This window comes from Diprion similis, chromosome 8 (genome assembly GCF_021155765.1).
Source record: "Diprion similis isolate iyDipSimi1 chromosome 8, iyDipSimi1.1, whole genome shotgun sequence".
Lineage (NCBI taxonomy): Eukaryota > Metazoa > Arthropoda > Insecta > Hymenoptera > Diprionidae > Diprion > Diprion similis.
This window is the reverse complement of record NC_060112.1, coordinates 22,649,882-22,919,597: the sequence shown is the minus strand read 5'-3', so window position 1 is coordinate 22,919,597 and position 269,716 is coordinate 22,649,882. Positions and strand designations below refer to the sequence as shown.

Below are 269,716 nucleotides of genomic sequence, written 5' to 3'. Positions count from 1 at the left end.
AAAAGTTTATGATCGATAGCGTTGTTATCGCGAATCGTGAGCACGGTCTTCAATTAGCCGGAACCGTTTTTTGCATCTAAGAAATTCGCTGCTGCTGCTGCTGCTGTTGCAGTTATTGTCGAAAAATATGAGGACGAAAACAAGACAACTGAGCTGAAAATTCGGAGGTTCGAACCACGCAAAGCGGGCGATCAACGCAACCATTGACCCCCGTGAAAAGGGGATAATGACAATATTATTTGGCCGGATCGCTTCCTTTGATCATCGTGCAGAGATATAAGGTGGGCATATAGAATACGGCGCGAATATCATACCCGGGACGTCGAGAAATTATTTTGGCCGAGCTGGTTCGGTAATTTATTAGTCCCCGTATTGGCGATCTAATATTCCATTGGATTTCTGCCAAATCCCACATACATATACGTATATACTTATCCGCATGTGGCTATATAACTCCGGACGCATATATTGCGTATTAATATACCTGCAGGGCGACTCGGCATCGGCCGAAATTGATACTCGAATTTCGATCTTCCTAATCTTCGTATCGGTCGATATTATCTTGAAAATGAGTAAAAAAATTTCATTTTTCAATTTGGAGCAATCTGTTGATCCAGGGGAAATCCTCCGTCGAATCGTCATCATTTTGCAGCGTACGTGGTTCATACGGAGTGCAACACTGCACTGATCCGGACCTGCAAGCATCCGTGTAAGTGAGCACCGTACGTCTCTGAATTGCATGCAACGATTAAACTTGCACTGTACGCACAGTACGCACAATTAAATCCACGTTAATATCGCCAAACGGTCCGTGGACCGAACACGTGGTGCGTACGAGACACGATCGTCTCAAGCTCTCGAAATATAGCGTGAAACACGTTTAACTTGTTGCCTCTGCGGCGACATAAATACTCCTGATTTTCGTCTGTATTATAAATATACATATATATACCTACAGGGAAGTTTCAACATTATATATACAAATTACCTACTTTTGCCGATATTAATATTATTATTATTTATTATTATACATTGAAATTGTGAAACTCCTCGGCAAATATAATACAAACGACGTAAATTTTAATATCAACATATATATATATTTAACAGTCGTATTCTCTCAATGAAAACAGATTTCGAATTTTTTGACTAACATATACGTCCATGCAGGTAAGGGTGTTTTCGTAAACAATAATTTACAATTTTCCATCATGGCACCTCCGAAAAAAGTTTTTTTAGGCTCAAACAAAGAATCTGTGAAAAGATCAACGTTATACGTTACATGGATATAGCGGTTATTTGATAATTCATATGTTAAAATTTTTTTTTGGAATTTGTTGAGAAACACGTTGTAGCACTTCAATTATTATTTCTTTCCCGAGATTTATATTCAACCCAAAGATCACGATCCATAATACAACGATGTATCATCCGGGAATCTTATTCTCCTAAATTAAAACTTCATATTGAATTATAACTATTTTATGAGATTGAATTATTAATGATAAGGTCGTCAGATACGCTTCTCAAACTTCAACTGGTGACTTAACATTACAGTGTGGGCTTGCTTGGTGTCGTAAATTGATATTATGATTGATGTAAGCAATAAAGGAGAAAAAAAAATTTACAAACGATACTTCATAGATTTAAAAAAAAAAATGCATAAAAGTGAAAAATTAATTGATCGTGATCTTCCTCATAACATGGAACGCTCATCTTTTCACAGAATCTTTCTATCAACCTGAAAAAACTTGTCGGGGGGCCGCCATGGGGCAAAATTGCAAATGATTTTTTTTTAAACATCCTAAAATTTTTCTGAGAAATTCGCGGATTGCGCGAATCGAAGACATCGAAGGCCGGCAGTAAAGCGAAATCGAGGAACGGCGCGCGAAAGGTGCTAGGTATTCCCCATACTTTCCAAAGTGCGCCCCCTGGGGAGGGCGGCGAAACGCTAGGGTGGGGCGCAATTAACCGGACCATAAATTTGCGGCCCCTGCTTGGGGAATATGTCGGTTGTAAAATGGCCACGGGGTATTTCCGAAAGTAAGTACAATATGAATACCTATTATAAACAAGCGTATGTATATATATTTACGTGCAACTTATTTATATATAATACGTTTTTCCCAGCTGGTAAATTAACCACGCGTTTAACAATATAACACCATAAAAACCGCGAATTAATTTAGCCTAAGCCTTTTTATTGCGTTATGTATCTGGTGGATATAAGTACCTGTGTGTACAATATACATACACAGTACATAATGACGGATTATTTATAAAGCCGCGAGTGAAAAATACGGAAAAATAAAATCAGAGATTACTCGACGAAACAAACACGCCTCGAACTGTCACCAGGAGTTATTGCACTTCCTGTTCGCCACCGATCGTCCAACGACCCATTACTCAAACTAGACGAGCCGATACACACACAAACGCACAGACGTAATAGTGCGACGGAGATTTCACCCGCCCGGATACTCGTAATCGGGAAACACTCCATCACCGTCGCTCTTCTGCCTGGTGCTGTAGTCTTACCGCTCGAATCCTTCGATATTAACGCTCTTCCGGCGCTCTCGAACATCAATCAATCTATTATCGACTGCAGAATTGGGCGTGCTCGTCAATGATTGTACAACGTTTTTTCCAAAGGATATTTCACGACAAGCTAAATAATTGTCTGACAATGAAATCGGGGAACACGGAGACTCGAGCGGAAGCTGTGGTACCTTGTGCGAAGACAGAGGCTCGAGTTCCGGAGACTCAGTGGGTGATTCTTTCCAAATTTCACCCTGCAAACCGGCTGCCCAGCCACGGACAATTAGCCACCAGCAAGGTAATTAATATGAAAATATTAATAATTAATATAAAACTTGATATTACAAAAATAGAAAGAACAGAAATTATAAACAGAAGCTTGGATGTCTGTGCTTCATTTCAAATCAATTGTACTTTCCACAAATTCAATGAAACACTTTTTCTCGTCACGTCGAAATCGTTGAATTTTCAACTTCACAACGTGGCACTGATATTCCACACAATAATCGATTCGAATTGGGAAAATTAAATTGACTACTGAAAAAAAGAAAATCTCTTTCAATGCAGACACTGTAGAAAATAGTCTACTGAATAAAACGAGCCGTTGCGTTGTATAGAGTGAATAGTGAAATCCAACGGAACTGCTAGTTTTCGTTTTTCTTTTCTTTTTAAACAATTTTGAAGCATTTTGTAACGAAGGATCGATATCCGAACTCTTTTTATTACAATCTATCTTCGAGTGGTATATTTTTGTATTTTTAAAGAGATCTTAATCGCAGCCTGTACGAATGTAACAATTTAATAGTTACTCAATAAGCGACTATCTCGCAATAAGATCGTTAAAAAAGCATAGATATTTTCAACCTCCTCAATTAATTACATCGGAGAGGATCAGGCTGCAGGTTGGCTACTGACGAGTGGAAGTTGTGAACCTTATCTCAATATACACATATTCTCAAAAGTAGTAATATAGCATTTATAGTATTTAGTATTTATTGACCAAAAAGATTTACATAATGATTACAGAACAATCAAGTAAGTAATCGATGTTACCTGTTCGTGGCTGTATATTTATATTTTATAATAAACTGGCTCGCTAAGACCATCCGACTCTCTTTGCTCCACCGGACGCGCGGACTTCGGCCCCTAAGACACTCGGACGCCTTCGCTAAATTTCTACTGAGGGTGCAGTGTTTATGGCAGGCCTCCGTGCAAATATCGCCGTACAACCATGCTCCCTGCAGCATGCTGGCCACATGTCCAACATACCGTCCACATGTTGCCAATACCCGACAAGGTGGTGTCCAAGGTGCCGCGTGCTTTTCTACCTGTAGCGTTTCTTCGCTACCAAAGTGCAACACGTGTGCGCCATGCCCGAAACACCGGACAAATTTGCATAATTTGACAAGTGTCACCGATTTTTCGAAGCACGTGTGCACCGCCGGGTCCTCGTGTGCAGTACCTGAGCTGCTCCTAAATCGAATGATTCGGTTTAGAACGCTGTAACGGATTGATGGATCCCTCAATTTGTCATTACTGCTGTTCTAATGTAGTTACCTAGAATATTCGAAAAAGAAGTGGTGATAAATATTTTGATGTATTCAAAAATTGTAATTATTCCCAGTCGTTCGTCGAGAGCTATCAAAAGTCACGCCATAAGAATCCACAAATTCTTCTCGGTACATACATCTGCATCAAATTTGATAATCACTTGAGGCTGTAAGCCACCAATATGTACGTATTTCGTCTACATTGTTAAAATTGTAGTTGCGTTATTTGCACTTGCAGTTTGTTACTACCTTGCCTGTTTTATTAGAAATGTTATTTTATAAATTCTATGTCTATAGGTGCAATTTTGAATGTATAACCTAGATGCAAAATCCTGTACTTTATCTATGTTTTCGCCAAGAACTTTATATCTAGCTATATATTTCGTTGAAAAATATTATCGAATTATTGTTAAAGTTTTAAAAATCTTGTTAATTCGATGCATGTCATTCTTTTGATTATTACATAATATTCATTTGGTGGATACTTTATTCGTGTGGAATTTTAGCGTTGAAGATGCTCAAAGACTCCATGCCGATTTTCGAGTGGGTGTCAACGGATGCCAGCGGCTGAATGGAAATCACGTTATTGCGTTACAATGGCTCGTTTGAATACCGACAAGTGCCCAAGGCATTCCGCATAATGGTCAATAGCAGGCTGAAAGGACCGCTTAGCCATTGAATCGCATTGGACAGACCCGGGAAGAATAATTGTATATTCCAAAGGAACTTAGACTCAAGTTTTCATCTCAACCGCAACAATTCTGCGGTGAATAAGAGGTCAATTTTTGGCGCCACTCCACTCGACTGTTATCTTCCATTTTGTTAAACAACCTATGTTTATTAATTGTGTAAATTAATTCTCCACCTTAGATTAGATGTAATTGCAATTCTTCGAGACAGATTGAACATTTATACATATATACGTGTATAAATTATAGATAGGTAGAGAAAATAATTTGTTTATGCTAGTTTAACCCTCCACCGACTATGTGGTTTTTTACTAACGTTTCCTGCCAACATGGGCGATTTTGTCCTGGGCTATTCCTCTACTTGGTGATTTTCAACAGTTTCCAAAAAATTCAGGTAATTACTTTCAGGCGCCTACTTGATATTCCAATAGTTTGCATTACGAAATTTTCAATTAGTTAATTAATAGAAATGGTTACACAGTGAAAGATTCCCGAGACACTGCGGTAAGTGAGAAAATCAGGGTCGACGATATCGTCCATGTTGTCCGGCAGAGGGTAAGGGCTACAGTCTCAAGGGAGAAACTTCTGGAAAGAGGAGGACTTGACTCGTGCTACCGCGTTTAAATTATGATCCGATTACCGTGAAAAGTCAAAGATTAAAATGTACTCGGATTAAATATTTGGCCAGAATTTGTGTTTCAAACAAAAACAATCATCCTCATCACTTAAGTCCACGGTGAGTCCAAAATGCTACAGCTGCACAGATTGTCTGCACAGGTCGCAAGGCTTGTACGGTTACAGTTTCTGGCTAAAGCCGTACCTTAAATACAAATTTTCCTCACCCTCTGCATACTTAGGATTGCGAACAAACAACAAGATTTCGTAGGAACAAGGTACAAATTCCGTTAAGAGATTAGAACGCTATATTCACAGAACACTATAATAGCGTTGATTGGAGATTGCGTTAAAAAGAACGGTGCGAAATGACAAAAAGCATTTTCAAACGAAAAACCCTACAACCGCCTTTCGTTGTATTCCACGCGGTCAGTAAATCAAAAGAAATTGGCCAGAGCGCTGTTTATTAATAAGTAGCCTGTCATCCCGATGCGTTAGAAAATATACGTGATATATGGTATATTCTTGATTTATTTTTCTTCCCGTTGAGTGTAACGGAACGAGAAGAAAAAAAAAAGAAAATCAGTCTAATGAATCGAACTAACGCCAAAGAACAAATTCTGCCGATGAAATAGGGGCGCTAAATTACCGACATTTACAGCCTCGCCTAACAGTATAATCGATTCCAATTGCAAACGTCACTGCCAGTTGCATAACGCGGCTAGCGTCAATTCGTCGCTAACAAAACTGACCGCATGGCGTCGCACACATCACGTTTGATAGTAGTTTAGTAAAAACTGATAGAACCGAGTCGATAATTGAGCCGCTGATGCGTCCGAGCGGCGATCCAGCCGAGTAGGAAATGAAAAAACCGCTTTCTGGTAGCGGGCGATATTTTTCGGGCTGGTAAGACTCACCCTCACCTAGGCAAGCCCGTTTCAATTGCGCGCGGCTTTTCTCGCAAGCGCCGATTATCAGCCACGATCAGTACATATACCGATCCTCTTTGGTTGTGCTGAGGACGCGATAGCGAGATGCTATGCGGCCGGGGGCGGTCCGGTGCTATTCGGCGCGTTGCGTGCGTCACCGTGTGTAACACGCGTGTTAGCCGTGCTGGCTTGTGAAGTCCTCGGCATCTCTCGAATTACAGAGCGCATTGTCGCCCTGATCTCGTGCCGTGACGGCGACTTTGACCGCCTTTTGCCACGTATTTGAAGAAACTTTTTTTCCTGCGGCCGTTCATTTCGCAAACTTAAGAGTTTCCCGTATCCTAGTAGTAGTAGTAGTAGTAGTAATTGTATTATTGTTATTGAATATGGTTAAAAAAAAAATTTTTATTATTACAGTCGACCAAATGTACGCGTCCATCTTTATCAGTTAGTAAGAATATGATAACAATTGATACTTTAATCACATAAATTAACGTTGTATTACGTCGTTCATCTGAGTAAAAACCGAGAACCAATTGTTAAGGACAAATAATCGAATTCGATAAATAATCGATTACACTCGATGAATCGGGAAAAAATAATCGATTATCTTTTGTCATTCTCATTTGAAACGCACTGCATAGAGGCCCCGGTTATTTAAAGTGAGATCTATTGTTGGTTTCGCGTCGTTCGACTCTTCCAGGCTTACCTGCGCCTCACGGTCTATTATACCAATATTATTATCTTTACAGTTTAGCCAAGGAAGCAAAGCGGTTTGTTTCATCCTGGATGGTCAACACATGTGTCGACACTGCAGTCCTTCAGTCGTTCATTTATGTTCAAGGTATATAAATCCCGGGTGGCCTAGCAGGCAGCAGATCCGTGCGAAACACGTCAGGCGCAACGTGTTTCGTACGTACGAAAATCGTCGAGAGGGAGGGGGAGGATTTTCACCCCGCCACGTGTTATAGTATACAACTTTAATGAGATTCCGGTCACGTTGCCAATCGCGAACCATGTGCTGCAGCCCTTAAACTATGGGTACTCGCTACTTGCTGACACATGGTCAACCGTTCCGTCACGTGTTGTCACCATTTTACTTTTGCTTTATTACAGTCTCCGCAATTTCCATAATCGAAGATTCTCCCAACAGAAATTTTCCTGGAAATATAAAGGGAATAAAAAACTCGTTTGGCATATCACGTCTTATTAAATATCCTTATAAATGAAGAAAAAAATTTCTTCAACTTATGCAATGTCACGGCAGGACTTATTTTACAATTTTTAATCAATACGTATAGGTACTTGCATGGTCTTGTCGATCGTCTGAGAACTCGTCGGCCTTATAATACTTTTGAAGAAAGTAACGGATGGCATGTATAATAAAATTTTGAGGAATTACAGCGTAGTCCTAATATTCTGGGAGGGGTGCAGTTTATTGGCAGAGGAAAAAGGCTATAATGAGTAAACAGTTGGAATGGCCTCGGGGAATTCCCGGATAAGGATAACCTAGGAGGAGACGTTGTAATGCTGACCAAGGATAAAGTCGTCGTCGTCGTCCTCACCGTGTCACAGTCCATTGTTTGAAGCACGTTTTGCATTTATAATCGGTGCTGATTAAAATGGGACACGATTCGACCAGCGCGTGTATAAATTTTCAGTGTTTGCATCAGGTTATGGATTTATCCCGGCAGTCCTTAACTTCACCCCGAATTATATTCAACATTTTTACAACACGCGACACAATTAGCAGCCACCGAGATCAAGAGACTTGAGGTCTCGAGTCCGATCGCGTTAAGCAGTTAAACGGGAGAAGTAGATTAGAAAGAAAAAATAAAAAAATTGAAATGATAAAAAATAAGGAAACGGAGAGGAGAAAAGGAAAAATAGAGGAATGGAAGAGACGGAAGAATCGTGTAGCTACGGCATCACCGGAGACGAGAACCAAGTATTTTTATCGTAACAAGATGTAAGCCGTCCATCTCGTCTTCTTCGATTCACGATTTATCTCCCGATATAATTGTTCGTACAAAGAACAATATTGATCTTTATCATTTATCTTCAGCCATGCAGTGGGTATGTCAAATACACCCACGTAGTTACTTACCTAACGATATCACGAATAATTTAAACTTGTCTACAAGCCTTTGAGCCACGTATATGTTTGCCTGCAGCGATGTTTACGCGATGTAATGGAAGTAAGACTGTAGATTACTGCCAGTTTACTTTACCGGGCTTTATTGCGACGGTTATAATCTCTTTGCAAGACGCAATTCCGACTCTATAATTCAGCCTCCATCTGCCATTTGTTTAATTCTAGCGCACTGCGGCAAAATTTTTTTCCACAAATCACGGAACTTCGCATCTTATTATATTATGTGTATGTAAAATTATAGCAAAAAATTATCAATTCCCGTTTACAGATGTATAGGTACAATCGATCGTATTACACACGCGATGATCCATGCACTTGGCGCGGGAAAGGTGCTGATTGTATCCATAAGCGCATAAGTATGATTGACGATCCAAAGCGGAGCGATAATTCAGTCCAGTTTTAACGCGATCGATGAGGAAACGAAGGTAATCTTAACGGAACTACCACCGGCTTACAACAGATTATCGAACCTCAGCTGGGTGTTTCCCGTAATGCGCTTATTGGCGCCGATTCTGGGCACTCCGTCCGCCCCGTCGACCCGGCTTTTCTCCTGGATAAGGTACTTAATTGCACCCCAATACCCTGGCATTGTTACTTTGCTGGTGGCACAGGGGCTGGTACCAGCCGAAAAATCGACGGGTGGTCCTCGACGCGTTTCGGAAATGCCCAGCGTAATACTTTTACTCGTTAATGAGTCCTGCGTACGTATGCGTCCTGCGACAACCCTCAAGAAGTCACCATACCATGGTCAAGAAGACGAGTGTACAAGGTGTTGAACCATAATCGGATATACATATAACTGCACTGAAAACTGTTGATTACAAATATTATACTTTTAGCTTTTTTCACGAGTAAGTGCGAATTGATTTCCGAATAAGGGGGAGGAGGGATTCGGCGCAATTCGTAATCCATATATATGTAACGGGTGGAAGCACGGAAAGGATGGATTCGGCTGTGCGAACAGTCAGTGGTAATTTTTCACCGATGCAATAAAGTGTCCCACTCCTCCTGCGGGCGCAGATCGTCTATTTTTGCCGGTAAATTACGAAACTCTCCTTCGCCACGATCAGGGTGGTCCAGCCCGAGTTGCAGCAGCAGCAGCACCGGTTGCTCCAATACGTCGTGAGATACAAGGCGTCGCGACGCTCGAAATCAAACAAACATCACCCGTGGACGAGTTACTGAAGATGAGCTGCACTGCAGGTTCACTCCAGACGCCGCATCCAGACCGCGTGACAGACGGGACTTTCGCTACTTCCTCCGTCACTTATGTATATTGTTTTATCTCTCTACCTCCCGACCTTTCATCTTCCACCTTCCGGTCTGCTGCACCTTTTTTATACAATACGTAAGCTCAGCTCGATCGGCGACGTCGCGGTTTGCACTCGGGTCTAAAAAAATCCGTGGGATTATGTGTTTTTACCTGTTCAAGCACAGGTATTCCGGAAATTGTGTGAGTTGGAATCAGTGTTCAGTATATTATTCAATATGGAAATAACACTGTCTAATCAGTATGTAATCAGGTGAAACTTATAATCACTCGACTAATCCTCGAATAGTCAAAGCGCGTGACTTCAAACTATTTGTTCACCAATAAACAGCAAACTGCGCTCTAACAAATCCACAGTTGGCTGTTCTCGTCTTTTATCTGACGGATTAATCGTCTTGTAGAAATTTCGATAACAGTTTTTGTTACCGAAAGAGGAGTCTCGTATCACCTTAATGTCCCTATTTCATTTTCAGTACTGATTTTTATGAACAATGATCAATTGGACTACGATACGAAAAAAATAAATGAATGTATATATAAGTCCGTATAAGATGTATGTACACATAAAAATTGTATAAAAAATATTACGATAATTGGTAGTGACCTCTAAATATTTTCCTACTTCCTCCAGTATTTTTAGTAAATTATTCGGGTGGCATCTTAAAAAAAACAAACAATAAAAAAGGTAAAAATGAACCACCCTACTCTACAAATAGTAAATGAAAATTCTTGAGAAGTCTCGAGGAGTCCGATTCTACTATACATATATAAAGAATATTGTAGAGAAATTTTGGAATTGAGAAAAACGTCTGAAAACTGAAATAGCTGTATAAACTTCTGTTATACGTATATTATAAATCAGAGTCGTTGCGCGTGCAGCGAAATTGCAACAAGTGGAACGTAGAGCCGTGCTTTGAACGGCGGACTTCAGCAGCGAAGTAAATTTGGCGTGCAGCGATATTGAGACATGCAGAGCTTTCCGTACAGTTCATGTCGCAGAATGGTTCGACGGCATATAGCTATTTACAAACCATCTGACATGTGTTCACCAGACGTTTGTCCGCGACAGCGAAGCGGCCGACCGACAAACCGACCGACCGTCGTCAAGGTACTCGGCAAGGAATTCCGTGTTTTATTGGACCCTGCAGGCTGCCGCGAACAATGCTTACTCTCGCAAAAACCTTCGACAGCAGGGTGAAGGGGAGACTTGTCAGAGAGAGAGAGAGAGAGAGAGGCTGAGGGGAGAGAAACGGGGCCAAAACTCCACCCCGAAAAGGGTCGTCTGAACCTTTGTTACCGCCCTCAAACTGCAGGATTCCAATCGCTGCAGCTAGCTTTGGTGTCGACTGATATAACACATATATTCTAGAATTGGCGGGAACAATAAACGTTGAAAAGTGTACTGCAAAAATGCAAAATTGGACTTCTATAGCTTCCAGTTATTGGTATCAATCTAGCATGGGGCTATCTAATGTTTAATTAGGGAATCGACTACAAATATCATCAATAGAATTGATCTACATTTGTCAAATTTGAACGCCACCATTTTTTACAGTGCGTATATCGAAGGAGTATTTCCGGCCCGCCTTCCGCAGGTAGAAACTCCAGCATGCAGTCTTACATTTGGCGCTATATATAAGGTGAGAATCCGGATGCCAAACACCACGGGGTACTCCATGACATGTATACTGTGCATGCACGCGTCATAATGTCCAGATGTCAGGCAGACTTCTTCCTGGTAACTCCAGGCGACGGGTATAAGCCTCGAAGAATTTCACCAGTGAATCTTGTCGGAAGTCTGTCGACACTTGTCGCTACTGCGACTACATTCCTTGTCGGGGAAAGAAACCGAAGCTTGAGTTCATCAAAGAACAGAAATGTATTTTGTGCTTCCTATTCAGGTGGAATGAAACTCGTACCTGAGTTAACGAGAACTCGTGCTGGTTCGTCACATGCTATGTATAGAAATGACATTCCGAATGTGGAATTGGCTGGATTAACTACCTGCGGTAGCTTGTATGAATCGAAAGGTGGACATTCTGGTATTGCGTGATTACGGTGAAACCAGTTTTTTTATTTTTTATTATTTTTTTTTTCATTATCAGGCACAGCATATAAGGTGGCATCCATTCCTTCCTCCTCCCCCCGCCCGGCTCGTTATCGCGTAAATTTTTTTTACTAAGAAGACAAATTCGTGAGTCGGTTCGCGACGCCATGGAAAACAATATACTCTGTCCATAATTTACCAACCGAAAATAGTAGGCCTTATTGAAACTAAAACTAAAATTTAACTCAAATCCACTCGGCAGTTTTTGGAAAGAAATGTACAAAAAAATACACATTATATTACTCGAAACCCCTTCCCCCCTTCCTTGGTCAAACGTAATTGATCGCGATCTTTTCAAGTAATCCCCCCCGCAATGTCTAGAGTTTCACGTGATTAATGGATTGCCCCCTAGGCAGTCAACGACAGTCACTGCAAGCCACTGCAGCCGCATTTCACTTTGCACTTGTAAAACTGACCACAAGGAGTCGCATGTAGTGAAACGATAGCTTCGGTATTGAATTTCAGGATTATTCTTTTGAAACAGCGATGAAGGATTGATGATCCGGTAAATTTCGAGCGGAAAAACAAACTCCCGTATTTCTGCACAGGTGGTCTTCACCTTTTTTCAAATATGGAAACTCTAGAAGGCGGGAATGTGTTCGATAAACATGCGCCTGCTTTCTCGCAAGTGCAATACCCTCTTGTCGTTCAGTATATATAATGCGCTGCGCACAACTCGGTAGAGACGGTCCGATACTCTTCGGCACCAACGGATTGATGTGACAGTCACCCGTCTTGAATGACCGGACGTGTCTCGTTGTTCGTAAAGAAAAATTCGTCCCCGACAACTGTACAGTAGTGTCCAGGGAAGAAGCACCCGAGCCCGCATCTCTCTTGTCTCGTTGCGGTGATATCGCGACACCGAAATGGTTCGGAGAGAGATAGAGTTGGCTCTGTGAGTGGAGGTCCCAGTGACAAACTTGTAGAGTTTGGCCAGCAAGCCGGGTGCTGGCACACCTCATTCTCGTTATACATATATGTAGCTGTAAAAGTGACACTTGACCGTCTTTTTGACTCCATGAGGTTCAATTTTTTACTTTTGGACTCAGGGGCGGTCGGAGTGCAGGCTGATATACCTGTAACAATCTTTCCAAAAATCCAAAAAGGATAATGCAAAATGGCGGACAAGAATTCCTGTCCTGGAGGTTTCCGCTACATAATTTGCGTATTTAACATCGATAGGGACATACGTACTTACGAGAAAGGGGGCAAAAAAAAGAAAGATGGAGTCATGGAAAAAGTTTACCACCATCACCATCACCGTCGACTGTAATATTCTTATGTATTATTTTTCGAACGTTATACATACAATAAAAGTATATTCACACAACTGGTATAGTGCTATAGAGTTCTTTTATGTGTCCGGGAACTGCGGACCAACGATGAGTCGATGAGGAGGACGAAGCCGAGGATGGGAGAGAGCGAGTAAGTATATAGTGAAAAAAGGTATAACAGGACGAGTTTGAAAGGGTAAAAATAAGCGGACCGGTCGGAGTTTATGCGTATATGTATAAACGTATGCGTACATACAGCGAAAAGAAAAACCGAGAAGCAAAAGGAGCGGAATCGCAAATAAATGAAGGTTGATGCAGAGTCGAGCTGCAGTGCTAACTGGGACGACCGGAGACACAAATCAGTTCCCTGTCACGAGGAAAGCCGAAACTATATTCATTTGAAGAAGCTATCTTTAGCCTTGAAATATTAAAATGCATGCACAACGCGTAATAATCGTCATCCTGCAGCACTGGTCCAAAGCGCGTATATATACATACACATATAAATGACAGGGGTCGTGATCTCTGGATCTTATGGTGTCGAGACGACTTTCAAACCCGTGGGATCGAATATAACGATCGGGCTACTCTGGTCCATCACTTTTTCTTCCACCTCGTCAAACCCGCGCGATAGGATAAGATTGAAGGCGAGTGTGTTCGTGCATGTCTGTGTCCGCATTGCACATATTATTTTAATGCAGCGTGAAGACACTCTGGCGAGAGAACAATAAAAACAATTTCCCCCCGATTGTTCGTGACGATCCTTATTCCTTATATACTGCGGCGAGCCAGCTTCGAGAACGCCGGATGATTTATTTATCTTATCGTGAAAATTAAGTCGACCGGTGAGTTTTAGAAGTTTTGAAAAAACAAACAACCTGCCAGTTATATCGCCGCGGTTATAAGCCCGAGCACTGTTTTTTCTCACATGCTTCTTCGACAACTGTCGTATACCTAATTCGACTTGGAAAAAACGGTTCGAACTTCGTTGAAATTGCAAGAAAATATGGCAAACGGAAAGAAAAATGTGGTGGACAGCACTTTTTTCAATCCAAATCTACGTATCAATTGTAGAAGATCTATTTAAGCATATATGCTAGTTTAACTCTTATTATCGGATATTTGTAAATCTTGCCATAATTACTCTAGATTTAACCCAACAAAAATTTCTGTCCAGAATACATTCACCACAGGAGATATAAAATCTACAATATTTTTCTTCATTTTTAATCATAGTCTCCGATACCACATTCTCAGAACTAGATGTTCTCCCGCTGTGGTGAAGAAAATGAGAATGCATAGTTGAAAGACTGCACACGAGTTGCAGGGTATACCGAGTGCGATATGGTGCCGACTTTCTGACCTGACCTGCAGACTGCGTCTGCATTTCTGACCCAAAGATACTCTTTCCAGATCCGCAAATGGAGGCTGCAGTTAAGGACCGTCGGGAAAAGAAGGGCGAAATTTTTCGCTGAGAAAACAATGGCTGCAAGGGTCGCTCGCCCATATGCTACTTGTCCCTAATTCTGGGAAGGAACAACGATCCTCAGACGTTACGGCACCGAAAAACGACAATGGAAAGAACAACAATTTTCTCCCCCCTGCCGAGCTCTCGTCTCGCATGAGGTTTCAGTTTTTATCGAACTCGACGAGACGCTGCTGCTGATGCACTAAACTGCAGTTGTCGCACCGCGTCAAGCATGGCGACGACTTGAGACGACGATTTTTCTTTTTCGAAAGCAAAATGTCCCCGCCGGCTCGTTCGACGATTAGAAACCTTTTCAAACTGCTGCTCGATGGCCTTTTTTAATCGTATATACCTGATCAAACTCGTGTAACATTTGCTACATATTTTTAGAATCTAATCCGTATTATGTACGTTATTCCTATATACCTACATTATCGAGAAATAAATTTGCCGAAGTATAATGCAAATTCAACACAGTCGCCAAGACGAACAGCGAAGGTATTCACAGAAGTCGTTTATAAATTCTTCAACTTTACCAACAGACTCTGACCCATTTTTCCAAAAACTATTGCGATTCCTCCGTCTATTTCGATAGCTCAACGTCATCCGGTCTCTATAAGGTGCCGAATAAATGTGTCTGAAAAATTCGGTCGATTTCTAAAGTTATTCAAAAAAGTCGACGCGATATTTACAGAAACACTTTCCACCCGACTTCCCATAAGACGCGTCGCTTGGAGACTCGCACGGTGAAAATTTTCTCTTTTTTTGGCCAAGATAAATTTTACGGACACGACAAAATTGTACTTATATAATAAGAAATCTCAATTTTTATTTGGTAAACTTACACTGAAATAATTCTTGTTTCGTCATAGGTTGTAGAATAACGATACGGCCTTGAGTTATAGCTTCAAATACATGTTGATTCGTTGTACAGTTTACTCAATTTATTTAGTGGGTGTGAAGTGCAGGCAAATTTAGGAAAATGTTGTCATGGAATAGGAATTAAAAAAAGCTTCAGCCACTAATCAACTGTAATAAAATGAATGTAAATAAATTTATAGTCATTAGATTCGTTGAATAAAGATGGAGAGGATTAATGATCGTAACTTATTTCTGGTGTTTTTCAAAATCGGTCGATATTTGGGTAAAAATGAAAAGAGTTAGCCCCAGTTTTTTAGCGATTTCGCTAGTCAAAAATTCCTTAGTAAAATCTGCTACATTTATTACAGTAAAAAAATTAAGTTTTCAAGGGTATTTTCTACCAAAAACCCTGACAAGTCCCTCTTTTCCTACAGTATTGAGTAAAATCCGCTATTTTTCTTCGTTCTCTCCCGCATGCAGCAGGATAACGTTACACACGTAGGTGTTCCGTACATTATACCTACATATGTACAAGCACCGTTTACCAGGAACTTGAGAGACCAGGACAGGACACGCGACACCGCGCGCAAAGAAGGTGAAGCCATCGCCTGGACGGGATAAGGAAGCGTGCCAGCAGGACACCCACGCCGCACGCAGGAACGATGACAGAATGACGGTTATTTTTCTTTCTTAGCTCTGTCTGAACAGATCTAATACGCATATATCCTACGTCGAGAAAAGCGACCGCCATCGGAAGTCGGCCATCTTTTTTACCCGGTAAAGGTGGTGAACACCTTCCGGCCGGCCTCTCGCGCCCGTTGGAGGATAGCCGGACAGGTAAATCGGCGCCAGGTAAACCTCGAGAGGCGAGCACCCGCCCATCCTCGTCGTCGTCGTGGTCGTCGTCGTCGTCGTCGACGAGCTGGCAGCAGGCATGGGGGCACCTGTTACATTCGACGTTCAGGCTACGGCGCATCTGTTTAAGCTGCTGCACACCACTCGAGTTTCCTTCCAGCTTGATTCCTCGGCACGCATATGCGTCGTGTCGCGTGTTCCTCTCGTAGACGTCTTCGGTGTCTTACAGCTCAGCTCCGACTCGTCTTGACCGACCAGCTGCGCCTTTGGCGTCAAACGACCAGCTGTTACGTGTTATCTCCATCCTTTCCTACCGTTAAGAGCTTTCGGGGTCTTCATCATTCACGCGTTTTCGAGCTTCGTCCGCAGCTACGCGAGTCGCGTCACACTCCGATTTCTGCATATCTTCTCACTGCTCGACTGCACCTGCGACGACGAATGATGATTATCTGAAAAAAAGGTAAGTGTACCAGTTATTGACCATTTTTCGTTTCATCTGTTTCATCCTTGGTTATAGAATTACCAAAAAGTATACATGTAGTGTCTAAAACTCTGGCAATTGGTTTTCATCATCCAGAAATGCACAATATCTGCCATAAATTTATAATTTTGAAAAATAAACGAGTCCAAACGTGTCAATAACCTACACTTGCTTCAATTCAATTCACTGCGTTCAATATAATAGCACGAGACGATATTTTACGAAATTGGTCGTCGAACGGCGGTCGTAAATTTTAAAAAATGGCGGCTCATTCCAATTCGCAAAATATGCGCTGGTTGTTTTTCTTATCCTCGATGATTCCCAGAACAAAATTACACGCGCAGAGCGAGAAGTGGGCATCGTTCGGGTGTAGAAGCTGTGATTTATCGCGATCTCCGCCTACATCGAAGATGGGGGGGGGGGGGGGAGGGGAGGAGGAGGAGGAAGGAAGAGAGAGAGAGAGATGACGAGAAAGAGACACAGGAGACACGCTTGATTATTTTAGTTTTTGTCGCGATGGCGCCAGCGGGGCGGATTCTGTGAAACCGAAGCTCTTGAATCATCTTACTGGCCGCTAATCTAAGAGTCCTTGAGAAACTTGCGGGGCGTGGAACTGGGACTGAAAGGTGATATCGATGGAAGGGGCGGCGACGAAACGCGGTTGCCACCACCATCCACCAAAAGACATTTCAGCTGTCCATTTTGCGTTGGAACTGTATTGCAGGTAATCTATAATTCAATTGCATATACCATATAATCCTTTAGACACTGACATATGCTGGATTGACTTTAACCGAAATGTTACAATTATGTACAACATAATTTCTACCTTGCCCTCTATGGCTGACTTTGATATCTCGGGATAAAAAAGTGAAGAGAAGACATATTACGCGTCGGTGCCGTCGCTTATCTCTAGAGACGAATATACGTATATACATATATACACCATACTATGGGTACAGGAGTATGAAAGACTATCAGAGAATTCAATGCGCGCGGTTCGTTTCTATAAAAAAAGTTCCGTTGCTGTTCTACTTGAACCCCTTTTAAAAATCTAATCATAAATCGTCGGTAAACAACCCTTTTCACTTTACCTCCGCAACGAGGGTGGCGGCATTATTTTTTTTTTTCTTTTTTTTGTTCTTCTCTTTTCTGGGTTTCTTCTACTCCAAACCCCTTTCGGCAGCCGGCCCATAATACAAGGGTGGGTTCGCGCACCGATAGATACAACTACAGACGCCAACGCCGACGACGACGACGACGACGACGACTAGAAGACGCCGACAGACGCAGACTGGCGTCTTACACGAACTCGAGCTCGACGCGACGCTCAACTACCACCGACAGATTCACACCGTACTTCCGGCTTCTATATATCCTCACCAACCATTCAGCGAACTGCGGGAAAATTTTAAGAATATCTTGCAGGCGACACATATGCTATAAATTAGTCTCCTACTCGATTATCTCTGCATGTATTCATCCGTGTGCACGCAGGTATCTTACATATATGTATGCATACCTAGACTTTCTCTATATCGATCCGGGATCTCTTCTCTGATCTTACATTTTCACCCACTGCAGTTAAATCGAAGGAAACATTACGGCTCGTGCCTATATCAACTTTCCTCTAAAAATGCATTATATTTAGGTTTAGACACAGGGTGTATTATGAATCTGCAGTCTGTATATAAATACAACTAACGCGATACACTTTACTTTGTATTATACTTACGTGATATGATAAACTGGTCACAAATTTCTTGAAGACAATAAATTTGGTTAAAAATCGCTAAGTGGCTTCCACTAATGGTTTCCACAAGTTGCGACTAGATTTTCACTGCCACACTGATGGAGAGAATTCCCTTCATATATACGCGTACATAACGATCTCCTCTGTTGTTTACCCTCAACGTCGTCCTCTGCAGAATCCTAGCTTCGACCCTCGGCGAAAGTGGTTGTGAGTTAGGAATCAACCTCTGAGAACGTCTCGAACCGTCAGCTCGAATACTCCGACACATTCCTCGACGATATTCCCCAAGAGGGAATATAAGCGGAACACTCACTTCTCAAACAATCTTTCCAATTTCCGGCTCCAATGTGCGCCGAGGGTAAAAAAATCTGTTAGTCTTCCTGGGAATTACTGAAATTTTTCGCTAGGCTAGATTTTCTTCGGTAATTAATCAAGAATTTACTCACATATTTAATGGTGTGATTTCGAACAACTATACCGAAAAATCAGTAGAAGCACAATTACCAGTTTATGTCAAAGCTATTTTCTAAAAATATACTAAATGGTTGAAAAAGTGACGATCATTTACTCAGAGCGGTACATTGTGAGGAAATTATAACGAAATACTTTAAAGGAATCATCCGATTAGTTGGTTCGTCCAGTTCCAGCCTCTATACCTATTAGTTTTTCAAAGCTGCAAGCACGTATCGACGATTCCCCTTGTTTCATCCGGATTTCGCAGTTAATTTCGTGTACTCTTCGCCTCCCTAATTTTCCCCAGGTTGCCTCCGACGACAGCGTGAAACGCTTCAACTTTCTGACCTTCGACGAAGATTTCTTTGACGCCGCCCCGTCCTCGTCATTAATCAGGGCAGCTGTCGCGGCGGGGTCCAGGGCACCCGGGGCCCGGTGTGGCTAGCATACGAGGGAGAACAGAAGAGGATGAGGCTGAGGTCGAGGAAACGGGGAGCACACTCCGTATTTCCATTAACACTTCTCCTCCGAGGCAATTTTCGTTCATTGAAAACCTATGACTGCAGGCATGATAAATTTATTCGCGGGTCCCCGTATAACGTCTCGATTCTGACTTCCATGTTCCGCGTCACCGTCCGCGTCCGTCTTTCCTTATCTTCATCCTCTGCACGATGTTTTCTTAATTCTCTTATTTTTATCGTTATTTTTACCTTCTTCATAGCTGCGAAGTCTTCGGTTATATCATTTTGTCCCCCGTCTTAACGATTCATTCACGATTTTATCTTTCAATCTTGGTGCGTGTACAAAATGCACTTGGACTGATTTGCGCTGAGATCAATTCTTTTCTATTATATTCCTCTTCTTTCGGACGGAATAAATTACTTGAATATACAAACTAGGGAAAAGATTTCGTTCGAAAATTAATTATTTATAGCTTATATCCCATTGGCTTAAAAGCTAAACTCAGCACACGATCATACGGTTAATTTTTATTTGAAGATATTATTCTGAGCCAAGCGATTGGTCAATGATATAAAGAAAGAGTTTCGAAAGATATTATTTCCTCGTTGTTGTAGCTTTTTTATTTATTTTCTTTTCTTATTTTATTTCGTATTCCACCCTCTCAAGATTCCTCTTCTTTTACGATCCTAAAATAAAGCCGCGAGTGTGCATCTTAAGCAAATTTCTCAATATCTTACATCGCAGTTGCTCAACCGGTTATTATTAAGTTATAAGTTATTTCGCAGGTTTTCTGAGAAGAAAGAAAAAATATCATAAACAAAATGAAGTGAAAATCAATTATGATGAATGACTATTAATTCGAAATAAAAAACCGCATCATGCTGATGTAATTTATAGTCATAACGCGAAGTAAAATCGGTGCGGCAAACGCGTCTACTTGATTTGCGATGCACGTCATCTAGTCGGTTATTATACCGTTTGAATTTCAGCATTCGGAGATTTAAAACTTACGATCAAACCGAGCTTGCAGCCCGGACGTTACTTTTTTCGTCTTTTTACGCGTCAAGTTAATACGCGTTCGTGACACCAACCCGCACGAAGAGCAAAGGAAAGCGTCGCGAGAGAAGAGAAAAGAAGAGAAGACAATTTCTACTCGACACGAAGACAGCTGCAATCGTAGAATCCGGTTCACATGACTGTCGTCGCTGTATAGATCGACTCCCTCGGTACAGTTAACAACGAACTTTTTGCCTACCAATTGCGTCAAATTCAAATGCAGAGGCAAATTCACCGAGAAAGGAACCCAAGTTATTTTTATTAACCGGAAAACCATCTTCACCTCACTCGCCAACACAATCGAGGATCGATGTGATCTTCGGTAGTATTTTCACGAAAGTAGAAAAAAAATTACTGATTTGTTACTGCGACGCGTGTCTACTGCTTAATGTGTATTTTAAAATTTTTGCCAAACAGACTAAGTGATCCCGCATCTGAAATGGAAAGTTGCCCACGTTGAAATGCATCAACAAGTATGCGATAGACTCAACATTGTGCTTCAATTATAACTCACGTGCACTGACGATTCAGACATGCATTGACTTCTAACATTCCATCCGACCTATTTAACAGCGAATTATGCTTATTGTTAGTACACAAGTGTTCAATTGCCAATTATCAGCTTCGTTTCAACCTCCAAACCTTATGTAACAACCAAAGAAATAAAGAAATTAACCAAAAAGAGAAACGATTATTATAAACAATCCTTTTGAATTCGTTCTGTTCTTTCTCACCGGTGGTTCTAGAACGATGTATCAAGAATCATGGGTGAAAAAAATTGGTGGACGGATAACAGAGAAATCGCAGTCGATTTTCCTGCGCATTTTGTCCGAGTTAACATTGTCGAATTCGTTGCTTCGAAGTGAATTTAATCAGAGCATGATAAGTCAGCATTCCAAAGTCTTGAATTTTTTTCTCGTGGTAAAAAAAGGAGTCTCAAAGGTGTTTTGCCAGAGAAAATTCTGCGTTCGTGAAACTGCGTGTATATAGAGGCGTCGCGATGGTCGGCTGAAAATCACCGAAGCGAACGCCTCCGATGATGACTCGTGGAAAGCATCGTCGGCTAATTTACGTGGAAACGCGAACCTGCTGACCCCCCGTACGCGGCATATTTGACGCCCACTCGTGGGTACCATTAACTCTTATATGCTCGCTGGAGATACGTAGATTTAGATGTAGATGAAGCCGAATTTTGGACCTTGGCCAACTCTTTGTTCGCCTCCGGATCCTTTTTCCATTTTTGAAGAATTCTAACTACTGCCAACACGCAGGGTCGGTCGGTTCATCCGTTTTGCACAGATCTCGTTTACCCAAATCCTGGTTCAAACGCACCGCCGACAGAATGACAAATAATGGATCTTTGACCGATAGTGATCTGAAAATCTTAAAAAACAAACCTCGATTCGACTAATTGTTGTGATTGTTGCAAGCAGGCGATAAATAGCAAGGTAAGACAAAGCGGGGCATGCGTGGTATAGCCTGTATGGAAACCCATAACATGGAGCGGTCAGGGCGGCAAATGCGGCCAATAAAGAGATCTGGTGAAGACAGTGTCTTCATTCATTAATTCCCATCGTGACCCATATACGCGGAATTGGCCCGACGGGTCAGGCTTTGTTTTTGCTCATTTTTTCCCCTCTTTGATTTTCGGCATTTCTGCTGCAGAGAGAGAGAGAGAGAGAGAGAGAGAGAGAAAGAGTCAAACTACACGGATACATGTAGGGCATGTGTTTAACGAATGTATAGCGGCTGCTTTTTACGACTTTTATATCATTTTCCGCTAAGCATATAATAATAAAGAGGCGTCTATAATTAGTGACGCATATCATCAACAAGAACAAAAAGTATTATTCCCAGTAATCGTGTTCTGGTTATCCTGGATAATTTGATTTCCTTTATTTCTATTCGATGTACAATTTTAACGACACATCGGTTCGGTGGCTATATAGAGTGAATTATACAGTTCATGATAAAAGTAGAAGAAATTAATAAATAACTTAAAAAAAAAAAAAAGAAACAAGGAAGCTCAGTAGCAAAAAAGTTGTCGCCCGAATGGATCGAGCAATAAATAAGAAACGACATAATTAAGCGGCCATGATTCTTTGGCCCGAAACAATTTGTGCCTAGGGTCCACGCAACGCGCTGCGCTGCAGCATCTCCCTGGCGCATCCCAATCCCTAAACGTAGTCTTCCCACGGGTTAGCGTTTTTTGTTTTTCGCTTTTTTCGTCACCGGGAAGAAGAGATATTCCTGGACCCCCTCCCCCCTCCCCTCCCACAGCTACGAGGTGACAAATGGCATTTCATCGGCACGCATTATATACACACCCCTAAAATTTTATGCGCTGTAACCTGATTATACCCAGCTCCTAATTTTCGACGTCAATAAACGTGATGCATTAACGTGGTACATTTTACTGTACTAATCAATTAGTTGGCGGTTCTGATTGGGTCAGATATACGAGTATACTCTGCAACTGTGATTTACACTCATTGTCAGCTAAAAATCTCTTGAGCACGGATTTTGAATTTGTCTAATGGCGGCTGTACGCAATCAATGAAACAAGACTTGGGCTCAAGACAAAGTTCCGAGATGTCACGAAAAGATATCTCGGCTGTCAGTGCGGTCAGGGGACGATACGTAAGACGACTGACGTCGTGACGCCGCAGTGGTTTGTCGTCTCGTCACTTCGTCACGCCATTTCTTCCATTTCCTTCGTCGTCACCGTTCGCCCCTCGTACGCTGTACATACTTGCATACCTTGTACTCCACCGCATCTCGCGTTCTATTTTCGAAACTACTCAAATCCGTGATAATTCTAAGGCTCGTCAACGTGAACGGCACAACTTCGTAGGCTCTATAATACACACGCTCCTCCGTCTTAGCATACTAGCGGATAATAACGCACTAGACAATAAAAAAAAGTCTATTGTTTATTTTTCACACCCTTCACATTGTGTTTGTATCGTCCATCATCATGTACAGGGCACAGCCAGGTCGGAATGTATCTACTTTTGAAATTGCAATTTAATGCGAATCGTCGGGGGACTATACTAAATCTCGAATTTCGATCAAATTCTGCGCTAATACAACTGTGGTCGCCATCTTGAAATTACGGTTTAAGTCGGCAAATATCTACCGCGAATAAAAAATGATAATGACTAAAGTTATGGAAAATTGAACTATTCCTACAAGTCTAGTTATTACCATTTTTGGTCGAAAGATGAAAATTAGTGGATTATTTAACTAAACAAATTCTCCCATAATTTCAAAGATGACGGCCGAAGCTGCTGCAGAATCTGGTCGAAATTTGATCGAATCTCGTTTTAAACCACTAAACACCCCACCGATGATTTAAGGGAGAAAATAGTGGTATCGAAAAACTGTAATTTCAGGTGTTCTTGGTGTTCTTTCTTGTACGTGACAAATTTGACGCGAGTTCAAACAGTGCGTTGATCAGTGTGAAAATATCGTGAAAAATATAGAATTGCGTATGAAAGAAAGTAGAAAAAAAAAAAAAAGAAAAAATGAATGTGGTAAAACAAGCATGGAGTGAATTATTTACGTCACGTCGAAAATAGGCGGACAACAAAATTGTCCGAAAGCCGCGTGTTATTATATATTCGCGGTACAGAACGCGGAGGTATTAATCATCGAAATTGGTACACCAGCGTTATTGCAGCAAGAAGAAACTTTTACCACTGTCCGCAGTAAGGCGAGAATGTTGATGACACGGTCGGACTACTGATATTCAGAGAAGTATACCGTTTCGAAGTGTCGACGTATAAAAAATCCTCGCGATGCCGCGATACAAGCAACGGATTTCGGGCCTCCAGATGCCCGAGTATCCGCCGCCGTATTCTCGTCACGAAACCGAGAGAGTCCTTAAGCCGGAGGAGCCAGCTCTGTCAGTTTCGCGTAATGGTCCATTTTCACGTATTATTCAGTTTCCATGACTCGACAAAGATATGGGGCGCGATAAATCCTCAGGAGGCTCATACCGCAGTCTCGCGACTCGCGTGCGTTAATTAATCTGCAGCCCAGTTCTTGTCCTCCAAGACTTGCAACGTCTCTCATGGCTGTAACTGTCCTGCTTATCTTTCGATTTTTTACACGAAATGACCGTAATTTCGCCATCGGCCGAGACGCAGAAAACGAAAAGGAGCACGGCAGTCCGTGTTTTTGGTATAATTCAAGGGCTTTCATTCAGCAGACGTTATACCGGAAGTTCGAGCGACGAGTCGGATCTCTTCAGGGTGCCGTTTCAGCTTCTGCTGCATCGGTGCCATCTTCGTCATCCTTACGTCCATCTTCTTCATCAGCGCTCTCTTCCCCTACCCGATGCACGCATCCTGCACTGTCACTTGGTACGTTTACTAGGCGATAGACGAGCCTCGCACCGGCGAGAAATGTCCTTTCTCCCTCATGCAGAATACGTACCAATCAGCAAGCAAGCAATTGTGTGGTCTCGCCGATCGAATGATGAAGGTACCCGTAAATCGTTATACGCCTGCATAGAGTTGCCTAAAATTTTCATAATCGCATCTCCAGCCTCGAATTTTTGAAAGAAAGTGACATTTCACCGTAATCCTGGGACTGATTGATACCAAATTTTACGGTTTACCCGACAAAATTTGGGACGCTCCTCACGGCCGGCAAAGAGATTTGCTCCTGGACCACCCTACCAAGGTTTTGATGGATACATGGAGCGAACGGGGCTCCGTAGAAACTCGATATTGCAGGAGCCGCACGTTTGTTTGTCATGGGGTTGGCTTATGTTTGCTCTCTTGGCCTGGCTCTGGTTACAAAAATATACATTTACGCACAACTAGACACTGCAGCGGTGCTTTTCAACTTGGCCCATGAGAACACATATTACACTATATTCCTGGGATAAGAATCTTGAAGAATTACCGCAAACCATCTTTATATCGTTGCTTATACTTTACACCCTCCGCAACTGATCCCGTTGGGAACTCGAATGTGTGTATCTTTCAGGAAATTCGGTGAACCATGCGTATACGTGATGCAGAGACTCCGGTGCCAGATCCTCAAGTGGTCTACATGCCACGGCTGCGGTCCTCGAGGTACCAGGTGTTTGTACTCGGTGAGTTCTTCGGGTTTTTCTATTTCCTTAATATTGCTTCGTCTCTTTTCATCCCGGGATCTTGTTCCAACGAGGAAGTCGATCGTTCTCTGATAGACCTGACTTAAGGACTGCAAAATTTCGAGTGACTTCATGAATTCGAAGCACTTGAATAACCACCCCTACGCTTAACTTCAAGCGTAATTGACCTCTCATCTTAGACTCAGTTGCGTCGTCGAGCTCTTGATAAATATAGTGTATGATACACGAGTTTGAAGTAATTTTTGAGCCCCTCTTGATCTAAAGATATGTTTATTTTCTTCTGTAACGAACGCGTTAATGTGTATACGTACCGTACATACAACGTTGTTAAAATGACTCGGGTGACGCGCCCAGGAAGGCTTTTTAAGCTATACATATTTTAAGAATAAACTATGAATTACATGCATTATTCACAGCTTCACGAACCTCATGATAATAATACGATAAAAGCTACGCACCTTACGCCGAACATCCGGTTGGTCGATGGCATTAAGATGATTTTTCAAAAAACGGTTAACAATAGCTGCATGGCAGTTGTAAGTAGTTATTATAGTTTTATAAAACATATATATGTATATAACAAGGTTACATTTTTTTGCACTACATCTGTTTTTATCGTTTTCGCTCTAATCAACGAAGAATCTTTTTTACAGGCAACTTCACAGTCCAACGATTGGTTCGTTATATTTGACTATGGAACGAACTATTGTAATCTCCACAACCTCGTAGTTGGTGCAGGTCTTGATACGGATCACGATTTTTTCGAATCAACTAACAACGCTATTTGTACGCAGTTGAACATGGCATCCTGCAACTAATAGCTTTGATAGAGTCGAAAAACACATCTGTTTTATTTATACACGTTTAATACAAAGCGTTTATTACTATGTATATACACTGCTCGACGTGTTGTATGGACAACAATTGCCTCGAGTATTAATCCTTGGAGATAATAAAGATCGTCGAGTATTCTTTCTCTATTGAAATTATTTTTCGTCCGCTTGATGAAGATTTGTTTTTCAATCTACACAGCTCAGAGTTATTACACTAGTGGATTAATCTTTCGTGAATTAAAGTCAGGATTACTTACTAATGTTCAAGTTTTAAATAAGCTCAATTTCAGTTTGGCCGGGTTTTACATTTTTTGTTCATTTATTTAAGATGATCAACATACGTTACGTATAATTTAATTACAAATTTGAAGTCTGAATTGGTAAAAATTAGGGGTCTAATCATTCTAGTTAACCAACGAATATTTTTTTTTTTTCTTAAAGTAACATTGGTTATTGATATTACTCTCCGTTAAGTTCATGAAACGTGAAATTTACGCTTTTCATCACACAATATTTATAATTCTTAAACTATTGCTGCTGGTAAAAATGTACTTAATCGGTTTAAACCTCAACCTACACTCATCACGTGTCTATTAAGTATTACTGATTATTCACGCCTTTTTTCGATCGCTTGATTTCGTAAGATGAAGAAATCAACAAACCGCTCAGTATGTTGTTGTTTTTTTGTTTTATTAACAATAGCTTACTCGTTTATGGGATATTCATAATAAGTAATTACAAAAAAACGAAATGATAAAAATCTCACCTAAATATAACCAGATTTTGTTTATACCATTAGACCATCTAGGTATGCAAAAAAATCGAAAAAACTTTTTTTTAATTTAATTTTTCACAGGCAATTATTTATATCTTGGAAGGCTGTATTACCTCATCGCGATAATAAATGTCAGTACTACCTTATTACTTATTTGAAGCCATAAATCAAAAAACAACAAATAAAAACCGGAAAAACTATTGCAGTTGACATAAAGATATTTTGTAAATTTAGATAGTCTAATGATTTTACTGAGCAAGATAAAAACTAATTGTTTATAAAGATAAAACGATCACGCAAAAATTGGTATTCATACACCGCTCTCAGTATCTTGGTTCATTTTACTGCAGCTTCTGAATCTTTATCACATAGTAGGACAACACCGATTATTTTGAGGGAATTATTCCTGTCTACTACCTATTCTTTTAGACTCGTCATAACGTCCCTTAGAGTTTAATCACCCATAAAGGAAGACCCATTGCTATGGCGGTGACAAAAATTCCCTCCAAGACTTGAAGATAAACGGCATCGTTTTCCAGTTCTGGTTAATGCGCCACATTGATTTTTGTTGGTACCGGTCATAAACGGTGTGTTGCTAAAAAGTAAAACTCAAAACAATCAATGTGTAATATACACAACCTATTAAACAATACATACGAACATTCAAAATGAATTACAACTAATCTTTCGCTACAAATCAACTTTTAACTTACCTCCTCGAAGGTGACGGTGGATAAGCAAAGTTGCTTGTAGGTACCGACCCGTTTCTTGTAGTACGACGGCGTAGTTCTGTCGCATCAACAAGATCATCGCTTTCGTTGTAGTTGTCATAATTTTCATCTAACAAATGATGTGATCCGTTAATTGACGGTGACGTCATATCGTCTGACATATTTGAATAGTGTCCCGTGCGATCAGTAATTAATACTTCTCGAGATTTCTTTGAAGGTAAATACGAACATGACATTTCTTCGTGAAGCAGCTGTGAGTTACCTCTACCCCAAGACGGCATTCTTGGTACGCAGGACCAAAGTTTGTCTGAAATAGATGATAGTAGGTTTAGATGACGTGCAGTACCTTAATAGACACATAGGATATACATATAACCAAATTAGTTTCTGCGCTTGACATGATATTTTTATAAAAAAAATCGATAGTTTCTTTCAGGCACCAGATGTTGATAATATTCTTTCTAAGAGTTTATACGCATGTTGGGCAAAGGATGCTGAGTTTCTACTTGGCAAAACTTACTTTTACATGTGTTCGCTTGGTAAATAAGTGCCGATGGGATGCCGAGAATTTTATGCATCATAACGAACAATACAGATTCTTTTGTATCATTCACTGCAGCTTCTCTTCTCACATTATGCCCATTAATGTAATTGATCGGTGTACTATTGGCACCTAGTATATTTATTGATGGCACGGCACCATTATTAGCTGGTTTTATGGCGACGTCTTTGGGTCTGAGTATATAATGAATTCCAACAATTAGGTAATGCACTGGAAGTAAAAATTAGTATTACTGAATGATTATGTGTGCAAATTACTTTCCGTATATTTGGTTTACTTTTACAAATATTGAAATACTTTGCACAAGTAGAAGAGTTCTACATTCGTAATTATTTTCTTCAAAATTACATATACAATATCATGGCAAATACTTACTTCCAGTTATTAGAAATATGAGCGCAGTTATCGAGCCAAAATCGAGAGAAGCTTCGGCACCTTCTTTCAAGTATGACAAAAGATTCAGTGGTAAAATACCCATTATAGTAAATCTAGTTAGAAAAGGTGCTTGCAAGAAAGACGCAACAATCATGGCTATGAGTAAGTATATAGCATGCAATCCAGTGCGATAGACTTTTTCAAATTGATCCCCTGAAACAAAATAAATGTTCATCAGCAATTATTCGGCAAAATTTTAATTGAACACAATGCATTTTCGAAAAAATAAAGTTGTATCAAAACACACCAGTGTCGCCAATGTAATTTGTAATCCAACCAAGTTTTTGGTCAACTTCAGCTTTCAATGTATTGGTCAAGTCTAACAGAAAGTGAACAGTTTGGTTTATTTGATCAAGTTGTTTCAAAGTTTGCTCATATTGTTCAGCGGCCTCCATATTCTGCTCCAATATTTGGTTGGTACTGGATTCAATTCTATCCCAAATCTGATGAGCTTGTTCTTGCATATTCTTCAAATCAGCTAAAACCTCCTGATGATTCTCATTCCGTTCCGTAGAATGATCTGCAAGTTCCTGGCTTGCTTTCTCTGTAAAAACACAATATCTTTCAATAGTTAGCAAGTTGAAAAAAGCATAAATTTTTTTTCTGAATCTACTTGGGATTTCATAACAAAAGTTTGATGGAAATATGCTGAAAAAATATCGTAAATTAATTACTCACCTAATTTCTTCCTGATGTCATCCGTCATTGCAAGTAGCTGTGCATGGCCAGACCTGATGAGAGCCTTTTCGTTGTTTAATATCTGAAGATTCCTGGTCACCAGACTATGAGCAGAGGATTGGGCTTCCTTCAACGATTCCTGTTGTTCAAGTAAAACCTTGTTGCCAGTTGCAACGGAATTCAAGGCATCTACAGTTTGCTCTTCAAGACGTTCTTGACTTTCCTGATTTACAAAGATAGAAAATATCTGTGTAATGATCTGAGGGTTATTTATTCCCGAGCGGTAAGGAATAGACTGATTCAGCTGTGCTTTTACGTTTTAGGACTACCAGGGCTAAGTTTGAGAGTTGAATAACTTTTATGTTTATTGTGAGGAAGTGGATGAAACAGTAGATTCGAAGTGTGTAGTTCAGAAGGTAGGTAAATAGTATCTTGGGATGAGAGGAATGAGGGTTTGTCGAGCGCAGAGAGTAGAGTGCAGGATCAGGGTTCTGGGTATGGAAGACGATTGTCAGGTAAAATGGAGGGTCTATTAGATAGGAGAGATGAAGAATGATCCGTGAGTGCAAAGAGAAGTCAATCGATTGACTGAATTGTGTGAAAAGGTAGAAAAAAAACCTCGTCTTCAATACTCTTACATAAAAAATATGTTTTATTACCTTTAGAGAGCCCATCGCTTTGATTTGCGAATGTGCAGTATTCATCAGTTTATTTACTGTAATTTCAGTTAAAGCTCGAAACTGAATATTTCTAGCTGCATAACATACAGCTCTTGCTCTGTTGCTCATTAGATGATACGCATTCCACATATCTGGATCCATTTCCGTCGTGCATTGTCTTAGTGTCTAGAAATAGATATAAAAAATAAAATACTTACTTAGTCTAAGATGCTTGGCTCAAGCTCATTGAGAGTTCACAGTACACGAAGCTACGAGTACAGCTGCTAAATGGCGTGTAAACACTGTTAATGTTTTTTACTGATTGTTTTTCACTTCTAAATTACAAATGGGAAAAAATATTACTAACAAAACTCCTCGTTATATAAAAATTTGTATATGATACGAATAAATGCAAGACCATACAGGCTCGAGCAAGCAAATAGATCCAAAGTTAAATGAGAACTAAACCTTCCAGGAGGTCTGCACAAGTTTAAATTTACGCCTGTGAGTATGGAGAGGGGAATGAGACTGGGGAGGTATGTGCAAGTCTGAACACGCTTGCAATCAGCCCCTAGTACAAAACATCATTGCCCTGTACTGTGGGAATACTAATATACCCCCAAATATATTCCTGACTGCTTGGGTGTGGAATATAGCCACAATAAAAATGCCTGATTTAATTGAGTAACACAAATCAATCCGCCAACCAATTATTTACAATGAATGGGGTGCCCTTGTCAATTTTAAAATTGCCGTACATATCTTCAGATATCAAAGTCCATGTATTTTAAACGCAAAAAAGGGCTAAACAGCCCCATTTTATACACAATTTTGAACAAAAAGACTCCAATTCATTTTTATTTGATGCAGAAATAAAGAAATGGCATGAAAACTACAAAATTTACTATTGTGATTTCGTAGTTTTCGTGCCATTTCTTTCTTGTTGCATCAAATGAAAATTTTGTTACAGTCTTTTTGTTCAGAATTGTGTATAGAATGGGGCTAAGCCCTTTTTGTGTTTATAACACGTGGACTTAGATATCTAGAAATATCGAAACGTGAACGTCAAAATCGACCAGGGCACCCCCTTAACCATTTTTCACTGGGAAAAAATCAATAATCAGTACACAAGAAGGAAGGGGGGCATCAAAAACTCATATTGTTACGTGCTCAGCCCCTCTTCACACTCATCACGCATTCTTCGTCCCACTTATCAATGATACTCTTCATTTCATCCGACTACACTATCTCCCATACATCCTGTCCACACCTGACTATCTCCTCTCGTTCCCAGAACCCTGACTATTCACCCTGCTTTTCTGCACTAACTCTCGCTTCGCTCTCGACTCGCTACTTCACTTCTGATCCACCTCTTAAACTGTACCCATGGAATAAAAAGCTATAAACAGAATCGTCAAATACTCACTACATTCCCGGTTACTACAATAGTGTAAAAGCGGAGTAGAACCAAATGGTAATATTTAATCTACATGTACAATTTGGTTGAGAAAATTACAATTATTTTCTAGTATTCTTTCATTTAGCAAGATCATTTCTGAACCTATTTGTTCCTTGTTTCTTTTTTTAACTGTCTCAAAGCAGAACCGAATTGCTAAATATAAGTTTCTTGCTTGAATTTCAGAAAAAAACGCCATAAAAATTTGCATGATTGAAATCAATTAATTTTATAATTAGTAAGGAGCTCATAATATATTGAAATTTCTACAGCACAAAAACGAATTAAATCACATTACCATTTCCTCGTTGCAGGGAAACAATTTTCTCCCTTCGGCAGCAGACTGACAATTCAATAAGCTGACACTCATCTTGGCAAGTTCTTCCTCAGTCATGTCACTGCATGACGTTTTTATTTTCATGACGACTTTGTGCTGACAAGTATCCAGCGCTGAGGAAACTTGAATTTCTGAAAACTTTGCAGCCTCCTGGAGAAACTTCTCATCGTCCGTCATGGATTCATAAGGGATGGAGACCAAGGGAATGCCGTCGGATGGCACGACGTCATTTGATTCCTCAGAATTTTTACTCCAGACCCAATCAAGTATCGAAGCATTTCCATCTTGGCACGCCAAGACGGTAAAAAGTAGAATAAAGAAACACGACTGTCTCATTTTTAAATAAACATATACAAATCTGGTATCAACAGTTAAAAAAAAACGTTGTTACGCCGTTTCTTCAGAATTTGTTTACGGTTGGCTAGAAGTTGCCGCAGCGTGAAGTGAACTTTTACAAAACTTCGACAGCTTATAACCTAGGCACTGATACTATTAAAAGCGTCAAATTCCCGAATAGATAAGACTGCGGATAAGTCAACTGTCACTTAAAATAAATATGTAAATAAATAAATAAATAAATAGATATACATCTGTATACTTTTCACAGTAATAAGATAAAGTGTGCTAAACGAACGTTACGTTTCGGAGTCTTGTCACATTCGTACGACGGTTAACTAACAAGGTATAATTAAGTTCCGAATAATGAAAAAATGAGGTATTTTTATTTAGTGCCAAGAACTTACAGAATTGAGTAACATTTCTCACTCGGTGACCGAAATAGAAGCACGTATTTGTCGAGAGAAAATATTGAGCACACACGCCGATTGCTACTTATTGTTTAAAGTAAAATACCAGTAGAGTATTGTCGTGTAATCCGTTGATTATTAGCATATCAATCTGAATAATTAATAAGTTTACTCAACGAAAACCAATGACCAACGTTCACGCGAACGTAACGATGTTTGTCTTGTTGCTTTTTCTACCTCGGCCTTTTAAACTTAATTCAAACTGAAACTTCAACGGACACCTGGCCGACCAGAACGCCATCGGTTAGTAAAATTAAAAACTGCTTGTGGCGGAAAATTTTTGACACTGTTTTACCGACAGATTTCGACTTTGCTTTGCTCAGCGCTTGGCAATGCGCTTGTGATAGATAATTGAAGTGCGTGCATATTACATACATACATTCTTCGTATCGAAGAAACGTGATTAATAAATTAATAATTAACACCGTGATTTCGGGATTGATTGATTAATCAAGAATCATGGATCTGCTTGGTTCAATTTTAAATTCAATGGACAAGCCACCGAGTGTGAGCGACAAGCAGAAAGCATTGATGAAAAGTCAGTTTCGTACATAACCCTCCTTTCTGCCAATTTTTTGTCATTGTTCAAACGAGTGACGATAACGATTAAAAAATTATCACGTATAATAAGTTTATTTAATGAGACCAATTTTACACGTTTTATAGAGCAGCGAGAAGAAATTGAGAAACGTCAAATAGCGGAAGCGGAAAAATTGAAAGTTTTTAGAGAGAAGGTATGATGAATAATTAAATGATAAAATAAATTATGATATTTGAAAAAACTTGACTATAATTGTAGATTTTTACTCTGTTTGTAGGTTGAAGAAAAGATAAATAAATTTCTGCAAAATGGTACGGCTAGAGAATGTAAATTTCAACCGATGGAACAAGTCTACAGAAGTATTATGTAAATAATTTATAAATTTATTTTGCACCCAATCATTATATGTATTACACTTTGAGTAACAGAGAACACTACCGTTCTCTAAATTCCACCTTTTTTCAAATCTGATAGTGGTTTTTACCAAAAAATATGGAAAAAGCTAAAAATGAATTCAATACAAAGAAATCGTTGATTTTCAGACACGATGTTGCAGAAGTGGCCAATGTATTAGCATATTCGTTTGGGATAGAGGGAATCGATAGATATATAATAATATTTAAAAGAGAATTCGCTCCATCAGAAGACCACTTGAATGCATTGCGTAGAGGAGAAGAATGGAACGAGGAAATAGCCAAGAGATTAAATGAGGAAAGAGAGAGGCAAGCTAAGGAAGATGAGGAAGCAAACAAATCTAGAAAGAGAAAACAAGAATTTGTACCGACAACCAATTATAAAGACAAGTATAAACATCTGATTGGAGAAGAAGCAGCTTTACAAGCAGCCAGAAAAACCGAAACAAATCGTAGTTATGGATTCGGTAAAAATTTATTCACATATTCGAGTTACTTTGCCCAGCATAATACTCATGGTTGACAAAATAAAGTTTCACTTGTACCACCTTTCTTTTTTTTTCAGTCCCAAGTGAAAATAAAAAAGATCAGAGAAGTATTGAGGAAACTCTAGCGGATATTCGTGCGAAAAAGAAGAAGACTGAAGAACCAGCAAATCAAGCATTGCAACCAGATGAAAAAAATATTTCAGAATGATGTGAGCTTAGTTGATCAATTATGTTGGAAAGTGAAATTAATTGCACAGCTAAACTGTAAATAATAAGTATTTTTCTGTTGTTTTAATACAATTAGCTATTGTACATTAGATGAATCATAATCATTCGTTGGCATTGAAATACCACGGATATACCATAGAGCTTTATTTCGTTTCTTTCAAGATACCGCATCTGAGTTACGAAGTCCCGATTGTGAAGTAACCTGTGCACCTATTATGTATAGTGATAGCATTATCCTCTGACAATGATATTATTAATCTACGTTGAATTTGTTATTTAAACGTAACACATATTAAGTTATTACCTGAATCCTAAATATAGGTATTTATATAGACTGCACTCCATATTTATTTTCAATTCAACACGTGTTCATCAGACAAACTTCAGTAGCATACTTTAATCAGTACGAAACAATATTTATTCAGAGATGGCAATTGTAAAGACGAGTTAGGTAATAATGTGTTAGATTTACATTTGTAGAATTAGTATGCGATTTGAAAAATGCTCTAGGTATATAGAATAAATGAGATAATAGCAATGTCAGTGACAGACTGATTAGTGAATAAGAATAATTTTGTTAATTATTCGTGTCCGAGAGTATGATCTTTATTGCATAACTTCCTTCACACGTACATGTATCGTTTCTCCATAAATCCGAATATTACTAAAGTTTGCAAAAAATATGGCGTCAAAACTTTTTATACCAATTATTCTCGTCATCCATTTGTATCCCTGTAACCGCTGATAATACGACATAGTAATAGTTCAATTTCTTATTCTTTTCTGATCAATATAATTAAAAGAAAAACACCTTGTAAAAATCGTCAATGCATTTTTACCGTTGTGACACTATTCATTACATTCAGAAGCATATAATGCTTACCAAAACAAATAAGTACCGTCATTCAACATTATTAGGCATTTTCAATTTTTATTATACACATACATATGAAATTTGACATACCTTACGAGTGAGAAATGAGTCATATATATTCTGTAGTAGAGTACTTTGCAACTGCTGTTCTTGGCACTGGTCTAGGTTTCGTTGCAGCAACAGATTCGAAGACAATTTGATCTTTCAACGTGACTAGCTTTGTAAATTGTCTTGCTGTCGCACTTTGGTAAAGTTCAAGTCCTCTACCAATTACAATGTCTCTGATATAAACTGCGTTATCTTCCACCACTTTTCTCTGCAACAGTGAATCATATTGATTAGACATTCGTGATCAATCCTAAAGTAGTGACAATCACGAATTATTACCTCTTGTTTAAACTTTGGATTACTTAGAGATGCCATAAGGTGCTGTACTTGAGCTCGCATCACAGATACGAGAACACTGTCTATGGTTATCATCAATTCTGGTGTATTGACGCTAAGACAATCCTCAAGTAGCCCAACATACAATCTTGAAAATGCCAGTGTATTACTTGTCAATGATAACCATGTTTCGCTTGTCATGTACGACGATGGAACACCAATTCCGAGATCTTCTAGCTCAGTCATGAGCTTCTGGAGGTTTTGGCTAGACTGATTGGATGGGCGCCAAGTATCCTCAGCTGCACGAACTTTTATCGCATCAACATATTTTTCACCAGCATCTTGCAGAGCTCTAGCCAATGGAGTTCTGAGATGGCCATCCAATTGGTAGCGAAGGTCTATACCCAGTTGCGTCAGCTACAGATTATTGATAAAAACGAACGACTTCTGTATTCAGTTTCAGTAGTATATTAATGTAATTAAACGCTCAACAATTTTTGTGATGATACTTACTTGATCGCAGTGGCTTCTTACAGCCACGATGCATTCTGCAAGCGTGTTCGTAGAAACTTGCGGTATGAAAACTTGTTTAATCAAATGTGACGTCAAATGGTTGACCTCTTGACCACACCAGACAACCAGAGCTGTAAAAGATGTGATTATTTTTTAGTTTCATTGAATTCTTTGTGAATGTAAATGATGTACTGGACAGGTTTAAATGTAATCCATGTATTTTACCTTACCAGAAGTGCAATTCGCTGAATTCGGGAAAATACGTAAAAACTCTCTAGCCATTTCAGCCACGTTGCTAAAAGCGATGGCACTCAGCTGTTTGACATAAGGTATTGTGGGTCCTTCTCTTTTAACTCTTTTCAATTGAGCTTTGAGCGCAGCGTTACATAATCTTAAAAACAGTTGACAAGCTTGAACACTTTGATCCAACTGAATTAATAATCTTACAGCTCTTCTGGCACTCCTTAGGCCTCCCCCTTGAAGTGACTTCGCTTCGGAACTCAATTCCAATTCTTTGGTAAGAACATCGACCAGAGACTGTGCTCTATCGTCAACTTTAGCCTTGATACCAACTAATACAGGCGTTGTTTGAGTTTCGCTCAGATAAGATCTTGCTTTTTCTAACAAATTGTAAGCTTCTTCGAAGTGACGTTGTGCTATGCAAGAATCTAGGTCCTCAGCAACTTCTAACAACCATTCAGGCAAAGATTCGGTTCCCTCTACTTCTGGACTATCTTCCATGCCTGTTTACAATTACGATCATTGATTTTTAAGCGATATCATTATGCACAGAAAATTAATCTTGATCACTGCCCAAGATGCAAAACTCCATTCACTGGAACTCACCTAAAGTGTTTGAATCTAAAGACATTGAGCGAGACGGTGCTACGTGTTCATCTTTTACATTTCTATCCTCATCGACTGATTTAGTTTGATCTTCTTGCACTAGTCTTGCTTTTTTAGCTTGTTCGCACTTATCCAACCATTCTTTCTGTAAAAACGTACAGAGAATTGAAAATATATTCCGAAATCTTGGAGACTTTAATATGTTCGTAAATTTAATCACTAAGCATATATCGGAATGCGTAACAGAATAAAACAGATCTCGTAATGACCTTGCTTGTTGCTGTTGCACACTGAAAGACTCTTGTGTCAGGGAATGCCAAGAGTTTGAAAGCCAATTTGACAGTTCCCAGATCTCTAACATTGACAACGGCTAAACTCTGCAAATCATAAACGGCTTGCATTTTATATCTGGGTGGGCCACGCCTTCCACCAGTGGCTAACCATGAGGCGATCATTAGAACGTCGTTGAATAAATAAGCGTGAATCCTTTTGAGGGGTGTGCCTTCCAGTGGGTCAAGTTCAAGCAAAGATCCTTCGTGTAAACAAGCCCGACCTGGCGTTTCTACCAAACTCTACAATAAAAGAGATTTCAAATATTATTAGAGAAATATTTCAGCTTAGATTTGAGTCTCTGGATTGTGGATGTTTTCTAATAACAAGAAACTCTAACTTTAACTTTTCTCTAATAACAAACTTCCATTCAAAACAGATATTTCAAAGAATCAGCTATCAGAAAATGCATTTTATACAAGGATGTAAGATAAGTTGTGGATGTAAGAAAATGGTTTATAATCTATCCTACATAGAAGTTGCGATACAACTTTACCGAATTGGCTGAAATATAACTGGCAAAATAATTTGATGTGCACCTAATATAATAATGAATAATAAATCAATAATTTTTTTAATTTAATTTGAAACTGACCATGGCTCCTTCAACATTCTCGAGTAGTTGAATCAGTTTGGATTTTTGTTCCTCTTCTTTGGTACCAGCACTATGAGATTCCCCATTTTGAGTTTCTACGTTCTCGTCAAAAACAACCCCAGTTGCGCCGATAGCACCAAGAGTTCCCAAAAGTGAGCGTTGTTCTCCCAGTAATTGTGACAGCTGATACATTTCACTTTCCAAGTGAGATATTTCCTTGGCTGTTTCGATAAACTGCATATAATTTTGGTAAACATTTTTTTTCAATTGTGCCGACGTGCCATCAGCGAGGACTTGAATCTTTGCCCTTTGTTGTCTCAGCTCGTCCACGCCGACACACTGGCTGCTCAACTCTTTGACAACTGTAGTAGATGAAACAGAAAAAGGGAATAATAAAATTGATAACCGTGTATCATGTAACTATTAATTCTATTAATTGTTAGCACGGCAAATAAGGACCTTATTTTCAGATTTAAGTCATTTGTTACAATACAGAGGAAAGTTTAATGAAAAAGGAACGAATTGTATTGGTTGAATAGAGCGTGTTTCACGTCATTTTATTTCATTATTCTATCTCATATGCGAACATAACCTGTATAAACATATAAGAATATCGCTTAAAATCGGCTCACAAGCAAAACAACTTACATTTTTCCGGATTAAAGTCATCGGAACCGAGATTTTTCATCAGGTCAGTCATGTTTGCGTGGATTCAGTACTGCCTTTGATTAAATGCTATATTCCCTTCAATCCGACAGACATACAGCTGTCACGCCTCCCATGACGACATGTCAGTTGCGATTTTATGTGCCTGTCACTTTTGAAGGGTGCGAATTTTATTCAGCCGGATTATCAAGAAACGCTTTGACAACTACGCCGCGTGTATAATAAATGTGGAATTTTATCGAAACTGATAAAACAATCAATTAACTTGTAATCGTTTTGTCACGAATTCAGCCTAGACATCAGAAGGTACCAGGTACAAACCGACAGTGTCGCGCTCTGCGCAGAAATTTACCAAACAAACCTACTGAAATATAATCTTCATATTGACTTGTCAAATATTTTATAAAAGTTCCTCATTAATAATGTTTGCATAACTTTTACCCGAGTCACGTCATTTCACGGCAAAAGTTCGGATCTAAGGAATGACTGTTGCCTCATGAAATCGCAAATGACGTGTTTGTTTTAAAAATATTGTAACAAGTAGTTCACTCATTTAGGTACAATGTATTCGTGTTTCTCTTAATTCGTACATCGAACAAACATAGCTTTAACCAGCTTGATGCAATGAACCCGATACCCCAATCGCATAACGATGAACAGCACTCCTTTAGTTCATTTAATCCGCGTGATGTGATAGATCATATACACCTTGCATGGCTAGATGCACACAATTGCATGGAAGATAGTAGTGGTTGCAATCAGTGACATATTCACACATGTGAAATCACCATAATATTACGAGATGAAAGTAGTATGTGTACACTGCGTACAGCATAAAGCCCGTGACAGTCTCTGCCTCCCACTGAAATCAAGGATGCGTGTACAACTTAACAACTGTTAAAAATTACGAAGTGGCCAGTGGTGTGGCTAATTTGCGTTTTTTTACAAGTACAAGTCTGTCAGATCTTTAGTTACCCCAATCTCACAACACATTGTATTTTACTCATGCAACAAGTGGTTTGCAGCCTTGTAGAGACAGCTACTGAGACTTATTAGTAATTCGACATTACGCTGGCTTGAACAGCTCCAAACAACAACATGAGTTCTTCGGTGACAGTTGGGAGCACGGCTGGTATGGAGACGGTTGTTGCAGTTGCCCTTGGTGCTCTTGCTGCTGTTTTTCTTGGCGCGCTTCTCGTTTTGTTAGTCATTTGCAGAAGACAACGATGCTATCATGTAAGTTTGCCATTTATGCAATTATATATACTTAGGTAAATAGCTCGGTGGTCGTAGCCTGTATTATTTTGTATCCTTATTGATAAGACAGTGAAATTATTCACTTATTTCCAAGCTATTTGTAACGTTGTACCAATCGTCCTTCTAGTAGAAAAATTAAACCATTACAGGAGAATTTCAGGTCATTGTACTCATATTTTTTGTTCACGTTTTGTAGAGTTTCAATATACTTAGATACCACATATTGCACTACATTTATCGCGCTACTGGTTGTATGGCTGTTATTTTGAAGTTACTATAATCGGTACTTAATTTAAATTCCACCTCTGTCTGGAAAAGTACAATGACTATTAAGGATTAAGCAAGATACCACTTGTTTAGATTTCTTGGATTAGTTTCATCATCAAAGTCTTTAGCTTTGTGGGTGATCATAAAGTATATTTGTTGATAACGAAACAGATGTAATTTTTTCAGAAACAAAAGGATTCCCACGACTTGAATTCTGATTTATTGGAAAGCGAAAGTGGTGGAGCTTTGAGTTTGGATGCTTGGGAGGGCGAAGAATGGCTGGTTGATGCTGAGAGGTAAAACTCAGCTTTTGATAATTGGATAGATTACTTTAGTCGTGAAGTAAAATTATATTTGATCATTTAAAGGTGGGTTGACGATGCGACTGGTTTGGCACCACCATGTATAGCAGTGCTAAGATCATGCCATTCCTTAGCAGCAAGTTTGACCAAAATTGCTGGAACAGTAAACAGTAACACAGTACCTCTTGAAATTGTAGACGTAAGTTGAAACCTAAAATAATTAAAAAATTTCACACATTTGATGACTTCAATTCAAACTACACACATACATATAGTAATTCAAAGTAAAATTCATGCTTAACATTACTCCAATTTAGGTTGCCAGACGCATACCACCAAGAGTAGATGATGTTGTACGTAGCCTCTACCCACCCCTAGATGCTCGTTTACTGGAAGCGAGAGTAGCAGCTCTGGTTTTAGCAGTCACTAACTTGGCACTTGTTACAAAACATGGGATACCGAAAAGTCAGGCAAGGAAGTTGGCATTTATTGATCAGGCCCTCAGTGACATGGATTTACATCTCTTAGTTTTACGGGAAGCCGCACTGGCACAGGAAGCAGCATGTGCCATCCCAGCATCTACCGCAGTGTAAGTTTCTATCAATATTGATCAGGAAGAGCAAGAAGTTTCGTGTTGACATGGCGAATTTTTCTACCTTTATAATGCGAGTATGAAGAGTCGATTTCTCTTGTTTATTTCAGATTAAAATGATAACTGAAACTATAAATTACGTCTCTTGATACTTACACTTGATACATCAACTTCGAATTAAGCTGTGATTCACCATTCAATTGTTGAAGTGACACAGTTTTGTCGTACGATTCGCTGCCCCCTTACAACTGAGACAATATGTTTTACTTGTATATAATGTATTCCAAGTAATATAACTAACTTCCAGAACCTCAAAGTATTTTCAATTTTTGAAACTCACGTTTATTGTTAATGTTCCATGAAGATATTTTGTGTTTTGTAAATTATAAAATAGACTATATTTATGTATTTCATATATTTATATAAATGCGCAATCAAATTTTTATACGATTTTACTACAATATATTATATGGTGCGTTTATACCTACAGTTTATGAAACAATCTTGACAGGTCTACAAAAAGACTTTTGTTTCTACTTGACCTTTGTAAATATGTTAATTTTTACCTACACAAATGATTCTGTCAATCTACATGACATTTCGCGAATGAACTTCACCAGAGAAGTTTAAAGTATTGGAATCTCTAGTTAACTGAATCAACCTAATTCATTAAAAATAATCTCATATTATTTCGAGCCCAGTAAATTATCCCACAAACATGTGGTAGATAATTCCAACTCAGCCATCAGAGCCTCAGGAGATTATAACAATATTTGCAATCTATCACATGTCAATGAAAGACTGGCTCACTGTGGCTCACTAATGCATTGTTATTATTCATATATGTATATTATTACATTGTATATCATTTTGAAGATTGAGATATTTCTATTTAAATATGGACGTAACACTGGAAAAAACCAGCACATGTTACGGCGCAATGATTCTATTTTTGTTAATACATGCATATCAAGAAATAAACCATACATGTACACACAGATATATTTTGTATTTACTAATCCCGATCAAATGACGAGTAAACGACGTATTTAAAAAAAAAAATTTAATCTCGTGTATCAAATTTGTTATTGTAATGTTGAGCGAATGAAAAAGGATATTGTGAGTTTTTACTAATTGCCACATTCCTTCAAGTATTTTATTAATATTCAATAGTTAGATTCAAATTACAATCTCTGAGACCATAGAGGTGTAATCCCACAGGGCAACGATTTCTGTTAATTAATCAATTAGGTAATTGTAATTAGTTATTACTCATTTATCGTTTTAAATAAATTAGCTAAGATAGCTCAAGCCATCGTCGTGCTACACAGCAGCACCGATTTAGGATGGCAGGCAAGTTTATTTTTCGGTAAAATTTCTATATAATTGAGGGTGCAATATAAAAGGAATAAAATGGGTTTCAGAACAATATATCAATTATTTGCCTCTATTGGCAAATTCTTTTTGATTTTTCTGGTTATCCTTTAGCACCTTGGTCTTCAAGTGTTCTTTGTAATTTAAGATGCCACCTTGCCATTTTGTTACTGTTCCATTTTCACACACCCAAATTTCTTCCGCTACCTGTTGATGAAAAAAAAATAAAGAATTGAGATACAATCGGAGAACCTGATTACCTACTCAATTAGGAACATTAATAATATATAACCTATTTAATTATCACTAAGTCCACACGCACCTGATTAATTAGTCTAAAGTCATGGGACACTAAGACCATTCCCCCGTCAAAGTCGTTAATCGCATCTGCTAGAGCATCAATCGTTTCCATATCAAGATGATTGGTTGGTTCGTCAAGTAGTAGGAGGTGCGGTACTTGCCAGGCGAGCCAAGCAAACACGACTCTGCAACGTTGTCCATCGGACAACTGACGAATGGGACACACCTGTTTCAAATAATAGAAGTTATAAGCAAAAGCCAATTAGAAAAATAGTTTCGTGCCAAAGAATGCACAAATAACGGTGAGTTCCAGGTGGTCAATTAAACAGTTAGAATACCTGCTGTCGCCCAGTCAATCCGTATCTACCAATTATCTTCCGCATTTCTTCGCGTTCTTTGACGTCAGGGAAAGCCTGCATCATGTAATCTAGTGGAGACAAATCCAGATCCAATAACTCATGTAAGTGCTGGTGGTACCTGGCAATCCGGAGATGGCTGTTTTTACGAATCATGCCGCTACTGGGTACCAACTGTAAAGTTTTAATTGAATAACATGACATTTGATTTCTCGTAACAGGTACTAGCGATAAAAAGTTCATTTTTTTGTTGCTAAGTATTAATACGTTGCCCTAAATTGCGTTAAAACAGTTTTAGAGCGGCTGATTTTACATGTAATTTAAGCAGTATATCTTATCTAATACAGAGTACAGAATGAAACTTACTTCTCCATACAAAAGTTTAAGTAATGTACTTTTGCCGGCACCGTTAGGCCCGACCAGAGCAAGTCTTGTATCAAGATCTATTCCAAACTCTAAATTCTTGTAAATCCATGGTGAGTCGTCATTATAACGAAAACTAACATTCTGCACCATGATTACTGGAGGTGGAATACCTCCACACGAGGGAAAGTAAAAGTTGAGAACCTTATCGCTGGTCACTTTTTCAGTTAAACCTTGGGCAACCATTTTAGCTAAAGTTTTTTCTTTGGACTGTGCTTGCCTGGCCAACTTTGCTGATCCGTGACCAAATCTAGCAATGTAGTTCTTCATGTGCGCTATTTGATCTTGCTCCCAGTTGTACTGCTTAGCTTGATTCTCCAGCAATTCCATTCTACGTTACGAAAAATAACGTTACGTTAGAGAAAAAAATTCATAAGTGATTGGAACAAATCATAACTTTTTTTCCAGCATCATACTGTATTCTTTGTTATATGTATTCATATTGTATAAGGAGTATGGCATTTACCTGGTCTTCACGAAAGCTTCATAGTTACCACCATAATACTTGAGCTGTTTTTTATTGACGTGAATGATGTTAGTGCAAATGCCATTAAGAAAATCTTGAGAGTGAGAAATGATAACAAGGATTCTCTTGTACGTTTTCAGTTCTTCTTCAAGCCACACGCAAGCATCGAGGTCGAGATGATTGGTAGGTTCATCCAATAGCAGCAGATGTGGTTTCACGTAAAGCGCTCTAATAATAGAAATATAATTTATTAATAACAAAGCGCTAAAAATGTAATCAGTAATAATATTCATGAACTTTATGATTGGTATCTTCAGACTGAAACCTTGCATAATTGTGGTAATATAAAATGCTACTTTTCAAACCCCTTTTTAAAATTTTAATCACATCAAGTCTTTGAATGTTTTTAAGTCTAGTACAATTTTACCTAGCCAGAGCTATTCGCATTCGCCAACCTCCAGAAAAGTCCTTGGTTGGAGTTTGCTGCATCTTTGAACTGAATCCCAGACCATGCAGAATGTGAGCAGCACGAGCCTCAGCTGTATCTGCATTCATGTCGTCTAACCTTTCATAAACGTCCATCAGTTGTTCCTACCAATTGTAGTAGTTAAGGTATTAGTGAAATCTGTGCTTTGGATACATCATAATTTGAGTTGCATAATCTATCTGTATCCATCCGTACTCCAATTAGCGTCATCTTGACGGGATTTCTGAGATTCATGTATTACCTGTGCATCTTCCTCATCACATTCAATCAACTCCTCTGCCAATCTTTCAAGCCTAACGCGTTCCTCATCAACTTCCATAACGCACTGTAAAGCAGTCTTGTTACTAGCGGGCATTTCTCTGGTCAAATGAAAGATGTCGATCTGATCAGGAATTGGAACTTCTCGATTACCAACAACCGAGAGCAAGGTCGATTTACCAGAGCCATTTAGACCCAGCAAACCGTAACGGCGACCACAATTCAACTCCAACATTGTATCCTGTAGGAGCTCGCAACCATGAAAGGTTATGGAAAAATTAGATATCTTGATGTCACGACTACGAGGATGTGAAGCCAGTGATCCGGTGCATGAACGAGCTTCAGCATTGAGACGTGCATCAGATTCCAACTTCATGCACAGAGCCTCTGCGGACATGAAAGAAAAGGAGTGATTTGTGAACTAGATAATGCTATTTGAGGGTTGAATCTCATATAAATGCTGTTAAATGCTGAATTTAGCATAACGTCTAAAGTCAACAGATAACCACTTTTTTCCGCACAATTTGGATTAGTAGATAATGGATAGCTCAACTCAGAGATGACCATTATGAAAACAACAATAATAAATTAGAGGTATATTAATAGTTATAGAGTATAGAAGTTACCTTCAGCACTGATGGTTGTTCCATTGGATCCGTTCTGCAACTCACCGCTTACAGGGCTCTGTTCTTTGCTATCATCTCCAGGCTTTCCCTGTTGAGGAGTAGTCTTTTTGCCAGTCTGTCTCGCCTTAGCGGCATCCTTCTTTTTTTGTTGCTGTTTCTTTTTCGCGTCGGACGGCATTTTAACTGAAATTTTTTTTATACAAACCCAATCAGAGTCCGGAATTTTCACGGTTATGAAACTAACGTTTATTTCTTATTTCCTACAAACTTTCTAAGTTATGTAATATGTAGGTTAACAATCTGTCACTTCAATATTTCAGATGATTTAATGGTATCAAAAGTTGGGAGAGTAAAATCATTACTCGAATCTCTGATCGAAATTCAAGAAACGTGCGTGGCTTCCAGCTGAGACAAAAGATTACAGGTATTTCACACGACCCGAATGACATCCGTTAACTTGCATTACATAGATTGAAGTCTAGTTATTTTATCGAATATGATAGAATGACTAATTTTTCTATTGAGAAATATATATTTGCTGATAAATACCTAATTATATGTGGAAAATGCGGCGTTAACAAACCGATGGCTCACGTGTGCGTACAAATGGCAAAGCCGTCAAATTAAGAAAGACCGATTGGCATGGATCGGGCATCGGCCGCTCTCCATCGTAGATGGCGGTTATTTCAGTTGCTAGCAATTTGAGTGGAAAATTACCAGCGTTTTGCCCGGGAATTTTTTAAAACCTGTTCCATGAAGTGCTTTAGTTTAGCAGCATTGTTCGACTTAATTTATAATTCTGAATTGTCATATCAAATTGTACGTTATTACACGTTATTTCATTGGTTAAATCCTAAAAACATAGAAATGTCATTGAAGAATCAATGAATGTAGTTCACTCCGGCCGCGTGCGTCAAAATACCGGCTGTCGTTCGACGTAAGATAAATGGGATTTAATCCCTCGTTAGGGTTATATAGGGTGTAAGGACAGGTAAAGAATATTTTTCGAACTAAGCTAACACGAACTGAAATTATAAAAGAGAGGACTTGAAATTATTACGCGTAATTATGCGTTTTTTCCTAATAACGGAATCCTCTTCAAAGAATGAAACTGCCTCAATAGCATTATTACGCACTTTTTTATCCAACAAATAAAATTGGTTACTCCGACGACAAGCCTTTATAAACGCTTGATAATAAACGTATCAGTCATAAAAACCGAAATTTATAAAAATCGTATGCACAGCACGTAATTAGACGTATGGTCATCAATCGCGCGCGGAGCTCGAATAAAATATCATTCCGAACACTTCCACCAATCGCAGCTTAGATATTTGCTAGTGACGTTACACGACGATATTTGTGACGTATTAGCGATTATTTACATGTATACAGTGTTATTGAACTCAGTTGGTATTTTGCATCAAACGAACGGTCATGTACAACTTGAGACTGTTCTTGCCCTGTACATCAGAACTTGAAGTAATAAACCAAGAATTGTGACCAATCCAATTGACAGGTCAAGATATAATCGATAATCCACCTTACCCTGTGTTATCTAATCACATGTTTATCATTTCATAACTGTTTATATCATATCGACAACTGTAACCAATTTACTACACCAATTCTTATTAAAATGCACTGGTTTGGAGTTTTGATGTTTTTCGGATTGGTTTTGGCAGAGAAAAGCTCCTGTGAAGATGTATCAAAGCCAAAAATTGGTAACGATAACAATGATTTTTCAATTATAAAACAACTGAAATACCCAAAGTTCACACGAATGCCGATTACTATATCATCCGTTATTTTCTTTACTAGCAATTGTTGGCGCAGGGATTGGAGGTGCCTCAGCCTCACATTACCTCACAGAATTACTTGACGGAAATTTAGAAATTGATATTTTTGAAGTAGATCAAATCGGTGGTCGTTTGGCCACTGTTAGAGTTAATGATGAGGAATATGAAGCTGGTGGGTCCATAATACACTCACGAAATAAATACATGAAAGCTTTCCTTGAATTGCTCGGTAAATATAATATACTGCTACATAAACAAACGATATGTATTTAAACAGCTCTCTGTTGATTTTCTTATTCTACCAGCTGGTTCTTTGCTTCGCAACATAAATCAATTTCACTCAAAATTTATATTTGTTAGAATTAATATCAATCGTTCTTCATTTAATGGCATATTGAGGAATGGAAGAAAGACCGACTTCTAAGGGGATGAGAGCAGGTGTGTGGAACGGAGGTGAGTTTGTCATCACGGAGAGTAATTGGAAAATAGTGACTTTGATGAAGCTATTTTACAGATATGGCATACAGCCCTATAAGCTCCATAGGTATAAATAAAAATTCTCTTGTAAGCAGTAGAAAAAATTAATTACATAACTCACATTTTTCATGCTTCTTGTAACATAAAGAAATTTTTTTTTTCTAGATTCAGATGCTCTAGTGTTTAAGTTTACCCACTTCTAAATAATTGACATGATAACATGTGTCTATCTCTATTTCCAACAGGCTCGTTAATACTATTATGGATAGTTTCGAAAATATATACCGATATCAAGATGAAGGAGTTGCGTATGACAACGTTCACGATTTAATATCAGCTATGAGTCCGGAGTTTCCAAAACTTCTACAAATATCTACAGCAGAATATCTCCATTCCCTAGGATTTTCAAAAGAGATCATCAATGAGCTAGTCGAAGCTACTTTAGTCGTAAATTATGGACAGAACACAAATGTTCACAGCTTTGTGGGTTGCGTATCTGTTGCTGGTGCAGGAGCTGATCTTTGGTCTGTTAAGGGAGGAAATAAAGAAGTAAGAAGGAATTATTATACGAGCTGGAAAGTATTATGATATATGAGAGAGATATTTATGACCAAGTATGGTAATCAATTAATGATCATGACATCACTATTTCAGATACCTACACATCTTATATACAGAAATAGTAAAGTAAACTTAGTGCCTTCACAAGTTAGGGAAATTCGGTACTTCTTAAATAATGATTCCCTACCTCAGTATGAAATTTCATACAATAACGCAGGTACAATTCAAATACTGTACAAAGTTTATTTTGTCAAAACAATTCTGGTTGTGGTTAATGTTGACATAATTTTTTCATTTTATCATCAGGTAGCAATAATGTGATGAAAAATATTTACGATATAGTCGTTATAGCAACACCGCTGACTGAGGATCAAAAATACCAAATTAAATTTACGGGTTTTCAAAAAATTGAAAGCCTCCAATTCCCAGGAAATTATCAAACAACGGTGGCCACATTTATTCAGGGAGATTTAATACCAAGCCACTTCGGTTTAGATGATCCAATAGATGCAATATTAAGTTGCGATCCAAACAAAACTGAATTGAATTCTATTGGTAAATTATTCCCAGTGAATGGATCAGTTGGAAAGGACTCTAGAGTTTGGAAAGTTTTCAGTAAACACCGTCTGACCTCGCGTCAGATTAGTTCCATGTTTTCAAACGTAAGACTTTTTACCTCTCTTCAAGACGTGACAGTAAAATTTGACAATTTTGAGTTTCAGTGTTATTTAACGTTACACTTTCGTTAACCAACTTGTCACATGAAACTTCATTGACCTTGTGACGTTCAGTTTCAACTAATAAAAGATCCTTTTACTCATTCAAAGTACTTGCTAATGATTTGATATTTTACATTTAGGTCGGTCAACTGCGAGAAATACCGTGGAAAGCATATCCGAAATATTCAACATCTCCACGATTGGATAATTTTCAACTTCATGATTCGCTCTACCACGTTAACGCCATAGAGTGGGCTGCCAGTGCAATGGAGATGAGTGCCATAGGTGGCAGAAATGTGGCATTGTTAATCCATAAAAAATTAACGTTCTGCTGCCGAGAATCATCTGAAATCGACAAGCAAAAGTGTAAATACTCGTGTGAAGAGAAGACAGTCCGGCGAAATACACAAAAATCAGACTTGTAATAAGCATTGCCTAATCAGATTTTTGTTTGGAGATATAAAGATGTAATGATTATTGTTATTAGTATTTTTAATAGTCATTAAAGACTTTTATTTTATATTATTAAACCGTCAAAGAAGTTTATTTCATCTTACCTGCTCATTCCTGATGATAATAAGACAGAATTGATTTAAAACTTTTTCAATATGATGCGTTTAAACACGTTTTATTTCTCACTGAATATTCCTCGATGTGAGTACAAATAAATTATACTATAGCGCATATAGCTAATTGCTATACATGTAGCACGCCGTATTTGGCACTATATGTTGCAATTGATTGTTAATAACCGTAACCGATGTTCATCACTATGAAAAGCCGAGTTTTTAAGCGCGACTAAGGATGGCCATATTGTGTCAAGAGTAAGGCACATTTCAAGTCTAGTTACGCTAAACTAAATGACATTTTTTTTACAGATATTCAGAAGTACGATATTATGAGAAAGTCTTGAGTGCAGGTGTTGTCTCTTTTCAAGTACAACTAAAACTTAACAATATAAACTACTACATGATTTTTAATCTACAGCTTACACACAAATTACATCTACTCTCAAGTTTAAGCATCAGATGTTCGCCCATTATTCATGAACCCTTAATTAGTTCATTCAAATTTATTCATTAAAATTTGAAATATTTACAAATAATTTTATAATTTATATGTGTACGATAGGTGAAAACAAATTAAATTCAATACTCTCGATCTTATATTTAAAAATGTTAAGATGCGTGTGAAAATTTAGAATATCAATAATACAGCTATTTCAAGCCGTTGAAATATATATGTATAGTTGTTTTCAATTAAGTACAAAACAGTTTTTAGTACTTTTTATCTTTCTAAGTCCTACGATACGAAGCACGGTAGATACATTTCGGTTATTCTTATTTTGTACCAGAAAAAACGATCAGTGACTTCACGTAATTCTGTGTGAAATCACCCAACCAAACCCCTGCCACATTAAATGATAAGTAAATAAAATTAATATTGGCATTGTTGCATCTAGCAGCAACATAGGAATCAGGCTCTCGAAAACAAACCGTGTAATATGTAAATAATGTACATATATAACCATTGATTTACCTGATTTATCGAAGATTGAACGTATTAAGACTTCATTTGAACAAGTCTTCTCCTTTTCATGCTTGAAGCACAGAGCCAGAATGCCTGATGTTAGAAATTAAATTGCTAATATGTACAAGGAAAATATAACACGAACAATATTTTATGATTATGTGTAACTGGCACTACAATGACTACATTGATTAATTTTCAATGTAACTCAGTTCCCACTATTCATTCAAGTCTTTCAAAACTTTGGCTTTCTGGGTGACATTCAAGAGTTATAAAAATAAAGTGTTTCTTCATTTCAACTAGAACTTGGCATTTAACTGATTCCTTCTAACACCTTGTTTGTCAAACATATTACCCATTTACGTTACGCATAATCGCTAAGATATTGTTCCTACAGAATCGAAAACATACTGACTGCAGAAACTAAAAACGCAACATTTAATGCAGCATTTGAGTCTGTTCTATTCGTTATCACTTAAAAGCATCAACTGCAAACTTGATCCTGAGGGTTCAAAATATTTTCACGCACACTTAATCCGTAATGGAAATCTGTGCAAAGCCTATCAATGCTTTATCGTCTGGTACTTCGTTTGCCGCATACCCCGAATTCTAAAATGAAACATTTATTTGGTCAATCCAGAGAACTAATTTGTATAGAGTAATTCAAGCTTCGGTCATTGTTAAAAAAAAAGTCGAAATGCAACGCAGTTAATTCAAATTCATTGCAATTAAATCATGTTCAATCTAATACTATCACTTGATTTTAATAATAATTACCAATGAAAATGTGACAGTCCGCAGTTGACCTGCACTGTCAATGAGCTTTTGTAGATTTGCTGCTATGACAACAATATCTTTGCCGTCAACCAACCCTGCGCCAACAAGTTCAGCAGCAATACCTTCGGCAGAGTCGATCCCAACAGCAAATTCGAATCGAATATCATTCAGTTCTCGTTTCTGATTTCTACGGAAAAATTAACGAATGCTATCTTAATCTGAACATATGAGTATGACAGGATAAATTTTAATTCTAATCCAAAATAATGTGAGAAATAAGTGAAAGCTCATCAGAATTATTCATAAGTTATAATGCCATAAGCAAACAAGATAAATTTTAATCAGAGGATTGAAAATGCGGATCAAAGGACGATTGTCAGGTATGTACTTTAGATATGGTATGGAATAGAATGTGCTAGAAGGGAAGTTTAGGAAAGGCACATACTTGGAGTTTTCTTCGCAACTGAACTGAGCATCTGGACGACTGCAATTATAAAGTACCCACGAAGATTAGACTATTTCGTTGTAGAAAATGTGTTCCACAATAATTTTCGGTTATGGGGTGGGAAATAAGGAACTGCAAGACATTCAGAAACTCACCGTAATCTAAGGACCAAATTTATTGGTACATTCTGTTCTGCAGCTTGGATGACAACGTGGCTCTGTGCAGGTTTCACAATACCATAATCTTCTTCAGATTCCACAACTTCGTCTTCACTACTACCATTGTCGATTGTGTTTACTGGCAGAGCCTCTTCTCTTTCTCCATCGCTCGAACCACCGCTGTCTTCTTCTTCCGATGACCACACCCATTCTCCGGTCACTGTTCTGTGCAATCGACCCGAAGTTCCTGGCTGTCTTTTGGAAGCCTGTCAGTGTGGACATGTTGAAATTTGATATATAACTACGTAATCAATTAATGAGGTAAGATAATGAATGAATAAGATTTACAAATCTATTTTTACCTGCTCAGCTGGTAATTTTCTTGTAACATATTTACGATACATTCTGTTGTTGTATGATAGATTTATACGTACTAAACAAGGAATATTCGACACCTCGCGAGTTCTTTAACTTTCTACAACAATCAAATATGAACGTACTTTCTGCACTCGAGTTTCCAAACTAGGACCAATGGCTACCAACGTCTGCTGCAAGTACTTTTTATCCTTAGCTTTTTTGAAGAACGGATGTTTCAACAACTCCGTTGCCGTTGGTCTGAAAGGAGAAGAAGAACCACAGTAGCATATCTTCATAGGCGTGAATTTGCAATGCAAACATATGACGCGTTAACTTGTTTTGGTAATGTAACTGTTTAAAACATGACGAATGAGCCGAGAGTGAGTAGGTGTTTATTAACTGGTTAGATGCTGGATAAAATTTGAGATATTGAAGCCTGCTAGGAAGTACAGCGAAAGGTTGATAAATACAGCACAGCAAAAAACTAATGTTATACATTAACATTTAGATACAGGTCCCTCACGAAATTTCAATTATTATATAATTTGCATCACCTTTTTGTGGGATCCTTTTGCAGGCAATCTACAATCATTTTTCGAAATGTTTTCCCGTATGCTTTGTATTGATCTTTGTCATCCGCAGCTGTATCAAGGGTAGGAGGATCGTTTTGTAAAGTCAACATGAGAACTTTCATTGGTGGGTATTTATGGTAAGGCGCTGTACCACTAGCCATTTCAATAGCCGTAATTCCCAGTGACCAAATATCCGCTTTGAAGTCATACCCGTGATCCTGTACCCAGAAATTTCGTCACGTTATGATAACTTAATACATGAATAAGTACGCTTAAATCTGATAGTCAATTTTTATCAGCTGCCAAATTCATGCGTCAATGCCGAACGAGATTATATTCATATTCTGATTCCTGTTTGCAACAAAATGCTCAATGTGTATCTGCAAAAGTACTTGTTGTGAACGGTATGAAAGGGATACGCGCAAAAATATTAGGTTAAAATCTTGGTTTCGTATAATTTTTTTCAAAATATCATTATCGATGCCAATATATGTCGTTTTTTTTTTCAGTTATACATATATGTATAAAAGGTATAAAATATATGGGAATATTCGATGTAGTACATAACCCGATAAGAGATAATGTATTTAGTCTTGTATGATGAACTAGCTCAGATCGATTCCCAGAGAAATTGAAGATAATTTAACATGTACAGCATTATATCTAATAATTATTCAAAGCCTGTTATTGTTACGTGCAAAGGATTATTAAGTAGCGTACATTGTTATGAACGTTTCAATAAATCGATAACATGTCTATGTTAATATTGGATGCTTTAATGTGAAGCAAAGCTGTTGTGAAAGTCTGTAGACATACTAGAGGTAGAAGCAATGAAATTATACCTCAGTTTATAATTGGAGCACGAATTATGTTGTTAATGATCAAACTTTAAAATTTCAAAAAGTACGGTTTGGATATGCCGTTGCAATATGTCATGGTATTGCTGACATTAACACATCAATTGCAGGCTAAGAAATTGTAGAGCAACTTTCCTCTCTCACCTGCTCCATGACCTCAGGTGCCATCCAGCATGGTGTTCCAACAAAGGTGTGCCTAACTTTTTGCCTGCTCAAATCTCGCCCAGTCGCAAGCCAGGCACTTACGCCAAAGTCGGCAATTTGAACAGTCCCATCTTCTCCCAGCAGTATATTACCTGCTTTTATATCCCTGAACAGAATTAAAAATTAAATTCAGGAAGGTGTTTGGGTATGAAGGTAATTTTATAGCAGAAATCGAAATAACATGGATATTGTTCAAGAAAGTAACAAACTACTAAAATCATTGTTCTGTTTTTTTTTTTTTTCAATTATTCAGATGCTGTATCATACCAATTACCTGTGAATTTGACCATTACTATGAAAGTACTCTAGACCTTTCAACACTTCTCGAAGTACCGTTGCTATTGTTGGCTCGTCAAACACTCCATGTTTGCAATTTGTAGTCCGTGTTTTGTGCTTAATTATATCAAGTAAGGAACCTCCTTCCAATAATCTTAGAACAAGCCACAGCTCTTCTTTCACCACAAACGAAGTGTAATAAGTTACTACGTTCTCGTGATTGCATGAAGACATAGCTTGGATTTCTTTCTATAATACAAAATAGAAAAATTTTGTTATTATGCTACAGCATTCTAAAATATAAAATCTGTAAGTTCTATCCCAGTAGGACTGATAGAGGACTTTCTATTCAGAAAATTCAGAAACTGCAAGTACTCAATACTCTTTGTATTTTATTATACAATTCAGTTCAAATAAATATTAAGGACCAACCATTTCCGGCCTGTACTTTCATTTTAGTTGAAAAAAATGTGCAAGAAAATTATTGGACCCGATTACTGACTAGCCTGATAGAGTTTTTGTCATTAATTCTCTTTAATATAATGACTGAATAATTAGAAACTTAAACGAATTACAGTGAATAATGGGTCAGTTGTACAAAAAATTTTCATAGGATACGCATTGCCTGTGTGGAGATTCTTATAATCAAAGAATTTCAAAAAAAGGAATCTAGAAGTTGCATACCAACAACTCGTCCATACTCGTGTTCCATTTTTCTAAGTTTATTCGCTTGATTGCACATTTTTCTTGGCGAGGGATGCAAAATGCTGCATGTACTACAGCCGTGGCACCGACACCTAGAATAAAACAATCCAATTTAGTAAAGGAGGCAGTCAGAGATATTGTGGGACATATTCTTGAATTGAAATGATGACCTCACATCTCTGGTGGCAACAATTTAGAGAAGAAGGAAAGTTGACTCCTCTCTCATTTCATCATCAGAACAATTAAATCCTCTTAACAAATTGTTTACTGACAAAATGAGCTCTCAAGTATCAGACTATAATAGAGTCTACAAAAGAGAAGATAATGGTAAAATGGTACTGGGAGCAAGGTGCATAAATGACGAAATGTGATCGTGGCAAAGTAGTGTAAAAGAAGAAGGTAGAATTCATTATTGCGTGATCGGTCAAATCTCTTCACGATCTTAATTCACCTGCTATCACGGGTTTGCACGCTGGCATTGCATATTCATAGTTTGTACCGCACGCGTATATCGACCCTCTAAAGACGGCGAAGTAAAAAATCAACCCCCCCCCCCCCCCTGCGCCCCTGCGACGGTCAATGGAAATTCACATTACCCGCCAATATTAGCCATTTCGCGATCATAGGGGTATCTAATCTATCGCGTAGTAATTTCCTATTCAATGGAATTTGCCGAACGATTGACGAAGCGCGGAATAACGAATAAAGTGTAAACCGAAGGCCCCTTCTTGACCGACTGAACCAACCCTCCTCCCGTATTGCTACGGTTCTAGGCATAACTCGTGAGCGGAGACGTAAAATCGATTTTCATTTTCGCACTGCAGGATCTTTTATATTGCTAACTCTGGTTTTGGCAAAAATTCTGTTGCGGAATGTCAAAAGTATATAATGTACTTATATAGAGTGAAATAGAGTTACGCGCAGATCTCCACGATTGATTTGTAATTGAATATATCGTCGAATAAGAAAATACAAATAATTGTAGGTTCTAATTTTTGTACGAGATTTTAAACGATAATAAAGATCTTCTTGGGAGACAAGAGAGTGTGATTGAAATTTTATTAATTAAGCGAGTAAGTGAAGATTAAGTGATAAGTATCTTTATTTTACCGATAAATTGAACTGTAGTGTCTGTACGACGAGTGTAGAATGCTTGTATACTGTATAAACGAAATTGTAATTTTGCCGGTGACATTCCATTGATAAACAGAAAATGTTCAAACATTTCAATATACATATTTGCATAGCACGTTGTTCTAATAAAAATGAATTATTAGGAGAGTCGCGTAGGTAGTTAGAGGCGGGGAAAAGGCAAGGAAAAGAGAGGGGCGAGGGGAGAAATGGGCGAGAAGAATGCGACACCAACACAAATGCATCGTCGCAGCGAGTGTACCACTACCGAAAATATTTATTAACCTTGTTAAAAGCATTGACCCCGGTCAGATGGGTTTGCATCGGTTAGTCAGGTTTCGGAACTAGGTTAGGTCACTTGACGGCCGGTTTGACGCGCAAGAAGAGACGGTGGTGGATTACCCTTGCCAAGAAATAATAGGCGTATTTATAGTTGGGCGAGAAAATTTGAAGGGAACTTGATGACTGAACCGAAGCCCTAAATCAGCTATCTTTTACCGTAATATAACATACGTGCGAGGTGATATAGGTGGATTTAAATAACCGAAACTCGGTATATGTTGCAAGACTCTATTAGCATCGAACAATTTTTAGTTAAATAAGCTGAGGGGGATTAATAAGCGATTAGGGTGTTGATAATTACCGATAACTTCCTTGAGGTCGTAGTCGTCTTTGGTATTGGGCCAGCCCTGTACGACCGCAGTGGAACTCGCCGACGCCATTTTGTGGGCTAATGCAGTGCCGAGTCGCGAGTGTTTGGAACCCCGTGCCGAGTAGTTACGATAGGTATGCGCAAGACTTGGTAAAGTCGCGCATTGGTTTGTCGTCAGGCGAAACGGCTTCTGTCGAAATATGCCCGGCGAACACGCTGGTAATACGTCCGGGGATATCTTCCTGCAGATATCAAATCGTTTTATACTATCCAGCCTGCCTCTCTCTCCTCACATGTCTAATGATTCAAATGTGGGACCAACATGCTTATGTTTCTCTCTATCACACATACACACATACACAATCTCTCTCTCTCCGTCTCTCTATCTATCTATTTATCTAGGCATGGTTATACCCGCCGTTCCGCATCTGTCAACATGCATATAACTATACATAACTATTTTTAACAGAAAATAAATATACGCGTTTAGCCATACATATAAATACGACGTAGGTATCTATTGTATGTGCTTTTGGTCACACTGTGGCGGTACATATATTGGCGAAGAACGCGTCAACGCTCTGTCGATCCAGTATTTGTCCATATTTTGAATATTACTCATGCAAAATGTACGCATCGATGTATTGTGTCTGACAATACAATGATGGGTGAAATAATAGGTCTGTATTATGTATATACGGTGATTCATTCTTCTCCGAATATCGTTGGGGTGAAGAAGGATAATATTATTCCTACATACATATACAGTGACGACGTGTCGAGATTTCATATGGATTCGTATAGTCCGGCGAAATTGAATTAAGGCGATGTTATATACATATACCTTATACATATCTCTTCCAGGAATGCCGTATCTCATCGTTGTAACTGCACTGCAGGCTGCAGGCTACAGTTTTTCATTTATGAAAATGGATATCGAACAATCTCGAATATGGACATCGAACATCGTTGTTATTTTCTAATCTATTCGAATGAAATTAACAGTACTCCGAAATAGACGAATTGTAAATCAACGCTCTCAATCTTCCTTCGATCGCAAGAAGTGCAATATTTTACAAATTTTTATTCAATAAAAACAGCACAACTTATTATGCACAAACAGTTGATTTTATACATTTCTGCTTTTAAACCAAAAACGATACCCGATAAAGGTTAAATGGTAATTGGAAAAGTTGTAGCCAAAGCAAGATATCTATAGCACTATACCTAGAATCGTAGGAATGATTCGTAGTTATAGTCATGTGAAGCACTTTTTCAAATTTTTTGAGTATGTGAATAGTGGTGTGGCAAATCAATAATTGAGACCAAACCGTCTGAACATTAATTATAAAAAACGGTTCAGTTTTATACGATTGAGAAAATATTGACGTGGGATGAAAGATTAGTCATAGGTAGTTTACATATTGGTACATGTTATTGTCACTGTGATTAAGAGTTTAATCGATAAGAATGTGTGTACATATTATCTTCCCGGAGCTTTGAAAATTCTCAAAATCCAGCAGGTTGGGAAATTGAGTACTTAGAAAGCTCGTGTGACCAGTATCTGTCTGTTTGTTTTGTATCGCTGGTGCAATATGTTATATCGTTTGGAATGATACACAGATGTGCGCAATCGATAGCATTAATATTTGTTATACAATTGCACAGTACCTGTAGACTCGAAGAAAATAATGCAAAACAAAAATATCGGCTGCACATGAGAATGATGGATTCAAATACGTATAGATTCTATTCACTCGAATTTTGCATGTTTCTTTCAAATGTATAAAGCACAGAACCGGACCAATCGAATGCCGAGATTCAATCAATGTAGTTGAACGGAAATGTGGCTCACGGTAGTTTAGTAGACTCAATGTACACGTATCATTGAATTCACTTTGCTGACGATAAGTATATACAAATCATCGATGCGTTAAATAAGAGAGCATTTCCAAACATTTTCGCTTATACATGTTTATTCGAATAATTAATAAACGACGAGGATTTGTCAGTGCGTTAAAAATTGAAGGATGGATAGAGGCGTGTCTGAAATCTACTGGAGTGCTTATCGACAATAGCTGTATCACTGCAGGGTAGCATTGAAATAGTTGCAAATGAAATGCGTGGATACGGTAGAACCAGTAGCGGTTGGATTACAGAAATAAATTTACTCTTGATTACAGCGTATACATACAGGTATGCATTGTATGAGAGAGCAAACACCTCAGGGCTAATCTGACTCATCCGGGTGTTATTCTCTAATCAAATATAACGTGAAACCACACGTTGTTATACATAACTGCCCGTCTGTAAATTTGATAATGGCTAGACATAAGAATATTGTGAATGCCCAGGTAGATACTCTTTTACCCCATTGCAAAACAATGATTTAAATATGAGAAACGACTGTACATAAGAAGGATCGAATCATTGATTGCTGTTCCGCACACTCAACTTTGACCATAAAATTTTTCCGTACAAATAAAGATCAGTCGTGCTTTACACAGAGATAAAACTATTCAGTGTCGAGCAAATTCGGTCTACAAAAATTGATTAAAGCGCCCTTGACGCGTCGGTTGATTTATGGTTCAAATTAGTGTTGGTACGTGTGATTCGTCGACGGAATTTACACCATCGTGACTATTGTACTATAGGGATGGATTGTCGTTCACAGGGTCGGCTGACTTCGTATATCGACATTCGTGTACTTCCCCGATGTTTCAATTAGTACGATTAGGAAATTCAATTAAATCCAGAGGAAATGCGATATGCCTGGCTACTCGTACATCGGGTTATCGCTCGAGTATTTGCACAAAGATTTTGAAGGCTTTTTCGTTTTTACGCACACAGGAAGCGATTTACCGATGTAACGGAAGCCTGTAGCTATAAAATACCGTGGAAAATCGCGCCTGTTCTCAGTGCTCTGCTAAACGCTTTAGGCGCCACACGAAAATAATAAAACACAATAGCATAACAGAGAATTAAAATTGAATTCAAAAATAAAAAAATTAAAAAAAACAACGCAAACAAACGAAATATCGAAAAATGTACCTTCTCGTAAGACAGACGGTTAGTCAATTAATTATTAGACACTGCTACGCATATGTCGTGTTTCATGTAATAACTGTACGCAGGAATATTGAATACCACAAAGCTTTAAATGTGCCTAATATCCATGTATATACTATACTTATAACTCGAAATGTGTACATGTCCAAGATTTGTTAAGTTAATTATCAGCGAGAGAGAAACTTCTGTATATACATCGAAGAAAGATACGTATTGTTGATTACCCGACGGAAGTTTTTCTCTACCAGAAATTATCGTCAAGAGCCACAATATACACACCGCATACAATAACTACATACGGACAAACGATTTATGTAGTTTCCAAATACAAATTACTCATTAGTTTCACATAATATAGATACCACACAAAAGAAAGAAAGAGAGAGAGCGAGAGAGCGAGGGAGAAACGATAAACTTCAATTGTACGTACAATAAATCATAATACATGGAATATTCCATGAATATTTAAATGTTACGCACTATAAGAGTTAGTGTTTAACGAAGATGGGTGCAAATGTACAGATAAAAATAAGACTTGATTACAAGTACTGAGAAATTACAACGAATTTCGAATTTGCTTTCGAAAACAGTGAGTAGACAGAATGGACATGAGTTTCTGCTATACCATGTGTACATCATGCATTCAATTTCACTCGGTATATAAGGTATAATAATCTGCGTCGCACTTAAAACACGGCACTGTTACTAGAGAAGCGTTTTTCCGGTGGGTGAGAGAAAATCTTTTGGGCTTACCTGCTTCTACCCAGTACTAGAGTTGTCAAGAATCTAGTGTCTTGGAACTTTAATTGCCCATCGGTGGTAGAAACTGGCGCCGTGGCGCTCAAAGCCCCCGTCTTAGGCTGTCGCATGTTGCCTCTGGATATGAAACCAAACAAACTTGAATGTTAAATGGGTTGCCAGTATGCAGGCGCTATTTGTAGAAAACAATTGAAACTATTGGATAGGATTTCACAGAACTTAACGCGCACGTATTAAAATGACGGGTTGCCAGTCTGCAGGCGCTATTCATACAGAAAATTTGAAACTCTCCGATAAAATAATATGTCACCGAACTTGAGGCATCCGTTCAAAATAATTAATGTTGTCACCCATCGATGCTATCGTGCATGTATCATTAATCATAGTACGACAAGAATTACAGTATATTGTGCATAAATGACCATACAACGGTTTTCGCATCGTGTGTCCGTGCCTTTGCAGCTTGACGAAGCTATCTGTACACCCTTTAAAAGGCATGGAATATTTCTAAATTGACAACCGCTTGTCACCTAAATAGAATAATTGCAACCGGATTGGCCTCACAACTTATATTTAGCTTTGAAGGGGGGTGAATTTTATCCTGTTAGCTAAAAATAGCAATAGTGATAACGAACAACTGTTTGTCTGGCTTTACCTCCGTCTGTCAGCGTGTTTTTGATTTTTAATATTATTTCTTCAACTCTTTAAAATCGCCATCTTTGTTTTCTTCCATACACTTGTATTATACCCATATGCTGCATGTGCAAATAATGTATGATATATGTTTGAGAAAATTTCGGTGAATTTTTATCGCATGTTTGTTCGCGGGTCGATTAAAGGCAGCTTATTGTTCATACCTCAAACATCCGAAAATTCCTTTTATCTCAAGTTTAACGCCGCTGCAGTCCATTGAGGGAACCGCTACTAATCTACGGATTCAGCAGTATTCAGATTAGCGTACCTAAATGTGCCTCACGCGCGTCATAACGAAATACGTTATACATACAATGTGTCTGCCTACGTAGATCCTTTAATACGATGCGCGTGTGTGACACATATGTATGTATATAGCAGAACCAGTATATTTATTTATTTATTCAAATAATTTTTAGTTTCGTCAATCCACCATCTTGCACTGGGTCAAAATTATGGAACAGATAAGTTAATGGTTTACACTAAACAATAATGCAGAAACGCGATCCTACATCGTTATAACAACCGAAACCGCGACTCAGTAACGTCCGCGTCTGACTAAAACAGTATCAGGAAAAAATTGGAAACGTGACTTCTGATAGGTTGCGTATTTTCACCTCCAAAAGAAACGGCCTTGTCACCTAGAAGGCCGTTAGACTGTGTACCGACTGAACGTTCGCGACGTTAGGTACCTTACATATACTTTACGGAAAAACTGGAAATGCCAGTCATTGTAAAAACGCGTTCAAATCTCGGAACGGGACATACAATAAATTGATGTACACTCTTTCTGTCAATATTTTCGCAGCAAAAATTTATCAAGAGAAAACACTTCACGAATCGTCTATACTGTTTCCCGATTCCGAAAGGTACGACTTCGTGATTTGACAATGAGAAGCACTTAAATAGTCGCAATACCGATGACCAAGGTGTAAGTGCAGATCGCCCGACGGCAAAACTCACGTGGTGCAGGTCACTTTGAATACGGATTCTAAGTGATATTGCAAACTGAAGAATCAAGTACAGTAACGAAGGCTTTCGTGCAAACTCGCATGCCAATTAGTCGCTCCAAGTTTACCAGCGTATTGATTCAATACCAACTCTCATCGTCGAAATTATTTTCAAAAATAGCTACATGTAACCAAGAGTTTTGTTTGCGCCGTATATTTTCTGTTCAAATTTCATTGCTCAGTTTTTGGTTGACTAGTAGAGATTATAACTTTTTTGTTCCTTCTTTCATGCAATCGAATTCAGAAACATTCGTTTGCACAGATTCTATCAATTGTTTTGTTCGATCCCGAGAACGTTACGATATCGTATTACGCCTCTTGCAAATGGAACCTCTTTAGTCAAATTGAATCACGAAAAATACAATTTGAACGAAACCGTTCTTGTGCCCTAATAGTTGTGATATAAATCAGCATTCTTCCTTTCACCCAAACCTGCGAAAAACAATTTATACTTGCGGACGGTTACAGCAGTGGTTAAAGTTAATCATCAATTGACCCTCAAGTCATGACACACCCAACTATAAAATGTTCGTCGCGTGCACACACATATCATGTGTATATATACCGGTGTATATATGTATGTATGTATAATACGTGTCATAAACTTGGATAGATCGTTACACAGGTTACACAGTCAGTGTTTAATAGAATGCAACGATCGTTTATCGTTTTACTATAGTTGATATATTTGCATGATAAAATGGAATAAGGATATCTTCCAATCAAAGAAACGGATCCGTCCAGACAGACGTAAACTCGCGTTATTGAGGAACTAACTTATACATTCGTAGCTGTTAATTGTCATAGATTTTAATTGTTCACAAACTACCGTCCCTGACGAGTGAACAAATTATAATTGTGAAGACCGTTTAACGAACAAACATAAATTGGTCCTGGTGAATTAAATAATCGATCAAATACGCCGCACTTTTACAGAGCGTATAATACATACATGCGCATAATAAAATAAGATTATTAAAAATTGGTCGATAATTATTTCAACAGGTGCATTTTATGCAAATGGTAGTTAACCCAATGATTTCGTCATTTCAATTCCAATACTCATCGTTTTCGAACCTCTGATATTTGAAACAAGGTAATTTAGTCAGCATTATACAGAAGGGTACATGATCATACACAGACTCACCTCTCAGACGCTCCTTTTACCGATCCAACAGGGTACAAGTCCGGAAATAAATCAGTAGCCATATCAATAAAGTTTTGAACTGCAACTTAGCTTTCCCATATCGAAGCAAAAGCGTAAATATAATAATCTAAAATGATAAACTGTTCCAGAAGGAGGAATATACTTTCGAAATCGACGCACTGATATACCAATTAGAAAATTGTCGAATCGATGCTGTCGCTATTAGACTCGCACAATAGATTGGCCCCTTTTGATTCCTGTGGTTTCCGTTTCCGTTCGGCACAATCGCGGTCGAAAGCCGTTTACAGTTTCGGCGTTAAAGTGTACTCGAAACGATTGGTTTCTTTAAAAATTTCCTCTTTTCATCGCCAATCCGCGTTCGCAACCCAATTGTACTATAGATCAGAGTTTTTCGTCTTTCCGGTATCACCGAATGACCCTCTATTGGTGACAGAATTTTCGGATGAACCAGAGGGACAGACGGGCACTAAGAGATCAGGTCGGATGATCCTTAGTTCGTCGCTAACTGAACGAAACGAATCACTACCACCTCGGGCATCGCTTACTTACATTTGTACGACGTCCTGTAATAACATCTGTGTTTATGTGTATGCACTGGAGAGCAAGAGGAACGGGGTTCTGTGCCACCCGTCGTCAATTGGATAACTATGTAGCCACAGTTTCGCCGTACAAACGCTCGCATTATAGCGGATAATACACGTATGACACTCGACTATAACTTATATTTTCCTCTCAAACCGCACGGATAAACGATTACGATAACAACATTCGACGAATCTTGAATTTATACAAACATAAGAAGTTCACGCACTTAATTAGGTCAATTCCTTATTTTATTTTCCACTAATCCACTGCACAGGATGTGCAATACGCGATGATTAACATATTATGAGGTAAATTGTGTATATTACGCAAATTATGTAATAACTTTTTACGATCATCCTTAAGTTCGCCGTGAATCTTTCGCATTATGGTAAGTAAGACATGTAAGCCCGAAAAAAAGTATGAGTAGGCAGATATTACGATTCTCCTCGTACAGAAATTTTGTGCCTCTGATGAGAAGTATCTCAGAGTTTAAATGAACGCCTATATACTTCAGAGTAATACAACTATTGAAATAATTCGAGATATTTACGCCTACAGAATAGCGGACAAACAATTTCCGACTTTATTGGTATAATGGAATTTTTTAGTATACGTAACTTTAAGCATATTCCATTTTGTAGAAGTTATTTTAAGATTATTTACGAAAGATTGCGGAGAGATCACATGTCTGTTTTGAAAACTATGATGAAATATATAGCCAAGCATAATAAGTCTGCACTTGTTTGGTGGAATTTGACCTAATCGAGCCACCGGAAGTTAGATAGTTAAGGCTTATAAGTAAGCATCGCGTTTAGACGCACCATTGATCGATCGGAATTTTTTTATTTATTTGTTCTTATCGAATATTGTTAAACGAATTTGTGTACAGCAAAGTGTGTATTATACATAACGTATAACATTATACGTATATTTAGAGATGAGGAGGTAGGTACAGAGAGAGGTAGAGAGAGGTCTCGTAAATTAATTGAGCGTTCCTCCAGGGGAAGAATAATTCGTGTCGCTTCGGGCTAATCAAAACCGACCTTGATTTTTAACTGGGTGATATATAAAACGCTGGGTTTATGCGAAGAAAACCTCGTTCCGGCATCCTTATACCGCTCAAGGTATACAATTTTACACCAAACATCGTAACCAATCGTCGCGCGCTATTAAACATTCGTTTAAATAACGCGCATATACATCGAATAATGAAGTATATTGCAGGGGATTTCAACGCCAGTCGACCGGTAAATATATATGAACTGACTAATTCATTGTCAGACTGACTATTTTCCATGGTTCCAATCATGGATTCTTCAGGTTTTTTTATGATTAACAGAAATTTTCAAAAATCAAAACTGTACAAGTATTCCCGTCTTGCATACTGCGTTTCGGTCTCGCTTATTACGCTGCTATTACTTCATCTAATCGTTGATATGAAATAAAATTTCAACAGGCTAGGCAATGTTTACGAAGCTCACCATAAGCCGGATGCAGTGATTGTGATTTGTGAGCAATTTTGCGATTCAGAAATCTGGTTTCAACCGACAGTAACAAAACTGATCTCGTTGCAACGTTGGCACAATATTAACACACAAATACCCAGTTTTGTCCTTGGGTTGCAGCTATCAGAGCGTTTCAATTAATCAAAGAAATTTTCACTGCAAAAATTGAGGAAATTGAAACATTAATAATAGCAATAACAATAATGATCGTAATTACGAATACGCGGTACATTTTTGCCGCGGAATTGAAATCGTAGCCTATTTTCTATTCATACTTCTTGCCACGAACTGACCGTCAAACATCACATCTTTTTTTTCAGTGTGTGCTTCAAATAATTCCACATGTTCTATCAGAGTGTTGAACATTTTTTTTAGTTTGTCGACAATCGACGATGACATCCGTTGAGGATATAAATTACGGCGCATGAACGTGTTTTCACGTTTGTTGCACGTTTCATTTCAGATCATCGAAGTACTTTTTCTGTCCTGCATATCGGGTGCTCTGGGCCAACGACTGAACTACACGCAAATTTTCGAGAAGAGACTGCTCTCCCAACTGTATCCACCAAACTCGGGTCAGATCGATACGATCGATCAACCATGGCGAGCCGTGAAATTCCCGTCTTCCTTCATCCCCTCGGCAACGGTATTGCAAGACCTATCTGCATATCTTCCCGAGGACGATTACGACCTGAAAGATGGCTTGGCGAGCGATCGGGAACTCCCGGAACTCCAGAGGGAAGACAGAAACTTACTTCCGGTAAAATATTGTCGATTGTGAGAGAAGTGGGAGAAAAAAATTAGTTTTTCATTGACTTTTCAGGAATACCGGAGCCTGTGCCAGACCAAAACTAATAAAGTCCAACTCAGCGATTCGCAGTACGAATACCAACCGCCACACTATCACGAGGTCTTCTGTAAAGCGTATTCCTTAATCGAACGAGTCCAGGCTCTAACCAGACCTTCACAGCAGGTACAATCCTTGCAATTTAACGCTAATTCCCTTCTCTGGGTACTAGACGGGTCAAAGGATACAATTTTGGTAATCTTTGTAAATGAGCCTCTTTCTTTTCTCGCTTACTTAGATGTGCGCGCATCCGAGCTTCCATTGTGTTCAAAGAAGCAAGACTCTGTTTACGGTCAGACGACGTTGGGAGAGCGACTGCTGGGAGTCTCACACGATACAGGTGGCAAGCGGGTGCGAATGCATGTGGCCAGTTTCAACCTTGGGCGATATAACCGAACACTACTAAGGATTACAATGGCAATGAACATGAAAGTGGCTTGATGACACAATTACGGATTTACAGATAAAAGACGGAAGCGATCTACCTGTGCCTAATTATTTCTTTGCCAACCTTGCGCGACACCTGAAATTGCACGCTTGCAATGTCGATGTAGATAACTGCAGCGAGGGTAGCTTGATACAAAAAAAAATCATTTTGTCGAATCACCGAAAGCCAATGTAATGTATATCAGCATATTGAATTGATAAATAAAAATCAACTAATCAAACTGTATATTATTGCTTACAATATTATATTTCTATGCAATGTACACAGTTTTTAGCGCTTGAAGTTATTTACAAAATGCTACCTGTGATTTGTAATTCCTTATTCCTTTTTTTCTTAAATCCTACCAGGAGTTTGCTTTATGCTTTGGCAGGAAGTGGAAACCTTCGGGTACTTTTCCGAGAAGCATTTCTCTGCAAAATAAACGCAGGAAAAAATGTGAAACGAGATCATCGGACTAATTTAGAAATAATTTTAAACATGTTCTAACAGCTTACGATATTTTTATCCAGTCCGCACAATTCGAGCTGGCCATAAGCGTTTCCATGTCATCACGACCCCGATAAAATGGCGGTCTTTCGTTTATCTTCTGTGGTGGTCGCTCTAATATTCCCACAGGTATGTACCTAGTGAATGGACATAACATGTAACCAATCGATAAGAATTCATTTTCTGTTAGATCACATCGTAGGTAAAAATCAACGTTTTTCCCTCAAAAAATCGTCTAATCTACAAAATTTTTACCTGTGCAGAAACGACATCCACTCAAGTAGAAACCGTCTGGTTGTTTCCACGCCTCTTGTGTCTGAGCCCCAATGTTCAAGTCCATACTTGGCATACTTCTTAACAATTTCAAATCTCTCGGTGCTTGGTACATCCAGCAGTTTTTGTTCCTTGAACTCTCTGAATATCCACGGTTTAATCAGAGCACCACGCCCGACAGTAACACCCTGTAAAGAGGGGTAATTTTCCTTTGCATTTTTGTAATCTTCAAATGATAATATATCCCCGTTGCCATATATTGGAATTGGTTTCGCTGCCTGAGCGCACCTTTCTATGTATTGCCAGTCTGCCATCTTTGTGTACCTCTGCTCTCTCGATCTGCCATGTACCTGCCGATTTATATTTGTCTTTACATAACAAGGGTAAACTAACTTAGTTAACGATGAACGTCAGTAAATTTGTTTCTTGTTCAAATCATTTTTAAATCACAGATTCAGGTTTTGAAGTTAAATATGTTGAAACCTGGAAATTTGAGCAAACAATAAGAAATTGTGGAACTTGGTAAAGTCTGATTTAGAGAAATTAAGTTTTAGCAATTTTTTTTTGTCAACATTAATAAAATCTCACCGTTATCATCGAAGCTCCCCAGTCGCGGAACATTGGAGTTAAATTATGTGCAATAGGTTTATCCATGTAAACTCCCATCCTGGTTTTAACGGTCAAAGGAATCCGCATGAGTTGGCTGATAGACTTGATTGTTATTTCCAGTACATTCAGTTTGTTAAGCATTCCACTCCCTCCGCCTTGTCTGTATATGAGATCTATCGGACATCCCAGGTTCAGGTCAATGAAATCGACCTCAGCCTCGCTCTCCAGGAGTTGGGCACACCTGGTAAGAACTCCGGGATTGTTGCCGCATATTTGTGCACCAAATATATCCTCAGTTTCGTGCCTTTTAACCAATGCCCACTCTTCAGTGGCACCTTTCAATATTTTCGGAGCCAGTGCCATCTCTCCGCAGGTAAAATCAGCCCCGTATTCTTTGCAAATTCTACGAAAAGGCAAATTACCGACTGTTGTCAACGGGCTTAATAAAATCTTATCTTTCCAGTCGATTCTTCGCCTTTCTGAAGGTAGTTGCTTTATTATGTCGTAATCAGATAATGGGCCGATCTTTGGGTCCACTTTCATTGAATTTCCAGAGCCTTTAACAGAGACATTAATCGTTTCACCTTCGACGCCATTACTGGAAGCTTCCAGATTCGTTTCGTGTTCTACTTTTTCATGTGAATTATTTTCATTTAATTTCAATTCAACATTTTCGTCAGTCTTTGCGATAATCTCAGCTGAATTAGATTTTGCAGTTTTTTTCTCCACAGGAATTGTAGCATTCTTCTTCTTCTTAGCCGCGTCATTGGCCTTGATGATTTTCTCCGCTATTGAAAAATTATACTTATGCTTTCTGAGTTTATTCTGCAAGTCCTTAGGCAGTTGATTTTTAGTAGACAGTGGTTTTTTTTTGTACTCTTCAAACTTTGATTCATCAATTATGTTGAGTCCCGTTTCAGTTAAATGCACAGTACCCATTCTGCAAGCCGTGCCTCTAGGGCATCGACCGATTGTATCAAAGAAGAAGCATCTCTCGGCAATGTCTTTCGGTTTAATCTTCATGTACTCCACCCGGTCATGCATAAACTGGCACCTTGTGTTATCACATTTCTTATCAGGCTCTCCAACCGCCTGGTCCACGACCCAAGGACATAGATTTTCTTCTCTAGGTGCTTTGTACGGTGGAGGCCTAGCCTTATTTTGCCCTCGAGGTTTCTCCTTCTTGTCATCTAACTTAATTTTTTTTTCCGTCGGCTCCTCAGCCAGTGTTTCATGCTCACCATCGCTTGTTTGTGACGCTGGTTGCTCCTTGTCGACATCAGTCAATGATTCTTCTGTCAAGACTTTTTTGTGATCATTGATAATAAACCTATGAATGAAAATACAAAAGTAAGATAAAATGGCGATTTTTGTTGGCATAATTTTTTTTAAATCTATAGTCAACTATCGAGTCCCAGTTTTGTCTTGTTTTGACATAGCGTGTTTATTATGCATTTTGAGGTTAGCACGCCACACTTTATTGTAGTTCAGTGCTACTTGAAAAATGTAACACATGACAAGATTTTAATTTGATGGGAAAATTATATTTTCCATTACTTGTCTTACTCTGGTTTAATGGGGCATACTCCTTTTAATTTCTCTTCTTTAATATCCAATGAAACTTCGGCAAATTTTTCGATCGGGTCAGCCATTCTCATGCAGACTTGCTAGTATGTATAGAGTTCAGTGGTCAAAGCGAACCACGCATAACGGCTGCGGAAGACGCTGTTAAGATGTTGCCGTCGCACGCGCGTCAGGCGTAAATTTGGATACCACAAACCTAAACACAGGAAAGTTTTTGGATCGTATTACCGACCGACTGCTGAGTCGAGCCAGCCCAAACATTTATAAAAAATAAATGTGAAACGAAAGAAAGACGCAAAATTATTCGTCCATCAAAATGTCAATTTATTTTTAGACTTGGAATTCAGACTGATAATAATGTTACCCACGATGATCCGTACGTATGCCTGCGACATGTATAAAATTAGCGGAGACCTTTGCATCAATGCATTTGATCTGGATAGTTTGCTTGATGGCAGTAGATGTCACTAATAACTACTTCAATCCTACCCATCTATTTGTGTTACGCGGGTTTAATCATTGAATGTAATCGTCAATCGATAACCAATTCAATCAGTGATCAGAATACACGCTGCTATGACGAATGCGATATTCGTGAAGAATTCGTGTCGAGTTATGTTTTTGTCACACGTCATTGCACAGATTCCAAAACTTGTATTTTAAGTTATTTACGGTCTCATATGTTAAGAACGGCGTGACAGAATGTATGCTTTGATTGCTATAATTTTAGAAGATAGTGAGATTGCCGAACTAGGTAAGTGTTATTCGGAGACGCACTACTAATAATTCTGGAGTATTGAACTCAATTAGCCACGTGCAATCACCTCGGAGAAAATTGCACTATGATTTGGAATAAAATGACCATTTCAATGACAAAACTGAAACTGTCGGAGAAGTATATATCACAACATATTGCTGAAATAGATATACGAATAGAGGTGCCGGCTAAAACTCGGGACTGATCACGCGCTACTTCATCCCGACGTGAAAGAACATCTTCACTACTGACGCAACCCAACACATTCGCGAAAATATTATACGCACACGCATTATACATTGTCTGTGTGCAGATGATCTTTATTTACGGCCACGACGCCTACCGTCAAATGAAAAATTGCAAATGAAGAAATAACAAAAAATCACGCGCTACCGTTCAGCTCTCTACAAATTGTCCAAACAATTTTTCTGCATGCGATGCAATAAAATTAATCACTGATTTGTCAAATTGCATACACATCTGCACCTATTCTTTCCGTCTGTCTAAAAAATCAGATTCTTTGATAAAATTTCACGACTTCCCTTTTATCGATGTGCACTGTTATTACTTATTTCAAATTTCCCGCGCGACCTACGATTCGCTAGTGACGAATGACGTCATGTCGATAACGTCAATTTCATGATTACGTGGGATATCGTTGCAATTTCAGAAGGAATAGATACCTAATGTGGAATATCGGAAGCAGGTCCATATCGTGATACATTATTCCCGGAGGTTATTTAATAAATTAAACATCGTGAGCCTTTGACGGATACATATTTCTACAAACCGAATAACTTATGATGAAAGTTATGGATATTATTATATATTATTTGCTATTTCGGCGATTTTTTGATTGCTTTAAGGCGAAATATGAATGGCAGTATACATAAATCTGTTTAAAATACGGTCCATCGTGTAGTATGTGAAAATTTCATTCTCTCGCCGAAATAGCTATATCTGTCGTGAAACCGTAATAGTTCTGCGGTCCGACGTCGAGGCGAGGCGAGAGGGTGAAAAAGAAGTTGAAACTGTTCTTAGCTCGACACCTCGGTAACGGTGCACGGAGGCTCGCCTGACGACGACGCCCTGTGTTAAATTTAAGTTGAATTAAAATTAGCAAACTGACGTCGATTTCACGTCGACGTAGGCTCGTCGCCGTCGCCGTCGCGACGAGGCGAAACGAAACTAAACGAAATGCGTCCTCTAGCTCAGTCTCAAGAACGTATCTCGTCGAGACGGTGCTTCGGTTGTTCTTTTTCCTATTGGCATTTCGAATTCGAGAAAAAATCGGTGGTGGTATTTCAAAGATTCAAACAGCATACTTTACCCTAAAAAATCTTGCAGCACCGATTTATATTCGCGAATCGATTTCCCTGCATCGAGCCAACTTCCAAATAATTTTAAATAATCGGATAAAACCGTCAGGTAAATTATTGTCGTTGTTATTGTTTTCATCGTCTTTGTCATTGTGGTTTTTTTTTTTTTATTTCTACATTATCCAACCGATTGAATTAAGCTATACGATAACTGAATCGCCGATTCAAATTTATTAACCTCTGGATGGCAGGCAACGCAGGAAAATCGAGACGTCAAGGGTCTGTTCAATTACGTACCTACGCGTAATTAATCGATAAAGACAGAAACCATTGAAAATCATTCGAATCTATTCTACTCTCTCTTTAATGGTCGGTTATTTTATTCTGAATTCAATGATTTGTGAATCTCCGCTGGAGAAATTAGATTTTACTGTAAATACGAGTTTGAAATAATTTTACTTGGACTTAGAAGAAAGCTTACAGTGCTAAAAAATTGGCGATGTCTATAAAAGTCAACTCTATTTGGTGTAATACAGTCAAAATAATACCCATGGTTGTTTGTTTTGACACCAAATATATAGCTGTGTGCTTTTGCATAATATATTCGATGTTCCATTTGACAGCGTACGGAGTTGGATCTTTTCACCGCAATGCATTTTTTTTTTTTTTTTTTTTTGGTTTACAGGAAAACAACAGATTCAGGTCACTTTAAAAATTCATTCATTAATTCTAATAATAAAGTATATGACGCATGACTGTGCGAACACTCAACATAATTCACTTAGGAGGCGAGTTATGTATGCAACAGGTATATGCTACAAAGTTGACTTGATATTTATTGGTAAATATTAGACGTGGGAGAAAAAATTTTCTTGCCAAATTCTCCAAGCAAACAACTTTGTTCATGGCAATGTTCCATCTCGCGAATAGAACCGTGTGATAGATAGGATATTACGAGCCCCTGCATATAGTGCCATTTATTGCTCTTCGATCCGAATTGATGACGGCTAATCAATTTTATCTATTCCGATCATTCTGTGCAGCTTCTATTGTTCGTTAACCATAACACCTTCGGTAATCCTCATACCACGTGCGGCTCGAAGGATGAAATAATAAACGCATATTATCTCTCGTTGTTGTATCGATATCTGCATACATGTATAAGTGTACACAACAATTGTGCGCGCTATTTAGTATGTTGTTGACGGGATGAAATCACCGTCGGGTTCGGTTATTCGAGAGAATTTAACTCGATATGCGAAATCCGGAGCACGGACAACTTGGCCGCATTTTTTCCCACCGGAAATCGCAAATCGAAGAGCAATCACTCGTCAACCATGATGATGAGGAAAATCAACTCAGCTGTCTCGATACGCTTTCGTCTCGTTCGCTCATTGATTTTGAACATCACAGTCACTAGGTTGTATCCTTGATCAGATGCCAAATATTTGACAGGGAAAGCCTGCGGACTCTCTCGCTTCAACTAAAGATCTAATTTTACTGACATCAGCTTTACGTTAGCAGAAAAAAATTCAGTCGATCCATCTTGGCAAAAAATGAAATATCGTCTTTCCAATTATGTTAAAGGCTCTGGTGATGGAGCAGGACGACGACGTTTTCGGGGAGGGTTTTATCGCTGAATCCCATCCTTTGAGGCCGACGCATCTTTCGGTACCCGCCGGTGGTATGAACAATTCAAGAGCTCCAAGTATCAGCAGCAGCGTAAGCGACTTGGACGTTCCTATCTACACGAGGGAAACCACCGTTCCCGTTTCAGCGAGAGGGGTAAGCAGACTGAAGCATTAAACACATTGTCCAGCAATAATACAGTCGCAGTTTACTTCTTAACCTGCAGGTTTGAAGTTAAAAATAACGGAAAAATAACTCGGTGAATTGAGTCGACCTACAAAGATAAGCGAACTGAAGATCATATTGATTCCATTGTTTTTAAACAGTGTCGCGTCGGTAGTTTCAATAGTCTCCGTCGGTATGATATCTGAAACGTGAAGTGGGGTTGATCATTCACAACAGTCCAGTCCAAACACTACTTTCTCTACCTTATTCGCACGCTTTGAATATCATGGAGTTGTTGCAGCTTCCGCGAAAAAGTCGAAAGAACATAACCCGAGTTTTGGGCGATACCGACCGAAGCCGCAGTCGAAATTATACCGACAGGGAGAAACAAATTGCCGCCTTTTTTCCGGCCAACGAGTGGATTGAATGCATACATGTATGTGCCAGAAATGAAAAATATGAATCCTTTTGAACGAATCCGGTGGGATAAACGAACGATTCCGCGGTAATTCGTAAGGTTTATATTATAAGGTGGTATATAGACATACACTTTGCGTATAGATGTTTATTAATCGTTTTTAGAAGCCTAGATTTTGCACGTAGGTATAGGCATACTGCATGTATGCTATTTGGCGCGCAAAGATATAAATATGAACGGCGCTAAAGCAACGAGAGGAAAACTGGGACTAAATAACTACGCGTGTCAGACATCTGCGTGCAGTGAAGCACGTCGTTACCTCCCTTTGCGCATGAAAGAAGCGCAGGAGTTTTAAAAACCTCCGTTTCTCCGTTTCTCCTTCTCTTTCCTGGACCCTCATCATCTCAATGTTTCTATACTCAACTTTCTCCGCGTGAAGCCAGCGTCAATTCATGAGAAAAGGATCCCTGGAGTCCTTAACGTGTCACGGGTCACGTATCCCATTGCCAGACCCTTCGAAGGGCAAGACCTAATTGCAGATACGTCATTCGGTCTTCCGATCGATGCTCCTGCTTCCATGCTCACAGCGCGGCCTGCAGAATTTCTTCCTTTGCTTACACGACGATATCATTGTATCATATGCGATGTGCTGCTGACGTTTTGCGATATTTATATATACTTACTATTTTTGAAATCTTATGGGGTTTCGTCTGAGAACACGAACGAAAGGAAATCATTTTCATATTATAGTCACAAATTATGATATATGCAATAGCATGAAAATTTGTATATATCATAAATTTTTTGGCAAAACAAACAACTTGAATCGACGGTTTTTTGTTCCTTTTTTTTTGTTTTTTTTTTCTTTCTTTTGAAACTTACGTTTTATTGCGCAACGACTTAGGATATATACACTCGACCTTTGCGCATTCTTTTCTAGATTCCGCAACACTGCGCTTCAGACACGCAGCGTTCTTCATTCGGTCGAGAAGAGATACAAGAAAAAATTGCTGATGGATAGCAAATACCGTAAATCATGCCAGAAACGATTCTCAATTTGTACCTTTGTCTTATCAGGAATTTGCGGATTGTATTGAAGGATTGTTTTCCTCGTGTATCTATTTACACCTCCAGCTGCTGCAGTTGTCGTTTATTATCGCCGATACTACCTTGAAAATCCTAACAGAGAGTGATTGGAATGTGAATTCCTTTACCAACGGTATAATTTCTCGAGGTCATTCCATATTCGTTAATCGGTGCTAATTACGAGCTGCAGTGGCTGCATGCCTGTAAAGTACATTTGTTTGACCAATTAAGTTATTGAATGCGAGTAAAATTTCAAACTCCGTTCATCACCCACAGCGAGTGTGAATTGATAGAGAAACTGAAATACAACCAATAAATCAGCGTCTATATCCAATTTATACTGGAATTACTTGGAGTACCGTGATATATGTATATCAACATTGCAACTCGAGGTGCGTTTCAACTTCTCGTTTACCGTACGAAAGAACCAAAGTCTAACGTCTAATGACTAACGCCATCAGGTGTACAAGTTTCTCGAAGATTTATTTCCAGACGGCGTATATCCAAGCCTATGCCTTTCGAAAATTTATTTTTAACCCCAGTAAGATCAGCTATCCCTCCGCTAATGCGAAACGTTCTTGTAATACATCAGATACCTGTTCTCGACTCTCGTCGCGAGCAATATGACATAACGCCGAAGGAGAACTGCTAGGCTGCTGGTTTGTGGCCCTGATTATACACACCGAGCTCAATTTGGCTAATCGATTTTTGAACACCAGTTTCGTGGGAGGGCGTGGCTAATTATCGCAACGACGAAAAGTAGGCTAAAAAAGAAACAATGGCTGTTTGGAAACACGCGCGATGCATGTACAAATTTATCACATTGCTCTTTTATCGTAATTTAATTAAGTTACACTCTCGGCTGCAGCGGGTACAATGTTATAGAGCATGATATTATTAACCTATGACATATTTACTTAAGCGGCGAATGCGTATATGTCAACAAGTTTCGTGAACATAAATTAGAGTCCCTCGGAGAGGCTGCAGAGGTTAATTAGATTTAAGTTACAGTATAGTTATACGTTGGTTTCACAGAGGAGCGAACTGCATTGACGATCCATATGTCGCATGATATTATATTGGCATATTATAGGTGGAGATGAAACTGTTACATAACATATACTCTAATGTCAATCTGAGGTTGAACTGCAACGCAATTGCTCCGTGTTTTTCGTCTTTCGTGGTTTACTTGAAATAATAACGAATAACATTTTGGTCGGGTAAGTTATCTCCAGATGTCAGACACTTCGATTACAGGACAAGAAGGGTACGTGTCTGTGAAATTTGTCAAATTTTCCGTATACGCTTGATTTTTGATGCAGGATATCCAGCAGCTTCAACTTTTGTCGGGCCTTCGAAAAGTTACTATCAATATATAATAAATTAAATACTACCTTATGAGCCTGAAAATAAGGTTTTCAACGTCTAACTATATGTATAAATATGAATATGCATGTACCAGATTACCTTTATTGCTATACCTACACGTGAGTTCGACACAGATATTATAATATCTGCAGTTTTGTACTCACGATTCTCGTATTATCGTCCGTCGACTTTATCAGTTTCCGTAGTTAATATTAAAATTTAACGATCTTGAAACAAATACTGTCACTTTACTACCAGACCAAGTCGTATTATATTTTATACCTTGCATGCGTGTATAAACTCTACATTTTTTTCCATTACGGCATATAAACTGTCTAAAAATACGTTACGTGAACGCTTATGCAACGTGTCGATGAAGTCTCGCCGTATTCTCAATTTATTGTTGCAGAAAATAAAGGATTTTTTAAAAATAAAAAACTAATTAATCAATAAGAGAGAAGATTATAAAGTAAAAACAAGACGTACGTATATCGTACCATAATTGTATGCAACTCGCGAAAAACCTTCTATTCGTTCTTGTATTAAATTTCTATTCTATTATCAGACCGTAGTTGAAAATATTTTTGACCTAATTCACACCGTCGTATTTTTATTACTTTTCATCATGTTTGGTGATATAAAGAAAGTATTGGCTTTAGTCAAAAACCAATTGTTCTAATTTCAACGAATCTTTACGTTTTCAAGCCTCAGAATCCGATAAACAGATTTTCAGAAAAATGTCGGTCTGTCCAACAAACTCCCACAATCATTTCAAAAACGGGTCGATGAAAAAATTTAAAACCTACATGAATTTACAACCAAATCACGTTCCGTTTTCCAAACAAACGATTATATTTTTTTCCAGTTTACAAATGTATTTTTTTTTTTAATTATAAATTCTTTCATTTTACAGAAATATTTTTTGTCCAATTTCTCTTTTAGAACTATTTCATATTGCTGTCAAGTCCTATCAGTTTCAGATTTTGCATTCTACCGTTTTCAAGATAATCGCTGGAAGTTTGTCGGACAGACCGACAAACTCTTTCCTTTTCATGGTACTGAAAAGTATCGCGCAAAAACGCTTTTTTCCGGCTAGTCTTTTCTCTTTCTCTTTCTCGCTCGAAATTCCAACCATCGGAATCTGACACATACATGCAGTTGCACCATATGGGACCACAACGACGAAAGGTTGCACAGCTGGTTGAAAGCGAGTCTCGTCGTCTCGAGCTCAGGTCCTCGGCTGACGCAATCCGCGTTGGGTATATCGACTGGCAGCGTCCAACGTCTGGCCCTCCGATTGGCTAGAAACGTGGGTGTGCCTGGAGGCCTGTTGGCGCTCGGAGTGACGTCACGACTGTTGCATCGAACCGAGCCAGCGATCCCGGACTCTCGAATTTATTCAAAGCTTGCCCCGCGGTGTTGCCGAGGTTCAGAACTGGTTTTCTCTCTTCTATGCCTTCGTTCACTTTCATCGGAACCGTTACAGCGTATAAATAAATAAAATTTTCGATTAAAACTGGACTTTAGATAATATATGATCAATTCGAGACGAATTATCAGCAACTTCTGCGGTTGGTTTCATTTGTTCCAGAAACTTTTTCTCTTACTTTCGATTTTACTTTTTGACCTATTTGTGTATTCATAATGCGAGTTGAGTTTTCACTTGCAATGGTTTCGAAGAACGTTCCCCGAATGATTGATTAAGTGACTAGTATTAACGATAAGTTACAATGTCACCCGTATGTACGAAGAACGACTTTTCTTGGAATCGAGTACATAGGCGCCGGCGTGCCGCATGAATCGTTCCACGTTGTGATCAAGCTGCGTCTGAAATAATTTCCATAAGTTGTGCAAAAATGAAAACTATTTCACTGTCAGGTATAATAATAGTGTTGTAATCCGAATGAAAAGTAGTTAGGCTAAGGTCCGATGGACAAGTTAGACACACATGTATGTTTAAGAAACGTTCTCTATAAATAACAAACCTTCCATAAGTCCCGCCAAAAGTCTGCCATTCAGTAATAAATCTTATTCACTATAATATGAACTCGTGTGGAACTTTATTTGAGCCAGACGGGCGAATAGCCATTTAGACGATACCACGATAGATACCTAATAACTATATGATCTAAACCCAGTTTACGGGTGCAGAAGGCAAACCAGAAACTACATCTACATATACAATCTGGCAAAGTGAAGACTTGTGTATGAGAAAAAAAGGGGGATTGGTCAGAGACTTGGAGGCTCGTCCTCTGTCGCAAGGCGAAGGACGAAGGACGAAGGGTCCTTGGAGCATCTGTCGGTACTGCGCCGCGGCTGACGCAACTTTTCTGCGTCGTGGGTTATTCGCTTATTCATTCTGCACGTGTGTAGGTACCTACAATACCCACACGTGCGGTTTAAAGTATTAGTCACGTTTTTCAAGCCACCCAGTCCATTCGAGTTGGTCTGAGTTTGTAGGATAAAAACCTCAACCGGATTTTCAGTGTATGTACATATTATACCGTCAGTCATTCTTGCAAAGACGCGTATATTATAAGCAGTATATCGAATTGATTAGACTTAGAGGTAAATACACCGAGTTGAACTTCCTGAAATTTTTTGTCCTATCAGTGCAAAAAATAGTTCACTGGACCAAAAATTTCAGTGTTAATACATAGAGCAGCATGAAACGTATTTTTACCGGAATAACAAAGGTTTTCTAAGCCTGGCCTAAGCGGGCTTCGAACGTATGAAGTACGTGAACCCATTAGTAAAATTAAACTTGCAAAATTCTAGCTGTTGTAATAAATTAGTCACACGATTTCCTTGTTCAACGAAATACTTTTTTCCGTATACAACTCAGAAGATGGAAAACTCCGATGAGAATACACTGAATAAAAATCATTCCGCGTATCGACGTGCATACAACCATGTAGCGTATAAATACTGTAAAGAAATGATTCAGGCTGAATGACTCGCATCGAAATGTTGTATAATTGAAGGATAAATTTACACTAATCAAAATCTGTGAAACCGTTGATCTACCTATACGATTGCGTCATTTTGGGCAACTTGTAAGCCTGCGACGCAACGCGTGACTGCGAATGTTTTGTACCTAATTACATCAGTCGAATCCTGCAACGGATTTCGGGCTAACGGTAGGTATATACATGCATATAAATAGGTAGGTCTGTGATATCATAGAGGTTGGATGATCGGTTCGTGCTGCGGGGCGCGTTTTGCTTAGTTCCGTCCGTGACTCGAGTCACGTGTCCCTTTTCCCGTAAAACCCTGGCATGCACGCGTCTGTCACAACGTACGTCATTTCCGAATATAATACATTGCCTTCCATTAAATTTCATTGGAGTTAGGTTTTTACAATTTACTTTAAATTTAATTATATTTTCCTTCTTCTTAGAATTAAAATTATGCGTTATACGTACAGTAATATTCATAATTGCCTTGACCTTTCGTCTAACTTGTTTTTGGTTCGAAAGAAAATGCGAGTTCGATTCTATACGAATTTTGTGACAATGACCGACTGTATGCAGCCGATCGAGCCGATCTAAGAGAATTGGAATCATTGTCACATAATTTGTATATAGATGTTGAACTCACATTTTGTTTCGAACCGAAAACAAGTTAGACGAAAGGTTAAAGCAATAATGAATATTACTGTACATTAGGGTGTTCGTTACTTACCAAATTGATTATTTTTCTTGCGACGCCTCGTAAATTTTTACTCTATATCCTGATACAAAATATCAGAACAATATAACTCCTTAATATTCATATTAATTAAACCTTACCTCAAAGACAAAGAATAACTTTTGAAGGAGTGAATTAATCGAAAAATTATAGAAAATCTTTTTTGTAGAGCATTCAATTTCCTATAAGAATATGTCTTTCTTATTGCTGTATATAAAAATGTTGGAGAAAAAAAAAAAAAAAAAAAAAAAAAAAATTATAAAAAGTGGCAAATTCCCATGTAATTTAAATGGAAAATGTATTGTCTTTGGGGCAAGGTTTAACATGAATATCAAGAACTTATATTGCTCTGATATTTTGTTTCAGGCTATAAACTAAAAATTTACGTGGTGTCGCAAAAAAAATAATCAACTTGCTAAATAACGGACACCTTACTGTACATACCTATAAGCCGTATTACATGCGTAAGTGCAACGGGCATAAAAAATTAAACGCCGGGCGCATAAACCTCTACACTTATAAAATTTATGGCATATATTATATTCTACGGGTGCTGTCCAGGTATACCTGTATACACATACTATATACATAGGACGTTCGAATATCCCGGTGGAGGTCAGGTCGAGGACGAGGCGGGCGCTATCGACGCACGGCCATTCTATATACGTGAGGGTCGGTGTCTCTTAGATATAATCCGACTTCCAGAAGACTCGGATGCGTGTTTCTATAGCAGAGATCGAGCATCCCCCCTGGAATAGGAATCTCACGATTAGATATATATATATATAATTTTCGCGTAGTAATGAAACCCGTGATGCAATTTACGGGGAAGCTTGCGGTGCGTCGTTATATCGCATAAAATATCGCTATACTGTAAAAACAAAGAGCGATAAATATGTACAAAGAAATTGTGAAATAAAATAATATTTCCGTCTCTGTCATATATTGATTCCTTTTTGAAAATAACAAATTTCTCTGCCTTTGACTTGACTATAATGACGGGAATCGCGACGGTTTTCGCGTCTGCGCTTTGCGCGCGAAAAGAGGGCTCGCCGCCGCCCCCGTTCCGGGGGCGGGGGTGGCGGGTGTCGGGTTTTACCAGACAGAGGGGAACGGCGCATAACTCGCATCGCCACGAATCGAGCTGGTCGTTTCGCTTCACCCTGAGCACATTTCGCGAAATACGCGAACGAAAACCGAATTATACCTGATTGCACTCTATTCAACGACTTGTCTAGCTGCAGGTCAGTTTTCTTCCCCCGAAAAGCTGCGACATGCTGCAGTAGTTAGCTTTTTTCGTCACACATTCATTACACTTTCGTTGCACGCGAATAAACATTTTTCTTTTTTATTTTTCAACTTTTTTTACGGTACAGATGAAGTTCTGTGCTACAGATTATTTCTCTTATATATGCCTATATTGAATGTGTAATATGCCTTAATATGTTTTTTTAATTTGCTGCCTGACGCACAATAAAGGGATTGCTAATTATCACGTGCAGAATCGATAATAAGTCGCGGAAACCGACGCGCGATTTTCCTTCATCGATCCTTGACCTTCGGTGTTCTTGAAAACCCCGCGAGTCTTGCTGGAAAGATAAAAGTGAGAAAATACAGTCCCACCTTCTACGAATAATTGTAAGATAATAATAATAAAAAAAAAGAACTACAACAACGTAATTCGCAACACCGACGCAACGATTGTCGAAGAAAATAATAAAAGAACGAAATAATAAAATAACTCATTGGACGTGTTTCGTTTTTTTTTTGTTTTTGCATTTTGTTCTCCTCACACTACATTTTCGCAAAATTTTAAAGAACACAGTAATGCGTAAAGTTTGCAGAACTTACCAACTTGTTTTCATACTCGAAATGAATGAATAATATTTGCATACCGCGATGAAAATATTTTTTAATATTAACGTAAGAGTGTTTCTTTTTTTTTTTGCTTTTTCTGTGGTGTCTAACATCTATAGTTATATGTTACATGAAAGCGATTACGGGAATTCGACAAATTCGCAAATACATACATATAACCGTGCAATCTGGCAGAATCTAACGACCGATATAATTACAGGTACGATATACATATATCATATATCGCACACAAAATAAGTTAAAAAATGCGATAAGATCTGTGAAATATTTATTTACTATCTAATCGACTTACTCCAACGATTTCATGGACAGATTTACAAACCGCGATCTGCACTTGACGATTAGGATAGAAATCGAATTAGGATTGTCCTTTAAAAGTGATTAAAAAAATTAATAAATAATTTTAAAAAAATTAAACAAACTTACGACATATATTTTATACATATGTGTAACGTGTTCGCGCAAACGAAGAGTGGTAAACAATCCGATGGCTGGATTGCACATTGTTGATTTATTGGACTTCGGGATGAGTGAAATGTCTGATTAGCATTGCTCCGATAATTATACGATTGTTGTACGTAAACCTTGAATCATCATATTCGTATCCTATATATACCTGCTACGAGACATTGGAAACCCATCAATCATTCGGTGCGCTGATAGTGAGAGAAAAATTTACTACACGGTATAAATAAATCCATCCCCGCAGATATGAAACCCACGTCATCGCCACATTTTCACTAAATAATTATATGCAATTGTACATATAGTTTAAAAAATAGACGCGGATTAGCTGCGGATTAGATAATTATATTTTTCTTTTTCTTCTTTTTGTACAAATGGCAATGTATTATGTGTTATTTTGACAATGAAAGTGTAAATATTATCAAATTTTTTTTTAACAACCGTAGCAACATGTTTCTGCCTTTAAGTTCTGATCGGAAAACTGCCGCTTATCATTAACTCGTGACGAAAGTATGTACATATATATATCATACAGATGCGAAGATAAAATCGTTGCCTGTAGTGATTGCAATAACAATTAAACTTGGCTCTGATTGTGGCGAATGTTTCGGGTTTATCGGATCGAAAATCGTTCATTGAAATCTGTAGAGTTCTGCCTCGTATCTATATATCTTACATTGGGTAAATAAAATTACGTGCTTTATAATCTTCCATAGTGATTATAATATTGATTGAAAACAATCAGATTATATCATATAGTTTTGTGTAACTAAATGAAAATTCAAAAATTTTCTTTACAGCTTATTATTTATCCATGAGAAAAAATCATTAACTTTATACACTTGAATATATTTCTCGTTCACAGCTTACGGTTACAAGTACCAGTGTATGGTTGAATTAATGATATAAATGTCGAGATTAATCGATCAAAACTGAGCTGGCGTCTCGACTTCTTTTAAAATCGAGGTCTTAATAACAATAATACGAATTAAATACCTACCGTCTCTAAATTCATTGCTGCAGCATAGATCATCCGACTCGAAGGCTGCTAATTGACTTGTACAAAAGCAATTAGTATTTAACCATTTAATTATCGTTGTATGTTGTATCTTTGCAGATACCTAACGTAGCAATATATAAGACTGCAGCCGTTACCGTTACATATATATACACATATGTATATATCACATAAATTTATCGAATGTAATGGAATCGGTCACACATTTGTTCGTGTGAAAAATCTTCCAAGAAATAACATTATTACATAAACATGCGTTAGCGCAAAATTAAATGGTGTTTAAAAAAAAATTGCTAAGCTCAAATCGCGTTGAATCGTCTCTCTTGGAATGCATTATACATAAATCCATAATAACAGTGGCGCAGTTTGACCTCTGGTTACCCTTGACGAGTTCACACCCACTTGTACCAACGAGTATAGAAAGCAAACCGGTACATCTGCGTTAAATCTAATTATACCTTATATATACATACATATATATATATATATATATATATATATAACTGTGCGTCGCGTGGCCTGCAAACTATTTCACTATTTATTACTATTTCCTAATTTTTTTAATTTCAAGAATATATAATATGTGTGTAGTATATAGTAAATCCGACCGGTTAATCGTTCCTCAATCACATATGAATTTACTGCTGCAGCCTGTTTCCACATTTTTTGTTTGCATGGCGTAATGGCACTTGCCGTTTGATAAATCGGTATAAAATTGAGTAGAGAAAATAAAAGAAAAACAGTGAAGACGGAACGACTCACGTATTTTATTCATTAATTGTTCAAGTTCATTCATCAATTTTAGGCGGGAATTTATACATATATATATGAATATAAAAAAACACGCGAGAGACAATATTGAACCTACTAGACGTAAATTACGTTAGAATGACATTTGCTATAGAATATGAGCATTTTCAAATGACGTTTGGATCGCCGGAAGACTGACGACAAGATGTTACAATTATCGACGCTTTTGAATCGAAATAAAAAATAAAAGCCTCTGAGCTTTTAATCGATCGATCTATTTTTACCTGCACAAGTTATTTACCGATATATTATAATTGCGCTAAACGTATAGTATATCGACGTATCTTACACGTATGTACATATTCTTCGTTTGCGAATACGTCTCAGACTCGTCGATAATGAATGTAAATTTTGTCACGAGTCTGCGATGTGTGTATATATATATATATATATATATATATATATATATATATATATATATATATATATATATAATATATTATATTCGCACTCATATGTCAGAAAATTCTCCATTAAAACGAATGAAGATATTATGTAATTATCATCATTTACTACCTGCACGCGATTGTATAATATTTATCACACGATATGAGATGCGGTTATTTTCCTACGATATATGATATTATATACATATTTTATCACACACGCAATCAAGTGTAAGTCAACTGATGATTATTTTTATACTAAAGAAAAAAAAAAAAAAAATTTCTTTTCCATTTTCAAGCAGCTCTAAATATGGAGGAGGAAAAGGTAAAGAATAATAAATCTGCCGAGATGATATATCATGTATATCTAAGTTTAAAAAAAAAAAAAAAGAAACATTTGACTAACAGTTTTTTTCTTTATGTATAACATTGTCAGTCAAAAAACGTAATCGAGGAACAACCGTCGACTCCAACTGCCTTGAATCCGACAACGAAGGTAAAAAAAAATCCTTGCTCAAACGTTTGCAAAACGTTTACCTATAAAGAGAAAAAAAAAAGAAAAGAAAAATTTTTAAAAAACTCCTGAAACGTAGAAGAAAAAAAAATATATTATTTAAGAGAGCTAATTTTAATATTTATACAGTTAGCTGTTTTATTTTTATTTTGTTAATCAAATTTGAGGGATTTGCGTCAAACTATTGAATACTATAATAATCTGTATACTTGCATATCAGAAATTTTTCTATTACATATAAGCATGTGCCGCAACTTTTGCATGCATATAATAATATATAAATTTGCAGCAGTCTAATGAATAAAACGTGTTGTTTTCTTTTTATTCAAAGCAATACAGAGCTGGAGAAAAGGATTGGGTGAGTACAAGGTAGACGGAATTATTATTAGTATGATTTTGATAATTTTTTTATACGTGAAAATTTATACATCTTATTGTTAGAAGCAACCAGCTATGAGATCTTATACTGTTCAAATGGTAGGTTCAATTGAACCAGCTGTGTGCAGCGTAACGCGAATTATACGCGTGCGGAAATTGCTACGACTAATATACTCGCGCATACGAGCATAGGTACCTACCCATACTTGATTCGTACGGTGATCTCTCCATGTGTATACGACAATGACGAAATTGCTGGTAGGACATCGCCACTTATCTAATAGAATGATATACTCGCCCTATAATCGCGGACAAACAAGTCGAACAACATACGCTGCACGACATATATTCCACTTGATTAATTGAAATTTACTGACCGAAAGTCTGGTAACATTTGGCCATTTCCGGTCTACAAGCCGGAAACAATGTTAATACATATATGTACATTAGGGTGGCGCAAAAAAACAGACTATTTTTTTTTTTTTTTTTTCGAGTCCGTGTGACAAAATGTTAGTTTTTGATGTTTTAAGAGCCCACTCCAAAGGACAGGTAAAAAAAAATTTTTTTAAGGGGTCGCTTCACATTTTTTAAAACGTCAGAAATCATAAAAAATCGATTTTTTTTTTCTCGCTACGGTTTAAATTTATAGACAAAGAAAAATAGGTTTCTGAAAGTTTCAGTTCAAAATTTGAATTTTGAAAGGTCGCTCATAATTTTTTTTCAATTTTTTGGTGCATTTCTTTAGATCTTTTCGAGCGACCTTTTAGTATTCATATTAAAATTTCATAATTTTTTTTTCTTTTATTTAGTAAGAAAAAATCGATAACAATACACCACGACATGAATTAAAAATCAAACAAAATGCTGAAAATATGATTTTTTTAATTTAATTTTTTGACGATTTTTGACATTTTTTTAAATTTGGAGCGACCTCTTAAAATTTTTTTTTTGAGCTGTCCTTTGGAGTGGGCTCTTAAATCATCAAAAACTAACATTTTGTCACACGAGACTCAGAAAAAAAAAAAAAAAATAGTCGGTTTTTTTGCGCCACCCTAATGTACATGTTATAAGAATTTTTCAACCTCTAAGGAAGTGTCTGGAAATATTTTCGATCTTGTATTGTAAAGCAAATTCAGTCGAAAGAATGAGGGATCGGGTTTTGATTGATTTCGTTATTGTAAATCTTAATCTTGGTTGCGTTTGGTCTGGCAAATTGGTCAAGTTATTACAATTGCATCGCGTAAAATGCACGCATTAGCGTGTAATGTGCCGGCGTGATTTACTCCCATTATACCATAACTTATTGTTACAATTGAAACACCGCGAATGCAGCAACGACGTGCATACCGATGCAGCTGATCCACCACAGCTGATAAATCGACATCAAGATCTATACATAAATCGAAACTGTGTTCTTCATTTCTGTATAATTCTTAATTAGAGTACAGTCAATTCAACTTTTCATTATGCTATTCAATCATTATGTTCATTGTTCCAGAAATGTTCTTGCCGATTTGAAAATTTCCAACTTTATCGATCTAACAAATGTGATGCGTCTATTATATTCTTGCAAAAAAAAAATGGATTGTAATATTAAAACATAAACTATCCAAGTCAGCAATGACAAACAATTAGCGAATCACAATGCAGCAGGTTGCCTTTTAGCTCATAATGCATTGAAGGTATACACATATGGTTATGCAACCCTAATTACGTCACAATTCCTCTCCGCGTGAGGTTATGCAGAGGGATGCTGTAGATAGGTATACACATTGTTAACCTACGCAGTTCGTGCATCCGTTCAAATTAGTCATCCCCGCAAGAAAATTTGATTGAAATTATGCGCAGTTAAATTATTACAGTCGCCATTGGGTCCCGTGTATAATAAATTAAATTCGGCTGTAGAGCATTTTGTTCGTAGGTGGATTAAAATGGCATATATAGGTATATATAGGACACGTGGTATTTTTTTCTATTTCAAACATGATTAAATTGTGGACACTGCAGGCCAGAGTCCTATCATATCAATGAAATTGAGAAACGCAGAGTTTTTATCGCGCTTTGGAAATATTTATGTTTAAGGTCAGGAGCAGGGTTTTGAAAAAATGTACGTGATGCGTAAAAATGCGTGCAGCGGGAATGCAGGATTGCAGATAACTGCAGTAGGACAAAAGTCAAAGAACATCGTAAGTCGGTCTTGTACGTTGAGCAGGAGTGGTTGAACTTTGAAATACAGGTCGCGATTATTGCCCTGTATAATAATTTCCATACATTATGTGCTTGTTACGCTAAATGACGATGCGCTCAACTAACGCTCGGTAAACAATCTTATCGCGCATTTTGTGTAAACTTGACATTAGTGTGTCAGTTTCACGGAAAACGCATGTTTTTGTAACCTCTATCTTGAGCAAATCTCAGCAGAAAAAGACACTGCAAGAAACCAATGTTTTCGGATTTTTCAAGCATGCAGAGATAGACTCGCATCGATTTTTATCCAATTCAGTTTTTCCAAATTTCTTACGCGCTGATAATCAAGGATCAATACTTCGATAATATCGATTCTGATCAACAATTAAAATGCAATATTGTATTGACCGTCGAATGAAAAAAAAACTAAAAAAAAAAAAAAAAACAGTCCGTTTCAGTGAATTTCTATACAGTGGTATGAAATAACTTTTCGTCTCTTTCGTTGAAAAATTGAAAGCAACGAAGTAAAAGAAAACTGCGTAAAAATCAACGTTGTCGCAATTTCGATTAGAAAATTTGTGTTTCGCATGTCTCGCCGACTGCCAGAGATACAATATCTGCTTGGCAACAACGAGAGACTCTTTGCAGGCTGATTATCGTAGCGTCTATCCATCGATACTCTGAAAACAACCTCGAGGGCGTAAAACTGGACTTTATGGAGCTCGTATTACCTCCGTATAAGAACTATAATACACGCGATATTATTTACTCAGCAATAATAATTATTCTTGCAAACTGTGTGGATAAAGTATATTTTGTATGGAGACTGTAGTTAGTGACTGCGAATAACTTTTATATGCGGCTGAAACGATTGATACTGAATGCGTGGTAATCGCGAGGGAAAAAATAACTCCTCATGGATAACTGGATGGAATTAATTAAATAATGCATTTCGTTGCAACTCGCTCGTGTAATATATCCGAGTATAACCTTGCACGCGGTCCAGATTTTTATAAAATTATGTGAAACACGTCGCCATGTTTTGTCCTTTCACTATAGTTCGTTTAAATATTTGTTAATCCATTCCCACGATTGTTTCGCCTAAATTATTCATTCTGCAAATATACTTACGTGCATATTACATAGATATGTATGCAAACAATATACGTAAGTATTATACAATTTCAACCCGTCAATCCACGCAGACTAAATTCTCTAAGCCAGTCATTCGTCACAGAAATGTCCATCGTATTTTTAAACCGCAGGTACGTTCGACCTTCGCCGTGCTTTTCAAACTCGAAACAATGTTCAAAAATATTTAAGAAGGAAGAATTGCTTTGGTGATCTAGATACTTGAGACTCGCAGTGAGATATTATCGAAATTTAAGTGTGCGAATGAAAAATTCCATCAGTATCGTCGGATAGAATATAGAAAAATAATTGACACGTATTTTTTCTTTTTTCAATTCACACATTTTTACACATTTCTCACATTGTAGTATATCTATATCTAAGCACGTTGTGACGTCACGCGTCAATTTCAAACTGTTATATCTTTGTTAGGGAATATTGAATTGAAAAAAGAAAAAATATGTGTCAATTATTTTTCGACATACTATCCGACGATACTAATGGAATTTTTCACTTGCACACCTAATTCAACCCCGAGCTGAGACTTGTATTTTATAAACTTCCATCTTGATCTTCCATAAGCCATGATTAATGGGACGGAATAACCCGCAGCACATTTTTGAGTTCTGAGTTGAGATAATTTTCATCTCATTACACGCCTTTAAAATACTTGAAACGAATATTCACTTGGCATTTCGCGCAATATGTATAATATGCGATTATAAATTTATATTCAGTCACCATGCATCAGCAGCAGCAAACACATGAGATAATTGACAGGGGTCACCCAATGATCCGTTTGCTACATTATCAGTATTTTAAAGCTCTCGTAAGTTCTGTGGAATGATTCGTTTTCTCCCCTACATGCAACTGTGATCGCATAATGAGTGTTTGCCGGAGTCCCAATGATATTGTTTTCAGTTTGAATTGTCTCCCGACGTTTACAACTCTTTAAAACTGAAACCTCCACCGAATTTTGTCTTTCCCTTCATCTTCACTCGCACATGCACGAAAATTATCACAATCACGGATAGCAAAGTTCACGGATATAATAAACGTATCTTATTTTTTTTCTATTTCACATTTTGTTTTAACGTTCGAATAGAACCAGCCGCGGTTTTACATTTTTTAGCAAAGAGCTTGCAAGATATTGTTTAAAAGAAATTGACAACCCGTTATACCGAGAAACGTTCCGTCTGACCTCTGGCTTTCATCACTTGCAACGTTTATGAAGTTGAATAATAATTCAATAGCTATATGTAATATGTGTATAACGTATATGATGTACATGTATAACAGCAAATACTCTGAAGCAAAATTAGACTTTGTGTTCAGTATAAGATTTTGCCAGTCATTACGATTATCGCTTATTATATTCCCTTTTTTCATCTATAAATTATAATAGACAAATTGCTTATAGTGTGCAAAAACATTAAACTACACCGCAAGATTTTCATAAGAATTATGTACATATACATATACGCATATATGCCTGTGTATGTAAGAATAATTACGCAGCGTGATGTAATGCCGTACAAATATACCATACGTCAGTATTTTTTTTGGGTTTTCAACAGGTTCGCAAGTAAAACTTTCCTGAATTTTTTTTTGTTTTTTTTTTTTTGGTTTTTTATCGAGTGTACGGTAAATGCGTGAAAGTGACGAAATTCGAATACGTGTCCCTCCGAAGTACAAATTAATGGAAGATAACGGATAAACATCGCTTTCGGAATGACATTATTATCGTCCGAAGGTCTAGTTTTTAAGGAGAAGAGAAAAACAAAAACAAAAAAAAAAAATAAAAAAATAAATAAAAATAAAATGATAAATCTTACGCAAGTGATATTAGCTGTAACCCAAATTAACTGTGCATGGCGTAACGTAAACAGTGGGTGGTGCTGTTCGAGTCTCGCCGTGTTTCTCGAACGATAACCCCGTGGCAACCCGTGGACAACAGGCAAGAATCTCATGACGCCGTTTAGGTAATATGTGATAACCGGTAACGAAACGAGTCAGATTATAACGAGATTGTAAATTTTGTTTAAAAAAAAAATTGAGTAAGATATTGCGAGAATTTATCAAACTTTTTCGTACAATCTGGAATACCCTGAAAAACTGCAAACTCGATATTAAATAAAATTTTTATCTTAAACACGAGCATTTGAAACATTTGAATCGCGTTTAAACTAAATCCGACTGACTGATAAAATCGTCGCTGTGTTTTCAGGCGTGCGAAAAACTGATACGTAAATACATGTCCACATCGTGTATACATATGCAAAATACATATCGAACATTAGGTAGCTATTTTGAACTTTGCACCGCATGGTGCGATGCCCGGCCGGTGACTTACATGCACATACGTACGTAGGTACGTACATGCATATTTAATACCGTGATGGATTATAACGCATCCGTATAACGTCTGAATGATGATGACGATGATGACGATGATCGTTGGTGTATAAAATATACCCACAAGTCTCTCAATAATAAGTATAACAATTTATAACTCGTGGTAGAATAATATACGTATTACGTAATTCATATAATATAATATGTCGATTTCGTCTATACATGTTACACACATATGTGTTAATAATATGTAGCTACTGCACTATCTCTTAACAGACAAAATTTTTCGATTTATCATCAACCGATCAACAGCTTTGTAGGTATAACGATTATACTCATACCCACATCCAAAACGAAAATTTCGTTTATATTACTATATTTCGATGTATATTAGCGATATCTACGAGGAGGAAGTGTGTGTGTGTGCGCACGCTTTGTGCAAACACTTTGTAGGTACAACGAAAGGAGAGGAGGAGGGATTGCGGGAGAAGGAAGGGAGGGAGGGAGGGAGGGAGGGAGGGACCGAAGGTGGGGGGAAGATTCTCAGACCCCAAAGCGTATATGTGCGCTTTTTACGTACGATCAGGTATATACAAGTCTGCGCAGTCATGTGCACGGTCATAATTACACCGAGTAGCTACTGTGTTCAGTCTGTATCGGTATTATAGAGCTGGCCCGTTGATAACGTTGCTTTTTCTCCCCAACTGGAGTTTCAGTCGCACGCCTCATCAGGGGGTATATTATACGTACCGATCTGCAGACCGTCGATTCCCGCCAGTTGCAACGAATCTGTCGTCTGTTTTCACGCGTGTCGATCACACGCGATCCAGCAATACCCGGAAAAGGATCGATCAATTTTATCCCGGTATTAAGACCCTCGCGGATAATCGGCAATAATTGCTTTCGTAATTTTTAGTGCCAATGTGAAAAAGGTCCGCCCTTTTTATGTTCGATCGGTAGAATTGAGTGCGTGTGACAAAAGGAAAAGAACACGAAGATATTATATCGAAAAGCTGCAGACTCGACGATTATTTTCTCGTCAATCGTATTTTACCGATTCTGACTCTTTGAGAAGCTGCGCTAAGATTCGGACACTATTCAAACCATGACTATTGGAGGTCCGCAGGTAACGTCTCAAATTATAAGATCTTATTTCACGTTACATTTATATCATGTTGAGGTTGAAGTCAGTGATATTTATTCAACGGTTAACATTGAGCAAAGAACATCGTGACTATATATCAAACTTTTGAGTGACTTAGAGATCAGTTAAGTATTTGCAAAACAATATTCCGCTTCATTACTTAGTCTTTGTACGGTTTATCGCTCAAGTTCCAGAATAATGACTTATTTTTTCGTAACGATACGTCGACGCCCATTTCAACCACCTTTGAATCCATTTTTCAACCAATTCAAAACATAGCGCACGTTGTGTGTAGTATAAAGTACGGAAGGAAGCGACGTATGGAGGCTTCGCGTATAACAATCGCACGCTAAATTTTCAAATCAGAACTAACTTGTAACGGAGCATTGACCGGCGTAGGAAATTCGAGGAATGGTGCGTATAATACAATAATTTACTGTCGTCCACATGAGTGCAGAATTATCTCTGGCAGACAGAGCGTGGGCTAAAGTGCAGAGCAGAGCAGAGCCCAGAACGAATCTCGTTTCACATTTTATACTACGAGTACATATCAATTCGCCTGCGTGGGCGTTCTCTTGGTCATATTTCCTTCTAAGTTTATTAAGCGACTGATAATATTATTGTTATTATTTATCATTTTTTTTCCCTCTTACATCCATTTTCTTTGTCAACTTGTGGTTTACTTTTTCTTCAAACTTAGCAAGTGTATACCTTATGACTCCTATAATAATGTATAGGCATACATTAGTGTTATACGTATATCTAAATGTTTGCGATGCGTGTGCGGGCCAACTGTACCTCTTGCTTATTATAAAAGCGCTCGGTTATTGTATATCAGCGAGGTCATTCTGCATATAACTATATTGTACTATATACAACACATCAAATTCTATGCAGACTGAAAGTTTCGAAAATTCATTACTCGTCTAATCGTAAATAAGAATCATAACGATGGTGATGACAATGATGATTATCGTTATTGTCGCTTTTTCAATCCCGTATCCACGGAAACAATTATTTTTGATACATCATAAATGTGGCGAGATGAAGAAAAAAAACTTTGAATTCAATTTCGTTACCCGCTGTATTATACATACAGCAAATATGTAGGTAATGTCTCTTTTTCGTCATACGTATAATCATGCATATCGTCTAGACGCTATTGTAAGTTCACGGCTGTACAAGTTATTGGATTTCGTCACCGCCTTCTGCTGCAGTTTATAATAATCTCTAAATGTCATCGTGAGCCGACGGTTTGCAGTAATTGCTACATAATAAGTCTTCACTTTTATACTGCAGCAGTTAGCTGTAGCGACAAGCGTATAACGGGCACTTTTACAGCGTAATCCATTGTGCCAATCAACTCGACTCTGACGAACGAAATTCTTTGCACGTTCTGCCGAAAGTTGAACGCAATAAATAATAGTCGGTCTAGTATTTGATTATACGTAAATTAAACATAGGTATCTGCACCAATAAGCCTTCGCCGAATTTCGCGCAGCCGTTTAAACCCATCGTAAGATTTGAAAGAATTAACGAACGTCAACACGTGACATGGCGGAAATTCAAATTTCCTGGCTAATGATCATTGGACTCCTGGATAATGATATATAGACACGTAGTTCGAAGTTTGGAACCTCAAACTGACAAACAGCTGTACCGAGAAACGTCGGAATATTCCCAAATCGTATTTCTTACCGTCGTTTTTCATACGCTTTTTACTTCTCTCAACTGACAGAGACCAAGGCCTCGGTTTCATGTGTGCACGTGTATAGATATCGAATTGAAATGCAGAATAGCCAGTGTAAAGGTCTCCACCTCGTGACGCGCGCGAACTCGTCAAGAGTTTGAATTTTAAATTCATACGACATATGCGTCATGAACATACAGATACCGAGAGTTTTTCCTGAAGGGACCTGAGGGAGCGCGCGCGATTCAATTTACTTAATTTTGATTGGCTGATATCCGTGCTCGTAGCCTGAAGCAAACCTTTTCTGACAAGAAAAAATTCCCTAGAATCGACCGGGTGACAAGTGACAATCAACCAAAACCTCGAAGTTGGCTACGCTTATAAACTAGACGAGTTGCAATACGACTTGAAGTTGCCGGGCAAGTCCATTCAAGAAAAACTCACGGTGCATGTGTATACGTAATGCAGGTTTTACGAAACGCCGGACGTGTCCTACGCAACATATTTGAATGAACTTTCGACTGCCGATTTCCGGTTTATCATAGAGATTGTAGTTATGACCAAAAAATTAATCAGATCATTATTAGTAAATTTTAGCCTTTGAACCGCTGCAATCAAGGCGATAAGAAAATCATTTTATCTTTCTAAGGTGTATAAATTTTCTAAAGGAAAAACAATATATAATCAGAGATGAAAAACATATTTTTACAATTAATTCGGAAAGTTTTTCGCAAAGTGGACACGTTTCTATTACATGAATAGGTGCGCACCGTCTCTGAACTATAGATAACAGCATTTGTATTATCGTCTAAAAAGAACATATAAGTTTGATTTATCAAATTGTATAATTATCTTGAACTCGCTAATGCTTAAATTGATATCGATAATCAGGAGCGATCGATTTTTGTACATAAAAAATCGCGAGCCTCTTAGTTTCTCGGTGTTGATTGAAAGATAATAATTTTCTCATGTTCATCTAATTCGAGTAAATAATGAATGTGATGTAGAAACAAGAATAATTAATTCAGCGCAATTATAAAGCTAAAGCACGTATTCATTTGACACGAATTATTATAGAATAGTTTTTGACCTCTGGAAATTTACGTGCGTGTAGGAAAGTGTAAACATAACCTATATCAGGTATATACTTGTCCTCTATAGTATGCATCATCTAACAAACTTTCCACAGTGGTAAATCCCGTTAGTAACAACGAACGTTCAACGACGTCGCGATCTTTCTTTAATACCTGCGTCGAGCCAGACGTGTATACAGCTGTTATGTAGTGTTATTAAAACACTAATACGATGTACTATATCTGCATCTACGTCGCGTCGCCGTGACGAGCCTTCTACGTTCGACCAATAGCTGCAAAGTATGACGAAGCATTAAACGTAGCAAGTATTGCGCGATCGATATGCACACTCACCTTTTGATACCGATACGCAAAATATAATCCGCTCTGTATAATATTTTGTCCCCAATTCTTAGCTCCCTCCACCCTCGATCCTTCTTGCCATATCGTATAGATGGCCTTCGATTGCATAGCTTCAAATTATTTATTATATATAATTTGACGCTCGGGTAGTTGCATAGGTATGCGTAAATCGCAAAATTTAAAATTAACGCCCAGTAAACCTTATATGTACGTGATGACATCAATATTTCGAGGAGAGTGTCAATTAGCGGTTTATATAGAATGTTTTGATATTATTGGGTAAAACATTGTGACTCGCATAATGTAACAATTTCAAATATCCGAACAGGTGAAGGTGAGAATGTGGGAAGATTGGAAAATTGAAGAGTAACGACATTGAATTTAAGGAAAATGGGATAACCGATTTTACAGATTTTTTAAATTTATAATATCGAAGTAGTAAATTGAAATACATTATGACTTTTATACACTTCAAATTTTCTGTCTTTTTCCAATTTCTATAAAATGAATTTCAGCGTATTTGAAAATTCGATATCGTGGTCCATCTACTCACTGAACTTTCTACATTCTTACCATCTAAACGGTAATCTGTTCATCGATTTGTATATAACAATTGTATAAAAAAACAAACATAAACAGTATTTAGAAAAAATCAGCGCAGCAATAAGTGTCGCTTAGCTTAAAAAATTATTATATAAACTAGCAGTTAAATTAGTGTAATTGCCGAGTAATTTGGTAAATTGTACTCAATGTCTTCTACGAGGAAATATTGGGTAACGAACGATGACGATGTAAAAATCTTAATGTTCAAAGTGCGCAATTCTGCGTATACAGCAGACACGAAACGCGTGTAATACACTCACGTTCCATGCATGTAAAATACATACATACGTAGGTATGCGTAGGATATATTCGTGCGAATAAGTAAATTGCTTTCAATATACACCTGCATACATATGAAAAGGCGGCAGCGCTGCAAATATTATACGATGCGGAAGTCAAATATATAATCTAATTTCAACGAATTTCATTATAGTATAAACCGATAACAAATAATAATAATCCTTCGAGATTTTCGCGGCAATGTTCGTTTGTACACTAAATGAATAAACGGGAATTTCACGTTCGTTTATACTCGTATAATAGGAAGGTCAAAACGTGCATATCCCATCCTACGTAGATGATATTCCAGTTAGCGTTTCGTCACGGTTATAATAATTACCGCTTAAGTTAGTGTGTACCGCAAACGCATACAGAGAACGCGTTTGAGAATATTCTCGTCGAGGTGAACTTAGTCACAGCTAAGCAGCAATACCTCCTCACCGAGGTCACAGACGCGTCTTCGTGACGAGAAGTGTGTCGCCTAGCGCTGATTGGCTGCCGCGGAGGTGTGACGCGCGCTGCTTCTCGCTCATTGGCTACTCTTGACGAGCCCTCCACGCGTCAGCAGCTGTGCCGTTGCTCTGCTGAATACGGTGACGTGGCAGGCGTCGCGTAGCGCGGAATGCAGCCGCAATAGGCGACCGGCGCTCTCCCTCGACGGCGATTTTTTTCTTTCTTTTTTTTTGCGTTCGCTTTTTACTTGCATTCCCCCTCTCCTTCTTTTTGGGTTTTACCTTTTTCCTCCTCTCTCTCTCTCTCTCTCTCTCTCTTTCTCTCTCTCTGTCACCGCGTCCGGTCTAATCGCGATCCAACCGAGGTCTGGAAACCACGATTCGCGTCAACTCGAGCCCATATCCTCTGCCGGTGCTTAGAGGTCGTGAATCAAACCTTTGCAATATTTACTCATTATCACTGGTTCCCGATAAATGATATGCATCGATTTAATTAATGGTTGGAGTAAAGTGCACACGTTCAAGATGCGATACGAATATATAAATAGTTGGATTAATCGAGCAAAGCCCGTGTGATTCAATTTTTTTTTCTTTTTTTTTTTTTTTTTTTTGTTCGAACTGAATTACAGTTCTGTAAAGATCCTCGTTGGTTACATATAATATTGTTTTTTTTTTTTAATCAAACAACGCTGTATACAGTTTGTCTACGATTGTAATAAGTCGTATAGCTCATTCCATCCATAAATTGATTAGTTTAATTTAATAGACAAGATTTGAGAAACAGATTTTTTTTTAATCCTGATATTGTAAGTTGGTAAAAATAATCAAATATGTGTATTTATATTGTTATAATATTTCAACGAGATGACAAAGTTTGCATTCGCCCAAGAAATACGTATAATTATTGCAATTATCCAAAATCTAACTTTTGCTTTCGTTAGATAGTAATTGGAACGGCCAGTGGTACCAATTTTTCGATACAATAATTGCAGATCAACGTGACTTCTTCGATGTATTAAAAATAACCGGGTTGTTTAGAATCGAAATTGAGTGTATTAAAATTATATAGTAATACCGTATACGCATAACTTTGAGATTATACCCTGTATTTCATATGCCAATGAAAAATAAGCTCATGCACAATGCCATTATCACATATGTTATAATTATGCTCAACATTAATCATATGTGCAATATAATACGTTTAATGATCAGTCAATCTGCGTCGTTTATATCATCTTAAGTGCAGATAGGTTACCGTTCTATTGCTATGTCGCAATAAACTAACAACATTTTGAAACACTACCCATAATGCACCGGTCGTACCCCGTTCACCGAACAAGGTGTGCGCACCGCATTCCACGGACAATTAACTCGGCACACTTATATCTGATACCCCGATTTTTTTTAGATAGCTTGCCTCCGTCGTCACCGCAAATATATTTTAATCACGCTATCAATCATTCGTCATTATTCTGTAAAAGTTTCTTCAATTTGTAGGTACTATGCTGCGGTTAGTTTCCACAAATTAGGTATAGTAATTAGCATATCGCCGACTATAATGTACGGAATAGTTTTCCAAAGTATATGGTCCATATTAAATCTGTCGTTTTTCTTTACTTAGAAAAAAATTTTCTTCGTTCAATTGCTTAAACCGCATGTGAATATACGAATATACTTATTACGTTACATGCCCTCATTTGCATTATAAAGCTGGATTATTGTCAGCCGAACAAACTCTTGCATTTATCATGCAGACCGCGACAAGGAAACTTGGAAAAGTAGTAGCCTTATCGCGCGCTTTACATGTACAGTAGTGCTCAAAAGTACGTTGACAAAGATAGGAAATGAGGTAATTAATTAATTGAGAAATTCGATGTTCTAAATAATTGTAAAAAATAAACTCTCGTCTGGTAGAAAATAAAGTTAAAATATAGAAAAATATGAAAAACGATGGATCAAAATAATAACGAATTACATATTGTCAAAATACTTTAGAGCGCTGCTGTATGTGATAGTATACATATAGGTCATAAGTATAAGTACACACTCCGCCAAAAGTTTGTATAGCATCCAGCTGTAACACAGGAAAATATTTAAACGAAAACTAAAGGTTAGAGAAAGCTCTTAGTTCCAACAATTATCGTAAAATATATTGACTATTTTGCAGATTTCGATGACGTTACCCAGCAAGTATTGAAAAAAAAAAAAAAAATTATTTACGTTTTTCGCTCTTCATTCAAGTCTCGGGTTTTACTATATATATACCTATAAATTGTACGGAATCATTGATAATTATCCTACGCGGCCTGAACCGAGACTCTGGATTAGTTGAATCTGGAAGTCTGAAAAGTGCAAATCACGTTAATACGAACGCTAGGCGAGCGTGTATAAAAGGCCGCGAAGACGTCACACGACGCGGCGTAATCTTTCCTGGCGGTGTGTTTCAATTTGGCGAAGTTGATATGCCGAATAATTGCCCGTAAGAATTAACAAGCGAAATTTAACCTTGCCTCGTCTTTGTGCCACTGCGGCAAACACGTTTATCTCTCTAGCCTGACACCTACGCGTGTTTCATATCGGTTGGTATTACAGACACCGCGGGTATAGATATGTAATTTAAATATAGCGTATACTCGTATAACCGCAGTACCAAATTTTGCTTATATCAGCAAGCCGCGCGATTATAAATACGCGTATACGTATAACGTACGCAAAAATTAATCCTACAGAGCGAGGTTGTATAACTGCACGCACGCACTCTTGCACCAATTGCTGAGTTGAGCGAAAATCTGCATTTATATAAATTCTAGGCACGTAGATACGGCACGCGGTAATAAGTTTTAAAATTTCGCGTTTCCATCGCTAAATATCGCGAGCGAAATCTCCACGAAACTCTTCGCGATGCATTGAGATTAAAAGTTGTATTTATAGTATATTAAAACAGGCCAATCGTCGATCAAAGACGCTATAGAAACGATCTTTAAAATTCAATTCCGCAATAAAGATTTTGCTCCGAGTATATGTAAACGGACTTAGTCGTCCTTCGTCAACACGCGTGACGTTTGAATCGGAGCTGTTGTTATCCGCCGCGGGTCCTGCGACCTTGTAAAAAAGCAAACAACTTCGCCTACTGCTCTAATATAATTCGGCTATCGATCCTCCATCTTTTATTTTTATCCCGTAGTTGACACACATGGCGAGTAGTTCCTTGACGCACATAAATTTTTACTACAGTACAGTATTCACTTACCAACATGAATATAATTATTATTCTACAAGCTTACATCACGCAAAAATCGAGCGGTTCACCGCTCATCGCTCAGGTTTTTCCACCGCGTGCGTGTAATCTCTTATGTTACTATACCTGCACCATGTGGTCGTACGTAGGTACGAACTCGTTAATCGTTGCACTTTATCGAGCTGCTGCAAAAGTCGGCGTGTCTAGACGCCGCGGTGTTAAGACCTCACCCGAGCCTTTAAGAACTCACGTCGTCGTTCGGAGTGGAGGAAGGAAGGTATGCGTTGGGTGTGCAATGGAAACCGCGATTGCCATTGGACCAGGCAGGAGGTTCTCTTCATATATAAAGGATCGCCGGCGACGAGCCTCCCGTCAGTCCAACTCTGGAGCACGTGGCGGCAGCGCGTATTTCATCTTCACACACGTTTCTTTAGCAGAATCGCGCGTTTTGACACAGTTTCGCTCTTCGAACATATAGCGGGTCTTATAGTGTACATATGTAGACCGAACCGTAGTACACCCTGTATAAACAAACCGGTAAAAATCGACAGATCGATTTTCAAAATTTAAAGCATACATCTCTCTTTTCATTATACACCTGTACCGTATTGCTGTGTACAATTGAAGAATATTTTGCCTGTGACTTTCTTCAGTGAGTGAAAAAAGGAGAAGGAAGAAAACAAAACTTTACGATTTTGTATACTAGTTTCTTGCCACGCAGGACAAAATATAAAACCTACACTTGATATTCGCAGTTTACTCTGCACCGTTTTCTCAAGATTTGACGAGAAATGCCGTTCATTAAAAGATCGGTAAGGAATTTTGCGTTTTATATTGTACCATATAATTCAAATGCTTTTATAAGTGAGTGTATATATATACAAGTATAATAATTGATTTTTGATTTGAAGAATTTATTCTCGGAGAATATATTTTAACGATGTTGGTGAAAGTGACCCGCAGTGAGTTGCAATTTTCACTCTCATCGTTTGAAATAAATCAACTGACAACTCAATAATTTGTCCCTTATACGTAGCCTCGATACATACAATTATGCAGATAATTTTTTTATATTTTTTATTATGTTTTTCTTTGTCATCGATGGCTATTGCGCAGGTGCTCTTTAATAATAGTTACGTCGAAATTTGAGCACTTATTGAGAGGAATAAGGTGCAGTAATTATGCCTACAAATCTTCGGGTTGATGGAAAAGAAGACCGTTGACGTCACCGTCGGTTACCTCGGCGGGATATCATCGCCGTCGATCGATCGTTCGCTTTCTATCAACCGAACATCGTAGACTTCGCTTTAATCATGCTTTTTGCACAAAAAGACGAAGAGAAAAGAAAAACTTGAGAAATCGAAGTACAGGATCGCGTTCGTCTGGATTTGCCGCGTTGCGTTTGTTGAATTCAATTTTCAATATCGATTACGGTCATCCGCAAATATTTATACATGTAACGAATTATCCGTATTCATGCTTTTGCTGTACGCTGTATGTGTATACGTACCTGTATAGAGGAACCAACACCAAAAGCGCGGGAATGAGTGGTGAATTTGAAAGGCGGAAATTATTGTGCAAACTTTGAAGGTAAATCGAGTGGAAAACGAGTGTAAAACGAATGTATTAATTGAAGAAAAAACAGGAGATCTCAAACCGTTGTATGTGACACCTGTGTATATGCGATAAATCCAAGAAACCGAGTGATAATCTTATGCCTCGCATGGTATATTTGTAGTTAACCATGACGCGCGATTGCTTTTCAATATGTGCAAAGAATAAAACTGTGCGACATTAATTTTAATTTCAACGCCTACTTCAAGGAAGTGCCTCTGAATAGAATTAAGTTCGTTTAACCAGTTGATTATACACGGAAGCAATTCAAACAATCTGTATTTTTATTGTTTCAGGGTCTCAATGGGCGCCTGGCCTTCGCTATTGCGGCCGCAGCCCTTGGCTCGTCTTTCCAGCACGGTTATAACACCGGGGTAGTAAATTCGCCGGAAAAGGTGAGATTTTGACACTAGTATTTTTTCATCTTTTTACATTGTTATACCCACATTTCACCCGAAGTGAATTATTTCTTGGAAAGGTTACATCCATGCACAAGTTGTGCGGGACTCGATTAAAAATCCGACTCGTATACGTAGATAATATACAAAGATTGACCGATAAGTTATTACCGTGATTTATGAACTTCTTAGATGCAAGCTAAAGGTTACTAAACTTTGATTAGGTTTTTTTTTGGCATGGTTCTGCTAATTGTATCTAAGTGAAGTTCGAGTATTTGGAATCCAATTCCCCATCAGCCAAACGAGCGATCTTATAACGCGATGCCGGGATTGTAATAGCAAAAGTTAAAAAATCGTAGAAATATTGTAAAACGATGCAACAGACCGCGACAAATTTGTGAAGCAGCAGATAAAGAATTGACTTTCACTTCGCAGCTTATCATGGCGTGGATATCAGACGTGAGCGGGAATCGGACGAGTATTCCTCCAACTCCATCGGAGATCACGACAATATGGTCGACGGCAGTTGCCATATTTTGCATCGGTGGAATGATAGGCGGATCTCTGATCAGCGTGGTGGCGGACAAACTCGGGAGAAAGGGAGGCCTGTTAGCTAACAACGTCCTGGTCCTGCTCACCGTGCTGTTCGAAGGCCCGGCGAAGGCTGCCGGAAGCTACGAGATGCTGATTATTGGCAGATTTTTCATCGGCATAAATTCGGGCCTAAATGCTGGCCTTGCACCGATGTATCTGGCAGAAATATCCCCGGTTCACTTACGGGGTGCAGTCGGCACCGTTTATCAGCTGGTCATCACCATCTCGATCCTTACTTCCCAGATTCTTGGAATGGAGAAACTTCTCGGGACGGCCGAGCAGTGGCCTTTACTTCTCTCTCTCACGATCGTTCCTGCGATATTTCAACTCGCCACTTTACCAATTTGTCCGGAAAGTCCGAAATACCTTTTGCTCAGCAAGGGACAGGATTTGAAGGCCCAAAAAGGTGAGGATTCACCGATATTAAATCGGCCAAACATTTATCACCTGTAATTGGCATAAAAAAAAATACAAATTTATATTATCACAGTTTTGGAAAAACTTGATTATTATCTACAAGTCAAAGTATACTGACCAGTATATTTTCCACTGTTTTTCAGCTCTGGCCTGGCTCCGTGGCACGATCGAAGTTCACGATGAGATGGAAGAGATGCGAGCCGAATACGAGTCGCTTAAGATGATTCCCACGGTGACGCTGCGGGAATTATTCGTCAATTCGGCACTCAGAATTCCGATAGTAATATCGATAGTGATTATGCTCGCCCAACAGTTCTGCGGTATAAACGCCGTGATGATATTCTCAACGAACATATTCAGAGCCGCGGGTCTGGACGAGTCTTCGGCCCAGTACGCGACCCTCGGAACTAGCGGTGTCAATGTACTCATGACGGTGGTGTCTCTTGTCCTGGTGGAAAAAGCCGGTAGGAAAACTTTGCTACTCGCCGGTTTCAGCGGAATGTTCGTCAGCAGTATTCTCCTAACAGCGTGTCTCGCCTTTGCGGTAAGTTGACGGCCTTTCACCGAATAATATTATACCTGTAACTTGACTTGCGAATTATCCTGCAATAATATTTATTATAATCGTAACATGCACCTGTGATTCAAAGGGCCAGGCAATTGAACTTACTAACGTTTTTGTTTTTCAAATCTTTTACAGGACACCGTTCCCGTTGTGGCTCATCTGTCTATCGTCGTTGCGATCTTGTTCGTCCTGTTCTTCGCTGTTGGTCCCGGAAGTATACCCTGGTTCTTGGTTTCCGAGCTATTTTCCCAGGGCGCAAGACCCGCGGCAACCGCTGTGGCGATCTTCACCAACTGGGCGGCCAACTTCGTCGTTAGTATGGGATTTCTGCCGCTTAAGAACGTTCTGGGAGGTTACGTCTTCCTCATATTTGCCGCCCTTCAAATGGTGTTCATACTCTTCGTATGGAGAAAAGTACCGGAGACAAAGAACAAGACAATGGAGGAGATCAGCAGCATGTTCAGACAGATTTCTTATCAATGAGAACAAGTTTGTTGATTGAATTGAGTTTCAACATTACACCTCGATAAAAAACGAACTTCGGTATCAAATCCGATCGCTGCGACGTCCGGAACCCCATTTCCTGACCGTTATGTGCACTGAGATTATCGAGGAGTTATACCGGAATTTTTTTGATCTTTACAATCCATACGTAAGGCGGGAAGAGTGCTATACCTGGATTGATGAATTATATTGTCTGAAGAAGAAAGAAAATGGAACAAATTGCAAGGTCAAATGACAGTCAGGATGTGTTGGATTCCGAGAAGATTGTGGGGCGATCTTTATATAATTAAAACAGTTTAGTTCCTATTTATTTTTGGAGCCAAAACTTATTATTGAAAATGGACGAATGAATGTCGCACATATTATTATCAAGTAATCCTGGTAATATGAAATGAGTCAAGAGAATGGCGTGGACGTGTAGTCAGTATTTCCTCATATTGGGGGAGGGGGGAGGGAAGGGGGGAGACTTGTACGGCTTTGAAAGCTTTTGAAGTTGTTTTTTTTTTAATGCAATCTAGTCGCGTGAAATATACCTCTTTGGACGTTACCTCGAGGAATTCGTGTGATGGCATGTAAAAATTAGAGAATAGCTGATTGAAATGGTTGGATGTGAACATTATTTTAAATTATCATACTAACGTTGATATGTCACCTCGAAATGTATAATATAGGTAATTTTTTGGAGAGGCAACGCGCGTATTAACCATGTACGTAAATTTGTTTCAAAAGCTCGATCAAAAGATTGAAGAGATAATTCGTTTATACATATAGACATATATGTATACATGTACACTGTGTGTTATTTAGTGAAACGACGTTTGTCGCTTTGTCTATTGTATTCGTATCTTATGTGATATGAAAAAATTTACAAACGTAATACAGTTCACATAGGTGTATATAAATACATATAAGTAATTACTCAAAACGTATCTGTGTCATGATTGTAAATACGACAGTTTGGTATATAAAACTGTATAGCTTGTAGTTAATAGTAATTATTATTGTTATATTATGTATAGGATTAACAATAATAACAATAACGACGTAAGTAATTATATAAGATGTGTACAATGATGCTGTTTTACATATTTTTAGATGGCAAGAATTATTTATTCAATACAAAAAACAAGTAAGAGCAAAAAAACTTGAAAAAATTCATCAATATTGCGAAAAATTCTTTGATCGGCTCGTAGAAATCAAAAATAAACAAACAAACTAAAATTAAATGGAATATTTATTTCGTAAGATATATTCGAATCGTGGCTTGCTGTGAATTGTGTTTGACGAGCGATTCTTTTAGAATATATATATGTATGTATTGTATATACATTTATACACACACACACACACATACATATACCAATACAGGTATGTACAGTGCTCAAATATCGTAATTGTTTCTAACTTGGATTCGTAAAAAAAGTTAATTTGAAGTTTAAAAAAATTATGAATCATGGAATATAAGCTGAATTGGAATACGGCAGATATTTTTTTGGAAAATGTTTAAATGATTATAGATGTAGTAAAAATATATACCTACATAGATTGAAATATATATTGCGACAAATTTCGCAGTTATACTAGTCGATGTTTCCTTGTAATAGGATCAAGACCTTGAGAAAAATTTCAGCGAGTTGTTCTCGAATGAAAAAATATGGCGAGGGTACAGAAATTATGATAAATTAAACGAATTGTAGGTTATTTTTAGAAACAATTTATATACATATACCTTACTTAAAAATTTTAGTAAAATTTGACTGCTCACAGTCTGCCTATAAAGAATTGTTAACAAGTGGAAATTATTTTGTAAGCTTATAGAATATGCCGTTTTATTGATTATTGTATAAGTTTTGCAATGCAGTTATAGCATTTAGTGTAGCGGATGTTCTTTTATATACAAGACGAGTTACTATTACTATTATTAGAGTTGACATTAGTTACTATTCAACAATAAATTGTGTAACGCTTCAACATCGAATGGAGAATAGTAACAATTTCATCAACTCACGATTCAGTAGTATACCGAATATGTACGTACTCATACGTAACTTGAAATTATACATTGAATGTTAAAGAATTTTGATAATAATTTCTCCGAAATAAACCAATAACTTTCACCGGTCATTATATTCGTTATCGCTATCTCAGAATATTATCGGATCATTTTTGTACGGCAGTTCCACGTGATATAGGTATTTACTGTATCGTTAATACTCATCAAATCACGATTATAAAATCGTCATGTCATATTTGATAGAATATGTTCAAAATTCATGACTCGTTTTCATCGCTACATACATATTTTAAATACAATATACAGTTGTGCAAATAAAATATAACATCCGATAATGATGAACATTAAATGATTCCTAATGGGTATTCCTCACCATTTTTTTTACACGCAAACTCGGATTGCATCGAGCTTATTGATTTAAACCGCAATGACTGTGCTTCAACTATATCTGATATTACTAGCCTCGCTTCATATTATACCTATCTTTTGATAATTATGTTTTTCTTCATTATTATTGTAATTTTTTTTTTAATACAATGGACCGGGCAGTTGGGCTGTCTCAAGGTATTCTTTCTCGCCAAATAAAAACTTCTTGAAAATCGATAGATCAACTTTGCCGGTGCTTGGACATTGAATCGATGTCTCTGGAAAAAAAAAAATTTCGTAAGATGTGCTTCGTTAAGACATAATGTCAAAAAACCTAATTTTATTTTATTTTTAGTTTATTTTTAAAGGAATGAATTGCCTTGACTCATAGTAAGTGACTAACTAACTGCCATGCTAATTAGTGACTTATTGTATAAACAGTAGCCGGATGCATCTACAAGGATCAAAGTTGACTTATTGTAATATTTGATTCGATATGGCAGAAATTTTACATTTATCTGGAAAAAGTTTTAAAGTAATTGACAAAGTAATTGAGTTAATTTTATATTTCCGTAGGAAACACTCGATAAATTTTATATTCCTCATTGAAATTGCATCCTTGTCGAATCACTTGCTGCATCCTAAAATGAAACAGGTTCACCGACACGGACGATCACTATCTAAAGCTATATACCGTGAGTTTCTGCATATGCGGAATATTATTCCTAGCTCTATTTACGGAACAGTCTGTGCGCCTGACGTACTGCGAAAGGCAACTGGAATTTGACACATAATTGGGATACGGTGCTCATAATATGACGGATAGTAATTCCGCTTGCCTTTTTCAGTGCGTCAGGCGCATGAACTGTTCCGCACATGCAGAAACTCACTGTGTACCACGGATGGGAAACCTACAACAGTTTTTGGTCCTGAAAATGGACGAAACTGTACTTCAAAATACACTACACGCTAGTATTGAACAACACTACATTTTGTCTCTCAATCTCACCTCGGATGCCACAAATTTGTCCATAAGCCGTTAGATTTTAGAGAAACCCTCGTAAACTCGTTTTGTTCGACTGAGAACTATATTAGATTATTGATCCTTTACACTCATAATTACCTCCATAGTCGTGGAAAATTGCTGTGCAAGCTATTTCGATCGGTATTACTTTTAGAGCATGTAGTAGATGGAGGGAGCCTGTCCTATCCAATATAATCACGGCATGATTTTTGAGTCGTTTTACAAAATCGCAATAGTAAATTCGTAGAATTCATGCCATTTTTTTATTTCTGCATAAAATGAAAATGTTTTGGAGTATTTCAGATCAGAATTGTTTATGTACTGGGGCTGTTAAGCCCCTTTTTGGACTTGAAATACGTAGACTTCGATATTCGAATTATGTATAAATTAACATCGAAATCCACCGGGTTACCTCCTTAGTTGCCATTGTGTGCGTCCGGCGTAAGTCGCGAACGAAACTCACGGAGAACTTATAGGACGAACTAACGAAGTTTGGGAGTTGTCATTTTCTGCCGTAGCAGGCGTGCGTAAATTTGAAATTTACAATCGGGTAAGTACAATTCGATTATCAATTCCACATTCATCATTTCAAGCTGAATAATACAGACATAAAGATATAAGTGTATCCAGTAGTAAAGAATTTGTAACTTTATTTCGTAATGCATTTGTACATATGACCAATATACATACATAACCTCTAACTCAATCTGTTGTTATTTTGAATTGTGCAGTTTTCACTTTAGTTCAAAATACATTCGCCATTGGTAATAATAACGAAATGTTCATAAACTTGAGTTCGGTGTTTAATTAGGTCTAAAAAACTCCACGCTTTGCATTCGCATATGATAATCACAAAAATCGGGCTATTTTTTTTTACCAACAATCAACTGACCTCTGCTTCCTGTAATCTGCAGATAAGTCTGGGAACATGGTAAATGAGGAGGTTGTGGAATTGAGCAAAAAACCGCAGCCGGTTTTTAAGGATCCAACATTCCAACAAAAATTCCGCCCGATAAGTAGTTCAGGGAAAAAAAGAATCTGGCGATCTCTGAAGCAGGTGCTTGCTCAGGAGCGATCATTACCTTGGCCTCCGGAGGTTGTTCTCTGTAAGTAAATACAGTAAGTCATATATCTCTGTTATAATATTCAAATTAGAGTAAAATTAACTGAAATTGAGGTTTTGTGTAACCATATACGTTATCACTTCCAGATAGCTCTATCAACGCACCACCAAGTTTCAAACCTGCCAAGAAATATTCAGACATATCTGGCCTTCCTGTGAGTACTCATTACACAGTAATTTGAATGATTATTTTTATTAATTAGATTTGGGCACTTTATAATTTATATAAGCCTTCATTATATTTATTTTCAGTCAAGATACACAGATCCACAGACCAAGTTGCATTTCGCTACTGCTGAAGAATATGCAACCGTACGAAGTCTACCAATGGACATCACAGCTGGATATTTAGCGTTGCGAGGCGCATCTAGTATTGTGGGCTAAACATTGTTCAATTAATGAAGAAAACAAAGTACTGCGATATTTAACATATAATTACTCACACACCCGTTCTGTGTAAGACTGTGAAGCTCTTTGTTGTAATTATAGTGAGGGTGGAAAAAGTAAAAGAGACTTCGTATTTTAGTGTAAAGTTAAGGTATAACTAGTGAGTTACAGGTTTAAGAAATACATTCATAGCTCGGAAATCAGTTATAAGACTTGTCATGAAACTCATCTCTGCAAATGAATTTATTACAGTTCCATATTGAATATTTTGTTACAAATTTTATACATTGAACCTTAGGCAGTGGTCGTTGGTACAGCAATTTATTTTCTATTGTACGCAATCTTGTTGGAAGTTTTCAATATCGATGAAATGGTTATGTGTGTACTCCATAACCTGCTTTGGTATAAACTATTCTCTACGTATACAAGAATACAAATTCCTTGTTATTCACTTATGTCAGGGGTGGCCAACCGGTCGATCGCGATCGACCGATCGATCGTGGCTATCAGTCCAGTCGATCGTGGTATGCAAAGCAAAAAATATGTGCAGTAGAACGTCGATTATTATTCAAATGTTATCCGAAACGTCAATTATAAGAATAGTTCCCTGTCCCACACTGCTCACACTAATACAAATAAGTAATTACTAAGAATAATTTTCAATGTTATGCTTTCCCTCTTATTAAAATAAAAAATACTACATGATTGTATAGCAAACTATACTGTTTCGTTTAAAGATTTAAGAAGTATGTAATTGGTAGATCGCATAGGGCTTCGTCAGTAAAAAGTAGATCTTGGGTCCAATAGAGTTGGCCACCCCTGACTTATGTGAATGCTCAAACAAATCGTTCATGCACTGGTTTTGTTTTTCTTAACGTAGGTGTGAGCAGGCATTTCACACGCGTAGAGATCTAGCCTCGATATTTTTTTATCAAATAAACAGACTGTTTTTTTTTCCTTTTATTGTTTTTCATTATATCCTCCTTAATATTTTACACATTCAATTAATTCATCGTTAAAAAAAAGCTTGTCCATTATAACTTAGTTTACGAACTAAAGACTAAGGGATGGGTAGTGGTGGGGGGAGGTCGAAAACTGTACGGCTTCTCGTCGTTTACCAGCAACATTATTTTTTTTTGTGAGATGTTATTATATATTTTTTCTTTTCAAGTTTTCGGTCTTTCGCGTACCGCACTTAGCTACGAGTTAGGTATTACGTTGTTGGCCATTGATTCTAAAATTGCAAAAAGCATTCGCAATGGAATTTTTTTTTTCCTAAACAAGACGGCCATGCGAAAGTTTCCGCCTGTAAAGAACACCTGCTTTAGGTCACAATTCTTTCCGAGAGGGTAAGTTGATTTTTTTCAAACAATTTCATTCCAAATCTGGCATATCATCATCGTCACTGTCTGGACCTTCAGCGTCATCCCCCATGTCATCTAAGTCGTCAAAATTTGGCTTGCGGTCTCCAGAACCACCCAAACCTCCCATTTGGCGCATCATCTGTAAATCGAAGCAAAAAAAAATATGTACTTGAAACATTTCTTTGTTACATACAATAGTGTTAAGTTCAAGTGGAATTTAAAAATATATTTACTCAAATTGTTCAGACAAGATACAGAGTATTTTGAGAATATGAAGCTCTATAAATCAAAGTTTCTACTATTTAAATAACTGACGACAATTGTAGATAAAGACTTGCATATCTAAACTTGTATTTCTATCACAGGCACTTGACATCTCTAACCTCAGAACTGCCGTATAAAGTCCTCGTATGGCAGTTTTGATGCATAGTTCTAAGTACGCATCTTAGAACTGCCGTATTAAGACTTTATCCAACAGTTCTGATTTCTATTGCGCAATCCAAGGTAGGGATCTCAACGAGTGTCAAAGTGACTTGTCATGCTTTGCCGGAAAAAATATTGTATGGGATGTACCCGTAAAATATTTTTGGCTCAACTAATGAGTTTCATACTCGCTTTTGGCTTGACGTTACCTTGTACTGGAATTTACTCTGACGTTAGTCTTGTCCTAAAAACACCTACTTCACAGGTATGGTACACAAAGAACTATTTACTCCTGAGAGATTCTTTGCTTACAACTGCATTCTTAGATGAAATATGCTGTTTGGCGCCTGACCGATCATTACAACGAAAGAGATTATACTCTCCCATCAATATAATGCACAAAGAGAATCCGCAAACTCATACTATATGCCCAGTTAATGCGTACTCATAAAATTGAAAAACAATCTGTGATATTTTATTGTGTTGTTGGGTAATTTAGAGAGTTATGGAATCAGGTGGATTGTGATATTATTAAAAAAGAGTTGAAATGACACATTTGAGGGATGGAAAAATACACCATTGTTTTCTATAAACCTCCCTTATGTACAGTTTATCAATTTTCATGTCGAAAGACTAAGCATGATAACTCTTTACATGAAAATGAATTAACCCAATCCAGGTATCGTGACTTGCTGAAAACCTGAGCCATTTTTCGTTTGTCATTTCTCAGAATCCAAGTAAGAGAGGAATACCTATTTCCATACTAAAAAAAAATTTAGTAGGCTGGGACCTTACACGCTCGGTCGGGCTTCCTTACTATCAATCTGGTTTTTGTAACGAGCAACGAGGCGTAGTGCCAAACTACAAACTTAAACATTTCTTTTATTTGATTCGAGTCTGTGATTTTTCCCATAAGAATACAATTCTTAGACTTTATTATGCAATTTAGATTTTTAAATATCTCAATTTGATCAAAAGTTTGAATGTGAATTTTTTAGTCAATGCTTGCAATTTTGCGAGCTGAGTATGTTTATGGGAAAAAAAAATATTTGTTCAAATTTTTTTGCATGGTGTGCCCTTGAAGTAGAAGTATTCAAGAGTGTTCATGAATTATATCAAATTTTTTCATTTCAAATTACATATTCTAACATGCCTTGGGTCTTCAGCGATCCACGATCCTCTGAATAGGGATCGAAAAACGCGATACCCTGTTCGGTTAAATAAGCTGATCAAGCAATGTTACCTCTTCCAAGTCACGGTTTCCGCCGCCACCACCACCACCGCCGAACGATGCTTCTTCTTCGCTATCGTCTTCATCTTGCCATTTGTTGAAGTCACTCTTGAGCCAGTGGTATTTTTGCTTTTCCTTGGTGAGGTGGGGCCAGTATGGTCCAAGAGTTTTTTTCGTAAGAACCAATTCAAAATTTCTCCCCTTCGGACTTTGGATTGTCTTTTCTGGGTCGATTTCTTTGTACAAGTTAATCGTCACTTCGTGCGCCTTGCGTTCAGTGCCGCCAATACCATAGAAATATATTTTATCGGGTTCAACTTTGATTGTGGGATCTTTACAGTCTTCCAGACATATAGTAACGTACACCACGTTACTTCTTTGCGCCCACATCACCGGGGGAGGTGTCACCCTGCGAATAAACAAGGATGATAAAAATTCGTAAATATTAAATAAAGGGTGAAAAAATTCTTGGTTATGAACACGACGTTTCGAGCTGCGAAATCATTGAGCTAGATATTCGAATGTCGAGAAAAGGTGACTGGTTTATCGAACTCGTGGTAATTAAAACGTGGTCATGGTAATGGGGAAGGAAAATACTAGCAAGTCATAACACGCCGGAAGTGCGAATGGCAATTGATGTATCGAGAAATTAGTTTTTTTTTTCTCGACGCCGTAAATTATTTAGGGTAGACAATGAAAGCGGGCAATCGAATAACGAGGGGATGCTGATAAGAAGTGAGATTTATCAGTAGAAAAAACATTTCCGTACTCTCGTGTTACACGATTACGAGCATGAGCCGCATCAAGTCGCTCGGGGATCCCAGGCGTCTCGTGAGGTCGATAGGGTTTTATTCGGTTGGCATGACGTCGGTTACAGGAATAGATAATAGTTTATTCGATAATTTAATAAGGGAGCCCTTCCGAGGTAAATATTGTCGGTTAGAACTAGTTTTCTAGAAATTTCGAGAATCAATAAAACCATTTTACAACATGGCGGCGTTTCGAAAGCCTGCAGGGCGGCAGAAGTATTTTTACAATCAATTTAGCACGAAAACTATGCCGGACGGTGAGCCGGGTATTAACACAAAATTCAACTCTACATTTTGAACTAAGCTTAAGTCAATTATTTAGCTACTTACTGTCCCTCTTGAGTCATTTTTAGCTGCTTTTTCCAGTGAAAAGAAACAAACGTACAAGACTTACGTACCGCGCCGCACAACTAACTCGAGAAATGTTTTCGATATTCAACCTTCGAGGTGTATTCAGATCGACAGGACAATAGAGCGTCGGCCATTATTATTGGGCAAATCTCGAAATTTAAACGTAAAATAATCCCTGTTACACCGCAGAACGGAGAATCCTGTTGATGGAAAAACTCTGAAAGTATCCCTCGCATCACGTATCTAGCGCGCAAAAAAAACTGTACAGTTGAAAATGAAATCTAAACTATTATATCAGCGACAATTTAGTTTGAAATATATTATTATCACCGTACGATATGCAATCTCGACACGAGAAACGATAGATCGAGCTTCATCCGAATCGAAGCCGATTTGCAGGTAATCGAAGGGTACGCTCAGCCCGCGGAATTCAAACTAGAAAAATGATGCAGCGCATATTGAACGTGATCGTAAGAGTATTTTGAAGCGAAAACCGGCATTCCGACAGAGATGGATGTTAATTGCTATTGCAGTTTATATCTATAGGTAACCACGTTGGATCGGAGGATATTATTTAATCGATTATGCTAAATGGTTCTCACCGTCACTTACTGACAGAATCGTTATTTAAAGAAAATCTGATGAACTGTTTCGTCGTAAATGAGTCAGAAAGACATTTATTATAGTATATGTGAGTCATTTTTGAATTACCCAGCCTTTGTCATGATATATGTATATTGTCAGTTTCAATAATAGATGACTACTTGCATCAATATATGTTGATATGGGAAAAGCGATCTCGGTTTACCCAAGAGTAAATGGAAACAATTGCGCGCCATAAGTATTTGCATCGATGCAGTGAAATTCCAAATTAATAGCAGAATAATGTTTATATCTTTTCAACTGACCTGTAGTGAAAGTGTAGAATCGCACAATCCCAAAAATGCTTAAAACAATTAATCTACCTTTTTTTTAGTAAAGCTTGCCATACGCAATCCTCTCTACTTTCGTCAAAGTTTTTACTACAACAATTTTCAAGCAGCAAAGTTGAATGTACGACTAAAACAGAATTAAAAGAACGAGAGAGAGAGGAAAAAAATGACGAACTTTCTCGATCTATTGCGCACGTAGTGTGTAGAAGATTTACGCGCGAGGAGTCTAGCTGAAAGATAAATAAATTAATATCAAAAATCGAATATAGAAAGATATGAAATTTTGAAATTCGCGTCTCCACGAGAAGTATAAATATATTTGCGGAAGGTACATAATCCGAAAAATCTATCCCCCTTACAGTCGTTCTGTCTGGATCATAATTATCATTTCGAGGATAATTTTTTATCAATGTTTTGTGTGGGAACGATCGTAGAGTCCCAATTCACCCGTTCGTATCGAGGAATCCGTATTGACCAAACTCTCCAATCTTCCTTAAGATCGGTAAGAGATGAGAAGGTGGTAGGGAGGGACAGCACTTAGATTGTAGGTCACTTGCAATGGATATGGAGGGGCTGTACCCTTCTGGTAGCGACGATCTAACTGGACATACACAGTAGGTTTTCCAGTCTCTTTCTCCTTCGAGTTGAATCCAGGTGACGGATAGACCGCCGAGTGTCCACTACTATATACTTGAGATACATAATAAATTAGTTAAATAATTATAGTTGCGGCACGGCGAGCGTCTGCTTTGATGCCTTGCCACATACGTACATCCATAGCATGGACAGACACTGTACGCTCATCATTATCTCTGATCAGCGAAATATTTTTTCGTTTAGCTTTTTCTTTATAAATATAAAACTCGGTTCAGTTCAATGTGTACAATCTATCAGTGGCCAGTGGACTGCAGTGTGTTGAACTATGTAGTCAGTATCGTATTGCATGTATGTTAAATAAAGCGATCATGACGACCGTATCAAATCTGATTGTGAGTATTGACTTACTGTTCGCTTGAGGTAGCCCAGATCAGTGCTTGTTTGTTCAATTAAAATTAACACCATGTCTACAAGTTCGCTATTCTACAAGGACAAATATGCGGTGAGTATATATTTAAAGTTATTGCAGATCCAGTAGGTTTAATACGTAATCACCTATGCGTATTGCAACGTATGCACATCGCATTACATATACATCCCTATTGTATATGCAGCTATTCTTTTATATATATCCGTATACAGGCATGACTTCATGTGAATCACCTATCCTGCACAAGCATTAATTACTAATTACGCAGCAATCAACTGCCCACACCTGACGGTAAAAAAAAAAAAAAAAAAAAAAAAAAAAAAAAAAAAAAAAAAGAAGAAGATACTATACTGAATTGTATTAAATCAGTTTGTAATAAAAAATGAACGTCGCGCATGATGCATTTATTGCTTTATATTTCATTTTATCGATACAGAAATAGAAAGTAGATGTATATTACATATATATACATATAATTAGATACACGAACAGATTGATACCGCGTGTAAAAAATAAAAATATATTTTCTTAATCGACACTAAATGTTGATCACTCCGTTACACACGCTATATACGCGCCGTATTCAATGCATCGCGAGCTCGCAAGTTTCATATCTGTTGTTGTTGTATTTTTTTCCCTTTTTTTTTTAACACATCGTGATGTCACGTGGTGCCGTTAAACTGAGAAGGAGAAATGATGCTATCGTGAAATTATCAGCTATAATCTGTTGCCTAAATATGACTACGTGCAGTATACAAGTCGAATGAAAAACTGGACATTCCTGTTCACCTGTTGCGATGTTGGTTAAAATTTATGAATAATTATAAACCGAACTGTCGTACGGTGATAATAATAAATGTTTAAAAATTGCATACACTTCAGTCGAGTGAAGAAAAAAGGAAAAGAGCTTCAGGGATAAATATATCTGTTATATATGTTTCTTAAAAAAAAATTTGCCAAACGAAGGAAAAAAAGTTCAGCTAACCTACAGAAACAGGTTCGTTTTATTATACGTCACATATATTGTATATATATAGATTATACTTCGAAACGAAAAATATCTGTCCGTACGAAATTCGAAGTTAACCACGTACATTTCGTATAATATTAAATTTGTTAACTTCGAATTTCGTACGGAGAGTGTGAATCGGCGGACTTGCAGGCTATTGCAATTTTCTCTTTCTTATTGGATCTATAAGTGTAACGAATTGCAGTGTTTGCATTTTCTTCGACGATCGAGAGGTGCGTCTACGCCTGCAAGTCCATTCCCACGAGTCTATTTTAACAGTACTAAGACCGCAGCTCTTAGCCTTATAGCCTGCTTCAGAAACGCAAAGTTCAACCGGCTTCCACTTCCCTGTCTTTTATTTTCGTTACATAATTATACAGGGATTGGATAATAGATTAGGTATAGAAGAATTACGAACGTAACGCGTGATCGTAGTCTACAAGCCTGATAATCGAAGGGCCCTCAGGGGTGAAAGTCTTATGTCAGATGTTTGCATCTTGTTTTATTATACTGGACCACTGCCTCCCACGCAAACGGCTACATGTTATATGCGGAGAGGAGTAAAACAAGAGGGATACGCATATTAATGTGTTTACATATATTACACATACAAACATACATGGAAACGTCTTCCTCCGCACGACGAGTACACACGTGTGTGACATTAAACGCGTCTTTAGAATTTACTCAGTTATTACTTACATGTACATACATGTGTGATGTGTACATATGGATGTATCTTTTTATTGTATATATACATTTATACATATACTTATAGATAGGTATACAATAATTACGTAAACCTAAATATCATTTCTCTTTCGAACTCCGACTTATTCATATATGTTGTAAGCGAATAGGCGTGCAGTAATCAACGCGACTTATTAACTTTTAAAGTGTTTTGAAATTCGATAAAAATCGCCCCATCTTTATAAGGTCACGATTCTCTTTCATTTTTATAGATTCCGTGTTGATTGTGGCCTACAAAAATTGTCGCCGTCGTAGATTTAGCACAGATGTTATAATATTACATCGAATCACTTCATTACTAAAATACCACAGTTCGCACAGTGGCGAACATTCTTTTTTTCTGTTTATCGTTAAAATTACATGAACCCGGAGATAGTACTGCAAAAGAGATGTTTCGTGAACATCCCAGCTAATTAAAACCGTTTGGAAAGAATCGTTAAAGCGGTTTAACTTCACGATTCACCGTTCCGGGTTTAATTCTCAATTAAAATCACAATACCGAATGTTCCTTTGATTGGCTTCCGTTAATTTCTTTATCCATCTAAGCAGAGGGCAGGGTTTCGATTCTTTCGATTCCGTTATGTCGAAACAATAACCGAACCGCAGTTCAGACCTCGTTATTATTAAAGTAGTATTTCCGGAATATTGCGCAAGACTATACCTTCCGTTTAAGAGTATCGTAAGCTTCCTTTGATTGTGAGCGGGTTATACCAATTGAGCAACGCGATAGGACTATTTACGAAACTTCGTCTAGCGATTAGGTACGGTGTATAGGCGCGAATGCCTACAATAGTAAAGATATCTTATCGCCCGCCCTCGCGCGCATTTCGTCTTCGAATGAGCCGGAATTTATTTAGATTTCTCTAAACTGCGTGACACACAACTGTCGACTAGAAAGAAAGGCGAATAAATACGCATTTATAAAACCGCACCGTAATTTATACCAAAGGTAAAAAAAAAAACGTATTCCTTCTTTATTACTTTACGACCACAAGAAAATTACCACCAGTTTTCGTCGAGATGATCAGACAGCGGTTTCATATGATTTTTATTCTTGCAATAAAAACTGGCAAAAAATTCGTGTAATTCGTGAGCTAAACACTTGAGCAGTAATATTTATTGATGCCTTAATGCGGCTTCCGGCTAACTTCTTTTCGGTCTGAAACAGAATGCGAGTTTCATTTTATACGAAATCTGTGACAATGACTTCCAATCACTCACGTAAACTGCGTCACCAGTTGCTGTCACAAAATTCGTATAGATTCGAAACTCGCTTTGTTCCGGACTGCAAAACAAGTTATGATCTGGAAGCTCAAAGCATTAATGAACATTACAAGTGTACCTATTCCTCAGCAAGTTGTTCACATCGTAATAAAAGTACCTCTATTTCTTATTTCAACTTACAAAAACCGTGTCAAAATTGTCCACTGCAAACCGTTATTATCCTTGATTAAATTGTCGAGAAAATTATTTTACCAGGTAAATAACACATGGGTATAGGGAAGTTTTAGATTGTTTACACACGTCGCTAGTCTGCGGAATATATCACCTACAGGTATAAGTTCGATGCGAAATTAAACGGTGAAAAATTCTGCGAGTTTCGGTGTGAGTTAACTGTTTGGGTTTATTGATCACTATAGTAGTGAACCATGATCATAGTTACACAGACGTGTATAAATTACCATCAATCCAAGTTGATCCTTGGTCTGATTTCCTCCGTCCATGATACGACATACCTACAGGCTTCATTTTCGAAGAGTCAGAGACCCTGATAATTCGAGTCAGTCGAACGGTGACCTTGCAACGAAGACCAAGTAGGTACCTACTTACGCATACAAGTCTTTCTAAAAAATGGCAATTTGACTTTTTACATCTGTTACAACATAATACCAGCGAAGTGATTTATCCTTCTGAAGAAAAAAAAAAATTGCATAAATTCTTACAAGCCTTTGACGGTATTTCAATAATCGTGCAACGCAAAATGGCGAGACGAAATTGCAGACAAGGTCTCTATATACTTGTAACCGTGCTGCAGTTACGTACATACATCCATCCATAGTCCATACATCCATCCGTCCGTCCAACCACGTCGTGTACACGCATAACGCATCTCCATTGCATGCACGATACGTGGGTTTTAAGCACGTCGTCGTGGAGGAGGGGGAACTCATTGTGAAAGATCCCGGTTCCGGTTCCCTGGTTATTTCCGGTCTGTCCTTGCGTCCGTCGCTTGTCCGATACCGCTATTTTAATAAAGTATATGTATAATGTACGCCTGCTGCGGACGGCCATTCGTGGCTCTGCACGTGTGATGCGTGGCTGAAACCATCGCATAAAAGATACACGCATGCACGGCCAGTACAAGGAACAAATACCCACACGTATGCTGACCTGTATGGATCAGTTTTAACATGCGAGAGAATGAAAATACTCTGTATTAAACTGCGCTGTTGTACCTACCGTCTGGAAATGTTCCAATCCTGATTTTAGCACTCGCTATGAAACGAGTTTTACGGATTCTGGCCATTAATGAGTGAAATTGACTATATGTATGAATGGAACTCACCGTGTGAATCGAAATGTTTAAGAACAGTGAATATGTCGTTTGAAAATATCCAGAAATATTATTTAAATATTTACTGTGTTATATCAATGGAAATTGGCAAATTAGGACAGCACAAGCTAAGATATCAACAATTTAATATTGTAATGTCCTATTTTGTTATGTTCTACAGACAATTTGTGGGGGTCCGATAAGCACGCAAAATAAGCCCAAAAAAAGGCGATAACATTAGAATCGAATCATAATATACGCGAGAGTTTAAGTACTTTCAATGTTCTACTTAAGAAACCTTTCATTAATTCGTTGATATTTCAGCTTGTGTTATTCGAATTTTCTCAGATTTATCTCCATCACACAACCGAGATATTGAATGATTCGGGTTCACTATCATCGAGCAATTACCATTGCTGGAGATTGTTTGAAAATTTTTTCTACTCTTTCCCTAACTTTTGATTCAGACAGTCTAGCTCATTCATCTTGTCTACTATACACGGTGACGTAGATTTCATCACAGAATTGAAATTGAGGACAGTTTTCACTAAAATTACTTTAATATGTATTTTATGTACTGACCCTGCACCGACAAGTTACTGTGCAGCAACTTCGTGAAACTTGATAAACGGCTGTCTCGAATATCTTTACCGCAAAATGTATTACATAGCTCGGCGATTTTCACCGTTTAAGTGATGTGGGTCTTTTAAAATTGTGCCAATGTTCACCTGTAACCCGCGGGCGCAATCTTAAAGAGAAAGTAATTTTCGCCCAGCCGAGGGTTAGATACCCTCCCGAGATGAACCTAACGGTGTTTATAATGACGGATCGGTTCGTTGACCCAATTACAGCGATATATCGCGTCCAAAAATGTGAGAGCACATAGTCTAACACCTGTGCCTTTTTCGTACTTGAAAGTACAAAAAGAAAAAAGAACAAGCATGCACCGTCAAGTAGGTATAACTTATATACCTATATGTATGTACAAAGTCTAGTCGAGCAATTAATTGTAATCGCAAAATCTTGAGCGTTGGTTTCACCGAAAAATTTCTCCGTTTCATCCTCTTCTGTCTTAATAATAGCACGCCATTCAACACTTCTGTGCCTAAGTATTCTCGTAGTTTGCTTGTTCCCACATAAAAATTATACACCATGTGTCTACATGGTGTCTCGATATACTTACCCCTGCTGAATCCGGCTCTTGTGTACATCATACAATAGTGGTGGTATACGAAAGGTTTTTTGTACAATTCCTCGCTTAAACCGGACACAAAACACATGAAGGAGTACCAAGCATCTTTTCTTCTCCCTTCTCTTGTCATGTGTACATATGTATAGACATAGAAAAGAAAGAATAATATCCACCATATATTATAATAAAGTTTTGTGTTGTGCTCGTTCAAGTAGCACACGTTGTAGAAATTATTGTAATGAGGCCGCGTCGCGGCAACTAAACAAGTCTCGATTTTTATGTTTTTTTTTCTTTATTTTTTTTTTCTTTATCTTTCCTCTTCTAATTTAACCGACAGGGACTTTCCGTTTCTAAATCATCGCCACTTATCGAGCTGTTCGATATCTTGCCTTCCCTCCGAATTAAGAGTAGGTATTGAAAGTACCAGTCGCCTGCTAATTTCGAAATTAGATAATTTATATCAGCATGGCGTCGTTCGGTCTGCAAAAAACGGGGCGGTCAAAATTCTACTGCCCTCATAAAGGAAATAAGATCGGTCCAAAACCGTGCTCCGGCCTCTTAAAGTCTATGGTAGACAGATATGCCACGGAGATGATGTCCTCTGAATGTGCCTCGGAATTTGCGGCCTCCCGGACACGGCTGTCCCGGAATTAGACGACAGCCGCGTTGCTCCTTATTCTCTATTTATCACAGCTCACTCAGAGTGCAGAGAGACGGAATTTTATAAATTTCTCCATTTCTCATGCGATCCGTTAGCCCGATGCCAGACATTCTTTCATCCTTATTTGTTGTCTACGTCTAGGAACTGTGAGCAGAACATTTCAAAGATATAATCTTTTCTTGTAGACTTTTATATATATATATAATATATATAATTTTTATTGCTTTGCTCTTTTCTCCAATTTGATACGAATTAGAAGGTAGGTATATACATGCAAGCAGTGGGTCGTAAGAAGATTTGAACTCGGGTCGAACCTCGATCTTGCGATCGTTAAGAAAAACCGTTTAAAAATGAACAGCAATTACTGTGGTATCTTGAGCAAGTAGCTCGACTATCGCTTGCGACAATTTAACGTTCGTTAACGTTCAGGTTCGAACTTTATTAGGCGACAGCATGTTTCGACCTACATCGACCGACATGCATCGGATTGCAGCGTCGTTGCACCGCGGTTTCGAGGATCGGTTCTCGACGCGGCTGCGTAGGCATCGGACAATACATCGTCAGACCGTTTATCAGGAACGACTAGCTAGCTATACATACCTACTATGCGCAGTGTGTCCGAGTAGAATAGTGCGTCAGCGGTAGTAGTGTGGTTGCAGCTAAATATAATCACAGAAAAGCAAGAGCAGGCCCCCCGCCTAGAGTAGCGTTTAGGTTTCCTCCCGGAGTTGACGCTGCGCGTCTACATCCCGACACCCTGCAGGTCTCGGTGAATCTTTGCTTCGGGAACAGCCTCAGTAACCCTCGGGATTTCGGGAGCCGCGTTTAAAAGCCGACAAAGAGCTGGATAGGAGGGCGCGGGCCTTTTAAATTAAGTGATCGTAATCGATGGTTATCGCTGGAGAGCTGCGAAGGGTCTGCAGATGTGAATAATCGTCGAACGTGAAACGTACGTCGAATCGCTCCGCCAGTCTCGAGTGAATTTTAATTGGAATGACACCAATTTCGGTGTACGCTACGGGTTATTTTAGCACAGATAACGCCCGAGCGTTTGTTCAGTTGTGTAATTCGAGGTCCCACGCCTCGTCTCTCGGTACTCGGCGAGCTGCTCGTACCTAACAACCTACGTAAAACGTGCAACATCAGTCGTGTTCCAGCGGCGATCCCGGCTTCCGCGGGCGTTTTTCAATACCACAATTTCCGCCGACTCGCCGCGACGATTTTTTTCCCCGAGGCAAAAGGTCGGCTGAAACAGGTGCACAACTTTATCACGCGTTGCTAATACGTCGTATCCGACTTACGAAACGATCGAAGAAAAGTAATTGGCTCCTACGTACGACCGGGATCAAGGTCGTTTCTCGTACCTGATCTCGCTATCTTGAATCTTGTTATACAGCCGTCTCAACGGCTCTACGGACTCTCCTGAAAACCAACAAGGATATTTCATTTTCCACGAGACGATTTATTGACGATGCGCGAGGAATCGTCAGGGATCTAAAGCGTGGATTCGATTTACAAACAGACGGTTGCAACGGATTATTCTTCACTTAAGGTATAACGGATGTAAGCGAAAAATTTGAAATTTATTGGCCAAAGAATTGTAGCCGAGAGGAGAGGTGAAGCAGTAAACGTTAAGCCGAGAGAGAAGAGAACGAGCGTATTGTTTACGTAATACAAGCCGGCCGACGGGGACCCGATGTTATGAGTTTGATACGTTTCAAACTCATTACGTCCGCAACAAGTGTCGTGCATACGTATGCTTGTTGAGTTTCGATTCTCCGCCGTGTGTGTCTGGATGTTATAAGGCTGTATAAGGCAGGCAGGTATGTGTTTACCTGCAGCCCGCTCTGCTACACGAGTTAAGTTCGAGTCGAGGTATTCCGCGATCGTACACCTCTTGCCGCTGCAGGTGGGTGATATCGTCGGTCAAATGTGCGAAGGAAAGAAATTTTCGCGAGATACGCCTCGACGATAAAAAAACAACACTTGGTAACTGCTGTGCCCTGGGAGGATAGTCATCGGTGCGATGAACGAGCCGACGAGGAGAAGATAAGGCTTGTTTGCCTTGGAGAAACAAAGAAATTGCGAACATTTTTGTGCGCCGAGATACGGACGTCGTCGTCGTTGTTCCGATGACGAACCTACGACGAAAGTCGTTGTGAGTTAACGAGACGAGGTGATTTGAGGCACGAGGAGGGGTAAGAGGGGAGGAAAGGAGGCCAGTTTACACAAACTATGAACGAAGTTCGACAAGTTTGGACGTCGATTAGATCCTCCGGATCGTCTAGATCGTCGATGACGGAGACCGCAGACCCGCGTACAACCTGGTACGACTTACCGTCTCCCACGATTGTTCACAGCCGAGATTTTGCCGGGTCGAAAATGGAATCGCAAGTGATAATGAAAAGCCTCGACGAAGGACTGCCGAAGGACGCTGAGGTGCAGATCGTGGAGGAGGTACTCTATCAGAACAACGTCGAGGCGGCTTTGAACAGTCTGAGCAAAGTCTGCGCGGAACCGTTGAAGGCGGACGGAATCGAGTTTCATGAGGTTTCCGGTGGAGAAAAATCGACCGGTGGAGAACGTCGAAGACACAGTTCGAGCGTCGAGCTTACAGCGACGACCTGCTTGAAGGTCGATGATGATGGAATGCCGAGGATAAGCTTTAGCTTCTTGGGCGCGGACGAGACGGCCTCGAGGACTCCGGACGTGATCGTGACCCGGAGCACCGAGGAGATCGTCAACCCGGAGACCTCGAAGGCAAAATTCGATCCGGTGACGCAGGACGAACTTTACGACTTTCCGAAGAGCACTGCGAGCGCTGAAAGTCCCCGGGAGACTTCGAAAGCTCCGCAGAATACAAACGGGGTGGAAAAATCCCCGAAGAGGATCCTCGAGAACGGCTCCGCAGATGTTCAGGAATCGGCGGTACAGGACGAATGGTACGACGTTCCAAAGTCCGTCAAAACAGCCACCCTCTCCTCCAAGGACGAAGATGACAAGCTTAATACCGACGCATCCTCGACGTCGAATCGGATCCTCGAGGAGTCCGAGATCGAGATTCAGGCGTCCGGGACGCGGGACAGCGTTCTCTCGAATTGCGGATCCTCCTCGGACCTCGAGAGCGTCGACGGTCCTCCAGACGCGCAGCGTAGCATCCGGGAAAGAAGGATGAAACGGCAAAGACGACGGATCGGCAAGGCCTGGGGGAAGATGCGGAGCTGGTTGAAGGAGGAGAAGACCAAACTGGGCGACGTTGTGACGAGACACGCCAGGCTCCAGGCCGTTGGCGCGATGGGCCAGGACGGTCCGGAGCTCGAGCACCTCGGGAGCCAGAGCGGGTCTTATGACCTGAACAGGCAGAGGAAGTTCGAGGCCGGCTCGGTGCCCAGGGTCGAGGAATTCGGGCTGTCCTCCGTGTCCGAGGAGGGCCAGGCATCGGAGTCCGACGTTGAGGGCTCGAGTCCGTCTCGATTGGACCGAAGTCCGGAGCCAGACTCGCACGGATCGCCTATTGAGCCGGATAAAAAGATCGGCGGAGAATCGTCGCCGTCGGGAGAGGGAATCGGGCGAAGTGGCGGCGGAGTGAAGCTGACGATTCCGAGCCCGTTTCACCTCGGTAAAAAGACTAAAAGTACGGAGAATATTTTGACCGGTACGAGGTTGAAATTCGCGCCGGTTTCGTTCAGTATGGACAAGCTTTGTTCGGACGGCGAGAATGAGGAGAATAACACCGCGGCTGCTGCCTGCAGTGAGTCGGACGTCTCTAAGGACCAGAGTGTCGCTGCCGCTGGTACTGGATCGGGAGGAAAGGCTCCGGGTCTAATCAGGCGGAGAATGCTCGGGTCAATCAGGGGGCTAATGGCGTCCACCCATCTGTTGCAAGCTCACGAAATAGAGGAGGTAATGGGTGTAATCAGGAGATGGTCATTAACCGATTAACTAACTCAATTTGTCCCTTAATAAGTGTCAAGGGTCGTTCTATCGCATTAGGCAGAATAAAGTTAAATACATTATATACAGCCTTTCAGGAATGTTCAATAATGCTCATGTTAATGCCTCAACTTTTCAGCTAACTTATTTTCGGCCCCCAAAGCTAACGATAAATGCGAGTTCGATTCTATACGAATTATGTGACAATGGCTTCCAATCTCTCACGTCGGCTGCATCGCCAGTCATTGTCACATAATTCGTATAGAATCGAACTCGTATTTATCGTTAGCTTTGGGGGCCGAAAATAAGGTAGCCGGAAGGGAAAGGCATTAATGAACATTACTGTTCATCAGTAGGTTCCCAGGATTCAAAACTGATGCGAGTTTTGTCTATATAGATATTTCACCGTATCAACGTATCGTTTGCTTTCTCTTGTCACTTGCGTCGCTAGCCATTGGCACATAAAATTTGATTAGAATGGAAACTCGTTCCAGTTTTGATTCCAACAAAATACTAATCAACCGGGAATCTATTGATTAACATTACATGTCGCAAATTGATGCGGATAGAGATCTTCATTTAGCTCGTTAACAGTCACGGATGGATACAAGCGTTAGGTTGTATACATATAGGTATATTGGCAAAACAGGTAGAGAGTCCGAGGACGACAGGTTGCATATTAACATTTACAATATTTACATGTCTGCGCGTCACGGTTTTTTGGTGATACGTAACATACGTTGGTACATACATATGTTGTATATGTATATACATATAAATGTGGGTGCGGGTGGAGGTTCGCTTTGTGGAATTTAATTATTATGAAAGGTCAGTCAACCGTTAGAATAAACGTTACACATTACTCATGTTCGTATATGGTAGTGCAAATAGTGACGATGATCGTTCGCTAGTCCGACTTTACTCGGTCAGTACCGAGTTGGCAAGGCGATTGTATATCGGCAAGAAAGTATATCGGCTTCGGTCAGATATATTAGTGGAATATCGTTTTGGTGCACAAGTTTGGAGAAGAATAAAAATTTTATTTTTAAAAACACAACAAACATTAAGAAACGTGAAACATCCTTCCACGAATGTTAATTCAAGCAGAGGCGTATATTGTGGGCTGTATTCTTCAAAGGAATATGTAATTACACCAGAGCAAAGTATCGAACGACACTCTCAGTCTCTGCATGGGTACACCAAAGAACAAGATCTGCAGTCTCGTTCAGGATTATAAGTTTGAGATTTTGAGAGACGAGATTAAAACCGGTGGTTTTTTTCCTGCTTGTTTTTTTGTTTATTTCTTCGTTTACTCTCGCACATTTATTCAGTAATTATTTATTCGCAAATCACGCGCCGCTCATTTCGCAGACGTTTTAAGTATCTAACTGGATTTTTTAAAAAGCGCGCCGTGTAGTGCCGCGGAGTGCAATCGTTGTCATGGAAAGTGTGGGAAAGTGGTGTAGAGAAAATATATCTGTGTTCGTACGCAGGCACGCGCACGTATACAATTTATACCACCCATACATATGTCATACATACACACGCGTACGCATCATCCATACATTTATAATAAAAGCATACCTACAGCTGTAGGTATACAATGTATAAGTATATTTCTCCTTGAACCTCTCGGCTGCCTGATGCTTGTCTACGCAGTCTGGAAACAAGACACGGTTTGGCGCTAGAGAAATTCTGTTCGACTACGTGCAGCGCAAAATGAAATGAAAAGAAAGCATTTCAGGAATCACGCATCCATCTATATGTATATATACCTAGTATGTTTATGGCTGATCGTTATCGTCCCGCGAGATCGAACGCCCGATTTTTTGAAATGCGCTATATGACATGAAATAGTAAAATGGTATAGAATCGTCACGAGATTTGAACGTTTGTACGAATAATATATTCTGCTTACTCATCACTATAGCTGCAGATGTTTTCAGAAAAATTAATATCCGGGTATAGAATCGGTAATTTCGGATTAGCTGAAACGTAAAAATCCTACTTCCGTAGGTACATAATGATAGTACGGATAGCTGAGAAAGGTTTGTGGTAAGATTTACAATTCCATCAGCCTTCAACGGGTCCATCATAGGATACAGACTGCGGGTCGTTATTTTAACGGCCGCATAGAGTATATATAGGCATATAAAATATTCTTTGAAAGTGCACCGTTAATTTTGTTACAAACAAAACCAGCAACCATAATACAATCGTAAACAGTAATTTTAATATTATAACCGCTGCCGAGTCGACAGCACTGTACATAGATATAGGGGATACAAGGTAGTCATGCAGGCGAGAGTCTCTTGAGATTCTTGTTCGAAGAATAGTTTTCTTTCAAGCGAGTTACAGGTGTATATAATATAATATAATGTAATAGTATGGTACACACGCCTCCAGGCGGAGATTCGCCAGAGAGAGAAATCGGTCTACGAAACTGCACGTTTCCTGTCGTTTCGAAAAGCAAGTTTTTCACGATGACTGCGGCTCGATATACGTATAGTAAATTATATGTCTGTAACGCGTAACAGAATCTATCGCATTGCGATATAACCTGCACTTCGACATCTTTCGCATTCCGATCGGTAATGCGAAGATACAGGGTTTATACACGCAGAATAACTTATAATAGTTTCACTTTACGGTAGTAAAACTAGAGCCGCTGTTATAGCTGATCGTGAGTTATCTAAACCGTGATCAGCCTGCCGTAGGATGGCCGTCACTCTATATACTCTACTCCTCCAAAATGCTAGCCAAGCATGACCTTATGCCAAGTCGACGACTCGATCGCGCCCATTGAGTATGAGATGGTGTATACGGGTGTAAATATATCCTCGATACCACGTGAGCGAACACGCATGAACAAATATCGCGTGTACGTACAGGAGGCCTGCAGGTCTACCCAGGGAACTCTTAATTCTCCTCTACCTATAGAAGAGTAATTTTATTTTTAAATCAATCCCCGCGATCGGCTCTATTTGATACCCAGAGCAGCGCGTAAAGCACCGCCAATGTATTATTATTATGTACGTACGTACTACATAGTGAAAAGTGAAATTGACTCGAGGCGAAATGTCAAACGGAAGTAAATTAGCAAAAGCAATTGCTTGATTGATTTTAGAGGCAAAAACGTGGGCTTTTCTTTTATTTTTCCGACGAGGGGAGGTAAAAACCCGATGGCTTCGCGGGTATTATATATACCTATGTATATATAACAAGTCTTATGAGACGTTGAAGCTATTATAATCATCTACCGCAAAATCGAAGTTAGTTCATCGGCTACTTCTTTACATCGATTGAGAAAAGAAATTAAATACACTTTCACGTCTTTTGCGACACCTCGCTTACAACCGTTTGGCTCCAATTCTGGTTAATCAAGAATCGCGGAGGAGATCGGCAAACGTCTTTAATTACATGCGCAGCTGTGGTAGACTCGAGAGGTTTGATTGCGAAACCGAATCGGTAGGATAACGATGTAGACAAGAGATTAACGGAACTGAGATGATTTTTCTTTTTAATTCTTCAACGTTCGATGAATTTCGCGATAACTCGGGTTTATGCAGGCGCTCGCAATTTCTCTAGGCTCTAGAAAATCTAAAGTAACGGTCGTACAATAAAGACAGCGGAGAACGTTTGACCCGGCACGAAATACGGTTACCGTCAGGTTCTTCAGGTTATTCAAGCGTCTCGAGGCGAGGAATCGTTGTTACTTCTTTTTTTCTTTTCCAAAGTATCCTTTCGTAAATAGAGCAGTGTAATATCGTGTCTATTCTCGCTCGCAACAATAAGCGGAAATTTGCTTCACAGTTTATTGGACTTTCTTTTTCATTTACTGTTGAAAACCCCCATCTTGTTTGAAACCTATATAACGAAGGCAAGCTTTTGATTCATTGGAAATCAAATAATTCTTACCGTTTCAGAAATAAAACTATAGTATTCAACCCCAGGTATTATCGGTATACTTTCTTAAATGTAAAGATTGATGTGTTGATATCTATCTTCCACTTTATTTCATAATGCACTAAATGATGATTAAAAAAAAAATAATAATCGTTTTATACAGGATAAGAAAATCTTATTACACCCAGCGCATACTTTCACTCGTTAAGTACACATATAATTGCAAGAGAACGTACACATGCCACGGGTACTTGGTTTCACACTTCGCGAGTGAAAAAAATGTCTACGATTTTAAATTTTCTATCTTTCAGGGTGGTCAAGGCGGGTTTGAAGATGTTCGCAGATACGTTAAACAGGGCGGTGATTTCTGCAAGGAGCTCGCGGCTATTCTCCATGAAAGGTAAAGCGAAATTCTCTCGATAATCCAGCTTGTTAAACTAAAATTTAACAACTACCATTTCTTCGCAAAGGGCTGAATTGGAAGCAACGTATGCGAAGGGACTCAGCAAACTGGGAGGAAAATTGACGAAGGCCTGCTCCAGGGATCAAGGTATGTACGTAAGATGTAGCGGTCATTCTGCGCATAGCGCAGCTGTTATTTCAAAGTGCAATGATGCTATCGTGCTCTTCAAAATTAATTTAGGAGGGAACAGTGCGGGGGGTGTAAACGAGGCTTGGAGATGCATCGGGGAAGAAATGGATGCAGCTGCCGAAGCCCACAGAGTCTGGGGAATGGCGCTTGGAGAACAACTGGCAAAACCGTTGAGGGTAAAAAACGATTCTATATTCGCTGTCAAGCGTAATTTACTCGGATACAAAAGTCATTATGTGTTATAGTTTATAACGACGGTGAAAGTGTGGTCAATTGTAGAAAAGCAATGTTGCAGAGAAATAGAATAGTGTGAAAAATAATTGGTCTTGAATAGGAAAGGCAATAATTGGGCTGCGCAATTATATGGAGATCCATCAATTGGCTGCAACGATTTGACTCCGTGATCATTATATTGTGTGTTGAAAATATATATAATATATATCCATGCCTATAATAGATATACATATTTAATGGTTAAATTTGCAGGTGGGAGTCGCGGAAGCTCAAGGGCGATCTAGAAAGGTGATTGAAAATTCAGTGGACAAGTCGGCGAAATCTTTGCAGGAGTGGAGGAACGTGGCGGCGAAAAGTAAAAAGCAAAGTTTCGCCTGTGCGAGAGACAACGAGCGTCTTCAGGACCTCGCGCGAATACAGTCGATGAGTCAAGGGCAGCAGAACAACAATAAATCGTCGAATCATCAGATGACGGAGAAAGAAGCGAACAAACTCGAGACGAGAAGGAGAAAGTCCGAGGATGCTTCGAGGAGAGCTGACACCGAATTTTACACCGTAAGCGTCAGAGCCGAAAGAGCGAGACTGGAGTACGAAAGCACGATACGAAAAGGTGCGAAGCAAATGGAACTCCTCGAGGAGGAGAGGCTGAGCGCACTAAAAGACCTGGCGAACGTCTACTTGGCTCATTTGCACGCTTTGTCGCCTCGACTCCAGCAGGTGGGTCGATATTTTCTTTTTACTAAGTACCCAGCCGCTTTTTGTAAACGCCGGGATGAACTTGAACCGCTTCAATATATTCGATATTTGAAATTGCAGAGCGCCGAGCGTCTTGACGCGCCGATTCACAGCTGCAACGTACTTCAGGACGTTGAAATCCTAAGGAATCTTACCCGGAGAATAGACAACAACGAATCCACCAACGCCGAACAGTTGTTGCCCGATTTTTACGCCGAACACGTTACGTTGGCGATGAACCGGGAACGGAGAAAGCAGGCTTTGGTCAGGGTGCTACATCTGATCAGGCAGGATTTAGATCGGGAAAAACGCGGAAGGGAGGGTTTGGAAACGCTTCACAGAGCCTTCATTACAACACCAGCATTCGCTGCCGACGAAAGCACGCAGAATGTCACGGAGAAACTCCATCACGTATGGCGTTATTATCTGTTTCTTATTTACCGTGACACGTGCGTGTAATTACGATCGTTTCACGAACCGTTTGCGAGCGAACCAGTTTCTTAAACTGAATATTCAACTCGGTGTTTCGCACTCGAATTTTAATATGCAATTGACATTTTTACGCAACAACCTTCGCATCGATAGGAATATATCTGCAACCGATTGAAAGTCGATATTTTTCGGACTGGCCTTGCCTTTTACTTATAATCTGTATTAAATATACGTGTTTGTACAAACTGCAGGCTACACGTTGTACGTATACATACATTTATGTCGGGGAAAGAAGTAACGGCCTTGCACGTCACTTCTCGATATCGTAATAACTTATGCGTATCCACCAGGATATCTCTTAAAGATTTATGGATATGTCTCACTCCACAACTTTTTACCTCGAAAATCTACGATATAGAAAACATTAAAGTTTCCTCAGTAGCTAAATTAAGTAAATTATCAAAAATCCTCTAATCGGTGTGAAGAAATCCCAAATAAAACACGTATATTTACAGATGCGGTCCATGCTTACGTACTTGGAAGCTGCGAGATATAAAGTCGGGGGGGCGCTCTCGGAAATCGAGGGCGGAAAGCGGGGAAAACATCCCTTGGCACAACACATATTAGTATCAAGAGACAGACAGGGTCTACAACAGAGTGTTCTCAAGGTCAGTATACACATATAAAAATTAACAATTATATCTAGCAATACGATACATTGTACGGATCGAGCAAAGAAGCTGCCTTTTCAAATTAGTTAACTTTGCGTCGTGATTTTCAGGTTCCAAATTGGGTAAGAAACGAGTCGTTGGAACAGCTGCAAGAAAACAATCAGGACGAATTGGATAACCATTTGTCGAAGGATCGGGAAACGGACAACCGCGATTGGGCTGACCGGACAGCCGGTGATGGTAATTCGGAAAACCCGCCCGACGAAGAGGATTTCAGTGATTTTGACGAGTTCAGCAATCATTCCGAGGACAATAACAACCAAGATATCGAATCGACCAATATAACGGTGAAAAATAACAGAACGGAACAATGCCGAGCGATGTACCAATACGCGGCTAACTTGAATGACGAATTGAGCTTGATCCCCGGGGACTTGATAACCATTCATGAAAAACAAGCCGACGGCTGGTGGGTCGGAGAATGCAGGGGCAGAACCGGAATATTCCCAGCGACGTACGTTCAAGTGATCCATTGAACCATTTATACGCGTAAAATTCGTAGGTATACGAGAAGGGAAAATTCTAGAAGATTATGTTATAGCTACACCTTAAATTCACCTAGTTAAAAATAACATTTTCTAATTTTGGTGTAAGCGATACTGTATTTATTGGCTATACGTATATGTGTGCAATATACGTACAGAGAAATAATAGAAAGCTTTCGCGACGCGAAGTTAGCATTCGTTCTGCAGCTATATGAATAAATCTCAATAATCCAATCTTGAATCATCTTAAAAATATCACACGACAAATTTATTCCAGTCACTATAGAGATATATTCGAGTATCTAATTTTAATTTATACGTATTTTATCAAACAGGCCGAGGATATCAATGTGATATCTTTGCTCTGCCGTATATCGAACATTTACATATACACAATATTATTTTACGAAATTCAATGTTTCTCGAATTTGATTATTTCTCCTTTTTTTTCTTCACTTTACACCCTGATCATTGCAGCAACGTGCTACCTTGTGCGTCATGCATAAATCTGTTCTGCGCGGTGGTAATTGTACGGGATTTAACATCACCGTGATATTTTTCCCAGTGATTAACGTCACTGACTAGTTTAAACGGAGTGCAAATTGACGCTGATTTCAATTAAAAATGGCAAAACTGACGTTGGGTTTTATGGACGATAATTAAAACAGCGATTTTTAGTGATAAAAAGAAACGAATTTACAAACGATTACGGTATTAATATACGTCACTTAATATGTCACTGGCGTATATATTTATCCGATGCAAATATAATATATACAATACATATTCGATAATTCATTTAGCATTGCCATGTGAACGTAAAAAAAAAACTGTTGTAATTTAGCAAATGAATTACAAAGCACAATTGCAGTCACTAAGTAGTAACTACAGAACCTCACTTGATATTCATCAAAGGTTGACAATAATTCGTATAGAATAATATAATAATAATAATAATCGTAATTCGTTTAGTATGCATATGTATACGCGGTTTAAATACATGTAACGTAAAAGACAAACTGAACCAAAAAATAAACACTGTATATAATAATTACAAGATAAAAAAAAGAAACACACGAAATTTAATTGTAAATATTTTTAATGTAGTGTGATAATACGTGGTTATTTAAGATGAACAGGCATGTTTTTATAAAATAAGTCAATAAAAGCATTTATTTACCGATATATTTGATACGTGATCTATAATCTTGGAATACTTTCCCTGCTCATCAATTTACCATTAGTGGTTCGGTCCTCAATCCAGATCCTTTTTAAGTTAAGCTCATTCTTATCATCAGCAATATCACCTATTAATTACACAGGCCAACGATGAAATAACTTTTTTAATAATTTTAGCTAATTCCTGTATCATTTGGTGTGCTGATTCCGAAAATAATGATAAAAAAATTCTATCACCTGAAAATTTCTCACATTTTAATATATTAAATAAAGATAAATTATTTCCAAAAATACCCATAGAAAATATTTTTAATCGAAATATTATTAAGTCGGCATTATATTTTAGTGTTATAAAGTTACCGGAATACTAAAATGATGGGTCATTGCTGTTAGTCGCTTCACAGAGAACAACAGAATGCATCACATCGAAGAAAAAGCTATGCAAAAAATTTTACTGAGACCAGGTAGAGGAATTCTTAGGATTTTTTAATTTTTCATTTCAAAATTTTTCTATGTTTTGATACATATATATATATATATATATATATAATTGATAGCTTATTGAGAAAGAATCGTTGGTGATGAAAACAAACTCATACCAAGTACAGCTCCAGCACCCAAAAATACATAATATATATATTTAGGTACATTGATTCGAAAAGTTTTTGAAAATATTTTTTTCGTTGACCTGTGTTATAGCAGGAATACTAAATCAGCTAACCAAGTTTTTCCTACCGATCGACATAATATGAAATATTAGACTTTTGCTTCTTTTGAGCTCCCTCAATTTGATATTCGTACAAGATATAATAGATAACACTATTGCTTACTTTATATATGTTCATTACAATAAATATTAAGAAACGCTGTTCTCAACATTTATTGTTACTATCATTCATTATGTACGGAACAGTCTGCGTACATTAAAACTTATTTCTGTTTTACTGGTAATAGTAATAATTGCTAACAATTTTGTTACCCCTTAAAACTCAATCAAAAATGTAGTAATTACATTTTCTATTTTACTTATCTATTTGTTGCATCAGTCTCGTCAGCAGTGATAGTAAGGAATACCGTTATAACTTTTTATAGGATTGATAAATGACCATAATTAATTTCATATTTTGTTCGACTTTACTTTATATTTGAGTTCGCTCAGTAGCTCATTCCACTTGCTCAAAAGTTTTTTATCATGGATGAGAAAACATTATTGGAAAATGAATATCTAGCACGCCGTTGATGAAGAATGGAATGCAAAGGTAAAACTTTAAGGTTTATTATGACTACAAGATGAACCAAAAATAATACATGTTACACAATGATTGCAGAAACGAAATTTAATTATACATAACTTTTATATATCATCGTACACGGTTATTTAACAGGCAGGTAATTTTTTAAATATATATCAGGAAAGCCTAAATCTACTTGCATTTCTTAGATAGTTGTTATTTTAGAAATTCTTTCTTCTCCCAAAGCATTTTCATCAATCCTCCAATTGCCCAGCTAGATCCTCTGCGAGGTTACCGAGTTGATTCTGATTAATAGCAGTATCACCCACTGAATATGAATAGAGAAAGATTAAATGGATTAATGGATAACTGATTACAGAAAAATTAATACTAGTGTTGGCAATATTCCACCAATGAAAGTAATTATTTCCTATCTGAATTTCAAAGCTTACCACAGTACGGTGGATGTTCGGAAGTAGCAACATAAAAGATGCCTCGTTGTGAATAATTCTCAGCTCTGATGCCCATTTCAGTACAATTTCTTGGATGACAAGTTTGGCTCAAAGCTTTCAGAGCGCCTCTGTATGTCATGTCCCAGGGATGAGCCCAAAAAGTGCAATTATTCGTTACCGCAGAATATAATGATTCTATCAGATATGCATAGGAGCGTCCATGGCTGCATATTATTTCTTGGATTTCTTAAAAATTCATTAAAATATAAATTTATTTATTACCAAGAAATCGCTTTTCGTCTGCTCTACTTACTCGAATTTGAAATAGGTAAGAAGTTAAAAAAGGAAGAGTCCATCATTGGACTGCAACCAGGCTGCTTCATTCCACCATTTGGATAAAAATCAACATGACCTGAAAATAACATACAAAGTCGTTGAGTTGCGTTTGTAAGTTATGAATAACAAATTATTTACTATATATAAGTTGGGAAACAATCATTTATGGTATATTTTTACAAATTAACTATGCATTAGAATGAGTATAATTATGAAACCATTAGAGAGTCTATAAACTAGACCACACCTATTGGTGTCGGTAATCCAAGCCCCAACCGTGACAGCAATCGACCATTTGTATGAATAATATCAACAAAGGGCGCGTCCGTTCTATCCAATTTCATAGCAGGATCTTTTGTAGTAAAACATGGCTGTGCAGGATCTAAACCAGTTACTCGTTTTATTAACCAGTTGTTATGCCCACGATTGAAGTTATGACACACAAAACCACAAATGTGAGCCCCCAGGCTATGGCCCACCAAGTGCAGTGCGCCCCATTGACTTGGGTGTATTTTTCCACTAGCCAGCGTAGTGTTAGCTATCTGGCCTAAAAATCTAAACAAATTAAAAACATTGTCGTATCAATAGATCTACGGATTGTGAAAATAGATAATAAAACTGTTTTAATGCAGGGATATGTTCAGTAGTCAGTGACAAACCTGGTAATTTTGTTTCCAACAATCCTGGTATATACAACAGCCTTGTAGTAATTCCAGGAATTTCCTCCAGCACTCCAATCAACAACAATCACATTAACGTCATCCTAAAAGCAATTGTATTTTGAAGGTGAAGTTCAATCGATAAACCATGTAGTATTAGAAAATAAGACTGCACGATTTTCGATGACATGTTTTGTGGGAAAATGTTGCCATGTATATTAAACATAATAAAACTGCAGGTGCAGTTAAGAAGGGAAGCCTCATACACTTAAATGATCGTTACTCACCCACAAAAGGAATGCATCTTCCATAGTTTTAACCCATATTTCATTGCCATGAGACAAAAACCCATGAACAATGAGAACAGTTCTTCGGTTTATTTGAAAATCTGTCCATTCCAAGCCAAATTGTCTTCCAACTAAAACCTCGACTCGATGGCGTTGCGTTCTTGATGACAGGTAAAACTTTACATCCAAATTGTCACAATCTTGGCAACTTCCAACAAGAAGCCAGTGCAGAGTGCTTGCAACTGCACTTCCCAAACCTAGACAATCTACTTTGTCAGCCCGAAGAAAATTTGTTTTATTCACTGACAAAATATTACCCGAAATATTGAATTGTTCACGAGTAAGATTTCCGATTCCACCCCAATGAGATCTTACTAGGCTACCGTTTTTGATTGTTATTGAACTGATAATTGTAGCACTTGAGTAATTGTTAATAAAAAGCATATGCGACGCAATACCGAAAATAAAAATGCTAATTGCATTCATGTTGAGGTCAGTGTTGCCCTTGACGTACTGACCACGATTGACGTTTGGTCTAACTTAAAGGAAACGTGCAGATAAAACGGTAAGCTATGATATGATACACCAGCCACGTGAATGTTGTCAGAATACCACTGGAAATGACTCAACTCTAGTTTCTAAGCTATTACCATGAACAAATTGATGACATTTCATCAAAGAGTAGACCGAAGTTAGAAAAAATAAGGAAAAGCCTTAATTACTATTTAACACTAATGGAATGAATCATAATGAAGGTGGAATGTATTGTATCCAAACCCACGATCTAGTTTATTAGTTTATAATGTGGGACATTAATACACAGTTTTCACTGTAAGGAATGTAAAATATTGATGTTCAGATTTGAAACGTTTTATTGCTTGAAAAACAAACTAAATAGGTAGAAAGTTGAAGGACATTAATTACCAATAATATCAATAATTGGTATGCAGACACTCGATATTGAGGAATTAAAACCAAAAGAAAAATAACTTCAAACAAGCTGAATGGTTCTATATGCTGCGGTATGAGACATCTAGTAAACAGAGTATTTGATAAAAGTAATCACTCGCGCTAATCGCGGTTATTTCATATCCTATGCCCCGACAGTAGGATGCAAGTAGGCACCCCCCCATCAGGGCCGAAACGTCATTCACATTCAGTTTTTTCTTATTATTGACCTGATGACACAGAGAGAAATTTCTACAGACATTCATCGAGGTCGAGAAAAATCCCTTACAAATCACAGTAGGATTGACATCAGTGTAAGCGGCCAATTTCATCAAATATTCCCAATATATTATTTATTTCAGTTTTCAGAAGCAACTTACTCCTTTTTCGCAATATATTTTAATTTTTACCAACGAATGGGATTAGCAGTTCCATTTTTGCTTCTTACTACCTCTGTTTCCTTTTCCTCGGTTTCCTCGTGCATTCTTTTTCTGAAATTCAAATAGAATTCATTAGTAAACATAAATTCATGCTATGAGCATTTTCTACTCACAAAAATTCAATCAATTGTATGTCAAACGATTGTAATGTAGTATTGTAGCCCATACGAATATGGCTACTCACCTTGTTCTGAGCTTGGAAGGGAATCTGGTTCTGCGTACGGCTGCCTCCTTGAAAACTACTGAAATCGACATTTTTGTAGTCAAATGATTCTCTAGGTAGAATGCCTTTCTCTTTCATATTCCTATTATTTTCCTGTTTACTCCTTTTCTTGTTGTTTCTGTAAAATATACGAAGTCACATTATTCTTAAAACCCATCTTCCAAATTGATCATTGTAATGTTTTGTGGATTATTAAGTTATTTCACGAAGTTACTTGAAAAATTCTGTAATTTTTTTTTTAAATACGATACTATCTATACATGATAATATGAGTAAATTGTAGCACCAGAAAAAAGTATCTGGGTCTAGTAAATGAGAATCCATATTAAAATGAGTTTTCCAAATCTGAAGTGAACCTGAATTGTAAAGCTGTATATAACGATACAATACAAAATGAATGAAGAAATTCACTTGATAGTTTTTTCTTTTGCAATTTTAAAATCATTACCTAAGTGATTTAACAGACAATTCTGTATTTGCAGAAAGTTCCCTATCATCAGTGAATGAACTATGCCCTGTATCGCGGAATGAGGTTTTTTGCTTCTTTACACTCTGTTTGGGTGAATTCAATTCTCGTTTATCTCGTCTATAATTTTGCGTGAGCTTTTTATGCAGGAAAGGTATCGGTGTTGACAAATCATCTTGCGACTCTGGAATTTTAGTATCATCATGATAATTAGATTGTCGTTTACGCTTTCTGCCCTGCATCTGGCTCAAAGTTTTGTGGTCAGGTCCCAACTGTTTAGAATCAATAGATTGATTCGAACTGCTACCAGCCGGTTGCTGTACACTGACTGGATTGGTAACTACTTCAACGACATCTTTGAAGTGTTGGTAAACTCTGTTCTTACTCTCTGTTATTTCGTTTTCATTATTTTCTACCAATTTTATTCTTTCAGCTTCTTCTTTTTCTCGTCTCTCTCTTTCTTTCGCTTCTTCTGCAGCCACCATGGGCAATACACGCTTATACCGCTCAAAAGGACTGATGAATGGCGTTCGTCTCTTTTTTTTCCTCGTTATGTGCCCCACGGTGTCTTCATCCTAATGAAAACCAAACAGAAAAATGTGTTCAAAGACCTACTTGAGAAAATTAAGAGTTGAAAATGAATTGATTAAATTAACTGATGGGAGAATCCTACTCTGACTAGTACTTTCCAAAACAAACTCAATTGAAAACTCTGGAGCTGAATTAATTAGATTTTTCTAATTATTGCGAAATTATTTGTGACTTCAAGTTTCTAAGCGTAGGATTCTCCCTTAAAGTACACTTTTCGTTATCAAACCTCTGATTGTGGGGGGCTGTCAAATACAGTGACAGTATGAGGAACCGTTTGATGAGTAATATTAATTTTGGATGAGCTATTTGGGTCCAATAAACAAGGTAAATCGGCTCTGATCTCCATATCATGTGGCATATCATGAGGCGAATACAGAAGTGCAGTTTCTGAATCTGTGACTTGATTTCGTTGTGTCATACGTTGTCGGATATCATCTTCTAGGATGGGTTTTATCATCGGCTGTTCCTTGGCTTTTAAGATTATTTTATGAAGCGATAACGAGTTTTGTCTGACCAGAGGCGGTATTGGATTACAACATGCCAGAATCCCCTGCATTTCACGGGGCAAACTCTCAGCGATGTTCAATAACATATGATTTGGTAGAACGTAACCAGTACTGTCGTCCTCTGCCCTACCAGTAGCATCTCGCCACTTATGCAGTTCTCTAAGAGCGTACAATTGTCTGTTATTGAACATTTTCTTGCTCTTTCGATACAAATTCATACAACTTTCCTCTGACCAAACTGGTTTTCTGTACGTCTTTTTGCATATGTCTGTACTTCGGTCGTAGACTGCTTTCAAGATATTGCTTTGCCCATTGGCCTGTTCTAGCAATGCATTTGTTAAGTTATCTTTAATATACAACAAGTAGTGGGTATCTTCCCTCGCATATTTCATCAGCTCCTCAGGAAGAGGCCTGACTCGCCAGTCGGCCAGTTGGAAATGTTTGTTTGGATCAATATTACAGTAACGCTTCATAAGATGTGCCAAACTTAGGTACGGCAAATTAAGCTGTTTGGCCGCAATATGAGTATCAAACATATTTACAATGTACAAAGACAAATCTCTTTGCAGCCACTCGATATCACTGCTAGCGCCGTGAAATACCTTAAGAATGGACGGTTTGGTAAATATCTCATTAAGCTGGTACAGCTCAGATCTAAGTGACAATGTATCGACAAGATAGTCCGTATCTTTGGTTGATATTTGCATCAGGCATGTTATACCTTGGAATGATCTATATGAATGATGCTCCACGTCAACTGCAATCTCAGTGTATTTACTTAAATCATCTAATAGTATTTTTATATCTTCAGGTTTTTCAATCACGACTAAAGAAGTGTCATCTATATGTTTATATTCAACAGGAACACGAGACTCCAGTTGATACTCAGGTGCCTCAAACCTATCAAGTTCAAATTCGTATGGATGGCTGAAGAATTCTCCGTCCTCATCTTCTTCGACATAAAGCACCAGTGGCTTTAACGAGTTTGGTTTATCCTTTATTCTAGGTTGGAAAGGTTTAGGGCTGTTATCAATTTTATCTTCAAACTTCAACTGTGGTCGCTGAATATTCTTTGCCGTGAGTAAACAAATCGCTTTAGCCTTATTCATCGGTTGAGATTGCTGAGATTTTGAATGCAAAGATAAGTTATTCCAACTACCGCTTACAGCTGTTGAGTTGCTCTGCGATACAACAAATTCAACGTCTGGGTTTCGCAGAATTCCGGATGCCTCATCCATGCATATTCCCTAAAAATAAATTACTTTCTGTTACTTTCCTTTATCAAGGGTGAATGGCTTTCTTGTGATATTGTCAACTTACCGCTCGCTCTAATAAAATATCATTAGCTTCAATTAAAAGCTCAAACTTTTCTTCTATATCACGCCGTCTGATATTGCCTCTCACTCCGACACCTTCTGTAATGTTTTGCATACAGCCCAAGACGTTGTTTATCTCGCCATTAATGATATCACGAAAGGTTGGAAAACATTTGTAGTAGTCATATTTTTCACCACTGGGTAAGCCGTTAGCGGCTTTTATGCCGGTTTTTAGTGCCTCGAATCCAGCCTGAAAAAATTATCTGATTACGATCAGCATAGACAATTAACTGACAAAATTTACCGACACAAATCGCGATAAGTTTTTTGTCGTTTTAAATACGTATGGTTAGATTCGAATCTGTGACACTTACATTAACGAAATCATCGAAATTTGTAAATCCTGGCAGGATTTCGATGACCTCCACACCCTGAGCATTTGCCGATTCATTCTGTGGAGAGTCAGAATCATTACTAGATTTATGACCAGGCTCAAAACTCGTGTCGGTACTCATTTTTCCACGAGTGCTCCTTTGAGGTTAAGAATTTCTAGTATTGAGGTTATATCCGACGCACGCACACCGATGTGTCTTCAAAGTGGGCTTGAAGGCAAGACCGTGGCTAGAAGTGTATCACTGAATATAAATGTAGTTATACCTATACATATCAAATCAGTAGGGTGACGGCCTTGTGACCAACTTCATTTGCAAAAATGTAAAGCATCGTACTTGGATTACATTAAAACTACAACGCTGCAATTGGCTAATCTCACGTTATATTTTTACCATGAGCTGCCAGCCAATCGACGCGTCTGACTTGTCGCTGTCGCCAGCTATCGCTGTATTAAAAATATTCAATAGCTTCTTCACGCACTATACCATACTATACCTAACCTTCCGTAAACACTTACCATTCTCAAATGTGAAATGACGTTTGTAGTTGTGTCTACAAATGTGTGAACAGTGATTACATACTGTAGTATACAATGCATATTCAAGATGGTGCGAACAACAAAGTGATTCCATAAGGTGATGTAAACAATAAAAGTTGTCTACGAAAATTGTTTGTGAGCAGAACTAAGAAAACACGCAATAAATAATCAAAACCAAAAATATGGCCAAGTCTGTATTGAGTTCAGATACTCTTCCTAAGGCAGGGAGAGTAAACGAAGGTTAGTTAAATATGTTCAGAGTCTTGAAGCTTTCTCTTGTCACTTTTCAAGACGCGCCGTAATTGCGGCTGATTCCTCTCGAGTTAATGTCAATTCCGACGGTTACAGTTTGCCGGGAGTGGCTGGTACACGAAGATGGAGCATTGGCTTACAGACTACAGGACGAGGAGAGTAAGTTTTTTTTTTGTCATGACTAATATTATCGCGGTGTTGGTCACGGTAATAATTGCGTGAAATTTATTGTAACATGTAATGATAACAAACGATGACTCTCATCTCTTCTGTTGTTTACAGTCAAAGAACACTACACAGGAAACAAAGTTCGCAATGCACAAGTACGCGAAGATTTACCTAAGGCTAAAGTTGAACAAGAACTTGAAGCCCTTAGATATCAATGCATTATCCAACAGCAGTAAGTGAAACTATTTTTAAATTCAAAACATATGGATTCACGATAGACTTTGAAATAGTTCTATACTTGTATCATTGATTTGCAAAAATGTGTTGAAAAGAAAACTTAAGACTTGAATGCTTATAAAATTAATTTACTGTTTTTCAATTTTATTTTTTCATGAAAATGGTATTTTTTCTTTCCTCAAAATGAAACATTGTAACAGAAGAATTGATGAAGAATTATTCAACAGGGAAGAGAAAGATGCACTTGTTGCAAAGCAAATTGCTTTAAATTTAGAACGTGAGGAACGGAAGAAAGAAAGAATGTTGCAAGAGCAAATGAGACGGCAGCTCAGACTCGATGATGAAACTGCGCAACTAGAAGCTGAATTAGAGATGCAAAAGCGGATACAAGAAGAAAAAGATCAGGTAATATAAACAAACAAGAATTTTAAGTACATATTTTTTCACTGCTGATTGACATAGAGATCACATAGTAATATAAAAATGACATAATACTGACTTATTCAATGATTTCAATGGTGATTTTATGTATCTACGAAAATCGTTATGCTATGATCAATAGGAATTAGCAAGAAAGTTACAACTAGAAGAAGAAGAAGCTACGGCAGAGGGGGAAGGTTCTACAATAGATGAACAGCTGCTTATTGACCAGAAGATAGCGATGGAAGCTCAGGATGCAGAATTAGCACGAATGCTACAGGATAAAGAACGTGCAAAAGCGCGAAGAGCAAGAGAACGTGCGAAGCAAAAAAAGCTGGAAAAACAGCAGCTTCAACTCCTTGAGGAACAGAACGCTATTGAAAAGCCACAGAGACCTGACAAATTGGATCTGAAAATACAACACAAGGTTAAAGAAAAAGCTGGTGCTAATTATTCGCAGTATCCTGATCCAGACGAAATTCAAGTACTTGAGAGTCCATTGAATGAAATAAGGGAAATGCCTAATGTTGCTGCGATGATTGATCCAACATACAATGGTAATACACACAGAAGCTCTTCAAGCAGTTCAAGCAACACTACAAGCCCCGCTTACGTTTTACCTACACCCCCTCTCGAACTGATGGACGAGGATGCACCTTGTTATATGCCTATTCAAGGGCAAAGGCGTAATCAGATTCAGTCCCCTTCACTTGTTCATGAAGAAAAACAGAAGCGTCGTGTGAAGGATGGATGCAAGCATCAATAATAGTACATATTGAGAACCGTTTTTCTTTTCGATCTGATAAAGTGGATAAAAAAATTGAAAAAAAGAAATAAATTAATCAGAATCGAGGTATTATTTAAAGTATTGATCATTGCTGTAGTGAGTAGGATTTTGTATTCATTTTTTTGGAATCAATTTACAATGATATGTAATAATAAGCATTAGGTACACGTAAAAGTAATGAAAGCAACAATGTAGGCAACTGTTAATTTTCCTCATTGAAACACTCAAAACATGAAATTGAGGATGAAATATTTAACGTCAAATTCACACAAATTTTTCATAAAAATCAGAAGTTTCAGATGGACGTTACACTACTAGTACCTTGTAATTGATACGAATAGAAAAATATCGGAGTCGATAAGACTGTGGCCTTGTAGTATTTTCTCGTGGTGTATCCGAGAATCTCTCCATTTTGTAGAATTATGTATTTAAACAAATACCGATGTATTACATATGTACATAAATATGCGAATGAAATTTGGGAGAATACGATGACAAGGAAACATGTGGGAGTTTAACAACTTGATCAAGGGCGCACACTGCGCTTCTTTTATCGTATATCATGCACTTTGAATCATTCTCTGGAATCTCTATTAATGATATGCCTCCCTTTAATCAAAGACATATCGATATTTTATTTTATATAAAGATATTTTTTAAGGCTCATTAACTTGTTCAATATAACGACAACATTACTGCCAAAGATCTGAAACTTTAACGTTCGGCTTTCAACAAGATTGACTGGATTATTATTGAGAGTTATTATTATTTCCGGTTTATATTTTCTATACCATTATGAATATTAAGTAGCTAGCCTATATCTATACCGGATACTTCAACGAATTCCATATTTGACTGCATAAAAAAGAAACGTTGACCAAACAGTATTGCCATGCATGTTCAATCATTCCAATATATTTTAGGCAATTCATTCGATATGCTGCTATCCAGTATTTATCTCCAGTGATAATCTTTAAAAAAAAATATTGTACACTTTCTTTCCTGTGTGCGTTTATACTTAAAATTTGAAATGCTAAGGAGCAATTTGCGATACTTGGGGTAAATTAATTGATGATAGATTGAAATCTATCTAGTATTAGAATGTAAGATTAAAATATGAATATTGTATTATCCACGGTGACTGGAAAGTTCTTACGATATTACCCTGCATTCATTTACCATGGCACTATTACCACATTATTATTATTATTAATATTAATATACTAATATAATTTCACATAAACATATCAATAAATTATTTACAAGATATCAGACTTTTGTTTTTTACCATGGCGTTATTTCACAAAATGCTACAATTTTTTTCAATAATTTTTGTTGCCCATAAGCCATCTTTTCTCGTCATATAATTTTGTATATTAACAAGATTGCAGTTATATAGACTAGAGCATCGATTGAGGAAATACATAACTTTTTCAATTAGCTATGAACAATGGCGGATTTGATCCAAATTCAACATAGTAAATATCTATCCAACTAGTAGATATAAATATATTCTTACTTCATGTGCAATTCCAACATGACGTCTTTGTTTCGAAATTTCAAATGTTTTCCACTATGTAGAAGGGTTCCATTAAAAAATGGTAATTATTATCGTAGCAGTAAACATGAAACAATTTTGATAGATTTACTTTAATGCGTTCTCAATGTACATTTTTAAGTTTGTTTTTCATATAGTAAAAACACTTAAACTAGTCTTGCTTTAATTACAGGTAAAAAAAAAAACACCAGGTTGTCACTTCAGATTGATCTGAACTCTCTTGAACTATTTCCGATGAGTTCAGAGCTGACTTTCAAGTACCTATGAATTTAACTTTATTCCTGAATTTAAAGTTTTTTGCAATATAATATACATGTATATTCACAGGTTTTGAAAAAATCATGTGAATCTTCCACAAATTGCTATCTCTATCTACTGTCGGTCATACCTTGGATAATTGATTGATAACTAAAGGCTCAGCTTAAGGCCAAGCATGGGATTTAGAAATATAAGTTTATTTTACTCAGTTGATGGCTTTCTTGTTCTTCTCGGATATACAAACAGTGTCCTTTGGGTAGTGTATTGAAATGTTTTACGCTTGGTTCTACGATCCCTGTGAGCTGTAGAAGATTTTTCCTCTGTGGTTAACGGTGACAGAAAGTTTTTCATTTTTCTGGAACATAAAACCAATAATAATTACATTTGGAATACCTGAATTGATGTCAAATTGCAGATCGCACTAAAAGTAAAATTGGATCTTGCTACAATGTTCTAACATGTAGAGCTAATTATTTTGAAAATTCTTCAGATACCTACGGAGCTGGCTGAGTACTGGTTGTCTTGATCTTGTATGCGGGGGTGAAAAAACGTATGGCGGAACTTGTTCGATGTCTAAAAATGAATACGTGAGAAGTGAACATTATTTTTACGAATGTTTTTACCTGATACAATACTTCCCATAAATAACTTCGTACATACTTCCATACTGTAGATATGAAAAAAAAAAACTGATGCTTACCTTTTTGACTACTTGGTGGATCAGATGTAACATCTGGTGGAGAAAAGAGGAAAACATCGCTATTGCTACTTTTGGATCGAGCTTTTCTTCCACCTCTCAACTTTTCCATGTTGCTGTCACTAGAAATGCTTGTTGCCGAATCCGTTCTTTTCCGGCTAGTTTTTTTAGTTGTTTCAGCCTTACCCTCTTCAGTATCCTCAGCAGGTTCCTCGTTTATTGTTTCCTCTGAAACAACAGTTTTGGCAAGGGTACTTCGAGTCCGTTTTTTCACTTCTGACTTGGACGGTTCCAAGCTAGCTGCTCTCCTCTCTTTTGATTTCTTCTGTGTTGAAACGTCTGAAGCATTTGATGACGATCTCCCTCTAGTTTGAACATTTGACATTTCCTCGTCTTTCTCTTCTGGAATGGATTGGGAAAGTGTACGGCGACTTCTAGTATTTTTTGCTGGACTGTTAAGAGCTGACTCTTCAGTACTTCGAACTAGCAGTGATGATTTTGGCCGTTTATTTCCAGCGGGTGACTTGGTCGTTTCTTCAGTGATTATATCTTTGGCCAGAGATGAAGCTCGTCTGGTTCTTGATGTTTCTAATATTTCTTTAGGTACAGAATTACCACGTTTCCTTGTTGTTTTACTTGTACCTTGACTTTCCGGTGCTGTTTCCTTAGCCACCGACACGCTTCTTCTCGTTCTGGTGGTTAAACTAACGTCAAGATCCTGACTAGTATGGCTCACCTTACGCGACCTTTGAGGTTTCTTGCTAATTGGTTCAGAATCGTTACTGAAATCTGTCTCAGATATCGAAGTAAGGGTAGAATTTTTAAGACTATCATGAGAAATTTCTGAGATGGTTGGCATTTCTCTTTGTGCTGATGCAGCGCGTCTCGAACTTCTCCGCAATGCTATCTCAGGCTTACCGGTTTGAATTTCTTCCACATTCCTTGACAATGATAGTAATTCTTTGTCTACTGAAGCTGATCTTCTTTTCCCTTTTCTTGTACTTATGGACTGAGTTTCATTTACAGATTCATCAACTAATTTGGTAAAGTTATCCGAAGATTCTATCACATCAAGAGGTGTTTTCAAATTTAAAGTGTTTCCAGTTGACGCTAACACCTCTTTCGTTACTGACGATGCTCTTCGAGCCCTGGTCATCCGCACAGGTCTTGGACTTTTCGATTTTTCTCTATCTTTATTTTCAGAAGTCTTACCTTTTTGGTTGGATGTATTTGGCGAAGAATGTCTTGGACTTTCCGCACCTGACGATGACGGTATATCAGTTGCAAGGACTGTTGACACCGCACTATCAGTTTCACTAAGATTAGCTGGGTTTTCAAGTTCTGTAGGTTTCTTATTGTTGTCAAACCTTTTGGTGTCATATCCTGGATTTTGAACAAGTGAGTCAGATATAAAACCATCAGCAACTTGTTCTGTCGGTTGAGTTCCTCGTTCACCATTCGTTGTCACAAGACGCTTCTTCTTAGTCAAGTCTTGGTCGCATTCTTCTTCCATTTCCGAATCATCAGCAATCAATTCAAAGTGTTCGATGCTACTGACAGATTCATCCTCAGTAAAGTTAGAATCGTTCATATCTTTGTTCGGCACAGATAATGAAAATTCTTTGGCGTTTGTATGAGAGGTAGCCAAAAATTCCCAATTATTTGGTTTCGAGTGTGATTTATTTACAACTTTATGGCTTACTTCAGTTATATCGTTAGATGATTCATCCTCAGTAATATTGGAATTTTCAATTAATGAGGGTTTTGATAGTCCCTGTAACCCGCTGTCTTCGTCTTGGCCTCGTGATTCGTATACTGGAAGAGCATTTATAAATATTTCATTCTCAGATGGTTCCCTGAAACTGGCAGCAGAATTCGTTAAACTTTGGAAGCATTCTGCATTCTCTTCGTCTTCTCCTCTTTCTTTCAAAGCAGTTAATTCTGGTTCGTAATCATCCGTATCATTGTCGAGGTCTCCTGGATGATCATTACCACCATCACTGGTTTCAGATTCTTCACTATTTTGAGAAAAATGCATGTCCTGATCTCCTAATTTTTCCTCATTACTTTGATGTTTCGTCTGTTCGTAAGTTTTTGAAATCATAGTACCACTAGCCTTGAATGCATTGTTGTATTCCTCTGAATCAACCTTCTCATTTGATATCTGATCATTCTCTTGATGATCAGGTGAATATTCCTCGGCTAGCTTATTAACTACAAAGCATACTTCAGGCTCGTGATCTAGTCCAAAGTCATCAACTTCCACTACAACGTTTTCATCTCCTTTATCATCATCATCATCATCATTAACATCAAGCTGTTCTGTGATAACAGTTTTCGATAAGAGAGAACGAGTTACAGTTCTAGATTCAGTCGTTTCCATAGACATTCGATTTCTTCCGGCCGTGTGATACTTGTATTCTCCTGTATTGCTATAGATACTTGATTTCTCTATGCCACTTCCAATCCGTGCGCGCAAATTGGAATTACCATCATTGGAAGTAACTGCAGGTGTTGAAAGAGAGCTGCTGTCTGACGACAATATGCTGGATGAATATCTTGACTCGTTTAAAGCGGAATATGGCGTGATCGGAGACACAGAGTAACGGAGTTGCCGAGAGCGTTCTGCAAGTTTTAGGTGATCTGATACTGATGAAATAGATTTTCGAGGCAGAGCGATCGGAGTAGCAGCCAGTGATGATTGTTCGATGAGTGAGTGGTTGGACGGTCTAGCCTTGAGGTCTGTTTTATTTAAAGGATCTCTGGACTCGATCAGTGATTCACTTGAAGATAAATGACCACTTCTCCTTAGACTAGGTCGAGCACGAGGTCCTTTTATACTCATTATACTGTGACTGCTATCAGCACTCTGAGATTTGCCACTGGCATTGGGACTGTAAAATACTTCCTCACTTATTTCCGATGTGTTATCTTTATCAGTGACATTCGATGACTCAATAGCTGCCTCCTCGTGACTAGAATCATTGAGTGGTTGTCCGATACTAAAACGAATTTGTCTGGTAGGTTTTAGTTCTTGTTGTTTGAACAAGTCATCTTGCTGCTGGTTGAGTGAATCTCGAGTTAAGGTTGGTGGCGATGTAGAGCTTTGTATCAGTTGACGAATTTTTAATATAGAATGCGGTGTTTCCATATCATGTTCCATCTTAAAAGATAAGGGTTTCTTTCTTTTAATTAAAGGTGTTTCTAATGCAACACCCGCGCTTAGGATACTCGTACTAGATTTAGAAGGGGTATCTGTTTCCTCTGATAATTTTCTTCGTTTATTCTTCTCAGCGCTGAGCGGCTGTACTTCGTCCTCTGTCATTTGATTCCGAGGTCTTTTCCCTGATGTTTTTGGCGCTAGCGTAGGAAACAGAACACAGCTGGAGTTTGTCTTCATGCTCTTCAATCTTAGAGAAGTACATGGCGCACTTATAAATGGAATTTGACAATTATCTCTCCTGACATAGGTCTCTTTGATCTTTTCAAGAACAGTTTCGAAAACTCTGTGACTCCTGCCGGAGCTCTGTTTGTGCGACATTGGCCTTAGGTGTTTAGGTAATGGGTTCTCGTCTAAGAATTTTCTGCCCGAATTCAATGACAGAGCCTTTGTTACATCGGGTAGTGTATCATTATAAGCATGAACCATTGTTAAAGGAGCCGACTGAATATTTTTGAAATGAATTTTAGAGAGACTAAACTGTTGAGCACTTCCTGCTTCGGTGTAACGACACCTTTGTAGATAGTACAACAAACGAGTTTCTTCCAACTTATTTTCCTCAAGGAATTTTACAAAGGCTTCTTCCTCTTCAGGATCCAAAGCAAGCTGTAGAATCTCATTCAATTTACCACAGGCTTTACATGCTTGAAAAAAGCAAGTTAACAGTTGTCTATAGTGTGACTGTGGTCTTTGGTGAAAAGCTGTTTGAACCAAACCACATTCGACTGAGAGACTGATGCTGGTACTCTGATCACAAATTGCTGACAGAGGCGGTTTTCTTATTCGCAAATAAATCAATGCTACTTTGTATTCGTTATTACGCATCAATGTTCTTATTACAAGTTTGTGATGCCACTCTTTAACATCTGAATCTGATACCAATTGCCCGGTCAGAGTGTCCAAGAACCCTTGATAGTCTTCATGATCGAGTAACCAGAAGGCTTGTGTTAATTTTATGAGACTCGGACTCATCTTGAAAGCTGATGGGTACTTTATTAACTGATCAACATCGGGGCAAGAACCTTGTAAAAGTTTAACCAGATCCATTAGCAAATAAATCGTAATTTGATGCTTGTTCTCCATTTCGTCAGAACCATTCTGATTATAGCAGTCAAAGAGATAACTTCTCAAAAGCGATTGTAAGGATGGAGGAGGATAATATCCTCCTGTGGTAATATCCCCGCCTTCGCGTTCCCATTGTAATCTTAATGTCTGACACTCCTGTGTCATTAATTCGTCGATGAATAATTCTTCCTTACGATCTCCAGAGCTACTAGTAATCTCTCTAATTTGTTGGCGTTTGTTTTTATAAATGGTTGCTAATCTCTCATATGGATATGGTATTTGGAGCGAGAATGTGATCGGCAAAGGTTCCTCATTGACTTCATGTGTTTCAGGTAGTAGTCCGACATCATAAAACCAAAGAAGAACTCCTAGATGAGTAGCGACGCGGTGTAAGGCTCTCTGTTGCTTCACAAGATCGTCTGAAGCGATGGGTAATCTGGCGACTACGTTTGATAAGCATTCAAGTTGTTGTGAACAAAACCGTAACAATTTGATTTCTTTGTCTCCGATTGTTGAACCGGATTGGTCAAACAGTGGAATGCATAGCTGATCAGCTACCATTTTTAGAGAAGAAGCCCTCTGAGCTCCCCACCTCAAAAACATAGGAAATAAATATGATACGCTTCCATCCTCCCATTCCTTGGCACATTTGATTAGGAATGATGCCCATCTTTGCTCCAGGCAGAGAGAAAGGAGCATTTCTCTTTGAGCATTTTGATCGCAGTCAAAAGAGCAGTCGGTGTTGAACGGGACTAATCCAGCAGCAAGGCACCTATGAAATGTTTCTGAGGGTTGTATCAAAATGCTAGGACCAGCAATGGCCATGTCTCGTAGTAATTCCCACTGCAAGCCTCTGGTCATCCAAATTCTTAGGTGGCTATTTGTGAGTTCCACCCAATCAAGACATAGAGATTTGGGGTAGAATAGCTCATCCAGAGAATTTCCTCCATTGTTAGGAAACTCTCTTAACGTTAAAGGAGAGTAAGCACAGCTTAAAACAATATCGTTAGCAATATTAAACGTCTCTGATTTCATCTGATAATAACACAGGAAAGTATTTGGGTTCTGACAGTTATGAATGTTTCGTGGTAAATGTTCTCTGTACCACTGATTTAAATCGAATAATAAGGCTTTCCCGCTCAATCCAATGAGCAATAAGCTCGCATCTTCTTTCTTACTGGTCGGTTCACTTTGCTCATAGTTGTTCGTTCTTTCCATTGAAACCAAATTCGTTATTTTGTCAACAGGTTCTAGTTGTAGCTCAAATTTCAGACTAGGTTCACCTTCTATCTTGAAATGCAAATTGCTTTCCTTGTCACAATACCTTCTTTCGATGAGCAGTGCATACATCTTTAGAATAGGAGCTGTTTCAAAAGTTTCTTCCTGGTATGCAACCCACAGGTAGTAAAATGGTCTCGGATCGTCGGCTGGCTCAAGTAGAGCTAAATGACCGATCGCCATACTATTTTTAGCAGAAGCACTTATCCAACCAACCGAACCATCGTTTTGCCAAATTATGATTCTCCCTAAACATCCAGATATCACACAGCCAATCTTCTTTGCATAGATTAGTGTCGTGGTAAGATTCTCATCATACAGAGGTGATGATTCAAACTCCTCTCGATTGAATCTTATAAATTCTTCAATGCCTAAGTAATCAACAGAGTGGAAAAAAATTCATTAAAAAAACGTAACAATTGAAAAGTGAATCACTTATAGCGGTACCCCTTAATCACTTAAATTAAAAGTTTCAAATTCAATGAAAGACAAATTTGTCAGTACATGAGAATTAGGAATAAGTTACTAACCAGGATTGAGCAAGTTGTATGCTCTGTGCTTTCCCCTATCACAACGTTGTTTCGAATCGAATGAATACCTGTCTTCAGATAATTCAATTTCAGTTGGCGATAGTTCATTAGTTGTCAGGTAAGATACATCTCCGTCCCACAATACACGGCGCAAATCCAGAACAATATGATAAAGATTGCGCAAAGCGACACACGCGATTCCGGAACTGTTGCTCAACATGCCATGTGTTCTTTTCTCATTGAAGTCTTCCCACTCTGCACCTCCGTTCATCACGCACACCTGCTCTATACCTGCAGGCATCTGGTAACCGCAGTATAGTAAACGATTATAGACAAACATTTGTTTTTAACTATCAGCAATTTCAATTTTGTCATTGGATGAAAAATATACTCTTGACAGATATTTATGATTGAATTAAAATAGATAATACGTTAATAAAAATGCAACGTACCTTTATTGATCTGAGAACTCTGGATGTGGAGCAGTCAAAAATGCACAGCATTCCTGTAGAATCTTTAACCCTATTCGCGCCATTGTCCAGTCCGACTAAGAGCAATAAAACGTCCCCAGGCTGCTTGGGAAATTGTGCAACAGCCGTCACTTTCTGACAGAAGGTCCACGAGCTAATGTTTTCTCCTGTTTTTGTGTTGATTACAACAAGCCGTGGACCATTACTCAGCCATGCGTGATTCGCATCTTCCAAAAAGCCTCCGAGGGGAATATCTGAGCTTCTGGAGGCAGGGGATCTTGCTGACTGTCCAAAATCATCTCCACCTGACGTGTTAAGGCCATCCCATATCGATGCTTGGATTTCTATTATTTTACGAACCTAAATGACGGTTATGATGTATGAAAATGGTGTAAATAAGAATATAAAAGTATGAAAATGTCAGGTTTCTAGAGTCGACTAGTTTTCGATTTTTGGCAAGCATTGCCTGAAGTTAAACATGCTTTTTCTTAGTAACACTCAATTGCAATTTTATATTACTGTGAAAAAATTTACCTCACAATGCGTATCCTCCAGCTCTTTCATGTTTCAAACAATGATTTACGAATCACGTTGAGGCCAGAAAACATTTATATAAACTGTATTTTAAGCGCTTTAAATGAGGTTATGTTTCGTTGCTTGAATCGTAATAATTTTGAATTCGAATCAAAATACACTTGAGACACCAGTTTGGTGGCTCTTATTATTGCCCGTTGAAAGAATGTTTCACGAGCGAAACATACGTAATGATAAATATATTTTTACTGTATTATTAAATTTAAGATTTATTTCGCATCTCGTGATCCATTCAAAAATACCCTGAAGTACGTTAAAAATGGTCGAACATGGAGGCTTGGATTTGATTGGGCGAAGAGTTTACGGCTGCAATTTCGTTTCGTTCTCGTGTTTTGAACTTCAAAGGAATATTACATCTTCACGAATGAAAGAATTTCACGAGTATAGTACACAATGAATGACATTAACGTGTATCCTTTTGTACAAGTAGCTGAATCGTACTTTTAAGAAATTTCTTTACTACCAACGCTTTATTATCGGCACTTTATCGTCTGATAAAAGATTTTTCTAACATAACCTTAATACTGCCAATAACAGATCCGTTTCAGTACCTTTTACAACGGCCCGAGAGGCAGACGTCGTTTATCAAGTTTTGAGAGTTGATTCCGAGCCGAAGCGAAGCGGCGTTTCTAAGATACTGAGGTTGGACGAAAACCGCCTGAATGTGTAAGAATTGGCATTACCAAACACCACTCTTCTACCCATTCACGAGATGAACAAATTTATGTTTAACCGTCTCTTGGAAGATTTATTGTATTCTGTTTTTTTTTTTTTGCTTCCAGGAGTTTTACAGGGACAGAAGCACGCAAGGTTCGAGTAGGGCTGACCTCATTTTTCGAAAGCTTGCTTCTTGTTGTTGAAACACTCAAAGAATTTGGCCCACCTGCGCCTGAGTATACACATTATTGACCGGACATATTCCACATAACACGGCCTACGTAACTATTGGCAGAAAATTATTAACATGCCTGAGCATACCCCAGCACCTTATACACCCCGATCAGTCTATGGGTACGCTTTGTTTGTCGGTTCAAATATGTTATTCTTATTGTATTTGGTATGGGCTATAGTCCCAGATAATTTGCTGCAAGAAAAATTCGGCCTTACTTATTGGCCATTGAAATACTGGGCTGTGGCTATTCCGATTTGGGCCTTGACTGCCACTGCCCTGTTTGCGTTTCTTATTTATCCAGCAATCAATCTGCTGATGACACCAGATATAGACGATGTTAGAACTATTAGAGACAAGTTCTCTCTGAGTACAGCGGATAAAGTTCCTGGAGGAATTCCACCTGTATCTGACATACCGATAACTCAGGTGTGCAGGCAGCTGTACCTGAGACCTGAAGGAAAAATGAAAAATACCTGACTATTTTCAGTTGTATGGTATTTTTCAGTGTGAAGCTAGTTATTACGTTACCATGTAGTTGTATTTTTTTAATATTATTTTGTTCTTAAAATACAATATTGTGCGTATAAGTTTAAAACGGTTATAGAATTTCATTTCTTTCATAACACCATATTAATTATAAATTCTTTTCTTATAAATATCATTATTACTGGTGATCATTGCATAAAAAACTGTATTGTCCCACTAAACTACAATATCCTTCCCTTTTTTTCATAAAGTTACACAGAATTTGAAAGCATCAAAGTTAACAATTTAGTGTGCGATACAGTTGGACATGAAATGACCGATAAATTATTTGTGTGAACGTATAGCCGTAGATCAGCCAGTCTTTTCGTCAATATTGTCTGGAATTGGAATTCCGAGGACTTCGAGAAACTTGGAATTTTTGACGTGCTGTCCAGGGCCATCTTGCTTGAAGGAGTAAATCAGCTCGCCCCCTTCTTTGACAACTAGGGCACCGCCGTTCTGTAATCCATCTCCTTTATAATTTCCCGAAACTTTCAATTCCTTGCCTTTATTAATAGCAGCTCTTGATTCCCCGGTAAACAGCGAGGCAATTATAGAGAAGTAATTGTAGCGCTTAAATCCAAGACCGGCATAGGTCTTCTTATCAATATCCACGTAGAGTTCTGTGAGGAAAAAGAACAAAATCATTATCATCAGTTCAGGTGCTTTCCAATGTTGAAATTCCGGTGCGATGACTAAATACCTCCTTTGAAAAATTTTCCTTCCACGAACTCTTTGCTATCAAAATCCTCCACCCCAACGCCAATCAATTTCACATTGTGCTCCTTGAGGAGATCTGCAATTGCAGACACCTCCTTTGCCCACACTCTGCATAGCATGCATCCCCAGCGTCTGAAGAAGACAATCACTACTGTCTGGTCCTTCCAAAGACTTTCCATCGAAACAACCTGTCGAAATATAAGAAAGAACGAGGTTTTTCACATATCCGTACATGGACTTTGGTACAAAAAGAATATTGTTTCTTGGTAAAAATCAATGTAACAATGAAAAGTAATGGTAATTGTGCAATTTGATATTCACAAACTAAAGAATCCATGATCTTTCGTTCTGGTAGCATTATTACGGGAATTTTATCGGAAATACTGACTTTAATACATTCCAGATGCGCACAACAAGTAAGATAATCACTTACCTCGCCAGTCGTAACGTTTTTTATTTGATTTTGGGATATCTTTGTGAGGTCCACCATTGTTGAAAATTCGCTCCTGTTGACAAGGTTCCGTCACGATGACTACGCGTCAAACTGAAAACAAAGCGCAATGTGGTATACATATACCTATACGTATACATGTGTGTGCACGAGTATAGGGATATAATATGTTTATCGATATTTTCTGTCGAAGAGGAGGTCGTTTTGTACCTGTTCTGCAGGTTGATTGCAAAATATTCTGTATGTATTCCACTGGATTAAATGTTCTATGGTCACCTTGAATCGGGACTTGCGTTCTACTCGGGCTTAAAATATTCTTTCGCGTTTTCATGGACTTATCTGACGATACATCCCATTAACTACAGTCTCGGAACCCCACCACCTCTGAAGCCTCTCTACTCAACGTCTAATGTGAGTATAAAGTGTGTAATTTACCCGAGTGTATTTATAATGTCACTCCACAAGTTTCAACTGAATATATAAAAACCTTGATTCACCGTTATTTAATAGTTGCGCAACGCGGTGATATCGCCGGCCGATTGCACCGATAAAAGCTGAAAAGCACAGGTCATACATAAATCCGTTTAATCGGTCGAGGTATGCTTCAGTTACGTTAAGGAGGTACGTGCCCTAGTCGATTGAGACGTGTCGTCTATATCTCCGAATATCGACGTCCACGTGTCTCAGATGATAAAAGGCTTAACAGCCTCATTCTATATGCAATTCTGAACAAAATCACTCCGATACACCTTCATTTGGTCCAAAAACAAAGAAACGGCACGGATTATAGAAAATCGTAATACGTAGAATTCATGCCGTTTCTTTATTTCTCCGTCAAATTGAAATGTGTTGGAGTGTTTTTGTTCAGAATTGCGTACAGAATGATGCTGTTAAGTCCCTTGCCGCGTTTGAAGTACAGCCGACTCCGATATTTACAGATTCATACGTTAACGTCGAAATCAACCAGGGCACCCCCTTAGAAATGAATTCACCCGATTATCTTCAACAAAAAGTTGTGAAAAGTTAAGAAAAATTATTTAGAAACTTCCGTAATGTTATTTGCGCCAATAATGGTAGTGGTAGAACTGAATTGCAGCAATTTGAATAACACCTGATAAATAAGATATTATCAGTTTGGGAAAATATTTATATAATATAGCGTCCAGAATGCTGCATTAATCAGTCCTTATCGACTGCGTTAAATGTCTTCGATTTCTCCTAATATCACGATTTCTAATTTTTGATGCAATATTTTTGTTTTTGTGTAAAACCGAAATGTCTCGGTGTGTTTTTATTCAAAATTGCATGTAGAATTCGGCTGTTTCCTTTTTCGCGTTGCGATGCATATAGCCTCTGATAATAATAGCCAAAATATAGAAGTCACTTAACGCAGTCGGTAAGAACTGATGATAGTATCCCCTTAAACTCTGGTGTCGTTTTAATTCATGTATATATAAATTTTTTTGGCCACAGCATAGAGAGATACTCACTATAGTTGGCGCAAATATAAAATGTTACTGAAGATTTTTTGAATGATTTTTTATTCTTTTTCCTAGCTTTTGATCCAGCCGGACTTTGCTTCGATAACTTTTCATGATATGGAGCATAAAAAGGGAAGCCGGCCTCACGGCTGCCGCGTTGATATCGAGTTACGCAATGAGGTAGTAAGTATAGAAAACTGTATTGAAAGGTCGTCAAAGTCAAGGACGTACATCATATTTATAAATTTCAGTTTTCTCACGAGCATTAGTCACGGCTGCAATGAAACGCCTTGAACCAACTTGCGATACGAATGCGACAGATAATTTTTTGCGATCGTGTTGCGTCCGCGCAGGGATGAAAACGTGAATATAATTGATCGTCGGAACTACATGCTTTGCGCGAATATTCTTCATTGATGAAATCGAATCTTTTCACATTACTATGCATTTTTCAGGAAACAGCTCTGGGCGGGGCTTGCATGGCGATTAGTGAAGTCTTAATACGCAGGTCCAAGACAAGAGGAAAATTACATTCGTGACGTTGTTCGCCGCGACATTGATGGCCCGGGTCAATTATTACGTAAAATTGGCTCGGCCTCTCTTATCTAAGAGGACACAGATGCAAAATGAATGCGAAAAAGTAAAGCCACGCCTTTGCTGAAAACAAGATTCAACGTTACACACTTCCACTTTTCTCCTGGATTTATAGTAGCAGTTTAGCAGTTCAGTATGCCATGTGGTTACGGTCTGTTCAACATGCCTGAAGATCCACGTGCGGGCCACTCTCGAAACTCATTCAGAGGTAAAAACGTCGAGTTATCGGTTAAGTTAGCGGAGAAAAGCTCAAGCAACGAACTGTTTTGTAGCTTTGAACTTATCTCGCGTCCAGATGGGAGGGAGGAGACTTACCAGCAGTAAGTATAACATTATTAGGCGTGAGTAATCCTGGGTGTTGAATAATAATCATAATAATAAAGTAATGAATAAACACGTCTTACTATCCTTTTAGAATGTTCTCGGTATTGGAACAATGCAATCCATTATTTTATTCAATCACCTGGCACAAGGTGGAGAATGTATCAGCAGAAAATCATCCCTCGCTGAAGTTGTTTGAAAAATGTTCAAACATCAAATTGCTTCATTTGACAGCGAAAGGATCGACTCGTGGAACTGTTATGCACGTGTTAAATCGTGCACTTACAGTTGAAAAAAAAAATATATTCGCTTTGCAAGGAGGTCAGACATGATAAATTGTATTTAATTATACTAGTAGTGAGTAATTATTCTCCGTTCGAGTCTTATCAGTGGAATGTAGATCATTTTATTACATGTATGATGTATATGATATCCCTTATATTCTACAATACATACCTCAAAGGAGTAATTATCGCACATCGCTCTACTTGAAGAATATTTTCCAAGCTTTGTAACAAATTATCCTAATTACGTATTGTTAAAACAATTTAAGTATGATCTTACTGTGTTTTAATTTGTTTCAGATTCTGACAAACTTGATGTTGAATCAACTGCTACAGATTTTCCATACGCTGCTGATCTAGTGAAATTCATACGTGCTGAATTTGGATCGAAGTTCTCAATTTGTGTAGCAGGATATCCAGACATGCATCCAAAGTCTCCTTCAAAAGAATCTGACCTGTTTTACTTGAAGGAAAAAGTGGGCACAAATATTTATACACGATGCTAAATAATTGCTATAAATTACTACAAAATTGTAGTTCTCGAGCGAATGCATTCCAAAGTCCTAGTGAAGCGTATTTATGGTTTATTTAAAAAATCAAGGAAATTAAGGTGCATCCAATCTTTAAGTTGAAAATAATTTTAGGTCAATGCCGGGGCAGATTTCATTATAACTCAAACAATTTTTGAATCACAAGTATTCATAAAGTTTGTGAAAGATTGTAGACACATAGGAATCAACATTCCAATAATTCCAGGAGTATTTCCGATTTCGGATTTCAAATCATTGCAAAATTTGTCCAAAAATTGCAAAGCTAAAATACCCAACAATATACTGCAAGATTTGGAATTAATCAAAGATGATGATGCAGCTGTACAAGAATATGGAATGAATTTGTCAACGAGAGTTGTCAAGGAAATATATCAAAGTGGAACAGCCAATGGGATTCATGTATTCACTTTAAACAGGTAAGATATAATCCATCTAAGTTGAAAATCTAAAATTCAACTTACATGTGGAATCTGTATTTGTAATACTTTTTATTTTCGATTTGCAGAGCGAAGTTGGCCTTGGAATTTTGTAAACGTGTTGGATTCTGCAAGGTGTAAAAATTGTGGAAAAATATTGAATTACTGCATCATACGAAACCTGTTGAGCTGCTGAAGCTTATCTAAGGATCCATTTTATTGATCGTTACAAAAATTTTCCCACCATAGGTATAAGATGAAATTTTACCTGAAGAGTACAAATGTTATAGACATGAAATTGTCAATCTTAAAATACATACTTTTATACACATATTTATTTTAATTTAATTTATTTAAATTTGTTAATCAAATAAAAATCTATTACAGTTACAACTGCTCCTATCTCAATTGCTTATCTTGTAGTAGAAATAGCGTTTATTTTTAAGAGCATGTAAAATTGAGAATTCCAATAATTCTCCAAAAAATTAAGAAACCTAGAAAATCTGTTGTTTTCGTTCAACAATTAATTACATTCGACGTGAAGTGGTTGGGACTCTGAACTGCATAAACGAGATGGGTGTGAATACTTGGAAGGGTGAATATTTCGACCGGTCGATGTATCGAAATTTCAAGCATGCAAAAATCAAACAACGAAAAAAAAATTGTTCGAAATCGATATATCGGCCATTTGAAATGTTCAGCCTTCCAAGTTTTTGCATCCTTTGCATCGACCCTCCGGACCAAAGTCACAAATTCAAATGATCGTGAGTGGCGTCCCGGATGTGTCGTGGTTGGACGGCGAGTGACGCGCCGCGGATCGCCAGACGCGAATACTGACGTAGCCATGAACGTAGCGTTTCGCAGATGCGCATTAGGCGAGTGCGCATCGCACTTGCCTGACCTTTTGCAGACGCGCGTCGTGTCCAACGTCTCTCCTCGAGGCGGTTGAGTTGGGCGCCAGACCTCCGAGCAGTCGGCCAGATACGTGAGCACAGTGAAACCGGACTTAACCCTCCCCCGATCGAGACGATGGCACTCTTTCGTTTTTCCGCCAAACGATGCCTCGAGGCGCAGGTGAGTTACAGTTGATCATACTGCTTTCTGCGGCGTTATTATGCCGTAAAACGTAAATCGTAACATTTGAATTCCCTCTGGTATTCGATTCTTCCGGTTCGAAATTCGAACGAGATATCGATGCCGCGATATTTTTTACCTCAGGCTCACCGCGTACCGTTCAATAACGGATGCTGTTTTTTCGGCTGGTTAAACTCCGACCTGTAATCATTCACGATAATACAAAGTCAGCGCCTATTGAAAGGACTCTGCTTCCCCCGAAGGATCGCATCGGCGTTTTTATACGCCTCCTCGTAATCTTACGAATCTCGAGTTATCCATGCGTTAAAGGCAGTAGCTTTATCGACCGTTTCACCCTTGACATTTACCTTGTAAATTTACAGCCTCTTGACACGAGTCAAAATTGACCTTGTTCGATCAGAAATTTTATATGCCACCGATGAATTTTCCCCTTCTCACGCCCCCTTCCTCTTTCCTTCCGTTCTCATCGATCGCGCCATCTTTACACACGTTGGAAGAATTAGATAATATAATATTATGTATATTTATTCTTATTGAATAAAAAAACGAAACCCTCGACTTAAGTACGTTTGCAGAGAATCGGTTCGGAACTTGCTTTCATCTCGCATTTACTGATTCTTCCGTTGTAGCATTCTTTTTTCAACACTTTTAGAATGTTTCTTTTATTTACCGCCCTTTCATTCTCAACCGTCGTCTTATTTTTTTTTTTTTTTTTTTTGATATTTTTATTCACGGTTGTCCGTCGCGGCGAGTTATGCACTATTTTGCAAGATGTGCTAATTTTAGCCAGGTTCGTGAAAAAAAATTCTGTTCCACTTTCAGCGTCGACTATATACGTATGCGTACGCATGCATTGATGTTTGTATATACGCCGCAATCGTTTTACCCAAGTTGAATCGGTTTTTTTTTTATACTTCCACTGTTTCTCAGGCTCTAATTGTTATCCAAAAATCATGCTTACGTCGACTAACATGTATATATACATAAACATATATATATATATTAGAGAGTACCTTTCTTCCCTCAATTTCTCTACTTTTTTTTACTCACAATCGATCACGTAAATTCTTCCCGTCCACTCACTCTTGCCATCACCGCAAAGTCCTCTAATCTTTTCTTTCTTCCGCCGTTTTTTTTGTCTCCGTTTGCACACACCTATCGCAACTTTGTTATTCTCTTAAACGCCGCGAGTACTCTTTAACTACAATAATAATTGACGATAAAATTGATGCAAACTTCAATATTAATTTTTTTTTCATTCTCCATTTCTCTTACGTTGTTTTTCAAATGCTCTCACAGATCGCCACACGCCTACACATATAAAAGCATTCGACATAACAAAGTATGTGTTACGTAACTTACACGTACGTACGTACATACATACCTTCAGTCTTATACCTGACGTATTATAAAACGACGTGCGTCACTTCGATTTTTATCTTACGTATGTATTCGCTATGGCAATTTTTTCTTCTTCTTTTTTGGCCCCTGGAGCTTTTTCATTTCAATATTTATCTTTTTTTTTCTAATTTTTGTTTCTACAATGATACTATATTATAATATATATATATATATATATATACATACACACACACACACCAGCATTAAATTATCATATCAAAAGTCAACTTGTTTTGCGGTAAATGTACCTTAATCGTTCCTGTAGTAATAATGTATGGTGTGATGCAGAGAAATCTTATTTTTGCAAAATAAATAACACGTGTGTGTGTATCCCTCTCTCTCTCTCTCTCTCACTATATATATATACATACACACACACGTAGTATTTGCTAAGGTTTGACGAGGCTTATTTTTCGACTATTCCCTCACGTATAACAGGATTCTCGCAGCAAATCAATGCACACACCTATACCGAATGTATAACAGACCTCATGGTAGCTCGTTGAACTTCAGCCATGTATTTCGCGCCGTGTAATAACGAATCTATAATTATAAGCTCACGGCTGAACACGATAAAAACTATATTCTACTATCGAAGACGTCGATTATGGTTACGATCTATTTTTGAAACCATATTTCAACTTTTCGTTACCCTCAATGACTTTGAGGTAGAAACTGAACAGATTGTGGGCTAAGCCTCTCGTCGGTTATATATTTTATCGAACAGTCGACCCGCTGAGAAAGACGAGGATGGCGATACTGGCTGGAAAAGAGGTTTGTCGAGCTCTAGCTGCGACCGTCAGGACCCAAGAAAGTACCGTAAGGTTCTTTCGATACCTCGCAATAAATAAGAAGAACCCGAATACATTTCTATGAACAAAGGTTGCGGAGCTACGGCCGAACAGAACTACTTTTTCTGCGTCGTTTTATTTTCTTTCCTTTTTTTGTGGGATGGTTTTTGGGGACTGGAACGTCATGGGGTGTGTCCTGGACTTTCTGAACGGGTTTTAGGTCTGCTGCACGTCTCACTAATTCACCACCTAGCAAGATTCGAGGGTCTTTCGTCACGTTGAAGTTAGTAACGTTACCGTAACGATTTCATCCTGAGGAAAAACTGTTATATTGGGATTTTGGAACTGTTTGAAATTCAGTCAACCGTAATAAAAAAAAATATGCTCGTATTTGGCAGTCTTAGTTTCATCGAAATCATTGTAAAAATAGGGAATTGTGGTTTTTTCTCAATGTTTCGTTACGATAACGTTACTAACTTCAACTTTGCGATCTCTCGGTGTAACGTGTCGGTTTATACATGTTGAACATTCGCAATCTGAGTATTTCATTCACCAGTTCGAATAATCACGTATACCAGCGACTTCCGGTCAGCTGATAAACGCTGTAGCAAGGAGAGTATCAAACCTCTGGATTACGGATTTTGCTAAAACTTCTGGGGGGTCTCCTTGACCCAATATATAGAGCTTCTGATGTGCAGTTTCATTCGTTGGGACTTTCAGCAGAATTCGGGATCCGGCTACAATAATCCGAGTGTACGAGTAACGAGTTGCCAATAAGGCGATTGCAAATTTAAGTCCGATTATCAATGTACACTGTACGTGTACCTAACTGAGCTTGAATTTAACGAGGTCCGGGTTACAATATGCCTTTGCATTGTACATGCATCGCCTTCTATTTTAAATGATGATTTAATGTACCTATAAATTTTTTTCGTCCCGATAGTTCTGGCTAATTATCCAAAGAAAATTTTTCGTAAGGTATTCATGTTGTACGAAAAATTCATAGAGACAAGGTGCGAACTGATGACGCGATCTTGTTGTAATCTGCACGCAGGGTTCAGTTTAGCAGGTCGGGTCAAATTTTGGCAGGGTGGTGAAAAGTTTTGTTCGCTGACCTCTAAACGTCCCACAATAACCACATTACCTAACATCGTCTTCTTTCTGTTATAGTAGCATGGTAACTATTTTTGTGTTTTTTTTTTCCTTACCTACGTTTGAACGACCGGTGAGTTATTTTCAGCCTTACCTGACCTACGTGTTAACGCATTCGGCCATTAATCCGCTGGACATTTTACTCGTAATTATAATTATATATGCGCGGTATGAAATGTTCGATTCTAAAAATTTGTCACAAGTTTTTCGGTCCGCAGTCAATTTGCAAATGCAAAGAAAATCGCTGAGTCTGAAAACATCAATTAAAACTCCATAGAGATTAGGTTGAACTTTTGAATGAATAGATGCGACAAAAAAGAAAGCGATAATTTACGGAAAACCGATAAAAATTTACGCCCAGAGTACTATATACACGGGCTTCCAACTTCGCAAAGCCACGTTACATATCGTCTCATTTATACGTATGCATACACACACAAGAGTCGTCTGTTATACGCACACATTACGTAACGGCCGATCACCCACACCGAGTTCCGTGAGGAATTTATTATTATAAAAACTTGAAGTGGCTCGTGGTGGGTGTGTCGCGATAACTTTTAACTCGCAAATATAATTGGTGCAAGATTTTCGCACTTACGTATACTGCACTTAATACTAGAGTAATAGACACGGGGATGAATTTAATTTACAAATTTGCCATATTGCAATACCATGCTGGATCCTCATTCGCGCGTCTTCATCGTCAGTATCACCATCAGCAGTGGTTTGTGACCTTTACGTAACACTTAATATCCGCACGAACGATCGAACGTTTAAACGATTTGTCGCGGACGGTTTTACAAACGAGTACTTATACTTAAGTGTAATATGATTTGATGTGTGTGAAAAGTTATTATCGCGGCACTGTGAACGCGCTCGAGTCGTCGTCGTGGTCGTCAATCAATTAAATTCTCTATTCATCACACGTGTCTCCGAGTTCGCGAGACCGATTTGAAGATAGTGGAAATCTCACAGTCTTAACATCGTCCAAGGTTAATGTCACGCGGTATTTAATTTCTACCCACGCTGCGGCGTCTGTGTAATAATATCGCACGCTTAACATCGTCTACATCCGATTTCATTAGCGATTATCACGCGGATAAACCAATCGGCTTTTTACCATCATCGTTCGACGAGTCGTTATACCCATATACACCATCGAAAATTTGAAAAAAATTTTACTTCGTCAATGGTATGCATATATGATTCAATTTATCCTGTAACGAAACGAGATTTCAATCAAAATAAAAAAACTCGCCTACTTAGGATTAGTGAACTGATTTCTTTAAGAACAGGTATCACGGCGGACTTTCATTTCTTAGATAATCAAGATCAATGTACACATCTAATAAATATCGAAACATATAAGGAGTCAAATTTTTGAAGAAGTCAATGAACATGATAACTTTATGGTAATATTTTATTTCATTGCTCGCAGGAAAACTACCTCACTCTAATTGCATGATCATCACCGTTTAGCTCAATTTCTTTTTCTAACAGGCTTCTGCAGGATCGTTTAGGGTATTTCGGCATCAATTGAGTTTAATACCGAACGAGACGAGGCTAGCGTACTACTGACGATGAGATCATTGCGGCATAACTTGACCAGAAGAAATCCACGTGATGTCGCAAAATATTCCTTGTATTATACCGATCAGATCAACATACATATGTGTTTATATATACATACACACATGCATACATATCGTAGCAGATGATCCTCCGAATGACCGCGAAATTTTGGCCTCTATAATTATATAAAGATCATATTCGCGGATTGTAAACATCGTTGTGTATCTTCTCCGGGTTATACGTGGATCCAAGACGTTTTTCCATCGTGTTTACCTTCCTTAGCGTTCTCCCCACTCTCTCATCTTCTCCAATCGTATCCACATTTTCTCACAAATTATTGTGCTGAGTCAACTTTTATAAGAAGATAGTATTCTATGGTTTTCAGGGTCGCTGATAACAAGTCTGAAATCAGATTTCAAAACGTATTACGTATTTTTCGATACCCTGCAAGATGATAGGCACACACTTTTCAGATAGCTCGCAGTGCAATTTTTTTTTTTTTTTTTTACTTTTGGCGCACTTCAAAATTCTTTATTGGAATCATGCAAGCTGTAATTGAGTCATTGTGAATACCGGTGATAATGTCTGTATTTAAGAGGTACGTGTACATGTGTGTGTTGCGTGTTTTGCGATGACGTCCGACGCCTTGAAGACAGCTCACTACACGTTCAACCACATTTTTTTGCGTAACTTCAATACACGTATACATATCGTGTGTACATTTGCGTAAATTTCCTCTTCTATTCACACACACACACACACACACACACACATCCGTGTACACGTAACGGCAATCTCGACAATTCGGCGAACCGGTTCACCATTTCCGCGCGGGCAAACATGCTGGAAGTTTTTTCTTTCTTCTTCCTTTATTTTCTCACTTTTCGCTTTATTTTCCACTCACGGACTGACTAAACTTGTTATTATTTGTACTCGAGGGTGAACTAATACAATATATAGATAATTGAAGAGTGATTTACCGGTGCAAAATTTTTAAGAGCCACCCGTTTGTTAACGCGAATTACGTAACATTGTGCTGTAAAGAATAATCTTCACCCGCGGTATTCCCAGCTTTAGCCGCGATGCAGTCTTTTTTTTTTGTTGTTTTTTTTTTCTTTCAAACTATTTTTTGCTCACTTTGTTTGTTTTTCATTTTGCAATAAAAACTGGTCGAGACGATGTACAATTATCGGCAATAATAATATTAATGAAAAAAAATTTTATCGTATTACATTGTACATATTATGTACGTACAATATGGTATTTTATCTACGTGTTATCAGTAAGAACACGTTGATCAAACTTTACACTTTCGTCCAGGCATTTTAATTTATTGATTTTTAACCCCCCCCCCCCCCCCTCATATGTTATATATTACTGATTACACAATAACGTATACCTTGTTAAACATTCGTATTTTAATTATGTTGTTGATAATGAATTTTGATCACGTTATATACGGTTACGAAGCTTTTTTGCAGTTTTGTGCAAATGCGATGTAGCGTGCAGGTGATTGATTCATCGCTCTGGCGTAGTTAGGTGTATAAAAAATGAATAAGGCTGAAATTATAGTAACGTGATTGTAACATGATTCACGTTTTGGTAAAATCGTTATTACGCAATAGTAGAAATCTCTGAAATGGAGTAAATCATAATAATTGGCAAAAAGTATCAATATTTTTAAAACTTAACTACGTCAGAATTACTATACAATTGCAAAGTATTAACCCCCTCTCCTTCAATTATTTGCTACGCTAAAGTTTCTTACTTCAACCCCATTGAAGTGATGCTTTCCATGCGGTGTTTAATCTCTGCAAAATATTGATTGACACGCGTGTATAAATATAGATACCGAATACTCGTATGATAACGACGTTGCAATCCTGCAATTACATCGCAGTGTTATGTATCACCTGACGTCTTGTTTTACAGAAGAATTTATCAACGCAATATCTCTGATTGCGTGCGAGGAGAGGTGTACCTATAGCTGCATTACATTATTATATGCGGTCAGCTATCGCTACAAATCGCGTAAAACCGCACCTTTTACTCTCACCGACTCTGCAGCTATTATACACCGCATTAGCTTGGTGGAATTCAGAACAATTCGTATAATGTCGGTCGATCGATTGCACGAGAAGTTGACCAAGTGACCAAATAATGCCAAGTTTTTAATTCACCGTTGTAGGTGCAGCTTAAACTTAATTGCGACATTAAGAACGCAGCTTGTATAGCTTGAGTTGGAAGTTCGATGTCATGTGCCTCTTCTTATTATTAGACACATCTTCTGGCCGGGATCCCATTCCACCATAGGTGTATATCTAGTGCATACTGTACTCGGATCAGTTTTTATAATGCTATTCGTTCGCAATCGATTTGTCACGTGTACATTTCACAGTTATTAATCCTTGTTTCTTATATATACGTTGATTCACCATCGGTTTTGATTTTTTCGTTCGATTCGTCTCGTTATTTTGCACAGTAAATGACTTATCTGATGCAATCAGTTTTGAACAATCGGTAGGAATAACGGCGATGCGTATAAAAATTTAAACAAGAAATAAAGTATCGACCTACATACTTATCAAGTATTTCTACAATATTCTAATATTGATCCATTGATCAGTTAACAGGAACAGCTGTCGAGAAAGTTGTTCTTATTATTATTGTATATTCTTGCTGCAAGGTGATCGAGCAGCCAAAACACATCAGGTGCTGATTAAGAATGAAAATAGAAAGAAAGGATGAGAAAAAAATATTCCATACATTCAATCGTATTACAAACCGGATGCTACATGCTTACATCGCATGCCCGACAACGTATAACACACTGTGATCTCTTTACACTATGGACTTGGCCCAGAGAGTCGACTGTCAAGAATTTATCGCACTTTTCTTATCGCACTATCCAAGAGTCGTGAATATTTTGATTCGTTCAAGAGCACGATAATTCGCATATTCAGGTACAACTAAATGTTTCTTCGTAATTTATAACATCAAATTCTTTTCTAATTATTTGTAATTACCCTCGGTTACGCATTGAAAGATTAAGACTAAAAAAAAGAATGTATGCATTATTAATTTGCGTACGTTGTTGAACATTGTTCCATCACTTCTTTCTTGACTTCTGCAAAAAAAAAAAACCGGAAGAAGGGTATAGATTAGCGATAATCTCAATTTTACATACCGGTCACAAATCCATCACAATTTCAGGGTGGATAGGTTTTGAGCACAACATCGATTTGATTACATGTTCGAAGAAGGTTTATATAAAGATGTGTATAAAAATTCACATATTTCCGTACAAACTTCGATGTAAATGAAAACAACCGCGATTGAGTACTTGAAACACGTATGTACAGCACTTCGATTTATACAAACCGTTTTCACAATATTTTCCCGGTTACATTTTTCATCGTCATGCACATCTTCGTAATCCGGCCTTCAAACTTTTTGCCTCCAAGGTCCACAGTCTCTCGATGCTCAATATAACCGAGTTAAATATAGAAGAGGTGATTATGTATTATATTCCGTAACTATTTCGACATAGACCAACTCAAAGAGGCTTATTTCATTGTTTTAATTTTCAAAATTAACGCTTCGCGTTTTCAATTGCGTACAGTGCGTGATCGACTTTTTGTATAACGTGGCCGCATTTTTATGGTGTTTGCTGCAACGATTACAGTGTCCTATAAAATGTCGCGTCAAATGAATTATTATTCTGTTATGTAATACCAGGAATTTAATCTTGTTAAATGATTGCACACTTAATTATTAAATCCTCAAACGATATCTAAAAGAAATCAAATCCATGTTCGATAAAAATTATCAGACTTTTTTTGTAGATTGGGAATATTCAAACTTATCCAGACATTTCCGTCACACCATTTTTGCGATAAATTGGCATCATAGAATCCAATTAAAACTCGATTATTCTCAGCTCCAAGATTTTTGCAATGGATTCTAGAATTTGTTCAGTATATTTTTCTCTTTCTCATTGTTCTATGTTTTTTTCATTTTACAGAAAATCGGCTCGACTGCAACCAATGTTTTAAGACCACTGTCCGACGCATCCACTGATCTCAAGAAGGTCTTATCTGAGAAAATACCCAAGGAACAGGAACGCGTCAAGGCTTTCCGTAAAAGCCATGGCTCTGTCAAAGTTGGGGAAGTCACCGTGGATATGGTAAATTCTTCTTCTTTTTCACTCTTTCATCACATTCTTACGCAGGAAACAAAAAACATTTTCTTTGCCCGCACTATTGATGCTAAAGTAGTTCTGCGGTGAGACTATAATAGCATGTGCTAGTAGGAAAAAAAATTGCAAAACCCATTCTAGTCGTCGGGGATAACTTTTGATTGTTTTAATCAGTATGTGGTAACTGTTATCTTTTTTCAATTTCCATTAAATACTTATCTTAGGCATATAACTGTTGTGTGTTACCTAATATATGTATGTAAATCCATTGAAGTATTGACATATGATTTTAATTTGACCCGTAAAATTGATGAAACATCACTCGGCATGGTTTAACCAATTATTCGTTTAGTCATATTCTGCGAGTTGATAACCAGTCGCGTGACATGACTGCTAGACTACGTTTTTCATGCATGCTTCGAGTGTGACCAAGATAAGATTATGAAATTTTTTTTCTCATTTATTCATCTGCTGGTAGTTGGATAGAATCCATTTACTCTCTAGTGGAACTTCAGTCGTAGATCTATATCCATACATAAATGGAAATCTGTTTCTGTGATACCAACCGATTGCTTTACTGTCATAATTTCTTGCACGTTCTTGACAGTTTGGTCTTCTCACGTAATTACAGATGTACGGAGGAATGCGAGGAATCAAAGGTCTGGTCTGGGAGCCTTCGGTGCTCGATGCTGACGAGGGAATCAGATTCCGTGGTAAATCTATTCCGGAATGTCAGAAGGTCCTTCCAAAGGCTGCCGGAGGTGCTGAACCGCTACCCGAGGGTTTGTTCTGGCTCCTAATCACCGGTGATGTTCCAACCGAAGCTCAAGTTAAGGCTGTTTCCCAAGAATGGGCAGCTAGGAGCGCCCTCCCAAGCCATGTCACCAAAATGCTCAACGATTTCCCAAAATCTTTGCATCCCATGACCCAGTTTTCCGCAGCTATTACAGCTCTGAACAGTGAGAGCGTCTTTGTCAAGGCTTATTCCAGCGGGGTACATAAGTCGAAGTACTGGGATGCGGTTTACGAAGATACTATGAATCTTATCGCCAAGTTACCCGTTGTCGCAGCCACAATATACAGAAATACTTATCAGAACGGCAAGGGGCTTGGCTCAGTTGACGCAAACAAGGATTGGTCATGGAACTTTTCAAGCATGCTTGGATATGACAACCCCCAGTTTGTAGAGCTCATGCGTCTTTACCTTACCATCCATTCCGATCACGAGGGAGGCAACGTATCTGCCCACACCACCCATCTGGTTGGATCCGCTCTGTCAGACCCATACTTGTCATTCGCCGCAGGAATGAACGGCTTGGCCGGTCCCCTGCACGGTCTCGCTAACCAGGAAGTATTAGTTTGGTTACAAAAACTTCGCTCCCAGGTCGGCGACAGTCCGAGCGATGAAAAACTAAAGGAATTCATATGGAATACGTTGAAGAGTGGGCAGGTTGTTCCTGGTTATGGACACGCCGTTCTTAGAAAGACTGATCCGAGGTACACATGTCAAAGAGAATTCGCCTTGAAACACTTACCAGATGACAGTCTGTTCAAGGTAAGAAAACGTCATATTATATCTCTCTGTGAAATATTTGTCTTTCCACTTACCAGGGTGTAATAAAGTAATAAAATCATGGTAAAACCTTGACAGATAAGTAGTTGATGTGAAGAAAAAAACAAACAACAAATGAAAGTATTTATACTCACATCTGTAAATAAAAGTGATGCAGAAAAGCTGGTAGAGAGTAATTAACGATGAACAATTAATTTTTCTAGTTGGTGTCTCAAGTGTACAAGGTGGTTCCCCCCATTCTATTGGAGACTGGCAAGGTGAAGAACCCGTGGCCGAATGTAGATGCCCACTCCGGAGTCCTTCTTCAGTACTACGGGCTTAAGGAAATGAACTATTATACAGTTCTGTTCGGAGTATCCAGAGCATTGGGAGTTCTCGCATCGCTGGTCTGGGATAGGGCTCTTGGTTTGCCGATTGAGAGACCAAAATCTCTCAGTACTGATCTTTTGATGAAGTCTGTGAAAGCTGCTTAAGATCTACGAATCCATATGTGAAATTCAATATCCTTACACCACTTGGGGGACTCAACACGACACGCTCATTACTAAGCTTTATTATAGACGAACCTTATAGGGCTTGGTTTTTCTTTTTTCCTGTATTTCATGTGAACTGAACAACTACCATGGATATCTCTAATGAGCTCTGTTTTAACGTAATTTGTATACTGATATGAGCGTGAAAATTCGAGCGCATTGCCAAACTCTAGCAAAGATCAGTTTAAACATAAATATTAACAAATAATTGTTATCATAGCAATCATATGTTACTAGTTATTACCAATTAGGGAAACGTTGATAATAATATCGATAATAATAACAATAATAATAATAGTTCATTGGAGAAAATTTTAGCAGTAGGTATTAGTTATTGAAAATAGCGGAATATATTGTAAAAGTAGAATGTCACGCGTGTTGACATAAAATCTATGCCATTCGATTTTTATCTCGAATTATCGGAGAAGAGAGAATTTTTTGAATTCTTATCAATCATTTTCAAACGTGAATCGGATGTATTGCGTATTTATATTCGTCTAAGTACTTCAGACAATGTGTTCATGGCATCAGTTACGTGCATATACATATATATACATATATACGTATGTTCGTTACTTTAACAATAAGCCTAAATTTAATATTTATGGGCTGGTCTTAAGCGAGAGTCCAATTTTATGAGTTATTAAATCGAAGAATCAGTATCTATGTAATGAGACAATTTGCAATGGTGAAATATTATTCTCTAGCTCGTGGCATAGCATTTGTGAAATAGCGGTAGGTATTACAGTAAGATGCAACAATGTGTAAATTAAGGATGCGTCGAGTGGTAGATCCACTGCCGTATGAGTGAATGTGTGCGTGCGATACTTTATTTATAGTAAAAGGAAAGAAATAAATAAATAAATCGAAACTTTTGGAACTTTATCCAATAATACGTGCGTATTTGCAAAGCCCTCTCTTTCCTAAAAATCCATATTATATAAAGATTACTGGCGGAATCACATTACCGAACTTTCTTTTATTTTCTCATTTGCCACCTGTTCGAACAGGTATAAGATTAAACAGGTAAAAAAAGTAAAATAATAGTAAATGTTAAACACAGTTTGAATAAAAATTTGTCAATAATGCCAGAATTGATTTTTCAATTTTTTCTTCCTAAAAATGAGTCACCGTTTACTTAGTAAACCATATTTTTTACAATGGCTTTTTATTGTATGGAATTGGAGCAAATACCTATATTTATTGCAAAAATTGTATTAGTGAAACCTTTCTGTGAAATTTCTGCAACGTGTTTTTACTCTTTCCGAAACAATTCAGGTGAGATAGTGAACTTAAACGACAGTTCAGAGTTGTAACGTATATCACATAATTGTTTTATTTTAAAAATTCGATCATCAAATTAATTAACATTTGTACACAGTTTGCAGTATCATTTATTTAATTCGTGAGTGGCTATTTGAGTCAAGAGTATATTGCATCTTTCAAAAACTTTTAACTAGTGTAATTTTTAGATTCCTTAATATTCGGTTTACAAAGTGCATCTACGCTAGAGGTGAACGACGAGAACTGTAGCAGACAGAAACAACATTTTATACTTCAGTATACACTCAGGTTTAAAAAGTCAGTTTCATTGTTGGTTTATTTACCCAGTTCGTCATCTTGTGAGCTTAACGTTTTAAAAGAAAAACTGAAGATGATTAATTGTCCTAAGAAATTTTCTCAATATGAGAAAATAACGTGCTTATTTTTAAATCTATATATTTATTGATTTAATATATTTTTTTTCAATTTGGTTTTAGATGTCTATCACTCTAATTTTAGATAACATTAGTCTTTTGCATGGCTTGTCAATGATAGTTAGTGTGATTAAAAATTTCGTCAAAACGTTGATTCTCTCGGTTATCATGTTTTACAAATTACGATTACAATTTACATGATCGAGTATTTACTATATTCTGTCGAACATAAGTCGAATCTCTAATTTTTACAGTGTTCATTGGAGCTGAAATATTTTTTTGGCAAATTATTCTCATGCATCCTAATCTTTAAACTGTTTACTTTCGAATGTGAAATTCGTTTTATAACCGATAGAACGCGTGTGTCGTGAATATGTTAATGCCCAGCACCAAAAAAAAAAACGACTTATATTCGATAAAATACGAAATTATATTGATAGCTGCATTAGAAAATTATCATCTACATTCACAACACAAATGAATACCACTGATAGCAGTTAGCCAAAATTTGCAGCTGAGATAGACAAATTCCTTAACATTGGTATTTATTCTACAGTATCAGGTGCAAAGAAAATCAGGCTTAAAATAGATGACAATTATTTTTTCCTTAATCTCATAACCACTTCAATACTCAATTCATCATGATTTATCACAAAACATTTTGTATTCTGGCAGGAAAAGTTTTAGCTTGGCTCGTCGAATAACCTTGCTGTGAAGTCTTACAACATGTTTGCATACTTGAAGCACTAAAAAATCCTCTACAGATTGTAAATCTTGTAGGATTCGTCGGAATTATATGTAAGCATGTGGTAATGTCGTTATTTTTTGCAAAATAGCAGGTTATATAGTTTCATAGCAAATTGCTGAAAGTATAGGATGATTTTTTTTTCTTCACACATTATCAGTAGCGCAACTAGCCAGATATGATAATACTTTGTATCCACAATTCGACGGTTTTACATTTGTTATAACTTTCTGCTTTCAATAATGTTATCAACTTATATAAATACACTTTGACAACCATACTCCGTACGTATTTGATTAAGGCTGGACATTCAACCTTTCAGGTATTAGAATCGTCATTTTATATTTAGTACAGCAGTCAAAGTGGCACAATATCTAAATCCCTTCGAATATTTTACATTCCGTATATTTCATTGACAAAGGCGGATTGAGCTTTCACGATTTGGGTCATGTCTTCTTCAGTCTGCCAACAATCCACTCTAGACCCTGGTACAGCCTATAAAAATTTTTTTCTTATTATTATCGACTACAAAGTGTTTACTTATCCAAATGTAAGCAAAGCATAAAACCGGGTAAGATGATACATGTATAGTCAAGATAAGATTGTCAAGATACAAGGACAAATATCATATCACATGGTAACTGTGTATGAAATTAATTCATCTGACAATATTTACATCATACGAAAAATCTCCTTCCTATTTTAAAAATACAACAAACACTATATCTATGCTACATTCGGTATAAAATTGAAAACAAACACAGTAAACAAGATAGATTGTCAAGGATTGAAAGAATTTTCATAAAATACTTGCCCTTCTCCTGTTAGTGCACAACAAGTTTGTATGTGCCACTGGTGCTTTTTAATCGACGTAAGATCCAACTGCCGTGATATTTCAGCGGCACTCATGCTTCCTTTCAAGTCTTGTTTATTAGCATAGACAAGAACGTTGGCTTTGCTCAACTCTTCATGATTTAACATGGAATATAGTTCCTCTCTAGTAACGCTTAGTCTTTCACGATCTGTACTATCGATCACCATTATAATGAATTCGGTATTTGTATAGTAAGTTGACCAGGCAGCTCGCAAACTTTGCTGACCACCCAAGTCCCACATTATGAAGTGAATATTTTTCCAAACAACTTCTTCAACGTTGGAACCAATCGTTGGTGATGTGTGGACAACCTCGTTCATCAAAAATTGATACAAAATTGTTGTTTTACCCGCATTGTCCAGTCCGACCATTACGATTTTGTGCTCTAAAATAAAACCAACAATGTATAATTAATTACTTGTTTATGCCTGAGACTTGATGGATTCTACAAGCATTTACTTGAAAATTAAAACAACATGAATTGTATTGTAAATCGGATCATGATTAGTAGTCAACTGCAACACAGAAGTTACAGTAATTTGAGAATTCAGAAATCAAGGTCCACTACTGTCTCATATTTATGACTACATGTTTTTCAGGGTCTATTCAAATATGCCACCATCTGTGCACATTGCAGATAAGACAGAACATGGTAGGCCCAGTATGGAAGAGTACCAAAAAAAGTTCAACAAATGTAATACAAGGACATACATTCGATTTAAAATAAATAGCTTGTGTTCTACTCTATTCACAACAACATACGTCAGCAGCTACTTTCGTGGATTTATGCAAGATAGAGAAAAAAAGCAAAAAAAAAAAAAAGCAGATTTTAGAAGATTGAGAAAATTACAAGACGGAGGTCTTAACCAAGGATCATATAGATTCAATCTCATAATCGACTGCTAAAAAATTATAATATTGTTTGAATATGTAGTGACAGGCAACTTGCCTGACCTTGCGGTGCTGGTGAAAGTTGCCAAAGAAAGTATTTCTCACATAAATAATAATACAAGTTTCTACAGATCTGCACATTGTGAAAATAAAATTTCTTATCGTTCCATTTCTTCCTTTGGCAAGTGGATCGTGAATACACTTTCATGATAAGCATATCGGCGAGAGGTGAATGACATACGGACTTTTGACAATAAGGTCGAGTTATTACATTTCCAAAACTCGAAGTCAATATTCTCACTACGAATATTTAGCAGGAATCGCATTTGGAAGAGTTGATTTTCATTTCTTTTTTGCTTTCATAAGGGGTTTTTTCGGGTAAAGAACAAAGGGAGTTTAATTATCTGTCCCTCTGAAGGGTGTGTCAGAAGTAGAAACACGTATACTCTGAACGGAAGTTGATGGCGAGTTATAAGAGTCTTAAATGAGTCGTTTTCTTGCAGATATGTCGATGTATTATTACTTTCAATCACGAAAACAACTCGTGATCGACACAAAGGAATTGAAATGGCAATGGTATTGGGTACTCTGTTGCTTACCTTCGTTCCCAAACAGACTCCATAGTTTCGAGAATAAAAGACCCATATTGTACAAGGTTTGAGCGGCAGGTTTTGTATTAACTCAATATTTACACCGCGATTATCTTTCAATCGCGTAAACTGTTCAGTAGAGATTTCGAGGCGTCGGATCTTGAGTTACATATCATATTCACAGGGTTATGTGCAACTATTCTGATTGACTCTCACGACAAAACTGAATTAATCTCAGTTTCTCAATTTTACTGAGTCGGAAAACACGTCACAAATGTATACAAATGTCAACAGGGGTAATACGAATGACGTTGAACGTGAAAAAACACGCAAGTATGCTCTAATTCAACGAGGCTAAAGTAAACCCCGACATATTGCACTTTCTCTTGTATCTCCCCGGAACCAAAAGAACAACCAGTCCGCTTTTGGAAGAAGTCAGGACGATGACGTCACGCAGGTTTCTGGTCACTGAGTGGCCACGATCTTTGCCAGCAGTGCGCAGACGCAAGAAATGTATTCACCCGCGTAATCCTCGCGTTACGTAGTCACCAGTAGTCGCATAGAAGTACCGTTTACACACCAATGATCCCGGCTGACGTACGGGGCTAATTAGCGGAAATTTATCTCCCAGCAGAATTTCTCGCGGGGAAATAAACCATCTGGTTAACCCGCTTCCGGTTTTCGATTTACGGAAACTTTTCCTAGAATAAATGTTGTGAGAATGAGATAACGTTTTGAGTCATTTCAATGACTCATTTCTCGAGTACAAAAAGGGCGTTCATACATTTTAAAGGAATAGAAATTTCATGATAAATTGACGAAGAATTGGAACTTGAATTATGGTTGAATGCATAAACTGTGGGTAGCGCCTTGCGGTAGACAATTGAAACGACGAATTTGTTGCTGGATTGCCGTCACTCAGCACGCCAGGCGATAATTCGAATCTTAAAAACTTCTCTCATAGACTTTTTGCCTTGATTAATCACCATATACAGAGTAAAATGATTGTACAAATCCGAAGTAAAAAATAAAAAATTCACAATTTGCGTGTTGATAATTTCATTGGCATATTATCACGAGTGAAAAGCAACAAAAAAGAAAGCGTTATGATATCGATCTTGGCCGACAATGTGTTTGCAGATGTCGCTGTATGTTAGTTGCATGACTTACATTGATGACATCGCAGAATTTATTGAACTGACAAAATTTTAATATACTGTTACAAGCCTAAAGTATAGTACGAATTGATAATTCTCCATAAAATTTTTGAAGAATCAAGTAAAATCGAAATGATATAAATTTCTGAAGATCGCACGCACTTCGTGAGATCTGCCAGCGATCGATTCTCTCCAATTCTCTCGACCGTGCTCTCGACTCTCTGTCTCATCAACTAATCGATGATGGACGTAATTGTGGTGGGTGCGTGACTTTCAAATTTTACTTGGTAGTGATTTTTGATAGGAACGGATGGCGTAATCACTCTCATAAATCGTGGCTCGATAGTTAAACGGTGAGATAATTGAAAGTTAACGCTGACCTCGCTGGTTCGCCGATTGGCTCGTACGCGGTGGGCTGACTGACTTACTGACTCGGCTCTGGCTTGATTCGCTCATAACCCAAGACGTCCTTTGGCCGACGGACGCTCGTCTTATACGCCACTTGTTGCTAGTTATACACTTGCTTCGGCAGAGCTTTAACCTGTTTCGTGCTCTCTACAGAAGAATTACCAACATGACAGAGCCGTAAGTAACAATTAAAACTTGCTGCTACAAATAATGACAAAGAAAATCAGAGTGCATGATCGAATAGCCGGCGGCAGTCGATAAGTGTTGCGTCAATAATGATATTTCACATGTTTGACCTACTTTAATGCAACATTTACCTTCCGCTCAGAGAAACACGGCTCCTGTTCACTTTCCGCTACGCTATTACGAAACCCCGTGTTCCAAATGTAATAAAAAGTAATCGTATATCCGAAATGTCGGTCATAGTCCAGCACTGTAATATCCGGGTTACCTCAAGGGCAGTCAATGACGAATGCTGTAATTTATCTGCCATGTAATGTTAATGCTACTCACGATTAGACATTCTCGCTAATGATATGAAAATTGTTTATCATCATTTGATGAATAAGTTTTACACTACTTTTTGAAATTTCTATCCAAAGTTCCAATTTTCTTACATTCCCTACTGAATGCTGAACTGTACCACAAACGTACAATTTTTGTTTATGCTCAATTTTTACTCTCATCTTTTTACAGTGTGGCTGATATTGCCCTTATTGGTCTTGCCGTCATGGGACAAAACCTTATCCTGAATATGAACGACCATGGCTTTGTCGTTTGTGCTTATAATCGTACGACAGATAAGGTGAAATCGTTCTTAGAAAACGAAGCCAAAGGTACCAAAGTAGTGGGTGCTTTCAGTTTGGAGGAAATGGTTTCCAAGCTAAAATCGCCACGTCGTATTATGTTGTTAGTCAAAGGTTTGTATCCTTTTTTCACAGATCTTATTATCATGACCGAAAAATTGTGAACATATAACCACCTCTAATAAAGGCAGCAGTCATAGTTCCGGAAACATTAGTGCCACATTAATACTGATAATAATTGAGGCTAAAAATCACTTGAATTTTTGATATCGTAGAAATGTTGTTTTTTGTGTACGTATATTCACATGACGTCACAAAGTCACATTTACAATTCGTATTGAGCTGAAATTATCATAATGCTGATGTACTTAGTAATCTTGATGGCTAGAATGTTTTTAGTTACGTCACGATTGTTATATAAGTTTACTTGAAACTCTCAAAAAATACTCATCGAGGTCAAACTTATACACTTTGAATTGTAATCGCACGTGCAACATTGTTCCGTTAGCTGTCACAATAAAGCTCTAAACAGCTTTCAACATTGCTTGGTATAAATCAAACTCTATGAAATATTAAATTGCGAGAAAAAATATCTGCTACAACCTCAGAGCCTTCAGCACATAACAGTTAATACAGCTAATACAACATGTTACACTTGTATTCTATTTCCAGCTGGTCCAGCTGTCGATGGATTTATAGATAAACTGGTGCCACTCTTGTCAACGGGAGACATCATCATTGACGGTGGTAATTCTGAATATCAAGATACTCAAAGGCGTACCGAGGAACTGGAGAAGAAGGGGCTCCTCTTCGTTGGCAGTGGTGTTAGTGGAGGAGAAGATGGGGCCAGGTATGGGCCATCTCTCATGCCAGGTGGCAACCCTAAAGCCTGGCCTCATATCAAGCCTATTTTCCAGGTAATTGCCAATCAAAGGCTAGGTGAATAGATATTGCTTTAATTATAGGTCGGAATTGCCTAAAAAAAATTTGTATATATGCAGTGTCTTGACTTTTCGTCATAAAAGTATTGCCGTTACTACTGAGAAAATTATGAATATAAACTATATTAGAGATAGTAATTCGAAATGTTAATGCGACACAAATATTTCAGGCGATCTGCGCTAAGAGTAACGGTGAGCCATGTTGCGATTGGGTCGGAGAGACAGGGGCTGGACACTTTGTGAAAATGGTTCACAACGGTATAGAGTACGGGGACATGCAACTGATCTGCGAAGCCTATCACATCATGAGAAATGGACTTGGTCTTAACCCACAGGAAATGAGTGACGTTTTTGGCGAGTGGAACAAGGGGGTGCTTGATTCTTTCCTAATTGAAATTACCCGAGACATCTTGAAGTACAAAGATGGGAAGGGTTATCTTCTCGAAAGAATTAGAGACACAGCTGGGCAAAAGGGTACAGGAAAGTGGACGGCCATTGCTGCCTTGGATTATGGAATTCCTGTCACACTAATTGGAGAATCAGTGTTTGCAAGGTGTCTTTCCTCGCTCCAAGGTGAGAGGATTGAAGCTAGCACCGTTTTGGAGGGTCCAAATGCTCTCTACCAAGGTGATAAAAAGCAGTTCCTCGAACATCTTAGGAAAGCGCTGTATGCTTCGAAAATCATTTCGTATGCTCAAGGATTCATGCTGCTAAGAGAAGCTGCTAAAATTCACAACTGGAATTTGAATTACGGTGGAATTGCGCTCATGTGGAGAGGTGGATGTATCATTAGAAGGTGAGAGAATTCTTTATTTCATTTCCTCTCCCTCTGTAGATGCCACGAATTGGCTGGATCCAATTTCAAATAAAAATCATCTTCCTGAATGAAAGTTAAGGTATGAAAGAGCTTATCATTGTATTATTGATTATAATTACAGCGCCTTTCTGGGGAACATCAAGCAAGCCTTCGACAAGAACCCGAAGCTGACCAATCTGTTGCTCGATGATTTCTTTGCGAAAGCAATGAAGGATTGCCAAGCAAGTGCTAGGGTGACGGTTGCAACAGCTGTAACCCTCGGAATACCGACCCCTGCTCTGTCGACTGCCTTAGCATTTTACGATGGGTTTAGAACGGCGCGTCTTCCTGCAAACTTACTGCAGGCTCAACGTGATTACTTCGGAGCTCATACTTACGAGCTACTTGGCGCCGAAGGAAAATTTGTTCATACAAACTGGACGGGTCACGGAGGCAACGTATCTGCATCTACCTACGACGCGTAAATAACAAGTTATGAACAGCGCTGGTAGTTGTTCATTCCAAAAGAGAGAAGGCTCTTCGTCATACAAGATAATTGCTGGTTAGCTTTTATTCTCCCTGTCATTTTACAGATACGGGTTTGTCACCAGTTACGATTGCTGAAACGAGGTGGTTTTATTTGTCTGCAATCGTTTTAGGATACAAATTTCTATTTTTTTGTCTGAAATCAAATCAAGTGCATTTTATATAAAATCTGGATTTTAACAGCTACATATAGGGTGTTCGAGTAATAAATAATTGGCATAGGAAATATTTATACAGTATCGTTTGTTACTCTTAAGACTGTTGTAACATTCCGAACACATTATGTATACACATTATAGTTGTTTCATAAGTTTGTACATTTCGCGATAGTCATTTAAATTATAATATTATAATACAGCAAATCAATGTATGAAACATTTGTTTTCAATATAGTTTTAGTCCAAAAATCAGTAAAAGCGAATCAGATCAGCGTGTGGAAGCGGAGAAAGTGAAAAATTTTATCAAAACGTTATTTAAGTGAATAAAACTGTTTTATTCTTGCTACTTCTAAACTCTGTAATATTTTTGCGTATTCAGCCTATAAGCCCCGTTGCGCGCATACGGTTGACACAATCATTTCGCCGAATAACGGTATAAGTCTAAATCCCGAAATTTTGTTATGAGAAAAGCAACAAGTCTCATAAGCTAGCTCAAAGCATAATTTACCGTGGCTGTAATGTGGCAAATTTTAGCTGAAGAATTAAATCTGACTAAGTAGGTACGCGAGAGAAGTAATTAAATTTTTACAGCTCTTGTATATTCTATCGCCTTCATTAGAGTGCATATAATAAATTATTCCATATCTGCGCATGTTTCTGACCGGTACCTAAATTACACGCACCTGTAATCGATGGCACCTGACGCGCACAGCACCGTGACAAGCAAATCGTGTACCCCGCAGCTCTTAACTGATTGTCAGTGATAATAATCTTTGGTTTTTTGTTAACGATAAAAGTGAAGTAAAAACTGTGGGCAGTTTAATGCGTGAATGGTATTTAGGGGGCAAAATACCGAGCCGAAGTCGTAGACTCAGCGACGGTATATCACGTTTGATGTATTCAAGCGTCGACAGAAATTGTACCGTTACGTGTCGCCTTAAGTGTGCCGTCCCTGAAATTGAATTTTAGTTCCCGTCGGCAGCGTGGAAGGCAGGCAACAGCAGCCCCAGCTAGTATATTCACATTTCACTTGTAAAATGGCTGATCACAGGGACCGCGAGGCGTATTATTCTCAGTCCGATCCGCGTTCGAAGAACGACGACCCACCGAATTCAAGATTGTTTGTGATCTGCCACAAAAGTTTGGAGGAAGATGACCTCAGGAAGGCGTTTGAAAAGTTTGGAAAAATCGAGGACATTTGGGTTGTCAAGGATCGAAATACTGGGGAAAACAAGGGTAATTGGATAAATCAATAACTTTCACTAGCGTCTCATCTTCGGTTATATTTACATATCATGTCATTTCACCAATTGCACATTTTCTCCTCTCATTGCCAGTATTTTCACCGTAACTGTTCTGCGTTTTGAATGCTGTCGGAAACTTCTGTTCGAATGCCGCCGGCGTTTACCGATAACTACAGTATCCAGTGTGGCTAGCCTCTAAACTTTTCAACCAGTTTTAACACTTCCGCTAATTAAATCTTACGCAAGGTGATTTCGGCACCAAAGTTCCCAATTATGCACCGCATATGCACATATAGGTCTGATCACGTGATATTACATAGTATTTTGCTAGTTTCAGTTGATCAAAATTATTCAATACTAAACCTTTATGCATTGTGTCACCTTTTTATCAGGAGCTTTTCACTGCATAAGAATTTTTTATCTTGCACAACCCTACCGTGTCCTGGAGATTTTATTGATAAGGTAATCTCATCGTTGTAAAGCAACTCACCCTCTCAAACAATGTCTTACGAAATTAAACAATTGCAAAACATCACTTGAAATTAATTAGATGCATATACATAATCTGAATGTAGAGATCGTATGAAATTGTGTCACCCTTACATGAATTTTCAATGTCAATGACTCTACTTCCTTAGAAATTAACCCTTCATCAGATAAGCATAATTATCTTCATTACTGTACTCCACCCACCATTTCAACAACTAAATTTAGAGATTTTTTCTGTTGGATGTTGATCTATTTATAAGTTTTGCTTTTATTTGATAGAGGCAATAACTTTGAATTAACGTATAACTGAAAATCTGACAGTGAGAGAGATAATGAATGAATCAATCAACTAAAAATTGTTTAACAATCTGTTTGAGCAACCTTGAAATAATAGTTAGCTATCGAGATGTTTCTCTTGCAATGATTTCATATTCTTATTGTGTTACTTTGCGTAGGGGTCACATATATTAAGTTTTCGAAAACATCGGAAGCTGCTTTTGCATTGGAAGAAATGAATGGAAAGATGTTGGGAAGTGTTGGTCGACCGATTAAAGTTATGATCGCATCAAAGTGAGTATGATAAAAATATGCTACTTGGAAGTGATATTATCTACCATGAAAATTTCACATGCTTTTTTTCCAAAATTACGTGCAAAAGTAAAATATTGAAAGTTTACAAGAATTCTGTAATTTGGATCTGCATGAAGTGAATTTTAGCATGTGAAAATTTTTTTCTTCAATCGTGAAATGTACAAGACGAATAATGAGTCAAATATTTACTATCCAACTGTAACAATATTTTTAATAAGGTACAATAAAATAATATTTTGCATAATGTATTTTCAGCCGAGACCAAGGATCTGTCAGAGAAACGAACGAGGAGGAGAGGTGGGTACGTTTGTTTTGTGTGCTCCCAAAGTCAATGACGGATGGAGAACTGCAGCAGGAATTTTCGAAATTTGGTCCTATTGATTACGTAACGGTAGTCAAGGACAGGATTACAAATGAGTCGAAAGGTTTTGGCTACGTTAAATTCAGAAAAGTATCAAGTGCTGCGAAGGCGTTCGAAGAATGTGACAGAAAGTACAAAGCTGTCTTTGCTGAGCCGAAGAAGCCCAAACCGGATCATAGCGATTTAAAATATAACAATGGTATTTCTGCAAACTATGATAGCCACGGAGGAGGATACGGCACCAGTAATTTTGGCAAAAGTAGCATCAGCCTGGAGATTGCAACTAATTATCCGAATGCCGAAGGTTATACTCGGTTACAGGTCATAGCGCATCCAGCTTTAAACCAAGACCAGCTTTGGAGACTTTTCGACATTGTTCCTGGCTTAGATTACTGTCATTTGAAAATGGATATGAGATATCGAATGCCGCGAGGGCAAGCTACGGTAGTTTACTCAAATTCCAGCGCCGCTGCTTATGCTAGGGAAAAGTTTCACGGTTTTGAATATCCTCCCGGTCACAGAATGATTGTGAAACCTGATGTGACTGGCGGAAGTCCTCAGAGAAGTACAGCTAAACCTGGCACCTCCAATTCGTCTGGTATAGCTGGCACAAGAACAGATTTAGCTCACTTGGCTGAAACTATTGCCCAAGCTACATCATTGATTCAAGCTGCTGGTCTTACGGCACCAAGTAAGTATTGAATCCCACGAATTTTAAACCTAGTTCAAATAGAGTTTTATGATCATTGATTGCTTAGTAATTCACATTCAAAACACTTGATATCAGAAACTAATGTTAGCTTTGTAAAATTACTGCTTTTTCATTAATATTCATATGATTATTGTTGGTTCAAATGATACAAATTAGTGTCTAGCTAAAAACACGTCACATTTTGAATGGGCCCAGGTTTCATTGTGAATGAATATGTGATGTGAGATCAAAGTCGACAGTCTGTAGACGTTTTACTTTCCATTTTCTATATTAAGATTACTTTAAGTTGCCAAGTGTCAAAGTATTGTTTTTAATACGACTTTTATCGCACGAAACAGGTGTTTGTCCGTTGGTTACAGGTTTGGAACATACAGTAAATATAAAACTTCCACCAGTTGAACCAATGGCTAGTATCGATGCAGAAATTGCTAAGCGATGTTTCATCGTGTGTGGACCACCTGTGCCTCCAATCTACGCTATGAAAGATGCTTTTTGTAGATTTGGGAACTTGATAGATGTGTATATGCTTCCTGGAAAAAATTGCGGATACGCCAAATATGCGTCTGCCGAAAGCGCGGACAAAGCTATTAAGGTCAGTTCATTAATTTTCTAATCACGATAATGGTATTGTAATGTCGTGAAATGATAATTCTAAGACTTGTGGTTAAATCGTTTTTCAACAGAAATGATGTTGACCTGTACGCGTTAATTTTTCTGGATCAATTCGTTGTTTTCTGAAGAGCTTTGCATTTGCCTCATAGTGCCTTTCTTTCGTTATAAATCTACCATTTAATTTTATGAACGGGAAATTTTCTACGAAGGTAGTTTAATGTTTAATTGTAGACACTGCACGGACAAGAGATCTGCGGATCACGTTTGAAGGTGTTGGAAGCTGAGGAGAGGAACGTAGGCGACGATCGGCGAAAACGTCTTCGAATGGACGAAGATGAAAATTGAAGACGCTGTACACAACGCGTAAGTAGCAAATTGCACCGAGACCGAAGCAACGCACGTTTGCGAATTTCTTTTTTGTACCCTCGTAAATATTGTCGGACGTTGTTATATCTTGGCAGCGAAAAAAAATATGTAATGTTTGTATTTGTCTCCACAGACTGACTGGTATACACAAGCTGGACGCACGCCACAAATGAGACGAATTTTAAGACACACTGACCACGTCGGGCCTGCAGCCAAGGAAACTACTTCAACCTACTTTTATACAATCGCTTACGTTGGAAAACTCAAACGTTACTGAAAACTAACGTTACTTTACTTATCCATACTTATTACTACACTTTGCTCAGTTTATTCGATACTATAACTCCGAGTAGGCCTGTGCAAGCAGTGATGTATATTTATTTACACACACACACACACATATATATATATATATATATTTTTGTTTTCTAGAGTAGAACAAAGTTGATTTCACTGAATTGACATAGACAAACGGCATAATATTAATTTATAGTGACACCAGAAAGGGGGGGGGGGGGGGGGGGTACATGAGTGTTTGCAAGTTAATGTGTGTGTTTTTATTCATCGTTGTATTTAATATTTTACATCTACTTAACAGAAACAATCAGCAACAGATTTGAAAAAATTTTAGTGTTACAATCTTTTTTTTTTCGTCCAAATCCGTCTTTCAATATGTTATTTATACCTGTGTACTCTTATTCAGGCCCAATTTCAACCATTTAATATTAATATTGAAAATCGTCTTACTTTACTGAAAATTATTACGAAGTACGGTACGTACATTGGCCAAACGTCGTTGCAATGAAGTTTTTGTTTTGTCTTTTGATATGCTTGATACGCACACAGTGTATCGTATATTGAAATTTGTCCAGTAATCAAGTTAATCGCACCAGCGAGAATTTTCCTTTTTTCAAATTTCAAGAGTTGAAGAGGTAATATATATTGGTTACAAAATGCGTCGCGGTGGATATTTTATATTTAATTATAACGCATTGTTTCATTGGAATTTGACTAATACTCGTGCCGGATAAGTGTGCCGGACAGAGTATATCGTATAATTATTTTTAATGTACAAAATACTGATTGAAAATTGAATTTTTATTAAAAATGTATAAAATTCATTATACATAGTTTTATGCATACATACATATACGGACTATTTACAAAAAAAAAAAAATACAATCAAGCAATTGCCAATCGGGTGGCAGACAGGCCACAATAAACCGTTTGTCAGATTGAACAGTAGTATGATTTCAGGGAATGACACTGTGTCTACGCATTTTTAAATATAATTAACTCGAGACTAATGAAGTGCTTGCCGTACATTGATAACATTGAAAATCTAGTTAAGCTTGTAATCGCAACGTTGAGCGCGGTTGAATTTTCTACTTACGATCATATGCTACATACGATAGATACATTTTACAAATTACATGACTGTAACTGACTTGTTCATAAGATATAAAATACAGATTCTCTATAAAAACTTTCCCAATGACTTTACTCACTTATTTATTCAGAAAATTGATTTCCCACTGACGTGACTGTTGATCAAATGTTCCATAATCAATGTTTATAAATATTTTTTTTATTTGCAGGAAATCCAAGCTAAACCTGTACCTGAAGACTGTGATAACTCTGAAAAATCAATGTATATACATATTTTTTTTGAGTACGAATATACGAATACATAAATGAATAGACATATATATATATACAATTATACATACATACAATTATTATACATATATATATATATATATATATATATATATATATATATGTATGTCTGTATGTATGTATGTATGTATGTATATCTATACATGTTATTGAAATAAAAATTACATTTTATGAAAATACAGTATATATTTATACGTGATATATCGTGTTCTGAATATCCTTATAACCCAAAGATACTTGTACGATAAACTTCTTCGGTAAAATATTATATGTTACCTGCGGGTATTCGTCGAATAATTTTTTGAATTTGAGCTTCATCATGCACAGAAAAAACTGTTATATGAACTAAATCGGCGATAACAGGCGGATAGACAAATATTTAGCCGCTCTAATTAAACGTTAATTGATTTGATCATTAACATATTTACTTCTAAAAAATTTCAATCATATCAACCAATGTTCAGTTGTAGCGACTCAATATCTATTCGGCTGGCTATGATCGCCCAATTCGTTAATTCGTTGGCTACAGCGTTTGAATTGCGATATTGTTTACTAGCATGATGAAAGTAGTTATTTTTTTAGATAATTTCAATCTTTCGACGGTTGCGACAAAATTTGAACTACGCAGAAGTGCGTGTAGAGTGTAGAAATTTTCAATTTTTTTTTAAATCGAAAAACTAAGCAATATATTTTATACAAGAAATATTTATAATATAATATAATTATATAATACGCAAGAGAAATAAATTCGACATTTTTTTGCGCTTTGGACATCTCTCAGCGACAAGAAAACTATGACCTGATCTGGCACATGGTATTAAATTGCATTATTCTCAATAGATCAGTCATTATAAATACTAAAACAGAATTAAGTCTATTCGAAAATTTTGCTATTGAAATTATTATGATATATATAATATATTAATGTATTAGTTACTGACAATATTAGTATATTATAAATAATTATAACTCGATAAATCAATCAAAGTTGGCGTACGTCTCGAAGGACTTGATGTACTCCGCTGCGGCGGTGTATAAGTACTCGAATTGTTCCTGCGAAAAAATAAAATATGCTCTGCGTAATTAGACTGGTATCAATGATTTTTAATTTTCATCGCTTCAATCATTAATTTCAATCGGTAAACCAATTTGTTTTCTTGGGGGTAATTTTGACGAGAATTTTTTCATACGGGTTCACTGTGAATTGACTTTACCTGAGACTGCACAAAACATGGTCTTGCCCGACGAACAGCTCGGACGGCTAAAATGATATCACATTCTCGTTCAACGGCCATTCGTTCCAAGACGAAACTCAAAGCCAAGTAGAGACCGCAGCCGGTGACGCCATCGCTGTAAACCACGACAATTCCGGTGATATAAAAAACTAGAATACTGAAGAAAATAAGTAGTTGCTCTTGTTATTTATAACCCACATACCGGTTTCCAAAGAAACAGAAAATGCCTGTATTAATTCTGATAATTACGTAAATATTTGTCACACAGGATACGGATGCGGAAAACCGCGATGTAAGATATCGACAGATAACAGAGTATAATTAAGTCTTGCAAATAAATGAATTAGCAGTCACTTACTGACAAAGAACCAGTGTTGGCCCTTGTTCTCGATGAATATCCTCCGATTTTATCCAGAGGCTCACCAGAACTTCGGGTGGTGGTGGTTTCCCATCACGTCCTAAACCCCATTCTGTGCATGTCAACACTGTAACTTCACGAGACTCTGATGGACCCTTTTTGAAACAGAAAATGAAATTTTTACACCACCATTGCTAAGTCTTCTATCGAAAGACGTATCGGCATTTCAGGCTTGACAAATTGCATTATTCGACGCGAAATATCACTTATAAAAGTTGCGAAACACACCCCTGACTTGGTAGTGAGTAGAACCTTGGTGATCTGGAACAATTTCGTTGGATCTGAAATTGTTTTCACTTCCACATTCAAGGAGGGCACAGGATCGAACGACTCTTTGTTCATCATGACGTCACAGCATGTCTGCACAAATAGATTATTGGCGAATTAAACATTTACGGCTACACGTATTTTGATAAAAATAACTGCAATGTTCGATCGATGGATCTTCGATTAGACGACGCTTGTCCGTGCTTCGAAATTTCTTGATCCAATACTCACGGGATCCTCAGGGTCGGGTTGTTGCAAAATTATAACCAGCTCCACCTTCTGCTCAGCAATTAGTCGCCAAAAGTTTGGAATCGTTGATGGCATAGGTAATTGGGAGGCGAAAAATTGCTTCTTGAATTTAAATCCATCGACCAGGACCGCGCTGATATAATCATTGTAACCGTGCGCTCGATTACGTGTTAGGTAGACCAGATTGGAACAGCCTGCATTCGAAATGAAAATATACGTGCGTTAAATCGTTGATACATCGTACACGTAACAACGTTATTTCAAAAATTATTGTCACGCATTTACAAGTTGTTGTACTTGTTGTCCGACCTGGTGCAAGTTCTGGGTATCTATTTTTCACAAGGTGTTCCGGAAGTGGTGGCAAGGATCTCATCCACGGACACAGCGCCTGATCTTGCCAAGCGGTGTCGCTGAGCCTGTAAAAGAATCATGAAAAGGCGTGTGTAAAGTAACGATTACTTTTGTAATTGGAAAATAGGTGACTTCTGATGGGAACCTTTGTATATGCTGCGGTAATTTTTCCTTTACACTTTCTATCGCCAGAGGCAAATCATTGTTGCATGGTATCTCCGTAGACTGTGCAGTCAAGCATTCGGCCAGGACAATGTGAGCAAATACGTATTGCAGTTCAGTGTCCACCATGTTCAAGCGACAGTCACGAAGTTTTTGAAACTGGGCGAGTACGTCGACGCTCTGAAAAAATAAATTCCGTTATAATTGTTGGTGTTAGAGTTTGGGCGAACAGAGACGCGATACCTATTTTTCTTGAAGCTCATGAAACCTCTTCCAATTACATAATTACTTACTCCAGTTTGAGCGGCCTGTCGCAGGCAGATGTCACACAGTATAAGTGTACCTGTTCGCCCGACACCTGCACTGCAGTGAACAATTATGGGTCCTTTTCCAATGGGCGTTCTGAGCAACTTGTTCAAGTATGTAATCACGGAATGCACGTACAGAGGCACCTTGTGATCCGGCCATCCCGTATAATGCAGATGCTCGATCTGTGGAGCATATTAAGAAGATCACAGGCTTACGGCTGTGGAAACAGAAGGGTTGAAAGATCTGGACGATCTTGGATATAGCACAAGACTGAAAGTCGTCAAGAAGACGTCCAAGGGATATCTCGGGGCCTTATAGGCGGTAGATAATGGCGCCTATGATATCCTTTAGACGTATTTTTAACGAATTTAAGTTTTCTGCCGTCTGGAATTTTCTATCCTACTTTTCGGTTTTCCCCTTTGTGACTGATAGAGAAGATTCTGAAAGTGAAGTCGGCGAATACTTTCTGGCTCTCTATGAATACAGTGATGTCACCGTAAGTTTCGCGGCTTCCGAATTCTGGCCAATACTGCGAGCATTTAATCTGAAGAAAAACAAGTTCATGGGGATTAAGTTCCTTGCTTCGGTCTCAATAGCCGATGTTTTATTTACTATTGGATGTCCACTACTTCTCTTGCTCACCTTCTCACTCTCGACTACATTTGCCAGCATGCAAATCACGAGAGATTCCTCTTGCCAAATCATTCGCCAGAAATCTTCAACCGTCTCTGGCTTAGGACCTTGAGCCGCGATATAACACTTTTCTTTATCGAGGCCCTGGAACGAGAGGTAAGGATATAATGAGTTTTTTTTCAATCAAGTTTTGACTTTTACTTGGTATTTGAAACAGTTATATTGACACCCTTACCTCCACGTAACTCGCGTTGATGTAGTCGGAGAAGGGAATACCCGGAATCTTTTTCAGGATCACTCTCGTATCGTCATCTGTTATTATTCGTGAACAATATTTGGATTATACAATGATGCCGTAGAGATGAATGAATACCCAAGTAGCACACATTTGACTTATTGTCGGCAAGAAATTAAGTCAACCAATCGGAGACTGATAAAGAGAGTGCAATTCAAGCCAATAGTTGACTACACGTCAACCATACGTTCACAAATGTCTGCTAGATTGTCTGTTGACAGTCAATAGTGTGTGAAAAGTATTGCAATTAGCCAAACGATGGTCAACATTTCGACAAGTGTGCTATTTGGGCAGCAACCCACTTCACATGAGAATATCAATAATGAAAATATATCGTACACATGAGCTAATTTAACTGAAGTTAAAATTCTAATCTTCATTTAAATAAGACATGAATCCCGAAAGATAATCATAATATCATGTATATACTATGTATTTGTATGAGACACCACGCAATTTCCGACGTCAAGAACAATACGTACACGGTAAGATGTTTGCATATCTGTTTTTGATTTTGTTTTCTACCAGCGATCCATACTTGTGTCGCCTCTTATCATTCAGACCTCTTGGAAACATCTGAAGGACAAAAAGAAAGGTAGTTTGAATGAAAATTTACAAGTTGTAGAAGGGGTGTTGCAAATTTTTAAGCATTGTTACCAAGAATTGTGATTTCAGTTGACCGATGATAATGGATTCCTGAACGTATTTTTCGAAATTTTGAACAGAGATTAAATTTGAGTAACAATTTTCTGCGTCTACATCAGGTCTACTGCCCATTGGACACAGATTCGCGACAGATGATAAGTGCAGAGATGATGTCTCTAATTGAAGAGGACAAATAGGGGCGGGTTTTACGTAATCCACGAAACGATGCCAATAAAAAATGATATCCTCTCGGTGTATTTGCCGCAGAGTCGTTAGCAATTTCCTGAAATGTTAATTATGGCCGACTTAAGTAGTGACAGGATTATTTGCTAAAATTCTTCCGTCTCTTACATTCGAATACGGGTAATAAGATATTGATGTTTGACTTGTCTCAGGATGGCTAGTTTTGCCTCTGCCATTATAGACTACGAAAAATCATTGAATCCAGGTAAAGTGTTGATACAGAATTTGGTCAAGAAAGTATCGTGCAATGCTTACCGTCGCCAAATGTAGAGTAAAAGGAAACAGGTTAATAAAATCAAGAAAATATAAAGCCAGGTCCATCTTCCTGCCGGTTTTGAATTGGTGGCCGAATCGCCAGGTGGTAGCATCTTCAGGGTCATAGGTTTTGAAGTTATATTGGCAAACACTGGGCCGGTCGAGTTCACGACAGCCACCGTCACATAATAAGTTTCTGTGGGAAGTATATGACACTTTTGCGATTTCTTATCGGTCGGGATCTTCTCAATCGAGTATTTTCGAGACACCATTTTCGGATCCTGAAACGTTTCAAGAAAAACAGCAGGATTGACGGATAAAAATTACGGTACGGTGGAGGAAAAATTGATCTGTTTTCGTAGTTACCTCGAAACTTGCAGCAATCCATGCCTTACCGGAATCTTCCCCATTGATCAAGAGGTTTCTCAACTTCGACGGGATGCTTTGGTCGCTACATGCCGATGTTCCCTCTACGATGATGTATACAATACTGTCCGACGTTATGTTCAAGATCTTGGGAATTCTGATATCGATCGAAGTGTCCGTTTCTTTCACCCTCAGTTCTTTATCCCTGTTGCCGAACCCCACGCTCGCGGGGATCCAAAACTCTAGGGCGCTGTTCAGTGTTTGTTCGTAACTATTTACGATTGTCACGACGAAACGGTATGTCGTTGCAGTTGGAAGTTCGAACGATAGATTCTCAGTGCAATCATTCATTTCTTTTGGAAATTTCCGCCTTGGAAAGTCGAAAAGTTTTGTGTCAACTAATTCAATGCGTACTCTGGCATGACAGTCGATTGGTGCAGAAATGAATGAGTTTGTACTTCGGCTTATGTACGGGTTTTTCCATCGAACTTCTACAATACCGATATCGATTGAGGTTGCTTTCAGATCCAGTGAGTCGTTGGTTGCTGTGAATACGAAATTTTACTTATTTAATAGAAACTACGAGTAAGACTGTCGAGATTTTTATCTTAGAGGATTCCTTCACCCTTCTAGAAGTTTATTAACTTTGAATGTGCGCGTTCGACATGTCGAGTGACCAAGTTGCTTGGTCTGGACAGAATGTCGTGCTACATCGTTACTCCGGTGACTCAGTTGCCAGTTTCCATCGAGTGTTGGTACTCGTCAAAGGGATGTTCGTTTGACTCTCAACGTACATTGAATGTCGCGTGATAACGATAGGGGAAAAGAATTGATCGCCAAGTGCCAAAAATTCTAACGGAGAAATTCGAAGGCTTTCTAGCATAACTTAAAATTGAGGTGTTTGCCTGAGACGTTAGATACATTTATTTATCAATTATTTGACGATATTTTATCATGTGGGAACACCAAAATTTGAGTATGGCCGTCTCAATGACAATCCTTATGTTCACAAGGACGAAAATCTCCGTATAATATAATAATATCTACATTCAACAAAGTGTATCGTGTCGGGAATGACAATAATTTCGCTTACCTCTGCACTTGGTTCTGTATGATCCTGGGATACAAAAACATCCGGTTTTGTCACATATAGATATTCCATTATTTGTTAACTTCAATACACGTTCCAAAAACGGATTTTGTTCTTGATCTAAGAGAGAGAGAAAGAGTGAGAGAGAGAGAGAGGACGATGTTAGCGGTAAGTTTCAGTTTTTCTTATTCAGTATTCGACGAAGATATCGTTGATTCGCAAGTTGTGCAGGACTCACCAAACCATCCGTTGACGTTCGGAGCTGTTGACTCGACCACGGAATTTTGATTTTGAGAGTAGGAGAGCTCCTGACACCAGACACGTGCCGAATCGCTTGTGGTTAGGGACAAGGAGTTCAAAGCGTCTGCAGAGAAAAGTGTGCAGTCTTATACGGTGAGTTGTGACAAACATTTGATAGACTTCCTGGAACATGTAAAAACTCACCTTCAGTTGGACATTTTCGATAATTAGCTATTGCCCATCGACCAGAGCCAATATTTCCCTCCATACCAGTACGGGTTTTAAGTTTAACAGGATATACACAGTTTTCTGGCAGCGTATTCTTCAATTTGTCAATTCGCCACGTCGGCGTTTCGTCATCCACATGTTTTTCTTCATTGTTAATGGTTTCGATTCTATAAATTTTGCCAATGTTGTCTACAACATAAAAGTCCAGTTTGCACGTGGAGCAGAAGCTCGTCAGCGTTTCTACGCAAAAATCCTGGCTGTAATGAGAATCCGATGCAACTAGTTCTGCCCCTGAGCTTGTCGTACGAAGGTAAGTGTCTGAAATAGAGTCGGTAAAGTTGAAAGGAATCAGCGTGCGTTAGTTTACGATTGAATGTGAAACAAAGACGTGGCTTTACAATTATGAAATCGAATCCGTGCCGACGAACGTCTTTCAATGGATAGAGTATCAAAGTGTCCTGTCGAATGATCCAATTTTTCTTCCATAGAGAAATTGTTCATATTGCTCATCGTCAGCCTTATCTCGTTAGAGTTCATATTCCATTTAAAAGTAAACGTCCGCCACTCATCTTGGTGCAAAAACTTAGGTGAAAAACGACTCATCTGCAAAAGATTTTTTCATCTCCTGATAAAATGTTCAGTGCAGGTTATTGTACTACTGTGTTTTACGGCTTTAACGTCCGCGCAATAATATGATGACAGAGTGATGCAATTCAGTCACTAAATTGATCGGCCTCATAAATCTATTTTTTTTCTCTGTAACTCATCATTACTTACATTTTGTAGGTGTACATTTTTCGATGTCGAACTGGTAAACTGGGTATTGTTGGAGGCAATACATAACGTGATTTTCTCAGTTGTGATGTAGATCCGAACCGATTTTGACGGACCCAAAAGGCTGATGGTTATATTGTTATCTGCGCGGACAGAAAATATGCGTGTGCCTGTATCTGGTATTCCTTCCTCCAAGTATGGCTGAACCAAAGTGTTTTCTGGAAAGTCTGAAAATATTAGATTATATACAGATCAATAAAAATCGACCCGAACGAGTTCCAGACTTATGATGGTCAGATGGTGATGATCGGGGGAATTATTTGCAAGTGTGTGCAAAAAAATGGGTCTAATATTGTCCAAAGTAATCAGATTTCTCGAAAAATAACTAATACATGCAATTTTTCGTACTTTTCCATCGAGAGTCGAAGACGGGTCCCACGGGGTGTTCCATCGATTCGACGAGCGACCAATGGGAATTAGTTTTCCACCTAGCATTCCAGTCAAGTCTATTTTCCGTCGAATACGATTTCCTCGTGTTGGCGAAGGATTCTGAAATCGTCGAATTTTCAGATCAGTGTTAAGAATTTTCGGGACTTGAGAAGTTTTCGCCATGATATCACAAACACTCTACTCCGATATATTATATTATTGATACTAGGATGGACTGCTCATCTTTGACGATGATGTGCGTATAGATATAAAGTCAACCGGAATCGTCGCTGTCAAAGTCGTAAAAAGATTTAAGTTCCAATATAACATTAAGCTCACTTTTTGAATCGTCGAAGGCTTCATTCCAAACTAATGCGGAACGATCATCTTCCGATACACAAGTATGCTGTACACCTTCCGGATCAAGGACTTGCTCAGATTCACGAATCACGAAAAGCTCCCCGTGACTCTGCACCGTGAGTGACGTGAGGTAGACTGCGGTCACAAATGTAAGCTTCCGAAAAAAAGGCATTTTAAAAAAACTGATTACATTTTTTTCGCAATGGACTTTCTTCTCGGTCGTACGAGCAGCGTGAAACCAATTTTTTCCGTTTTACATCATCTTCTTACTTTCGAGTTTGTATATATCCGACGATTTCGTCTCACACAATAAGTTCAATTTCGCACAAGAACTCTAGTCCGTTCGTCAAATTTTATAATTCTTTGCAAAGAATACCGACGACATTATACCGCCACGCAATGTGATCGATGCGGAATATAAATGACTGGGCTTTCGAGCAAGACTGAGAATTCCACTCATTGTCAGCCGTCGAGGAAAAAATAATTTTGTCGAATGAAACCGCAAAAACCGTAACTCCACAGGATGTGTCGTCCCGCTTGTTCGTTTGTGACGACCGATTTATCATTCTGCGGAGGAAATCAGGTTTTTGTTCGAATGTAAATCTTTCAGCTACTAAAATTTATTCTCAGACATTCGGGACGTCGGAACTCTGGAATTTCAGAAACCTTACGATGAGCCTAGATTCCCGCCATACTGTTTGAATTTGCTATTATGGGTTAGAATTTAGGATTATCCTCAGGTACACATTTTCACTGTGATGTTGGACTTTAATGCGATACCTCGGCGATCGAATCACCTGATGATTCGTGCGGGTGTGAAGTCATCTAATATTTACATCACTGCAGAAGGCCTCTTGATGGACTTTTGCGTGATATTTTGATTTACTACACGTCGAAGCAAACGCCATTGTTATACTGTAAAATTCAACCGTCAACCGTGTCTGACGTCTTGTTATCAACCGCGACAGTGTCTATATAAGTTAGAAAATTGCAAAACCGTTCATCAGATGTAAGCAAGGCGTAAGTGCGTATCTGACGATTTATAAGGCTGGTACTTTTGTTTTGTCAACGACTTCTCATATACCAGACGACTCACGACGTTTTCAAAAACAAATATAAGTCTGGAATAACATGTGTATTCACTTTTTTTGTATACAATCGTACTGAGCTTTTGCATCCTGTAAGAGGTCGATTTCGTCCATAAGAAAACCGCAAAAACCTCAGTTTGCCGGCCCGCTTAATCCCAGTCGACCGTTGGTGAACTCGATAAATCAGAAGTGTGTTCAGTTTCTAGGAAGCGATTGTGACATATGTCGAAAAACTGTTTTATATAATGGAAGCATGTTTTCCGCGTCTTTATGCGTGTTTTTTGTACACAAAGTACTCGTTCCTGTAACGATAGAGTGAGTTTGCGAATGCGCATGCGCCCAAGGATTTAAAAGTGGTCTACTTCGCGCATGCGCAGTCGCAAACAAAGCTGACATTACGTGAATCTAACCTCAATTTTAAGCTTTGTGAAAAAATGCGTAACATACTCTTCTTACATAAAGAATCTTGCGCAACAAAAAGGCAACGGTATTTTCGCCTCGCGTATTTGCAACTCGTCATGTTGAGAGTCCTTAAACTCAGTTTCAAATTTGATTAAAACGCAGAATGAATAATTTGCGTGCTATAATTGTGGATTGAGTTTGGGAATAATAGTGTTTTCGACACGTGTTGGAGTACGTCAATTCATTTTACGTTTAAATCAAATTTGATTCGGAGTTTCAGCGCTTCTCAAAGTCTTGGCTCGCGGACACCGGACATTACGAATGTTCGCCTTCGGCTCCTTGTTACACAATGTACTATCTACGAAATAGTTCCCTGAAATTAAAGCAGCAGTAAAATTTGTCATTGTCTGAAATCAAAAAGCTGCTTCTCGTCTTACCTTGTTACTCAGCTGCTGTCTGATAGACGAGAATTTTAAGATCGAAAACTATACTCTTCTATAGCAGTGATTTTATTTTCACACTAGGAACGTCTAAGCAGGCGATCTTCATGATCATAGGTGACGAAAAGTTATATTGGAATAATCAATAAATGAATATTTTATATTTATACGTACACATATATGGTATCATATTTGACTACATTATTGCTAATCAGATCATTGTTAGGTACATACATCAGTTGTATATGATTGATAGGAATTCGTGATATAATATTTTGGTTGATATTTGTTACGGAAGTGATGGTTCTCAGGAAAATATTAATGAGACATTCGTGGATTGATGGTGTATGACATATTTGATTTATTTATGAATATGGAATAGATTATAATAAAAGGTCTGATTGCGCAGCTGAAGAGACATAGTTGAAGAGCGAGAAAAGTATCAAAAAGAAAGAGGTTTGGAGAACGCCTGAGTAAAGTGGGGAATCGCAAACAGCTGAGTAGGTACATTTCAGCTAGGTGCAAGTCCAAAAAAACGTGAGAGATGGAGAGACAGGACGAGAAGTATCAGATCACATGGTTAAGATTTGAGAGTAGCAATCCGCGGCACTGCCGGACGTAACGCCATATTGGAGTAATTTCCAAAGTCTCGAACAAACTCCAGTGCCGCGTCGTACAAGTATTCGAATTGAGCCTAAAACATAAAAAGAAAGGACTTAGAGTCGTTTGGAAACATTGTATTCCAAAGTTACAGTCAGATAATTTATTTTTAGTGTTCGACAAAGCGATGATGTAACTGTTGAGAATTTGATTCACCTTAGAGTAAACGAACTCTCGCCTGGATTGGCGAATCGCACGTACCGCCGAAATCACGTCACACTCTTGCTCCACGGACATACGTTCCAGCAGAATGCTCAGAGCCAAGTACAACCCGCACCCTGTGACACCGTCACTGGGAACAAAAACGGTTGTATCATGTAATACATTTGACAGTCGGACATCATCTTCGATGGCGCGCGAAAGAAATTGATCAGGGTTCATCCGGAAATGATTTCGCGAATGCAAGCTGCTCGGCACTGATTTCAAATACATGTCAGAGACGACATCGATATTGCTGGAAGAATTACTCACTAACAGAGAACGAGGGTAGGACTTTCTGGTCGTTGAACCCTTTCCGTGGCCATGTATAGTTTGACCAGCACTTTAGGCTGTGGAGGATCTCCGTTTTCAAAGAGGTCCCAACCCTTGCAGGTTAGTACAGTGATATTCTGCGTTCTTGGTTCTTCCTGTCAGAGGCAATAGCAAAGTAGGAAAGTCAATGTGTGAATGAAACAACCAGTGAGCGGATGCTGATAAATTTGCCATTTACCTCGGACGTGTCGGTGAGCTGGAGTTTATCGGTTGTGAAATGTTCGTTAGAGTGACTTAACGTCTTAGTTTTCACCTCTATGTGAGGCACAGGTCTGTGCATACTCTTCTTCCGGGGAATGATGTCGACGCATTCCTGCAAAGCGGATTACGCGTGTTTCGAAATGGAGAAAAGATTACCGTTTACAGGGAGTTGCGAGCAATTATTAGTTGGTTTCGGTACTCACAAGACCTTCCGGTCGGGGTCGTTGTAGGATTACGATGAGTTCAGTTCTTTTCTCGGCAACCAGTCGCCAGAAATCGGAAAGGGTCCACGGTAGAGGCAATTGGGACGCCAGGTACTGTCCTTTCACCCTGAGCCCATCGACGCTTACCGCGCTTATGTAATCACTGTCAATTGCATCAGGTGGATACCGCTTGAGGCTGACCAAACTATGTTCGACTGCAATTCACATGATCGTTGTGTACACGGCGAATGACTCAGGAATACGAATACATATAACCAAATTGTTAGCGCCTAAAAGCACTTCCAGTATGTTATGTCACAACGATACAATGAATGGGCAATGCCTAACCTGGTGTGAATTTCGGAAATCTATTCTTGTACAAGTGATCCGGATTCGGTGATTTCAGCGGTTCGTACGAAGGTCGAAGAGCTTTTTCCTTCCAGACAGAGATTCCGAGCCTGCGATGACACAAGGTGAGAATTAAAATTTACCAACTGTACTCACTCGGTTTGTAGATTGTTGGGTCAGTCATTCACAGACACTGTGAACAGAATTCGCTTTGGTTTTTACAGCTATAGTAAACAAGTCTAAAAATCTTCCGTTTTCTTTGCCCATTGAGTTGTAGGTCAAAAAACAACATTTTTCTTTATAGGTACTCATTTCTTTTTTCTCATCGACGCGACGGTGAGAAGCTTGGGTTCTAGGACACGCACCTCCGCATATGGACCCTCGAGTCCTTCTTCATTTTTTCAATTTCCTCTTCGGAGACATCACTGCAATTTAGTTTCGTGGGCAACGTAAGCAAGCACTGCATGGGCAGTAGGTGCGCCAATATGTATTGCTGCAAATTCTCCAACATATTTGCCCGAGCATTGTACATATTGCCGGCCTCTGCGAACAGGTCCACCGTCTGTAACGGATCGAACGTGTCCAATAACCGATCGCTTCGCAAGTTCTATCACCAATACATAAATTTGGGAATTCCAATAGGTTACCCCTTCAGCGGCGGTAGAATGGAGACCGATGTCGCAAAGAATGAAGGTCCCGGTTCGGCCAGTGCCCGTAGCGCAGTGAACGACTATGGGTCCCGGTCCCGCAGAAAGACCCCTCAGCTCATTGAAGTATTCGACGATGGAGTGCCAGTACATCGGTACTTCTTGTTCCGGCCATCCCGTGTATTGAAGATGCTGAATCTACGGCAGAGAGACAGCGGATTGGCAAGATCGAGGGCGACGCGAGGTGCCAGAGATATCAGATCAGGTGATTCAAACATACTTGTCGCGAGCATGTTTGGTGGCACTTTGTCACTTGGAGAATTCTGTGAGTGTAATCGGCGTAGACGCGCTGCTTCATGTTCACAATTGTAATGTGACCATATTCCATTATGTTTCCAATATCTGGCCAATACTGTTCGCATATTTTCTGAAAGAATAACACAGATTGAAGTATCGCATTCGCGAATTTGAATAACGAGAGCTCACCCCTTTACCTGTCCACCCTCGGTGATCTTCATCAGCATGCAAACGACCGAAACTTCCTCCTGCCAGATCATTTTCCAGAAATCCACTACCGTTTCTGGCATCGGAGCTTGCGTCGCGATGTAGCCCTTTTCTTTGCGGTAGCCCTAAATCATGCAACGTCTTACGTGTGAATCAATCCGCGAGTCACGGCTGCTTAACAATATTTTTTAATCAAGCTTCTGTTGTCTCACCGGAATGTAGTTGGCATTAATATAATGGGAGCCAACACTGCAGGAACGTTTGGCGAGAATCACTCGCGAATGGTCATCTGTGAACAGTGACAAGTAAATTGAATTGGAGGGACGTGAAGGGGCGTAAACTGATCGACAGGAATTGCATGTATCACTAGCACCGAAACGAAACGTGAGTTTTGTGCGAACGTCAGTATGTTAAGTCCCACGTTTTGGACTGACGTTCGTACATTTCACGAAATCATGAGAGTCGTCTGATCTAACTGTGGCCACTATTCACGTGAATGAATTGATTGTGAAATGGTCAAGGTTATTCTGTCTTAATACAATAATTGTGCCGAAGCATTATTTAGCAAATACATGGACATGGGACGCAAAGTGTATCCAAATACGATACATTGAGTACAGTCATTTACTACACCCCAACATATTTGCACAATTCTGTAGCATCTCTCTTGAGATCTTTATTTGCTTCATCCGTAATTTAAGTAATACGTACAGGCTATGAAATTTTCGTCTCTATTTTTTGTTTTATTCTGCGGTAAACTTGCAAAGCGGTGAGGGAGCAGAAGTCCTGTTGGTAGATTCTGTAACACAGAAAAAAGCATCTCGATTAACACTGACCGTTCTTCGATCAAAAACAAATTTCGTTTATGTCAATGATAATGATGGATGTGAAACAAATGTACAGTGAAAGCTAATTGTGAGATACATTGACCAAGCTGATACTCTAGTACGTCTTGACCGTCTTCTGTCGATTGCCAAGATCGAGGGCATACATGAGGAGTTTGTGAGAACTTCGGCCTTCAAGAGCTTATCAAAACGCGTGTCAATGACAAATCCAGAAGTTCGGTACACGAATGTGGCCGTTCGTTACCCTGAATTGAAGTTCAAGGTCTCCATTCGCAACGGCATCCTTCACGTACTGTTCGAACTGTTTTAGCTTGACTGGATTTGAACAGCCATCGAACTGCCAATCGCCAGGTGTACCAACGGGCGAGATCAAGGTTATTTCATCGTTGTACATGGTCCGTGATTTCATTCGTTTCCTGGAAAGTATTCGGAACTCAAGGCTAATGGTTCAATTGTTCGACTCAAATTAGGTTGGATAACAAGACATGCTCACCAGACTGTAGAGAAAAGGAACACCGCGAAAGTGATTGTAAGAAGACACAAGGCTAATATCAAAACGATATAAAACCACTCTAGGGTTTGCGCGTTGTCAGTTTTGGAGGTCCTTGGACTAGGGAACGTTTTCAGAGTAATAGGTTTTGAAGTTATATTGGCAAACACTGGGCCGGTCGAGTTCACGACAGCCACGGTCACGTAATAAGTTTCTGTGGGGAGTAAATGACACTTTTGCGATTTCTTATCGGTCGGGATCTTCTCAATCGAGTATTTTCGAGACACCATTTTCGGATCCTGAAACGTTTCAAGAAAAACAGCAGGATTGACGGATAAAAATTACGGTACGGTGGAGGAAAAATTGATCTGTTTTCGTAGTTACCTCGAAACTTGCAGCAATCCATGCCTTACCGGAATCTTCCCCATTGATCAAGAGGTTTCTCAACTTCGACGGGATGCTTTGGTCGCTACATGCCGATGTTCCCTCTACGATGATGTATACAATACTGTCCGACGTTATGTTTAAGATCTTGGGAATTCTGATATCGATCGAAGTGTCCGTTTCTTTCACCCTCAGTTCTTTATCCCTGTTGCCGAACCCCACGCTCGCGGGGATCCAAAACTCTAGGGCGCTGTTCAGTGTTTGTTCGTAACTATTTACGATTGTCACGACGAAACGGTATGTCGTTGCAGTTGGAAGTTCGAACGATAGATTCTCAGTGCAATCATTCATTTCTTTTGGAAATTTCTGCCTTGGAAAGTCGAAAAGTTTTGTGTCAACTAATTCAATGCGTACTCTGGCATGACAGTCGATTGGTGCAGAAATGAATGGGTTTGTACTTCGTCTTATGTACGGGTTTTTCCATCGAACTTCTACAATACCGATATCGATTGAGGTTGCTTTCAGATCCAGTGAGTCGTTGGTTTCTGTGAATACGAAATTTTACTTATTTAATAGAAACTACGAGTAAGACTGTCGAGATTTTTATCTTAGAGGATTCCTTCACCCTTCCAGAAATGGAGTAACTCTACGTGTGGTAGCGATGTTTCTGAAGCTGCATCTATACTGATCGTGAGGCGACTCGACGTGTCGAGTGACTAATTTGTAAGTCTAAATAGAATATCTGACTCATGTGCAGGTTTCCATGTAGTGTCAGTTTTTATCAAAGGGCTGTTTGCTCGAATATTATATTTACTGTAGACAGTGTGACATGTTTGACCAATACCATCTTTCGAAGCACTCCAAGCAATTATAGGGTCAATCGCGTTAAGCGATTTGTTCAAATCATTTGAATAATATTCGCAAAAAGTTTTTAAATCCACTAATGCGCCTTTACTCGTAATTCAGAGGATCACAGCATCGTCTTCAAAAAGATTACTTATGAGATTAGATTTCTCATATCTTGAAGACTTTAGCGTCCACTAAATCTTTGCGGCCTATGTTGTACCTTTTAGCGTGCACAATATATCTAAGCAGTAGCAGCCAAAATAACGTAATCGTTGTCGATCATATTCTTTAGTAATGATTTTTCATGAAAAATTATCCTCAGTGGAATTCGAGTAAAAAAAAGATCTACGTGATCGTATAGGAGTCGACAATTTCTGATCGACTTTGTCATTCGACTCAGTCGTGTGACCGTGTCGCACGGCCAAGTCGCCACAGTGTAGCCGCACCCTCAGTCCGTTTCCATTTCATTGTCAGTTATCAAAAGCCTTTGATCGAGTGTATATAATGACGCCGAAAATAAACATCACGTGCTAACCAAACTTGCCCATCGGCAGATATAATTAACCACAAGATTTCAGAGACTCTAATTACTGAAAACGTTGGTTAGTTATTCAACCAATAATAGTAAAAGGCTCGGCCTTGAGTCCTCTACATCCCTTTATAGACTGTTCCACGGGCATTGGGAAATTATTATTACAATTGTTGAAAAAAAAAAAAAATTGCAAACATCGAAGAAATCGGAAATAATTTATTTCGCTTTCAAACAGTCGTCATTTTCGTAATTTTTTTTCTCGATACGAGCTATAACGACGTCTTTACTTGCCAAGAAAATGGAATGGAAGTGGAATGGAGTATACATCTGACGATGTTACGATTAATTGCTTTTCTGATCAACCAATTCATTCGTAAGAATTCCGAGTTCTGTAGCAAGGCTTTACTTTTAAATTTTTATATTCGAATAAAAGAGTTAATTTCTTCCTCCTGTAGTCTCTAAGATTTCCATAAAATATGTATACCATTGTAGACAAGGAGTTTACTAAGTTTCAAACTTTTTGACTCCTCGAGACAACGATAGGGAAAAATGGGGAAATTTGAAAGCTTTACGCGGCAGAACTTAAAATTAAAATCGTAGCTGCGATGTTGGTTCCTTTTTTTTTTAAAGAATTCGAAAATATTTCAGCGTGTGAATAATATAATGTTGTATAGATTCAGCAAAGTGAACATTATTAAGTTGTGCCAACAATTCTTTCTCTCATGTAGTCTAAAAAGATCTGCAGCACGTGTAAACATTTCCGCTTACCATTGCAATACTCTTCGTTAATTCTATGGGCAACGGAACATCCAATTTTTGTACAGATTATTGTTGTATCCTCCAAAGGAGTCCTCAGATATCGCCGAAATGTATCTGTTATATTGCACATAATATATTTTTCTGAACCTAAGAAAATGAGGTTGATGATTATAGCGATTGATTCGAGTCTTATCTATTCAACTTGAGGATAAAGTTGCTGATTTGTAAGTCGTGCGGTACTTACCAGCCGGCCTTCCGATACGTACATGGCGTAACTTGATCACGGAACTTTGATTTTGAGCCTCGGATAATGTTTGACATTGGACACTAGTCGCATTACATGCGCGAAAGTACAAAAATTTCGTAGCATCTGCAGAGAAAAGTGTACATACATTCTTGTACGGTGAGTTATCACAAACATTCGATAGACTTTCTGGAACATGTTTGAACTCACCTTCACATGGACATTTCCGAATATTAGCTATTGCCCATCGACCCGAGCTATTTTTTTTATCCAAGCTAGTAGAGACTTCAATTTTAAAAGGAGGTGCCATTTTTTTCGGCACGTTGATTTTCAATTTGTCAATACGCCACGTCAGCAATTTGTCATTTTCTATATACTTTTTGTCATTGTTAATGCTTCCGATTTCTTGACGACTGTTATTCTTATCTACGATATGAAAGTACAGCTTACACGTGGCGCAAAGGCTAGTTAGCGTTTCGATGCAAAAAAACCGGTCATCATCAGAGAAGAAATCTTTTGAGGATGTTTTCACCCCCGGGGTTGTTGCGATGATGTACTGATCTGAAACAGATTCGGGTAAGTTGAATGGGCTTAGCGCGCGTTAGTTTGCAATTGAATGTGAAACAACCACGTTATCCTTACAATTGTGGAATCGAACAGATGCCGCGGAAGCGCTCATAAATACCAGGAAAGAGGGATTGATCGGATAATCAAATTTTTTCTCAATATTCAAATCACTGTTGCTCATCGTCAGCCTTATTTCTCTATCGAGCACGTTCCATTCGAAAGTAAATGTCCGCCACTCGTCATGATCCAAACTCTTATTCGGATCTGGGATCTGCAAAATACGCTGGAAATTGATCACTGAATTGACTGGCTAAAAAAATCTATTCTCCAGCATTATAATTCATCTAGAGTTACCGTGTAATGGGACACATTTTTCCAATTTGCCGGGACAGACCCGTTGGTGGGGTATGAAATCGTAACTTCCTTTCTTTTTATGGTGACGTTAATGATTGGCTCATTAAGCTCTATGGTTATATTATCCTGCGAACGGGCAGAAAATATACGAATCCGTTGAGTACTTTGTTCGATATGTTCTATGTGTGGTGTCAACAGGTTTATTTCTGGAAAGCCTGAAAATATAAAATTGCACGGATATTAATCAAAATCGTCCTAAATGGGTACCTAACAAGAATTTGGTCAAGTGATGAAAATCGGGAGAAATATTCTCAGATGTGTCATAAAAAAAACGGGGTTTACGACATTCCAGCCACCGCACCTTCCCACCGAGTGTTGAAGGGGAATTTCACAGGATTTTCAATCGAATCAAATTTTTTCCACTCAACATGATCACCCTGGAAAAATTTCCAGTCCCGTTCACTTGCATTTGGAGATGGATCGCTCGCGACAAAAGTCTCGTTCAACTCTGGAAATGATGTATTTTGAAATCATTATCATCATCATTCTGAAAATGCTTTAATTGCTGGTGTAGCCAGACGCGTTATGTAACTTATGCGGCGACATTCGAACAGATATTCCAGTTTTAACGACATACCATTACTATAATTAAGAAAAAAAAAATTGGTCATTAACATATGGCCAAAGGTACGTGTCTCAATTCAATCATTCTTCTCGACTCACCGACATCCACACTCAAAACCAGCGGGGCTGGATCATCTTTTGACCCGCAAACGTAATCATTGCACCGATTGTGTGTATTATGGATATGTTTTCGAAGCCCGATAAGCTCCCCGTGACTCTGCATCGATAGTATCGTCAGGTAAACTGAGATAGATATAAACATCCAGAATAAGCACATCCTATATCAATTTGAACGAAATTTTTTGTTTAATTTAAAAAGGATTTTCTCAGCGGTTGTACGATTAGCGTGAAACGTTTACTCGAATATTCTCACGGTGTAAATTTAAGTCCAAGTTCGTTAAATTCGTCAAAAAGCCATAGATGCTCACGATGTTTAACGCAGTTCAACCGATACCGATACCGTTCTCATTGCGACCAAGACTGAGGAGTATCCATCCTCAACTGTCGGTCGACGAATGATTAAAATGTTAAAAACCGCACGAACCATTGTATGACGCAACAGAAGCGTTATATTTTTCTGTTTGAAAGAGAGATAAGTGACGAGTTTAGTTGCCTTTATGTACGAAATCTATTGAAGAATATTTGTTAAAGAAATTTCTCGTCTCATATAAATCAGCAATGCTTACTCTAGGTCAAAGTTGCAGCCCTAAGTACTTGGACCGCAATTAACACATTCGTGATGCGAAGAAAGTTGAGTTGGTGATTCGGATTTTTGGAGATGAGTTACTGTAAGCTTGATATTCACGTATATTCCATTGCGTCGATGCTGAAAATGATTCGAATCGAAGCTTTGCTTTCTTCGCTTTTCTTCAGAATGTTTTCATATCAAATCGTAGAAAAACTATTTTTGACTCCTTTCCAAGTCCCCAAGTACCGGTCTTGGTCAAGGAGTTCCACAAGCCAGATTTCCGTTTCCCACAGGAAACTTGACTCGTTGTTCGTAACAAGAAGTACAAACCGCAAACCGTGAAATTTTCGCTGCAGATTTTTTCCTAGAATAAAACGAACGCTTCTCCATGAATATTTTCTGCGGTTGTGACAATTAGTTCGACATTTTTTTTTATCGGAGTGTTGGTAATTCGAGAAAATCGTAAAACTTTTCACGCCAACATTTCTATTCTAACGCGTATTACCGGTTATCCGACTCGAAGTATCGAGCTACGTGCAGAAAAGTGTTTCATATCTTCAAAATCAAATTGGAATGAATCCCACTGGAAATAATTTTTTCTTCGATTGGATTGATCACTATTATTCGAAACTGTGAACATTCCGTCTCCTAATCGACGTAACATTACGATGTAGATACCGGATATAAAAAATAAAACCAAAGACATTTTTTAAATATTCTCAGAAGAAAGTGTTGGAAAATGCTGGTCATTGACAGCTCTGATGTGACACGGTCTGTAGACTTATTTTTAGACAGCAGTTGCCACGCAATAACAATTGATTACGTGAAGACCGGCCGTTGGGAAGAATGTTGAAATATGCTCATCGACAAAAAAAAAAAAAAAATAATAAAAAAAATAATATCGTGAATAACGACGATCAGTTTGCAAAAAAGTACCAGCAAACATCGCGCTTACATACAAGATGTGATGAAGAGCCACAAATCCGCAGTACCGTTTAGAAAAACTGTGGCCTGGTTGAGCAGGGTGGAAATGAAATTCATCTGAAGTAGAACGAAGGATGAGGCGTGTGTCAAATCCCGAGGGTGAGATGAATCCGGAAGTGACTTTCTCACGGCTGATCTAAGAATAGGTTTTGCATGAAGACCCGAATAGACGACACCCCCGCATTTCGAGGGTTTGGTGAGTGGGAGGTTGTTGCGATTCTCACCGGTATGGTGGCTATTTTAATCTCGTTTAGCGAGGCACGTTCCTTGGAAGGAGGGGTTGGGGTGGGAATGTTGTGGCTGTTACGAATCCAAATACGGTGAACCGCTATCGGCAGCATTGCCCTTCGCCTGGTGGAAAGGCGACCTGGAGGGGATCGGAGACTCGTGTGTCTCGCCACGTGCCCAGCGTGCCTTGGGAACACTGTTATTGCGATATCGGTTACCAGACATCGTGGACTTGTGGGGAACGCAGTACTGGATCGTCAACGGCCCGGTGCACAGTTTACCTGGAGAGCCGGCTTTTCCTGATCCCTAAATTTTACTCGAACGGTATAAACGACGATCCTTTTCTTAACGTGTATACGAGATTTATATATTCAAAGACAGTACAGTACAGCACAGTACTTGTCGCAAAAAAATTCAAGTTCATTTACGAATATTGACAATTATTCACCATGGAGGTAACGTCCGTCGACAATGCTAAAGTGCCTGATTCCGTCTACTCCAATAGCTGCAGCAACAGCCAGTCGCAAAGCAGGTTGGTCACGTCGTCGTAATGTCCCTTACACTCGTCCTTATGACGTCCATGTGAATTAAAATATACGCAGATTTTTTTTTCATGCGTGATTCAAGTCGTCACCGTTAATACTGATCTACATGATCCTCTTTCTGTGAAATTTTTCATAAAAAAATAATGCAAAGAATTTTGTAGTGATGTAAAAAATACCTTTTATTTATTTTTTTATACAAATGAAAATAAAAGGCCACGAAGGCTGTTTGTTTTTTGTAATTTCCAATCGGTAATTTAAGTCTGTTTTCGAAAAAGAAGGTCGAAAAAAAGGTAAGTTGAGATAAAAGGTATAGGGGAGGATGGAGCTAAGTGAGCCCCTTAAGTAAATAATGCCTAAAATCAGAATAAAACGCTTAGAGTTATTATGATTTCTAAATAATTCATATTTAAGAAGAAGAAGAGGGGGTTAATTTTATTCCTTGTTATTTAAAAACTTCCAGGGGGTCCACTTTGCTCCACCCTCCCCTACACACATGAATTACAAAATTCAGTTAAAAAGAGACTGCACGTTGGTATATATTTACGAAGAAACTCTGTTCTATCCAGAAAAAAATTCTTACCCATTCACACATGAGTTTGCATGTTTATGTACACAGATATCAGGTAACATAAATAGGAATAACCTTTTTTTATCATCCAAGACGAGTTATTCATTCTTTCACGAAATATTGTTGAGCATCGATACCCCAAGCCTCTTCCAAATGGACTTGAAACCGTTTTCAATCTTCAACGAAAAGTCAGTGGCATACTGTCCCGGGTATTGAAATGTTTGTAAGAAATGTACTTTTTCATAAAAAAAAAAGTCGGGTCTCATGAATCATGACGTAGTTGAAAAATAATTTTTTTTACCTTGGGTGGGAAAAATCATCTTTGGGGAGGTTGTAGATTTTTTCACAATTTCTTTTTTATGAAACTTGGAATCAAACCGAGCATTTTATTTCAGTGAAATTTTACTGTCAGACCTTACGTTATTGCTGTCCGTTTTCTTGAAGAATGTCACAGTATTTGAACAAAAAAAATCACAACTCAAGACCGTACGGTTTAAAAAATCTGCCGAAAATTTCAAGTCTTTTTCTGGGCTAAAAGAAAACTGAAAAAAATTAAAAACTAAATCCGAACAGATGAGGTCGACCCCAGGTCGAGTTTTAATCAAGTTTCTACGGGCTCACAAATAATTTTATATATCAATGTAACATCTGACGTAATTTTGGGATACGCGTGCAACGAGATGAAAATGATCTCGACGGTATAAGCGTTGCTAAACTCTGTCCACATTCTATAAAGTATTAATAGATATGATAAGTTCAGTAAATTTACCATAACTTACGAAACGTCCTATTTTCAGCTTTATATGGTTTATATTTACATTTCCTTCTTTGGGATATACTGCAGTGGTTCCAAATATATTCGTGGCACCTACGCTATGTGTAAATATATCGATAAACACGAGGCAAGAACAAAGCCATTGTTTCACAATTCGCGTGAGCTTTAAGTAGCCATAAATAAACGACCTAAATCGAATTTAGTCGCCGATGATTATGCCTGGTTAACACGCTTCCCCTCTCCGGTATTGTAGAACAGGTGTATTAATATCGCTATCGCAACAGGTGTATAATCATCAGCTGGATCCGTAAGCTTCTAATTGAGACGCCTGACCATCTCGCTGCTGCTACTACTTGTTTCCACCACGTGGCTCGTCGGGCGTTAACTTTTTTTTCGATTCACACTCTGCAGGCACTCGATCAAAGACATCGATAAATTTTTCAAAGTTTAAATCACGGTTAAACGAGATGTAAAATATTAATCTTCCGACGATTTCCCGCTTCGTTTATAGTTGTTACACTTACCTCGATTCGCAATATTCACGTCATATCGCTGATTGGCCCTCGCGCTGGTGAAAGGACGCGTATATTATTACCTGCATTTTGCACGTGTTCAACATGTGAGGAAGGAAGATTTTTTCGCTCAACTCTCCGAGCACGAGGCAGGCCTCGAGACTTTAGAATTCATTTTTCGAAATGGTACGTAATTATGTACACACACTTGTGCTAACGGAAAGTAAATTTGTATTATCACGTGTGTGAATCGCAAGGTATTTGTATGTTTGGAATTCAAATCGTATTTATAAGCTTCTTTTCCGTAACCGTGACATTTTTCGCGGGGTGAGAAAACGCCCTTTTTTCTTTCACGATCGACCTAATATATGCCTTATATGAATCCTTTATCCTTATTCTGTTCTATTCGATTGAACAGTCTTTCTAAAAATTGCGTTAGAAAGTTTTTTTTTCATGGAAAGTGACGCCGAGAAAAACATCGACAAGTTTGAAATGTTGCTGGGAAATTGAAGCCGCTTAGCCTTGAAGTCATAAGATTGCCGAGAGTCACGTGCAGGTATCACGCATGTAACGACATTCCGTATATATGAAACTTGCGAAAAGTAAATTTTTACGGCTATATTCTAATTTCTCAGCTTTCCCGAAATTTTACTCAAAGTAAATAATTCTTCGAATCGTAGGTTCGCGACGACTGTTAAATGTAAATATAAAAGTGATAATTTCCATGCTATATCGATCGTCGAATTATATTTTCATCGCATCGCCTCAACGTTTATTTATTTTTTTAATAACATTATTACACTGAAAATGATATTTGTTTATGGTGTATAATTTTTAATTCATTTTGTCTTTTTAACAGTGACAGTTCCAAGTCGAGGCACAGCAACAGCTCGGCAAGCAGCGGCTACTGCGGTGGAAATCCTTCGACCCTTGGTTCTTGGTGAGTCGAAAAAAGCCTATATATATAAATATATATATGTATTATTTTTGGAGTTCCGTTACGTTCGCGTTACCTTAGGTACATAAAAATAATTATGATGTAAATCTACGAAATTTAATGTTGCATGGATTCGGCTATCCTTAATCTTCTCCCTCCTTTTACTCCGCCCTGCACGTGTCGTAAAAATAGATGTGCTTGCACAACCACAATGGAAACGCGTAATCGGACACGAGTTATGCATGGCTAAATTCAGTCTTATTATTCGACCTATCGGAGAAAAAAGGCCATCAAGAGGGTTGTGATCAGGGTTGCGAAGATGGTAATTGAAAAATAATACATTATCCATCACCAAAATAATTGGTAACGCATCGAAACAAGGATTCTTAATTATTTGAATATCGACAATGGATGATAACACAATTGGGGATTATCAAATTATTGATTGATTGATTTGAATTGCATTAACTTTTACAAGAGTATTCAGTAATTAATTTGATTATTGCATCAAACATTACTAAATTAATGGGCCATCATTATCGCAATATTGCATTCATGGATTATCATTCCGATAATCATGAGTGCAGTGATAGTGAGAAAAATGAAATTTTCAAAAACGATATCAAAGATTACTTATAGTCCATATTTTTTTTACCTTTTATTAGGCAATGCAGTATATTTCCTGTAAAGGTAAGGTCACAACGACTGAAAACATCCTGAATAAATCATACCGAGTATTTGCAGTTAAATAATTTTCAAATAACGGTTATATTGATAATTATGATTCATCAGATTCGACGCCTGTATAACAGAGTCGAAAGACGGTGCTCGAAGTTCCGTTAATTTCGAATTTGTTTAAAACAGCGTTTCACCGATATTTTTCAGAAGGCCGCAGTCGTATGTATACCAGCTATATGCACACTGTGCATTAATGTTCGCACTTTTCAACCTCTATTACTCAGCGCACGTGTAGCGTCATGTGCGCTTAGACTTGCAGATTGTGAAAGTGGAGGGAATCGCTGCAGTCCATTCGCACTGTTGCACAATTTTCCTTCGATAAATAAATGGCTTCGACTTCTTCGATCAGCTCTGCAATGCGAGTGATTTTAAGTTAATTTTTATGGCATGGGCATTGAAAATTCCACTTTTTGTGGCAGTGACGCTTTATACGGCAGCGAACAAAGTTGCGGAATAAAGTCTTTATTCCGTAGTTTTGATGCGCAGTTCGAAGTGCGCATCCCAAACTGCCGAATAAAGTAGCTTCGTCGAACAGATCGCGACATAACCTCACTCTTCGTTTTGCTTTTCAATGCCCGTAGCGTAAAAAATATTGTATGTGGCATGACCGTAAACCGTTTTTTGGCTCGGATAATTTCAGTACTCGCTTCCGGCTGGCCTTCAGTTCGTCCTGAAATCTTTATCCTTGCCAAAAAAACAGGAGGTTTACGAGCATGCCACATAAATAGCTATTATTGTTAGATCCAAGTTCTTCTCGACTGCAGGAGTCAGCAAAAATTTGCGCTCTGAAACGTGCCCTCAAAGCTCAAACAGCACTTAATCTCTGTTTGTTAGAAAGAAAAAATCTCGTGTTCAGGCTATGCGTGACCGTTGTCCAATTATTAATAACGAGACCCGGGCAAGCCTTATAGAAATTGCGTTAATTGCCTCATCGACGTTGACTGTAATTATCAGAGTTGGGTGTATACCTACGAGTGAGTTCCCATCTACAATATCCTTTTCCAAAATTCCCCTCCACGAATTCCCTCAAATAAAATTTTCCTTCCTCAATATAACTGTACGTTTATTAATGTTCGTGAAATTATTTATCTATTTTTCAATTCACTTATTTATACATTTCTTCATATTATTTTTTTTTTTAATTTCTAATAAATTCGTAGAAAAAGAAACAGAGTTTTTAATTGAATTTTACCTGCTTCGCCATATTGATTTACGTATTGCGAAAATGCCTGACATCCCGATCTTTGCTAACGATGAAGTATCTTACAAGTTAATTAATCAAGCTAGTGAAAAAAAGATGTTGTTAAAATGAGACACATTTATCTTAGCAGATCTTCAAACAGACTTGATAGGCTTTTTTTCGCATTTTCTGAGAAAACAAACATACTTATTGTGAAATGTGTACGTGTGTGTAATTCCTACTGAATTTATCGAAAATGGGAAGGAAGATATTTATTAATTGTATTTTACACGGTGACATTTAAATTCAGAGTTTCTATTTTATACTCGTTTTCAAAGAACTTTGGTTAATTCTGTGTACTGCGACTGAAACTTGTTACGCGACGTGATGAATGAAAATTTAAAAACGCTAGCTGAAAACTTTTGCGAGCATGAAAACCTGCAGCGTATAAAAATGTAATTCTGGAATGGACGTGGATATTGTTTGTTATACAACGCGAGTTCGTAACAATGTCTCAGGAACACTGTAAAAGAAAAAAGCTGGGGGGAAAGAGTGAGAAGGAAACCATAGAAAAATATAATAAAGGTATTCAGCAGACGGTTTAAAATACATACTCATGTTTAACTATAATTTTCTCCACAATATATTGCAAGGTTTTTCATCGAAAAGGAAAGGAGGAAAGTATGCTACGCCAGAATTCACTAATATTATAATCGACACTGACTTATCTTGAATACACTAGAGTTATTTTAGCTCTACAAGATTGAGACGTATAATTATAAGGCAAATAATGTAACAAATAAAATACAATATACGATAAGGTGTAAGTAAGAAAAGAAACATATATATATATATATATATATATATATATATATATATATATATATATATATATAGCGCCAACTTTGTTGGCTTCCGCGTTGAAAAGGTCAGACTGGCAATGAAGTAAATCCCGGAAGCTCGAACATAGGTTAAGCAGCCAACAGTATGAAAAGAGAGAAAGTATCGTTACGGGTGCACTTATTTTGCGGTAAAAGTTCAGATTATGTCTGAGTCCGTGTGGAGAAAGTGCCGAGAATATTTCGTTGCATAACGCAAAGTCTGTAAATTTTTTTCAAAAGTTCTGCCAGAAATATATCTAATATGGTATGTTTTTGTCCTGGAGATCCTGCAGGAGAGAAAAATCTGATTCTTTCTGCAGGTATTATAATTCGATATTTCGTCTCGCCACCGTTCATCCTGTAGGCTACTCAGATTTTATTTAGTCGGTTATTTTTGTCGTAGCAACAATTATTATTATGATTATTCTTTTTCATGTAACACGGAATACTTGCGGCTGTACAGCGAAATTGATTCTCGGCTTAAAGCTGAACGCTCGGAGTAATTCGATATCGATAATTCCAAGCTAGAGAAATTGAAGTGAGTGTGTGCGTCCCTTTAAATGCCACGTAATTTCAACGTGACTTGGTTGTATAATTTCGTGTTTGGCAAACTGCGTTGTATAAAGCGTCGGAGACAGCTGATTATGGAAGGTTTCAGGACGATAATTAGATACTATGTCGGGAATGAAAAAACGTTGATTACATCAAAGTTTTTTCACTTTTCTGTTGATTCCAACAGGATTTACCAACTACTCATCGATATCGCGGGCAGAGCTGCCTCATATAATTGAGGTGATCACGTTTCAGAAAGCAGAGAACCGAACAGACTTAGATGTAAGAGAAGGAGAAAGGAGTAAGATGAAGATAAAAAAATAAACGATAATCTCAAAGTACCGCGACTGACTTGGCCTGCGTTCGGTTCTAGGCAAAAAGGATCAATCCGAGTTGAACATTAGCATGTATTTTGAGATTATCTGTAAATATTTGGCGCAAGTAAAACTTTGAACCATCAGAGAAGAGGGCGTCAGAAACGAAGCAAACTCATTCATAATTCATACCTTTTTTTTCTTACCACTTCAGCAATGTGACTATACTCCAGCCTATCAGCAAGCGAGAGGACAAGGAGCACAAGAAGAAAAAATCAAAGCCGGTCATCGTTGCTCCAGGGGAATCGGAATTTGCTGAAGGAGCTAAAGAGTCACCTCTGCAGGATGGAGCAACACCGGTTCCCGCTTTCGTCGGTGTTTCCCAACAGACGGAATCGCAAGAGACAGGTTAGTTCATAGTAACAATAGCAAAAACAATTTGTTTTTGAAAAAAAGCAGAGAGGACGCATATTTTTTTTCGTCGTATCTAGGATTGAAACATGAAAATATGGTCAGAAATGTTGAAATTGAATAACAGTTTAAAATTAAGAGCAAAAGTTCGTATATACTGGAGTATCACTGTTCGATTAGTATCGAATTATTTGGACGATTATTTTTAAGGGTACTTCTCTCGGGACAAAGATCATTATAATAGCCATCACCGTGCGGGGTTATTCGTTATTAAATCGCACTAAACGTGCGTTTTACGTAAGAGTTCAATTCCTAGTTTACGATTACGAAACCACGTATAGGGGTTGATAAGAAACGTGAGCCATACGTTACGTATGCACCATAACAACACAGAGTCAAATATAGGCTTGCGTATTTAATATTTATAGGTTCGTTGAACAACTCCCATCGAGTCAAATTTAGAGTGATTTGATTGACTTAAAGCGTTTGGAGTGGAAAAGTTCACTCAAGAGTGAATATTCACGCCATCGTGCGAGTTGCGCAGTTTTCATTCCAAGGAAATTTAGAGAGATCGAAATCGTTCGATTGCACGAATAAAGTGCCTATGTAATGAGCGTTTTTGTGGGTGTTTATCAGTGGAAGCAGCGCCTCTTCAGATGGTGGATGCAACGAATCCTGAAAACCGGAATTCCGATTCGGAAGTCACCCTTGATGATTCCGCATCGGTAACGCGTTGCTTGACTGACGACGTCGAGTTCCAGACTAACGTTAGTACCAAGTATACCTAATAAATTTTTCGTTTAGCAAAAACCACCTTAACGCTTTTGAGAAAGTTGTGCCATAGCAAGACGAAGGACGGGTAAAAACTCGAGACACTTCGCATAACTGACTAAATCGTTACGAAATCTCGAGCTCCTACCTTTATACATGGAAAAATATTTTGACAGTTATAATTGGAAAAGCGACGTGGTGCATTATTTTCTAAGGCAAGGTTTCGAAGGAAAAAGAATGATTCTTCAAACGAATCACCATACTAATTATTCCTGATCGATTATTATTAGACTGTTGCACAGAGCTTAAGGTATTATGCAGAAACTTAGGAATAATCATCCTTAGATATGTGGGTGTCAACAAGGGTACCACGGTTCAAAGTTCATTTGTAAGTTCCAGAGCTTCATGCCCTCACCTCGCATGTGCCAAATGCTTCATACGCCAAAGGGAAGCATGGGTAAAATAATTCGACTACACTTAAATCGCGTTCATCACATGCTTCCAAAGGTAGTAATCCCATTCTTTATATCGTATACTCGGCTGCGCGGGAGAATTTGAAGCACATACAGTTTTACCATTTTTACTAACCATATCCTCATGCTGTAAACACGTGGTAAACAAAATATGATATTTCTAATCCTGTTAAATAACTCCATAAATTCATCGCAATGTGTGTATTGTATATGTCAATATGTTACGTGATTATTGTTCATAATCTCACGGTTGTTATAGAATACTAATCTCAAACTAATTCTCTTCTAACTTGTAGAGTATATTCGTATTGGAATGCATCTTCGTACCTAACTTCCAAAAGTCTGGTGTAGATTTTTATGTAGTTGTTAATTCTTACTTATAGTCATACCCATGCGAAATTAAAGTTTACATCGGTCTTTATCACCTGTTTCCCACAGGAAGAATTTTCCGTTGTAATTTCAATGGTCGACGGCGTTGTTCTATACACAACTACATCCCTGAGCACTGCCGTGGGATTTCCGAAAGATACTTGGGTTGGTAGATCCTTCGTCGACTTTGTTCATCCGAAGGACAGAAATACCTTCACCGATCAGATAGCCAAAGGCATAGCTAGACCGCATTTAGAGAACTCAAAAGGTTGGTGTGATTCTTGGATCGTCTTCTAGATGTCCTCTTTTGACGAATGATAGATTCGTCCGGAGAACTCCTGGATTTTCACCTTTCAGGTCTGAACGGACATCGAATCAGTATATTCTGTAGACTGCAAAAGTACAAAGGTGCGGAATACAACAGTAACTCTGCAAATGGAAATCTCGAAGTTGAAAAACCAGTTAGATATCTACCCCGCCGTCTGAGCATAACTTGTAGAGATTTGTTCGAAAGCAGTTCTGTCCAACATCCTGAGGCGATATTCCTTGTAGTAACAGCTCAGCCTGTTCAATCCGCCTACAAAGGTAGTTGTTTATCTATACCTATTTGTTTCATATTACATAACGATCGTTCACACCTACGGTACTTTCAATGAAAATGATCCATGCAGTTAAAAAGCGATTCCCTGAATAATGTTCGTGTATGGTACCATATCGTTATTCGCAGTATCCGAAGAAACGATAATGTCTTCGACATTTACAACTCACCACACGGTGACGTGCCGTCTTTCATACTGTGATCCAGAAGTGATCCAATACTTTGGATACTTACCGCAGGAAATGATCGGCCGTTCGTTATTCGAATTTTACCACCCGGAAGATTTACCGTTTATCAAAGACATCTACGAGGCTGTGAGTACGCGAATATCATATCGGCTAATTAGTAAAATACTCTCGTTTCGAATGAATCCCCTTTTTTATAACCTCAGATACCTCTATCTTATAGGTCATCAAACTGCAGGGCAGATCCTTTAGGTCCAAGCCTTACAGGTTCGCGGTACGAAACGGTGGATACGCCACTCTGGAGACGGAATGGTCATCATTCGTTAATCCGTGGTCAAGAAAGCTGGAATTCGTTGATGGTCGTCATCGTGTTCTGAAGGGTCCGATTAATCCGAACGTCTTTCAACCATCAAATGATATCGGAAATAGCGGTGTCTTCGGTATCTGCGAAGAGGTACTCAAAGAGAGTAAAATTATCCAGGGCGAAATCCACGCCTTACTTAACGAGGTACTGATCTAAAGACGAATAACAAATCGTCGTCATTGCATATTTTCCTTCTTCACTTTTAACATACACAGCGCTTAACTAAAGCAACTTATGGCAGTTTACAGGAAGTGCGATACTGCGTCTCTCTAAACATTAAATCAACTCCTTTATTTAGATCCAGATGTTACTGAACAATCCCAGAATCTGGTCACCTCAATCATAATTTTCTTATAATTCTCTACGTAGAAAATAAAACATACAAATGTAATTAGAAAGAAATAAATTACAAATTGCATTAGCATTTTGTGATGAAAGAAAGAATAAAAAAAAAACGAAACAATTATATTTTCCAATCAGTACGTAATTGGGTCTGCATGTATCCTATATTTCATGTTCACAAGAATTTGAAACTGCGTTTGCTGTCTTACAATGCCTGCTGATTGTGAATAATGTAAAAACGGGATATTGTCAAGGTTTATTCAATTTGGTTGCAGTTCACATACAAAAAATGACCCTCATTTCTTCCAATGGAAAGATGTTACAATATACTTTCAAAGGGATCGAGTTGTCCCTTGTTTCAGGAGCACGATAGCCTTATGCTCGGTGAAATATCACCGCACCATGAACACCTTGACAGCAAATCGTCACCTGAAACATCTCCTACTTACAGCGAGCTTAATTATTACGAGAAAATACAAAGATATTTCAAAAGTCAGCCATGCACTACTGCCATGTACGAAAGTGAAGAAGAGAATGGCAACGTACTAAGCAGCACTGAGGACGAGTACTTGGATCACAGAGCCAAAAGTGATATCCTGACAGGTGCGTTTCAAGTTTAGAGTTGCGGTATCTACATGAGATCAGTATCCACTCGAATGCTTTAATAGTCTTTGTATCAGATCCTGCGAGCAAGTACGTGTCTCCAGAAAACGGAAGTGGGGCAAGTGGCTGTGAAAGTGTTGAAAATTCAAGCAGTGGTTCAAACATCCAATCCAGTTCAGAGAGTCGAAGAGACATTTCTGTCAAGATCCAAGACATGACGGATACTGCGAGTTTCAAGCTATCCACGCTGACACAGTCTTCCCTTACGAAGCACAAGGAGGACATGGAGAACCTATTGTTGGATCATTGCAGAAAAATCAGGTCGACGACGAAGAGCGATAGATTAAAAAATACACGGCCAAACTCTGTCCTTGAGAAGTCGAGTGACTCTGTTTATCCAAATAAAACACCGACCTTGAAGAGGACTGGTCGTCCTATCGAAAATGGTCCTGGCGTCAAGGTGATTAATTAGACGATGGGAGCTTGCATCTCGGGATTTTGTGTAATGGTATCTTTAATTATCAATATCTATCACGTGCTTTAGGTTTCCAAACGTGACGACATTTCCAAAGTCAATACTTTTGCCGCAGTATCAAGTGCTAGCTTTGTTCAACCTTCCATTATCAACGCTCACAGCAGTTCAAACTTCACTGCGCGAGCCTACAATTCAGTTGGCGTTCCATCAGCTGAAACAGCGCAGCCTTGTACCTCGGCACAAACGTGTGTATTGGTAGCCCATTTTTAGTGTTACCATATTCAATTTTACAATGAGCAGTTTTTTACAAATTTTGGTGTCTCGTAATCCCTTGTGACTAATGATCCTTTGATTTTCATTTCAGCCAGCCATCGCAACTTCCTATAATGTATCCAACGATTATGCAACTGGTTCCACTTTACTACTTTGCAACACCGCGAAATGGATCCGTACCGACATATATTCCTCAGGAACATCCTGGGCCACCTGGGCAAATTCAGTCACCACATCAAACGCTCTACAGTGAGTTCTTCTCGGAAATTAGAATTCGTTTACATAAACGAGGGTAGAAAAAGGATCGCTTAAATACTCGTACGTCTTTTATGATTTTTAGACCATTATCTCACACCTGGCACGGCAATTTATCCATCAGTCATGGGAATACCGACAGCAATGGCGATCGAATACAGGCCGTTCATGATTCCACAGTCTGATTTGGCGCCGAAAAACGTTTGCGAAACTACCCAACCTCCAATGGAAAAGCCAGAACAAGTTCCATGTCAAAATCGACTGGCCAGTCAAGGAACGAGCGTTCAGGCGGAATCTGGAAGCATAATGGCGGTGTCGGAGTGCACGAAAAAGGTAAAGTTTAGTGTCATTCAGTCGCACGAAGCGGAAAATACGTGTTTGATTACTCGTTGGAATGTTTTTGAACTCTGAATATTCGTTTTGAAGGTCTTATCTCCCGGTGAAAACAAATGTCACAGTGATGAAAATGGTACCGCGGCTAAGGTCGCGAAACGAGATCAATCTCCAAAGTATCACGAGGACGATTCAAGTTGTTCTAGTATTTACAGCAGTTCCTGGAACAAAAGTAACAACAGCAGCTTAAACCTGAACTCAAAGGAATCCTCGGAACAGTCAAAGGTTTGTTGATTACTTCAATTCCCTCATCGTGCATTCGGTGGATCTGTCTCAAGGCCATGTTCAGGCGATCATCTTACGTAATTGGTTTTCACAGAGTAATGGCAGCGAACCGACAGATGTCTCGAACAACGACAAAGAGATGAAAGCATTGCGAAAGCAGCCTTCATGGCTGGAAGGAGTCAAATTGACTCCAGAGCTGATTTATCAGTATCAAATGGAGTCGAAGACACTACAGGAGGTTTTAGAGGCAGATAAAAAAGTTTTGAAAAAGTTCACTCAGCCACTTCTTGTCAACGACCAGCTTAGCCAGCTGTACCTTGACTTACAGCTGGAGGGTTTTGGCACAAAACTTATGCTTAACGAAGGCGCCATTTTCAGTGAGAGTGCCAGTGTTACCACCACCGACGAAGCGGTGGAGGACCGTTTGGAGGTGAGCTTCCGTCAACGGCGTTGAACAAGGGAGTAACCCTTCCAAGACTTTCGGAGTTCTTTGTCGTTACTTTGTTGGTTTTTGTTCTTCCTTTTCTTCGTGATTTCATTCTATTTCCCACTTTTAAAAATACTGCATGTTATTAACTCTCTGGACTATGCTCAATCTTCCAATTCCTAATGTTTTCACTACTGGCTATTATACCTGCCTTATACCACTATTCCTAAGTATCGAGAATGGTTTCGTTGACTAAAAGCTATGTACGTTGTATTATACCATACATATTTATATGTGTTGTGGTGTGTGTTTATTATTAGCATAGAGTTTTAAGTGTTTTGAAGAAGTTATTGAGGAATCACTGCGAGTGAAAGTAGATTATAGCAATTTACTGTGGAATTTTGCGATGCAAAATGCTTGAAAATATCGTGAAATATTTTACAGCAAAAAAAGGAGAAGCACTGCTCTATGGAACATGGGAGGCTAGTGATGATCCATGACGAGAACGCCCCACTTCCAGCTTCGTAGAGCCTTGCAGCTGCTAGTGGTTCAGTGTAATTACAGTAGTGTCAAATCAAGATATATATTTATAAGAAAAGAACGAATCGCCAGCTATAAAGGAACTTTATCAGTTGGACGTATACTAAATGTAATTAGAGTAACGAAAATAACAGTACAGGAGAATCTGGCCAATCGAATGAAAACGAAAAATTTTTTTGAACGACGTAATGCAAGTTTTTGCGTCGTACGTTTAATCACAAAACGCTTGCGATCGTATTCACGCAGGATGATGCTTGATAGCTTGAACGCTGAAAAAGCATATTTCCTTGTCAGTATTTTTTTATAAAAGAGAGTATCAAAGATCTTGAAGTGAGTATCGTTGAATTATCAATAATCTGAGTACAGTACAGCAAAAACTAGATACATATTACACGTTAAGTAAAATACAACATAAAATTCTAGTTTCCGGTTAGCGTTCATCATTGTTGCCTGTATAGCGATTTGAATTTTTCACTTTTTTCTTGGATCTGTTAATGTACAATCGAGAGAAAAATCAGAAGATGGGTAAAAATGGGAAAATAAAATAACAGAATGAATGGTCGGAACTCTAGAAAATCGCTTTATGAGAAATTGTAAATACTTAAAAACGATATGGAACAAATTTCAAAAAATTTCATACTGCCCCAAGCCAATCGCCATAGTTGTGTTAACAGAAATGTCATCTGAACCTGTAGATATCAGTAATTTATCCTTTTGAAAATAATGGGAGTAATAATTTTTCAGCAAAATTGACACACGCATACGAATCAAGTAGGAATAGTGAAATTCCTAGCTATCACATTTGCACGAAAATTTTTTAAGAAATTTTTTCAAGTTTTCAATCTTAGACACGTCCGTACAACGCCTGTGTCGTAGTCAAGGTTAAATATAGGTATACACTTGCAGCTATCGAACTGTTATCAATTAACGGCACCACTGAAAATTCTACGTTCCCATAGACGGAGAGAAGAGAATTAATTCAGGTAAACGTGAACTTAAAAATTAAACGAAACAAGTGTTTCAGTTTTAATTTACATCATGATTTAGTAATAAAAGTCGTCCAAAGATTTGTATGATAAATTATATTTCCGTCATTAATAGCACTATATTGTATTGAAGTAATATTATATTGAAGTCAGAATGTAGGTGTAAAATTTTTTTTTTGTCTCTGTAGAGAAAAACGTTAAGCCTAGTTTCTAAGACATATATATGGGTGCGTTCACTCATTCTCGATCAAAAAATATGCAGTTATGTGATCGGTTTCATTACCGATTTATTTCACTGAAAGTACTCTCCAAAAAACGGATTTCCTGAAATTTGCAGGAAATAGATTCAACAATGGATAAAAATCCTATAGCCCTGATGTTTTTTTAACCGATTTTAAATTTTCTTGGTAATTCGGAAACAGCAATGAAAGTTAACGAGAATAAGCGCTTTTTGTAGAAAATTGGACCAAATTGGCAGAAACGGTTAAGCATCGAAAAATAATTGACTTCTAGCCTTCAAAAAATTATAAATCGAGAACGAAGAGGCCTGTAGAACTGAAAATTTCATGAAATTTGTTTTTTGAGGAGTACTTTCAGTAAAAAAATCAACGACGAAATCGGTGACATTTTGTGCGCATATTTTGATTGAAAATTAATGGATGTATATTATATATATATAAAGATATGATATAATATAATTAATTCTGATACCTAGGGTTGAAATATAATTATCCGTACAATTGTAAGTAGATTAATTCATAGAGCATATATCATCTTGAAATGGTTTGTGCAATTCGCTGATATTCAATGGTGGATGACAATTAATTGAAAGATTTTGGATTCTATTTAAATTTTGATTACAGCATGCAATTTTACTCGTTCTTACGTTGCATGATAAAACATATCGCATCGTCGGGTTAGTGGAATAAAGATCCACCTCGGTTTTGAGGGTGAAAAAAGAAACACGTGGTTTTCAGTTTGAAAAAAGAACCACCTCGGTTTTGAAGTCAAAAACAGGACACGTTGCAGATTTTTCTAATAAATTCATTTTTCATTTCAAATTATTTGCAGAATTGTTTTTTAAAGTGGCAAATTTTTAATTTTAATTGTTTATTTTTAATAAATAATTTAATAATTTCTTGAACTTCAAAACCTGCGCGTCTCTCTTTTGAAAATCAAAACGATGTGTCTGTTTATTTCACTAACACGACGACATATAAGCGCGCATTATATTGACTTAAGCACAAATTCTTTATATTCATATTTCTCAACATTGGTTTTTATATTTGAGACTTCGAACTCCTGCCTAATTTTCATTTATAGAAATTTAGAAGGATCACGATCTCTTCAATCGTTTATCTAAAACATATTTACACTCGTTTTGGCTACCTTAGTTGAACTTGGTAACTTTTTTATTCCTGCAGTTATTTTGCATTTTCGATTATTAGTCAGCTTTTTGTATTCCGCAGTATTTTGTAATTGCCTGATTTTTGGCGTTAGCTGGCTAGTGCTTTACGGTAAATTATTGTCCAAGTAAGCATTTCAGTGTTGCATACATCAACCTTGAGGCCATGCATTTAAATATTCAATTTTTACACACAGTGAGAAAAAATGTCTCATCATTTACTCGAATTAACATTCATCCGTCAAACCAAAAGCAACGTCTGTTTCCTTTCGTCAGATTGAGTTATCATTCGAGTAATTAGAACTGAATCATCACTGATCACCACAGGATTTTGTTATCATTTATTTATTATTTTTTCTACAGTTTCGCAAATCATGTACAACCATGTATGCGTAACTCAATTTATTGAGTCACAGCTGGTTGTTTCATTACATGGACCAAATAAACAGTATCTACCGGTAACTAAAAAAATTTAAGTAAAAGCATCGTGCACGTATTATATTAATATATATTATATACGACACTCGTGTAGTCGTAATTGTACACGTAATACAAAAATTCACCTATCTTAATTATTTCATTTTCAACACAAACATTATTGTCAAAAAGAGAGAGAGAGAGAGAAAGAGGAAAACCCGCTTATACGTCTGACTTTCCGAAGCTCGTGAGAGATTGACTTACAGTGCAAAGGTATATAATAAGTGGCTATGACCTATGTTCATCGGTAATAAAATTAACTAAATTTACTATAATTCTAAATCTTAAGGAATAAAGTGTGAAGAAAAAAAATTACAAAAAACAAAAGACAAAAAAAAAAAAAAGAACAATGAACTTAGTATTATATTAATGTATTTTCAAGTGTAGCCTCGCAATAATTGAAGAGAAGAATTGAAAAAGGTTGTGAATGACATTTGTTTATGAAGAAATTTTTGTTTAGAAAGCATGTACGTTACAAGGCCAGTGTTTTGTGAGTAATTTTTTTTTTCAAAAATGCCACTTACAGCCTCTTTTAATTCCCCTCTTCAATTCAAATGGATTTTCCGATGAATTTATCCAACGTGGCGGCATATTACTATATTACTTTTGTGCTGACCAATAAATCTAACGTATTGTAGGAATTAAAAAATTAAACCTAAAACTATCGACGCTATAATAATTTAATTATTGAAGTAGCTATACATAGCTACACGCATACCTGCAGTGGAAACACAATTTATTTATGCTCAGCTTATCAGTACGGAGATAATCCATGATATTTTTATTTAGCAAAACGAATGTACCTTGAAAATAGCAGCTATGTGAAAAACAAGCTCAGCTTTAGATTGGCTAAAGTGACTTGACTTCACTATAAATAAATTAATTGAAATTAATGATAACACCGCGAATGCCTGCAGTGCACGTAATTCGTGTTAAATTTAAGTTTTATCCAGTATATTAATATGGTTAAAATTAAATCACCTCCAATTTATAAATGGTATTTGTACATTATAATCTAATTCACGTTGATTTGGAATATCGAGAATAAAATATGACATATTATATATGAAATTACCGTCGCTTCGACTCCTTTGAATCACCAGCTAATCAATATTACAAGCACTGCAAACATCACTTCTGGCATTGTCTGGATTCTACAGATGTCTAGAGTTCATATATAACTTTACGACCCAACAATCAGTGGATCGTAAATAAAAAATATAGATAGGCTCTCATCAAGACTCATCCATTGTCCCCACGTACTGAGAAACACAAACTAGTGTTAAACGAGTTTACTCCTTAAATTATCGAAATAAAATATTATTGCAGCACCTGTGAAAATATTTAAGCTCAACCTGTCTCACAGTAAATATTGCCGATTTGAGCGAAACATAGAGCTATCTTGGAGTACCATTGCAATATTAAAAAATTTTACTGCAAACCACGAGCAACGTAGTTGTAGCAATAATTACGGTACTGTACCATCTGCAATATAACGTCAATGTTTTGCCGGCGCCTCGTCAGCTGACTGATTAGTGCTAATCATGCGCTGCATATTTTCCTCATCATCGTTTTGCGTACGAGCTTTCAGGTATCCCCTGACGAACGGAGCGACTAGCAACGGGTCCAGCTTCTTTGTGTCTTGAGAAGACACGATACTGACCAGCAATCCGACGCTCATCGAGACGAGCGCACCCGCCAATGTGTACCAAAGGTAACTCAGACGATACAGCGCCCATGGCTCTCTGAAACAATTGGGTCAATTCTGAAGTGCGACTCTCGACTTTGAGGATCGAACCGATTTCCCTAATCCGTTCTCCACACTTTCTGTGCTCCGGCTGTGCAACCTGCGTCACGGAGGACAGCGAAGAGACCAAAGAGCGTCACCACGTGCCCGGATTGAATAAGTAAATAATAAAGTTTCAAGTTTGAAATTTGAATTTCCAAGTAGCCGTGGCAGCTGCGCGCCGGTTCAGGCCTGCATCCAACAGACGACTGCATTGTGAATCCAGAGATCGAGAGTGGGTGGCTCTTACGTTTATGTAATAAGCCCGTATACGAAGACGAAAGACGAAAGAACCGGCGAATCTCACTTACGAGACAATGACTTCGTCTGTTCCATTCAAGACGGCGTTTGGAGGTGAGAACAAAAGCAGGTTCTCCACTTTCGGGAAGGTGTAGGTGCAGCCCTCCGTGCTTACGGGCTTCTCATCGAACCTGAAACGAGCATGACGAAGTCTTGGTAACGCATGAACTCGGGCGTTAATTAATTTTCTATCATATATGATGAGACACACCCACGTACACGCGTGCATGCGAAATACACACCTCAAATGACCGGACGAAATGGCTGCTTGTGCCGTGATGCTCAGCCACGCCATTACACCCAGACCAGAAGCACCGCCGATCAAAGCTCCCTTCGAAAATCCAACGATCGCACTAATTAGGTCATTCAGATTACGTTTATAGTGCACATGGCAGTTGACGAGAAATCAAAGTTATCTACCATTGAATTTACCCACGGAAAGAGGATACCCATTGTGAAGATTCCCAGGGAAGGTCCGTTGGTGATCGAGCCCAGGCTCATGGACAACTGTATACTCGAGAACGATTTTAATGAGGTACACCGTGAATCCTTTTCGGATTGAACGAGAGTTATCGAATCTGTTGTCACTTACCTGAAGAACGTGGGTGCCCATTCTTTCAACGACGAACACAAGTCCGGCACAAAGAGTTCCGAGAGTAACAACGGTCAGTTTCATCAGAAGGTCAGCGACTCTAGGACTGAACGCATTCTTTCGAAATGGTTTTATGAAATCCTCTATCACCACGGCTGCCATCGAATTCAGACCCGTCGATAGTGAGCTAAAAATATCACCGACAATGGTGGACTGATAAGAATATACATACATATGTTTTTTTTTTATGGTTGAGTGATCGGAACGGTTGTTGAAGGGTATTGTATTCAATATTTTTATTTCTGTTTAAGGAAATTGACCGGTCATTCGAAATACGAATATTGCCGAGTGTTGATTCGGCCTATAATGGTAATATTAGAATGTCAAGTTTGGAAGATCTTCAATAAACGACTCGATGTCGACCGTTACGAAAACCAATTTACGTGAGAGGCAAAGGCTTAGCGACACAAACTTTCGTTTGCATTCTACTTTGAAAGTCTGTAGTATACATTTGTGACAGGACAACACGCCAATAGCTATTTATGTGGCATGCCCGTAAATCTCCTGTTTTTTTGGCAAGGATAAAGATTTCAGGACGAGCTGAAGGCGAGCTGGAAGCGAGTACTGAAATTATCCGAGCCAAAAAACGGTTTACGGGCATGCCACATACAATATTTTTTACGGTATGGGCATTGAAAAGCAAAACGAAGAGTGAGGTTATGTCGCGATCTCTTCGACGAAGCTACTTTATTCGGCAGTTTGGGATGCGCTCTTCGAACTGCGCATCAAAACTGCGGAATAAAGACTTTATTCCGCAACTTTGTTCGCTGTCGTATAAAGCGTCACTTTACGGAACGAAAACTGCCACAAAAAGTGGACTTTTCAATGCCCATGCCTTAAAAAGAATATTTCCCATCGTTGAGGGTCGTTTTAACTAACCTGAGAGCAGCGCTGAATACTCCAGCGACAAATAAGCCAGGTAGTCCGGGATAATCGCCGAGGATATCCATCACCAATAAAGGGAGCAGCTGATCCTTGGCTCGAGCAAGCTGTACGGGGTGACATACATTGTTACACGATATTATTTTGGACGGATCACGGCCAGACATCGCGTTCTGATCTCGCAAAGATCAAAGCCGCGAAGTGCTGGATTATTTTGTTTTTCGAAACGATCGGTTTGAAAGTTATTTTAATTCCAGTTTAAGCAGTGGATTGGATCTCACCTTTGTTGTGAGAGGATCGCATTCGTGGTAAGTGGCGTAGATGAGCATGCCGGCGTAGCCGCAGGCGCCTACTAGACTAAGGGCGCCGAAGATGAAGATCCAGACAGCCCTGGGGGGGTTTATTTTAATTTAACTCTCCGAATCACTTTCGTTAATTAAAACGTCTTCAAAGGATTTAATAGGAGTAAAACATCTTCCTACCGTTTTGCTGCGACGAGCGTTGGCAGCGAGAGATAACGCTGGATCATGTTCTGATTTACAGCGGACGTCTGAAGCCAGTGACCAAAGCCGCCAAAAATCAATGCCCAAATCGTGTGTCTAGTCAGGGGGTTCCAGTCCGGGCTAATTGGGTGCCAAGGTCGTTAGAACGGTGAGCAAAGATAAAAAAAATAATCTTGTATCATTTACGTAGTGTTTATCCACAAGGTAATAAGCTACGAGCTATGAATACACTGCAGCTGTGTCTCTGTACACATCATAAGTGAATGAAAGAATTGTTGAATTGCGCCGTTGATGGGTCATAATTTGGACCACTGACCCTGCTAGCATTTAGAGGTCAATGTACTTAAGTTCAAATGTGTTTATCCATTATACACGAGGGGTTCGATCGAAGGCTGAGACCAGCTGCAGACTCTAGAGTTTCTGCAATTTCAGCTTGTCAGACTCGATTTTTTTGGACATTGAATTGTGGTAAATTTCATTTTATTTAGGTGGATGGAAGTCCTCCGATTCTGGAAAGGTTTGGTCAACCTTGTGCTTTAATGGACGGGCATATTATCGCTCGTACTTACTCTGGTAACTCGAGTCTTCCGGACTCCAAGTTCCTCTGAATTACCACTTCCATGCCGCCCAGATTTAGGGTACCCTTGATGATGACCAGCAGTATTGCGCCAAACATAACGACGGTCTGAATGACGTCTGTCCAAACAACGGCTTTGAGACCACCCTGCGCAATAGGATATGAGAGTATAGATTAACAAGTTGGACAGATCATGAGGCGATCGCAATTGAGGGGAACTTATGATATAAATCTTGCTCAATATGCTTACCACGCATGTGTAAAAGATGCAGACGATACACACAAAGGGTGTAATGACGTGAACGTTTATCCCAGTAACTAAAAAATGAAAATAAAAGGTACTCAGGTCACGTTCTAAGAATTCAATTTTAATCATCATTTGACAAATTCCAACAAAATTTTTTACCTTGATTGAAAGCCAGTGCTGGAACGTAGATGACTATGGGCAGCCAGGTTATCTACAAAAGAATAGAAAAAATAAATAAATAAAGAAATTTTATGTCCCCCAATGGTATAAAAAGTTTTGGACGTCCAGTTCAAAGGCTTACAGAGCACACCCAGTATCGTAGATGATTTTTGTAGACGATTCAGGCGCGAAACCTAGCTCGCGCGATATGTGTTGACAGCAATAATTTGACTGCACATAGTTTGCGAGACGTGATAGGTACGCTTAAGAATTCCTAAGTGGGCGGTCGGTCATGATACCCTTGATTCGCGGCAGTTATCGCGTCTGCACATGAATTATTATAATTAGTAAGGCGAGTCGTGACCAATTCCAAGGAGTTTCCTGTGGGCTCACGTTTCAGCTGCAATGCCAAAGAACCGAGTGATTGCACTCGTGCGCTCTCATTTGTTGGAGGTTTGACTTTTTAAGAGAAATAAACGGAAATTCCGGAGACAAAGCGGTTTTTAGCCAAAGAAATCTAAGCTTCGTCTAAGACGGTACATAAATCACAGGTTAAACTGGGCACTTGTTTTCATTCGCACAATGCAATGGTTAAATTTAGTTTCGTAATTATGGTTAGTTGAGTGGCAAATGGCACAATAACCACTCGATGATAAAGTCTACAGTTGATCTATATGCCTTTTAATTAGGGTGATTTCGATCAAAACTTTGCCGTTTCACTGCGAGGAAAATTTTTTTCGATTGAATGCTGGAAGGTCAGAAGGTCACTGTTACAACAGTGTTTGGCAATTACGGTTGCAAAATTGAAAAATGAGATTTAATAATGGTGAAACGCTCATTGCATCTTGTATAAGCATTTCAGTATGTGAAATAATTGAAACGTGACCAAATTAAAGTAAAATAATGGTAACTCTATGTTGATTCAACTTACGATTCCAATAGTGAATAAAACCGACCCAAAGAGTCTAGTCTTCTTGTCGAAACGTCTCTCAAGGTACTCGTACGTGCTGGTTAGTTTAAGGTCGTGAAAAACTGGGAGGTAAACGGTGGTCATTACGATACCCATGAGGACGACGCCGCCCCCAACGAAGAGGTACGTAACACCGTAAACGTAGACCTCGGTGGGGGTCCCGAGGAGTGAAATGCCGGAAATGAAACTGGCTATCAGGCTGAGGCTGACCGGAAATGTGCTCATATTCCTCCCCCCAACAAGGTACTCGTCTTCGCCCGATGACTTTTTGATGAATCCGAAATAGACCCCAACGGCACCGCATGAGACCAGCATCAAAATGAATATCGCGTAGTCGGGAAGCCCAAAGTTTTGCATGGACCGACTCATTTCCTGAACAGTCGGCATCAAGTCTGACAATAGCTCGTTGGCCAAGCCCTCAGATGACATTTTGTGACGGATGACTTTATTTCAGCGAAAAAAGTTTCTCTCTTGCATAAAACGCCCGGCAGTTCGAGTGAGAGAAACCTTCGCCTTTCCTACCACTCTTAAGGTAGGATGAGTACTAAATCTTGTCTCGATATTATTTTCAATCGGATTATTAATATATCGTCGATCCCGATTAAATACGCACCATTTAAACTCGCGATTTTACTCTGCAATGAACTTTATCATAAATCAACAAATGGAATGCCGAGAATGAGGTCGAAATTCGATTTCGAAAATATTTACTACAAGTGCGCTGCCGTTGTCTGGTCAATTGGAGAACGAATGTTTGTGCACACGGTTATTTAGGATAAGAAAAAAAAAAAAAAAAAACGAAAAAAGAATGACGCGTGATTCGAAGAGACTTGAGTATCTTCCGAAGTAAGAAGTTCGAGCTCTTCAGAGCTTTTCGCAAAGAGCAGATCGCGTTCACCCTGCAGTACCGAGGAGACAAAAGGACTGCGACTGTCCGCTTTCGCGTTTGGATAGACTTGTCTCTGTTTTGCGTGAGCGGGCAAGATACTCGAGCTATTATAATAACTACAACGATGTCGGTACGCATTGTATGATCATGACAATTTTCTGGTTAAATGGGCAATGGGGATAAGTGACGGGGGTGGGGAGGTCCTGCAGCAGGCGTATAAGCTGGCCGTTGCGGAGTATTCCTAAAGTGAATAATGCGACCTAAATATAAACGTTTGGATTTATTAGCGTAATTACACTTCGCGATTCGTACGGCTAACCAGACGCGCGGCCGGCAGCTCAAAATATACGCCTTACCCTATCCTACCTTCGATGTGGACCCCAAACAGCTGATACTATTGTCGAATCAAAAGATCGCTTCGTTCTCGCAGCGTCTTTCAAGCTGATAGAACTTTCCGGATGATTAAGGGGCCATCGGACCTCCGTCGAATGCGGCAAATCGTATTTCGTAATTTTAACATTTTTTAGTCATCATATCTTTTTAAAAATTTTGCAAAATTCATGACAAAATACAAAAAAATATCTGACTCAGTTGCAGAGTAGTGTACGTAACTTGAAATTTAGTGTTTTCCCAAAATTTTCTTAGCCAACCAACGAGCACAATTATACATTTTATCTTTTTCAAATTTTGAATCACTCAGGCAGTTATAGAATTGTGAAATACGATTTTTCCTATTTGACGGAGGCCCGACGTCCTCTTATCGACGGTTGGAAGGTCCTGGAGTTTTTTTATGGCTTCTGTTTGGTGTTGAGTGCAAAGAAAAAAAAAAGAAAAACAAATCATTCAGGACCGCTGATTATTGAGACCATAATTGCGAACCGCGTTATTCAAACACTTGAAAAGTCATTCCTCGATTCGTAACAAAGTTTGTTAATTACGTCACGGTCATTAGGTGTATCTTAACTGGTCCGATTTTTATTCGATAATTATCATCTTCCTTGCGTTTTGCATTTCTCTCGAGCCATCGAAAATCTTGTACCCCGAGTGAACAGCTGATAATTAGTCTAAACTTGGGCAAAAGTTTGATAAAAACTTTTCTCATCAAACCGTGGGTACAAAATTAAAAACAAATCGCAAAGGGAGAGAAAGTAAGTAAGAGATAGAGGAAAAATAATGCCCATGAGTGTTGGAAAAATGGGAAGAACCAAGTGGGGGACTTTGTTTTGTGTAAATTTAGGTTGAAAAATTAAAAGCTGATTGAAGTGGAGTTTCGCTTCTTTAATTAAGAGGAAATGGATTTTCTTATCCATCGCATATAGGCACACTTCAAACTCAGAGCAACTTTTAAGACCGTGTCGGCAGGTGGAAATTATTACCCTTAGATGAACGTGTGGAATTGAAAGAATGAATAAAGAATCGATAAACAATTTATTGAAGATAGACGTCACCCTATACATAAATGCGGACACTGTTACATGGGAGCAGGTTTACTGCCGTTTAAACCGGCGCTTTCAATTTTAACAGGAATAAAAGCTCACTTCAAACTTGACGTTCATTTCCTTAAACGTGTCTCTGAAGCAGTTTATCAAACCATTTATATCGCGCTTCCATTCTTCGCGACTTCTTTGATCAGCTATTGGGTCTTGAAGCTGAAAGCTGAGGTGATTGACCTCTGTAACAACATACAAGAATTTTTGTTCCAGTAAAAGTATATTTGAGTAAGCTAGCTAAGATAATTGAATATCTGTTTTTTTTCTGCAACGCTACGTACTGCACACTTCGTCCCGAATTTGGCAACACATCGCGCAGAGAGTTTCTATCCTTCTAATTTCACCGACGAATTCGAAGACCTTTAATTTTGGTAAAAGGGGGAAAAGCTTTCTCAATTCTGTATCGAAAATTTCACGGTGATGCCACAGCTGTAGATAAATGTAAACTGAAAATAAATTTGGGATATAATTTTAATGACGTGTAATTACACACTTGTAACGATATATGCTACGTAACCCAATGATTCGACATCCAAGTGAATATATCTGATCATTCTTGAAATACATGAAATAAAATTTCGAATCGAGAAACTGATCCAGTCTGGAGAATTCGTTCGTCGGCAGAATTCGTTGATCGTCTGAACCCAGTTCATGCAACTGGTACCGTCAGCCACTAGATGGCAGCAGTAAAACCTCTGCTTTTCGTTAGCGAATATGTATCATCGTTGATGCAAGAAACAACTTTGTTTCTGTCTTTAGTTATCAAAACTGAGAAGCAGGATCATTTTGTTTTGTAGATAATGTTACGGTTTTTTTTTCTCAACGAATCCTATTGATACAGTTTTCATGAACCTCAATGTTCAGGCTTGATCTGGTTGGCAATTTACCCAAAGTCTTCGGGTACCACGTCCAGATCATTTTCATGGTACAGCCGAGGTACCAAGGTTGGCGAAATCGCAAGTCGATGTCGGTAGACATTATGAAGGAGTGTACCGGAGTGTGTTTCGTGAGAAACTTTCTATGCTTCTCGTGTTCTGGAATACCAACTGAAAGGGAAATCACTCGTCAGGTAATAATAATGCAGTTGAATCCTTCTATCAATTATAATTATTCATTGAAACATTTTTCTGTTCCATTCACCGATGAATTTACTCTTGCACCATATAAAGGATTTGGTTGGTGCCTTATTGTCTTTAGATCCGGACTTGGACCAAAGATCATAAAAACTGGCGAACATGCTCTACTTACCGAACCTTACCAAAAACAAATTGAACTTTCAGGCACGGTGCCCAAAGTTTCGCCTCCATCCAAGCAAGGTCAGGGATAGCATAGCCGCCAACACCGTCGCCAGGATCAGTTATTTTCGGAATTTCCTCTGGCAGGCAGAGCAGCTGAAGCCAGTGCCAGTGAAGCCCGATTTTTCTGTTTAAAAAAAAAAACTTTTTTGTCACCAAGTTACTTCATCACCAATCCAATTGCCAGTTGCAAAAAAACTTTGACCCCGACAAGTCCAATTAGAGTCGTGGGATGATCACTTGGAAAAAGCGATGAGCAGGTCTCCATCGGGCGTTGCCAGGTACGCGTAGTTCATCGACAAAGTGGTGAGTGCCTCCAGGCATCCGATGGCCGTGAACCAGTCCCATTTTCTGGGCACTCTGTCCTTGTAGAGGCCAGAACCAGCCAGGTGACCCGTGTCTACAAGCAGCGGTCCTTCAGCACGCTTGAAAGCTCGCCAGCAGTAAAAATTCGTCACGGTTTTTCGCGAATTGAAGAGAGCGGTCACCAGGCGAAGGCCTTCTTTTCGTGTCAGTCCCAGACCCTCGATGCAGAATGACTCTATTCTCCTTTGCTGGCTGAGCGAAGAAACTTTGGTTGTGTAAATACAATTCAGAGGTATATAGAGTTGGGAAGAATTTTTTTGTTTTCCAAAGCGTGGAAAGTCCTTTTAAGGGACTTTAATGTACCGAAGTTCTAGTCACCCGAGCAAATTATCATGGCAAAAACTTGAATGAAGAAATTTGCGATGTTGTTCGATTACCTGATGTATTTTTCCAGCCCATTGACGAGGTTTTTTCGACTAAGGTAATCGAAGGTGTTCAGCCTGAACAACCGATCGGATAGAATGACTTCCTTGGAGGATTTACCTCTGTTGATCATCCTGCGTAAAAGTGTTTTTTGAAGAATCGTAGAATGATGTAAAGCAGGCACCTATACCTGTACAACGCGGATAGAATCGTCTTGTTCAGTTCATCTTGATAAAACGATTCATGTCTCGCCGAGGCTTCGTACAGATGCCAATAAAAGCGGGCCTGAAATTCGAACGTTTTCGTCCTTATTTCTCAACGAGTAAGTATACATTAATCGAATCATCATCGACGGGAAAATTTTCGGTTAAAACTCTGGAATAATGGTGAGAATATCTTGATAGCGATTACCTCCCTCGTTGGCAGGGGAATATCCGGAAGTGGCTTCGGAAACATGACTTTTTCGCAATGCTGAAGCATCTCCCAGTGCCGTCTTGGCTCGTCCGCGTGCCAGCTCCTGCACTTCAAGACGCGCTGCTTGAATGATAATTCATTCTGTTTCCACGGTGTGAAAGCCGCGATAACGAGTGTCGCAGGAGAGTAGATTGGTATGTGTAGTGGTTATGAAGGGCCAACACTGACCTGGGAAAGTGTTTGATCATGTTGTGTACGTCCCACTCGACTGGTACCGGATGTGTCACGCGTTCCAAGGGCTCGGTGCACGTGCAGCACGCGGTGGAAGCGTCTGTTTCCAGCATTTTACTCACCGGCGTCGATGGGGTTCAGGATCTACGAAAGGGGTCCGGTAGTCTGAGAAAAATTCGCGGACGATCAAGAGAGCGCATTTTTCTGCGCGATGCGAATCTACGACATGAAGTCAGGCGCCATGTCGACTCCTCTTGTAGACGCTCGCTTATCACTCGATCAAAACTCGACTCGCGGTGCGATAAAACGACGGACCGTCGTCCACTTGTAACGGGCCCTAAGTGCGGGTCCCAGAAATCTCGGGATTGTATGGTATAAAAAGGCTTATCGGTATACACATGTCGGGTTATCAGGCTCCGGGAATTCTCGGCCTTCCACAAAGCGCCGGGAAGGTATTGACGCCAGTCTCTTGGAACGCGAAGCCGGGGGTTGTTTCGTACAAAATTTTACCCTCCTCAGAAAATACTCGAGTAATTAAGTGTCGGACGAATATTGTACGAAATTCCAAGAGCGCCGTCGTTACCGTGACATCGTCGAAAACACCTCGGCGGTATTTTCACCGTTTATACAGTCTCGTTTCTTACATGCCTCAACACAAACTCGCGTCGATCTAAGTTCTCAATCTCGGCTTCGTTTCAATCAATTAAAACTTACCGAGTGGAGTATTTATCGCTTCGGGTTTTCAGCCCCCTTTCCTTTATTTCTGGGCCTGCTAATTTTGACCCACTTTAATTCTGACCAGAAGAACAGTTCGAAATAAGTAGAAGAGAGAGAGAGAGAGAGAGCGAGGAGGGGGGGGGGGGGGAGGAAAGCTCTTTGGACGGGTCGTTATTTCTCTCGGGTTTCATTTTTACGAGGCGTTCGGCAATTTGTGTTACAAATTCGTGCGCCGCTCGTCCCTTCGTCACAGGGCCCGGCCGCTAGCAGGTCTGAGGGATGTCAGAGAGCTTATGTTAATAAATCTGGCCGGTGAGCGGCTGACAATACCGATGATGCATTGAGATTGGGCCCTCCCGGCCCACGGTCCCCTATGTGAATGGGCATCAGGCCCACGGACACGCGTGTTCTCGGGACGCTGCGGACGGCCGGAGGAGAGCTGACCGTTGTGGGTGCGGTCCCAATTATCCACAGTGGCTCTCGAAAAGGAAGACAGGGAGAGAAAAAGAGAAGATAAATAAAGAATTAGGAGGAAGGGTCCCGCCGTGGGTGGGGCAGCCCTGCCTCGGCTTGACGAGGCGTCAAAAGACTCGTTATTATTTTTATTATTATTCCAGGATTGTTTTCCCGTTCCAGCTCGTCATTATGATTATGGAAAATTCATTTTCTCTGCCGTTTCTTCCTTGCTCAATTCGTTTTACACACCGTAATGCAATTCATTGAACCGTGAAACTTATAATTTCTTTCTGTCATCAGAAGGAATAGCTAATTACGTGGCATGCCCGTAAATCTCCTGTTTTTTTAGCAAGGATGAAGATTTCAGGACGAGCTGAAGGCGAGCCGGAAGCGAGCCGGAAGCGAGTACTGAAATTATCCGAGCCAAAAAACGGTTTACGGGCATGCCACATACAATATTTTTTACGGTATGGGCATTGAAAAGCAAAACGAAGAGTGAGGTTATGTCGCGATCTCTTCGACGAAGCTACTTTATTCGGCAGTTTGGGATGCGCTCTTCGAACTGCGCATCAAAACTGCGGAATAAAGACTTTATTCCGCAACTTTGTTCGCTGCCGTATAAAGCGTCACTTTACGGAACGAAAACTGCCACAAAAAGTGGACTTTTCAATGCCCATGCCGTAAAAAGAATATTTTAATACAATCAGTACGATATTGGTTGACAAAATCCCCGCAGTAGATATTCGATCGACTTAAACTTTTCAAATGAAAAGTCTATTCAACTCGAATCAAGTTTCATTTTAAATCAGATTAGTCTCAACAAAAAAATTCTTTCTCAAGAGTTACAAGTTGAAAAAAAAAAAATCGCGTGTCATACCGACGTGCCGAATTCTCAATACAGAATAAATTCTTCAAGTTTCTTCATTGACTTGGTTTTCGTCGCTGAGCCGAAGAAGAGGATCGTAACTTGATTTGAAATTTATCAAAGCCCCGTATTTCCCCGCCTATATTCCTCGCATTCTCATCCGTTACAATCAACCTCCATTCTGAAAACTGTCCTCACAGTTACCTCATCGTTCGCTCGGTGTTCCGAACTATAATAAAAGTTGGTTGACCAAGAAGCGGAAGAATTGAAGCGAAGGGTGTGACCAAGAAGCGGGGAGGCGCGTTTAGTGACAGAGCACGTTTCGGTGGTCGCAGCGGGCATAAATAGACCGTTTCTCGAGCCCTTCCTGGTGGACCTATTTTAGTCCAGCGTAGGTACCATCGAGACCGCATTCGCATCCTACCCGGCATGCACCTTATACCTCCAGGCCGAGGGTATAAATACCTGCGTGCATAACTAGGCGACTGCAGGGCAGGATGCGGGTATGAAGAGAGTGCAGAGAGAGAGAGAGAGAGAGAGAGAGAGAGAGAGAGAGAGAGAGAAACAGAGATAATAGAACAAGGAAGAAATGAAACAATAAAAAAAAAATTACCAAAGAGAGCCAGAATGGGAGCGAAGTAGCAAAAAGGAAGTGTAAGAAAAGCTGAAATAGAAACGCGCAAGGTTGTTGTGACATTCTGGCGGTCGTCGACTTAACTCACTTCTCTCTTCGTGTATAATAATGAGAAGAGAACACCTCGCCTGTCGCGGCTGCTGGGAGCGGAAAAAGCTTTGGCATGGATGGACGAGAAATAGACGATGTTGTTTTAACCCCAGCCGGACGGAGGCACAGAGGACGCGTTTCGTCGGCTGTCAAATAACACTAGAAAATAGATACGTTTCTCGACGATCGCAGTGGATGAGGAGCTCGTGTCGTCAACCCGATCAGGAACAATTTTGTTCGATTGGTTTTACAGTCTGGGGATTACCTCGCAGCGATACTGATTCGAAAATAGAAAAATCGAAGAAAAGGAAGGGATGAAAATTTATTGCTGGTTCAACGCATCCTAAATCCGAGACGATTTGTCTCTCAACACGGTTAATACGAGCGTAAAACCAATTACTCTTTCGTGTTTCGAAGCCGCGAAGAGCCGGATTACAAAAGTAATCTATATTCTGACTTAAATTTTCCACACGATTTAATTCATAATCCGTGTATGCATATATATAAGTTTAAACTTCTTTTCCTTCGTGCGACGATTAGAGCAATATCTCGCTCAATTAGTCAAGTTTTCGAAGTTTCTTTTTTCAAAGCGATTGTCATAATCGTTATACTCGAGTCCAATCGGGCTGGGGATAAAATCTGTACGATTACGCCCAGAGGAAGCGACGCGTATGCTGATTACGTGGATTGTCGATCATTATGCACGGGGGGAAAGGTAAATCAGTCTTAGATCGCGGTGATCCAGAGAAGATTAGACCGAGGGGATTGAGGTCAGAGGACGCGGAGCGAAGTTCGTTCGAGATATTTACATTTCATTACCCACGGCTTCTGATTGCGAGACAAATATATTCCTAATCTCTAAACGTTTTGACGCGTCGAAGCGTTATACCAGATTGCGTAACCGACGGTTGCACAAAGGTTGCCACCCTCGTCGATAAATCGCCCGTCCAGCTCGCCAACTTGCGAAAATCCTATTTCAACATGAGCGTACGAAGGCGCGGGTTTATGACGTGCGATATTATCCGGTGAAAAAATCCAGCACCTCTTGTGTAGGTACATAACTTGACCAATATACTGGACAGGTTCGTTAAGTTCCCAGATGCATACACACGTATCTTCCCTCATGGATGTAGCGCGACTCGAGCCGCCGTCATATCGTATTTTGCCTGCAGTGGAAGTGCGCGGTTTTAAATCCTCGATCTTTTACACATCGCTTGTTTAACCTGCCTGCTATATCGCATGATCGTGATATATAATCACGAAAAATCTATGTTTCAGCAAACGTTGGAACTTTTTTGTAACGAAGGAAAAACGCCGGGCGTACTTATTTGGAAATCGGTGACGACGATCGTCGGGATGAAAAGCTGGAGAGAATAAAATCAGTCTAAATAAATAGTAACGTGCTGGGCAATTACGGGAGCTCGAAATGGCAGTAATGACGAATACGAAGCAGGAATAAACCGTAAAACGTAACTGAAGAAATGTGCAAGAGGTGCAGGTAGGACGATCGAGTCGGTGCGAGAAGCAACGCCGAAGGCGAGATCGAAGATCGTGGGTTGGTATAAGCGATATCAGATCGAAACGCGTCGAATACCTCGGAAATTACGCACTTAAGATGCTTGAAATCCTTGGGATTCGGTGGCCGTTGTGTACGCTTGGCTTATAACCCCAACCCCGAAGTATCGCAGTCGGCGATTCGGTGTTAACCGAGCGTCGAAGCCCCGAGGGCTGATTTATCGCCGCTAATTAATGTTATTTATTAAGTTAGTAGTCACGCCCGAGAGGAGTTAGATTAACCCAAATGAGTCCTAACTGCCGATCGAGGACCACACAGGCGGGCATGCATGCAGAAGACCGGGGATCATGTACGAGGGTTCGCCGATACCGTTCCAGCAACGGTCCCAGCCCCAACCACGCGTACCTACTACAAACGAGCGGTCAAACGGTCGATTATTCGATTTTTGAAAGGGCCTGATTTTTTATGCTAGAGCCACGCGATCCGCCCGACCGCATTATCGTGTCTCATATTTTACCCAAAAGTGGTTCCCGATGAAGTGGTCTGATTAGCTACCTTGATTTATCCCCGCGCGATGCGAGAGAGCTTTTCTTTTCTTCTCCTTAGTCTTGTTTTCACCCCCTCGTCCCCTTCGGTGATCTTGTGAAATTTATTCAAGATGCACAACTTCGTACACCCGAACTATTCGTACCTACCGATCCTCCGGCGTCTCGATCCTTGCGGGTTATAAACTGGAGACTGGTTTAACTGGTCCAAAGAATTCGGGAACGAGGTTATTTCCTCGCCCGGTTTCACGTCATCTCGTTTAACAGCTTGTGAGTGTGGTTCCCTGATTAGAGGGGCCCTGATTTATCCATCGGCAATCGATAAAACTCCCCCTTACGATCCACCTTGTGCGTATAGGTACCTACAACATCGTGAAACAGAAGAAACGCGATATATACAATTTTCGAAAGCACTTGTAAGGTGAATTTATTAGCGCGTGTTTCCCCTTGTAAGTGACATGACATCCCGAAAGTCGGTAAAATCCTGGCCTCTTCATACGGACACGCGGGTTTCCTGAGGATGGTAGCGCGTCGAGGGGACCGGGGAACGAAGTGGAGGGGGGCATTCGGGATGCTGTGTACACACTACACACGCTGCATGCGAGTGTAACAATAAAGAATGTCCGAGGGCGTTTTCTCGAGCGTGTTGCCCGCGCCTCGCCTGCGCCTCGTAGGCGTCCCTTGCCGTTCACCAGCCATCATCAACGCGATCCTCTCCACCTCCGACGCCCCCGGCGATGATGCGGTGGGGCCCAGAAGTTCTCGTACGCCGTTCGATGCTGACGTTTGCAATGCGGAAAATTTCGTTTTTCATACTCACTAGAAAATAGGGTTTTGCAAATATTGCTGGACTCACCGAAATGAGTGTGACACGTTGTAATTCTGTTCAGTTTGAAAATAATTGTCAACACTGTCATTTTATGGGTATTGCAACTATGATGTACGTGTAATTTACTGCATTTTTTTTTTAGTAAAGTCAAAATAATCATTTTCACTCTCTATGGGGTCCTGATTTTCATCGGATCGAATCGTTTTGACAGAATATTTTTGTACGATAAACTGTCAACACCGATCGTGGGAATTGGTAAATTCAGTGACAGGTTTTTGCAGGTTTGGATCGAGATAGTGTCAGAATTGTAAAAAAGTTTGTGCTGGTTGACTTTAGTAATAAAAAAAGTTATCGAATCTGAAACTTGTTCCGTTCCGGGAAAGAAACTCCGGTTCAATATTTTTCAAGTTTTATAACTTAAGAATTAATGAGCGAACGTGGAACATTTTTGTATATTTCTGCCTAGATTTTAAAAATATCTTTATAGCTCTCCATTTCCCAGAATTGTACCGTCATTGTTAAGTAATTAATTACTCCTCATAAGTCGATTAATCTTTTATTATAGTTGTTTATATCCGTCAAGATACTTTCTGCGGTTTTTTGACTCACAAAGTTCCCAGAAAAGGTGGGTCGAACACTAAGATATTAATTTTTAATTAATTCGCGGTCAGCCATTCTCGAAGAAACATGTTGGAACGGAAATTGGGCCGAGTAATAACGAGCATAACATCGTCTTCTTCTGGGAAAATGCGTCTGTCTATGACAGCATACAAGCCGCAGGCAAATGCGTGACGTAACGGCTCTAGGATAGACAGGGCAAACGGTCAAGCTGGTCTTGGAAACGGGATGTCTCGTCTAGTTAGTCGTATTGTTAACAGTTTTCGTACTTTCAGCCTCTTACACGAAACCGTGTTTCTGTTTACCCAGCACTTACCGGTAGATGTTGCGGCCTCCTGTTGGACGAGGTTAGGTTTGACTACCACTTCACCCGCTCGTGTAACCCCAAAATCTAAATACTCGAGACGATATGGGAACGAATTTTACTAGTTTTGAATAAATCCGAAACTGACGGTGAGGGCTTTTTCCTGAATGATTTTCGCTATCACGTGCTTAATTTATCGCAGTTCTTTTTTTTTGCTGAAAAATTGGTCGAAATTCGACTTCCAAAAATCTCAGTTTTTTTGGGACATCCCCAAACATTTCCGGAATATTCAAAAAAGAGCAACTTTATTGATAACAAGTTTATAATCAACGAGCTTAGATTTTTTCTTTAAAGAATATTTAAAAGAAATCATTCGAATAATTTGTAAATAAATTTTTTTTTTCTTCTCATCGCGTTGAATCCATTTCTTTTCTATGCAAAATACGATAATGAAAAGAACAGAATTGTCTTGAATTTGAATAATTAGAATCTTGGAACTAAAAATTTTCTGATCAGCTGTAGGTGTATTCTTTTTTTTTTTCTTCTGATATTTATTGTGAAAAATCATATCTCCTGTGGTGAAAAAATTTGAGTTCTCAATTAGAGCGTTGAAGTATTACAGTAGCTTGAATCATTGCAAAGTTTTATTTTTTATCTTTCTAGATATGCTTGAGGATTGTAAGAGTAAAAATGTTCCCATCCCAAAATAAAGGATAATCCGAATTTCTATGCAATATGTTAACTTCTAACGTGGATCTAATTTGCAGGTAAATTTTTTCGAATTTCTAAGCAAAAGAGCAAAACACGTAACGTAGTTAAAATGTTTGTTTAATTGACACGTGAACCACTGCAGGGTTATGTTGTACATGGTTTTACGTATGTATGTATGTACAGTTGGCGGTTCGGTAGTCAAACAATGGCTACCGCTCTCCATTAGCGTTTCGTTAGTGTCTTAAAACTCTCTCAATCCACAACGATGATCAATCTTTGCTTTTGTGGTTTGGTGCGTGGATGCGGAGGTCGGAGCCTTGGGGAGTTGAAGAGGGGCCTCGAGAGTGTGGGTACAACAAACAAAAACCTGGTACCCCATATATATAGTATATTCATACACATGCACAAGCTGTAAACGTGTGCACAACATACCGATGATGCACAGAGATGCATAGAGACTATAGTTATCGCAGGCTCCCACCTATACCTATACATCTACACGAGGTCCATGAATCGCGGGCAAGAAAGTTTCACATGCGGCTAAATAAATTGGTCTTTATATTAAAGTAAGCCGTGTTATAAATCTCGAGTTGGTTGGTATTAGCGCTGTGGGTGGACTTTACGTGGGACTGTTTCTCTCCTGTCGACAGACACCGCCGTCGGCACGGCGTCCTGCACACTCGACAACGGAACCGACGCGACGTCCCGGGGCTCCGAGGAGGAGAAGAAGAAGAAGAAGAAGAAGAAGAAGAGGGTGGATGAAGAGGAAAGTACGAGTTTATATTTCGCGGACAATGGCGTGGTGGTATCTATTTTATTACTACTGGTTCATTTGCGGCGGTCCCGGCACGTCTGCGAATTATGCGCGTGCAGAACGCGATCGCGATTTAGGGAGGCTCCACCACCCCCGCGAGGATATCTCGCCGCGGTTTTTACGCCTTGTATATAACGCGGTTAAAACGCACACACGAGTCTCGATCCTACCGAGATTTTTACGAGTCGAGACCTTGATCGTATATTATTTTGCGAGCCGAGGACATCCCGGAGTGCTTGCGAGACGACGACGACGACGACGCGATTCCTATCGAAAGAAAGAGAAGAAGAAGAAGAAGAAAAAAAGAAGAATTAAGAAAGAAAATAACCACTCGATCGTTAACTGCAAAGCTACCGATTTCTCCAGCCCTTGAATCGTAAATATCCAGCGCTGGATCGTTACAACAACAACAATAACTGCCGGATCGATCTCTTATGCAGTTCGCTCATTCGCCGGAAAGTCACTCACCCCCGTACAGGGTGTAGATGTGCGAAAGAAAATCGATCAAGTACATTTGACAAAAAATAATCGTGCCTACGTCTGACTGTTGACTCCGTTCAGGTTGGATTTTATTTACCCCCGACGCTGTTCTACGACGATCAATTGCTACTGCCAGGATTTTGGAGAGGCTCAATTATCTCTGTAAAACTCGGGACATCGGGTTTTAGTGGTTCACGTTGTGATTTGGTGTACATTGGTGCTGTGCGATTGATCGATTAATAGGCAGTTTCGATTACTCGAGTATCTCGTTTGCACGCGTCGGTCGGATATGAGTAGAGTTAATTAATTAATCGATAGATGGAAAAAAATGTTAATTAAAAAAATTCACTAATTTACATTACATTTACAAATAAAGCATTTACTGGATTTTTGGGAATTTTTGCAAGTTTTTAAAAATGGGGATTCGCAATCAAGTTCAAATATTTGTAAAAAATAAACGGTTCAATAAAAAAGTTTGAAGAAAAAGGTCACGTTTTTTTACCGAGTAGAACGTTAGAAAAAATATGAAATGATTTTGAGACAGTCCAGGTTTAACACTGGTCACGTTGGCGTGGAATACCCCATATATAATCGACTATTGTTTCCCTCGATCTCAAGCCTCGGCAACGTAACCGAAACTTAAATTCACACGAACAAATAGCGCTTTGTTTTGAAAACAGTCGATCAAGGTGTACCACTTGGAAGTGTAATCGATAAGGTAACCGCTTAGGCTCGGGAAAACAAACAGCCTCGACCATTCAAGGGCAATTTCGAGATCGGTAGAGGTGTGAATTTTTAAACACCGTTCAGTCTGCGGCGGCCCCATTGAATTGCATTTGCAATTGTGGACTCGTGGGTAGCCGTCCAATCTGCTTGTGCAGTTCCTAAGCCTGCAGTTGCTGCACCTCCGCAGCCAGACCTGGCATGCAATCAGTCAGTCAGTCGGTCAAATTAGTTCGCAGTCAATATATGCTCAAGTCACTGCAGCTCAGCCCTGCCGACTGTCTCGTCTGGGTTTGCGTGTGTTGCGTGTGTTGCGTGTGTTGCGTGTGTCCAAGTGCTGCAGTGCTTAAAGGGAAATAAAAGAAGAAGAAGAAGAAGAAGAAGATTCAGTTCCGCTCTCACAGTCAGCAGCGATACCAGCTGTAGGTATCTGTAGGTGAGTGAAATCTTTATTTATAAAACCGAATAACCTACCGCAGTTGTAAAAGCCTTCGTGTCATAGACAATTTTGATATCTTTCTCGTATGAGGAATCATCTTCTGCAAATTATTTATAAGATATTGATTAGTTATAATGTGGTTTTGAGAAATCTTAACCATGCGAGGTGTTTCGTTTTTTTTTATAATAAACACGAAATTCGGTATTGGGTTGTGAAATAGGGTTTTTTGTTGCTATAATGGTACAATTTATGTTCGTATTTATTCACCTTCTGTTTCTTCTGATAATAGATTCTTTATTAGGAGCTAGAGAATTTTATTCTGGAGAAAATTAAGGCTGTATATTACAGTATCAAATTTGATTTTGCAAAATGTCTCTCGACAAGTTTCATCCTGCTCTGGAAGAATTGGATCCGAGAATTATTAACAAATTGTTTATTTTCTAATTTAAATAGTTAGATGTTTATTTAGGGTTTCGATGTGATTTAGTAATTCGCGAAATTTAAGTTCAGATCTTATAAACGACTCGCTCCTTTTTCTCGGGATTGAGGAAAAAAGAGGGAGTTTCACAAAAGATTGAGAAAGAAGCTTTTTGTCCTCCTAACTATTCCTCTTCAAGAGTGAAAGCACAGTTAACTTTAAAATTTCATAATGGAATTATAGGCTGTCAGAATTCAATAAAAAAAAATTGAACTGAGAGAAATTTAAATAAAATTCACGAATTTAACTAAATATAAATTAATAAACCTTCTTCGTATAAGAATCAATTTGAATATTTATCATAAGGATAATATATTATAAACATCAGATCTAAAATCCGAAAATGATTACATCACAAAGATAACATTTTCCCAAGGATTATTACCCTTCGAGATGATGAAGATGACGATGATCTTGAGCTTTATAAAGCCCGCGTGTAAACAGCGCGTGACGATTAACAATAAGTAGAATTAATGCCACTTTAATCACAGGCGATTCAGGCGTTCATTGTCGCTGGTTAATTCGAGCGAGGTGGGGAAAAGAAAGGAGATAAGAAACAAGACCAAAACGAAGGGAGGCACTTAGGGAGAAAAGAAAAATGTCTTGGCCGTGTTGCGTCTGTCGTATGTGAGGAGGAATTTAAACATCCTCGATGCAACGCTTCTTCCTCGACGACGACGACGTCGACGACGATCTTACAGCCGAAAGAATTATTATCCTGGCTATCCGCGTAGATCCCGGGGCATCTCGAGTCATCTCGCTCTGGCAGTGGAATATTAGGCACGTGTTTACGACGAAATAATTACGCGCTCTCCGCGACTTGACTCGGTGGTTCCATCCCGTCTTGCGACCGTTTCTGTACCCCTCTCGGGACGTGAGCGATGACAAGGAGTCGCGGGCCCTGTGGGAGGTCCCAACAATAGTGCCCATCCAGCTCGAACCTCGGCCCTCGATGCTACCTGGGGACCAGAGTCCTCGACTCGCTAGTGAAGGCTCTCCTCTTTCCTCGTTCGACCAAATCACTCGTCTTAATTTTGTCTCTCCTTGCTATTTAGCGCGTAACACTTGTCCCAGGACGAATAAACGCCTCTCGCTCTTTCTCGCTGCGTTTCTTTCTAGGAAAATATATCCGAGGTGTGACTCGTCGATACTCTTCATTTCGCGACACATGAAAAAAAATTGGACACGTATTTTTTTTCATGCACCAATTCGAGTTCGCCACAAAAAATTGAGAAAATCGTTAAAAATGTTAATTAAAGCTTTTTTAAGCTTTTTTTTTCGTTCCACTTAAAATTCATGCTTGATACTTAATTTCAAGCAATATGTACACGTATTTTCATAATACTTCCAAGGGTAGACCGAGGCAAATGAGGATGGTTGATCGTCGATACGTCGATGTGTGATTGAGCGATGAACGCGACGACATATCGGCTGATTCGTTAGACTTCGTTCGATCAGGTTTCATGCCGGAATAGAGTGCCGTAGTAAATTATCGTTAATTATTATAGTGCAGGTTGCTGACTTGGCTCGGTTGAGCCGGACACGTGGGTGGATTGGCTTCATGGATTTATCATAGGAAGTGGAGCCCCCCGGTCACTTTGATTAATTAATCCCATTGTTCGGTGAACTTCCTACGTTGCGGTTGTGCCGTCGATTGCAGACTCTCCTCGGCTCGATCGATCTTGATTCCTCTCATTGATTATGTAACCGATTCCCGCCTTGATCACGGCACATATGTTATTATTACACTGTTCTCAGCCGCGGGGTTAATCAACGTTTGACTTGCTCTGTTGATTCAATGACCAAAAACCCGCGTCCAGATCCCAACTTTTTAGCCAAGGTTTCTTCAGGTTCTCAGGCATCCGGTAATTGATGTGGGTAAAGGAGCAAAACGCGACGAACAAGCTCTCCGGGTTGTTCGTTCAGAGCCTTCGCTAGGTCTAACCAAAGTCATGGAGTCTCGGGTCGTTCTCTTCGGCCACGCTTCCTCAGCTCTCTTTCTCTCCCTCTCTTTCTCTCGAACGGAGAGCCGCTCTCTACGTACGAATCGTAGGTGGTCCCACTCGTCTGAGGCAACGATTTTAAATTAAAATTAAACCGAAGCTTTCTTACTCTCGTCTCGAGACTCTCGGTTCCGTTTCTGACGCTGCAACCGCGGGTTCGACGGCTCCATTTCGAGGCCTCGATGTCTCGATCTGAATAAGAAGAAGAGGAAGAAGAAGAAGTGTAGCCGCTCGATTATACGATAAAATCCCTTTCGATTTCGCTACAGATTATCGTTTTAACGCAGGCTAAACTTTCGGCTGGTGGGTGACCATTCGGTTGCCATTTTGGTGGTTGGAAGTGCACCTCCATCATCGCTGCATGGAGAAGTATAGTCGCAGAACGGTGTATGACAGCTGGTTTACGAGGAGGCGTGTTTTCTCTCGCCCGGTAGCAGATAATTGGCCCGCGTGTTTTTGGAAGCGTTTCGATGTTTATACGCATTCCAGACTGTATCAGTATCTTATAATTAGCAAGAATAACAAGAGTAAGAAGAAGTGGAAGAAGTTGTTGCTGCATCTCGGACCGGCGCATGCAGCCAGCGCGCGGTTATGAGGATAAACGATGTTTATGTCTCTCGCTTTTTTCCCCCGATTCGTATTTTCTCCTTTACGACATCTCTTCTTCTTTTATTCCGCATTTGCCGGACGCGCGTTATATGCTAATATAGACGCGCGAAGCGAGTTTGAGCACTTAATCAAGCTGTGAAATGAGCTATCACACCTCCTCCTTCTCCCCCCCCCCCCCCCCCTCCTTTCGTCGGCGTTTACATCTGATCTCTCACTTTCTTTCTCTGTCTATCTTTTGATTTTCTCTTCATCTCTTCTTTACTCTGACTGAACAATTGCCCGTCATTCGTCGGCAGAGCAGAGAGTCGAAAGTCGTCCGTCATATCGACGCCGAAAGTGTTGTACACTTTTACAACTCTCGGCCCCTGGTGTGAGATTAGTCCTCATCCAGCAGTGGCAGCAGCAGCAGCAACCGAAAGTATAATAGTACACGGTGCGAGGGGCCAACAAATTTTCTAATTGCCAATTAATTTGATAAATTTGATTAATCCTCTCCTCCCTCCTCGGCAGTCCTGGTTATAATGAGAATGCCGAGGCATTTGTAAGGCTAACCGCGCGGGGATCCGACCGACTTGTAATACGGGCTGCGGATACGATTCAAATATCAAATGCATTTTGGTGAAAAATTTACCCAATTTGTCTACTAAGGAGGCCTCTTCCTCTTCTTATATATATATATATATATATATATATATTAGGGTGGCGCAAAAAAAACGACCATTTTTTTTTTTTTCGAGTGTCGTGTGACAAAATGTTCGCTTTTGATGTTTTAAGAGCCCACTCCAAAGGACAGTTCAACAAAAATTTTTTTAAGAGGTCGCTCCACATTTTTTAAAACGTCAGAAATCGTCAAAAATCGATTTTTTGTTTTAAAATTTTTTTCTCGTTACGGTATAATTTCATAGACAAAAAAAATGAGTTTCCGAAAGTTTCATTTCATAATTTGAATTTTGAAAGGTCGCTCATAATTATTTTTAGTTTTTTGGTGCATTTCTTTAGATTTTTTCGAGCGACCTTTTAATATTCATGTTAAAATTTCATAAATTTTTTTTTCTTCAATTTAGTAAGAAAGAATCGATAACAATACACCACGATATGAATAAAAAATCAAACAAAATACTGGAAATATAATTTTTTTAATCTAATTTTTTGACGATTTTTGACATTGTAAAAAATTTGGAGCGAACTCTTAAATTTTTTTTTTGAGCTGTCCTTTGGAGTGGGCTCTTAAAACATCAAAAACTAACATTTTGTCACACGAGACTCAAAAAAAAAAAAAAAAAAAAAATAGTCGGTTTTTTTGCGGCACCCTAATATATATACACGGACTCTGCCTGCTTCGGTTTCTTATTTAATCTATACATGGAACTTTGATCGCATATACGACACACCCACACACGCTTGCATGCGGATAGTCGAATGAATGCATCATCGCTAAGAGCGGAGCTTCGGCTGAAGGCAAACTTTTCAAGTAGCATCGAGTGTAATTTTTCTTCACCTGTCAGTGACCGTCGTATAATGAGAATTACTTCGACATGAGATGCATACCGTAGACGTTGAGGAGATTTTACTAATTACCTGTCAACGCTTCACATCCATGCGCATAAGTGACACGCGCAAGGATTCTGATATATGATGATGGCTGGACACCATGACTCGGTTACCGAAGAGGTCAACTTCTTCTAACTAAGACTCAAATCTGCCGCATGATATGATGATGTTATATTCTTGTACTAATCAGCGCCCGATCGCTTCGTATCTTGATCTTCTCTCTTTTTCGTGCGGTATTTATTTCCGACCACGATCTTTGATCTATAAAAATCGGAAATCAAGAACGATCGGTTAATTAGCTTCATTTCCTCCCAGTTCAATTTCGAGCTCCAGTACTCGACAAGCTTTTGCATAATCTTCTCTATGAAGATATGCTTGGAAATTGATACTACGTCAAAGTGTCAAGACTGAACCTTCGCTTTCCTTGGGTCAGTTTTTTTCAGCCTCGAATCTTCCATATCTGACCGACCAGATTGGAGTTGGTTAATCATTAACGTCCTTGAGTCCTAATCCGAAACACAAGAATTTCGACAAGGAATGAATAATCTCCTCAACGAACGGTATAACGCCAGAGTTTATTTTGATGAATTTTGAAAACCGCCCGAAGCTAAGAGGCATTAGTTACGCCGTAATTGGGACTTGCGCTCGGTTCGCCGGGCAGCGAGCTCACCTCTTCCTGGAGCGGCGGCAGGGCACTTTGAAACAAAAGAAGACCGCCTCTTCTTTGTAAACACTCAAGGATCAGGAGTCCTTTATCAAGGATCTATCCCTGGCCCGAGTGGAAGCTCCGGTTCCTGGATCGTATCTCCGCATCGTCGGCACGAGTCCTCATAAGAAACTCCAAAGTGTTTCATATCTCAACGCAGATTCCCCCCCTTTTTTTTTTTATCAATTCGCAGTCCCTGCACCATTTTCCTTCGGGATCCTGCGGTGATCCTGCACCGCCAGGACGAAGACAGACGCAGACGTGCTCGATTGTTTTTCGCCGCCTCGCCGTCGGGGAGGTTGTCAGTTGACGCGGATGGATCCTCCCTGCCTCTTCAACCTTTCCTCTCCACCTTCACCTTCATCTTCGAGTATTAATTCGCGCCGAGATCAGGGCGTGGGCGTTTCGCCGAGTTGCAGTTTCGAACGCTGCACCATCGCGGGAATAAGGCCCCTTCAAAGTGCATCATGGGTATCGTCCTTTTCTCTCTGCATCGACGAGACGGAGGACCGGGATCTCTGGACGGTGGAGCTAATGCATTCGATCGTTGATTTATGCACTATACCAGCCAAATATATTGAAACTCTCCTCGTGTATAAAATTAATTTCGAACATGCCCCGCTGGCCTTGCGGCAATGTAACTATCAATAATAAACGACTCGCTCGAGCGACTCTTCGGCCCTTCATGCATCCCCGATATGTTCTCTTTCCATTCCACCTTCTTCTACTCTCACGCATTCTCTCTTATCTTCTCTCCGCCCAAGGACTCCCTTTTCGATCCTCCTTATCGTCGTCCTGGTCTTTGATCCTGGGTAGGCGTACCGGTCTTACAGTCACCTCATTGTAACGATTGTCCTTCTATTCTTCACTTGTAATCGAAGACTTTGACCACGAATGATACACTGTAAAAAGCATGGCCGTGGTGAGATTGTGATGTGGTTTACTATTCAACAATTTTTCTGATTTTGGTTAATTTTGGTGATCATCGTCAGATAGTGTTAAGACGTCAGTATATTATGGTTCGCAGAAATCCTCACCGCATTATTTAATTTTTAAACCCTAAATTGTTCGAAGTGTAAAACACTTGTGTCCAAAAACTTGCTCAAAGCCGGACCTCGGCAACTAATTTAGTAATCAAATAAATCAAAAGCTATGCAGATCGATGAATACAGACTTTAAGAAAAGGATCATTAATGGTGCAAGTACGATACTCTATTGCTATGTATACATGATGTTAAGGATGGCGAGCAGCTTGCCGGATAAACTATTACGGAATACCTTCACCGCGTTGCTTGTCTCTCGCCGTTTTCCATATTAATTCCAGTTGCGTAAGACCGTGTACCTGCCAGACCCTCCATGCGTAAATTCACCTTCGTTATGAATTCTGAATTATGGACACCGGCGCCAATCATCGTAACAAACCGCTGCTTCTCGGTACACTTGTTTCTATACTCGTCCATATGCAAAGTTACACGAATCCGCAGTGAAAAATTACCGGGTGATCTGCATGCCGCGCTGCTGCAAAATCCCGATCGCATGAAACTCGTTTATGCATCTGTTGACCAGCCTCGAATATAAGTAATATGACTCAGTCGTTCAACTCCCAGGCTAAGATCTGCGATCGATTGAAACTGGCGTTGATTGTTTAAAGTTAAAGAATTAAAGAATTAAAGAATTCGCACTGCCAGACTTCGATTTTTCCTCACATCCCCACGTCTGGTCTGTTAAGGAGAGTCGACGGTGTGAGTGGTTCGTAAGGTATCGACAGGTTCAGACCCAATTACTGACCCTTTTATTTTGAAAAATAACAAATCAACGTTTTTAAATTGTGAATTTCTGAATGACTAAAACCAATAAGAATTCATTTTTGGATAAATTTATAAATATGTATCAAACAGATACCTAAAACCAAAGAAGGTCAATAATTAATTGATACCTAAACTCACCTTGCACTAAATTCAATTTCTAGTAGGTATACATATATTAAATATTCGCGTGAGATGGGAACGTCAACGATTAGCAGCGTGAAAACCGGAAGCCCGATCGGTTGTTTCGAAGGAGTTTGGTACACGTGTTACGGCGCTAATATCATTCACTTACGTATAGAATTACCAGGCCGTATTTCCCACCTCCGCGAGGCGGCGTGCCTCTCGGTCCATGCGGAGGATGTGTGTCTCGAGAGCCGAGAGCATCACGGACAGCTCCTTTTAATCTTTCTCTTAACCCGTCGATTTCTCCCTTTTTCGAGCTGCCCGAGCTGAGCCTCGGGTGTATAATCTTGCACGCGAAGTTTGGGGACAAGCCTCTCTGAAACCCGCCCTACAATCTGCATACGATTATCCTGCAGCCGCGGTACACTCGTCGGGGAAACTTTCATTCCAGACACCTTCGTCGGTGTCTGGAACATCGCTACTCGGGTACGCGCCATCCGGGAATCCAACCCGGTATTTTACATTTTACCCCAATTACTGATCGCCCCACGGAAGTCGGAATATCTTTATTAGCAGCGCTTTCGTTATTACTATGATTAGGCACGGGTTTCTTCTCCTGCCATTCTAAATCCTCGATAACTGTCTTTTTCTCTGGGAGGGGGGGGGGAATAATTTTAGCTACGAATCGGAGCACGCAAGATCACCGACTAATCGATATTCAATCGCTTCATTTCACCTGCGTTTCGTATCAATACTGTTTTCCAACTTCTTCTTTTTTATCTTCTTTTTTTGCTGCTGGTGTTGCAGGTGCGAGAAACAGGTGTAAACAGCTCGACATTAGCGCTGTTTTACATCTCACGTGTTTGAAACCCAATTGTTACAGTGACTCGTTTAAATCTCACCTCGAAATGCAGCACACCTGCCACTCCTCTCCGACTTCCATTCTCATGGTTGGTGCTACTTTGCCGTACCGCCTTGAGGTGGCATAGAAATATTCAAAGCACGCCGCACGCTCCTCCGCACTGCTCATTCACGTCTCTCGAAGGTATATAAAACTTGTACTCGGACGATTTTGAGCTTCGTTTGTTGTGCTGTGAGTGTTTAATCAATTGCTCGATAACACTTGAACAAGCTTGGTACTAGACCAGTGAGAAATGGGTAGATTGTTAATTGGCAACATGGCGATACGTGTAACGTAGTGTGCAGCAGAAATTGTCTTCTCCGTACAATCGAAGGCTAAGCAACGCTTGATCTAATTCCGTACGACAACTGCTTTGCATAATTATACTTGGAAATTCTCTCCAGCGAAGTGTCGTAATAAGTCTCATATCTCATAATATCACCTTCGGGCATTCAGGTCTCTCAAATATTATACCTCCGCTTAATTTCTACATTCACGCATGTATAGGTATCTGGTATATGTATATCCCTTTGAAACGAATGTTTTGATATGGTTAATTTACGGTTTGAGAAACGGCTTTAGGGTACAATCATGTTGTATGGAAACTTGGAAATTGAAAGATATTATACGTAGGAAGTTTGAAAAATGCTATTATCCAGGACCCTTACAGAGACAAGGGTGAGAGATGACTCAAATTCGCATACGATAAACAGCAACAAATGGATTTGAAGTACGACGTTTATTCGAATACACAATTCTTACTACAAAAATGATAGGTACGTACCAAGTGTATATTTTTAGTATACCCTTTTCTCCGTGAGCTGAAAGTCTATAATCGTAATGTAATATCCATGAACGAAAACGAAACGAGGGGAAACAACTGCTGGAGTTGGGTCGTCGACACCTGACTTCAAGACTCCAAGACTCCAATGGATTTGAAATGGCTTCCAGTGACTTCATAACTTCTAATAACCTTACGTGACTTTTTCATGACTTCAAGTAAGTCGATGACTTCAGCTGACTTTGATTGACTTCACAGGCCTTTATTTTTCGGTAAACACCTCACCCGAGGAATCGCATTACCCCGTCCTAGCGAAAGATAAAATTTTGAGAGCAGCTCGTGGTCGATGACCGGAAAGAAAAATTGTCTAAAAAAAAAAAAAAAAAAAAAAAAAACACTTCAACTTTTCAATAATTTCGAGAGAGCGACGATCCTTCGGGTCGTAAATCCAGCCGTCGGTCGATCGACGTAATCCGTAATATTAGTTTCTTAACACTCGGTGGCGAGAACGATCACAGTGACGTTCCCATGACACGAGGCCTTCCGTGACTGTACCCACCATATATGTAATGACCGGGCGGGCCCCACCTAGACGCGTGGGACCGCGGACACCCACATACGAGAGGCTCCGTACACACGGTTGAATTTTACCAGGGGGGGTGGGGGGAGGGGGGTACAGGCCCGGGGCTCCAAGAACACGTGCATGGTCCACGCGCACATCTTCCACCTCTTCCTCCTTCTCCTCCTCCTCCTCCTCCTCCTCCTCCTCCTCCTCCTCCTCTTATCCTTATTATTCCTTTTATTATTATCATCATCATTCCCATTCTTATTGTTATATACTCTCATCCTCCGGGGGCCGAGCAACACTCGATACTCTCTTGGGATCTCCGCTCCCTGGTTGCTCTACTACTGCCGATCCTAGATCGTACAGATCTGCTGCTGCCGTTTGCACGAGATGCCTTCTACCGATAGCCATGCACTCGGTGTACCAATGTTTTTATGTACGCCCCCGACGATCACGTTACTCGGCGCTACGTATCACTCCTTCAGTTTCACTGATACCATCCAACCCCCTACACTGTCTGGTACGAAGATGTTTCTGCAATTTGTTCCTATCATCCGTGATACCTTAGCTTCTGTGTTGATGCAGTTTCTTTTTTTTTTATTTTTTAGAATCCCGATTGCTGTTTAGTCAGTTTCTTAACTCACGAGGTACCACTCGAATGGAATTTATGGTCGCGGTTTGTTAAATGAACGGGGAAATTATTCGTGGAATTTTGAAACTCTTGGGTTGTATTAGGTTTCTCTAAATTTTTTTTTAAGCAGACGGCTTCATCAGGTATTCTTGATCATTTTCAGTGAAGATTGTAATTGAGTGGGAAATGGATCGATCTTCGGTATCACGATCAGTTCGTATGCTATAGTAGAATATGGACGCATCGCCTATGAGAGGTATTTGTATATATTGGCCAAGTATGATTTAGCTGTGGGAACTTGGGAGAGTTTAGAAAGGAATTTGTGAAGTCGAGGCTTTATAATATCTTAGTCGGGTCTGCTGCAAGGTGTAATAATTTTCTTTGTGAGTGAGTATCTTTGGCACGATGATTCAGTACTAGCTTGACGTTTATGTGGGTTGTCGAAATTATCATCGTCGATGCTTTGCATCTACTGTTTCCGAAATTATATCGTACTCTATTGTCGATAATAAACATTAACTTGTTTCCATCTCAAAATTCTCTTTTGAAGCTGTTGTAGATTTGGATTTTAACACTCCATTGTCCGTATCACTTTTAATTATTTCAATTCCGTTGACATTTTGATTATGAATAATGGCTCTTTTAATTCATATTTTCGATAAGAAAATCCGTAGAAAAAAAGGAAACGACGAATTTTGAAGCTGCAGAAACGTCGAAATCACGCGTGACCATATTACACAAACGTTTCGGAGGAATATAGATAATACGAGAGTAAAAAATTACACGAGAGTAATCCAGACGGTGATTTTCGGACGCCTTTGATCGTGTTTTTGGTGTTTCGAAGTACGGCCTAGGAGATGGCCTAGGAGAAGAAAATAAACTACGCTCTACATACACCGTGGTGCCGTGGGGACCAGTGTAAAAAGTTAATTTATTACCGAATTCGTTAGTGTGTCCGGAGCAGCATCACCAGCAGCTGCCGCACTTGGCGAGATGGATAGCGGCGATATAGCGCAGCGAGACGTGTACGAAGACGTAATAAAATTTTATCGAACAGCCGGGAGTCGAAAAATTCCTGATCCAGTTTCGACATCGATCGTTCGATTCCTGAGCCGCGGTCCGCGAGCGATTCTTTACCCATCCCTCAGTTTTTTATAATCCATTTAAAGCCTCCGGTCAGGGAATGCATGTTGGTATGCACGCGCTGCTATGCATCCGGGCCGAAAAGCAGGCGACGTAAATCATAATTAAATGTTTGGGAAGTGTCGCGAGGAGCCTCGTAGGACGGTAGGCCGTAATTCTTATGGTGTGGGGGTCAAAGGCGAGGAGGAGACAAGGCACCTCTCTGTTTCATGGACGCCTGACTCCAGCCTCCGTCATCCTTTCTGGGCTTTTCTACTGTACCGACTAATTCTGACCCAGGGCGTTGTTTTTTAGCCAGATGAAGTGGCGGCCCATTTCGAAGCCGAATGTAATACCAGCTTTCGCCTAGCTCGCCAGCACGCGTTGCCCGTCGCTAGTTACACTCTCAGTTTCCGGTCTCCATTGTGCCTTCTCAGATCCGTCTTTGTTTATTCCAGCACGCGCCTGCAGTCGGGGATAGGAGCAGATTTACCGTCCGAGAGATGAGAGAGGTGGAGAAGACGAGGTCGACCTCCCTTCGCCATTAGACCCGAGAAGCCCGCGACTTGTTGCGCCTTCTTCGCCCCGTGTGGGCGAGGCCGTCTTAGTTTGGGTTAGAATTAGTCACGAGGCGAGATCGGGATTTTTTATCTTTCTTTTTTTATCTTCCCTTCTTCCTTTTTCTCTACCTCGGCTACTGCTGGGTAACTGGGAGAAGAAGATGCTATTTCGAAAAAAGCTAGGAGAATGCTCTATTTCGCTTGTACTTTGTCGAGGAATGTTTTTTGTTCTGTAAATTCTACAGTGGTATTATTATCGAGGACAGGAATTAGTAATTAACCATGGAATTATCTAAATTCCTTTTTATACGAAAATTTTGTTTCATCCGTTAAGGGGGTGTATGCTAAAATTAGATGGCGGAAAACGAATGTTTAAATTTTGGAAGCTTTTACTTGCTCACGTTAGTTTCATTACTTAATCAGGGGAAAATTTTTTGGCTACGTTATTAATTCATTAATTCTGTTATTATGTTGATAACACAGTAAACGAATGAATTCAACGACGTGCAAAAAAGGCTGTTTTCTTCGCCTTGATCGGAATAATCTTGTCTTCCACTCCGCGATGGTGATTATTTTCGGAGTACCCATGATTCTGTACATCGCAAAAGCTTGAGACTTTCATACAATTGTTCAATTCCGTTTGGAGCGTGGTTTGCATCTCGAATTGCGAGAGAATTATGATAGGCAGAGATATGTGGGCTCGCATAATGGTTATGTGGATTGGAAATATGTAACCTCAGGTGTACGAGTATTGAGGAGGGTAAAGTGGTGGTGCCGGCTTCGAGAGCCAGAGGTCATGTTTTCACGGTTGTCTTTTTAGGAGCCGATTTATTGGCAACAAGCGATACCCGACGTCGAAATGACGTCGCTGGCGGCTCGAACGAGTTTAATTGCCAGTCCTGGTCCGCCGTTGTTTCACCTCCGAGGTCTCATCCTCCTCCAAGTTGACCGTCCGCGAGTTATGCGTCGTATATTTTTCTACCCTTTCCTTTTGCACCGGTGTGTGAATATTATGCGTGTGTGCCTGTGTATAAAATATCTCTCTCGACGCGTAGAATATGTAGAATATCTCCCATAAGTCGTTACGTACGTTTTAGATTGTTATTACTGTTATTATTATTACAAGATACGAAGGAAAAAAAAACACAATTCCACTCAACGAACAAGACACTGAAAACAGTAAAAGTGGGGACATTCACGTATATTTTTTTGGAACAGCTCAACGATTCCTGAGATTCGAATCTCGCGGATCCGGAGAAAATTAAGATAAGCCAAAAAAAGGCCTGAGAAAAATTTCTGATGGTGAGATTGAAAAAACGAAAAGTTGGAAAAAAAGATTAAAATGTCGGCTGTTGACACGCTTGCGATTTCATTTCGGCTCAACGATCGGTTCCAGCACTCACCGGTTATCTCCGAGTTTTTTTGAGGCGAAAGAAAACGATGACAGGCGAGAGTACAGTTTATTGTTAGGTATGATTTCGCTTGGGATTTGAAAATTTGGCCCGTGAAATTCATTGTCGGTGGTTTGATAAGAAGAAGGAGAACAGACAGCTGCAGGCTCTTGGTCAGGTACGTTATGTAATAAGAAGAGGAATAAGGATAGGAAATTCCAGAAGAGCGGTTAAAGCGAGGATGCGACGGGGGAGGGCAAAAAGCTGTGATGAGGTGAAAAGAAAAAAGAGGAAGAGAAGCGAAGCCAAGTCAAGTCAAGCCAAGCCGCCTCGGGACGCGTTCGCTTCGCATATCTGCCGGTCGAAGGTGCGAATTCTCGTATCTGGGCGTGGCAAATTGGCACACGCGAGCCTCTAATGATGCGAACAAACGACAAACGACCATTGAAGGAGAAGAGGGAAAAAAGTAGTCGGAAATAAAAGATACGAGGATGAAGTGGCGAAGGGGAAGAAAAGGAGCCACGGCCAATGGCCAAACGAAAGACGAGCTCAGCTCAGCTCATCTCGTGTCGCAAGACGCATTTACCGTCGTCTGCTAGCTAGCCGTATCACCACTACTTACAGGTGGATATATGCCTAGAGCTGCGGGAGAAAGTCGTGGAAAGGAAATTCGAGGACGGAGATAAGGAGAAAGAGTTAAAACGAGAGAGAGAGAGAGAGAGAGAGAGAGAGAGGCAAGAAGCAGAAAAGCAGCAACGCAGTTTCGAGAGTTACCAGCCGCAATAAGAAGCGGGATGAGGACCGTAGGTACAAGTCAAGGAACAAATGACGATAATGTGATATGACTTGATTAGTTCGTGAGGCTTATCGTCCGGCGAAAGACGTCTCGCGATAAGGAGCTTGTTCCATTCCCGACTTACGTCGTATGAATGTACTCGTTTATCGCGTGTCGATTGAATATTAAGTAAATTTTCTCCGAATCTCATCACGTTTATTCACACCCATTATATACTTATACAGACCTGCGTGCATTCGATTACACTTTGCCGGATGAGACGTAACAATTATACATATATATCTATAACGCACGCGGTTTGTACAGCGTCACTTTTTTGCGGGTATGTATTAATCTTCTTGGCTTGACCAACTTCGCGTGACAGGATTTAATGCCCTGCGATAATCGAGGCGCCGTCGATCTTCGATTCGTCCGAATAAAAAGTTTCCTTAGTCCTTTTTCTTTTCCTTGTGCTTTTATGCCTTTTTGCACACGCCTCGTCCTTTTGGAACAGAGAGCAGAACCCTGTCCTCTCGTAATCGTCAACTTTTCATACGCATAAGTGGGCGGGAATTGCAGTCAATTAGTCCTTCCTCCCTGCACTTGCCGATTAAGCGACTCGATCGTCTTCGTCGCAAACTTCTGCTTTTTATCTCCCTTTTCATTTCTCATTATGACAATTTGTAACTATAACGTGTACGAATCTTCACTTTGAGATGACTTTTCGATTAGACGTTTTGTTCCTTGTTTGTTTGTTTTTTTATTTTTGTCTTTTTTTTCACGTTATCGTGGTTATTTAAGGAAAGGAAATAATCTTTTTTCTTTTTCGCAACGTAAAAGCTGTAGGACAATTTTATCGAAAGATATAGACAGAGAAATCCTTAACGCGAAACGTGTAATTATTCAATATCGTTTCATTGAAGGGATTTTCATATACCTCGATATTGTATACAACTTTCCGGAGTCGGAAAGAAAGTGGGCAATAAATTAAGGCAGGCGCAAGGTAATACATGTGGACGTACTAATTGTTTTCTGAATAAAAATGACTATAGAAATAAAAATATCATAACGATAATAACATAACGGCGTTGGTGAAACGATTTTTACCACAGCTTTATACCTATTATACGTATTCGGTATATACCTTAGGGCAAAAGCTGCTTTTATATAAGATCAAAGGTCGCTGCAGCAGCGTATTTCACAATCTGAACCAAGAAACGTATCTACACGGAGGTACCACACGGAGAACGAAGTTGAGAAAAGAAGATATTAATAATAAAAAATACAAATAAAAAACACGAAGCGTCGGAGTCACAGATTACCCCCAGAGTTAAGGAAAAGAAATTCAAGCACTAAAGCTAATGTCCGGGAAAATATTAATAACGGAATCAAGTAGAACACGGACAATGTCTTAGAACTTACACTTACAATAAGAATCTTTATCTTTCGTTCTCGCGAGCCACCGTAAATTCACGACTTTCTGTACTTTTCTAATCTCCTCTTTTTCGAAACGTTCTAATCGCGTGCTTCACGACGGAGACTTCTCGTCTGTGTCGAAAATTTCTTCGGTACGAAAAGTGCGGCTTATTCATATTACCCATAGATATTTGCCGAAGAAAGTAGACGTTTAATATTTGAGGCAAATAACGATTATACGTGACTGTATAGAACGTGAAAAGTGCAGGGTATACATGCGGGTAAATTTCGAAAGCCCGATTCATCGGAGAGGCGGTTTCTTTTTTTTTTATTATATTTTTTCTTTTTGTTCCGCTGCTGCTGCGGGGCGTGTCGTCACGCTTCCGCGCAAACCGTTTGCCTGCATACTGTACCAATATTATCCTGAACGTGGATTCCGCACGCGTGTGTGGACAGCTATTCACATATGATTGCTGGGGCATTTGTTTGTACAAGGAAGTGCGGAGGCCTCGAATATATAGTACGATGTCTTGTATGTAGATATGTATATGCGAAGGCGGGATTCGTTTTGTCGGTAGATTTATATTCACGATGTTTGTACTTCTCATCTGCCACCCACACCACATCTGACACTGCGCCATCAGCCATCAGGAATCAGCAGAGAGCCATAAGCTGCTGCTGCTGCTGCTGCTGATGCTGATGCTGATGCTGATGCTGATGCTTTGGGTAGAATTTTTTCTCCTCCACCGAGGTTCGTCTTTCTCTCTTATTATTTTCTATCTTTGTTTTTGGCCTCTTCTTACGTCCTCCTTTCGGTAAGCCGTGACTAATTCTTTGTGACGAAATTTACTATCTAATTTACACATTGGACATTCGTCGAAATTGTCGCGCGCCTACGTCCTCAAGCTTTCCTCTCCACTCTTCTCTCTCATCTCGTTGTACAGTGCATGCCATGCCATGCCATGCCATGCCATGCCATGCCATGCCATGCCATGCCATGATGCTGCTGCAGACACCAATTTGTCCCGCGCCGCGTATACCGTTCTTTGACTGATGCGTTTCACGCGCTTTCGTACGTGACTCTTTTATCAAGATCATCATATGCCCATATTCGTTGATGCTGGATAATAAAAAACTGTGAAAAGTAAAATAACAAAACGTACGGCTCACTTATTGCACGCTTAGCTTTTTTTTCAATATACTATAACCTACCTTGCCGAGCATGTGGTTTTACAATTTCGTTTCCGTTTTACGATACACGTATTTCTTGTAGGTACTACATGCTTGTGGGATTTCTTTACTGATCCGATAATGAGCTCCGGCTAACGGTACGAATTATCATGTTAAATGTATTTGAAAATAAACTTCCTCAATATTACTTACTTACACTAATTAGAGATTTTACTAACATCCATTTTTTGTCTCTTCTTCACCAGTTACAAAAGTTTTCACTAGTCACCTAGTCGCTGACTCTATGTTAGCAACGACAAGCACTTGGGCCAAGTTCATGCCGAATTATTCTTGGACTCTTTGTCCTTTGTGAACACTGATCCAGCGCCCTTGTACTATGTCTTTTCATTTCGAACGCCACTTCATCGTGTTTTCTGTCATGTTCACCCTACGCTGATCATTGTGCGCAGGTATGTAAAGGTAAATTGTGTAACTTGTACGATTTAAATTGAAAGGAACTCAGAGCGCACATCACAATGGCTGGTTGTAAGTGGGACGAAGAAAATGTGATTCACGTTTACATCATTCGATTTAATTGTCTTCAGCCTTTTGATCGGCGAGATAATCGCTGCACCGAATAGTTATAAGTATTTGTACCTATTCCTGGTCACCTAACAATGATCTGCAAAGTTCGTTAAAGTTGAGAAAAAATTTTTACACAGTTTTATTATATTACGACTAACAATAAGATTTGTTTGGGGTTGAAAATGATGCAGGATACATAGCGCGTGAATAAGGTGAGAAGAAGAAACGTTGGTCTTAACCGACTGGCAGAAAGATTTACGACGAAAGTGCGACAACAACGCATGTAGATATCCATTCGATTCCTTACACTGGAAATCACGATCGTGATCATCGGGCTGATGACCGGAGTTGAGTTCCAGGACATTTATCACGCGCGTCCAAATCCAGTTGTGGGAACTTGTATGGTAGTGAATCCAGTCTTATCCATCAATAGAAAATAACGAGAGGAGTATATAGTACATACATACACACGTAATGTATAGCAACAACGAAGGGCTTCTTTATCGTTTTCTTTACTGCTCAAAATTCTCTTGGTCATTACTCGCACGCGGTGGTATACCTACACGTCCCACTTTACACGGGCCGTGCATGTAATTACATTCGAACGTCGCACACTGTGCAGCATGCGTGTCAAAATATGTCTATAATAAACGTCACGTCATCGAAGCTACCACGTTACGAAAACGAGTCGCGTTATGTCGCTCGTCGGCCTGCAGACGCGATGTGATCTTAGGTTGCAGCTGAGATTCCTCCGCGCATCGCGTCATACATTCACTGTCAGTCCTGCCTCATGTGAAACACATTTTCGCCCAGCGAGTATTATCTTCGGTGACTAAGATTTTCGGAATGCGGAAGACGAAGACCATCCTTGCATATTACTCCATGAGAAAATGGATTCACTCGGTTATCGATCCGAGTTCATGGCTCACCCTGAGACCATTTGGGTGCTACCAGGTCAGCAACCACCGATTGAAGGTCCCTTTCAGGGACCTGAATCCTGGAAGAGACAAGGTCTTGGAACGAAGGTGCAACTGCATACGACGTTTTCGTGATGTCATTTCAGCTCGTTGACCATGACGCGGAGTGGAGCGCAGTCCATGGTGCTGGAGTGAGTGGATGGCCGCGTTCTCGGGGAACGTTTGAATATTCAACAGTCTGTTTAGTTGGTACCACCGCTGCGTAGAGAGGAACCCGTTTGGTCGCGTGGCTCTCCCACGCGTTGCATGTGTGAGCAGGAGAGTGAAGGAGTAGGTACGAGTAAACCAGCCGACTTGCGTTATATCCCGTACCTGATAACTATCCACCTTTATCGATGCCCGTCAGGCATTCTTCACGGCATCTCTTTACGTCGGCAAATTTCTTCATTTCATGCCTCGACGAGACCGTCGTTCGTGATATCTGGACCCACCCATGTTCTTAAAGTTTTATTCCCTTGGGAGGAAGGATGTGGTCTGTTTTTCTTTCGAATCATGTATACTCACGTTGATCTAGCGATGGAATGACATCCCAGTGCCTTTTCTGAGAACACTTCTTCCTCCCGTCTGTCAAGAGACAATTGGTATACATAGTCTCAGCGTTTTCTCTTTACCTATTCCAGCGGCAAAAAGCTTCGAAAGCTAAGCCAGTTGGATAACCATGGAGTATAAAAAAGGATCGACGAAGATCTGGATCGTATTTTCCGATCGTTGAATGCGAGTCGACTTTGATGCTGAAGAGCTTTGGACGTCGCGTCGGTACGTTCACGCGATGAAAGCTGGCGAGAGGTTTCTCACGAAAGTTGGAGTGTGATAACGAGATGAGAGAGAGTTATCGGAAATGGGATATAGGCGGATTGGGATACCGAGAGTTCTCTCCTCGGTTCTTTTGAAACGTGGATCCACCCACAAGTCGCTCGCTTGTCTCTGTGTGAATTCTCGTCTGTGTGTGCGTCTGTACGTGACCACATGGATATGGATGTACGCCGTTGGCGGAGGCGGAAAGGGAGTCCGCAGTCGCACGCGCTGGACATCCGAGGCTAGCTAGTCCGGGTCCGAGTGTAGCATGCTTTTTTATAACCGGCGACCAGATATGACACTACTTTACATACTTAATGGAATTCCATAGGTAGAGCCTTATTTCACACACGGAGAATCCACCTTTTATTCCCCCTTCCTCAACGCATTTTTAAGTGGTCATATCGTACCCGACTAAAGAGCCGCTATTAAAATCTCGCGTGCTCCTTGCATAATGCCCCTCGTGCTTGTATGTATATGTGAACCTACCATCTCCGCGTCTGCAATCAAAAGACTCGATTCAGGGACAGTGGATGCTTTACGCGAGCTTTTCTTCGTTCGTAACAAAATTACTCGATCCTTAATCACCGTGTCTCGTGTTTATTGAAACTACTCCACGGGACTCCAGCTGTATACATATATATTTGTAGGTAGATACTGACGTCTACATTGGGACTCTATCCTGCACCGCTGATTTTAGACCTTGACTGCGCAGGATCTGCCCTTCGATCCCTCGTTAAACCGCGCGGGCACAAAGAACCTACGTCATTATTATGTCCATGTTGCTTGTTCATAGTGATATCAGACCTTTGCGGGTTCAAATATTTCGGGGTATATTATTTTTTTACTCTTTTCTGAAATTGTTTAAATTTTTTTAGTTCATTTTCTTGGAATCCCATCGGCGAAGTGAGCTGGTTGTGGATTAGGTGATTTTTTGACGCTATTGGAAATTATGGGTGATATTTATGGTTCACTTGATGCCTGTAAATCATCCGATATTTATACAGAGTGATCGGACTCATCATCGTGAGAATTTTCGTTAGCCAATTGGTTCGTTGGGGCTAAAAACTCGAGTAAGATTGCTCTATTTGTCTCGCTTACGATCTCTGCCAAGCAATCTGCACCACAGCGTTCGCTTGCCACTCTGGAACCTTTCGTTTCAAGGGTGTGGAAAAGGGAAGAATGAAAGCATCTCATGTCTGATGGACACTCCTGCATCCGTGAACGCGAATGTAAGTGCACGATGTAGCAGTCCTGCTGGATGTGGGTTTAAATCAGATAATTTTGTGCGCCAATTACGTTATCGTCGTTTGCCAAGTTGAAGAGAAGAAAAGAGAAGGAGGAAAGAAGAGAGACTCGCGAAGTCTGAAAACTTCATCGAGTCCAGTCGAGTCCAGTGCATGGTGCATGGAAAAGAAAAACAAATAACGAAAAAATGGCGAACAAGTAAAGATAAGTGGCGAGTAATAGAGCCGTGTAGAGTGGCTGGTCGGTATCTGATGAGAATTTGCATGAAGGGCACGGAGAAGAAGCATCGCGTTTAACGCCGGTTGCGGTCGTCCAGAGTAGCCCTGTACCTACAACTCCGTTGCACCAACGCGTATTGCCCTGCGAGGCAAGGCGAGGCGTGACTTTAGCCAGGAAGATTTATCGCCACGTGCGCGTCCTTCGCATGCTTCGGCTTCGTAATAACCAAAGAATCTCGTATTGCGGTGTCCCTTATCTCTCGTTATGCAGACTTGTAAGTACAACTTCGACGTTGCCCGAATCCAACGCCTCTCAAAGTAGCCACACTGCAACCCCTCTGGACACTCAGTGGGAAACACTTTCAACATTCACATTCAGAATCTACTGCCAAGTGATTGACTCGTTCAAGATTTATCTCTGGTAACCCTGGTCCCCAATATGGGAACCGGACAGGCAACCAACCAATTCAATGGTTGCCTTCTGGAGACGTGAAGTGAGAGTGTAATGGTCAGGTATCTTCACTCACCAATGATCCTTGAAGCCTTCGAGATGTTCGCACCCTTGCATTTCTGTAAAGGGCTTGTCTAGACAATTAATCAGGGAAATCTAACGGAGCTGTACTGATTACTCGAAAGAAATTTGAACGAGAGTCGTTGGGTTCTCCGATCTTTCGAATCAACGTGACCGTCGGTAACTCGTAATTCGCAAAGCTTGTTTATTACAAGTTGCAGTAAGTTTGGAGGCTGTGCAACGATTCAGATGAGAACGGTTACGGTGGTGCCATAAGCGCGTTGATTCAGGGACGAGATAAAAAGGTAGAAAATTGTTTACGGATAAAATCCCAACGCCCCCGCGGCCGGAGAAGAACGCCTCGCGAACCATATACGTGGGCATAATGGTCACCGCGAAGCGGCAGCTTGCGTGTGAGCGACTCGCCGTATGTACCTTCGGAGAATCGGAGGGCCCGTTTCGGGGCCCGTTTATACTCCATGCGGCGCGCGTCGCGCGACGAGGCCCGAAGCCTCGAGGAAGGCGGAATTCACCCGGAATTTTCAAGGAGAGAAAGAGAGAGGATCAGGGCACATAATGTATATAGTCATAATTTGCACCCACCCACGTACCGCTTTATTTCGGCGAGGTGGTCGTCCCCCCTGACACAAAACTCCCATTAGAGGGGCCCGCTCAGGGAGAGAGAATCTCGAAAGCATAATACGGGGTGACACAATAGTTCTTCGGCTCGATAATTTTCACGGCACTGAACGGCATTATCTAAGGATCGGTTCATTCCCGTGAGAACCTCTTCCACGCACCTTGATCACTCTGTATAAAAAAAGAGTGATAAAATTTCCAAGGATCTTAAACACGGGACTGCACTTTCACACGCCGTCGAAGAGTCATCGATTCGGTGTCAGTCCTTTGAGCTCTACAACCTTTTCTGCTTTATTGACCAAGTCGGAAGTGAAACTGGCTAGTGGGTAAAAAAAAAAAAGTAGTCGAATGTGGACAGTGTTTTTTTACTTGTCACAAATGGTAACTATTGAACTGAAAATCCTTTTCAAATCAAAATATATCTGCATTGGTAAGAAACCGAGAGGATTGGTCTAACCCTTACATGACAAAAATGAAGAGGTGTAGGTACGAAGATCGAACCTCTGTATCTTCTACTTTCAAATAATATAGAAAGAAAAATATGCATGATTGTGGTCGGTTTGACTTACAAGAAACCAAAAAAGATATTGGTGTTGACCATTTTTATGGTCACAATGACGTTACTAATGGTTTATGGAGCTTAAATCAAGGTTGAGGACAGTGTTCATCACACATGTCTTCTTGAGATGGATAAAAATATACAGTTTGACGGTCGCCTCGAGTTTGCGATACCTTTTTGTTGGGGGGGGGTAAGAGGGTGTCGTTGCGAACGAAACGAAGCGAAGCGTGGGAGCAGCAAAGACGTATCGTCTAATGAGAAGGGCACACAAACGTGTCGGAACTCCTGCGAATGTGGCACCCAACCCATATTTGTCCATCATTCGTCCTTTTCACCCGGAGTAGAGGCTTTGCTGAGGGCTGCTGTAGTTGGTCCACCTTCAGAAGATACATATAATAATCTTTTCGTAGAGGAAGAATTAGTGGAATTAGTGTCTTCCGTTTGGTCTTAAGACTCGGCTTCTCTAAGCGCGTTTCTTGCCGCTTTCATATGCACGTGACACGTGTGCGGCATGTATACCCAGGACTACAATAATGTACGCGATGCATATTTATGCACTATAGGAATGCATAGGGGGCTGTTCACGCAAGCAGCGAGCTTTCTCTTATTTTCATTCTTTTTTCGCTTTGTCCCATTTTTTTTTCTCTCCTCGACCTACGGATGACAAACGTGATGTAAATTGGTGTCAGGTTGGTAAACAGCAGCGCGTATGGTGACACGGGTAAACATCATCCCCAACTTCCTAATTTTCTATCCACTTCCCATTGTGCTCAGCCAAGTCGCTGGGCGTCGTAAATCTCAGGCTAAGCTCTTTGGGACCCGAGTGAGTAGAATTATTTATGAATCTGTCCAAGCGATTTCACATATATCCTTACCAAGGATTTCAGCCAGGCGTTATACGATTTAAACTCATCCGTGCCCGCTGTTGCAAATTTTTCGAAATCTCAAGAAATCTTTGGAATGTTTGTCCTTAAATACACATACACACCATCAGATGTAATCGTTCAACACATACTTTTTACAACAACACATATAGGGTACATATTTTTCAAGTATCCGGAATTGAAAAAATTCACCTCGAAGATTGGAGACCCTGTTGTTTTATCTTCTTCGTTTCGAAATCCCTCGCCTCTTTCCAGAGGTTCTGCTCTTCGTTCAGTGGCATCAGCGGGTCTTTGTGCGGTGGTATTTTAAAAGGGTGTAATTTCG

At 39.0% G+C, this 269,716-nt stretch overlaps 30 protein-coding genes and 2 long non-coding RNA genes across 53 annotated transcripts; 15 read left to right on the top strand and 17 right to left on the bottom strand.

The window, feature by feature from the left end:
• Positions 1-24,725: 24,725 nt before the first annotated feature.
• LOC124409733 lies at positions 24,726-25,060 on the bottom strand. Its single transcript, XR_006929535.1, has 2 exons — positions 25,009-25,060; positions 24,726-24,873 (listed from the first exon to the last, which is right to left on the bottom strand). It is a non-coding gene; the product is annotated as an uncharacterized LOC124409733 (long non-coding RNA).
• A 460-nt stretch (positions 25,061-25,520) lies between these two features.
• Positions 25,521-26,633, top strand: LOC124409732. Its single transcript, XM_046887529.1, has 3 exons — positions 25,521-25,623; positions 26,061-26,180; positions 26,298-26,633. The coding sequence occupies exons 1-3, from the start codon at positions 25,543-25,545 to the stop codon at positions 26,460-26,462; spliced, it is 366 nt and encodes a 121-aa protein (XP_046743485.1). The 5' UTR covers positions 25,521-25,542; the 3' UTR covers positions 26,463-26,633.
• Positions 26,634-27,370: 737 nt separating this feature from the next.
• Positions 27,371-33,231, bottom strand: LOC124409726 (protein brambleberry-like). Its single transcript, XM_046887523.1, has 9 exons — positions 32,854-33,231; positions 32,072-32,468; positions 30,318-30,503; positions 29,659-29,881; positions 29,228-29,524; positions 28,921-29,133; positions 28,504-28,755; positions 27,966-28,290; positions 27,371-27,847 (listed from the first exon to the last, which is right to left on the bottom strand). The coding sequence occupies exons 2-9, from the start codon at positions 32,444-32,446 to the stop codon at positions 27,706-27,708; spliced, it is 2,013 nt and encodes a 670-aa protein (XP_046743479.1). The 5' UTR covers positions 32,447-32,468; positions 32,854-33,231; the 3' UTR covers positions 27,371-27,705.
• On the bottom strand, positions 32,280-39,069 carry LOC124409725 (exocyst complex component 8). 2 transcript variants are annotated; one of them, XM_046887522.1, is made up of 9 exons: positions 38,777-39,069; positions 38,129-38,490; positions 37,473-37,775; positions 37,204-37,348; positions 36,588-37,100; positions 36,358-36,488; positions 35,848-36,261; positions 35,551-35,776; positions 32,280-32,394 (listed from the first exon to the last, which is right to left on the bottom strand). In XM_046887522.1, the coding sequence occupies exons 1-8, from the start codon at positions 38,826-38,828 to the stop codon at positions 35,570-35,572; spliced, it is 2,127 nt and encodes a 708-aa protein (XP_046743478.1). In that variant the 5' UTR covers positions 38,829-39,069; the 3' UTR covers positions 32,280-32,394; positions 35,551-35,569. The 2 variants fall into 2 exon arrangements, with proteins under 2 accessions (XP_046743478.1, XP_046743476.1); XM_046887520.1 differs by lacking the exon at positions 32,280-32,394 and having other exon boundaries at positions 35,498-35,776.
• Positions 33,274-35,081, top strand: LOC124409729 (sperm-associated antigen 7 homolog). The gene is made up of 5 exons (XM_046887526.1): positions 33,274-33,454; positions 33,583-33,650; positions 33,735-33,823; positions 34,000-34,337; positions 34,436-35,081. Exons 1-5 carry the CDS (start codon positions 33,376-33,378, stop codon positions 34,564-34,566), a joined length of 705 nt encoding a protein of 234 aa, XP_046743482.1. The 5' UTR covers positions 33,274-33,375; the 3' UTR covers positions 34,567-35,081.
• A 652-nt stretch (positions 39,070-39,721) lies between the features above and the next one.
• LOC124409730 (transmembrane protein 98-like) lies at positions 39,722-42,638 on the top strand. Of its 2 annotated transcripts, XM_046887528.1 has the most exons (6): positions 39,722-39,742; positions 39,820-40,030; positions 40,505-40,614; positions 40,687-40,819; positions 40,938-41,209; positions 41,323-42,638. In XM_046887528.1, exons 2-6 carry the CDS (start codon positions 39,893-39,895, stop codon positions 41,330-41,332), a joined length of 663 nt encoding a protein of 220 aa, XP_046743484.1. In that variant the 5' UTR covers positions 39,722-39,742; positions 39,820-39,892; the 3' UTR covers positions 41,333-42,638. The 2 variants fall into 2 exon arrangements, with proteins under 2 accessions (XP_046743484.1, XP_046743483.1); XM_046887527.1 differs by lacking the exon at positions 39,722-39,742 and having other exon boundaries at positions 39,749-40,030.
• Positions 42,359-46,192, bottom strand: LOC124409727 (ATP-binding cassette sub-family F member 2). The gene is made up of 9 exons (XM_046887524.1): positions 46,052-46,192; positions 45,503-45,685; positions 44,860-45,263; positions 44,559-44,722; positions 44,132-44,359; positions 43,609-43,996; positions 43,225-43,416; positions 42,909-43,112; positions 42,359-42,793 (listed from the first exon to the last, which is right to left on the bottom strand). Exons 2-9 carry the CDS (start codon positions 45,678-45,680, stop codon positions 42,650-42,652), a joined length of 1,902 nt encoding a protein of 633 aa, XP_046743480.1. The 5' UTR covers positions 45,681-45,685; positions 46,052-46,192; the 3' UTR covers positions 42,359-42,649.
• Positions 46,193-46,880: 688 nt separating this feature from the next.
• On the top strand, positions 46,881-51,002 carry LOC124410089 (prenylcysteine oxidase-like). Of its 3 annotated transcripts, none has more exons than XM_046888223.1 (7): positions 46,881-47,021; positions 47,324-47,530; positions 47,701-47,845; positions 48,024-48,327; positions 48,433-48,556; positions 48,646-49,001; positions 49,199-51,002. In XM_046888223.1, exons 2-7 carry the CDS (start codon positions 47,506-47,508, stop codon positions 49,481-49,483), a joined length of 1,239 nt encoding a protein of 412 aa, XP_046744179.1. In that variant the 5' UTR covers positions 46,881-47,021; positions 47,324-47,505; the 3' UTR covers positions 49,484-51,002. The 3 variants fall into 3 exon arrangements, with proteins under 3 accessions (XP_046744179.1, XP_046744178.1, XP_046744180.1); XM_046888222.1 differs by having other exon boundaries at positions 46,916-47,226; XM_046888224.1 differs by lacking the exon at positions 47,324-47,530 and having other exon boundaries at positions 46,918-47,021.
• On the bottom strand, positions 49,658-63,760 carry LOC124410088 (serine/threonine-protein kinase OSR1). 5 transcript variants are annotated; one of them, XM_046888216.1, is made up of 13 exons: positions 63,401-63,760; positions 61,408-61,479; positions 60,545-60,667; positions 56,714-56,964; positions 54,919-55,031; positions 54,233-54,483; positions 53,890-54,064; positions 52,880-53,115; positions 52,469-52,583; positions 51,966-52,234; positions 51,811-51,849; positions 51,366-51,552; positions 49,658-51,197 (listed from the first exon to the last, which is right to left on the bottom strand). In XM_046888216.1, exons 1-13 carry the CDS (start codon positions 63,460-63,462, stop codon positions 51,120-51,122), a joined length of 1,971 nt encoding a protein of 656 aa, XP_046744172.1. In that variant the 5' UTR covers positions 63,463-63,760; the 3' UTR covers positions 49,658-51,119. The 5 variants fall into 5 exon arrangements, with proteins under 5 accessions (XP_046744172.1, XP_046744173.1, XP_046744174.1 ...); XM_046888217.1 differs by having other exon boundaries at positions 53,899-54,064; XM_046888218.1 differs by lacking the exon at positions 51,811-51,849.
• On the top strand, positions 59,653-67,034 carry LOC124410090. The gene is made up of 4 exons (XM_046888225.1): positions 59,653-59,791; positions 65,975-66,271; positions 66,335-66,484; positions 66,597-67,034. The coding sequence occupies exons 1-4, from the start codon at positions 59,768-59,770 to the stop codon at positions 66,762-66,764; spliced, it is 639 nt and encodes a 212-aa protein (XP_046744181.1). The 5' UTR covers positions 59,653-59,767; the 3' UTR covers positions 66,765-67,034.
• A 109-nt stretch (positions 67,035-67,143) lies between these two features.
• Positions 67,144-69,862, bottom strand: LOC124410087 (tRNA-dihydrouridine(47) synthase [NAD(P)(+)]-like). Its single transcript, XM_046888215.1, has 5 exons — positions 69,741-69,862; positions 68,154-69,504; positions 67,548-67,915; positions 67,301-67,429; positions 67,144-67,216 (listed from the first exon to the last, which is right to left on the bottom strand). Exons 1-5 carry the CDS (start codon positions 69,830-69,832, stop codon positions 67,147-67,149), a joined length of 2,010 nt encoding a protein of 669 aa, XP_046744171.1. The 5' UTR covers positions 69,833-69,862; the 3' UTR covers positions 67,144-67,146.
• Positions 69,863-71,735: 1,873 nt separating this feature from the next.
• On the top strand, positions 71,736-104,541 carry LOC124409843 (solute carrier family 2, facilitated glucose transporter member 1-like). 5 transcript variants are annotated; one of them, XM_046887742.1, is made up of 8 exons: positions 81,298-81,434; positions 85,050-85,072; positions 85,184-85,243; positions 85,593-85,619; positions 102,068-102,166; positions 102,605-103,169; positions 103,324-103,724; positions 103,881-104,541. In XM_046887742.1, the coding sequence occupies exons 2-8, from the start codon at positions 85,058-85,060 to the stop codon at positions 104,226-104,228; spliced, it is 1,515 nt and encodes a 504-aa protein (XP_046743698.1). In that variant the 5' UTR covers positions 81,298-81,434; positions 85,050-85,057; the 3' UTR covers positions 104,229-104,541. The 5 variants fall into 5 exon arrangements, with proteins under 5 accessions (XP_046743697.1, XP_046743698.1, XP_046743699.1 ...); XM_046887743.1 differs by lacking the exon at positions 81,298-81,434 and having other exon boundaries at positions 85,047-85,072; XM_046887741.1 differs by lacking the exons at positions 81,298-81,434; positions 85,050-85,072; positions 85,184-85,243; positions 85,593-85,619 and adding exons at positions 71,736-71,943; positions 73,422-73,619.
• Positions 104,542-108,135: 3,594 nt separating this feature from the next.
• On the top strand, positions 108,136-109,176 carry LOC124409852 (INO80 complex subunit C). Of its 3 annotated transcripts, none has more exons than XM_046887761.1 (4): positions 108,136-108,267; positions 108,541-108,759; positions 108,864-108,931; positions 109,029-109,176. In XM_046887761.1, exons 2-4 carry the CDS (start codon positions 108,582-108,584, stop codon positions 109,158-109,160), a joined length of 378 nt encoding a protein of 125 aa, XP_046743717.1. In that variant the 5' UTR covers positions 108,136-108,267; positions 108,541-108,581; the 3' UTR covers positions 109,161-109,176. The 3 variants fall into 3 exon arrangements, with proteins under 3 accessions (XP_046743717.1, XP_046743716.1, XP_046743718.1); XM_046887760.1 differs by having other exon boundaries at positions 108,136-108,273; positions 108,573-108,759; XM_046887762.1 differs by having other exon boundaries at positions 108,155-108,203; positions 108,568-108,759.
• A 1,128-nt stretch (positions 109,177-110,304) lies between these two features.
• Positions 110,305-113,525, bottom strand: LOC124409849 (co-chaperone protein daf-41). 2 transcript variants are annotated; one of them, XM_046887755.1, is made up of 3 exons: positions 113,321-113,492; positions 112,194-112,590; positions 110,305-110,666 (listed from the first exon to the last, which is right to left on the bottom strand). In XM_046887755.1, the coding sequence occupies exons 1-3, from the start codon at positions 113,335-113,337 to the stop codon at positions 110,538-110,540; spliced, it is 543 nt and encodes a 180-aa protein (XP_046743711.1). In that variant the 5' UTR covers positions 113,338-113,492; the 3' UTR covers positions 110,305-110,537. The 2 variants fall into 2 exon arrangements, with proteins under 2 accessions (XP_046743711.1, XP_046743712.1); XM_046887756.1 differs by lacking the exon at positions 110,305-110,666 and adding an exon at positions 111,601-111,620 and having other exon boundaries at positions 112,172-112,590; positions 113,321-113,525.
• A 2,424-nt stretch (positions 113,526-115,949) lies between these two features.
• LOC124409855 lies at positions 115,950-116,937 on the bottom strand. Its single transcript, XR_006929547.1, has 2 exons — positions 116,436-116,937; positions 115,950-115,980 (listed from the first exon to the last, which is right to left on the bottom strand). It is a non-coding gene; the product is annotated as an uncharacterized LOC124409855 (long non-coding RNA).
• A 6,115-nt stretch (positions 116,938-123,052) lies between these two features.
• LOC124409840 lies at positions 123,053-133,699 on the top strand. Its single transcript, XM_046887738.1, has 8 exons — positions 123,053-125,369; positions 129,617-129,705; positions 129,776-129,855; positions 129,949-130,073; positions 130,384-130,848; positions 130,948-131,277; positions 131,814-131,966; positions 132,080-133,699. Exons 1-8 carry the CDS (start codon positions 123,702-123,704, stop codon positions 132,503-132,505), a joined length of 3,336 nt encoding a protein of 1,111 aa, XP_046743694.1. The 5' UTR covers positions 123,053-123,701; the 3' UTR covers positions 132,506-133,699.
• Positions 133,700-135,150: 1,451 nt separating this feature from the next.
• Positions 135,151-137,172, bottom strand: LOC124409845 (pancreatic triacylglycerol lipase-like). The gene is made up of 6 exons (XM_046887748.1): positions 136,660-137,172; positions 136,373-136,476; positions 135,961-136,268; positions 135,691-135,789; positions 135,378-135,623; positions 135,151-135,253 (listed from the first exon to the last, which is right to left on the bottom strand). Exons 1-6 carry the CDS (start codon positions 137,143-137,145, stop codon positions 135,180-135,182), a joined length of 1,317 nt encoding a protein of 438 aa, XP_046743704.1. The 5' UTR covers positions 137,146-137,172; the 3' UTR covers positions 135,151-135,179.
• Positions 137,173-137,555: 383 nt separating this feature from the next.
• On the bottom strand, positions 137,556-152,986 carry LOC124409841 (exosome component 10). 2 transcript variants are annotated; one of them, XM_046887740.1, is made up of 7 exons: positions 152,982-152,986; positions 141,524-141,680; positions 141,154-141,399; positions 139,554-141,080; positions 138,719-139,311; positions 138,232-138,388; positions 137,556-138,098 (listed from the first exon to the last, which is right to left on the bottom strand). In XM_046887740.1, the coding sequence occupies exons 2-7, from the start codon at positions 141,662-141,664 to the stop codon at positions 138,030-138,032; spliced, it is 2,733 nt and encodes a 910-aa protein (XP_046743696.1). In that variant the 5' UTR covers positions 141,665-141,680; positions 152,982-152,986; the 3' UTR covers positions 137,556-138,029. The 2 variants fall into 2 exon arrangements, with proteins under 2 accessions (XP_046743696.1, XP_046743695.1); XM_046887739.1 differs by lacking the exon at positions 152,982-152,986 and having other exon boundaries at positions 141,524-141,753.
• On the top strand, positions 142,016-144,418 carry LOC124409846 (coiled-coil domain-containing protein 50). The gene is made up of 5 exons (XM_046887749.1): positions 142,016-142,320; positions 142,429-142,491; positions 142,615-142,732; positions 142,965-143,142; positions 143,300-144,418. Exons 1-5 carry the CDS (start codon positions 142,263-142,265, stop codon positions 143,921-143,923), a joined length of 1,041 nt encoding a protein of 346 aa, XP_046743705.1. The 5' UTR covers positions 142,016-142,262; the 3' UTR covers positions 143,924-144,418.
• On the bottom strand, positions 145,294-153,873 carry LOC124409839 (protein ELYS). Of its 2 annotated transcripts, none has more exons than XM_046887736.1 (6): positions 153,555-153,871; positions 153,003-153,380; positions 152,551-152,851; positions 146,461-152,391; positions 146,255-146,333; positions 145,294-146,115 (listed from the first exon to the last, which is right to left on the bottom strand). In XM_046887736.1, exons 1-6 carry the CDS (start codon positions 153,582-153,584, stop codon positions 145,962-145,964), a joined length of 6,873 nt encoding a protein of 2,290 aa, XP_046743692.1. In that variant the 5' UTR covers positions 153,585-153,871; the 3' UTR covers positions 145,294-145,961. The 2 variants fall into 2 exon arrangements, with proteins under 2 accessions (XP_046743692.1, XP_046743693.1); XM_046887737.1 differs by having other exon boundaries at positions 145,973-146,115; positions 146,259-146,333; positions 153,555-153,873.
• An 8-nt stretch (positions 153,874-153,881) lies between these two features.
• Positions 153,882-155,101, top strand: LOC124409851 (phosphatidylinositol N-acetylglucosaminyltransferase subunit P-like). Of its 2 annotated transcripts, XM_046887759.1 has the most exons (3): positions 153,882-154,024; positions 154,152-154,280; positions 154,397-154,671. In XM_046887759.1, the coding sequence occupies exons 1-3, from the start codon at positions 154,008-154,010 to the stop codon at positions 154,521-154,523; spliced, it is 273 nt and encodes a 90-aa protein (XP_046743715.1). In that variant the 5' UTR covers positions 153,882-154,007; the 3' UTR covers positions 154,524-154,671. The 2 variants fall into 2 exon arrangements, with proteins under 2 accessions (XP_046743715.1, XP_046743714.1); XM_046887758.1 differs by lacking the exon at positions 154,152-154,280 and having other exon boundaries at positions 153,908-154,024; positions 154,397-155,101.
• On the bottom strand, positions 155,069-156,653 carry LOC124409848 (prostamide/prostaglandin F synthase-like). Of its 3 annotated transcripts, none has more exons than XM_046887751.1 (4): positions 156,542-156,653; positions 156,185-156,295; positions 155,735-155,939; positions 155,069-155,654 (listed from the first exon to the last, which is right to left on the bottom strand). In XM_046887751.1, the coding sequence occupies exons 2-4, from the start codon at positions 156,239-156,241 to the stop codon at positions 155,344-155,346; spliced, it is 573 nt and encodes a 190-aa protein (XP_046743707.1). In that variant the 5' UTR covers positions 156,242-156,295; positions 156,542-156,653; the 3' UTR covers positions 155,069-155,343. The 3 variants fall into 3 exon arrangements, with proteins under 3 accessions (XP_046743707.1, XP_046743708.1, XP_046743710.1); XM_046887752.1 differs by lacking the exon at positions 156,542-156,653 and adding an exon at positions 156,413-156,433; XM_046887754.1 differs by lacking the exon at positions 156,542-156,653 and adding an exon at positions 156,335-156,357.
• A 1,446-nt stretch (positions 156,654-158,099) lies between these two features.
• LOC124409847 (methylenetetrahydrofolate reductase) lies at positions 158,100-159,998 on the top strand. The gene is made up of 5 exons (XM_046887750.1): positions 158,100-158,597; positions 158,693-158,919; positions 159,183-159,358; positions 159,527-159,849; positions 159,939-159,998. The coding sequence occupies exons 1-5, from the start codon at positions 158,413-158,415 to the stop codon at positions 159,988-159,990; spliced, it is 963 nt and encodes a 320-aa protein (XP_046743706.1). The 5' UTR covers positions 158,100-158,412; the 3' UTR covers positions 159,991-159,998.
• A 756-nt stretch (positions 159,999-160,754) lies between these two features.
• Positions 160,755-173,030, top strand: LOC124409844 (probable citrate synthase 2, mitochondrial). Its single transcript, XM_046887747.1, has 4 exons — positions 160,755-160,923; positions 169,885-170,046; positions 170,690-171,613; positions 171,835-173,030. The coding sequence occupies exons 1-4, from the start codon at positions 160,879-160,881 to the stop codon at positions 172,102-172,104; spliced, it is 1,401 nt and encodes a 466-aa protein (XP_046743703.1). The 5' UTR covers positions 160,755-160,878; the 3' UTR covers positions 172,105-173,030.
• On the bottom strand, positions 172,226-177,503 carry LOC124409850 (ADP-ribosylation factor-like protein 5B). Its single transcript, XM_046887757.1, has 3 exons — positions 176,971-177,503; positions 175,421-175,865; positions 172,226-175,101 (listed from the first exon to the last, which is right to left on the bottom strand). The coding sequence occupies exons 1-3, from the start codon at positions 177,014-177,016 to the stop codon at positions 175,053-175,055; spliced, it is 540 nt and encodes a 179-aa protein (XP_046743713.1). The 5' UTR covers positions 177,017-177,503; the 3' UTR covers positions 172,226-175,052.
• An 862-nt stretch (positions 177,504-178,365) lies between these two features.
• LOC124408533 (6-phosphogluconate dehydrogenase, decarboxylating) lies at positions 178,366-182,119 on the top strand. Its single transcript, XM_046885510.1, has 5 exons — positions 178,366-178,703; positions 179,223-179,446; positions 180,005-180,249; positions 180,444-181,069; positions 181,212-182,119. The coding sequence occupies exons 1-5, from the start codon at positions 178,693-178,695 to the stop codon at positions 181,552-181,554; spliced, it is 1,449 nt and encodes a 482-aa protein (XP_046741466.1). The 5' UTR covers positions 178,366-178,692; the 3' UTR covers positions 181,555-182,119.
• Positions 182,120-182,758: 639 nt separating this feature from the next.
• LOC124408865 (RNA-binding protein 45) lies at positions 182,759-187,853 on the top strand. Of its 2 annotated transcripts, none has more exons than XM_046886120.1 (6): positions 182,759-183,009; positions 183,962-184,076; positions 184,353-185,149; positions 185,509-185,762; positions 186,014-186,145; positions 187,747-187,853. In XM_046886120.1, the coding sequence occupies exons 1-5, from the start codon at positions 182,811-182,813 to the stop codon at positions 186,125-186,127; spliced, it is 1,479 nt and encodes a 492-aa protein (XP_046742076.1). In that variant the 5' UTR covers positions 182,759-182,810; the 3' UTR covers positions 186,128-186,145; positions 187,747-187,853. The 2 variants fall into 2 exon arrangements, with proteins under 2 accessions (XP_046742076.1, XP_046742075.1); XM_046886119.1 differs by lacking the exon at positions 187,747-187,853 and adding an exon at positions 186,282-186,945 and having other exon boundaries at positions 182,760-183,009.
• Positions 187,854-188,712: 859 nt separating this feature from the next.
• LOC124408863 (receptor-type tyrosine-protein phosphatase epsilon-like) lies at positions 188,713-192,570 on the bottom strand. Its single transcript, XM_046886117.1, has 13 exons — positions 192,405-192,570; positions 192,230-192,323; positions 191,688-191,764; positions 191,462-191,596; positions 191,223-191,363; positions 190,804-191,001; positions 190,494-190,690; positions 190,307-190,413; positions 189,980-190,191; positions 189,710-189,841; positions 189,422-189,576; positions 189,043-189,178; positions 188,713-188,881 (listed from the first exon to the last, which is right to left on the bottom strand). Exons 1-13 carry the CDS (start codon positions 192,522-192,524, stop codon positions 188,807-188,809), a joined length of 1,779 nt encoding a protein of 592 aa, XP_046742073.1. The 5' UTR covers positions 192,525-192,570; the 3' UTR covers positions 188,713-188,806.
• Positions 192,571-198,605: 6,035 nt separating this feature from the next.
• On the bottom strand, positions 198,606-202,640 carry LOC124409131 (receptor-type tyrosine-protein phosphatase alpha-like). Its single transcript, XM_046886550.1, has 14 exons — positions 202,491-202,640; positions 202,303-202,410; positions 202,113-202,200; positions 201,614-201,690; positions 201,392-201,526; positions 201,211-201,324; positions 200,898-201,095; positions 200,616-200,812; positions 200,251-200,360; positions 199,903-200,117; positions 199,677-199,811; positions 199,439-199,593; positions 199,124-199,259; positions 198,606-199,001 (listed from the first exon to the last, which is right to left on the bottom strand). Exons 1-14 carry the CDS (start codon positions 202,638-202,640, stop codon positions 198,888-198,890), a joined length of 1,932 nt encoding a protein of 643 aa, XP_046742506.1. The 3' UTR covers positions 198,606-198,887.
• Positions 202,641-209,237: 6,597 nt separating this feature from the next.
• On the top strand, positions 209,238-222,949 carry LOC124408776 (period circadian protein-like). The gene is made up of 12 exons (XM_046885965.1): positions 209,238-209,478; positions 212,206-212,286; positions 216,163-216,356; positions 218,810-218,824; positions 219,870-220,049; positions 220,142-220,524; positions 220,609-220,784; positions 220,904-221,061; positions 221,153-221,400; positions 221,494-221,685; positions 221,780-222,115; positions 222,557-222,949. Exons 1-12 carry the CDS (start codon positions 209,396-209,398, stop codon positions 222,638-222,640), a joined length of 2,130 nt encoding a protein of 709 aa, XP_046741921.1. The 5' UTR covers positions 209,238-209,395; the 3' UTR covers positions 222,641-222,949.
• A 2,591-nt stretch (positions 222,950-225,540) lies between these two features.
• Positions 225,541-232,110, bottom strand: LOC124409314 (sodium-coupled monocarboxylate transporter 1-like). The gene is made up of 12 exons (XM_046886855.1): positions 231,558-232,110; positions 230,627-230,678; positions 230,471-230,538; positions 230,213-230,367; positions 229,623-229,763; positions 229,422-229,530; positions 229,138-229,247; positions 228,199-228,385; positions 228,027-228,113; positions 227,849-227,937; positions 227,618-227,737; positions 225,541-227,265 (listed from the first exon to the last, which is right to left on the bottom strand). Exons 1-12 carry the CDS (start codon positions 232,023-232,025, stop codon positions 227,019-227,021), a joined length of 1,833 nt encoding a protein of 610 aa, XP_046742811.1. The 5' UTR covers positions 232,026-232,110; the 3' UTR covers positions 225,541-227,018.
• A 1,824-nt stretch (positions 232,111-233,934) lies between these two features.
• Positions 233,935-236,757, bottom strand: LOC124409130. The gene is made up of 9 exons (XM_046886549.1): positions 236,642-236,757; positions 236,411-236,516; positions 236,190-236,284; positions 236,014-236,133; positions 235,511-235,828; positions 235,234-235,397; positions 234,863-235,021; positions 234,257-234,421; positions 233,935-234,157 (listed from the first exon to the last, which is right to left on the bottom strand). Exons 1-9 carry the CDS (start codon positions 236,755-236,757, stop codon positions 234,003-234,005), a joined length of 1,398 nt encoding a protein of 465 aa, XP_046742505.1. The 3' UTR covers positions 233,935-234,002.
• Positions 236,758-269,716: the final 32,959 nt, after the last annotated feature.

Excerpts from the sequence above, each read along its gene's own strand:
- LOC124409732 (XM_046887529.1), top strand. The coding sequence starts at position 25,543 with ATGCAGAGACTCCGGTGCCAGATCCTCAAGTGGTCTACATGCCACGGC. Across the intron at positions 25,624-26,060 it reads GTACCAGGTGTTTGTACTCG|CTTCACGAACCTCATGATAA; the intron begins GTGAGTTCTTCG and ends CATTATTCACAG. Across the intron at positions 26,181-26,297 it reads ACAATAGCTGCATGGCAGTT|GCAACTTCACAGTCCAACGA; the intron begins GTAAGTAGTTAT and ends TCTTTTTTACAG.
- LOC124409726 (XM_046887523.1), bottom strand. The coding sequence starts at position 32,446 with ATGAGACAGTCGTGTTTCTTTATTCTACTTTTTACCGTCTTGGCGTGC. Across the intron at positions 30,504-32,071 it reads TTCCCTGCAACGAGGAAATG|ACACTAAGACAATGCACGAC; the intron begins GTAATGTGATTT and ends ATCTATTTCTAG. Across the intron at positions 28,756-28,920 it reads CATATTTCTAATAACTGGAA|TGCATTACCTAATTGTTGGA; the intron begins GTAAGTATTTGC and ends TTTTACTTCCAG.
- LOC124409729 (XM_046887526.1), top strand. The coding sequence starts at position 33,376 with ATGGATCTGCTTGGTTCAATTTTAAATTCAATGGACAAGCCACCGAGT. Across the intron at positions 33,651-33,734 it reads TGAAAGTTTTTAGAGAGAAG|GTTGAAGAAAAGATAAATAA; the intron begins GTATGATGAATA and ends CTCTGTTTGTAG. Across the intron at positions 33,824-33,999 it reads CAAGTCTACAGAAGTATTAT|ACACGATGTTGCAGAAGTGG; the intron begins GTAAATAATTTA and ends GTTGATTTTCAG.
- LOC124409725 (XM_046887522.1), bottom strand. The coding sequence starts at position 38,828 with ATGACTGACCTGATGAAAAATCTCGGTTCCGATGACTTTAATCCGGAA. Across the intron at positions 37,101-37,203 it reads TTTAGATTCAAACACTTTAG|GCATGGAAGATAGTCCAGAA; the intron begins GTGAGTTCCAGT and ends AATTGTAAACAG. Across the intron at positions 35,777-35,847 it reads ATCCAAAGTTTAAACAAGAG|AGAAAAGTGGTGGAAGATAA; the intron begins GTAATAATTCGT and ends TCACTGTTGCAG.
- LOC124409730 (XM_046887528.1), top strand. The coding sequence starts at position 39,893 with ATGAGTTCTTCGGTGACAGTTGGGAGCACGGCTGGTATGGAGACGGTT. Across the intron at positions 40,615-40,686 it reads TGGCTGGTTGATGCTGAGAG|GTGGGTTGACGATGCGACTG; the intron begins GTAAAACTCAGC and ends GATCATTTAAAG. Across the intron at positions 40,820-40,937 it reads TACCTCTTGAAATTGTAGAC|GTTGCCAGACGCATACCACC; the intron begins GTAAGTTGAAAC and ends ACTCCAATTTAG.
- LOC124409727 (XM_046887524.1), bottom strand. The coding sequence starts at position 45,680 with ATGCCGTCCGACGCGAAAAAGAAACAGCAACAAAAAAAGAAGGATGCC. Across the intron at positions 44,723-44,859 it reads GTGATGAGGAAGATGCACAG|GAACAACTGATGGACGTTTA; the intron begins GTAATACATGAA and ends TACAATTGGTAG. Across the intron at positions 43,417-43,608 it reads TTAAACTTTTGTATGGAGAA|TTGGTACCCAGTAGCGGCAT; the intron begins GTAAGTTTCATT and ends AAAACTTTACAG.
- LOC124410089 (XM_046888222.1), top strand. The coding sequence starts at position 47,142 with ATGCACTGGTTTGGAGTTTTGATGTTTTTCGGATTGGTTTTGGCAGAG. Across the intron at positions 47,227-47,323 it reads TGTATCAAAGCCAAAAATTG|CAATTGTTGGCGCAGGGATT; the intron begins GTAACGATAACA and ends TTTCTTTACTAG. Across the intron at positions 48,328-48,432 it reads TTAAGGGAGGAAATAAAGAA|ATACCTACACATCTTATATA; the intron begins GTAAGAAGGAAT and ends TCACTATTTCAG.
- LOC124410090 (XM_046888225.1), top strand. The coding sequence starts at position 59,768 with ATGTACCTTCTCGTAAGACAGACG. Across the intron at positions 66,272-66,334 it reads AAGACAGAAACTTACTTCCG|GAATACCGGAGCCTGTGCCA; the intron begins GTAAAATATTGT and ends TTGACTTTTCAG. Across the intron at positions 66,485-66,596 it reads TAACCAGACCTTCACAGCAG|ATGTGCGCGCATCCGAGCTT; the intron begins GTACAATCCTTG and ends TCGCTTACTTAG.
- LOC124410088 (XM_046888216.1), bottom strand. The coding sequence starts at position 63,462 with ATGGCTACTGATTTATTTCCGGACTTGTACCCTGTTGGATCGGTAAAA. Across the intron at positions 60,668-61,407 it reads GGAATTTTCGGATGTTTGAG|AGGCAACATGCGACAGCCTA; the intron begins GTATGAACAATA and ends TTTCATATCCAG. Across the intron at positions 54,065-54,232 it reads AGTAATGGTCAAATTCACAG|GGATATAAAAGCAGGTAATA; the intron begins GTAATTGGTATG and ends AATTCTGTTCAG.
- LOC124410087 (XM_046888215.1), bottom strand. The coding sequence starts at position 69,832 with ATGAGAATGGCTGACCCGATCGAAAAATTTGCCGAAGTTTCATTGGAT. Across the intron at positions 69,505-69,740 it reads GTATGCCCCATTAAACCAGA|GTTTATTATCAATGATCACA; the intron begins GTAAGACAAGTA and ends TTTCATTCATAG. Across the intron at positions 67,916-68,153 it reads GGGGAGCTTCGATGATAACG|GTACATGGCAGATCGAGAGA; the intron begins GTGAGATTTTAT and ends ATAAATCGGCAG.
- LOC124409843 (XM_046887741.1), top strand. The coding sequence starts at position 73,431 with ATGGAGCAGGACGACGACGTTTTCGGGGAGGGTTTTATCGCTGAATCC. Across the intron at positions 73,620-102,067 it reads TTCCCGTTTCAGCGAGAGGG|GGTCTCAATGGGCGCCTGGC; the intron begins GTAAGCAGACTG and ends TTATTGTTTCAG. Across the intron at positions 103,725-103,880 it reads CAGCGTGTCTCGCCTTTGCG|GACACCGTTCCCGTTGTGGC; the intron begins GTAAGTTGACGG and ends AATCTTTTACAG.
- LOC124409852 (XM_046887761.1), top strand. The coding sequence starts at position 108,582 with ATGGTAAATGAGGAGGTTGTGGAATTGAGCAAAAAACCGCAGCCGGTT. Across the intron at positions 108,760-108,863 it reads GCCTCCGGAGGTTGTTCTCT|ATAGCTCTATCAACGCACCA; the intron begins GTAAGTAAATAC and ends TATCACTTCCAG. Across the intron at positions 108,932-109,028 it reads CAGACATATCTGGCCTTCCT|TCAAGATACACAGATCCACA; the intron begins GTGAGTACTCAT and ends ATTTATTTTCAG.
- LOC124409849 (XM_046887755.1), bottom strand. Across the intron at positions 110,667-112,193 it reads GAAACCGTGACTTGGAAGAG|ATGATGCGCCAAATGGGAGG; the intron begins GTAACATTGCTT and ends TTCGATTTACAG.
- LOC124409840 (XM_046887738.1), top strand. The coding sequence starts at position 123,702 with ATGAACGAAGTTCGACAAGTTTGGACGTCGATTAGATCCTCCGGATCG. Across the intron at positions 130,074-130,383 it reads AACTGGCAAAACCGTTGAGG|GTGGGAGTCGCGGAAGCTCA; the intron begins GTAAAAAACGAT and ends TTAAATTTGCAG. Across the intron at positions 131,967-132,079 it reads TACAACAGAGTGTTCTCAAG|GTTCCAAATTGGGTAAGAAA; the intron begins GTCAGTATACAC and ends CGTGATTTTCAG.
- LOC124409845 (XM_046887748.1), bottom strand. The coding sequence starts at position 137,145 with ATGAATGCAATTAGCATTTTTATTTTCGGTATTGCGTCGCATATGCTT. Across the intron at positions 136,269-136,372 it reads GTTGGAAACAAAATTACCAG|ATTTTTAGGCCAGATAGCTA; the intron begins GTTTGTCACTGA and ends TAATTTGTTTAG. Across the intron at positions 135,254-135,377 it reads CGAACATCCACCGTACTGTG|TGGGTGATACTGCTATTAAT; the intron begins GTAAGCTTTGAA and ends ATTCATATTCAG.
- LOC124409841 (XM_046887740.1), bottom strand. The coding sequence starts at position 141,664 with ATGAGTACCGACACGAGTTTTGAGCCTGGTCATAAATCTAGTAATGAT. Across the intron at positions 141,400-141,523 it reads ATTTCGATGATTTCGTTAAT|GCTGGATTCGAGGCACTAAA; the intron begins GTAAGTGTCACA and ends TAATTTTTTCAG. Across the intron at positions 139,312-139,553 it reads ACAGCCCCCCACAATCAGAG|GATGAAGACACCGTGGGGCA; the intron begins GTTTGATAACGA and ends GGTTTTCATTAG.
- LOC124409846 (XM_046887749.1), top strand. The coding sequence starts at position 142,263 with ATGGCCAAGTCTGTATTGAGTTCAGATACTCTTCCTAAGGCAGGGAGA. Across the intron at positions 142,492-142,614 it reads CAGACTACAGGACGAGGAGA|TCAAAGAACACTACACAGGA; the intron begins GTAAGTTTTTTT and ends TGTTGTTTACAG. Across the intron at positions 143,143-143,299 it reads TACAAGAAGAAAAAGATCAG|GAATTAGCAAGAAAGTTACA; the intron begins GTAATATAAACA and ends TATGATCAATAG.
- LOC124409839 (XM_046887736.1), bottom strand. The coding sequence starts at position 153,584 with ATGAAAGAGCTGGAGGATACGCATTGTGAG. Across the intron at positions 152,852-153,002 it reads GAGTTCTCAGATCAATAAAG|ATGCCTGCAGGTATAGAGCA; the intron begins GTACGTTGCATT and ends TGCGGTTACCAG. Across the intron at positions 146,116-146,254 it reads GTACTCAGCCAGCTCCGTAG|AAAAATGAAAAACTTTCTGT; the intron begins GTATCTGAAGAA and ends TTTATGTTCCAG.
- LOC124409851 (XM_046887758.1), top strand. The coding sequence starts at position 154,579 with ATGCCTGAGCATACCCCAGCACCTTATACACCCCGATCAGTCTATGGG.
- LOC124409848 (XM_046887751.1), bottom strand. The coding sequence starts at position 156,241 with ATGGTGGACCTCACAAAGATATCCCAAAATCAAATAAAAAACGTTACG. Across the intron at positions 155,940-156,184 it reads AAAACGTTACGACTGGCGAG|GTTGTTTCGATGGAAAGTCT; the intron begins GTAAGTGATTAT and ends ATATTTCGACAG. Across the intron at positions 155,655-155,734 it reads AGGAAAATTTTTCAAAGGAG|AACTCTACGTGGATATTGAT; the intron begins GTATTTAGTCAT and ends TTTTCCTCACAG.
- LOC124409847 (XM_046887750.1), top strand. The coding sequence starts at position 158,413 with ATGCCATGTGGTTACGGTCTGTTCAACATGCCTGAAGATCCACGTGCG. Across the intron at positions 158,598-158,692 it reads AGGGAGGAGACTTACCAGCA|AATGTTCTCGGTATTGGAAC; the intron begins GTAAGTATAACA and ends CTATCCTTTTAG. Across the intron at positions 159,850-159,938 it reads CATGTATTCACTTTAAACAG|AGCGAAGTTGGCCTTGGAAT; the intron begins GTAAGATATAAT and ends TTCGATTTGCAG.
- LOC124409844 (XM_046887747.1), top strand. The coding sequence starts at position 160,879 with ATGGCACTCTTTCGTTTTTCCGCCAAACGATGCCTCGAGGCGCAG. Across the intron at positions 160,924-169,884 it reads AACGATGCCTCGAGGCGCAG|AAAATCGGCTCGACTGCAAC; the intron begins GTGAGTTACAGT and ends TTCATTTTACAG. Across the intron at positions 170,047-170,689 it reads GGGAAGTCACCGTGGATATG|ATGTACGGAGGAATGCGAGG; the intron begins GTAAATTCTTCT and ends ACGTAATTACAG.
- LOC124409850 (XM_046887757.1), bottom strand. The coding sequence starts at position 177,016 with ATGGGTCTTTTATTCTCGAAACTATGGAGTCTGTTTGGGAACGAAG. Across the intron at positions 175,866-176,970 it reads GAGTCTGTTTGGGAACGAAG|AGCACAAAATCGTAATGGTC; the intron begins GTAAGCAACAGA and ends GTTTTATTTTAG. Across the intron at positions 175,102-175,420 it reads TGTGCACTAACAGGAGAAGG|GCTGTACCAGGGTCTAGAGT; the intron begins GCAAGTATTTTA and ends AAATTTTTATAG.
- LOC124408533 (XM_046885510.1), top strand. Across the intron at positions 179,447-180,004 it reads TATTATGTTGTTAGTCAAAG|CTGGTCCAGCTGTCGATGGA; the intron begins GTTTGTATCCTT and ends TTCTATTTCCAG. Across the intron at positions 180,250-180,443 it reads ATATCAAGCCTATTTTCCAG|GCGATCTGCGCTAAGAGTAA; the intron begins GTAATTGCCAAT and ends CAAATATTTCAG.
- LOC124408865 (XM_046886120.1), top strand. The coding sequence starts at position 182,811 with ATGGCTGATCACAGGGACCGCGAGGCGTATTATTCTCAGTCCGATCCG. Across the intron at positions 183,010-183,961 it reads AAATACTGGGGAAAACAAGG|GGGTCACATATATTAAGTTT; the intron begins GTAATTGGATAA and ends TACTTTGCGTAG. Across the intron at positions 184,077-184,352 it reads AAAGTTATGATCGCATCAAA|CCGAGACCAAGGATCTGTCA; the intron begins GTGAGTATGATA and ends ATGTATTTTCAG.
- LOC124408863 (XM_046886117.1), bottom strand. The coding sequence starts at position 192,524 with ATGGGCAGTAGACCTGATGTAGACGCAGAAAATTGTTACTCAAATTTA. Across the intron at positions 191,597-191,687 it reads TCAACGCGAGTTACGTGGAG|GGCCTCGATAAAGAAAAGTG; the intron begins GTAAGGGTGTCA and ends CTCTCGTTCCAG. Across the intron at positions 189,842-189,979 it reads AACCCGACCCTGAGGATCCC|ACATGCTGTGACGTCATGAT; the intron begins GTGAGTATTGGA and ends CTATTTGTGCAG.
- LOC124409131 (XM_046886550.1), bottom strand. The coding sequence starts at position 202,640 with ATGTACAACGATGAAATAACCTTGATCTCGCCCGTTGGTACACCTGGC. Across the intron at positions 201,527-201,613 it reads TTAATGCCAACTACATTCCG|GGCTACCGCAAAGAAAAGGG; the intron begins GTGAGACAACAG and ends TGCATGATTTAG. Across the intron at positions 199,002-199,123 it reads GAGAGTTCGTTTACTCTAAG|GCTCAATTCGAATACTTGTA; the intron begins GTGAATCAAATT and ends TTTATGTTTTAG.
- LOC124408776 (XM_046885965.1), top strand. The coding sequence starts at position 209,396 with ATGGAGGTAACGTCCGTCGACAATGCTAAAGTGCCTGATTCCGTCTAC. Across the intron at positions 220,525-220,608 it reads AAAATGGTCCTGGCGTCAAG|GTTTCCAAACGTGACGACAT; the intron begins GTGATTAATTAG and ends CACGTGCTTTAG. Across the intron at positions 222,116-222,556 it reads CGGTGGAGGACCGTTTGGAG|CAAAAAAAGGAGAAGCACTG; the intron begins GTGAGCTTCCGT and ends AATATTTTACAG.
- LOC124409314 (XM_046886855.1), bottom strand. The coding sequence starts at position 232,025 with ATGTCATCTGAGGGCTTGGCCAACGAGCTATTGTCAGACTTGATGCCG. Across the intron at positions 229,764-230,212 it reads GGAAGACTCGAGTTACCAGA|CCCGGACTGGAACCCCCTGA; the intron begins GTAAGTACGAGC and ends GCACCCAATTAG. Across the intron at positions 227,738-227,848 it reads ATTTCGTCCGGTCATTTGAG|GTTCGATGAGAAGCCCGTAA; the intron begins GTGTGTATTTCG and ends TGCTCGTTTCAG.
- LOC124409130 (XM_046886549.1), bottom strand. The coding sequence starts at position 236,757 with ATGCTGGAAACAGACGCTTCCACCGCGTGCTGCACGTGCACCGAGCCC. Across the intron at positions 235,398-235,510 it reads CTGCTCATCGCTTTTTCCAA|AAAAATCGGGCTTCACTGGC; the intron begins GTGATCATCCCA and ends TTTTTTAAACAG. Across the intron at positions 235,022-235,233 it reads GAAAGTTCAATTTGTTTTTG|TTGGTATTCCAGAACACGAG; the intron begins GTAAGGTTCGGT and ends TTTCCCTTTCAG.